This window comes from Dendrobates tinctorius, unplaced genomic scaffold, assembly GCF_039654945.1.
Source record: "Dendrobates tinctorius isolate UK_male_01 unplaced genomic scaffold, ASM3965494v1 ptg000044l, whole genome shotgun sequence".
In the NCBI taxonomy this organism is placed as follows: Eukaryota; Metazoa; Chordata; class Amphibia; order Anura; family Dendrobatidae; genus Dendrobates; species Dendrobates tinctorius.
In genome coordinates this window covers 20,782,805-21,071,162 of record NW_027361712.1, presented here as the reverse complement: position 1 = coordinate 21,071,162, position 288,358 = coordinate 20,782,805, and the positions used below count along the sequence as shown (strand labels likewise).

Sequence of the window (288,358 nt, the reverse complement as noted above, 5' to 3'; positions counted from 1 at the left end):
GAAAAATACGGTAAATATTAGTTCAGTGATTAACAGATTTATATGAGCCGCCTATTATTACTTTTTATTAATTTTCAGTTTAAGAATTGATGGCTTGCTCATGTTTTCATTTGGATCAGAATGTGCAGCTCCCAGGGCCTTTGGTGTATGGAAATAAATGCTATCATGAAGATTGAGCTTTTTCTCAGTTGCTATTCTTTTGCACATAACTGTATGTGAGACAGATGAGCATTTGGCTATGTGATCGAGACAGCAGTGACTTCTATAGATGTAAGAAATGATAAGTACGGGCTTGACTATAAGCAATGTGAGATTAAAGGGAATCTGTCACCTATTTTTTTGGGCTATGAGATGCGGCCACCACCATCAGGGGCTTATCTACAGCATTCTGTAATGCTGTAGATAAGCCCCCGATGTAACCTGAAAGAGAAGAAAAACGATTATATTATACTCATCCAGGGGCGTTCTGGATCCGGTTTGGGTCCGGAGGGTGTCGCGGTCCGGTACGGCGCCTCCCATCTTGTAGCGATGTTGTCCTCTTCTTTGCTTCCCGGCGCAGGTGCACTGCTCTGCCCTGTTGAGGGCAGAGCAGAGTACTGCAGTGCGCAGGCGCTGGACCTCTTCCGAACCGCTCCTGGGTGAGTATAATATAACTCGTTTTTCTTATCTTTCAGGTTACATCGGGGGCTTATCTACAGCATTACAGAATGCTGTAGAAAAGCCCCTGATGGCGGTGGCCGCATCTCATAGCCCAAAATATAGGTGACAGATTCCCTTTAACATAAAAAATAGTGAAGCACTTGCCCCCTTGGCCGCTGCTGTTCATACACAGAGGTAAGATAAGGTTATCTAGCTCTACTATGTTCCTTCAGTGATGAAAAAATGGAATATACATTGTATATTACAGAAATCATAACACCCCCCGATGATTCTGCACATGTCCAGCCCAACATCACAGCAAGCCACTACCCCATAGTGGTCCCGGCGTCAGGTTTTACCAGCCATACACTGTCTGCAAACATCCCGAGACCCCATAAAGGAAGAAACAAGACCAAATGATGAAGTGAACACAACTCATCCTGAGCTGGCGAAATAATACTGGAAGTTTGTTTCTATGTTTATTTTATTGATGAACTAGATAACCTGAAAATGAACCCTGGAATGAAATGTTGCAGTCAATATTTAATTTCCTACAAAACGGGATTGTTTTTGGCATATAAATGGCAGAGTCAATTTCGCATGGGTGTAGTTTCACCGAAAAATGCCTCCGAGGCAATGACACTGTTGGGATGTATTTATTTCACACTAGTAGATACTTGTTACAAACTTATTAGCTCTCGGTTGATTCTTTGGTGCGTGCAGTGCAAACAATAATGCTGAATACAGCGATGCCATTTGGGGATTATAATCCTCCTACAGAATAAATGGGATTGTCTGAGATTAAGATATGAAATTAACAGAAGGAAATGTTATAAAAAAAACATTACTGTCCTATTCATTGCCAATGCTCCGGCAGTCTCCACTGGTCTGTGTATATTTATCTGGAGCAATGACATCACCGACACGCACATGACTGCTGCAGCCAATCACTGGCCTCAGCCATCTCATCATACATGCAAGTAGCACTGCTGAGGCTACATCACTTGCTTAGGTGGCTCATCATCTCTGCACTAGGCAAGGATTAGACGAGTATATGGGAAGTCATCCATTTTTCATCTATATTGTCATCCACATGCAATCACTATATCATCCATATGTCAGGTTCTTACATCCATAAAGCATCTGTTTTTATACATGAAAGAGTTAAAAAAAATTTGAAAGCCCTAACAGAGTTTCCTATGACAATAAATGCAATGAATCTGTAAAACCGAACTCCATATGGATGGTGTCTATATGGCATCCAATTTTTTTTAACATACCCATTGAATTTAATGGGCGGGTCTGATCCAAATCACAGATCAGAATAGTGCATGATGTGATTTCTTTTACATGATTTTGTGTGAATGCAAAATTGTGGACATGTCCGAATTTGATCCAAATGTTCGATCAACACAGGCAATGCAATTCTACGAGTCTGTGAAAAAAAAATGGACAGCACTTGAATAGTATACAAGTGCGGTCTGATTTTCACAGATTGTCGTGTAGAAAGTGGAGAAACTTTGTTTTCCTCCACGGGCAAAAAAAAAACTGATGACACTTGAACTACACTCTGATGAAACTAATAGGCCAGATTTCCTCATATTTGAGAGGAACGGATATCTGAATGAGGCTTCATTCTGAGGCTATGTGCCCACATAGCGTTTTATTCCGGACACTAAAAACCGGACTCCTTCCCAGAAATTTCACCGCGATTATGATCGCGATTTTGCCGCGATTTCCGAGTGCGATATTCAAGCACTTTCCAAGCGATTTGAAGCATCGCTTGGAAAGTGATTGACAGGTTGGTCACACTCGTCAAACATAGTGTTTGACAAGTGTGAGCAGTTTTTTACTATTGAGGCCGCCTATGCAGCATCAGTAGTAAAAGATAGAATGTTAAAATGCTAAAAAAAATAAAAAATCGAGGTATATTTACCTTCCGACGTCCCGAGCTGCATTCCCGGGCCTCAGCGTTCCCAGTAATGCCTTGCGAGACCTATGATGACGTTGGTCTCGCGTTACTTTAGCGATCTCGCGAGACCGCTAGAGTCACGCGAGACTACGTCATCACTGGACCGTGCCGCAAGGCATTACTGGGAACGCTTAGGCCGGGAATGTAGAGCGTGACGCCGGAAGGTAAATATACCCCGATTTTTTATTTTTTATTCTTTTTTTTTACAGGGGTATGGTACCCAGGGCCTGGAGGACAGTCTCCTCTCCTCCACACCGTGGGTACCAACCGCACATGAGACGCTTAACTTCGCGCATGGTGTGCATAGCCACATGCGGGAAGTAAGCGGTTCTCATGCATTCCTATGGGTGCGGAATCGCGGCAATTCTTTGCGATTCCGCACAAAAGAATGAGCATGCTGCGATTTTTTTCTGCGATGCGATTCCGCCGCGGAAAAAAGCGCAGCATTAGCACAGCATGTGAGGAATGCCATAGGAATGCATGGGGGGCGTTCTGTACACGATTTTTAAACGTTTTTGCGCCGAAAATCGCGGCAAAAACGCTTAAAAATCGCTATGTGGGCACACAGCCTAAAGGTGTTTTTGTTTTTTTTAGTTCCTTCCTGACATGAGTCGTGCTTGTTTGCCACATGCCACGTCCCGATGTATGGAAAGGGCTCAGGAGCTGAGCTCGCTGCACAAAGGTTTATTGGTCCACAGCATCTTAGGCCCCCTTCACACATAGCGACACAGCAGATCTCAGCAGCGATCAGGACCAGCGACCACGCGTGTAACAAGCGTGCGCATCGCTTAGTTACCCACTGTGTACCTTAGATACCAGCGTGCTGGTGCAGGGAGCTGGTATCCAAGGTAAACAGCGGGTTTCTAAGCGCCGCGCGGTGCTTAGAAACCCGCTGTTTACCTTGGATACCAGCTCCCAGCGCCAGCATGCTGGTATCTAAGGTACACAGCGGGTAACTTAGTGAGGCAAGCGCTTAGTTACCGCGGTTTACCTTGGATACCAGCTCGCTGATCGCTGGTCTCCCACCTGCCACACGCAGCGATGCGTGCTGGCCAGTGGGAGATCAACGATCAACAAAAATGTCCAGGGCTTTCGAGCACGATCAGCGATACCCAGCGGGGGGGGGGGGCGGTCGCTGATACATGTCACACACAGCGATATCGCTGGTGAGATTGCTGTTGCGTCACAAATCTTGTGACTCAGCAGCGATCTCGCTAGCAATCTAGCTGTGTGTGAGGGGGGGGGCTTAAGTGGTAAGATAATTAAGGTTTTTTCACTCCATCACCCCTTCCTGCATCTTCCCTCATCAGTATTAAGGAATGCAGATCATGTTGTCAAAGCAGCAGGGTGGACAACTGAAGGAAACCAAGTCTGACATGTTGGTATTTCTATGAAGCTCAGACACAGGACTCTTAAGTCCCTTAAGGACCAAGCCACTTTGTGCATAATGTACGTTAATGATCAAGCCTTATTTTACAATTGTGACCAGTGTCACTTTTTGTGGTAAAAACTCTGGAACACTTCTACCCATCCTAGTAATTCTGAGAATGTTTTTTCATGACACATTGTACATGTTAGTGATAAATTTTGCTTATTATTTTTGTCTATTTTTAAAAATATTGATAATTTGACAAAAATTTGAAAATTTTGCAGTTTTCAAACTTTGAATTTTAATGGGTATAACCCAGATAGTAAAATCACAGAAAATAGTTAAAGGGAACCTGTGAGCAGGATTGTTCACAGTAACCTACAAAAACTGTCAGGTCGGCACCATTATACTGATTACAATGATATCTTGGCTGATGAAATCCGTCTTGTGGTTGTTGTTTAATATTTATTTTCAGCTTTCAGTTAATGATATGCTCGTGCTCCGAGGCAGCCTATGAGGGGGTCTTCATGTGGTGCTCTGACTAGGTATTCATAATGCAGACAGACCGCCCCGGGGCACGAGCATGTAATTAACTCAAAACTGAAAATACAGATTACCCAACAACCACAAGACGGATTTCATCACCCCAGGTATCATTGTAATCAGTATAACGGCGCCAACCTGACACTGTGTGTAGATTACTGTGCACAATCCTGCTTACAGGCTCCTTTTAATAACATTTAACACATACCTACTTTACATGAGTATAATTTTTAAACCATTCTTTTTTGTTAGGCCTGTTTCACACTTCCGTTTTTGTGTCCGCCAAACGGATCCGTTTCCGTTTTTATGACGGAAACTGATGCAAACGGATCCGTTTTTTTTAAAACGGATCCGTTTTTTTGACGGATCCGCGGTAACCGTAATGGAAGTCTATGGGACAAAAAAACGGATCCTGCAAAAAATGGCGGATCCGTTTTTTTACGGAAAACAACGGATTTTGACGGATTTGAAAAAACGGAAGTGTGAAACAGGCCTTAGGATGTTAAAAGGGTTAAAAGTTTATCTGCAATTTCTCATTTTTACAACACAATTTACAAAACCAATATATTTAGGGAACATATCACGTTTGTAGTGACTTTGAGGGGTCTATATGACAGAAATTACCCATAAGTGACATCATTTAAAAAACTGCACCCCTCAAACTGCTCAAAACCACAGTCAACACTTTAGGTGCTTCACAGAAATTAAAACAATGTGAAAGGGAAAAAAATTAAAAAAAATATTTTTTCCCACAAACATGTTGTTTTAGTTCCAATTTTTTTACTTTCACAAGGGTAACAGGAGAAAATGGACCCCACAATTTCTCCCGAGTACATCGATACCCCATATGTGGGAGAAAACTACTGTTTGGGCACATGGCAGGGCTCAAAGGGAAGTGCAAAATTGTCTGCAATAGATAGCGGACGCTATGTCCCGTTTGCAGAGCTCCTGATGTGCCTAAACAGTGGAAAACCCCCATAAGTGACACCATTTTGGAAACTCAAGGAATTTATCTAGAGGTGTCGTGAGCATTTTGAAGCTACATGTGCTTCATGGAATTTTAGCAAAGGTAACAGGAGAAAATAGACCATATAATATGTTGTGCAATTTCTCCTGAGTACAGCGATACCACATATGTGCTCAGACACTCTTTTTTGGGCAAGCGGCATTTGGAAGGGAAGGAGCGCTATTTGATTTTTGGAATGCAAAATTGTCTGGAATAGATTGCAGACGCCATGTCGCAGTTGGAGAGCTGCCAAGGTTCCAGAACAGCAGAAAACCCCAAAAATGACCCCATTTTGTAAACTACACCTTTCGAAGAATCTCTCTAGGGGTTTATTGAGCATTTTACAGGTGTAGTGGTGATTTTAACTCCATGGGTGTTTTCCAGAAACGAGCAGCAATAGAGTGAGAATGCAAATCTGACATTGTAGTGCCTTGTACATTGTAGTGCACAGTACGTTGTGTTCAGCTTGTGCTTCTGGAAACACGCGGCCTGTAAATTAAGTAGGATCTTTTCACTATTTTAATGCCAAACATGTGTACACTGTGGGGTTCAGGAGGAGGGGTATTTGGGAGCTCAGATTTCACTGTATTTCTTTTGGTGGGAGCCATGTCACTTTTCTACAGCCTTTGTGCTACCAGTAATGTGGATACCCCCTATGTTTCTTTTAACAGATAATGATCTGGAGTAGGGACTTGTATTTTCTGGGATGAGTAGAAGCTTTTATTGATGGCATTTTGTGGTAAATAAAATTTTGGATCAGTTCACATTTATCTTGTGCTCCACGCTGAGTACTTAAATCGAGGTTTCCATCTAAATCCACAAAATACGTGATGCAGATGAAACCCCTGAGGAACCCATTCACTAATAACCGCATTTTCATGTACGATTAAAAATAGAGGCACGACCAGATCACAAGCCAGATGGCATCCAGTGTTTCAATCTGCCTCATTATAGAGAATCTTCTGTCAGGAGTTCTGTCTGAATCATGTATTTCAGAGATTTACATGGAAACACTAGTATAAGCGCTCAGAGTAGACCACAGTATAAATATGCGTGGAGCCTTACTGTGATCTTTGGGAGGCAGAGTAAACAAATAAACAGCAAGTCAATAATTGCTTTTATTTATTTTTTACAGTTTCTCATGCGGTATAACTCAAGGCAACTTTATTCTTTCGGGTCGGGGCGATTACAGCGATACCAGATTTATATAGTTTTTCATGTTTGGCTGCTGTCACACACTAAAAATTTTTTTCACATAGTTTGAGAGCTATAATTTTCTATATTTCTGCTGACAGTCATTTGAGGGCTTGTGTTTGAAGGACGAGTTGATGTTTTTATTTGTACTATTTTCGGGCACCATAACATTTTTTGATCGCTTTCTATTCTAATTTTTGGGAAGCAGAATGAACAAAAACCAGCAATTCAGGAAATGTTTTAGGTTTTTTTAAATGTGTTCACCAGGTGGTAAAATTGATACGGCAGCTTTATTCTTCGAGTCAGTACGATTACAGCAATACCACATTCATATAATTTTTTGTTGTGCTGCTTCTGCACAATAAAAAAAAACTATTTTACAGAAAAAAATATTGTTTTTGCGTCACTATTCTGAGTGCTATAACTTTTTTATTTTTTCACTGACATCTGTATGCTGGCTTTTTTTTGTGGGGCAAGATGATGTTTTCAGCTATATAATTTTAATTTAAATTAGTCTTTTAGAACACATTTTATTCCACTTTTTTTCCAACAGTACATTTTTTTTATTACAGTGTTCACTGTAGGGGTTAACTAATGTGACAGTTTTATAGATTGGGCCATTCTGGACATGGCGATACCAAGTATGTGACTTTTTTTACCTTTGATTTTACATAAATTTGTTTTTATGGAGTAATATTTTTTCTTTATTTTGTGCTTTTTTTTATTTTTAATAATTGTTTCAATCTTGTTAACTTTTTTTTACTTAGTTCCTCTATGGGACTTTAACTTTTATTAATCTGATCACTGGTCTCATGTATACAATGCACCAGCGCTGGAATGCATGAAACCTGTCAGACTACACAGGCAGATCGCCTGTTACACCCTATGGCTGGGTATAATAGGCCACCATACCTGGCACAACAGGTCATTGTCTGACCCCCAGGTACCATGACAAACATCAGCTCTGTGATATTGTCGCGTTGGTGCCGATGGATAGAGCGAGGTAGCCCACTCCCCCACTCACAACCTTCCAAATGCTGAGTTTGCTATTGATCACAATATTTGGAGGATTAATCAACCAGGGGCTGTGCCGACACTGGCGGTGGTCGTGCGGGGAAGTGCTGATATTTTAGCACTTCCCAGCGATCATTTGCTGTGATTGGTAAGACAGATCGACTGAGTGATCACAGCAATCAGAGAGCAGTGAACAACGCTAGAGTCCCTGCATGTTTAGCCATGTTGGTCAGCTGTCAGTGACTGCAGTCGGCACAGAGCTGTCACTATGTGTTTTCACATAGTGACAGCCTAAAGACATGACGTCAATAGCACGTCATGATGCAGGACCTGACACCCGCTCATGACGTACTACAGGCGTCATTAGTTGTTAATGAAGACTGTTGCGTTTGTAATAGAATAAATGATATTATACAATCCTAAGGGGACTAAAAATAGTCTCAAATTCTTTTTTAAAATATTGGTGACAATGAAAACTATCAGTGTCCTGCAAAAAAAAAAAGTCAATTCTTCATACTTCTATTCCAACAAAAAATATACAGTAAATGTTTTGGCTCTTAAAAGAAGAGACAAACAAAAACAAAACAAGAAGCTATTTTTTATTCTAAGTATTATATATATATATATACACATGCATACACTGTATATATCTATCTATATATATATATTTATATATATATAAATTGTGGTGTAGTAACCACTGAGTCCGCTAGGGGGCGCTGTGTGGATGTCCCAGGAGAAAGGATGAATGGCAGAATACTGAATGACCGTTATGTATCTCAAAGTGGGTGGCTTTTGGATGAAGACTTACGTGTTGTTCAGCAATGATATTGCTGAGGTGTTGCTTCAATGTATAAGGGAGAAGTCTCCAGGTAACTAGAGAGATGGGCGGACCTGGTTACCTACAAACCCACCCAGGGGTGTGTTTAAGAGTGTCATAATAAAGTATATGTGTGGCTGTGTGTAATAGGACCTTTAGTGAGGTCATAGCCATGTGATCACCTGTGGGTTTGGTTATGGACCATATAAGGTACCTGAGGTCCGGTCACATGAGAGAGAGCGCATGGATTTGATTGGGCCATGTGGAAGGTCCCGGCAGGCCTATGTGGAGGAAGGTGTGCTACCTTCCTGAAGACCACGTGCTGAGGCTGCTGACCCGGTGAGGCCTGTGGGTATTGGCTGTATGTGAGGAAGGATAAGCCTCCTGTGTTTTGCTGAGGCTCCAGGACTGAGCCTGAAATCATGGACACTAAGGCTGAGTTCACACGTGGCGTTTTTTTCGCTTTTCCGCGGCGGTTTTAACCGCGCGATTTTGCCGCGAAAACGCGAAAAATAAGCATCCCATGCATTCCTATGGGATTCCGCAATGCTGTGCTAATGATGCGGTTTTTACCGCGGCGGAATCGCTTTGCGGTAAAAACCGCAGCATGCTCATTAATTTGCGGAATCGCGGCGATCCCGCACCCATAGGAATGCATTGTTCCGCTTACTTCCCGCATGTGGCTGTGCACACCATGCGGAAAGTAAGCAGAACAATTGCGGATGGTACCCACGGTCCGGAGGAGAGGAGACTGTCCTCCGGGCTGTGGGTACCATATCCCTGTAAAAAATAGAATTTAAAATAAAAAATATTGTTATTCTCACCCTCCGACGTCCCGCGCAGTCTTCCCGCTTCTCTTCACGCTCTCGTTCCCAGTAGTCCTTTGCGAAAATGCCCGCGATGGCGTCCGTTCTTGCGGGATCGCGAAGTCTCGCGGTCATTCGCGTGACGTCATCGCGAATGACCGCGAGACGTCGCGATCCCGCGAGAACTGACGTCATCGCGGGCATTTTCGCAAAGGACTACTGGGAACGGATGCGCGGGACGTCGGAGGGTGAGAATAACACTATTTTTTATTTTTTTTTTTACATTCTATCTTTTACTACTGATGCTGCATAGGCGGCCTCAGTAGTAAAAAGTTGGTCACACTCGTCAAACACTGTGTTTGACAAGTCTGACCAACCTGTCAATCAGTTTTCCAAGCGATGCTACAGATCGCTTGGAAAACGCTAGCATTTTGCAAGCTAAATACGCTTGCAAAATGCTAGTTTTTCCGCGGGAAAATCGCGGGAATTTAAAATGCGATTTTCCCGTGGACTGGAATTCCGGAATTCTCGCGGTAATTTCCGCAAGAGTTCCGGTACGTGTGCACTTAGCCTTATACTTGCTTTCACCTGAGCTAAAGGCTATTCCTTATGTTATGTGCTGGTTTATGGAGCAATAAACCCTATGAACTTTTAAAGGAACGTGCCTCCTGATTGTCTCCCGTTGCTCCTGAGCGAGTTGAATCCCTACAATATCTATACATATATATATATATATATATATATATATATGTAGCTTATGGACCAAGCAAGCTATAAAAAATAAATAGCACTTACCTAGGCTCCCTGTGACTCCTCGGGCTATACAGTAATTGAAAGAGGAAAATCACTTTCAATATGTACTTTTAGCTCCTATTGGCAATGCTTTTAGTGTGGTAGGGACTCGGACTGCTGAGTATGTATGCATGAGGGACAGGAACATTAACATTGAAGTATATTGAATAGGGAAACATAAAAAACCCTTTAAATTTCTTTTAGAATGGTTTGGTGTATTACCGATAAAATTATAGAATTATTATTACTTGTAACTTCATTATTTAGGGATAATTACATTGTGTATGGTCTTCATGATAAAGAGAAGCAAGCATGTGAAAAAAAAAAAAATATAGAAAACGTGAAAAAAGGAAAAAAGACATGACCACTAGTCAGAAACAGGATTTAGAGTTGATGGGAGGAAGACCACAGCTGGGTGTCACTTGTCTGCACCCAATCACAAAGGGTTAATTAATTTCCCTTGATGTAACGGACAAGTCATACTACAAACTTCCTTTATGCTGAATGGCCCACTGTTCCCATTCAAGGCCATCTGTAACAGACATTCTTTGTGGTGGCTTTCAATGCAACGTAATCAGGATGAAAAGCTTTAATTAATCATGAACCGTTGTGACTCCATTTCCTCTTGTGTACACTGGACACAGCTCTCATGAGTTATGTCCCCCAGCTCTGGTGAACACTGACCACGAGGCCGGCAGCTTACATTCTGCCATTACAAGTGCTGTAGTCAGCAGCCACTGACAGCTGCTAGCAATGCTGGATTCACAGCTGCATGCAGGACGCTAAGGCTGAGTGCAGACGGACTTTTTAGCCCTGCAGATTTTTCCGCACAGAATGGAAGAAATCCGCAGGTCAAATGACCTGCATTTTTTCAAGCGGATTTCTTCCATTTTTCTTGCGGTTTTCTGGCGGTTTTTGTGCCGTTTTCCACTGCGGTTTTCCCCCTGCGGATTTGGTGACAGGGGAGATGGAAAACCACACAAAAGAAGTAACATGCTGCGGATTTTGTACCGCGGAAAAATCCGCAGCGTCTGCACAGTGGTTTTTTTTTCATTGATTTTAAGGCTACTGTACATCACAATGCGGATATGCAGCGTTTCTGAGCGGTAAAATCCGCTGCAAATCTGCATCGTGTTCACACAGCCTTAGGCTGTGTGCACACGCTGCAGATTTTGCTGCAGACCCGCAGCAGTTTTTGCTGCGGTGTACAGTACCATGATTCCCTATGGGAATCAAAAACCGCAATGCAGACGGTGCTGAATTTTCCGCGCGGATTATCTGCGGTTTTCAATCCGCATAAAGAATTGACATGTCAATTCTTTCTGCAGATTCTGCTGCGGTTTGCCATCTCCTCCATTGAGGAGATGAAAAACCGCAGAGCAATCTGCAGGTAAAACCACAGGTATTTTGACCTGCAGATTTACCTGCGGATTTTACAAAATCCGCACCTTATCCGCAACGTGTGCACACAGCCTTAGCGGTATGTGTCTGCAGTTTCTGTACCTATGATAGAACCTCCAGCATAAAAAACCAGGACAAACGGCCAGTGTAATCAATCTCTCTCTCCCCCCTTTTCCAGAGTCATGTCACTTTAAATTTCATGACAAAACGGATCCTGTGTCATCCGTTTTTTCACACTCTGGCGGATTGACAGACGTCAAAAAACTGAAGTGTGAAACAGGCCTTAAGTGAGCCTTTCACCATGTCTTTGGTAGCCCATCTGGGAGCAGCATGATGTAGGGACAGAGATTTGGATCGTAGATATGTATCACGTACTGAGCTGGAGTGGTGATAAAATTACTGTTTTCCCTGCTGCAGATCTACCAGTTCGCTGAATGCTGACCTCTGCATATCTTCACTCACATCACTGATTGGTAGATTTCTGTGTACCCTGTGCATAGGCAGAAAGCTGCTAATCATTGGTTGGGCAAGGTTACACAGAGCTCATTTATATGCTGGACTACCTGGAAGAAGGGATACTAGTCCTCTAATGATGATCTCCAGCTAGTAGACACTGATTTTAATCAAAACTACAGCAAAACACCTAGTAAGTGAAACAGATGTATCTAAATTCCCTATCAGTATCACTTTGGACAGAAACCAGAGAACCCACGCAAAGCCAGGGAGAACATACAATCTACAGTCCTTGGTGGGATTTGAAATCAGGACCCCAGCACTGCAAGGCTACAATGCTAACCACTTAGCCACCATGCTGCCCCCACATTATTCTGCTCTCAGATTAGGTATCAAAAACCTGGTGACAGGTTCCCTTTAATTTTCTAACCTGTATCACAAAAAAGGAAAGTTGGAATCTGGTTGCTATGGTTTTCACTGACTGTTATACTGTCTCCAGTAGGTACTACCCTTAACACTTTCTTCACAACTGCTTTATATTTATACCTGGAGGATTTTTCTTGTTGCTATGATATGCATTCAGTTTCTGATAGTATGTCATAACTGGTTGTTGTGGAACCACTGTGCCACGGAGAACCTGGAGGGGTGTAACTAAACGACCACCTGGTTATTCACTAGAGCCCCTGATGGTGTGGTTAGACTTGCGCCACGGGTGAACGCCAGGAACCACTCCAGGACAGACCTTGGAGCTGCAGCTGACCCCAAAAGGGGCAGGTAAGCAGTGATTGACTTTGAGAGTCAGGACCGCCAGGAACTGGTTAACAGGAGGATATCGGAGCAGGTACAGACAGGACAGACTCAGGTATGGGATCACAGGTGCAGGTTCAGACTGGACAGGACAGAGTAGCTGTACAGGAGCGGACTAGGCAGGTCAGGTTTAGGGTGAGGTTCAGAGAGCACAATTACAGGGACCTTACAACTAAGCCTGGTTTCACATTAGCGCTTTTTAAGCGCACGCACGGCCGGGGGTAGCTTCGCCCCCGAGCCGGCTCTCTGCCCGGCGTGCCCGCCCCTTGCTTGTAGCGCCGCCTCCTAGCGCACAGCGGCGCCTGCGATCGGCGCACCCTATCTTTAGCATAGGGTGCGCAGATCGTGCGCAGGCCGTGCGCTAGTTGCGCTTTGACCTGCGCTGCGCACTTTTGACGGTGCGCCGTGCGTGCCAAAATCCGAAAAGTTCGATTTTGGCGCGCACGGCGCACCGTCAAAAGTGCGCAGCGCAGGTCAAAGCGCAACTAGCGCACGGCCTGCGCACGATCTGCGCACCCTATGCTAAAGATAGGGTGCGCCGATCGCAGGCGCCGCTGTGCGCTAGGAGGCGGCGCTACAAGCAAGGGGCGGGCACGCCGGGCAGAGAGCCGGCTCGGGGGCGGAGCTACCCCCGGCCGTGCGTGCGCTTAAAAAGCGCTAATGTGAAACCAGCCTAAGACAGTAGTGCACAAACTAAACACTAAAGTTGCTCAGGCACCTCCCTATAGGGGAGAGGGTCTTAAATGTCTGATGTCTCCCAGCTATTGGCTGGGGCAGTGGTCCCCAACCTTTTTTTCACCAGGGACCGACTTCAAGCAAGACCATTCTTCCGCGACCCGACAGGGCAGGGATGGAGGTGTGACAGGGGCGGGGCTTTGGTCATAAGGGGGCGGGGCTATGGACGCGGTTGTAGTTTAGCAGTGCATACTTATTATTTAATTATAACATTTATAATGTGACTCAGCTCACCATAGGTTTTGAATGAGTGGGAGCACCTGGCTACTTCTACTGATGACCGTCACTGCTAATGATGATTGGAACCTACAAGGAAATGGAGCATTGAGCACTTAAGAAAAATTGTACTGGAGTACTGTACATGCTGATTATTTTCTAATCATCAGAAAATGTATGTGTGGCTCCCCCCGTCCTGTCCAGCTCTGTGTGGCTCCCCCTGTTGTATGCATGGCTCTGCTCCCATCCTGTATACATGGCTCCCCTGTCCCATCCTTTATACATGGCTCTGCTTCCACTCTCCCATCCTGTATGCATGGCTCTGCTCCCACTCTCCCATCCTGTATGCATGGCTCCCCTGCCCTGGGGACCCCTGGGCCGGGGGAACATTACAGAAGTGTGCACGCTGCCACTTTAGGAAGCGGGGAGCGCCCGCAAGACGTAAGCACACTCCCAGGAGACCTGTGTGCCGTGTGCAGGTCCTGGAAGGAAGCAGACGCGGCAGGGACCAGAGCAGAGCGGGTGGACATGTCGGCATCCCTGCCAGGAGGAGTAAGAGGGATCGTGCAGGGACGCTGGCACTGACATAACAGTGGTAAGCCAAACTTTGTCAACCACAAAATCTGAGATTGAAGGGACATACATGCACTGCACCTCTCCGCACAATGATGCTCCTAGTAGTGTGTCTGCACATCATAGGAGAACATCTAAAGACATGCTTCAAAATCAATATCTGATGAAGGAGCATGTGATAACTTTGAGGATTGGAAAACATGCATTGCTCATGCAGGATACTGTCCAAAACCTTTCCATGTTATTTAGTTCAGGCTCAGATGCTAGATGCAGTGATCCTCAGGGCAGCAGGACATCATAGCCTTTCTAGAGCTGAGGTCAATGAGAGCCAAGCAGAAGTATCCAATGGCGGCCAGTATAAAGTAAATGGAACTGTTAGGCTGGGGTCAGACTTGCGAGTGTGATGTGAGAAACTCGCGCGAGTCTCTCGCATCAATACCCGTCACTACCGCCCGGCACACGGAGATCGGAGCGCTCAGCTGCATAGAAATGCATGCAGCCGCACACTCCGGTCCGAGTGCCGGTGGCAGTGCCAGGTATTGATGCGAGAGTTTCTCGCATCACACTCGCACGTCTGACCATGGCCTTAGGGTATGTTTCCACGTTCAATATTGGCAGCGCTTTGGACGTAGCTCCGTCCAAAGTGCTGCCGGCTTTCGTACGCGTGGTGATTCCGCAGGTGTTCATTGAACCAAGCGGAATCACGGCATCCTATACATTGGACTGTGATATTTATCTTGCAGAGACTGAGCGTCTCCGCAAGATAAATAGACATACCCTTAGGGTTCCGTTTCACATAGTAACGCTCCAGCGATCCAGACAACTATACGACCTGGTAAGGATCGCTTGTGCGTCGCTATATGGTCGCTAGTAAGCTATCAAACAGGCAGATCTATTCAACGACGCAGCAACGATACGGCGATTTGTGTAACGACCGCGGCGGTCGTTGGTACCTTGTCACACAGCAGCAATTCTGACGACTCACGCCTGCGTCCCTGAGTTCTGCGCCGCCAACGAGGTCGCTCGTCGGCATCAAACAGCGATGCATGCTGGCCTGCAGGACGCCAACGATAAAAAAAAATGGCCTAGGACATTCGAGCACGATCAGCAATATCCAGCGGGGGGGGGGGGGGGGGGAGGGGGCAATCGCCGCTATGTGTCACATGTAGCAAGATCGCTGGCGAGGTCACTGTTGCATCACAAAATCTGTGAAATTTCTGCGATCTCGCTTACGATCTCGTTATGTGAGACAGGGCCTTTAAGTTCCAGCTCTGCACACGGTTTACATCCGGCATCCATGAGAGCTGATAACAGCTGATCTGTTGGGGAGACTTGATGTTTGACCCCATCGATTTGATATTGATGACCTATTATAAGGATAACAAATATAAAAAGGACCAGACTTTAATGTAATGTTTAAGCCATATAAATCTCAGTACATGAGAGAGCATGCTAACTACACCCTGCTGCAATGTCCTGTTCTGCTGTATAGGTTACAATTAAAACATAGATGTGATACAGTCCCTTTAACACGGAAATCATAGAAAATATAATGCAATACAAAGTGACATAATAATGTATTCAGAGCAAGTAGGTTTTTTGCTTTTTAATCCGTATAAAGGTTTTCATTCTACTTCAATTTCATCATAACGAAAAATACAATATTAACAATAAACCGCAACATTCAAGAATGAACAGGAATAAAGAGAAGAAACAGGTAATACATGAAGTATTTATAGGATTTTCAACTTTTCTTATATATAGCCTTTGGCTTTAGCTGATTCTTCTGTTCCAAGAGTTTCTGCTCTTTGAGACTTTCCTGTTTCTCTGTCCATTTTTTCATTCCTTCATCCATCTCATTACTGAACATGATAATACGACTCTGCAAAAAGGGGGGGGGGGAAAGTTATTCCATCGACTGCAACTGCTAAACACAGATCATCCTCCAGCTGTGTAACGATTTATGGCTCAACTATGCAGGTGACCGTATTGTCCTATTTTGAGGGACTTTTTTATATTGCACTCAGGACTTACGGTACAGTTACAAGTTTGCCAGTCAGCAGTCATTCAAGGTCACATTCACATGCTCAGTATTTTACCTCAGTATCTGTAAGCCAAAACCAGGAGTGGAGCAATCAGAGGAAAAGTATAATAGAAACACGTCACTACTTCCGTATTTATCACCCACTCCTGGTTTTGGATTACCGATACTGATGGAAAATACTGTCCAAATACTGAACGTTTGAACATGGCCCTAACAGTCTGTCCACATGGGCAGACCAAACTTCAGACATTCACTGAGAGATCCGTAACATTAGAGCATAGGCTGCGATTGCTCTTGGCAGCACAGGTCCTGTTTACTGAGGATGATGCCCTAAGAAAGATGATATCTTTTGGGGAATCCAAAAGATCATTTTACTCAAGTGATGAGCATTTTGCTCATTCTTTGGGTGATCAGCAGCCTTTTTAGACTGCATGATTAACGTGAACCAAGCATTCCTTACAATAATAACGTAGTCTAAATGCCCCTTCACATCCCTGACGTATGCCACATGGAGTCTTACAGTTCTCAGTGTAATAATCCGAGATTTTTATTTCTTTTCACATATCTTCTGCATAGGAAAGTACAGCATACTACAATTTCCTATAGCTAAAAAAAAAAGCAAACAAAAAACTAGTATGCATGCATAGCAGATATGAAGAGAACACTGGCATGGCATTCATGTGGTCTATAGAGCACTAGAGATGCCTCACAACATGGGTTAAGAGTAGTGCAGAGCGAATTTGCTTGGATAAGACGTTATCTGTGCATGTTCGGGTGCTTACTGACTTCGGTGTGCTCGAAAAATGTGTTTGAGTCTCTGCAGCTGCATGTCTCGTGGCTGTTCGACAGCCACAACACATGCAGGGGATTGCCTGTTTGTTAGTCAGTTCCTGCATGTGTTGCTGCTGTCTAACAGCCACGAGACATTCAGACACGGGAACTCAAACGTGCCGAAGATGCTCAGTTAGCACATGATGCTCGAATAGCGCCTTATCCAAGCACGATCGCTTATCACTAGTTAGGAGTCCAAACATACACTGTGAACATAGCCTCGTCCAGCATCACTCCATTACACCTATAATTTAATGGTTAAGAATTTTAAGGATGCAAAAATATATGTAATGTAATGAAAATGTAAATAGGTTGGGGGTGATTTAAACTTTTAGAATTTTTTATATAATTTAAAAAAGTTTTGCATTTTTTTTATGGAAGATTTGGGGAGATTTGTTTATTCCATTGCTCAATTGCTGGTACGATATGTTGGCAACACTTAGCAGCAACGGTGGTAGTTGCACTCGTACAGTATGTCAAGTGTATAACCATCAACTGCTCTGCCATATATAAAGTTCAGGTTCTGCACTAAATACAAGTCCGACTATCTAAGGATGGTTTCACATTTGCGTTTGGAGGCGCAGCGGCCGCTCGCTGTGAAGCTCCGCCCCCTGACGCGCCACCTCCGGTCAGCTTCGCCTATGGGTGCATGCCACTGCATGCGGCCTGCGTACCCTATCTTTAGCATTGGGTACGCAGGCCGTGCGCAGGTATGCTTTTGCCGCCGCATGCGTCTTTTTGACGGTGCAGCGACCTGCGCCAAACGCAACATGTTGTATTTTGGTGCGATCACCGCACCGTCAAAAGGATGCATGTGGCAGCAAAACCATACCTGCGCACGGCCTGCATACCCAATGCTAAAGATAGGGTATGCAGGCCGCACGCAGCAGCATGTGCCCATAGGCGGAGCTGACCGGAGGAGGCACGGCAAAGGGCGGAGCTTCACGGCAAGCGTACGCTGCGCCTCCAAACGCAAATGTGACACTAGCCTTATATACTTATAATTACAGTAAGAGGTTAAATGATTACATTACTATGTGGATGAGCAATCCAAATAATTAAATAAGACCAGGTACAGCAAAAGTCTGTTTTTCATCCCTGGAACACATGTAATGTCATGGTATTTTTCACAATATCACTCTATGACCTGTTGGTGCAAACTAGCTAAATCAGAAGAATGGCAGTTACCAATGGTTACATGTTCTACCAATATGGACGCACTTGTTCATGCGACAGCTTTCTTTTTCTTATTGGAATGTGCACAATGTAGATTGAGTCAGCAAAACCCGAGCACACATATCGAAACTAAGAGTACAGAACCACGCGTGAAATAATCCAGAATATGTGTTACATCTTAGATTCCACAAAGTACTCCCTTTTACGTTGATGACAGCTTTAAACCCCCATGGCATTCCTTCAAGCAGCCTGATCATGTAGTCACCTGGATTGTCTTCCAATGAACAGTTATCCCTCATCAAGATTTTACACATGGAATCATAGGCCTTCAGAAAGTTTTTACAACCATCAGGTATTTTGCAGAGATAATGTTGGTACACAGTTCCATACAGCGCTGCGCCAAATTCTGGAACGGTGCTAAGCCAAAATATTCCAAGAGTCACGCTACTAAAGAGAAATGACAGTCCATCATTATTTATTATAAATAAAAAGTGTCATCATATTCTGCAGCGCTTTACAGACATCATCAGGGACCCCATTGGGGATCACAATCTAAATTTCCTAACAGTATGTCTTTAGTATGTGGGATGAAACTGGAGTACCCGAAGGAAACCCCAGGGGAAGACATACAAACTCCTTGCAGATTTGAACCCAGGGCCCCATTACTGCAAAAGCAACAGTGCTAACCAATGAGATACCATGAGGTCTATACTTTAATACATGAAGGTCAGTTGACCAGGAAAATTGCTATAACCTTCGAGGTTTCCTTAAAGGGAACCTGTGACCCCCCCAGGGCATTTTTCACTAAAAGAGCCACCATCAGCAGCACTAAGGCTGCATTCTGTGAATGTGGCTCTTGTGTTTCTGACCCCCATTAACGCCAAAATATAGACTTTTATAAATAGGTCCTCATACCTGCATCCTGTCACAGAGGTATGGAGTGTCGCCGCCTCCCAGCTGTCCATCAACCCCCCTCTACAGCGTCCCTACACCGCCTCCTTCTTTTGTATTTGCCGCCGTTACATGTTGTCGGGCGCATGCGCTGTGACAACAGCTCCCGTGCATGCGCGCTGCCCGGGAACTGCCATCAAGCTATTGCTCCTGCGTGTTTCTGCGTCCCAAGATTCCCAGCCCCGCAGTGTGAATACTTCATAACACACTGCGGGGCGGGATCTGGGGACGCAGAAACACGCAGGCGCGATAGCCTGATTTCAGCTCTCGGGCAGCGTGCACTGCGCATGCCCGAGAACTGTTGTCAGAGCGCAGGTGCCCGACAACATGTAACGGCGGCAAATACAAAAGAAGGAGGCGGTGCAGGGATGCTGTAGAGGGGGATTGATGGACAGCTGGGAGGCGGCGACACTCCATACCTCTGTGACAGGATGCAGGTATGAGAACCTATTTATAAAAGTCTATATTTTGGCGTTAATGGGGGTCAGAAGCACAAGGGCCACCTTCACAGAATGCAGCCTTAGTGCTGCTGAAGGTGGCTCTTTTAGTGAAAAACGCCCTGGGGGGGGGGGGGGGTGACAGGTTCCATTTAAGTGAAGTCATGAAAACCGTCAAGCACAATAGTGAAAATGACTCAAGAGAACTGCTCCAGGAAAGAAAGGCCTAGAATTACCTCTGCTGTGGGAGCTAAGTTAATCATAGTTACCAGCCTCAGAAATGGCAAATTGATAGCCCATGAAATAACAGCCCTCATAAAAGATAGACAGACATCAAGCAGAGGACACATCTCAACATCAACGGTCCAGAGCAGAGTACGAGAAGCAAACATCTATGGTCAAACTGCTGCAAAGAAGCCATTACTGAGTACATCAAACAAAAAAAAAAAAAAAAAAACGACTAGTTTTGGCTAATCAGCACAAGGACTGGACATTAGATCAGTGGAAATCTATACTATAGCCTAATCAGTCAAAATTTTAGATTTTTGGTACCAACCGCAATGTCTTTTGTCAGATGCAGAAAAGGTGAGTGGATGGTTTCTACATGTGTGGTGCACACTGTCAATAAAGGGGGTGGTGTGATGGTATGGGGATGGGGCTTTGCTGATGACTTTGTTGGTGATTTATTTCAAATTTAAGGCACACTTACCCAGCATGCATATGACATGCCATCCCATCTGGTCAGAAATTGAAGGGATTTGTGCTTTAACAGAATAATGACTCCAAAACCCATGCAGACTATGGCTCTCACAACCTCAACACAATTGGGATGAACTGGACTGCAGAGTGAAGGAAAAGCAGCCAACAAGTGCTCAGCATCTCTGGGATCTGCTTCAAGACTGTTGGAAAGCCATTCCAGGTGACCACCTGATCCTGGGTTCAAATCCCAAGGACAAGATCTGCAAGGAGTTTGTATGTTCTCCCCATGTTTGCATGGGTTTCCTTCCAAACTCCAAAGACATACAGATAGGGAATTTAGATTGTCCGATGGGGACTGTGATAGTAATGGAGAATTAATGAAGCTACATAAGATTAGCATTATAAATAAAATGAATAAACCTGCTTGAGATAGCGCCAAAGGGTGGAGGAGGAATGGTCATCAGAGTAAAAGGTGAGGTTTAACAGATATTCTGGTTTGTTTTGCTCATGTTTCTTTGCTCCTTGTTTCCGTATATGCTCCTTTGTAGTTTTAGTTTGAATTAACAATGTGCACATTCCAATAAGAACAACAAAAACCACTGAATGAACATCTGTGTCAAAACTTTTGCACAATACTGTATATCTGGTATAACGAAAGGATTCCTTTTTTTGCAACTACTGTAAGTGTTAAAATGGACAGTGGCTAGGGAGCCAAGTACTATGTATGACCCTGTACACAGAAGAGGCACTTACAGCCAGTTCTTTGTTCTCCTCCTTTCTCCTGCTCTGTCCTTTCCATGGTGGAGCTGCTCGCCCATCTGTTAGGAGATAATTATAAATTCAGATCTTAAAATCTGTTAAATGAATTAGTGTAGCCAAAATCCAACAGCAGCATAGTCACCAACAGCTCAGAAGCCTGAAGATCACCGAGCCCTGTTCCCTTTCAGCTGGGAGCATACTGTACAACCTCACAAAGTGCTCTACCTGCCTCCATATACAATAGCCAAAAGGTCCATAATACAGTGTCAGTCCCATGTGCAGCAACATCACAACATGAGAAGACCATCTACATTTCCCCTGCCCTTCTTCTCCGTGAACCTATTTATCCCATATAGAAACATGTGGCTCCAAAGTCATATCCCCCCCCCACCCATGTGGCGAGCAGTCACCTACACTTCATACACAGTGCAGACTACTACCATACATCTACATGCCGCCCTTTTCCACCATGTAGAATATTTCTCTCTTACCCGCCTCAATATGCACAGAAGACAACTTCACTATGCAATGCTGCCACCTGCTGGCTAAATTATTTGTGTCTCCTCTAAAGCAGCAAACGCATCAATTGTAGAGTACTCAGCGGCAGAAGAGGCAGCCGCCAAGAGGTGCATCATGGGAACTGCTTATCAGTTTAACATTTCTTAAAGTTCCAACATCTGTACAACCTTCATTGGGAACACTGGCCTACCCTCTCTGTGACACTAAACTGTATGGGTACTAAAAGAAGTTGTTCTAGGCAGAAAGTGCAGGCAAATTCACACTCTAGTGGTAACGTGCTGGCATAAAAGGACAAAACGAAAGAAATACAGAACAGACGAAAGCAGCTATCCATCCTCTTAATTGGGAAAAGCCAGAGATGCTGCGTAAACTATGATGTGTGCAGTTTGGAGCTGTATAAAGCCCAATGTAAAAAATTAAATCCACTCACCGAGTGTCACGGCCCTTTCATACAATTGCAAGGGTGCTGGACCTAACCAATCATATATGATATTGATGACACATCCTCATCATAGGTGATCAATTTCAAATTAGTTGACAAGCAACAACAGCACCCCAGCGAATAGCAGCCGCTCAGTGCCGTATCTACATCCATCTGCCGCCGAAGCTGATAACCGCTGATCAATGGGGATGCCAAGTCAGACCCCCGCCTGTGATAATGGTGACCTGTCATTAGGATATAGAATCAGCATTTGATACCCAGACAACCTCTAATATATTGGCTTACACTATTGATGGGGCATCAATTTAAAAACCTGGAAAACCCTTTTAAAATAAGCAAACAAGTAAACCTGCAAAGATTAGAGATATTTTTACTCATAGTTTACAAAATGTATAACTTAATAAAAGGGGGTTAGCTTGTTGTGTGTTGGACAGAAACAATGTATAGAAATAGCGCAAAGAATTGCCATGTATAGATATGTCTCCATGCCAGACTTTCAGTATACTCATTTACCTGCAAAACTCCAATCTGGAAGATCCGTCAAGGGACCATATTCTGAACCACTGCGTGCAAAACCATGTCTAAAAGAAAAAAAAAAAAAAACCATAAAAGAAAAACAGAATGCCTAGAAGGACCTTGGACCTTATATATTACATCAGTGCTTGATTACATGTTTATATAATAAAGGTATCCAGAACACTTACTTAATTCTCCAGTCCTGCCCAGCACACAGCAAAGCACTGCTATGCAGACTTCGCTTCCATGGGTAGAGTACAAATCTATGGTACACCCCTGACCGCAGACGGGGCACTGGAAAACATACATGGAAAAAAATTCATAATCACATTTTATTTCACTAGATAAGTACTCGGAAACCAAAAATAAATATAAGGGAACCTGTCAGGTGGGTAAATGACATGACCAACACCATAATACCTATAGATGAGGTCGCTCACGCCATCTATGTCTACTGATCCATGGCCTTAATACACAAAGCAGGAGAAGACAAAGGGTAGAAATGGCTGGTAATCACAGAACAGTTTAGATTATTTTAGAATCTTCACTATCTTGTTTGCTTGTTGCACCAGAACTGATAGGTTCTGGATCCAAAACTTGATATATATTATACACATTTTTTTTTTATTTCAAAATGATTTTTACAAAACTTATTTCAAAATGACTTGACAGTCATGAATTCATTCTCCAGTAAATGGAATGTGTGATCAGAAAATGACGCTTTAAAAAAAAAAAAAAAAGTTTTCAATGAATTATATATTTTAGAGATGAGCATATCAGGCAAAATTCCAATTTGCCTGTTTGCGTGGGAAATGTCCATTATTTGTGTAAAAAAAAAAAAAATCCTTATTCTCACCACTTACTTCTCCGTGATGTCCTGGTCACATCTTTTGATCACTGCCATTCGTTCTGAAATCCCAAAGGCCTCTCATGCTAGGCCGGGATTTATGGCTCTGATGTGGCCTGGGAGCAAGCAAAAGTTTACAGCACCATAAGTATAAGGCTATGTGCGTACGTTGAGTATTTGCTTGCAGAAATTTCTGCAAGGTTTCTGCAATTCTTGGCAGGAAAAACGTTGCAGAAAAATGTGCATTTTTGCTGCGTTTTTGTATAGCAATGAAGGCTTTTTTGAGCAAAATAAAGATATTAAAAAAAAAAAAGTTTTGTTATGTAATTTCTTGGTTCAACACCACCTTTTTCATACTGATGCAGTAGCATCGGGATAATGGGATTAGGGCTTGGTGTCAGCAAGCTGTCATTGACATATAGCCCTAGGCTTAGTACTGAGAAGGTGTCAGCCCGACACCCTCATTGCTAAGTTGATAAGTAAACACACACAAACAAACATACATTATCACCAGCCTATGTAGGAGTGTTAACAGAACGAATGTACATAGGCTGTAACCAGACGTCAACTGTTAATTTTAAAGAAAAAAAAAAATTGTGCTGGCTCCCGTGTAATTTTAATAGCCAGGAGAGGGAAAGCCGACGGCTGAGGTTAATATTCTGGGAAGGAGCCAACAGCCATAAAGGTTCCCAGGCAATTAATATCAGCTCACAGCGGTTTGCCTAGAATTTACTGGCTAGATTACAGGGCAACCACAGAAAAAAAAATTGACAGAGGTTCCCCCTATAAAGTCTAACCAGCAAAGGCTAGGCAGACAACTGCGGGCTAATATTAATAGCCTAGGAAGGGACCATGGATATTGGCCTCTCCCAGACTAAAAACATCAGCTCTCAGCCGCCCCAGAAAAGGTGCACCTCTAAGATGCACAAAATCTCACTCTTCCCACATGCCCTGTGGCAGTGGCAAGTGAGGTTCATATTTGTGGGGTTGATGTCACCTTTGTATTGTATCATTGTATTATGATAATTTTATTGTTGTTAGGACGTTATAAGGGTTAAATGTTTATCAGCAATATCTCATTTTTCCAACAAAATTAACTAAATAAATTTTTAGAGACCACATCACATTTGAAGTGACTTTGAGAGGCCTATGTGACAGAAACATTGATTTTTGTGAGTACTCACTGTAAAATCCTTTTCTCCGAGACGCTCATTGGGGGACACAGAGACTGTGGGTGTGTGCTACTGCCGTCTGGAGGCCGACACTAAGTATACAAAAAACAAGTTAGCTCCTTCTCCGCCGCATACACCCTCGCCCCGACAGCGGGCGGAAACCAGTTTAGTGCAAAAGCAGTAGGAGAACATAACAATAAATTAGCCTTAACGCAGAAAACTATATGTCTGAAAAAGGACCACTCTACAATAAATAAGGAATTAAATAAACAAGAGCCAACTGGCTATCAGGGTGGGTGCTGTGTCCCCCAATGAGCGTCTCGGAGAAAAGGATTTTACGGTGAGTACTCACAAAAATCCATGTTTCTCCTTCGTCTCATTGGGGGACACAGAGACTGTGGGACGTCCTAAAGCAGTCCCTGGGTGGGAGCAACTCACCAATCCACACCGCATGCCCACCTGTTTAAAGGTGTGCCACCGCTGCCTGGAGAATTTTCCTACCCAGGCTCGCATCCGACGAAGCCTGAGTATGTACGTTGTAATGTTTAGAGAACGTGTGCAGGCTTGACCACGTTGCCGCCTTGCATACCTGCTCTGCCGAAGCCTGATGCCGAAGCGCCCAAGAGGCGCCCACTGCCCGAGTCGAGTGCGCCCTTATTCCAGGTGGAACCGGCGTGCCTCTAATACGGTAAGCCTCTTGAATAGTAAGGCGAATCCATCTGGCTATGGTCGACCGTGAGGCTGCGAGTCCCTTCCTGCGCCCTTCAGGGATCACAAACAACGAATCTGTCTGGCGAAAAGGCGCTGTCCTCGACACATACCTCCTGAGGGCCCTCACCAGGTCCAGCGTGTGGAGCGCCTTCTCAACTCTGTGTACTGGAGCTGGACAAAATGAAGGCAAAACGATGTCCTCATTAATATGGAATGAGGACACCACCTTCGGCAGGAACGGCGGAGGTGGTCTCAAGACTACCTTATCCTTAAAAAAGGTCAGAAACGGTGCTCTACAGGATAGGGCTGCCAGCTCCGAGACCCGCCTAATAGAGGTTATCGCTACCAAAAACACGACCTCCCTGGTAAGGTATGGCAATCCGACCTCCTGCAATGGCTCAAAAGGAGCTTCCTGCAGGACCCCCAGCACCAGATTAAGGTCCCAGGCATCTAAGGGAGCTCTAAAGGGGGGCACTAGATGCGAGACTCCCTGAATGAAAGTTTTGACCTGCATAACGTTAGCGATCTTTCGCTGGAACAGAACAGACAAAGCCGAGATCTGTCTCCTCAGGGAACTCGGAGCCAACCCTGCGTCCAGGCCTGACTGCAGAAAGGCCAGAATGTTGGGAACCGAGAAGGACAAGGGCGCAACCCCGTGCTCTCGACACCAGAGAAAGAAAACCTTCCAAGTACCATGATAGATCCTCGCCGAGGCCGGCTTCCTGGCGTTAATCATCGTGGCTACCACCTCACGCCCAAACCCCGCCTGGGTCAGGACCCAGGACTCAACGGCCATGCCATCAAACACAGGGCCCCTAAGTTCGGGTGGTAGATCGGCCCCTGGGACAGTAAGTCTGGCCGTTCCAGTACACGCCATGGCACGTCTGCGAGGAGCTGTACTAGATCCGCGTACCAGGCTCGACGGGGCCAGTCTGGGGCCAGCAGAATTGCCGGAATCCTCTCCCTCTTGATCTTCCTGATTACCCTCGGGAGAAGAGGCAGAGGGGGAAAAAGGTAAGGGAGCCGAAACTGGCTCCATGGAAGAACCAATGCATCCGCTGCAATCGCTCGCGGGTCCTGAGATCAGTCGACAAACCTGTCTAACTTGGCGTTCTCTCTGGAAGCCATCAGATCCACGTCCGGAGTTCCCCACCGCTGGCAAATCTGCCGGAAAACCTCGGGGTGCAGGGACCATTCGACGGCCGCGACCCCCTGCCGACTCAGGAAATCTGCTGCCCAATTTTCCACGCCTGGTATATGGACCGCTGAAATTACTGAGTGGTGCCTCTCGGCCCAACGAAGTACGTGTTCTATCTCGCGCATGGCTGCCCTGCTGCGCGTGCCTCCCTGGTGATTCACATACGCCACTGCCGTGGCGTTGTCTGACTGGACCCGGACTGGGCGACCCACTAGTCAGTGCTGAAAATGCTGCAACGCCAACCGCACTGCTCGAATCTCCAATAAGTTGATCGGCAGAAGGGCCTCCTGGGGAGACCACTGCCCCTGAGCTGTGTGATGACGAAACACTGCTCCCCAACCAAGAAGACTCGCGTCGGTTGTGACCACCAACCACTGATCTGGAGGAAAGGGTTTCCCCTGAAGGAGAGAGGAGTCGCGCGTCCACCATTGCAGTGCCCGCCGGACCTGAAAGGACAACCTGTACTGATGATCCAGGGAGAAAGGACTCCTGTCCCATGCTGCCAAAAGAGCATGCTGCAGGGGGCGAAGATGAAACTGCGCAAACGGGATTGCTTCTATTGCTGCTACCATCCTTCCTAGCACCCTCATCCCAAATCGAATCGTGTGAGGGCCTGGCCGCTGAAGACTCCGAACCCCTCGCTGGAGCGCCTGGGCCTTGTCTCGAGGGAGAATTACCAACCCTTGGGAAGTGTCGAAAATCATCCCCAGGAATGGAATCCTCTGAGCCGGGGTAAGACATGACTTCTTCCCATTGACTAACCATCCCAGGCGGGATAGGGTATCCAGCGTAATGCCGACATTCTCCTCGCACGCCTGAAAAGACGATCCTTTCACTAACAGTTCGTCCAAGTATGGCAGCACTACTACGCCCCGAGAATGAAGAATGGCCATAACGACCGCCATCACTTTCGTGAAAACCCTGGGTGCCGTGGCCAACCCGAACGGCAGAGCCACAAACTGGAAATGCCGGCCATTTATCGCAAAACGAAGGAACTTCTGATGCGGAGGAAAAATAGGGATGTGCAAGTAGGCATCCTGGACATCGATTGAGGCCAAATACTCTCCCTGCTCCATGGCCGATATCACTGACCGGAGGGATTCCATCCGAAAGTGCCTGACCTTGATGAACCTGTTTAGGAGCTTTAGGTCCAAAACCGGTCTTACTGTTCCTTCCTTCTTGGGGACTGCGAACAGGTTGGAATAAAATCCCTGGGCCTCTTCGCCCTCTGGTACCGGGATAATGACCCTGTTGTGCAGAAGAATCCTGATGGCCCCTAGCAATGCCTCTGCCTGGGATTGCAATTTGGGAAGACGGGATTGAAAAAATCTCCTTGGAGGGTGTCCGATAAACTCTATTTTGTACCCGAATGACACCAATTCCGCCACCCATGCGTCGTGTGCCACCTTGACCCAGACGTGGCGGAACCTGAGCAGACAACCGCCTACTCTGGTGTCCTCGGGTACCTGATGCCTCAAGTCATTTTGTAGAGGGCCTCTGAGACCTAGCTCCCCTTGACCTGGGTGGACGGCCCCGCATCCTCCCCAGCGGGTTGGCTCTATACGTGACCTGGCGCTCTCTGTCTTGGTTGCGACGAGCCGGGGCAGTAGAACCGGCCGCTGATGCCCATCCTGGGGCGCGAAATGCCTGAAATCGCGCCTGTGGTTGACGAAAGGGCGGTCTGCTCTTCTGCTGTGGGAGAAAGCTACTCTTTCCCCCCGTGGCATCTGAAATAAGCTTGTCTAGCTTCTCCCCAAAAAGCCGATTACCCTGATAAGGCAAAGGTGTTAACGACTTTTTAGAAATCGAATCGGCCCGCCATAGCCTTAGCCACAAGGCTCTCCTAATGGCGATAGCATTTGCTGCGGCTAGCGCCGCGCAATTAGCCGCATCCAAGGATGCATTAATTAGATAGTCTCCTGCCATCGAGATCTGATTTGCTATCTCAGACACCTCTACCGGCAAATCTCTGTCCTGCAGGACTTTGTTCAAAGACTCTGACCACGACATCATGGCCTTGGCCACCCATGTAGCTGCGAAGGAAGGCAAAAGCGCTGACCCCGATGCCTCAAACACCGAGCGGGCTAGACCCTCTATGAGCCGATCCGTGGGGTCCTTAGTGGAAGACCCACTAGGCACCGACAACAATGATCTTGAAGCCAGGCGTGACACTGGGGGATCCACAATCGGAGATTCCGCCCACTCTTTACAGAACTCTGGTGCAAACGGGTACCTTGTCTCTAGCGTTTTCTGCCCTGAAAAACGCTTGTCTGGGCGTTCCCTGTGCCGCTGTACCGTGTCCTCGAATTCAGCATGGGTGCTAAACACCCTATGTGGGCGCCTGGCCTTTTTAAAAGATATCTTATGCCCAGCGGCCAGGGAGACGTCCTCCTCAATACCAAGAGTCTGATTGACGGCCTCAATGAGACTGTCCACTGTCTCCCGACACCCGGGAATATCCAGATCCAAGGCTTCCTGCCTATCCTCATCCGAACTCTGCTCGCTCTCAGACAATGGTGATGGAGAGCGAGATGCCGCACTCACAGATGCCGAAGCACCGGAGGGGCCCGGAGACGCCATATGGGTTCTTTCCCTGTACGTCTCTTTAGAGAGGGTACGGCCCCTGCAGGCCGGCGGATGAACCTTCCCAAACCGGAGAGCCGTTGTCTCTACCCCTATCCGGGGCCTGAAGGGTCTCGATCGCCTTCGTAAGTGAAGCCATAGACCGCGATAGCGATAACGCCCATTCCGGGGGCTCCGACCCCCTGGGCTCCGTTGGCGGGGAGGGCTCCTGGACGCGTTCGGAACTACAGGCCTCACATATCTTAATGGTCTGCACTCGCGTGAACACAGCCCCACAGGAAATGCATGCGGTATAAAGGAAGGTGTGCTTCTTCCCTTTTCCAGACATACTGCGGAAAAAACCTTTTCCTATATATTATGTCTTTTTTCTTTTTTTTATGGCATCCAGGGGTATGAGAAGGAGGACAACCTGCCCTAGTGTGGCCAAGACGGGGGTCGCACTTACCCGAGCTCCGGCTGCCTCCCCATGCTCCTGTGCTGCTGCTGACGCTCGACTGCCGTCTGGAGGCTCCCAGCTGCTGTCTCCCTGGGTAGGCTGCGATGCTTCCTGACCGCGGCCTACCCCATTCTGACGCCGGGGCCTCCATTTAATCCAGCCGCGTGGGGGCGGACCTTCCCCCTGCGTCCTAGGCCAACGCCGCGGCCCAAATTTCGGCCCTGCCCCCCGCCGCACCGAGGGGCGGGCCTTCCCCGTGGCCTAGGCCGCGGGCTAAATTTCAGCCCTGCCCGCCCGCCGCACCGGGTGGCGGGCCTTCACCGCGGCTTAGGCCGAAGCCGGGGGCTAAACCCGAGCCCTCTTCCCTGCGGCCTAACTCGCCCTGGAACTGGCGCCTACTCAGCCCGGCTTGCTCCTTCCCCCGCCCGGCCACCTAGCGCCGTGGCGAGGGAGAAGGGGAACACGCCGCTGCCCCTGCTGCGCCGAAGAAGCCCTCCTGCTCCGCCTGCAGGCAGAAGAGGGGAGCCGCTCCAGCCCCTGGAAAGTACGCTGCAGCCCTGGCCTGGAAAAAGCCTCCCACTGCCCAGGAGCCCTGCTTACCCTGAGGTAAACTACATCTTCGGACGGTGCAGGCACCCTAGCTCCGTCCGCCTTGGCTGGGCGAGGAGAGGGACCGTCCGCCAACACGCAGTACCCGATTGGCGTAGCCGTGGGGCCGCACAGACTAGTCTTGTGCCTCTGTGCAAGCCCATGGTTTCGCTACCTAGGGGTGGACAGGGCTAAGTCTGGCATACTGTCCCACGTCGCGGGAGAGGGAACGTGGAGGGACACTCGCACGTGGTCGCCCGTTGATGGTTTGGGGAAATCGGATCCTTTCAATAGGATGCGTTGCCCCTGTCATATCTTCTTTAAAATAAAAAAGAAAAATAGATGTCTGGGGAAAAGTCCCAGAGATGTCCCTCGGTGCGGGAAAGGGTCCGTCGCCCCAGTCTCCTCTTCATAGCAAGAAAATGTTAAAAAAAAAAAAATAAAAAAATAATAATATAGTCTGGAGAGACCCAGACTGCGTGTGCCTCCATCAGACACTATGCAAAAACTGGTTTCCGCCTGCTGTCGGGGCGAGGGTGTATGCGGCGGAGGAGGAGCTAACTTGTTTTTTGTATACTTAGTGTCGGCCTCCAGACGGCAGTAGCACACACCCACAGTCTCTGTGTCCCCCAATGAGACGAAGGAGAAAATACCCAAATACACATTCTAAACTGCACTCCTCAAGTGTTCAAAACCACATTCAAGAAGTGTTTTAACACTTCAAGTGCTTCACAGGAATGAAAGGGAATCTGTCACCCTATTTTTCGCTGCGGCCACCGCCATCAGGGACTTATCTACAGCATTCTGTAATACTTTAGATAAGCCCCTGATGTACCCTGAAAGAGAAGAAAAATGAGTTAGATTATACTCACCCAGGGGCGGTCCGGCGCCTCCCATTTTGCAGCGATGACATCCTCTTCATTCCTGCCCGTCGCAGCTTCGGCCCACTGCTCTGCCCTGTTGAGGGCAGGGCAGAGCAGAGTACTGCAGTGTGCAGGCGCTGGACCTCTTCCGGCGCCTGCGCACTGCAGTAATCTGCTCAGCAGTGCGCCTGCGCCGGAGCCACGATGGGCAGGAATGAAGAGGACGTCATCGTTACAAGAAGGGAGGCGTCGGACCGGAACGCGACTCCATCCGGACCCGGACAGCCCCTGGGTGAGTATAATCTAACTCATTTTTCTTCTCTTTCAGGGTACATCGGGGGCTTATCTACAGGCGAAAAATAGGGTGACAGATTCCCTTTAAAGAAATGTGGAAGGAAGGAAGAAAATGAAAATTTTACTTTTCCACACAAAAATGTTACCTTAGCCCCAAATTTGGTATTTTCACAAAGGTAACAGGAGAAAAAAAAAGAACCATAAAATTAGTTGTGCCATTTCTCCTGAGTATACAGTCATGGCCAAAAGTTTAGAGAATGACACAAATATTATATTTTCACATGATCTGCTGCCCTCTGGTTTTTATGTGTGTTTGTCAGATGTTTTTATCACATACAGAAATATAATTGCAATCATATTATGAGTAACAAAAGGTTATATTGACAGTTAGAATGAGTTAATGCAGCAAGTCAATATTTGCAGTGTTGACCCTTCTTCAGGACCTCAGCAATTCTCCCTGGCATGCTCTCAATCAATTTCTGGATCAAATCCTGACTGATAGCAGTCCATTCTTGCAAAATCAATGCTTTTATTTTGTCTGAATTTGAAGGTTTTTGTTTGTCCACCCGTCTCTTGATGATTGACCACAAGTTCTCAATGGGATTAAGATCTGGGGAGTTTCCAGGCCATGGTCCCAAAATCTCTGTTTTGTTCCCTGAGCCATTTAGTTATCACCTTTGCTTTATGGCAAGGTGCTCCATCATGTTAAAAAAGGCATTGTTGATTGCCAAACTGCTCTTGGACGGTTGGGAGAAGTTGCTCTTGGAGGACATTCTGGTACCATTCTTTATTCATGGCTGTGTTTTTAGGCAAGACAGAGAGAGCCCATTCCCTTGGCTGAGAAGCAACCCCACACATGAATGGTTTCAGGATGCTTGACAGTTGGCATGAGACAAGACTGGTGGTAGCGCTCACCTGGTCTTCTCCGAATAAGCCGTTTTCCAGATGTCCCAAACAATCGAAAAGGGGATTCATCAGAGAAAATGACTTTACCCCAGTCCTCAGCAGTCCACTCCCTGTACCTCTTGCAGAATATCAGTCTGTCCATGATGTTTTTTCTGGAGAGAAGTGGCTTCTTTCCTGCCCTCCTTGAGACCAGGCCTTGCTCCAAGAGTCTCCGCCTCACAGTGCATGCAGATGCACTCACACCTGCCTGCTGCCATTCCAATTGGCGCAGGCTCTCATCAGCAGTGATAACTGATGGGAAGCGCACGTTAATGTCGAACAGACAAGTGCGTCAAGAACACGCACACTTAGAAGGCACCAAAAAAAAAAAAAAAGTATGCCAAAAATGCAAATGGGGGGTGGGGAGATTCAGAGGGAGCTGGAACAGGGATTTGGGAACTGCTGCTGCGATCACAGATCAGTCACACAAACAGCATACAGTGCAGCTCAGAATCAAAGGAGAATCGCACTGGCCATAAATGATTTTTCTCTTTCTCAGATACAGAGGATCAACAACCTCTTTGCATGCCAGATCTGAGAAAAAGATCAACCCTTTTGGCGCCGAATGCTCAGTAGCTATTGTTCCGCCAATCACCACTGAACGGATTAATCGACAGAGGTGACGTCACGATCACCTCATCCATTTTTAATGCTGTGATTGGTGCTGTGATACAGCACCAATCATAGTGTCACATTGAGGGTTTTTTTTTTTTTTAAACTTTGTCAAATTGCTATGATTGGCTAGTCAACCTTATGGCCGACGTAGGATACAGCAGCTATCTTAACTTATTCACCGCGTGATGCAGCGCAGTGACTGGAACTAGTGCTGCTGTACATGTACAACAGTTCCTACAGTGCCGTACAGGTACTGCAGATTTTGTGAAAGGGTTAAATTAAAAAATCCAAACTCTTTACAGTTCCCAATCTATATTTGAGAGTGAATGTGAAATATACTATATGTATGATTGAAAAGAGATTGGGAATTCTTCTGCCAAAATTGATAAATCAAGGCCAAGTTGGTTTTGTGAAGAGGCGGGAAGCAAGAGACAACACCATAAGGGTCATCTCATTAATAGATGGGGCTTTGGGGGGAGACCCCCATGTGTATCCTGTCGATCAATGCCGAAAAGGCCTTTGACAGGGCACACTTGGAAATCATGTTCCAGGTTTTGAGGGGAATTGGCCTAAGAGATATTTTGCTTCAAAGGATTTCGGCCTTGTACATGTTCCCTAGTGCACAAATTAAGATTAATGATGCACTTTCGGACGCTTTCCCTATCAGAAACGGCACAAGACAGGGGTATCCACTTTCTCCCCTTTTATACGTTTTAACAATGGAATAGCTTGCTACTGCAATTCAAAATAACCCCTCCATCAATGGTATTAAATTAAAATCAGAACACAAACTGGCACTTTTTGCGGATGACATCCTCTTATTTGTCACTTCCCCTACAATAACCTTACCGAATATTATTTCGGAACTCCATAAATTTGGCCTCCTAAGTAATTTCAAAATGAATACACATAAGTCCGAGATATTAAATATATCACTTCAGCCGTCCACGGTAGAACAGTTGAGCACCTCCTTCCCCTTCAAATGGCGCTTTGACTCACTCACATATCTGGGAATCAAAATAACAGCCAAAGTCTCCAAGTTGCATGACGCAAACTATAAAATTGCTTTACATAGGGCGGAATTAGATTTAGAAAAATGGCATAAGCTCCAATTATCATGGCTAGGTAGAGTCAATGTAATTAAAATGGACCTGTTGCCACGCCTCCTATACTACTTTCAAACGATCCCTATAAACTTACCTGCTTCCTTTTTCTTCCGTCTCGAAAAAGCAATCACCCGATTTGTTTGGTCACACACGGGAGCGCATACATCATATTTTATGTTAAGTCGTCCAAAGCGGATGGGGGGGAATTGGATTACCAGATTTTTTGATCTACAGTCGTGCATTGATAGGTTCCTGTATCCTGGATTTATATTATTGTAGAAACAGTAAGAAATGGGTTAATCTGGAAAGTGACCTCATTGGCCATGACCCTCAAATAACATTATGGTCTGAAAAAAGAGGGGAGAAAAGAAGAGTCATCCCACCAATCCTAACTAGAAATATAATCTCATTCATTAAATAAAGAGGAGGGGGTCTCCAAACTTCTACCTCTCCCGGTCCATTGACTCCAATATATGACAATCCTACCTTCCCAGCGGGATTACTGAGAGTCATTCTTGAATAAATACAGGAACTCGCGTCCTATGATTATTTAAACCAGTCTAACATGAAATCGCTATCTGAAATATATCAGGGCGAAGAACCGCCTCCAGGGGTCTGGGGTTTTTTTTATGAACAATTAAAAAGCTACATACGCGCAATTTTGATGTAAATACTTATGTCCCCCCAAAAAAAATTGAGAAAAGTATTCAAGGTGTGATACCTTTATTAGCTAACCAGAGAAATTATATTTGTAAGCAAGCTTTCAGGGCTCAGAAGGCCCCTTCATCAGGCTAGATTACAAGCCTGATGAAGGGGCCTTCTGAGCCCTGAAAGCTTGCTTACAAATATAATTTCTCTGGTTAGCTAATAAAGGTATCACACCTTGAATACTTTTCTCAATTTTTTGGGGGGACATAAGCATTTACATCTATTTTTCTGGCTAACACGGTACCACAATATTATTTTGTAATGTATGCGCAATTTCCAAACACACCAATGTCATTAGACCTTTAACTCCCTTTGAGGAGCTATGTGTCAGAGGGGATCCTCTGGTCCACGCAATCTCTTTGCTGTATTAGGCCTCTTTCACACATCAGTTTTTTGCCTTCAGGCGCGATCCGGCTTTTTTTTTGTAAAACCGGATCCGGCAAAATGCAATGCCGGATCCAGTTTTTCCCCATTGACTTGCATTAGCGCCGGATCGTGCCGGATGGCATTGCGTTTCATCCGTTTTTTGCCGGATCCGGCAACTTGTCTCATTCCGGCGTCTGGAAAAAACGGCTACTGTAACGTTTTTTGTCTCCGGCGAAAAAGCCGGAAGCGCCGGATCCGGCGCTTCCAGCTTTTTGCTACAATGAAAGTCTATGGGCGCCGGAATGCGCCGGATCCAGAAAAAGACGGATCCAGCCACCGGATCCGTTTTTTTTAAGTCTGCGCATGCTCAGATCCAATTGGCCAGCCGCCAGGAACAGAGAGGGATCCAGCAAAAAAACGGATCCGTTTCTACAATTCTCCAAAATTTATGCCGGATCCGTTTTTTCTAAAAATAGCCGGATCCTGCCTGACGGCAAAAAACTGATGTGTGAAAGTAGCCTAATCTGTTTCAAAAGAGCCAAACACCAACGCATAATTTCCTAATATTTTTCTCAAAATGGGAATGTGATCTGGGGAGATCTCTAAATCAAGAGGACAGAGACAGGATCCTTCTATTTACATTTAGGGCGTTGTTGTGCTCGGTGTCACAGGAGAGGAGCTACAAGGTCTTATCAAGGTGGTACAGATGCCCATCCATGGTACATTCCACGTTCCCGGATACATGTTGGAGATGTTTAAAAGAAAAAAGTATTGTATGTCCATACATGGTGGGATTGTCCACCTATAAATTAACTATGGTTGTCAATTTTTGATCTTTATAATAGGTTATCTATACACAAGGTTAAGCCCACAGTGGAATTAGCTCTCTTGTCCCTATGCGATATGTGGATTTCTAGGTTTTAAAGGAGTATTCTCAGACACTTCCTTACAGCTACTAGGAACTTAATACCTCAGTTTTGGAAGCAAGAAGAGTACCCTCCACGCGCTGAATTTGTAGCAGAACTCAAAGTCATTTACAGAATGGAGCAGTTGATAAGGTGACTGATAGAATTTATAGTACTTGGGCTCCTTGGATAGTGTTTAGGGAGACTCCAGAATTAGACATCTGGATTTCTGGATCTTAACTAACTTTTGGGGTGGATTTGGATACTCTTGGGGTCAGACAAGGGGCATTTGACGCGACCCGTCTTTAAGTCTGGTACGGCTCTACATACTTCTACATCCTCCCCCTTGCATTCCAAGATGGGGGACTCGGACGAACTCGAGAGGGGGATTCAGATATCTCATCCTCTTCCCCTTATAACCTTCCTTTCTGTCTCTATTCCCTGTCGTACTACTTACGACAAAATAGAAAGATTGTTAGCTGGGACTGCTGCTAATCTGGGAAAAGAAGGGATGGAACAAATTAACTATGTTGTAGTTCCCCCACACAGCAGGTGGACTGGAGCATAGCTTGCAGGGAAAATCACAGCCTTACTAGCGATGTGGCTGATCAGTGGGGGTCCAGGCAGTCCCATGTTTATTGATTAGTAAGTAAGGGTATATTCTAGCAAAATACCATAATTTACTTTAGTGGGACTACCCTTTCAAATAGTACCTGCCAAACGGTGTATGCCCCCCAATGCGCAACTACTGACAGTTCTCTTCCTGAAGTGTCCAAATGTATCCTTGCCATGGCGACACAGCATAGCAAGTCAAGCATAGCATGCCTTATTCTCACCTTATATAACTTGACTGACATTCCTAAAGTAGTAAATGCACAGACTGGCTGCGGGTCTTGCTCAGCCTGTCACACTCACATTGTCACACTCAGGTCGGGAGAACTGCTGCCAGTTCATGTATTACGGTCCGATCTTGGACTGATTTGCACGGACGTCTGACTGAGCCCTTAGGGCCCCGTCACACATAGCGACGCACCAGCGATCCCGACAACGATATGAACTTGTCAGGATCGCTGGTGAGCTGCCAAACAGGCAGCTTCACCAGCGATCAGCACCAGCGACATGCGGGTAACAAAGGCCGCACGTCGCTTAGTTACCCACTGTGTATCTTTTTCTTTTCAATGATTTATTTATTGAAATTTGCATAGTTACATCAAACAAATACGCCAACGCAGTGGCTTAAAGATTATCATATGAACTACAAATTCCACTTTTCGTGAGATAAACAGATAATTTGGGACATCTGTACATGGCAATGACTATTGAGACACAGAGGATCAAAGACAGCAACAGCCCTAAAGGTACATCTAGTAATAAAAGCTACCTAGGTTCAAATCCAGGTTCCCGCCATACACTCATCCCCGGCCACAACACCCACGCCATGATGTCAAACAAAGATAATGAGTCAGTATAGGGAATAAGGGGACAGGTAGTCAACAGAGAGAGGGGGTAGTTGAAAGATAGGGGAGAGACATATGGGTCGGGGGGGGGGGGGGAGAGAGGAGGGTGGAGAGCACTAGGCAACAAGAATTCTATCTACGTTGATAGAATCAAGCAGCGAGGGCACTATAGCCTTATTAACTTTTAATGATGGAACTGAATCTAATCCATGGGCGCCATATTCTTTCAAAAGCTGAATGTGAGCCATTTACTAGGGCAGCTAGTTTGGCTACCTGATATAGCAGGTCTACCTTCTCCTGTAGTGGGGAAATAGATGGAGTAGCTGTTGTCTTCCAGTTCATAGGAATCAAAAGTTTCGCTGCCGAGAGAATATGTTGGATTAACAGAGCGGTATTCTTATGTCCAGTCGGTGTCAGGAAATTTAAGAGCACTATCTCTGGTGTCAATTTAAGCTTTTTGCCCACTACTTTCCCAAGAAAATCCTCCACCAGGTGCCAGAACCGCATCAGGGGTGGACAAGACCACCACATATGTATAAAATGAGAAAAAAGAGCTATTAGGCAAAAAAATCTAAAAAAGTATCATTTTATTGAATAAATAATCAGGACTTACAATAATTACATGCATAAAAAAGATGAGACCGTAGCAAGATAATCCAGGTGCGTCACAGGGAGGATATCGATGCCCAAATATGCATTAATACCAAAAACCAATAAAGGGTTAACAGCCAATATATATCCTAAAAGAAGGTATAAATGCATGGGGAGAACTCAGAAAGGTGATTGGTCTTAGTATATGTGGCCATTGGCATATGAGCCGTAGACTAGTAGCAATATGCATGCGCAAGTAAACGCTATAATAAGCTATCTGCGCTAAAAAAGTCTCATAAGAACCTATGCCAAAAAAAGACCAGATGAAGAGAAACTCACCAGTGGTGTTAAGGGCAGCGGACAAGACCCCAGGACCGGGTAAAAAAAACCCCAACACACGTTTCGCGTGCTCACAGCACCGCTTTACCTTAGTTATCAGCGCTAGCTCGCTGATCTTCCGCCTGCCACACGCAGCGATGTGTGCTGGCCAGCGGGAGAACAGCAATCAAAAGAATGTCCTGGCCATTCCAGGACGATCAGCGATACCTGGCAGGGGGGCCGGTCGCTGGTAAGTTATTGTACATATAAAGCGTGTGCACAGCAATGACTAATGGTGATATGTAATATATTGGGGAATATCTCTACAGCAACTGACGAAGGTCTTTTGTATGGACCGAAACGTTTTGTATATGCTACTGTGATATGCTACTGGGATTGAATAAAATCACCTACAACTTTAACACTAAGTTGAATTCCGGGTTCTATTTTTACATTAATTACAGTCGCTGGTAAGTGTCACACACAGCGATCTCGCTGGCGGGATCGCTGTTGCGTCACAAAACTTGTGACTCAGCAGCGATCTCGCTAGCAAGATCGCTGTGTGATGGGGGCTTTGGAATAGACCACTGATATCTTTTCAGTGGGGAGTTGGAGTCCCAACACTCCAACAATCAGATAACTGACGGGAGCTTGCAATGCTCCAAAAAGTGCAGAGTCCCCCTTCATTGTTTATCAGGCACAGCTATGCCTGGTGTTTGCAGCTCAGTTTCCATTCAAAGCTTTCCCAAATTTTTATGAAAAAATTTACAGCACATTACACTGAACTACTGTACCTGATTTATTATATATTTTAGGAGTCGGTCCATTTTATTCCGACTACATCAAAATGGACACAGACTACGACTCCACAGTCCTGGTTTGAAGTTCACCAATGACCATCTGGATAATCCAGAGGTGAGATGAGACCAAAAGAGAACTTTTTGGCATCAATTCCACTCACCATGTTTGGAGGAAGAATAAGGATGAGTACAACCCCAAAACACCGTCCCAACCGTAAAGCATGGTGGGGCAAACATCATACTTTGGTGTTTTTCTGTAAAAAGGTCAAGACGACTTCACCTTATTGAAAGGAGGATAGATGGGGTCATGCATCGTGAGATTTTGGCCAACAACCTCCATCCCTCAGTAAGAGCATTCAAGATGGGTCATGGCTGGGTCTTCCAGCATGACAATGACTCGAAACACACAGTCAAGATAACTACGTAAAGGTACTGTCAAACTTCGATCTCACACGCAGATCTCACCAGCGACAAAGCAGCGGTCGGGGTCGCTACTTACCTGTCAGACGAGGCGATCCTGACTCCGCCCGCGCCACAGGAAGCCCAGCAAGAAGTTGACGACAAGAAATGGCCCAGGCCGTTCTCGCGCGATCAGCCATAATCAGCGGGGGAGCCGGTCGGAGGTAAGTATCACACACAGCGATATCGCTAGCAATATCGCTGCTACGCCACAAAACCAGTGACGTTATAGCGATATTGCTAGCGATATCGCTTAGTGTGACAGGGCCTTAAGAAGCATTTCAAGGTCCTGTAGTGGCCTAACCAGTCTCCAGACCTGAACCCAATAGAAAATCTTTGGAGAGGGCTGAAACTAAGGGCCCCGTCACACATAGTGATCTCGCTAGGGAGATCGCTGCTGAGTCACAAGTTTTGTGACGCAACAGCGATCTCACCTGCGAGATCGCTGTGTGTGTCAGCGATCAGCGACCGGCCCCCCTGCCGGTATCGCTGTTGGAAAGCCCTGGACATTTTTTTGGCCGCTGGTCTCCTGCTGGCCAGCACGCAACGCTGCGTGTGACAGGCGGGAGACCAGCGATCAACTGGTAACTAAGGTAAATGCAGGGTTTCTAAGCACGGCGCTGTGCTTAGAAACCCTCTGTGTACCTTAGTTACCAGCGCGCTGATCCAGGGAGCTGGTAACTAAGGTACACATCGGGTTTCTAAGTGACGCACGTCCCTTAGAAACCTGATGTGTACCTTAGAAACCCGATGTGTACAGCTCACCAGCGATCATGTAGCGACTCCCCAGCGATCCTGACACATTCATATAGTTGTCGGGATCACTGGTGAGTCGCTATGTGTGACGGGGCCCTAAACGTTGCCCAGCGACAGTCCTGAAACCTGAAAGATCTGGAGAAGATCTGTAAGGAAGAGGGGGCCAAAATGCCTGCTGCAGTGTGTGCAAACTTGGTCAAGAACTAAAGGAAACATCTGACTTGTTTTTCTATTGTATCAAACAGTTATTTCATGAAATAAAATGCAAATTAATTATGCAAAAATCATACAATGTAATATTCTGGATTTTTTTTTTTTTTTTTAAGATTCTGTCTCACAGCTGAAGTGTACCTACGATAAAAATTAGAGATCTCTCCATTCTTTGTAGGTGAGAAAACTTATAAAATCGGCACTATATCAAATACCTAATTTCCCCACTGTAGAGTAGCTGAAAAGTGTGATGCACTGCAGGATGGATTGCACATAGAGAGGTAAGAGGAATGATATACTGCAGGAATGACCTGAGAGGAGTGATATACTGACGGAGGAGGATGCCCCAAGAGGGGAGTGGTTTTATTTTTTAAGAAATATTGGATCATGTTAGTGGTTTCTGAAGGGAGGAGATTAGAGTTGAGCAAAAAGATTCACCAAACTCTGGCCCAGCCACATTAGATATCTGTGGCCGCCGGACTGGACGTTTGCAACCCTTCTACTAACTTGCCAGATCCTCTTTTGATTGTGTCCAGAATGACACAGGCCAGCTAATCAAACGTGGAGCCAGGGATGAAAACAGGCAGGAGTTTCACGTGGATCTTCAGACTACTGAAGTGGCCACTGGACCATGGTCCTGGGAATCATTTTGCTCAACTCTAGACTACAGTAATGACTATATACATGTGACTGTAATCTGGAGGGTCTGAAGGAACGGAAGGGATGCTATTAACATGGGACTGTATGTTGGTGGCTGATGAAATGGTAGTGATTTTTTTTTTTTTTTTTTACACAAGAGACTGTACTTAAATGGGCTGAAGGTGTGAAATGATGCCATATACATGGAACTGTATGTTTTAGAGAATTGAAAGTTGGTCAGTGATGTATTTTCCCATAGAACTTGATGCTGGAGGAGTCTGAAGGGAGAGACTTGAGGTTTACATGACACTTGATGTTGAAGGGGCCTGAAATGTTGGGAGTGAAGTGTTTTTCCAAAACCACTATATGTTGGAGGTGGCTTAAGGAAGAGTGGTGGGATCATCTGTAGAACAGGAGAGATTGATAGCCATAGGGCTACTAGCAATCAAGTGACTTTTTTTTCCTTTCAACTTGCGAAAGATCAGCGGTATTTAAGATTCTCTTCACCACGTGACCGCATTTCAAACCAGCTGTCTCATACAGCATCTTTTGTGGGGACCAGAAGTCTCTCTCAGTGTAATCCTATGAGATTCTTTATTTTAGTTTTGTAGGATTGTTTTGAGAAAAACAACTACTGGTCCACAGAGGAGATGCTGTATGATCCTGTTAATCTAAAATATGATACAGAAAAGCAGCAGAATGGTGTTTATCGGAAGATGGTGATCGATAAGTATATGAAAACATGCACACTTTATAATAGAGGAGGAGAAAACGATCCACCTTACAAATCGCTGTGACCATTACATTTTTATTTAGAATCTTTAAAATTACATATACACTGAAAATGTCATAATGTGTTTAGATTAAGGGAGAGAACACCTTAATGGGAACCTGTCACTCCCCAGGGCGTTTTTAAGTAAAAGAGCCACCTTCAGCAGCACTAAAGGCCCCGTTACACACATCAATGTCCCAGTGATCCCACTAACGATCCGACGTGGATGGGATTGCTGGGACATAGTTAACTGATCGCTGGTGAGTGGTCACATAAACAGACCCACTAGCGATCAGGACCTGCGAGCAAGCTGGTATCCAATGTAAACAGCAGGTATCTAAGAGCCACGCGGCTCTTAGATACCCGCTGTTTACCATGGAAACCAGCGTGCACGCCGTTTACCAGCTCCCAGCGTCGCTGATCGTTGCTCACCCGCTGCCACACAGCGATGTGTGCTGGCCAGCGGGAGATCAACGATCAAAAAACGGCCCAGGACAATCCTGGACGATCAGCGATACCCGGCGGGGGGGGGGGCGGTCGCTGATGTGTGCCACACACAGCGAGATTGCTGTGGTGTCACAAAATCAGAGATCTCGCTGTGTATGACGGGGCCTTAAGGCTGCATTCTGTGAAGGTGGCTCTTCTGTTTCTGACCCCTAGCAACGCCAAAATATTGACTTTTATTTATAAATAGGTCCCCATACCTGTATTGCGTCCCAGAGGTATGTTGTGTCCCCCTGTATAAGGTGCCTCCCAGCCGTCCATCATGCCCCTGTTGTGTCTGGGCAGCGCCTCCCATCCGTCCATCATGCCCCTGTGCGCAACCGCCTCCTCCTGTGTTGTATGCCGGCGCCTGCGCTGTGACAACAGTTCTCGGGCAGCGAGCATTGCGCATGCCCGAGAACTGTTGTCACAGCGCAGGTGCCGGCATACAACACAGGAGGAGGCGGCGGCCAGACGCAAGACAGGGGCATGATTGACGGATGGAAGGCGGCGCCCAGATGCAAGACAGGGGCATGATGGACGGCTGGGAGGCGCCTGATACAGGGGGACACAGCATACCTCTGAGACGCAATACAGATACGGCGACCTATTTATAAAAGTCAATATCTCGGCGTTACTAGGTGTCAGAAACATAAGAGCCACCTTCACAGAATGCAACCTTAGTGCATCTGAAGGTGGCTCTTTTACTTAAAAATACCCGGGGGGGGGGGGGTGACAGGTTCCCTTTAAAAACAATGCATTGCCAATCTGCATTACTAAATTCAACGTTTATGTATTGGCTGCAGTCGTGATGAGCACTGTCGACTCTACGTCACTGCAGCCAATACAAAGCTCAGGGAGCCGGCGCTGGACCTGGGGAGAGGGAAGACATGCTTTGTTTCTTAGTTTAGGTATGTAAGGAGTGTTAGGTTTGTACTTGCCATAAAGTGGAAAACACCTTTATCATATTTTGTACCACTGGAGTGTAAATCCTACCACACTATTGAATAAAGGAACATTCAGATAAATGGAAAAAAAAGCAAATGGAATGCAAAGCTATTTTACATGTAAAAAGAATAAGGTGGTTAATTTACCATCATTAACATCTGTGCAGCTACTCAATTCTTCTAATTCCTGTAGTGAGCCAGTTAGGCTAGGTTCACATTCGCGGATGGCTGAGCTGCGGACTTCCTCCGTGAAGCTCCGCCCACTGCTGCACCTCCTCTGGTCAGCTCCGCCTATGTCTGCATGCGACCTGCGTACCTACAGTATCTTTAATATTGGGTACGCAGGCCATGGAGATGTATGCGGATGCCTCTGCTTGCGTCGTTTTGACGATGCGGCGACCGCATCAAATTCCAACATGATGAGTTCGACGCGGGTCGCCGCATCGTCAAAACGACGCAAGCGGAGGCATCCGCATACATCCGCACGGCCTACGTACCCAATGTAAAAGATACTGTAGGTAAGCAGGCCACATTGCAGACGTAGGCGGAGCTGACCGGAGGAGGTGCGGCAGTGGGCGGAGCTTCACGGGAGGAAGTCCGCAGCCCTCTGCAGCTTGGCCATCCGCAAATGTGAACCTAGCCTTAGAAAGGAGTTGCTGTACTGAGAATGTCCTCATAGACAATACTTAGTCCTTGTGCACAGAAATCATGAACCTTCATGCAGCAACTCTGTTCTAGTGGATCCTGTAGCAGGAATGGAGTTGCTATATAGAGGACCTCTTTACAGACACTACTGTGTGAATACTAATTATGAAGCTCCAACCTATTCTTTCCGGTAGTGGGATTGCTAGAATGGAGTTACTGTCTGGAGGCCGGCTCTATGGTCAGTAATGTGTTCACAGAAATCAAGAACCTTCACTTACAGTAACTGCATTCTAGTCATGCCTTTAGTCAGCTGACTATCATGGAGTTTTTTTTTTTTTAGACTCTACTACGGGCATAGAAATAGTTTTAGTTATCCCACTACAGGAAAGCAAACATCCATACAGCAACTCCATTCTAGTCATTCCTTTAGTAAGCCTATTAAGTATTAAGTAGCTTTATGGAAGACATCCGTTATAGACATCACTTTGTGCACAGAAATCATGAACCTTTAAACAACTGCATTCTAGCTATAGATACAATCTTTAAATTTTATTCCATAGGTATCAAACAATTAAAATCCTAGAAAAAAACCACTGACTTGTTCCAGGTGCCATTATACTTATGGAATAAATTTTACGATTTTATCTATTTTTTTAATGCGCCGATCAACTTTACTTTTCTTGGACTAGTTTCCTGATGGTCAGCAGTAGAGTTGAGCGACTTTGGTGGGATCGGGTTTCATGAAACAAAATTTGTTTCAGATGAAACTTGTCCGACTAGGGCAAAAAAAGTTGGAGTTTCGTCCGCTCAATGCCGATTTTTATTTCCCATTGACTTGCATTGGGGTCGGGTTTCGGACGAAACTCCGAGGAGAATTCATCTGAAGCAAATTTTGTTTCATGAAACTCGATCCGACCAAAGTCGCTCAAGTCTAGTCAGCAGTATTTGAAACGGCACCTCTTGCATATAAAGGACAGGTTTGTTCATTCATTGCACGGTGAGCGATTTATTCACTCTCTTTTTAAGTATCTCCATTCTAACTCACTAATATAATGACAAAAATGGAGTACATCCTTACAGACACTACATGTGCCCAGAAATCATCAACCTTCGTCCAACAACTCAGTTCTAGTCATTCCAGTAGTAACACAGGTAGAACGGAGTTGCTGTATGGAGGCTCATGGCTTTCTCGCAGGCAGTAACACAACATTAAAGCCTGATTCATTAAGACCAGCATTTTTAATCACAAAAATGTCACCAAAAGTAAATTAATACATTGGTGACCAAAAGGTACTTCATAAAAATGTATTTTATTAAATACAATTATAAAACAATGTACAAAAAAATGCAAACTAGAAAGGTGCTTGGATCACTGAAAAAGGAACTAAATACCATGGGATGCCACGCTGCACCAGCTATACCAAAATAGCAAAACCCACAGACTAGAAATATACTAAATATTGCAGCGCTCGAAATGCCAGGTGCAATCATGTAAACACTGTAATTAGAATAAATAATAGTCGCCCATCAATGAATATGTAATAAAATACATTTTTATGAAGTAGCTTTTGGTCACCAATGTATTAATTTACTCTTGGTGACATTTTTGTGATTAGTCTTGTCCATATGGGTCTTACTAGTTAAGGACATTATTTGTGTGGTAAGACTAGTAGTGGTGAGCGAGTATACTCGTTGCTCAGGTGATCTCCGAGTATTTTGGCGTGCTCAAAGATTCAGTTTCTGTTGCAGTAGCTGCACGATTTGTGGCTGCTAGACAGCCTGATTACATGTGGGGGATGCCTGTTTGTTAGGAAATCCCCACATGTAGTCATGCTGTCTAGCAGCCGCAAATCGTGCAGCTACTGCGACAGAAACTGAATCTTTGAGCACGCCATAATACTCGGAGATCACCCGAGCAACGAGTATACTCGCTCATCACTAAAGACTAGCATTTTGCCTGCCATTCTTGAAGAGGAGTCTGAACGAAGATGTGCCAAATGCAGAATTTGTTGGCGTAAAGAAAAAAAAAAATACAAGTTAAAGAATAAAAAAATAATCATGTTACATTTTTGTTGTTTATTATTTTATAGAATTAGCTATGCTCCCAAAATTTAGTAAAGAGATATGAAATCATTCAAAGTGTGTGCATAAATATTTGTGAGATATCAATATATATTGGCGTGTGTACACATATTATATATATCGGTAGTGACACTTCTCCCTGTGGGTCCTCTGTGTGAGGCCACTACCATGGCGTCTGCATGAGCAGCCCCCGGTGTCCCCTCACCACACGGCTGTGCGGACCTCGCAGGCGCAGCTCCAATCTAGACGCCACCGTACACTTACATTGACAGACACAGGTCCGTACAACTCACCGAGCATGGGCGCCGCCATCTTGCCCTGTACGTATCCCGATGACGTGCGTCGCGTCCTTCAGTCAGGTGACTCCAAGAAGACCCAATCAGTTACAGAGAGAAGTCGCCAGAGAAACATGGCGGCGGGCGAACGTGTCTACAATGTGCTGTATGGCGACATATCAAATATGGGTGAAGAGCGAGAGGTGGGCGGGAACGGGAGAGAATTATTGACGTTCACTCCGCCATTTTATGTTGTACGCATGCGCACTAGCCGCGTTCTCCCTGACCTTGAGCGGGAATACATTAGCGTGTCAACTTTTACTTCAGCTTCATGGGAAGGTTTATCCTGATGGGAGCTATAAGCAGCTTGGTCACTAGGTGGCGGCCTATTCTGAGCTGTCCAGGAAAAAGCCTGTTAGCTAGGCGCAGCCTAACAGATGCCTGTATGTGTACGAGCTGGCCTCCTGTCACGTGACCCTCTACCCTGCAGAGTGGATTTTTGGATTTTTTTCGCACTTTCGTTTTCTCCATCCTTTCTTCCAAGCGCCGTACATTTTCTTTTCGTTATCAACATAGTTGTTTTCTGCAGGATGACATAGTTTGGAATGACACCATTTTTCTTCCCTTGTTCTTGTTTTTGCAGCGTTCATTGTGTGGTAATCTTCTCCCTGGAGATACCAAGCTTGTACAGTTTTTTGTTTTCAGAGACCCCTCGTTTCCCGTTGTTGGGGAATATTTTATTATTCTGGGGTACATACGACTTTTGATCCTTTTTTTTATTGCATTTTTGGAGGAAGTGCGGCTACTGAGAAAATGCAATTCTGGCTTTTATTCTCTGCGGCGTTTAGGGCTCATTCTCACTTGTGAGAGACTCGTATGATTCTCGTGCGACTCTCTCACATGAAAACCCGGCACTGCCACCGGCACTCGGACTGGAGGGTGCGGCTACATGTATTTCTATGCAGCGGCACGCTCCGAGATCACCTTGGTGGTACAGCACAAAAGTGAGTCTGATCTATGCACCTGACTACCTGATCATCACATATAACTGAGGCCCCCTGCCAAATAAAATGGAGAGGTGGCTTTAGTCATGGGTGATAGGGATTAGTTACCTAGGGATGAATGAAGGCCCTATTCCCTTATTTCTCCTATCACTCCTAATTGACTGGCCCTGAGTCCCGTCCTCATGTATCACCTCTGACTGAGCTCCTCTCCCTCTATCAAATTAACTAACTGCATCCCCTCTCCCTGTATCACCCCTGACTGGCCCCCTCTCCCTATATCACCCCTGACTGAGCCCCCTCTCCCTATATCACCCCTGACTGACGGCACCCCCTATCCCTATATCACCCCTGACCAATTGCACCCCCTCTCCCTATATCACCCCTGACTGAGCCCCCTCTCCCTATATCACCCCTGACTGAGCCCCCTCTCCCTATATCATCCCTTACTGACTGCGGCCACTCTCCCTATATCACCCCTGACTTCCCACCCTCTCCCTATATCACCCCTGACTGGCCCCCTCTCCCTATATCACCCCTGACCGACTGCACCCTCTCTCCCTATATCACCCCTGACTGACTGCACCCCCTCACCCTATATCACCACTGACTGAGCCCCCTCTCCCTATATCACCCCTGACTGCACCCCCTCACCCTATATCACCACTGACTGAGCCCCCTCTCCCTATATTACTCCATACCGACTGCGGCCCCTCTCCCTATATCACCCCTGACTGCGCCCCCTCTCCCTATATCACCCCTGACTGCACCCCCTCTATCACCCCTGACTGACTGCGGCCCCTCTCCCTATATCACCCCTGACTGACTGCGGCCCCTCTCCCTATATCACCCCTGACTGACTGCGGCCCCTCTCCCTATATCACCCCTGACTGACTGCGGCCTCTCTCCCTATATCACCCCTGACTGTCCCCCTCTCCCTATATCACCCCTGACTGTGCCCCTCTCCCTATATCACCCCTGACTGTGCCCCCACTCCCTATATCACCCTCAAATGAAAGCTGAAAGTCTGAACTTCAACTGCATCTGAATTGTTTTGTTTAAAATTCATTGTGGTAATGTCTAGAACCAAAATTAGAAAAATGTTGTCTCTGTCCAAATATATATGGACCTAACTGTATATATATATCTTTATATTTCATAGAGAGGTACATAGTAGAATAGGTGATAATTCATTTGTCGGCTTTTGCAAAATCATTGCAGAAGCCGACAGGATAGGAGACGTGGTTTACATATAGTAAACCATTGCATATCAGATAGATTTATATTTTATACAAAAGTATTGACACCCCTGCAATTTTGTCAGATAATACTCAGTTTCTTCCTGAAAATGCTTGCAAACACAAATTCTTTGGTATTATTATCTTCATTTAATTTGTCTTAAATGAAAAAAACACAAAAGAGAATGAAGCAAAAAGCAAAACATTGATCATTTCACACAAAACTCCAAAAATGGGCCAGACAAAAGTATTGGCACCCTCAGTCTAATACTTGGTTGCACAACCTTTAGCCAAAATAACTGCGACCAACCGCTTCCGGTAACCATCAATAAGTTTCTTACAGTGCTCTGCTGGAATTTTAGACCATTCTTCTTTGGCAAACTGCTCCAGGTCCCTGATATTAGATGGGTGCCTTCTCCAAACTGCCATTTTTAGATCTCTCCACAGGTGTTCTATGGGATTCAGGTCTGGACTCATTGCTGGCCACCTTAGAAGTCTCCAGTGCTTTCTCTCAAACCATTTTCTAGTGCTTTTTGAAGTGTGTTTTGGGTCATTGTCCTGTTGGAAGACCCATGACCTCTGAGGGAGACCCAGCTTTCTCACATTGGGCCCTACATTATGCTGCAAAATTTGTTGGTAGTCTTCAGACTTCATAATGCCATGCACACGGTCAAGCAGTCCAGTGCCAGAGGCAGCAAAGCAACCCCAAAACATCAGGGAACCTCCGCCATGTTTGACTGTAGGGACCGTGTTTTTTTCTTTGAATGTCTCTTTTTTCTCCTGTAAACTCTATGTTGATGCCTTTGCCCAAAAAGCTCTACTTTTGTCTCATCTGACCAGAGAACATTCTTCCAAAACGTTTTAGGCTTTTTCAGGTAAGTTTTGGCAAACTCCACCCTGGCTTTTTTATGTCTCGGGGTAAGAAGTGGGGTCTTCCTGGGTCTCCTACCATACAGTCCCTTTTCATTCAGACGCCGACGGATAGTACGGGTTGACACTGTTGTACCCTCGGACTGCAGGGCAGCTTGAACTTGTTTGGATGTTAGTCGAGGTTCTTTATCCAACATCCGCACAATCTTGTGTTGAAATCTCTTGTCAATTTTTCTTTTCCGTCCACATCTAGGGAGGTTAGCCACAGTGCCATGGGCTTTAAACTTCTTGATGACACTGCGCACGGTAGACACAGGAACATTCTTGTCTTTGGAGATGGACTTGTAGCCTTGAGATTGCTCATGCTTCCTCACAATTTGGTTTCTCAAGTCCTCAGACAGTTCTTTGGTCTTCTTTCTTTTCTCCATGCTCACTGTGGTACACACAAGGACACAGGACAGAGGTTGAGTCAACTTTAATCCATGTCAACTGGCTGCAAGTGTGATTTACTTATTGTCAACACCTGTTAGGTGCCACAGGTAAGTTACAGGTGCTGTTAATTACACAAATTAGAGAAGCATCACATGATTTTTCGAACAGTGCCAATACTTTTGTCCACCTTCTTTTTTATGTTTGGTGTGGAATTATATCCAATTTGGCTTTAGGACAATTCTTTTTGTGTTTTTTTATTTAAGACAAATTAAATGAAGATAACAATAACAAAGAATTTGTGTTTGCAATCATTTTCAGGAAGAAACTGAGTATTATCTGACAAAATTGCAGGGGTGTCAATACTTTTGGCCACAACTGTATGTCCCTCACTAATAATGTTATTAGGGTGTGTGTGTGTGTGTAAAATATTGGAGCTGTAAGTGTTAAATTAAAGAAGAAAAGAGCAACGCAATTTTCTCTGCCAGAGAGGGAAAGCCAGTGACTGAGAGCAGATATTAATAGCCTAGAAAGGGACCATTGTTATTGCCCCCCCGGCTAAAACCATCTGCCCCCAGCCACCCCAGAAGAGGCGCATCTATAAGATGCGCCAATTCCGGCACTTAGCCCCTCTTTTCCCATTGCCCTGTAGTGGGTGGCATATGGGGTAATAAGGGGTTAATGTCACCTCCGTGAGGTGACACCGCTGTGAGCTCCTATCCTAGGCAGTTGCCATGGTCACCAGGCAGAGCAGTGATTGGTGGGACCGATGTTATCATTCGATCCCACCAATGACAGGTCACAGCAGCTGTGTGACTGCTCTGTGACCTGTCCCTGACCTGCCAGTGACCTGTCTAACTTCTCTGCAGGGGTCCACACACTAGCTGAGGATTCCCTACAGAGTGGTCATACTGCTGGATCTCCTGCTGTGTTGGGTATTGTGGTGCACAGCAGCCTGTAGCACCACAATCCCTGCTGAAGAAAGAAAAACCCTACAACTGTAAGTGTTACCTGATCCCTGCCCAATCTATCTTCACCCCCAATCTATCTTCATCCCCCCTACAGATCTCTCTTCATCCACCCCAATCCCCCCTACCCACTCTTTTTACCCCTCTCCACCCCCTTTGCACTGCCTCCATGTGCACATTTAGCAGCCACCGAGCATTGATTGTGACGCAGTTCATCAATCAACACTCGTGTTCACTTTTTTTTTCTCAGCCCCCTTTGCGACAACTCCGTACTCACATCCCGCAGCCGTCAAACTTTGATACAATGCTCTCAGAAAGGCCAGGGTGTGGTACAAAAAGCTGGCCGTGCACATCGTACAAATGGCAATGCTCAACGCTTTCCTGCTGTCACGATGTGCACGCTACACCGATACGTCGTACCTTCAGTTCCAGGAGGTAGTGGTTAAGGCCCTGATATTTGGCACTCAGGAAGGAGTAGGCCCCAATACTTCCAAAACTGAAGGTGCGCGTACCAGGTCAGCATTTTCCAGGGATGGTCTCGCCAACAGGAAAAAATGTAAACCGCAAAAAAGGTGCCGAGTGTGTTACAAAAGGGGAATACGCATGGACACCATTTATCAATGCGACACCTGCCCCGAAAAACCTGGCCTGTGAATGAAGGATTGCTTCAAATTGTACTACACCTCCATGCACTACTAAATTACTTTACAGGAAACAGATTAGTTCCAAAGGGGGCACATCTGGCTAAGTTCTTTGGGAGTCTACTATCCAAAATGATGTCACTTGTGGGGTTTTTTCTGTTTAGGCACATTAGGGACTCCAAAAGGAACATGACGCCCGCAGAACATTACATCAATGTCTGCATTCCAAAACGTCACTACTTCCCTTCCGAGCCCCGACGTTTGCCCAAACAGTGTTTTGTTTTTGCGGAAAGAATCACTTTTGTGGAAAAGAAAATACTTTTTTTCACGCCTGGGCATTATAAACTTTAGTGAAACACTTGGGGGCTCAAAGTGCTCAACACACATCTAGATAAGTTCCCTAGGGGGTATAGTTTTCAAAATGTGGTCACTTGTGGGAAGTTTCCACTGTTTAGGCATATCAGGGGCTCGTCAAATGCGACATGGCGTCCGATCTCAATTCCAGCCAGTTTTGGGTTGAAAAAGCCAAATGACGCTCTTTCCCTTCCGAGCCCTGTCGTGTTCCCAAACAGTGGTTTTCCCCCTCATATGGGGTATCAGCCTACTCAGGACAAATTGGAGAACAACTTTTGGGGTCCAATTTCTCCTGTTACCCTTGGGAAGATAAAAAATTGGGGACTAAAAGATCGTTTTTGTGGAAAAAAAATATACTTTTTTTTCACTCACAGGCATTATAAACTTTAGTGAAACACTTGGGGTTTAAAGGTGCTCACCACACATCTAGATAAGTTCCATATGGGGTCTAGTTTCCAAAATGGGGTCACTTGTGAGGGGTTTCCACTATTTAGGCACATCAGGGGCTCGTCAAATGCGACATGGCATCCGATCTCAATTCCAGACAATTTTAGGTTGAAAAAGTCGAACGGCGATCTTTCCCTTTCGAGCCCTGCCGTATGCCCAAACATTGGTTCTCTGTTATGAATGGGTCACCGAGGAGGACAACAAAAAGCCAAGTCCCAGAAAACCAGAGAGGTTGGTAACTATGCAGATTGCAGATCCCTGATCCTGTCCACACAACTAGCAGTAGCAGTGGAGCGTTCCTACGATGACCTAGACGCCTCGTCACCGCAGGAGGAGTACATAAGCCTAAAGCAAGAAAAGGGGAAAACTAACTGCCCCAGAGCAGACCCCAAAGGAATAGACAGCCCCCACACATGTATTGACGGTGAAACAAGATGAAAACACAAACACAGGCAGGAAAATAGGCTGAGCAAACGATGGGGCCCAAACTAACTATAAAGGATAGGAAAGGAAAGACACTGTATGCAATCTGCCAAAAACCCTACAAAAATGATGTCCAACACTTCTGATAACAAAATTAACCCTGAAGTCACTAGACTTCTCCCACTATATCAGCACTCTGAAATATTCTGAGACAGAACAAAAAGGTCAATCTAATAAGGGACTATAAAGCAAATTGGCAAATACAGATAAATAAGAGTGGAAAATCAGCACAGCCCAGCCGGGACTGGCTGAACACACAAAAAACTGAATAGACCAACAAAATCAAGTGTGAACATTAGCAAAAACACTTAGCTTTGAGAAGGCTGGAACAGAGCTGAAAACCAAGACCTCAGAAGCCAGAAGCAATCACCAGCACTGACTTAGGGTGTCGGCTGTCTTAAATCCAGTCTAAGATTCCTGAGGTCCAATCGTCATCCTCATTATCAGGTGGTATTAAATCAGCCTCACTACCTCCTATTACCACCAGAGGGAGTCTGGAAGGAGAACTCACTACTGGTGGACCAGAGAATGAACTCCTACCAGTACCCCCCCCTTGAGGAGGGGTCACCGAACCCTCATCCACGCCACCAGGCCGATCAGGATGGGCCCGGTGAAAAGCACGAACCAATCTATTGGCATGAATATCAGAGGCAGAGACCCAAGAATTATCCTCCTGGCCATAACCCTTCCATTTGACCAAATACTGGAGTCTCTGTCTAACCAAACGAGAATCCAATATTTTCTCTACGTCATATTACATATTGCCTTTAACCAATACAGGGTCAGGAGGTGCTGCCATAGGAACCACTGGCTCAACAAACCTCTTCAATAGTGATTTATGAAATACGTTATGGATCTTGAACGTAACTGGAAGAGCCAATTGAAAAGAAACAGGATTAAGAATCTCCAAAATTTTATAAGGTCCGATAAATCTTGGCTTAAATTTTGGAGATGCAACCTTCATAGGAATATTCTTAGACGACAACCAGACCATATCACCCACTTTAAACCGGGGACCAATGGTCCTACGTCGGTTGGAAAATCGCTGGGCCTTTTCCTGAGAGAGTGACAACTTATCCACTACTTGGTCCCATATCTGCTGCATTCTCTCAACCACATTGTCCACACCTGGGCAGGACGAAGATTCCACTTGCCCTGAAGAGAATCGAGGATGAAACCCAAAATTACAGAAAAAGGGTGACATCAAAGTGGCAGAACTAGCTCTATTTTGTCAGCACGAATTCGGCCAAGGGCAAAAATGATACCCAGTCGTCCTGATCAGCAGATATAAAACATCTTAAATAAGACTCCAAGGTCTGGTTTGTTCTCTCAGTCTGCCCATTAGTCTGGGGATGAAACGCGGAGGAGAAGGATAACTGAATTCCCAGATTGGAACAAAAGACTTTTGAGAATCTGGAAACAAACTGGACTCCTCTGTCCGACATTATGTTCTCAGGAATCCCATGTAACCGAACCACCTGTTGTAAAAACAAGGGCACCAACTCAGCGGAAGATGGCAACTTTGGGAGTGGTACAAGATGGACCATCTTGAAAATCTATCACAAATCACCCAGATAACAGTCATTCTCTGAGAAACAGTGAGATATGAGTCCATGGCCTTTTGGGCAACGGCAGGGGCATCAGCAACCCACTAGAACGAGAACAGGGTTTAGACAGAGAACAAGTCTCACAGGACTGCACAAAATTCCTGACATCACGAGATAAGGCGGGACACCAAAAAGACCGACTCACCAAATCTCTGGTACCAAAAATACCTGGATGACCAGCCAATGCGGAGCAATGAACTTCAGACATCACTCTCTTTCTCCACTGGTCAGGAACATACAATTTTCCCATAGGGCAACGCTCAGGTTTGTCCTCCTGAAATTCCTCCAGGGTGCGTCTCAAATCGGGCGAAATAGCAGAAAGAACTACCCCCTCACCTAGGATGGTAGTAGGCTCGGTCACATTAAGAGAATCAGCAAAGAAACTCCTAGAAAGAGCGTCTGCCTTAACATTCTTAGTGCCCGGAAGAAAAGAGACCACAAAATTAAAACGCATGAAAAACAAGGCCCATCTAGCCTGTCTGGGATTCAAGCGTTTTGCCGACTCCAGATAAATCAAATTCTTGTGATCGGTGAGGACCACAACCTGATGTCTGGCTCCCTCCAACCAATGTCTCCACTCCTCAAATGCCCACTTCATGGCCAACAATTCCCGATTCCCCACGTCATAGTTGCGTTCAGATGGGGAGAACTTACGAGAAAAGAAGGCACAAGGATTCATCTTAGAAGTCACTGGGTCTCTTTGGGACAAAACAGCTCCTGCACCAATCTCAGAAGCATCTACCTCCACCTGAAATGGAAGTGAGACATCAGGTTGCCGTACAACTGGAGCTGAAGTAAATCTCCGCTTAAGCTCCTGAAATGCTGAGACAGCCTCAAGAGACCAATTCAGCACATCAGCGCCCTTCTTGGTCTGATCAGTCAGTGGTTTGACAATACCAGAAAAATTACCTATAAATTTACGATAGAAATTAGCAAAACCCAAAAACTTCTGGAGAGCCTTCAAAGAAGTATGCTGAACCCAATCAAAAATGGCCTGTACCTTGGCCGGGTCCATTTCAATAGTCGATGGAGACAAGATATATCCCAAAAATGAAATCCTCTGTACACCAAAGTGGCATTTCGATCCCTTAACAAACAGGTAATTCTCCCTCAAAATCCGGAACACAGTCCGGACGTGTTCCACATGAGAATTTCAATCACTAGAAAAGATCAAAATATCATCCAGATAGATGATCAAAAACTTATCCACAAAGTCACGGAAAATATTCATAAAGGACTGGAAGACAGAAGGGGCATTAGTGAGCCCAAAAGGCATCACCAGGTACTCAAAATGTCCCTCCGGAGTATTAAACGCCGTCTTCCATTTATCCCCGTGCTTGATGCGAATAAGATTATACGCCCCCCTGAGGTCAAGCTTAGTAAACCAGCAGACACTCTTAACTCTGGAGAATAAATCAGACATCAGAGGTAACGGGTACTGATATTTAACCGTCATCTTGTTATGGGAATGATAATTAATACACGGTCTTAATGAACCATCTTTCTTGGCCACAAAAAAAAACCCAGCACCTAAAGGTGACGAGGATGGTCTAATATGACCCTTCTCCAACGACTCCTTAATATAGGATCGCATAGCATCATGTTCGGGTACTGATAAGTTGAAAAGCCAACCCTTGGGAAATTTACACCCAGGCATCAACTCAATTGCACAGTCATAACTCCTACGAGGAGGCAAAGACGCAGACTTGCTCTCACTAAATACATCAGAAAAATCGGCTAGATAACCAGGAATATCATGAGACTGAGGAGAGGTGGAGAAAACAGGAGCGTCCCTAAGAACACACTGACAGCCCCAACTCACCACAGTCCCAGATTTCCAATCCAAAACAGGATTATGAGTTTGCAACCAGCGAAAACCCAGAACAATAGTATCATGCAAATTATGCAGCACCAGAAATGTACAATTTTCTTGGTGGTCTGGGGCAACTCGCATTATCACCTGGGTCAAAAACAGAGGTTTATTCTCCGCCAAAGGAGTAGCATCAATACCCCTCAAAGGAATAGGCGTCCGCAGAGGCGTCATGGAAAAACCACAACATTTAGCAAAGTCCAAATCCATCAGATTCAACGCTGCTCCAGAATCCACAAAAGCCTTAGTGGAAAACGTGGATAAGGAGCAGATCAGAGTAATTGCCAAAAGAAACTTAGATTGTACACCACCCACAGCAAATGTGTGTGCAAAACGTTTCTCTCGTTTAGGGCAGACAGAAATAGTATGAGAGGCGTCTCCACAGAAAAAACACAGCTTATTACGCCTTCTAAACTCCTGACGTTGTGCCCTAGACAAAACCCCATCACATTGCATAGGTTCAGACATTTGTTCAAAAGGTGGCAGCGCCTCCCGTGTAGTTTTACGTTCATGTAAACGCCGATCAACTTGAATGGCTAATGACATAGAATTATCCAGACCAGAGGGAACAGGAAATCCCACATAACATCTTTTACGGTCTCTGATAAACCCTTCCGAAAGAGAGCTGCCAATGCACTATCATTCCATGTAGTAAGGACCGCCCACTTTCGGAATTTTTGACAGTATAACTCAGCAGAATCCTGACCCTGGTTTAATGCCAACAGGGTTCTCTCAGCTTGATCAACAGCATTAGGTTCATCATACAATAACCCTAAGGCTTGAAAAAATGCATCCCTTTAGTCAAAACAGGATTTTCAGGTGTCAGAGAAAAAGCCTAATCCTGGGGATCGCCGCGCAGCAAGGAGATGACAATTTTAACCTGCTGCACAGAGTTCCCCGATGAGTTAGGCTTCAAGGCCAGAAATAATTTACAATTATTCTTAAAATTCAGAAATTTTGACCGATCCCCAGAAAACACATCAGGAGTGGGGATCTTAGGTTCAGCAGCATGTGACTGAATGAGGTAGGTGGAAATTCCCTGCACTTCAGCAGCAAGTTGCTCCACACGATCAGACAATTGCTTAATCTCCATTGGAAAAAAAAAAATCCTCCTACGGCCCCAGAAAAAAAGAGGAATATATATATATATGTACATATATATATACACATATATATATATAAAAAAATTCTGACACTTTTCCTTTTTTTTTGGTTTCCTTTTTAAACAACTTTCTCCTGCTTTTGATTACCCTAGAATTTGCGGTATGGCTGGTGATTCTGTTATGAATGGGTCACCGAGGAGGACAACAAAAAGCCAAGTCCCAGAAAACCAGAGAGGTTGGTAACTATGCAGATTGCAGATCCCTGATCCTATCCACACAACTAGCAGTAGCAGTGGAGCGTTCCTACGATGACCTAGACACCTCGTCACCGCCCGAGGACTACATAAGCCTAAAGCAAGAAAAGGGGAAAACTCTAACTGCCCCAGAGCAGACCCCAAAGGAATAGACAGCCCCAACACATGTATTGACGGTGAAACAAGATGAAAACTCAAACACAGGCAGGAAAATAGGCTGAGCAAACGATGGGGCCCAAACTAACTATAAAGGATAGGAAAGGAAAGACACTGTCTGCAATCTGCCAAAAACCCTACAAAAATGGTGTCCAACACTTCTGATAACAAAATTAACCCTGAAGTCACTAGACTTCTCCCACTATATCAGCACTCTGAAATATTCTGAGACAGAGCAAAAAAGAGGCCAATCTAATAAGGGACTAAAAAGCAAATTGGCAAATACAGATAAATAAGAGTGGAAATTCAGCACAGCCCCCAGCGGGGACTGGCTGAACACACAAAAAACTGAATAGACCAACAAAATCAAGTGTGAACATTAGCAAAAACACTTAGCTTTGAGAAGGCTGGAACAGAGCTGAAAACCATGACCTCAGAAGCCAGAAGCAATCACCAGCACTGACTTAGGGCGTCGGCTGTCTTAAATCCAGTCTAAGATTCCTGAGGTCCAATCATCATCCTCATTATCAGGTGGTATTAAATCAGCCTCACTACCTCCTGTTACCACCAGAGGGAGTCTGGAAGGAGAACTCACTACTGGTGGACCAGAGAATGAACTCACAACAGTTCTCCCCTACATGTGGAATATTAGTGTACTCAGGACAAATTGCAGAACAACTTTTGGGGTCCAATTTCTCCTGTTACCCTTGGGAAAATGAAAAACTGGGGATTAAAAGATCATTTTTGTGGAAAAAAAAAGTTTTTTTCATGCCCGGGCATTATAAACTTTAGTGAAACACTTGGGGGCTCAAAGTGCTCACCACACATCTAGATAAGGTCCTTAGGGGGTCTAGTTCCCAAAATGGGATCACTTGTGGGGGTTTTCCACTGTTTAGGCACATCAGGAGCTCTTCAAACGCGACATGGCATTTGATCTTAATTCCAGCCAATTTTACGTTGAAAAGGTCAAAAGGCTCTCTTTCCCTTCCGAGCCCTGCCGTGTGCCCAAACAGTGGTTCTCCCCCACATATTGGGTATCAGCATACTCAGGACAAATTACAGAACAGCTTTTGGGGTCCAATTTTTCCTGTTACCCTTGGGAAAATAAAAAATTGGGGACTAAAAGATCATTTTTGTGGAAAAAATATATTTTTTTTTCACGCCCGGGCATTATAAACTGTAATGAAACACTTGGGGGTTCAAAGTGCTCACCACACATATAGATAAGTTCCTTAGGGGGTCTAGTTTTTCAAAGGGGGGTCACTTGTGGGGGTTTCCAGTGTTTAGGCACATCAGGGGCTCGTAAAATGCGACATGGCGTTCGATCCCAAATCCAGCCAATTTTAGGTTAAAAAAGTCAAACGGCGCTCTTTCTCTTCTAAACCCTGCCTTGTGCCCAAACAGTGGTTTTCCCCCACAGATGGGGAATCAGTGTACTGAGGACAAATTGGAGAACAACTTTTGAGGTCCAATTTCTCCTGTTACCATTGGGAAAATAAAAAATTGGGGACTAAAAGATCATTTTTGTGGAAAAAAATTTTTTTTTTTTCACGCCCGGACTTTATAAACGTTAGTGAAACATTTGGGGGTTCAAAGTGCTCAGCACTCATCTAGATAAGTCCCTTAGGGGGTCTAGTTTCCAAAATGGGGTCAATTGTGGGGGGTTTCCACTGTTTAGGCACATCAGGAGCTCGTCAAATGGGACATGGTGTTCGATCTCAATTCCAGCCAATTTTAGGTTAAAAAAGTCAAACAGCGATCTTTCTCTTCCGAACCCTGCCGTTTGCCCTAACAGTGGTTGTCCCCCACATATGGGGTATCAGCGTACTCAGGACAAATTGTAGAACAACTTTTTGGGTCCATTTTCTCCTGTTACCCTTGGGAAAATAAAAATTGGGAACTAAAACATCCTTTTTTTGGAAAAAAAAATGTTTATATTTTTTCACGCCCGAGTATTATAAACTTTAGTGAAATACTTGGAGGTTCAAAGTGCTCACCACACAACTAGATAAGTTCCTCAGGTAGTCTACTCCATTTTTTTTCATGCCCGGGCATTATAAATTTTAGTGAAACACTTGGGGGTTCAAAGTGCTCACCACACATTTAGATAAGTTCCTTAGGGGGTTTAGTTTCCAAAATGGGGTCACTTGTCAGGGTTTTCCACTGTTTAAGCACATCATGAGCTCGTCAAACACAACATGGCGTCCAAACTCAATTCTAGCCAATTTTAGGTTGAAAAAGTCAAATGGCCCTCTTTCCCTTCTGAGCCCTGCCGTGTGCCCAAACAGTGGTTCTCTCCCACATATCGTGTATCAGCATACTCAGAACAAATTGGAGAACAACTTTTGGGGTCCAATGTCTCCTGTTACTCTTGGGAAAATAAAAAATTGGGGACTAAAACATAATTTTTTTGGAAAAAAAATATTTTTATTTTTTCATGCCCGGGCATTATAAACTTTAGTGAAACACTTGGGGGTCCAAAGTGCTCACCACATATCTAGATAAGTCCCTTAGGGGGTCTAGTTTCCAAAATGGGGTCACTTGTGGGAGATTTCCACTGTTTAGGCACATCAGGAACTCGTCAAACAGGACATGGCTTTCGATCTCAATTCCAGCCAATTTTAGGTTAAAAAAGTCAAACGGCGCTCTTTCTCTTCCGAGCCCTGCGGTGTGCCCAAACAGTATTTCTCACCCTCATATGGGGTATTGGCATACTCAGGACAAATTGGAGAACAACTCTTACGGTCCAATTTCTCCTATTACTCTTGGGAAAAAAAATTGGGGACTAAAAGATCATTTTGTGGAAAAAAATATATTTTTTCACGCCCTGGCTTTATAAACTTTAGTGAAACACTTGGGGGGTTCAAAGTGCTCAACACTCATCTAGATAAGTTCCTTAGGGGGTCTATTTTCCAAAATGGGGTCACATGTGGGGGTTTTCCACTGTTTAGGCACATCAGAGGCTCGTCAAACGCGACATGTCATTCGATCTCAATTCCAGCCAATTTTAGGTTTAAAAAGTCAAACGGCGCTTTTTCCCTTCCAAGCTCCACCGTGTGCCCAAACACTGGTTCTCCCCCACATTTGAGGTATCAGCGCACTCAGGACAAATTGGAGAACAACTTTTGGGGTCCAATATCTCCTGTTACCCAAAGGAAAATAAAAAATTGGAGAATTAAAGATGATTTTTGTGGAAAAACAAAAATTTGTTTTTCACGCCTGGGCATTATAAACTTTAGTGAAACACTTGGGGGTTCAAAGTGCTCACCACACATCTAGATAATTTCCTTAGGGGGTCTAGTTTCCAAAATGGGGTCACTGGTGAGGGGTTTCCACTGTTTAGGCACATCAGGAGCTCGTCAAATGGGACATGGCGTTCGATCTCAATTCCAGCCAATTTTAGGTTAAAAAAGTCAAACGGTGCTCTTTCTCTTCCGAGCCCTGCCGTGTGCCCAAACAGTGGTTGTCCCCCACATATGGTGTATCAGCGTACTCAATATAAATTGTAGAACAACTTTTGGAGTCCAATTTCTCCTGCTTCCCTTGGGAAAATGAAAAATTGGGGACTAAAAGATCATCTTTGTGGAAAAAAAATATTTTGCTTTTCAAGCCCGGGCATTATAAACTTTAGTGAAACACTTGGGGGTTCAAAGTGCTCACCACACATCTAGATCAGTTCCCTAGGGGGTCTAGTTTCCCAAATGGGGTCACTTGTGGGAGCTTTCCACTGTTTAGGCACATCAGGAACTCGTCAAACAGGACATGGCCTTCGATCTCAATTCCAGCCAATTTTATGTTAAAAAAGTCAAACGGCGATCTTTCCCTTCCGAGCCCTGCCGTGTGCCCAAACATTGGTTCTCCCCCACATGTGGAATATTAGCGTACTCAGGACAAATTGCAGAACAACTTTTGGGGTCCAATTTCTCCTGTTACCCTTGGGAAAATAAACAACTGGGGACTAAAAGATCATTTTTGTGGAAAAAAATTTTTTTTTCATGCCCGGGCATTATAAACTTTAATGAAACATTTGGGGGTTCAAAGTGCTCACCACACATCTAGATAAGGTCCTCAGGGGGTCTAGTTCCCAAAATGGGGTCACTTGTGGGGGTTGTCCACTGTTTAGGCACATCAGGAGCTCTTCAAACGCGACATGGCATTTGATCTTAAGTCCAGCCAATTTTACGTTGAAAAAGTCAAATGGCTCTCTTTCCCTTCCGAGCCCTGCCATGTGCCCAAACAGTGGTTCTCCCCCACTTATTGGGTATCATTGTACTCAGGACAAATTACAGAACAACTTTTGGGGTCCAATTTTTCCTGTTACCCTTGGGAAAATAAAAAATTGGGGACTAAAAGATCATTTTTGTGGAAAAAATATATATTTTTTTCACGCCCGGGCATTATAAACTTTAGTGAAACAGTTGGGGGTTCAAAGTGCTCACCACACATATAGATAAGTTCCTTAGGGGGTCTACTTTTTCAAAGTGGGGTCACTTGTGGGGGTTTCCAGTGTTTAGGAACATCAGGAGCTCGTCAAATGGGACATGGCGTTCGATCTCAATTCCAGCCAATTTTAGGTTAAAAAAGTCAAACGGTGCTCTTTCTCTTCCACGCCCTGCCGTGTGCCCAAACAGTGGTTGTCCCCCACATATGGGGTATCAGCGTACTCAGGACAAATTGTAGAACAACTTTTGGGGTCCAATTTCTCCTGTTACCCTTGGGAAAATAAAAATTGGGGACTAAAACATCCTTTTTTTGGAAAAAAAAGTTTATATTTTTTCACGCCCGAGCATTATAAACTTTAGTGAAACACTTGGAGGTTCAAAGTGCTCACCACACAACTAGATAAGTTCCTTAGGGAGTCTACTCCATTTTTTTTCATGCCCGGGCATTCTAAATTTTAGTGAAACACTTGGGGGTTCAAAGTGCTCACCACACATTTAGATAAGTTCCTTAGGGGGTTTAGTTTCCAAAATGGGGTCACTTGTCAGGGTTTTCCACTGTTTAAGCACATCATGAGCTCGTCAAACACAACATGGCGTCCAATCTCAATTCTAGCCAATTTTAGGTTGAAAAACTCAAATGGCCCTCTTTCCCTTCTGAGCCCTGCCGTGTGCCCAAACAGTGGTTCTCTCCCACATATCGTGTATCAGCGTACTCAGAACAAATTGGAGAACAACTTTTGGGGTCCAATGTCTCCTGTTACTCTTGGGAAAATAAAAAATTGGGGACTAAAACATCATTTTTTTGGAAAAAAAATATTTTTATTTTTTCATGCCCGGGCATTATAAACTTTAGTGAAACACTTGGGGGTTCAAACTGCTCACCACACATCTAGATAATTTCCTTAGGGGGTCTAGTTTACAAAATGGGGTCACTGTTTAGGCACATCAGGAGCTCGTCAAATGGGACATCGCGTTCGATCTCAATTCCAGCCAATTGTAGGTTAAAAAAGTCAAACAGCGCTCTTTCTCTTCCGAGCCCTGCCGTGTGCCCAAGCAGTGGTTGTCCCCCACATATGGTGTATCAGCGTACTCAAAATAAATTGTAGAACAACTTTTGGAGTCCAATTTCTCCTGCTAACCCTGGGAAAATGAAAAATTGGGGACTAAAAGATCATCTATGTGGAAAAAAATATATTTTTTTCACGCCCGGGCATTTTAAACTTTAATGAAACACTTGGGGGTTCAAAGTGCTCACTACACATCTAGATAAGTTCCTTAGGGAGTCTAGTTTCCAAAATGGGGTCATTTGTGGGGGGGGGGTTTCACTGTTTAGGCACATCAGGAGCTCGTCAAACGCGACATGGCGTTCAATCCCAATTCCAACCAATTTTAGGTTAAAAAAGTCAACCGGCGCTGTCTCTCTTTAAGCCCTGCCTTGTGCCCAAACTGTGGTTCTACCCCACAGATGGGGTATCAGCATACTCAGGACAAATTGGAGAACAACTTTTGAGGTTCAATTTCTTCTGTTATCCTTGGGAAAATAATAAATTGGGGACTAAAAGATCATTTTTGTGGAAAAATATATTTTTTCACGCCCGAGCTTTATAAACTTTAGTGAAACACTTGGGGGTTCAAAGTGCTCACCACATATCTAGATAAGTCCCTTAGGGGGTCAAGTTTCCAAAATGGGGTCACTTGTGGGGGGGTTTCCACTGATTAGGCACATCGGGGGCTCGTCAAATACGATATGGCGTCTGATCTCAATTCCAGCCAATTTTCGGTTGAAAAAGTTAAACGGCGCTCTTTCCCTTCCAAGCTTTACCGTGTGCCCAAATAGTGGTTCTCCCCCACATATGGGGTATCAGCGTACTCAAGTCAAATTGGAGAACAACTTTTCGGGTCCAATATCTCCTGTTACCCTTAGGAAAATAAAAGATTGGGGAATAAAAGATCATTTTTGTGGAAAAAAATTTTTTTTTTTTCACGCCCGGACTTTATAAACGTTAGTGAAACATTTGGGGGTTCAAAGTGCTCAGCACTCATCTAGATAAGTCCTTTAGGGGGTCTAGTTTCCAAAATGGGGTCAATTGTGGGGGGTTTCCACTGTTTAGGCACATCAGGAGCTCGTCAAATGGGACATGGTGTTCGATCTCAATTCCAGCCAATTTTAGGTTAAAAAAGTCAAACAGCGATCTTTCTCTTCCGAACCCTGCCGTTTGCCCTAACAGTGGTTGTCCCCCACATATGGGGTATCAGCGTACTCAGGACAAATTGTAGAACAACTTTTTGGGTCCATTTTCTCCTGTTACCCTTGGGAAAATAAAAATTGGGAACTAAAACATCCTTTTTTTGGAAAAAAAAATGTTTATATTTTTTCACGCCCGAGCATTATAAACTTTAGTGAAATACTTGGAGGTTCAAAGTGCTCACCACACAACTAGATAAGTTCCTCAGGTAGTCTACTCCATTTTTTTTCATGCCCGGGCATTATAAATTTTAGTGAAACACTTGGGGGTTCAAAGTGCTCACCACACATTTAGATAAGTTCCTTAGGGGGTTTAGTTTCCAAAATGGGGTCACTTGTCAGGGTTTTCCACTGTTTAAGCACATCATGAGCTCGTCAAACACAACATGGCGTCCAATCTCAATTCTAGCCAATTTTAGGTTGAAAAACTCAAATGGCCCTCTTTCCCTTCTGAGCCCTGCCGTGTGCCCAAACAGTGGTTCTCTCCCACATATCGTGTATCAGCGTACTCAGAACAAATTGGAGAACAACTTTTGGGGTCCAATGTCTCCTGTTACTCTTGGGAAAATAAAAAATTGGGGACTAAAACATCATTTTTTTGGAAAAAAAATATTTTTATTTTTTCATGCCCGGGCATTATAAACTTTAGTGAAACACTTGGGGGTTCAAACTGCTCACCACACATCTAGATAATTTCCTTAGGGGGTCTAGTTTACAAAATGGGGTCACTGTTTAGGCACATCAGGAGCTCGTCAAATGGGACATCGCGTTCGATCTCAATTCCAGCCAATTGTAGGTTAAAAAAGTCAAACAGCGCTCTTTCTCTTCCGAGCCCTGCCGTGTGCCCAAGCAGTGGTTGTCCCCCACATATGGTGTATCAGCGTACTCAAAATAAATTGTAGAACAACTTTTGGAGTCCAATTTCTCCTGCTAACCCTGGGAAAATGAAAAATTGGGGACTAAAAGATCATCTATGTGGAAAAAAATATATTTTTTTCACGCCCGGGCATTTTAAACTTTAATGAAACACTTGGGGGTTCAAAGTGCTCACTACACATCTAGATAAGTTCCTTAGGGAGTCTAGTTTCCAAAATGGGGTCATTTGTGGGGGGGGGTTTCACTGTTTAGGCACATCAGGAGCTCGTCAAACGCGACATGGCGTTCAATCCCAATTCCAACCAATTTTAGGTTAAAAAAGTCAACCGGCGCTGTCTCTCTTTAAGCCCTGCCTTGTGCCCAAACTGTGGTTCTACCCCACAGATGGGGTATCAGCATACTCAGGACAAATTGGAGAACAACTTTTGAGGTTCAATTTCTTCTGTTATCCTTGGGAAAATAATAAATTGGGGACTAAACGATCATTTTTGTGGAAAAATATATTTTTTCACGCCCGAGCTTTATAAACTTTAGTGAAACACTTGGGGGTTCAAAGTGCTCACCACATATCTAGATAAGTCCCTTAGGGGGTCAAGTTTCCAAAATGGGGTCACTTGTGGGGGGGTTTCCACTGATTAGGCACATCGGGGGCTCGTCAAATACGATATGGCGTCTGATCTCAATTCCAGCCAATTTTCGGTTGAAAAAGTTAAACGGCGCTCTTTCCCTTCCAAGCTTTACCGTGTTCCCAAATAGTGGTTCTCCCCCACATATGGGGTATCAGCGTACTCAAGTCAAATTGGAGAACAACTTTTCGGGTCCAATATCTCCTGTTACCCTTAGGAAAATAAAAGATTGGGGAATAAAAGATCATTTTTGTGGAAATTTTTTTTTTTTCACGCCCGGCCATTATAAACTTTAGTGAAACACTTGGGGTGTCAAAGTGCTCACCACACATCTAGATAAGTTCCTTAGGGGGTCTAGTTTCCAAAATGGGATCACTTGTGGGGGGTTTCCACTGTTTAGACATATCAGGGCCTTGTCAAATGCGACAGGGCGTCTAATTTCTATTCCAGCCAATTTTAGGCTGAAAAAGTCAAACTGCGCTCCTTCTCTTCTGAGCCCTGACGTGTGCCCAAACAGTGGTTCTCCCCCAGATATGGGGTATCAGTGTACTCAGGACAAATTGAAGAACAACTTTTGGTGTCCAATTTCTCCTGTTACCCTTGGGAAAATAAAAAAATTGTTGCTAAAAGATCATTTTTGTGACTAAAAAGTTAAATGTTCATTTTTTCCTTCCACGTTGCTTCTGCTCCTGTGAAGCACCTGAAGGGTTAATAATCTTCTTGAATGTAGTTTTGAGTAGCTTGAGTGATGCAGTTTTTAGAATGGTGTCACTTTTGTGTAGTTTCTGCGATATAGACCCCTCAAAGTGACTTCAAATGTGAGGTGGTCCCTACAAAAGTGGTTTTGTAAATTTTGTCTACAAAATTGTGCTGTTGTAAAGTAGACATGTCAGAAATTTTATTTCGTAACTATTTTGTGTCATATATTTCTCTGTTTTAAAGGGAATCTGTCACCCCATTTTAGCCCTGTAAGCTACGGCCACCGCCATCAGGGGCTTATCTACAGCATTCTGTAATGTTGTAGATAAGCCCCCGATAAAACCTGAAAGAGAAGAAAAACACATTAGATTATACTCACCGGGGGCGGAGTCGGGTACGGTGGGTGTCGCGGTCCGATGCCTCACATCTTCATACGATGATGTCCTCCTCCTTGCTTCTCCCTCGGCTCCTGCGCAGGCATACTTTATCTGTCCTTTTGAGGGCAGAATAAAGTACTGCAGTGCGCAGGCACTGGGAAAGGTCAGAGAGGTCCGGCGCCTGCGCACTGCAGTACTCTGCTCTGCCCTCAACAGGGCAGATAAAGTACACCTGCGCAGGAGCTGAGGGAGAAGCAAGGAGGAGGAAATCATCGTATGAAGATGGGAGGCGCCGGACGGGACTGCGACACCCATCGGACCGGACCGAACGCCGGGGTGAGTATAATCTAACTCGTTTTTCTTCTCTTTCAGGTTACATTGAGGGCTTATCTACAGCATTACAGAATGCTGTAGATAAGCCCCTGATGGTGGTGCCGGCAGCTGATAGGGCTAAATTGGGGTGACAGACTCCCTTTAAGGGCATAAAAATTCAAAGTTTGAAAATTGCAACATTTTCAAAATTTTTGCCATATTTCCGTTTTTTGCATAAATAAACGCACGTTATATCGAAGAAATTTTACCACTAAAGTGAAGTACAATGTGTCTTGATAAAACAATCTCAGAATCGCCAAGATCCGTTGAAGCGTTCCAGAGTTATTACCTCATAAAGGGACAGTGGCCAGAATTGTAAAAATTGGCCCGGTCATTAACGTGCAAACCACCCTTGGGGGTAAAGGGGTTAAATCTTATAAACCCCAAAGACATAGAAACCACAGTATCCTTTAGTTACTAAGGAAAAGGGAAGTACCCCAAGAATTTTCTACAGATGCAAAATTTGAACATAAAGAAAGGAAACAGTCTCCAAGGTTTATCATTTTATTAGGTGCTGAAAATGCACAATCATTAGTTATAGGCCTCTCAGTGCCACCCAGTTCCAGGCTGAGCACACGGTGTATGGTGTATTCACAGGCAGATTTCCAGTAAGTCACATTTCAAGTTTTCCAGATGATTGAGAGTCAAGCAGATGATGGCAGACTCTTAGCATCTCTCTCTTTGGATTCTATTATAAGACATGGAAAAGAAAGACAGGAGAAAAAATACAAATTACATAGAAGACACTCACAAAGAGGAGGAAGACAAAAAGTATGTTCACACGTCGCATAGCATTTTGCTGTACTAGCAAAGTGAATTTCTGAGGTCTCGTGCGCATTTTACTTGTTTTTTTCTTACAGATTTGAAGCAGTTTCTAATCTGCAATAAGTTAATTCTTTCAGTGTTTTTGCAGTGGTTCTTTTCACCCATTTCAATGAATGGGAAAAAAATTGCATGAAAAACAATATTGTGCATTTAAAGCCGCCAATACATCAGTATTGGCAGCAGATTTTTCTGAACATGTGCACATACATAAGACAAATCGGGTCACATAAGTCACAATCACTCATTCAGGGTCATCTCTGCAGTAATTTCTACTGCTTTGCACATAGGACACAAATCAATTTCTTTAGTAAGGGCAACACTCATGGATATCGGAGAGTCACAGCACGATCCCTAAAATAGGAAACCTGTATGGAATAGCCCTGATGTAAGTTGGGGGAGGGATATGTGTTTGTTGGTGTGTTCTGTGGTAAAGGTGTCCTAATAGTAGTACCATTGGTGATGTTAAAGGGGGATTCCAGGCTTATGATATTCTAGATCATTATCATCAGATCGGCATGGGTCGAACAGCCTGCACCTACACCGATCAGCTGTTATTAGCTCGTATGTATACAGTGTACGGCTCTGTACACTGAGTAACATCTGTCCATACTGTGAGCAGCAAACAGCTAATCAGTCCTCATCAGGAGCAACAATTACCGAAGCTATTAATGACCTAGTCTGACTATTGGTTATTAATATGGAAATCAAGGTATATAAACACTACTCTAGTTTAATGTAGGAATATTAAGTTGTACCTCTAATATATAACTACTGTTAAGGTATAGGTATTGTATTAAATGTAGGACTATCTAGTTGTACTTCTACTATACTACTACTGTTAAGGTATATAATATTTATTTATTTGATACTCCTACTGTATAAACTCAAGGCATTACAATACTGCTATATTTGCATACCCTACGGCTGTAGGCATGATGTAAAATACTACTGTTAACTTTATGAAAAACTTAATAAAGTTGTTTGAAAAGGAAATCAAGGAAAGCCCCTTTAACTTCTTTTTCATAGATTAATAGCATGAATGGAATTAAGAAACTTTGTAATAAATCTTATTAGAGAAATCTTCTCTCTCCTCTTAGACTGATCATTTATTCTCAATATTCTTAATTCATGCGTAAAATGTGTATATTCAGGGAAGGCCTATTTTTACATTACTGAGATACAGTACATAGCAGTTAGTTTGTATGAGATCCTATGTTGGTTGCAAGAGCTCTGCCTGTAGCTCATCCTCCTCTCTCCCCTCTACATAGAAGTATATCAGTAGCATCCGCCATCTCCTATCTCAGTAATGGTACACACATAGTAACATAGTTAGTAAGGCCGAAAAAAGACATTAGTCCATCCAGTTCAGCCTATAAAATTCTGTCAGAATAAATTCCCAGATATACGTCCTTCTAAAGAACCTAACAATAACTGTAAGATACAATATTGTTACGCTCCAGGAAGACATCCAGGTACACAGAACAAGGAAAAGACAAGCTATCTAAAGTGGGATCACCAGACATAATAAAATAAAATAAAAACCTTTATTGATGCAAGCTACGCAGAAAATGTAAAAACAATTAAAAGGTCAATAACATGACTCCAAACATCATCACCCACAGTAGGGTGACATACCCTGTCCAGCAATGTATAAAGAGTTTGATCTCTATTTGTGGTAAGTATGACCCATGTAAATTAAATGGTGTAATACATGAAACTCACCCAATCAACATGCTATAAGAGCTCCTACAGAAAAATGATGTAAGCAGCATTGATAATAGCAAAGTTATAATGCTCAGAAGCCCCAGTTCAAAACAGAAAAACACATAAGGAACGTGTAATGGGCAAAAAGCAATATCTGACTCAGGTGAATTAAAAAGTAGCAACTATTTGGGAAAGTATGTGTGCTGTGAACTAATAAGCAAACAAAATAAGCATATAAGAGCACATACTGAGCAAACAGGAGGGGACTGCTTAGGCTAAGTTCACACATACCGGAACTCTCGCGGAAATTAGCAAAATGCTAGCGTTTTCCAAGCGATCTGTAGCATCGCTTGGAGAACTGACTGACAGGTTGGTCACACTCGTCAAACATAGTGTTTGACGAGTGTGACCAACTTTTTACTACTGAGGCCGCCTATGCGGCATCAATAGTAAAAGATAAAATGCAAAAAAAAATAAAAAATGGTGTTATTCTTACCTTCCGACGTCCCGCGCAGCCGTTCCCAGTAATCCTTTGCGAAAATGCCCGCGATGACGTCTGTTCTCGCGGGATCGCGATGTCTCGCGGTAATTCGCGATGACGTCGAGACTTCGCGATCCCGCGAGAACGGACGCCATCGTGGGTATTTTCGCAAAGGCTTACTGGGACCGGGGGCGTGGAGAGAGGCGGGAAGGCTGCGCGGGACGTCGGAAGGTAAGAATAGCAATATTTTTTATTTTAAATTCTATTTTTTACAGGGATATGGTACCCAAAGCCCGGAGGACAGTCTCCTCTCCTCCGGACCGTGGGTACCATCCGCTAATGTTCTGCTTACTTTCCGCATGGTGTGCACAGCCACATGCGGGAAGTAAGCAGAACAATGCATTCCTATGGGTGCGGGATCGCCGCGATTCCGCAAAATTAATGAGCATGCTGCGGTTTTTACCGCGAAGCGATTCCGCCGCGGTAAAAAGCGCAGCATTAGCACAGCATTGTGGAATCCCATAGGAATGCATGGGATGCTTATTTTTTGCGTTTTCGCGGCAAAATCGCGCGGTTAAAACCACCGCGGAAATGCAAAAAAAACGCCACGTGTGAACTCAGCCTTAGAGATAAAAATGACAATACCAACATATAGCACTTTGTGATGCCAATGGTGTATAGCAAAATGAAAGCTTAGTAACTTGGGTCAAAGGCAGGTCCATGCACATGACAGGGCAAAGTGCCCAACTCATGTCGCCACTAGTGTGTGGCTTCCTCAGGGGCCTGTACTATGTCAGTAAGGCCGGGATCACACATGCGAGAAACTCGGTCGAGTCTCGCCTCTTAATACCCAGCACTGCCGCCTAAACTCGGGAGCGGAGCGTGCGGCTGCATGTATTTCTATGCAGCCGCACGCTCCGCTCCCAAGTGCTTGCCGCAGTGCCGTATATTACGATGCGAGACTCGTATGAGTTTCTAGCATGTATGATCCCGGCCTTCACTGAATACAGATTTTATCCATGAATTCAGAATATTGAAAATAAATGATCAGTCCAGGAGGAGAAAGAAGCAGATTTCTCTGATAACAAAACAAGAAACTTTGTACTATATCTTATGTATACTATTGTTTTATGGAAAAAAATTAAAACGACAGTTACTCTTCACAGTCAAGATGTTAACCACTGAAAGATTTTTACAACAATTCTAAGCTTAGTGAAATATACAAATTGTATTTCTGTGTGCAGAGATATAGGAGGGACTAAAGGGACTATTTTATATTTTTTTTACTATGATTCCAAAAACAGGCAGGTAGTTGCTAACAGAGGCAACTACTTGTCTGTTACATCTGGCACTGGCTCAGAGCGGTCTTGATGACAAGTCAACAGAGCAGCTCTTCCTCTTCCAAGCTGCTCTGTTAACGGGGTGTGACTGACGACGTCATGCCGATTGACAGCTGACTTCCCACTGTTAGAAAGCGTGGAGCTGGCTGTCAGCATGATGTTGGCAGTCACGCCCCGTCAACAGAGAAGATCGGAAGAGAAGTATTGGTTTGCCTTGATTTGAAAAATGAAGGCCAGACTTGACATTGCCACTCCTGTTTTGAATATAGCATCAATTCAAGAACTCTAGATCTTGCTTAAAGGTGTTGACCACTTTCTAGTTATTTTTAGAAATGTTCAGCAAATGTCCATTTAATCGAGTTACTAATATAATGGAACTATTAGATCAGCGCCAATGTCCTGTATTCAGACATGCCGCTCTTATCTTATAGTGCAGTGCGTTGTCCCAGAACATGTAATTATACAATCTCATGTGAATAGGGCTAAATAGTTTAAAGTGAATCACTATGCCGATTTCTAATATAGTTTTTGCATGTGCTATTTGTTTTTTGGCTGAGTTGTATATCGTCATTATAAATGATAAGGACATCATATCTTCTCTAAGTAATTTTTATAATGACTTCCTTCATCAAAAACATTACCATCTATACAATGCATATATGGTGTGCGGATAACGGCGGTGCTCTTTATTCTGTCTACTATGGCCTGTTAACTTACCAGCCGTGTGGCGCATTCCACGGTGCAAGGCATCACCTGTCTGAGGCATTTTTTGTTCATTTGTTTGAAATATCAAATTGGTGCCAGCCACTAGAATACAAAACAACTAATGACTAGACCGCTGTTTATAGGCAGGGACTCTTTATCGGATATGCAATAAGTGTCTGATGGCTGCAGGTCATTTTATTGGGGCTTTCACCTTTCCCTAAAATAAGGATTCCAAAACCCACTTTACATAATGTCAGGTGGATGCTAGTTGCTTAGTCCAGTGCAGAATGAATAGAATGATGGTAGTGCTCTGTCCATTTACTTCTTTGAGATTAACAGAAAACGCTGACCAAGTGAGTAAGCGTCACCAGATGGAATAAGGAACCCCTCTCTTGGGGACAGGTGCTGGTACCAAGATAGGGAACCTTATGTATCAAACATGTATAACATTACCCACAGATATACCATTAATGTCTAAGATGGGAATACCACTTTAAGTATGGATACACTGAGCTCAACACTTTATCGTTGCTATTGTATGGCAGTGTGTGGGCGCAGAATGGACATTTCAAGTATAATAGTTACAGTATGGTAAGAGTAACTCTCACCAGAGTTTGTTGGTTCAGCTGAGTCACATGACTGCATTCTTCGAGAGCGTTGTGGCTTAAGAGGAGGCCGCCGGACCGGGGGTGCACCATCTGGTGACAAAGAAAAAGGAGCGTTAAGTTATTTAACTAAGGAGAATAGAGAGAAGGGGCAGGAAGGACCTGAGGAATGAATATTGACGGCAAACAGTATAAACTGAATGGTTTGAGAACATTAGGATTAAAAACACATGCGGAATGGAGAAATAAACATCAGGAACGTCAGAAAGAACAAAGCGTGCAGTTATAAACTGAAATGAAAGCGAAAACAGATGCAGCTAGAAAAATATAGACTCTTGGGTCTATGTGGTGAGTGAGAGGGTGCAGTGTATGCTGTGCAGTGTGTGCAGTGAGTACTGGGCAGTTCCCACCTCCCACTGGGGGGGCCGCCTCTTTCCCAGGTTCTCTGATTCGAGGTTTGGGCACTGGGATCTCCTTCCTCGTCTCTTCTGAACATTCGGTCTCGCCGTGTCCCCCCCCACAAGACACTTTCCTACCTCGTGGGGCAGCAACTGGCCGTAGCTCTGCAGAAGGGGGGCAGGAATCAGTAAGACCCCCCTGGAAAAACAAGGGAGGGGAAGGAGTAGTAAATTGTATGTAAACAGTCTATATTACTCTGTTATACCTGGACAAATTGATTTATGATAAAAGGTAATAGAAAAAACATATCCTATAGATCAGTTTGTCACTATGTTGGAGAATATTTATTTTATGAACACTGGGGAGATGCAGAAGCATTAGTGCCAACATTATTTTCTTGGTCTTGTCTTTATATTAGACTGGAATTGGACCCAACATCTACAGCTTAGTTGCACATGGCGTTCTACATTTGGCTTAACTAATCTATAGGTTCAAATCTTTCTTTTCACTGGATTTCCTGAAAAAATATTAGTTCTTGTACTGTGCATGTAACACGGTGCTCCACCATAACTAGTCACTAAAATCCAATTCAGCATACAAACTAGACATCTCAATTATCTACATCTGCCATAACAACAGCAACAAGCTTAATTTGCTACATTGCAACAACAAGTCATGGAATTATGGAAATCGCAGGATTGATACACGTTGGTGATATGCAAATGATGGAAAAATGGGAATAACATTTTCAAAATATCTTGATTTTTTTAACATAGAATATGAGCATCTCACCCAGAAATACCTGCATTTACACACCTTGGCTGCTATCAGTTAGGTTATTAATGGTTGTCTGAGGAATGTTCTGATGCGCGGAATGCACTTGGGAACACAAATCATCAAGATCCGCTGCTGGCAGCTCCCTTTGCAATTTAAACTAATGACGTCTCAGATGTGGTTGATGGGAGACAACTCAAGAGGCGCTACAGGCCACGGTATCACATTAAGTCACGCAGCCTGCTCACAGTAGTAGTAGCATGAACCAAATGTGGCCTCATGGTGAAAAACAGCTCCTGGCACACTTTTAAGAATTGACCGTACCACTGTTTCGACACTAAATCAATGTAATGCCTAGCTTTTAGTGTATCTGGAATAAAGTGTAGAGGGTTACAAGTACCCTACATTATGGCAACCCACACCATAATTCTGGGAGATGGGCTGGTGTGAATAAGCTGGTACAAGGTACAGAAGGGCGAGACAGAAGAGTAGTTGGGGCAGGCAGCATAGGTTCACAATAAAAAGCCGGAGTCAGGAATGGAAAAGTCAACAAGAGCGAGTAAACAGGCCGGGTCAATAACGGGAGTGAGAATACTGAGATATGCATAAACAGGTGCTAGTAGACTAGGAACCAGCATTCGGACAAGGAATGGTGGTTGGAGCTGCCCAATATAGGCCCTACTAGGAGGGATGGGCCAGGGAACCTAATCTCTGCAGGATACAGCAGAGTTAAATTTCCACAGAAACTGGCCATACACCCCTAAAGCAAAATGGAAGCAACATCCAGATGCAGCAGTGCTGAGGAATGCTGCAAGAGGCAAACTCGGTGAAACGCCCTGACAGGAGGAAAAGCTGTGCGGTGACCACGGTGAGTAGGGTGGTACTGAGGAGTCATGCGAGTTACCGCCGTGATACCCATTGAACACATCTGGGACATAATTGGTTAGCAATTGCAAAAGCAGCTGCCAGCAGCACATTCCTTAGACAACCAATAGTAACACCATTAATAACATGTCAAGGTGTGTAAGTGCCTGTATTTCTGCGCATGCGGCTCATATCAGTACTAAATAAATCGAGATAAAAAACTTTTGTTTCCATTTTTACATAATGTACATATCATTAACAGTTCTATCCATCCGGTGGTTTATATAATGCCATTGCTTTTCCTTCTTGGTCTTGCAACTTCAATGTTGAGGACTGTATACACTGTATATATATATATAAACGTATACATATACGGTTAAGATATTGCTACTCTCAGCGAATAAGTAATTCATAGTGCAATGTGTAACTCCCTTATTTCTGTGTTCCTATGTCCATACACATTCTAACTTGTAATATGGAATTCCCTGTTCAGCCTGGTTCTTAAATGCTAAGAATAGTGTTATTACCTCTTCTCTTGATAAATTCTTCTGATTGTTTCTGTCTCCGTTGGAGAAACAAGGCTGTCTGTCCTCAAACGTAGCACCCTCCTCTGAGAGACAGAGAGAGAGAGCGAGAGACAGAGAGAGAAGGGACAGGAAAGTGTATGGGAATAGGAGGGACAAGCCGATACACATAGAAAGCACACAAAGTGGGGAAAATTGGGAGTAGTACCAGAAAAAAGACAAAGAGCCAGCATGGATTTAACTGCTTATGGTACTGAGAAAGAAGTCAGAGATATGGAATGTAACATGTGGAATGTAAGAATTAGAAAAAAGAAGGGATGGATAAGATGGGAATAATTAAATACTTACCCCCATCCCCAGAGGAGCGCCTCCTGTCATCAGGAACACAGTTAGTTCCTCCTGCTGATTCCATCTGAAATCAAGGTTCACAATGTTCAGTTCACCATCGTTAGACCATATTATAATGAGTACTATTAGTACATGGCAAAAATAGCGTTGGCTTCTTTTCTTAAAACGTCGTCCATTACTAATCCACAACATACCTCTTTCCATAGACGGACGCCATCCATTCCAGGAAGGGGAACTCCTCGTACTCTTGCAGGTTGCACTTCTTCTAGTGGGTGGTCAAGGGACTAGAAAAAATTACAGAAATCTATAATTTTATGGTATGGATCTCTTGATTATTGTCCAGGTATCTGTTTATGGTATATTTATACTATTTCATTGCTCTTTGCCTTCCATTGATTAAAGATATATTGAGCTTTAGCTACTTACTGGTGTCCCTCTGCCGGGCAAACCCCTCACTCCTATAGTGTGGAGTTCAGCACCATTGCTGACTGGTGTCCCATTAGTAATAGAAAAGTTCTCCAGTTTTATGTGATCTGAAGGGTCAGGACCAGGGGACGGTGGAGGCACAGCTCTCCCTCTGTCACGTTCTCTCTTTGGGGTCCGGCTTCTGCGGAAGTGGAACAAGCTTCTGCGTCTTCTTTTGGGTGGGGCATCTGTATCACTTTGTTGAGCTGAAGACACGCTGATAAACATATGACGGGTTAAGTCACATTATATATGACTTAAGAGGCACAATGAATGTGTGGAAAGTACTTTACCCCACCTATTGGATTGTGTTAATACTGTCCGATGGAAAAATTCATCCAAGCCTTCATCTATGGCAGGATCAGGGCGTTCTGTGTCAGATGCTGGACCTCGAACCTCAGGAAAAAATAGAAATAGTCATGTATCCTTGTGATGACTATATTATGTAAGGAATGTAAAAGTATATCCTCATACTTACCTTGCCTCCTCCTGGTGCCCTACGTGATTGTTGTTTCGGCCTGTCCCGGGTCTGGTGCTGCAGTTTACTCCCTTCTGTGGGTAGTTCAGAAAGACCTTCTAGAGATACGCTTAGAGAGCGAGAGAGCTGACTGCTAGCAGATGAGGAGAGCGCGGGTGGAGAACTGAGTTCACGAGAGCCAGGGGAACCCAAATCTAGGGTCTTGGGGCTTAATTCCTGCTCACTCACACCTACCAAATGAGGGGCATATGGATTTAGTTAATATTATAATACCATATTAATTAATATTAAAAATATATTAATTAATACGTTTTTTCAGCCAGAAAGAGAAAAGTAAAGGGATGTTTTCCACAAAGCAAACAGAATGAAGAAGTATAAGTTGAAGTTGTGCATGAATTAGAGAAAATAGTACATATGAGAGATCTCACTGATGAACGCAGACACGGGGCGGATTTTCCTGCCTTGAAGACGTTTCTTTATTACCATGGTATCCTGTAGACAGAATACAATAATGCTAATTAATAAAAGAATAAAATAAAAATTAGAATATGCGTAGGAACAGTATAATTATCTTTACCCCCATATCCCTTACACTATTCTTACATGCGCCAAAAGGATTCACATTCTCATTACTAAATTGCTGCAGGTAATGCTCTGCACTAGGTAATGCTCTGCAAGAGCACTGAGAAAATATGATTTCCAGAGATGTTTTCAGGACTTTGATTTTGATTGCCTATCCGTAGCGCATCAATATCAGATCATATACATGCAAGAATGGAGTAAAACAGAAAAAGTAAAAGCAAAATGATTTTATTAAACCAATTATATAAAAGGCACCAAAAAAGACAACATAAAGAAAATCATATCATTGACAGGGCTCTTAAAAAGGACAAGGAATCAGGTGCAGCAAAAATCACATGCAAACATGCAATTACAGCATGGTAGAGTCTAGTGATAAGACATATACAGTATATATATATATATATATATATATATATATATATATATATATATATATATAATTAAAGTGACAGTGCTTCAAGTCTAATCCAATAAGGTAAACAGTGAGACCTATGTAACCGTGTCAGCATAAGTGCAATCAGTAGAAGGTCCAATACCAATTAAATAATGATGCCAAAGCTGACCACAGCAACATAAGAATCACATCTAGTAAATGCTTTTATTCATGGCTGTCCTGCAAGTCACACATGCAACCTCAACACGTGTTTCGCATGGGCTTCGTTAGGGTATCAGATCAGTAGCATCCCAACCATGGTACCTTCAACAATTGACTGATTAAAGGGATCACAACGCCTTAAACAGCTTAAAACATTCCATAGTAGCAGTGCCATACAAGTAAATGGGACTGACTTGCAATAGCAGACACAGCTGCTACGAAATGTATAGAGCTGGTAAACAATAAAGAGGACGGTGGTCTTTTCATTCAGCTGACCAAGAGCCAAACCCCCTCAAATTTGATATTGAAAGGCATATATTTAAAGATGATCTGTCACAGGATTTCATAATACAAACGACATACATTACGAACTCTTACACCTGATGAGGCTGATATACATACTTTGAAAATGCATGTCAGAATAGCTGCATAATGCTGATATTGTAAATGATCATTTATTGAGTGCATCTAAAGAATGAGAGAGTTCATCACTCCAAATGTATCTATTCTCCACTCACCCAGCCTGACTGACAGTTGCAGCTTGTACTGAGCAGTGTGAGATCTCAGCTTCATAGAGGAGGGATACTGAAGGGCTGTCAATCAGGCTGGGTGGAGAATGAGATTAAACTAGACTATATTATTAAGTTTTCTAACTTATGACATAAAGATCATTTAGATAGATTTAAAATTTCCTGGAAAACCACTTTAAGCATTAAACTTATCAAATGATACAGTTGTGCTCAAAAGTTTACATACCCCAGCAGAATTTTTGCTTTATTGGCCTTTTTTTTCAGAGAATACGAATGATAACACCAAAACTTTTTTTCCACTCATGGTTAGTGGTTGGTTGAAGCCATTTATTGTCAAACTATTGTGTTTTCTCTTTCTAAATTATAATGACAATCCAAACCATCCAAATGACCCTGATCAAAAGTTCACATACCCTGGTGATTTTGGCCTGAAAACATGCACAGAAGTTGACACAAATGGGTTTGAATGGCTACTAAGGGTGTGTGCAGACACTGCGGAATCCGCTGCGGATTAATCCACACGGATTTTGCAAAAACCGCAGATAATCCGCCGGTCAAAAGACCTGCAGATTATCTGCGGTTTTGCCTGCGGTTTGGTCCTGCGGATTCACCATCTCCATAATGGTGGAGATAGGAACCCGCTGCGGATTCCGCAGAAAGAATTGACATGTCAATTCTTTCTGCGGTAGCAAAACCGCAGCAAATCCGCGCGGATTTTTCCGCAACGTCAACGCAACGGTTTTTTTTACCATTCATTTGAATGGTACTGTACACCGCAGCTAAAGCTGCTGCGGGTCCGCAGCGGCCAAAACCGCTGCGGAAACGCAGCGGAATCCGCAGCGTGTGCACATACCCTAAAGGTAACATCCCCACATGTGACCTGTTTGATTGTAATCAATGTGTGCATAAAAGCTGAGTTAGTTTCCGGGATCCAGACAGACTCTTGCCACTGACGTTTCTGGATTGTGAATCATGGGGAAAGCAAAAGAATTGTCAATGGATCTACGTGAAAAAGTAGTTGAACTGTATAAAACAGGAAAGGGATACAGAAAGATATTCAAGGAATTGATAATGTCAGTCAGCAGCGTTCAAACTGTGATTAACAAATGGAAAATCAGAGGCTCTGTAAAAACAGAACCACGGTCAGGTAGACCGACAAAAATTTTGTCCACAACTGCCAGGAAAATTGTTCAGGATGCAAAGAAAAACCCACAAATAACATCAGCTGAAATACTGGACTCTCTGAAAACTAGCAGTGTGGCTGTTTTAAGATGCACATTAAGGAGGCACTTGAAGAAAAATGGGCTGCATGGTCGAGCCACCAGAAGAAAGCCATTACTGCGTAAATGCCACAAAGTATCTCGCCTACAATACGCAAAACAGCACAGAGACAAGTATCAAAACTTCTGGAATAAGGTACTTTGGAGTGATGAGACCAAAATTGAACTTTTTCGTCACAACCATAAACGTTACATTTGGAGACAGGTCAACAAGGCCTATGATGAAAGGAACACCATTCCTACTATAAAGCACGAAGGTGGATCACTGATGTTTTGGGGATGTGTGAGCTGCAAAGGCACAGGAAACTTGGTCAAAGTAGAAGGAAAGAAGAATGCAGCACGTTATCATAATAACTAGGGCTAAGTGACAGCACATGTGAAAAAGACTTGGGTATACTAATAGATCACAGACTGAATATGAGTCAACAGTGTGATGCAGCAGCAAAAAAGGCAAATGCAATTCTAGGATGTATTAACAGAAGCATACAGTCTAGATCACGTGAAGTCATTATTTCCCTCTACTCCTCTTTGGTCAGACCTCATCTGGAATATTGTGTCCAGTTTTGGGCACCACATTTTAAAAAAGACATCAACAAACTGGAGCAAGTTCAGAAAAGAGCGACCAGAATGGTGACCGGTCTGCAAACCCTGTCTTATGAGGAAAGGTTGCAGGAATTGGGAATGTTTAGTTTGCAAAAGAGACGACTGAGAGGAGACTTAATAGCTGTCTACAAATATCTAAAGGGCTGTCACATTGTAGAAGGATCAACTTTATTCTCATTTGCACAAGGAAAGACTAGAAGCAATGGGATGAAACTGAATGGGAGGAGACACAGATTAGATATTAGAAAAAACTTTTTGACAGTTAGAGTGATCAATGAGTGGAACAGGCTGCCACGAGAAGTGGTGAGTTCTCCTTCAATGGAAGTCTTCAAACAGAGGCTGGACAGACATCTGACTGGGATGATTTAGCGAATCCTGCTTTGAGCAGGGGGTTGGACCAGATGGCCCAGGAGGTCCCTTCCAACTCTACGATTCTATGATCAGCAAATACTGGCGGCAAATTTGTAATCAGCCTGGAAGCTGCACATGGGACGTACTTGGACATTCCCACATGACAACAATCCAAAACACAAGGCCAAGTCGACCTGTCATTGGCTACAGCAGAAAAAAGTGAAGGTTCTGGAGGGGCCATCTCAGTCTCCTGACCTCAATATTATTGAGCCACTCTGGGGAGACCTCAAGCATGCAGTTCATGCTAGACAGCCCAGGAATTTACAGAAACTGGAGTTTTTTTGCCAAGAAGAGTGGGCAGCTTTACCATCTGAGAAAATAAAGAACCTCATCCACAACTACAACAAAAGACTTCAAGTTGTCACTTTCATTATATTCTAAAGAAGAATATAATGCTGTCTGCAGAACCTGCAGGGGGCGCATTAGATTATCTAAATCTGACAATGAATTAAGGCTTGCAAGAGACGTCAAAAGAAATAAAACAGGATTTTGTGGATATGTCAAAAGTAAAAGAATTGTCAAAGATGCTATAGGATTTTTACAAGATGAAAACAATGAAATGGTAAGAAAGGATGTTGAGAAGGCCAAACTTTTAAATTCCTATTTTGCATCTGTTTTCTCTCATAAAGGAAAAGTAACATCAACTGATCTTCACTGTCCTATTAAAGGAATAGAAGAATCCAGGCTATTTATAAACAGAAAGATAGTGAGGATAAATGAATTCAAATCTCCTGGTTCAGATGAATTACACCCCAGAGTACTGAAGGAGATAGCATAAGAAATTTTTGAACCACTCTCCATAATCTTTGAAAATTCTTGGAGATCAGGAGAAGTCCCAGAAGACTGGAGAAGAGTAAATGTTGTTCCTATCTTCAAAAAGTGGAAGAAGGTGGACCCAGGGAACTATAGGCCGGTGAGTCTGACTTCTATACCAGGAACAAATTATTAAACAACCTGTATGTACGTACCTGGATAAGAATTGCCAGGAAAGATCTTTGAATAAATTATTAAACAACATGTATGTACGTACCTGGATAAGAATAAAGTGATTAACCAGAGTCAGCATGGGTTTGTAACTAATAAGTCATGTCAGACTAACTTAATTTTCCTTCTAAGGCAGAATCACTGACTGGGTGGATCAGGGAAATGCTGTAGATATAGTATATCTTGACTTCAGCAAAGCATTTGACAAAGTATCTTACTCCATCCTTATTGAAAAAATGACTAAATATGGAATGGACAAGTCAACTGTTAGGTGGATTCATAACTGGCTTAGTGATCGGACCCAATGATGGATCGTAAATGGCTGCACATCCAGTTGGAGGAATGTCTCAAGTGGGGTACCACAGGGTTCTGTACTAGGCTCTGTATTGTTCAACATCTTTATCAATGATTTAGATGAAGGAATTAAGGGTACACTGATTAACTTTGCTGATGACACAAGTTAGGAGGGATAGCTAATACTAGACAAGAGAGAGAGAGAGGATTCAAAAAGATATAAATAAACTGGAGCAGTGGGCAGCAACTAACAAAATGGTTTTTAACAGGGAAAATGCAAGTACTATATCTGGGCAATAACAATGAAAAAAGCATGTACAGAATGGTAGGAATAGGGCTAACCAACAGCATATGTAAAAAAGACTTGGTTATACTAATAGATCATAAACTAAACATGCGTCAACAGTGTGATGCAGCAGCAAAAAAGGCAAATAAAATTCTGGGATGTATTAACAGAAGCATACAGTCTAGATCACGTGAAGTCATTATCCCCCTCTACTCCTCTTTGGTCAGACCTCTTCTGGAATACTGTGTCCAGTTTTGGGCACCACATTTTAACCTCTTAATGACCGGAGCTTTTTTTGAGTTTTCGTTTTTGTTTTTCGCCCCCCCCTTCTTTCCAGAGCCATAACTTTTTTATTTTTCCGTCAATATGGCCATGTGAGGGCTTATTTTTTGCAGGACGAGTTGTACTTTTGAACAACACCATCGGTTTTACCATGTCGTGTACTCGAAAATGGGAAAAAATTCCAAGTGCGGTGAAATTGCAAAAAAACGGCAATCTCACACTTGTTTTTTGTTTGGCTTTTTTGCTAGGTTCACTAAATGCTAAAACTGACCTGCCATTATGATTCTGCATGTCTTTACGAGTTCATAGACACCAAACAAGTCAAGGTTCTCTTTTATCTAAGTGGTGAAAATAATTCCAAAGTTTGCTTAAAAAAAAAAAAAAAGCGCAATTTTCTGATACCAGTAGCGTCTTCATTTTTCGTGATCTGGGGTTGGGTGATGGCTTATTTTTTGCGTGCCGGGCTGACGTTTTTAATGATACCACGTTTGTGCAGATACGTTCTTTTGATCGCCCGTTATTGCATTTTAATGCAATGTCGTGGCGACCAAAAAAACGTATTTCTAGCGTTTTGATTTTTTTTTCTCACTACGCCATTTATCGATCAGGTTAATCCTTTTCTTATTGATAAATCGGGCAATTCTGAACGCGGCGATACCAAATATGTGTAGGTTTGATTTATTTTTTGTTTTATTTTGATTGGGGCGAAAGGAGAGAGATTTAAACTTTTATGTTTTTTTATTTTTTTTTAATTTTTAAACACTTTTTTTAACTTTTGGCATGCTTCAATAGCTTCCATAGGAGGCTAGAAGCATGCCATATTTGATCGGCTCTGCTACATAAAGGCTATGCTCAGATCGCCTATATGTAGCAGAAATACAACATTGCTATGAGCGACTCAGGGTGCCGCTCATAGCAATCTGCCGGCAACGCGTTGCAGATCCCCGATCACGTGACGGGGGTCGGCGATGCGCTCATTTCCAGCTGGGCGCCGGAAGTACTAGTTAAATGCCCGCTGTCAGCATTTGACAGCGGGATTTAACTAGTTAACAGGCGCGGACAGATTGCGATTCCGCCCGTGCCTATTGCGGTAATATGTCAGCTGTTTGTAACAGCTGACATGTCACGCCTTGAGGTGGGCTCACCTCCAGAGCCCACCTCAAAGCGGGGGATAGCGACTGCTGACGTACTATCCCGTCAACGGTCGGAAAGTGGTTATAAAAAACATCAACAAACTGGAGCAAGTTGGGAGAAGAGCGACCTGAATGGTGACCGGTTTGCAAATCATGTCCTATGAGGAACGGTTGCAGGATTTGGGAATGTTTAGCTTGCAAAAAAGAAGACTGAGAGGAGACCTAATAGCTGTCTACAGATATCTCAAGGGCTGTCACATTGTAGAAGGATCATCTTTATTCTCATTTGCACAAGGAAAGACTAGAAGCAATGGGATGAAACTGAATGGGAGGAGACAAAGATTAGATATTAGAAAAAACTTTTTGACAGTGAGGGTGATCAATGAGTGGAACAGGCTGCCACGAGAGGTGGTGAGTTCTCCTTCAATGGAAGTCTTCAAACAGAGGCTGGACAGACATCAGTCTGGGATGATTTATTGAATCCTGCTTTGAGCAGGGGGTTAGACCAGATGGCCCAGGAGGTCCCTTCCAACTCTACCATTCTATGATTCTATGAAAGAAGGGGCAATACACGGTATTAAGAAATGGGGTATGTGAACTTTTGATCAGGGTTATTTGGATGTTTTGGGTTGTCATTATGATTTAAAAAGAGAAAACACAGTAGTTTGACAATAAATGGCTTCACCCAACCACTAACCATGAGTGGAGAAAAAGTTTTGGTGTTATCATTCATATTCTCTGAAACTGGCCAAGAAAGCAAAAATTCTGCCGGGGTATGTAAATGTTTGCGAACAACAGTAATTAATATCTGAATCCTCACTTACAATGCTGGAGTACATTTCTCCTTCATGAGTTTCCTGTTTATTCCGGGGTGGTGTCTGTGGAAGATATCCCATAAGCCTCTGCTCCTCTTCCATAAGAGCCTGCAGTTGAGATCTATGTCGGGCCTGTCAAATTTTTGAAATAAACAGACATAAGAAATAGAAGTACACTGATGTCTCTAGGGACGTCTGCAAATAAAGTACACTATTTTTAGCTTTTATCCTTGTAAATGATTAATAGCTCAGATCTAGGACTTGGTTTATTTTTCTGTGTGGCACTGTCACGATGGTACCACCACAGACATTGGCCAAAAAGTAAGATAATTTGCTCCATTTTTTGCATAAATTATGTGTATTTAAGACAGTGAAAAAACATTATAAAAGAAAGTCCATACCTGCTATGAATAGTTAAAGACTGATCCAAAATTTGCACAAATTTCTGGCTTTTCTTTTAATAAAACAGTCTGACACTTAGAGATCACTGCCATACCTTGAAGACAAATCCCACTTATCCAGGACACATTTCAAGCTCAACAAATGCTGAGAAATTTAGCAACTTCTTAATGCTCAGATTAAGACAAAAACTGGCATCTACTAATGTGGGCCTTGGTACTTTGTCCATTAGAGATCAATACTTAAGGGAATTCTGTGACCAGGTTCTGCTACCCCTTATTAGGCTAGTTTCACATTGGCGTATGGAGGAGCTGCGGACTTCCTCCGCCCCCTGCCGCGACTCCTCCGGTCAGCTTCGCCTACCTCTGCATACTTCTGCATGCGGCCTGCGTACCCTATCTTTAACATTGTGTACGCAGGTCGTGTGAATGTATGCGGATGCCTCCGCATGCGTCGTTTTAACGATGCGGCGACCGCATCAAATTCCGACATGTTGCGTTCGACGTGAGTCGCCGCATCGGCAAACTGACACATGCGGAGGCATCCGCATACATCCACACGACCTGCGTACCCAGTGTTAAAGATAGGGTACGCAAACCGCATGCAGAAGTATGTGGACATAGGCGGAGCTGACCGGAGAAGGGGAGGCAGGGGGCGGAGCTTCACAGAGGAAGTCCGCAGCCCTCCACAGCTCCTCCATATGCAAATGTGAAACTAGCCTTAGAGCAGCATAATGAAGGGGCTTAAACCCTGATTTCAGCACTGTGCCACTTACTGGACTGCTTGCTGTAATTTTGATAAAATCCCTGTTTTATCTGCGGCAGATCTAGCAGTTCTCTGAATCTTGATCTCTATGTAACCCTGCCCACACCACTGATTGTCAGCTTACTGATCGTGTATAGTGTGTACACAGAAAGCAGCTAATCAGTGGTGTGGGCGGGGTTATATGGAGCTCATGAATATAGAGGACAGTGTTTATTTATCTATACCTGCGAATATAGAGGACTGCCTGGCAGCAGGTTACTAGTAGTGTAATGATAATCTCCTGCTGATAAAACAATGATTTTATCAAAAACTACACTAGGGGCCCCGTCACACACAGCGAGATCGCTAGTGAGATCGCTGATTTTGTGACGCATCAGCGATCTCTCCAGCGATATCGCTGTGTGTGGTATCGCACGCTGGTATCTAGGGTAAACAGTGGGTATCCAAGAGCCACGCGGCTCTTAGTTACCCTATGTTTACGTTGGATACCAGTGCGGCTCTTAGTTACCCGATGTTTACGTTGGAAACCAGCTTGCTCGCTGGTCCTGATCGATGGAAGGGCTGTCTTGTGACAGCTCACCAGCGATCAGCCTAACGATGTCCCAACGATCCCATCCATGTCATGTCGGATCGTTGGTGGGATCGCTGGGACATTGTTATGTGTAATGGGGCCTTAAGGAGTACTTCACACATAGCGAGATCATTAGCGAGATCGCTGAAACGTCACAGGTTTTGTGACGCAACAGGACCTCATCAGCGATCTCGCTACGTGTGACACATAGCGGTGACCGGCCCCACGCTGTGATATCCCTGATTGTGCTTGAATGTCCAAGGCCATTTTTTGATCGTTGGTGTCCCGCTGCCAGCATGCATCGCTGTGTTTGACGCCAACGAGCAACCTCGTTGGCGACGCAGAACTCAGGGACGCAGGCGGGAATCATCAGAATAGCTGCTGTGTGACAAGGTCCCAACGACCGCCGAGGTCGTTATACGGATCGCAGTATCATTGCTGCGTCGTTTAGTAAATCTGCCTGTTTGACAGCTCACTAGCGACCATGTAGCGATGTACCAGCAATCCTTACCAGGTCGTATAGTTGTCGGGATCACTGGAGCGTCGCTATGTGTAACGAGACCCTAAGGAGCCCAGTGAGTGATACATTATTGGGACCAATATATTATGCTGCTCTCAGATTACATGGCAGAAACCTGATAAAGGATTGCCTTTAAAATGTGCGAGGAAAGATTTTTTTCTACAGAACTGAATATTGTAATTATACGTAAAATAGATAATGATGGGAAAGGAAAATAAAGAAATAAAGGAATCCTAAATTGTATTAGGAAATGTTCACAGATTTAAGTGAAGATGAGAAACTATAAAGAGTATTGAACAAAGATAATAAATACTACTGACAGGATTTTGTTTCCATTCTACCCTAACATATGCTCAGTACTGCCTTTCTTAAACAGTCCTTGTCTTATAATGCCACCTTGGATATAGTCTGTTGGTCTGTGGGGTTAGTTTAGAACAATGAAAGCACTTCAGGTCTTCAGTAAAAATGTCTTACCATTTTGTGTATAGAGCTCATATTCTCACAAATATGTGTCTATATGGTAACAGACTACAAACAAACTCTGCAGTCAGATCTTGCAGTCAGTTTTTGGTCCCCCTTCTATTTCTTACTGACATTTATTTAGTATATAAGCAGAATGTAAGGGACTGATGAAATATGGAAGACTTATGATGGCAGGATTAGACCACACAGGAATTAGTTTTAGGTTTTTTTTGCCTTTTATCATGAAGACACATATGTCCACTTAAGCTTTATAGCACTACAATGAAAGTTGCCTAATTTGTGATTCAAAATGCATTGAAACAAAATAGAAAAAAATGGTTGTGATGGTAGAGATAAACTTTAGATTCGTATATGATTAAAGGCATTGTCCAATACTCAGACTATACTCACCTCCGGTGCCAGTGATGTTCCAGCCATGTCAACACTGACTCTCACAGGGTTAACATGACGTTGGTATGTCATGTGATCTCTGTGGTCAATCAACACTGGCTTCACTGTTCCCTCCTTCGGACATATCCAGATATCCGGAGGAAGTGAAAGTTGCAGCTGCTCTCTCCCTTCCTCTGAATGTCAATTCCATCCATCAGAGAGGAGAATGAAACCAGCGCCGATACTGCTGAAAAGGCACTGGCATCAAAAGGTATAGGTGTTATTACTTTAGGCCGGGGTCAGACATGTGAGAGACTCGCACGAGTCTCGCACATCAATACCCAGCACTGCCGCCGGCACTCGGGACCGTAGTGTGTGGCTGCATGTACACTGGGTGCAGAATTATTAGGCAAATGAGTATTTTGATCACATCATCCTTTTTATACATGTTGTCCTACTCCAAGCTGTATAAGCTTGAAAGCCAACTGCCAATTATGTAAATCAGGTGATTTGCATCTCTGTAATGAGAAGGGGTGTGGTCTAATGACATCAAAACCCTATATAAGGTGTGCTTAATTATTAGGCATCTTCTTTTCCTTTGGCAAAATGGGTCAGAAGAGAGATTTGACGGACTCTCTCTGAAAAGTCAAAAATTGTGAGATGTCTTGCAGAGGGATGCAGCAGTCTTGAAATTGCCAAAATTTTGAAGCGTGATCACCGAACAATCAAGCACTTCATGGCAAATAGCCAACAGGGTCGCAAGAAGCGTGTTGATAAAAAAAGGCGCAAAATAACTGCCCATGAATTGAGGAAAATCAAGCGTGAAGCTGCCAAGATGCCATTTCCCACCAGTTTTGCCATATTTCAGAGCTGCAACATTACTGGAGTATCAAAAAGCTCAAGGTGTGCCATACTCAGGGACATGGCCAAGGTAAGGAAGGCTGAAAAACGACCACCTTTCAACAAGAAGCATAAGATAAAATGTCAAGACTGGGCCAAGAAATATCTTAAGACTGATCTTTCTAAGGTTTTATGGACTGATGAAATGAGAGTGACTCTTGATGGGCTAGATGGCTAGGCCCGAGGCTGGATCAGTAAAGGGCAGAGAGCTCCACTCCGACTCAGACGCCAGCAAGGTGGAGGTGGGGTACTGGTATGGGCTGGTATCATCAAAGATGAACTTGTGGGACCTTTTCGGGTTGAGGATGGCGAGAAGCTCAACTCCCAGACATACTGGCAGTTTCTGGAAGACACCTTCTTCAAGCAGTGGTACAGGAAGAAGTCGGTATCGTTCAAGAAAAACATGATTTTCATGCAGGACAATGCTCTATCACATGCATCCAAATACTCCACAGCGTGGCTGCCCAGTAAATGTCTAAAAGAAGAAGAAATAATGACATGGCACCCTTGCTCACCTGATCTGAACCCCATAGAGAACCTGTGGTCACTCATAAAATGTGAGATCTACAGGGAGGGAAAACAGTACACCTCTGGGGACAGTGTCAGGGTGTGGTGGCTGCTGCACGTAATGTTGATCGTAAACAGATCAAGCAACTGACAGAATCTATGGATGGAAGGCTTTTGAGTGTCATCGTAAAGAAAGATGGCTATATTGGTCACTGATTTTTTTTTTTGTTTTTAAATGTCAGAAATGTTTATTTCTACATTTTGTGTTGTTATATTGGTTTATCTGGTGAAAATAAACAAGTGAGATGGGTATATACTTGGTTTTTATTAAGTTGCCTAATAATTCTGCACAGTAATAGTTACCTGAAAAAGCAGATATCCTCCTAAGATAGCCAAATCTAAAAAAAACATTCCAACTTACAAAAATATTAAGCTTTGATATTTATGAGTCTTTTCGGTTGATTGAGAACATAGTTGTTGTTCAATAATAAAAAGAATCCTCTCAAATACAACTTGCCTTGTAATTCTGCACGCAGTGTATTTCTATGCAGCTGAACGCTCCGGTCCCGAGTGCCGGTGGCAGTGCTGGGTACTGACGTGCAAGACTCATGAGAGTTTCTCGCATGTCTGACCCCGGCCTTACTGGGGGAAACATAGAAGAGGTTGTCAGAGTAGTGGACAACCCCTTTAATCTGCTTCCATATAGTGGTCTACTATTCTGTCCCATCCCATCATGGCCCGCCTATTATGTATAATTACCAGTTTTCTATGTGTTCTTTGCATTTCCTGCAGAACTTGCTCCAAAACAGAATTACTGAGTCGTGTCATGAGGGACAATTGTGCAGCTCTGGAATGACAGGATATGTAACAATATTACTCAGTTTTACCACATAACACCATTTCAGTCGTACTGAGAATCATATACCAACTGGCATACGTTTCTTTAGCATCAGAGTCTATGGGTGATGTATAACAGGTGGGGGATTACTTTCAGGGTATACATTATGAGATTTTTCATGCACTGTATGTGAACCACAAACGCTATGTGTACAGAGCCTTAATAATTATGGTATATTATACATACGGTACACTTTTTTCCAGAACTGTTGACACAACATAAAGTACAAATTAAAGATTTTTTCCCCTAATCTGGGGCAATTAGCATCTGCCCAAAGGGGTTTTGTTTTCCTCTGGATCCACTTGTTAGGGTACCGTTACACCTAGCGATGCACCAGCGATCCCGACCAGCGATATGACACGGTCAGGATCGCTGGTGCATCGCTAGGTGGTCGCTAGTGAGCTGCCACACAGGCAAATCTCACCAGCGACATCGCAAGGGGTCGGGGGTCGCTACTTACCTGTCAGACGCGGCGATCCTGCGTCCTCCCGCCCGGCTCCACGCGTCGCTTGTCGGCGCCACAGGAAGCCCAGCAGGAAGTGGCCGACGAGGAATGGTCCAGGAGCTTCTCGCACGATCAGCGATAATCAGCGGGGGAGCTGGTCGGAGGTAAGTATCACATGCAGCAATATCGCTAGTAATATCGCTGCAACGTCACAAAATCGGTGACTTTATATTGCTAGCGATATCGCAGTGTGTAAAGGGGGCTTTAGGCTATAGGTTGAACTTGATGGACTTGATGCACATCTTTATTCACTTCTATTTCTTCTTTTGCTGAATTTTTAGGCACACGGCGGTGCAGCTTAAGCGGAGTCCCATTGTCGAGCATTGCACAAAAAGTGTATAGAGCACTTTATAAATGTGCCACATGCCATGAGTGTCAGTATTTGGGTACATTTTGATCAGAAAATCTGTCCCAAAATATTTTTGTGTTAAAACTGTTGTGAAAATTAAGTAGAAATAATACTTAGTTATTAGTTAATTAAAGCTCCACCTTTGGAGCAACTAAAGTTTATTAAGGCTATGTGCCCACGTTGCGTGTTAAAACGCACACTGAAAACCGGACTCCTTCCATCTGCCATCTGCGCTGCCATCCCAGGCCTCAGCGTTCCCAGTAATGCCTTGCGAGACCTGTGATGACGTTGGTCTCGCGTTACTATAGCGATCTCGCGAGACCGCTAGAGTCATGCGAGACTACGTCATCACAGGACCTTGCCGCAAGGCATTACTGGGAACGCTTAGGCCGGGAATGCTGCACGGGACGTCGGAAGGTAAATATACCCCGATTTTTTATTTTGTATTCTTTTTTTTACAGGGGTATGGTACCCAGGGCCTGGAGGACAGTCTCCTCTCCTCCACACCGTGGGTACCAACCGCACATGAGACGCTTAACTTCCCGCATGGTGGGCATAGCCACATGTGGGAAGTAAGCGATTCTCATGCATTCCTATGGGTGTGGAATCGCGGCAATTCTTTGCGATTCCGCACAAAAGAATGATCATGCTGCGATTTTTTTCTGCGATGCGATTCCGCCGCGGAAAAAAGCGCAGCATTAGCACAGCATGTGCGAAATGCCATAGGAATGCATGGGGGGCGTTCTGTACACAATTTTTAAACGTTTTTGCAGCGTTTTTGCGCCGAAAATTGCTGCAAAAACGCTTAAAAATCACATCGTGGGCACACAGCCTAAAGGAGTTTTCTGGTTTTAGAAAACACCTGTGCCTAGACGCAGCTTCTTAGAAAAAAAATAAACTGCTCTTTATTCACGATCCCAAGTACAGGGCTGAGTGTTCTGCCATTTCTTCCAGAGTCTGTTATTGTCTGTAGCTACTGAGTTCTCTATGAAGGAGCCACTGCCAGACTTGTCTTAAGCCCCCGTTACACATAGTGATATCGCTAGCAATATCGCTATGTCACCGATTTTGTGACGCAGCAGCAATATTGCTAGCGATATCGATATGTGTGATACTTACCTCCGACCGGCTCCCCCGCTGCTCATCGCTGGTCACGCGAGAAAGTCCTGGATCATTTCTCGTCGGGCGCTTCCTGCTGGGCTTCCTGTGGCGCCGACGAGCGACGCGTGGACACGGGCGGGAGGACGTCAGGATCGCCTCGTCTGACAGGTAAGTAACGACCCCCGACCGCTGCTTTGTCGCTGGTGAGATCTGCCTGTGTGGCAGCTCACTAGCGACCACTTAGCGATGCACCAGGGATCCATATCGTTGTCGGGATCGCTGGTGCATCACTAAGTGTAACGGTACCCTTACAGTGGTTTAACTAGCCGAGAGCAAAAGGATGAGTATTCCAAAATAGGACATGCCAGATCCTTATCAACCCCGACTTAAGCTGTTGGGAGGCCCCCATACACATTAGACTGTCAGACGAACCTGTTGATTTTGGCGGGTCGGCCAACCATCTAATGTGTATTTGGGTCTATATTGGCTGCAGCACTATCGATGTGATTACTGTGTTACAGAAAATAGCAAACAGCAGCAGAAACTCAGCATTGGACCTGGGGAGGGTGAATAAAGACAAGTTCGTTTTTTAAAGAAATTTCTGCATCGGGACAGGGGTTTTCTGAAACCCCTTTAAATAATTCTATTAGTAGTTTCCTACCATAAAATGCGGATACTGAAACTGCCCCTTTTTCCACGCCAGGTATAACAGAAGGGCTGCAGCAGGGAACTCAGATTCCTTGAAGCTACCCTCCAGCATCAAGCATTATTTACCAGGCCGATATTATCTGTTGTGGTGTCTATGAGCATAATACAAGAGGTCCGTAATAGAGCTGCTAACAGCCCAAGGAGAGCTGTTCAAAGCAAATTAGGTTGCCAATGTTTCCCCTGCCTAGTTTTGGGAATTACTCCCAATTTTTACTTTACATTCCGTGTTCCCAGTACGTGTGGTATCCGTTTTTTTCACAGATACCAAACATACCCATTATAATCTATGGTGCTATGCACATGTCCTCATTTTTTCTGGCAGCACGGCTGACGAGAGTCAATGCAAGTCTATGGGTCTGTGAAAAATACGTACAGCAGTTTAACACTGCGATGTATAGGAAAAGCTTTGTAATTTCTTTCTTTCTCCATACTGGAAAAATATTGAAGTAAAAATGGACACGGATGGAAAACCCTGATTCCATCTGTACTGCTTTTTCACATACATGTTTAAACACAGGTGTGTCAATGAGGCCTAAGAAAAGACAGCTTTTGTAAACTATGATTTGCTTTTTGTTCAGGGTACATTGCGGATTCGTGTGCGGATTTTTCCATGCGGAATTTGCAGAATCCACAGGTCAAAATGCCTGCGTTTAGTATTTCACCTGCGTTTTTTCACCTGCGGATTCCTATAATGGAATAGGTGTAAAGACGAACAAGAATTGACATGCTGCGGAAAATAAACCGCTGCGTTTCCGCGCAGAATTTTCCGCAGCATGTGCACAGCGGTTTTTGTTTTCAATAGGATAGCATGGTACTGTACATCCCTTGGAAAATTGCTGCAGATCCGCAGACAAATCCGCAACGTGTGCACATACCCTTAGTCTGCCATTCCTGCCTGTTGTAAGTGCTGTCACTCACCTCAGCTTACTGTGTATTTCACTCCCCACCTGTCTAAGCATATCACGTATATGGGGGGGACTTAGTCCATGCTGTTCTCGAAGCCTGCAGAGCATTGCTCCTCCACGTTGTTCATCCCGCGCTGCTCCCGGGAATAGATCCTGAGTAGCCTCCCACATGGTGTCTGCAATGTTCTGAATAAAGTCAGAAAGGATGGATTAGAGCCATGTTCACACAAAGTAATAAATGACTTGGTCACTTCATTATATTGTTAATTGGATTATCATGTACAATAGAAATTATATTGTGGTACCGTGTTGGCCAGAAAAAATGATGTATATACTTTTGATGGTCTAAGGGTGGTTTCACATTTGCGTTTAAGGCCGCAGCGTCGGCCTGCGCACGGCCGCCGCTAAGCCCCGCCCCCTGCCGTGCCTCTGCCAGTAGCTCCGCCTATGGGCGCATGACGCTGCCTGCGTCCCCTATCTTTAGCACTGGGGACGCAGGCCGTGCGCAGGTATGCGTTTGGCGGCGCATGCGTCCTTTTGACGCTAAGCCGACCAGCGCCAATCAGAACAGGTTGCAATTTGGTGCGCTCGGCGCAGCGTCAAAAGGACGCATGCGCCGCCAAACGCATACCTGCGCACGGCCTGCGTCCCCAGTGCTAAAGATAGGGGACGCAGGACGCATGCAGCGTCATGCGCCCGTAGGCGGAGCTACTAGCGGCGGCCGTGCGCAGGCCGACGCTGCGGCCTTAAATGCAAATGTGAAACCACCCTAAAACACAAAACTATTGTAGGGGTAAAGTTGTCACCCCTACAATACTGTTGTTTCTTTTGGGGCATAAAAGTATTTACATCGATCATAAATATTAGCAGTAGATGTCACATTTACAAAATATACCCTATGAACCTGAATTAGAAAATGGGGACATGTATGATATCTACTGGCAGGAATTTCCATCAGATACTTGTAAAGATGTTTCAACCACCAATCAAAAATGTAAAAAAAAGTATACCACCAAAATAAAAAGATAATAGATCTTTATAAAATAAGTACATGCAACTTCCTGTCCACTTCCCGAGTGAGTTCAAATGAGACAATGTCAATAACCCCTGGTATGTACAGTATGTCTGACATATGAAAACTACAGTAGCTTGCAAAAGTATTCACCCCCTTAGTATTTTTCATGTTTTGCTACCTCACAACCTGGAATTTCTCAGTTCTTTTGAGAGTTTGCATCAGTTCATGCAAGGGCAGTTTCACACGTCAGTGTCTCCGGTACATGTAGTGACAGTTTTCTCACGTACCGGAGACACTGACACACGTAGACACATTCGAATGAATGTGTCTATGCAGATGTCAGCGTGTTTTCACGGACCGTGTGTCCGTGTGCAAAACACGCTGACATGTCCGTTTTTGTGCAACAGCACGGATCACACGGACCCATATAAGTCAATGGGTCCATGTAAACATGTACCACACACGGATGCTGTCCGTGTGGGATCCGTGTGCGTTTTTAAAAGTCAAAGGGTTAATTAACATTGAAAATAATTTTTCAAAAACACGGACACGGACAGCACACGGACAGCACACGGATGGTACACACGGACATACGGATGTCACACGGATGGCATACGTATGCACACGGACACACGGTCAGCTCCGGTACCGGAATTATATTGTTAATTGGATTATCATGTACAATAGAAATTATATCGTGGTACCGTGTTGGCCAGAAAAAATGATGTACATACTTTTGATGGTCTAAGGGTGGTTTCACATTTGCGTTTAAGGCCGCAGCGTCGGCCTGCGCACGGCCGCCGCTAAGCCCCGCCCCCTGCCGTGCCTCCGCCAGTAGCTCCGCCTACGGGCGCATGACGCTGCATGCGTCCTGCGTCCCCTATCTTTAGCACTGGGGACGCAGGCCGTGCGCAGGTATGCATTTGGCGGCGCATGTGTCCTTTTGACGCTGCGCCGAACAGCGCCAATCGCATCAGGTTGCAATTTGGTGCGCTCGGCGCAGCGTTAAAAGGACGCATGCGCCGCCAAACACATACCTGCGCACGGCCTGCATCCCCAGTGCTAAAGATAGGGGATGCAGGACGCATGCAGCGTCATGCGCCCGTAGGCGGAGCTACTAGCGAAGGCACGGCAGGGGGCGGGGCTTAGCGGCGGCCGTGCGCAGGCCGACGCTGTGGCCTTAAACGCAAATGTGAAACCACCCTAAAATACAAAACTATCGTAGGGGTAAAGTCACCCCTACAATACTGTTGTTTCTTTTGGGGCATAAAAGTATTTACATCGATCATAAATATTAGCAGTAGATGTCACATTTACAAAATATACCCTATGAACCGGAATTAGAAAATGGGGACATGTATGATATCTACTGGCAGGAATTTCCATCAGATACTTGTAAAGATGTTTCAACCACCAATCAAAAATGTAAAAAAAAGTATACCACCAAAATAAAAAGATAATAGATCTTTATAAAATAAGTACATGCAACTTCCTGTCCACTTCCCGAGTGAGTTCAAATGAGACAATGTCAATAACCCCTGGTATGTACAGTATGTCTGACATATGAAAACTACAGTAGCTTGCAAAAGTATTCACCCCCTTAGTATTTTTCATGTTTTGCTACCTCACAACCTGGAATTTCTCAGTTCTTTTGAGAGTTTGCATTTTCTCAGTTCAGATTTGTTTTTTATTCATTTCATTGTGCATTCAGTGCATATATGGGTGTGACCGCCCTCTTTCTGAGCTGGGAAAGCCATCCAGTCTGGCCTTAGCTGTTACAAGTGGTTCAGCCGCTCGACCCTTATTCACATTCACGCCACTTGGCAAGTGAAAAGGTTTTAAATACTAGAGTAGGGACTGTCCCACAAGGGTTGCCGTGACGTGGCGGGATGGCTTGTACATTATTTTGATCAAAATTATGTTTACTAAATACCCTTATTATTATTATTATTATTATTATTACCTTTATGCATTATTTGCAGTATATTTTATACTTTTAGTTCAGGATATTTGTGTTTTTTGCTTTTTGTTTTCTCTGGTTAATGGTCATGTGCTAATATGCACTTACATTGTGCATACACATTAACTTACTTTTCTCAGTTCAGATTTGTTTTTTATTCATTTCATTGTGCATTCAGTGCATATATGGGTGTGACCGCCCTCTTTCTGAGCTGGGAAAGCCATCCAGTCTGGCCTTAGCTGTTACAAGTGGTTCAGCCGCTCGACCCTTATTCACATTCACGCCACTTGGCAAGTGAAAAGGTTTTAAATACTAGAGTAGGGACTGTCCCACAAGGGTTCCCGTGACGTGGCGGGATGGCTTGTACATTATTTTGATCAAAATTATGTTTACTAAATACCCTTATTATTATTATTATTATTATTATTACCTTTATGCATTATTTGCAGTATATTTTATACTTTTAGTTCAGGATATTTGTGTTTTTTGCTTTTTTTTTTCTCTGGTTAATGGTCATGTGCTAATATGCACTTACATTGTGCATACACATTAACTTACTTTTCTCAGTTCAGATTTGTTTTTTATTCATTTCATTGTGCATTCAGTGCATATATGGGTGTGACCGCCCTCTTTCTGAGCTGGGAAAGCCATCCAGTCTGGCCTTAGCTGTTACAAGTGGTTCAGCCGCTCGACCCTTATTCACATTCACGCCACTTGGCAAGTGAAAAGGTTTTAAATACTAGAGTAGGGACTGTCCCACAAGGGTTGCCGTGACGTGGCGGGATGGCTTGTACATTATTTTGATCAAAATTATGTTTACTAAATACCCTTATTATTATTATTATTATTATTATTATTATCTTTATGCATTATTTGCAGTATATTTTATACTTTTAGTTCAGGATATTTGTGTTTTTTGCTTTTTGTTTTCTCTTTTGAGAGTTTGCATCAGTTCATGCAAGGGCAGTTTCACACGTCAGTGTCTCTGGTACGTGTAGTGAAATTTTTCTCACGTACCGGAGACACTGACACATCTGTCTATGCAGATGTCAGCGTGTTTTCACGGACTGCAAAACACGCTGACATGTCCGTTTTTGTGCAACAGCACGGATCACACGGACCCATACAAGTCAATGGGTCCGTGTAAACACGTACCACACACGGATGCTGTCCGTGTGCGATCCGTGTGCGTTTTTAAAAGTCAAAGGGTTAATTAACATTGAAAATAATTTTTCAAAAACACGGACAGCATACAGACAGCACAAGGACAGCACACGGATGGTACACACGGACATACGGATGTCACACGGATGGCATACGTATGCACACGGACACGGATAGCTCCGGTACCGGAATTATCTGGACGTGTGAAACTGCCCTAGAGAACACAGAAAGATACAATGAAGCAATCATCAGCTCAATGGGTTGAGAAATGCCTGGAATGAGAGTGCGGTGCATGGAGGCTTCAGACTGGTTTCCTGAGCAAGTGAACCATGAAAAAAGTGTAAAATCCAGCAACCACAAAAGTCATTAAAACATCACAAATTCATAGAAACCTATCCAAAGCAACTTGCAGCTGCAATTGCCTCAAAAGGATCCTCTTCAAAGGACTGACTTTAGGGGGTGAATAGTTATGCACACTGTCGTTTTCAGTTATTTTGTCCTATTTTTTGTTTGCTTCACAATAAAAAGAAAACCAAATGTTCACAGATGTAGGCATGTTCTTTATATGTGAAAAAAGTGGAAAATCCAACAATTGCAAAATTCAATAAAACATCACATTTATTTGTAGATTAAAACATGAAAAAGTAAAGTTTAAAAAACATGTTAGCGCAACGGTCGACGCTTTTCGAGCTACACTAGCTCTGAATCATTGTTAAGGTTGCGGATTGCACTAAATATAAAATATAAGGAAGTGCGATCGCAACCCGGGGTCCACGGTGCAGAGATGGTAAACTGCTGCTCGGTAATGGCGGAGTGCTAACTGAACACCGGCGGGTAACCACTGACCCGGCGTGTACAGGAGCGAACTCTGTTATGTCACAGAGTCGCTGGCACAAATGCCAGAGCCTGTTAACTCCACAGGACTCGGCAAAGGGAGCGCTAGTGTAGAGTCTCAGGACTCTGCCCCAAGGACGCAGGGTTAGAGTCCCACTTGACTCACTAGCATGCGGCACCGCAACTGCGATGCCAGGAGAACGGAACTAAAGTTTTGGCCACACGACGTGCGTGCAGGGCCGCTCTGGCGGACACCACTAACCAGCCCAAGCATGGGACTGGAAAGCGCACTAATTGTGCACGGCGCCACTTAGACGGACGCTGCTGTGCATGTGGTACAGTAGTGCTTTGTGCTGGACGACACAAACTGGCGCTAAAACATTGTGCAGAGAACGGAATGCACTGTGGCACGTAGGCAATGCCACCACTAAGCGCTGACTATTACTCCGATAAACCCTATAACATGCACAACCAAAAGGGAGGGAAGCATAAGGAGTCAGTCACCTGAAACATGCATCCATGTTTCACACACACAAGAACATAATACTGTCTATACTAGCGCATGGCCGAACGGCCATGCAAACCTTTTATAGCAGCGTCCTTCCGGGACCTTCCTGAAGGTCCAATCGGAACATGCACGGGACCTGAGCATGTGACCCCTGAACTCCAATGGGAGGTTGAGCCACGGGCATGCTTAGTTCAGCGAAAAAGGGACCTAGTCCCAGGAGCTGCTCGCAGCTGGCTAGTGCAGACTGCTATAGCTGAACCAGGGATGGCAGCAGCAACCAACCCGACAGCACCAGCCCAAGCAATGCACCGGGAACGACGTTCCTGCTGACCCGGCTCCTCTGCAGCCGGGACTGAATGGGAGACCACAGAATGCAAGGCTCAGGATTCCTCCTGTGCAGAGGGAGAAACCCGACGCCTAACAATCATGACCTTAATTTATTGTGAAGTAAACAACAAATAGGACAAAATAACTGAAAACGCCAGTGTGCAAAACTATTCACCCCCTAAAGTCAGTACTTTGTAGTGCCTCCCATTGCAACAATTACAGCTGCAAGTCGCTTTGGATGGATTTCTATGAGCTTTCCACATCTTGCCACTGTGATATTTACCCATTCCTCAAGGCAAAACTGCTTCCTCTCTCTCAAGTTAGGCTAGTTTCACACTCGTGTTGGGCAGAGCTGCGGAGGGCTGTGTAGTTCCTCCGTGAAGCTCCACCCACTTCCACACCTCCTCCGGTCAGCTCCGCCTACATCTGCATGCGGCCTGCGTACCTATCTTTAACATTGGGTACGCAGGCCGTGCAGATGTATGCGGATGCGTCCGCACGCGTCGTTTTGACGATGCGGCGACCGCAACAAATTGCAACACGTTGCATTCGACGCGGGTCACCGCAGCGTCAAAACAACACAAGCAGACGCATCCGCATTCATCCGCACGGCCTGCGTACCCAATGTTAAAGATAGGTACGCAGCCCGCATGCAGATGTAGGCGGAGCTGACCGGAGGAGGTGCGGCAGTGGGCGGAGCTTCTTCGAGAAACTACGCAGCCCTCCGCAGCTCTGCTGAACGCAAATGTGAAGCCGGCCTTAGATGGTTCCTCTGGCGAACAGGAATCTTAAAGTCTAACCACAGATTCTCAATTGGATTAAGGTCTGGGGTTTGACTAGGCCATTTCAAAACACACGTTTCCCCTTAAACCACTCAAATGTTGCTTTGGCAGTATGCTATGGGTCATTGTCTTGTTGGAAGGTGTCTCAGTCTCAAATCACTGAAAGACTGAAACAGGTTTTGCTCTAGAATATCCCTTTATTTCGCATCATCTATCTTCTCGACTCGGACCATTTTCGCTGTCCCTGCATGAAGCTGCTACCACCATGTTTCACTGTAGGGATAGTGTTCTTTGGGTGATGAGCTGTGTTGGTTTGGCACCAGGCGTAGCGTTTACTTTGGTGGCCAAAAAGTTTAATTTTGGTCTAATCTAACCACAGCACATTTCTCCATACATTTGGATAGTCTCCCACTCATCTTTTGGCAAACTCAAAACGAGCCCTATAATTTTTGTGTGTACAGTCATGGCCAAAAGTTTTGAGAATGACACAAATATTAATTTTTACAAAGTCTACTGCTTCATTTTTTCTAATGGCAATTTGCATATACTCCAGAATGTTATAAAGAGTGATCAGCTTAACAGCAATTACTTGCAAAGTCAATATTTGCCTAGAAAATGAACTTTAGCCCCCAAAACACATTTCAACATCATTGCAGCCCTGCCTTAAAAGGACCAGCTAACATCGTTTCAGTGATTGCTCCATTAACACAGGTGTGGGTGTTGATGAGGACAGGGCTGGAGATCAATCTGTCATGATTAAGTAAGAATGACACCACTGGACACTTTAAAAGAGGCTGGTGCTTGGCATCATTGTTTCTCTTCTGTTAACCATGGTTATCTCTAAAGAAACACGTGCAGTCATCATTGCACTGCACAAAAATGGCCTAACAGGGAAGAGTATCGCAGCTAGAAAGATTGCACCTCAGTCAACAATCTATCGCATCATCAAGAACTTCAAGGAGAGAGGTTCCCTTGTTGCCAAAAAGGCTCCAGGGCGCCCAAGAAAGACCAGCAAGCGCCAGGACCGTCTCTTAAAAGTGTTTCAGCTGTGGGATCAGCCACCAGCAGTGCAGAGCTTGCTCAGGAATGGCAGCAGGCAGGTGTGAGTGTATCTGCACGCACTGTGAGGCGGAGACTCTTGGAGCAAGGCCTGGTCTCAAGGAGGGCAGCAAAGAAGCCACTTCTCTCCAGGAAAAACATCATGGACAGACTGATATTCTGCAAGAGGTACAGGGAGTGGACTGCTGAGGACTGGGGTAAAGTCATTTTCTCTGATGAATCCCCTTTTCGATTGTTTGGGACATCTGGAAAACGGCTTATTCGGAGAAGACCAGGTGAGCGCTACCACCAGTCTTGTCTCATGCCAACTGTCAAGCATCCTGAAACCATTCATGTGTGGGGTTGCTTCTCAGCCAAGGGAATGGGCTCTCTCTCAGTCTTGCCTAAAAACACAGCCATGAATAAAGAATGGTACCGGAATGTCCTCCAAGAGCAACTTCTCCCAACCATCCAAGAGCAGTTTGGCGATCAACAATGCCTTTTTCAACATGATGGAGCACCTTGCCATAAAGCAAAGGTGATAACTAAATGGCTCAGGGAACAAAACATAGAGATTTTGGGACCATGGCCTGGAAACTCCCCAGATCTTAATCCCATTGAGAACTTGTGGTCAATCATTCAAATTCAGACAAAATAAAAGCATTGATTTTGCAAGAATGGACTGCTATCAGTCAGGATTTGATCCAGAAGTTGATTGAGAGCATGCCAGGGAGAATTGCTGAGGTCCTGAAGAAGAAGGGTCAACACTGCAAATATTGACTTGCTGCATTAACTCATTCTATCTGTCAATATAACCTTTTGTTACACATAATATGACTGCAATTATATTTCTGTATGTGATAAAAACATCTGACAAACACACATAAAAACCAGAGGGCAGCAGATCATGTGAAAATATAATATTTGTGTCATTCTCAAAACTTTTGGCCATGACTGTAAGTAAAGGCTTTTTTTTGTCCACTCTTCCATAAAGGCTACCTCTGTGGAGTGTTCTGCTTATATAGACAGATTCTCCAGTCTCTGCTTGGGAATTCTGCATCTCATTTGGTCTTTGTCCTGCCTCTCTGATTAATGCACGCCCTGCCTAGGCTGAGTTTGGGAGAGCAGCCCTCTCTTGGCAGGATTGTTGTGGTACCATGTTCTTTTGATGATAATGGATTTAATGGTGCCCAGAGTTAGGGTTATTTTTAACCCAACCCCTACTTGAACTTCTCAACAACTTTGTGTCTGACTTGTCTGGAGATGTCCTTGTTCTTCATAATGTTGTTTGATTAGTGATGCTTCTTGCTTAATGGTGTTGCAACCTCTGCGGCCTTTCAGAAAAGGTGTGTATATACTGACAGACCATGTGACACTTAAGCCCCCTTCTCACATAGCGAGATCGCTGAAGCGTCACTGATTTTGTGACGCAACAGCGACCTCGCCAGCAATCTCGCTACATGTGACACGCAGCAGCGACTGCCCCCCCCCCCCCGCTGGATATTGCTGATCGTGCTGGAATGTCCTGGGCCTTTTTTTCGCGCATCGCTGTGTTTGATGCTGACGAGCGACCTCGTTGGCGACGCAGAACTCAGGGCTGCAGGCGGGAATCGTCTGAAAAGCTGCTGTGTGACAAGGTACCAACGACTGGCGAGGTCGTTACAAGGATTGCCGGATCCTTGCTGCGTCGCTGAAGAGATCTGCCTGCTTGGCAGCTTACTAGCGACCATTTAGCGATCCTTACCAGGTCGTATCTTTGTCGGGATCACTGGTGCATCGCTAAGTGCTAAGTGATACAGGACCCTTAGATTGCACACAGGCGGACTTCTTTTCACTAAGCATGTGACTTATGAAGGTAATTCCTTGCACCAGGAATTATTAGGAGCTTTATTGCAAAAGGGGTGAATACATATGCACATGACAATTTTTAGTTATTTGATTCCATAAATTTAATTTATGACTATATTTTTCTCACTTCACTTCACCAACTTAGGCTATTTAGTGCTGATACATCACACAGAAATCGGATTACAAAAATATTTAAACACAAGTAGTAATGTAACAAAAAAGGTAAAAAGCCAAAAGAGGTAAATACTTTTGCAAACCACTGTAGATTGTGAACTTCAACGTGCACAAGGACTTATTTCAATGGTGACAATATGGCGTTATCTAAGCAATACAAAATAGGGTGTCACACCAATGTGAAGTTACTAGATCCTTAGAAGTTGGTTACCTGCAATTCCCTGTCCACTGCTCGAGAGAGCTCATATGAGACTGTATCAAGTAGCCTCTGCGCAGGGCCTGAAGGAGACAGCCAGCTGCCTGCTTCCAGGAGACGTGGTAATAACTGAAGGAAAGAAGAGCAAATGGAGTAGAATCAGAAAACGTAGAACAGCAACCTATACAAAAAAGCAGTGCATTGAGTTTTAGATGCAAATTTGAGCTGCATTTTATAGTACCAACAAAAGCTATGAGATTTCACACACATTGTTTTTTTTTCCTGACTGAATTGGAAAACTACTGTGTTTTAGAAAACTGCAACATGTCACTTCTTTCAGAGTTTTTGCAGCATATTTTCACCCATAAAAATCAATAATTAAATGCAAAACGCTTAAAAAAAAAAATCAGGTATTATGTTTTGCTACGTTTTTAGTGAAAAAAGCAGTTACAGCAGGATGTGAAACCCATTTATTTTTGTGATTTTCCCAAGTTTAAACCATAATATCTTGGTCTCCTCAACTGAAAATGTCAATTAGGAATAGTACAGTTTAATTAAATTAGTGATGCATACCAACTAAACCTTGGACCACCAAGGTGTGAAATTGAACAATACCTGATCAACTCAAGGGCCAACCAAAGTGTAAAAGTAAACAGCGTCCTACAAACTCAATGCTCTGCCAATGTCAACCTACCCAGCTGTTACATTTGTAATTGTGTATTTTTTCATGAACTCATTTGAACTTTTTTGTTCAAAATAGTTACTATTTTCTCAGACATAAAAATATTTTCCCACTTGATCAAATTGCCCTTTTCTAAAATGATTTTATGGTTTCACACACATCTTGCGTTGGTGACCTAACACCTTGCATTGTTCATACTGCTGTGGCGGAAGCAAAGCCGAACTTTAGGATCCTGAAAAACACAGCAAAAAAATGCAGCAAGAACACAACATGTGAACATACCCTAACCGTGCATTTACACCACACGATTGCAACTGTTCAATGACCATACATTGACTATATAGAAGCTGATGATCGTTTAGACAGACTGACCGCACCAACATGCACAAAATGATCATTTTCTGAGCATAGAGTTTCATTGTTCTCAGAAGCACACCTTCTATTTACACAGAATGATGTGCTGCTAATGATGATGATCTTCAACCCCTTAACAACATATGATTTATAGGTACATCATAGGTCATGTATCCTCCCTCCTCAACGCCAGAGCCTGCATTCTGGCTCATGACACTGATTTGATCAGTTGCCCTGCACCTCTAACAACCACGATTGGATTCATGATCCACTCTTAGCTGTTAAATGCCGCTGTCAACAATCTGACAGCAGCCTTTAACATGATCGCGCCACAAGAGCGCCGCAAACTCTGACGATCGACGCCCCTGTCACTTTTTTTTTTTTATATACAAACTTTGAATTTTTTGAGCACTTGAATAAAAAAGAACTTATACATGTGTGGTATCTGCAAACACGTAATGACCTGGAGAATCATAATGGCACAAGAATTTTAGGATTTAGTGAACATAATAAAAAAAAATTGTGTAATTGCACTTTTTTTTTGCAATTTCACCAATTTTTTTCCCCAGCTTCCAGTACACTATATGGTAAAAATCAATGGTGTCATTCAAAAGCACAACCCGTCCCGCAAAAAACAAGCCCTCACACTGCCATATTGACGGAAAAATAAAAAATGTTGAAGCTATGGGGAAAAGGGGATCAAAAAGTGGAAGCTATGGGAAAAAGGGGATCAAAAACTGAAACCGAAAAATGGAAAATCCCAAGGTCGTGAAGGGGTTAAAGAGGACTTTTTACCATTTTTTTATGTTGAGCTGGTCACAAGATGTAACAATGGCTGCAGAGCAGATTACAACTACTCTTGTATGAGATGTAATGAGATCTTTCTCTGATCTCACTGCTGGGCGATTACAATTTGAGCACAGCAGATATTATTGTGAATAATGACACATCTCTGGACAGACAGTGTGGTGGAGGGGCAGTACAGAAGAGGTGACAGTGTTATAAGAGGAGAGCTAATAGTTTGTATAGTGACACAGCAAAACTCAGCTGTACTGCCATTCCTGTCACAGAGACCTTATCTGAAAGGTGTTTATCTGTATTAATGCAGGAGGTTAGACCAAAAGAGCAGACCTGTGTGTCACATATCTCATACAGTGAGCCAGCTCTAAGCTGTGGTGAGGTGTGTTCTTTTTCTGCTGTGTTGCTGCCTGCTTATGACTGATCTGCATCATACAAGGGAAAGAAGTACAGGCCCGCAGTGAAAACTGTATAACACCCTCTTGGAGTAAAAAAAAGTCACCTCATTAGCTGCCAAATACTTTTGCTAATATCTCGGCAACAGACAGGCACAAATTAAAAAAACAAACAAAAAACACAAAAGATTTTATTTAACTCTGCAGTCACTATTACATTGTGTTTCCAGTTGAACATGAAAACATTTGGTGAAAGATGGTGTCAGGGGGAGATAAGTATGAGTTGAGGATGAGTTGGAAGAGATAGCTGTTGTAATGTCACTATATGCAAATGTATTACCTATGCTGAAGTAGGATAAAGATCACCCAAGGGAAAAAGAGCCATCTACTCCATCCTTGGTTTGACAGGTATAAGACACATTCACTGAAATTGCCCCGGGCTATCCAAGCCAAGAGGGTCCTGGCATCTACCTGGGTTTACTTGGTAATAATACAGACTAATGAAGACTTTCAATAGTTTATACAGTACATGGCAGAGAAAGGCGCATAATAAACAAATATGTATTCCAATTTAAGACGATACTAAGTAAATCCAAAATGAATCTATTGATACTGCATATCACATAACACAGGAATGTATCAAGGTTTTAAGTATCAGTTTTTGGGCGTGAAAAAAGTCACACGTTTTGTTGCATGACTTTGTTTCAAAATCTTCATATTTTTGCTAACTTACGCCTGCATTATCAAGTTTGAAAGTGGGTGTAATCTATGTGAGGTTCAAGTAAGATTTATGAATTGTAACTTTTTAAAACTCTCAGTCCAGTAGGAGGGTCAATTAAAAAAGTGAAAAATGAAACAGTTCTAAAGATCTGCCAAATCTATCAACCTTTATGGGCCCGATTCAGTAACACCGATGCTTTGCATGCCAGTCTTAATGAAGTGACCGTTAGAGTAAAATGCTGCTCATTCATTAAGAGGGACTAAAGTATGTTTTTGGTAACGTAGCCTAAAATTTCATGAATTTGTCAGGCAGACTTTGCCAAGGCTCATTCCGCTGCCAACTCCCATTTTGGCAAAACTGTCAGAGACTGGCGTAAGAACATTTCAAGGTGTATTACAGCATAAACACGTTGTTGTCTCGGGCCCTATGCCTTAACAAATGTAATGCAAATAAGGACAATGGGACAACAATCAAAACTGGCTTTAAAAATTCATCTCTTGATAACTTCCTTCAAGGACCAAAACAATAGAAAGGAGGGCACCGCTATATTGTATTAAAAAGACGGGTTCTCCAAAGGCATGTCAATTGAATAAAGGCATGAAGTGAGAAAAAGAGACTTGCTCATGAACTGGGAACACCACAAACAATGTTTCATATAGTGAACAAAAAATATATTTTAGTTTATTCAGCACAAAAGGCACAGACAAAGAACAACACTTGATCCATAAAAACAATTAAAAACATGCAAAAAATGCAAATTGGTCATGTCATATAATAATGATTCAATGACCCTCCCACATCCAAAAACCCACAGATGGGCGCACATATATAGAGTCAGAATATGCTCCACACATTAGATATGCAAAAAAGGAGGCACTCTATAGTGCAATATCATATAAATGGTAAAAAGCCCTGCACACTACAAGTATGACTATTCATAGCACTATTGCAAATAGAAAATTGAGCCAATATAACACAACAGTTCAAATATCAATATAACAAAATATCACTAAGAAGTTGAAGTTGATGCAGCTATCGCTGTGTGTTACCCAAGGATGAGAGGCAAAAGAACTTGATCCATCAAAAATGCTCCTTGAAGCATGAAAGTGCATAGAAGAAGTAAAGTGCCTAGTGCAGCTGTGGGATAAGATGGTGGGGGGAGCAAGGCCCCACGCGTATCGCCACTACCCACGTGGCTTTCTCAAGGGAGAATAAAGCGCTGAACGTCTGGTTGTGCCAGAAGTATTTATGTAAATAAAACAGGTGCAAGATAATCAAATAAAGACTTACAAACATGAGGTGTGAGGAGTCCGCATGGCCGCGGCTATCTTGTTGGCATCAGAAAAAGTGTTAATAAAGTTGGGCAGACGATAGAACAGCGCATGCGCTAAGCTCATAATTATGCGCGTGCACAGACAGCGCACTTAAGCCCTGTCAAAATGAAAACTTGATCTCCATTGCGGGGAGAAGACAATTATATAGCGCATGCGCCGGATCCATATTGCGGCGCGTGCGCGAACGGCGTATTTCAATGCAATAAAGACCTTATCCCCATTACAGGGAAGGACATAGTTATGCGCGTGCGCAGATGGCTCACTTAAGTCCTGTCTCAAGCCAAAGACTCCCCATATTCAGCTCAGACGCTTATGACTCTGTTTGGTATATTATACACCGTGTATCCAAACAACCTTATATTGGTCTTAAAATTGTGTTTATTATCTGTCCAAAGCGTGCTTAACCATCATTGGCTTGAAGCGTGCTCATTATATTTCCTTGGCATTTTAAGCAATCACTTTGTATGCTTTGTGTTTCGATCCAGCATCCATATGTCTATGTCCAATCTCTATTTTTCATTACTGCATACACAGCATTTTACAGGGCTTGCGTGGCTGCATTGTTTGACGCCTTTTCCTGTTATAAGGATAAGAGTCTCCTTTGTGACAGGGCTGATAGACGTTGTTTGCGCATGCGCTTCATTCTCGATCTGACACATGCGCTGTATAATTTTCTTGGTATTTTAAATAACCACTTTACATGCCCAGTCTTTAGATCTAGCATTTTCCAATACCTGCTTTATAATATTGTGTGCATAGTGCTCTACATTTCACGGCGCATGCGTGACTTTGACCATTTGATATCCCTCCCTGTAATGGGGATTAGGTCTCTACTGGACTGCAATGTCATTTGCACATGCGCCGTGGTATGGATTCGGCGTATTCGCTATGTAATTGTTTTCTCCCCACAATGAGGATTGCGACGGTGCTCAAGTGCGCTTTCTGCGCACGCGTATAATCATGTCTTTTCCTGTAGTGGGGATTCGGTTTCCATTATATTGGAATATGCCGTGAATTTTCATTTATGACAGGGCTTGAGTGCTCTGTCTGTGCACGCGCGTCATTATGTCCTTCCCTATAATGGGGATAAGGTTTTCATTGTATTGAAATATGCCATTTGCGCATGCGTCGCAGTATTGATCCGGTGCATGCGCTGTGCAATTGTCTTTTCCCTGCAATGGGGATTGAGTCTTTGGCTTGAGACAGGACTTGAGTGCGCCATCTGCGCATGCGCATAACTATGTCCTTCCCTGTAATGGGGATAAGGTCTTTATTGCATTGAAATACGCCGTTCGCGGACGCGCCGCAATATGGATCCGGCGCATGCGCTATATAATTGTCTTCTCCCCGCAATGGGGATCGAGTTTTCATTTTGACAGGGCTCAAGTGCGCTGTCTGCGCACGCGCATAATTATGAGCTTAGCGCATGCGCTGTTCTATCGTCTGCCCAACTTTATTAACACTTTTTCTGATGCCAACAAGATAGCCGCGGCCATGCGGACTCCTCACACCTCATGTTCGTAAGTCTTTATTTGATTATCTCGCACCTGTGTTATTTACATAAATACTTCTGGCACAACCAGACGTTCAGCGCTTTATTCTCCCTTGAGAAAGCCACGTGGGTAGTGGCGATACGCGTGGGGCCTTGCTCCCCCCACCATCTTATCCCACAGCTGCACTAGGCACTTTACTTCTTCTATGCACTTTCATGCTTCAAGGAGCATTTTTGATGGATCAAGTTCTTTTGCCTCTCATCCTTGGGTAACATACAGCGATAGCTGCATCAACGTCAACATCTTAGTGATATTTTGTTATATTGATATTTGAACTGTTGTGTTATATTGGCTCAATTTTCTATTTGCATGGTGCTATGAATAGTCATACTTGTAGTGTGCAGGGCTTTTTACCATTTATATGATATTGCACTATAGAGTGCCTCCTTTTTTGCATATCTAATGTGTGGAGCATATTCTGACTCTATATATGTGCGCCCATCTGTGGGTTTTTGGATGCGGGAGGGTCATTGAATCATTATTATATGACATGACCAGATTGCATTTTTTGCATGTTTTTAATTGTTTTTATGGATCAAGTGTTGTTCTTTGTCTGTGCCTTTTGTGTTGAACAAAATAAAATATATTTTTTGTTCACTATATGAAACATTGTTTGTGGTGTTCCCAGTTCATGGGCAAGTCTCTTTTTCTCACTTCATAACTTCCTTCAAGGACTTCGCATAAAAAGGTGAAGTCTTATCATGTTCAAGTATTTTATACCAACTGTTCTACCAAATTCTTTTATAAAGCTGTGAATAAATGTTCTTTTTTTAAGCCAGGAAAAAACAGCTTACTGCAGTAATTTTCTACTTTTTATTGGAATGCTGACTTGGATGGAAAAATATGTAAAACAAGCTGCACATGCATAATTTATAAAAGGTCATATTTACTATGATATTAAATAATCCTTATCTGCTTAGCTAATTATCTTAAAGCGCAATTTCCTCCCAGAATAAAAACATCGCCAGTAAAACCCAAAGGGGCCATAATTAATGTGAGGCTGAACCAGACATTACTATGAAATGTTACTTTATATACATTTTGTCTCCATTTTATTGATATTCATCGTCATTTTAGCTCGGATGCATGGAATGTGGCGAGTGACTACTAACTGAGACACTCACTGCTCGACAGTTCTTGGCATCTCTGAGGAGCTGTCTAGCACATATGATGTCTTCTTGTACCGTTTCCAGGTCACAGGAGCGCAGAGCATTGATGTGATCATGTATCAGCATGGAAAGTGTATGTAGCATCTATTGGTTCAAGAAAAAAAAAGAGTGTGAGGAATTGTCAAGAAGATAAAGGGTTGAGCGCAGGGGAAGCAGGTGAAAGCAAGCACGCTCTACCTGTTCTGCGCTGCTTGTCACACCCTGTTGAAGCCGAAGTGCTCTTTGGTCAGAGACAGTCAACGTCTGAGAGTTTCGAAGGAGACAGCTATGTATCTGTGAGAATAGATGCTCATTATCGACATGCAATGAGTATATAAAACATAAATACGTAGAACTTCCGACCATGTTCAATACAAATTACACCGCCCAGTAAAATAATTATGTAACACGTGAATCTTTGCCAACCACATTACTACATACAGCCCTAATTTACAGTTTTGGATGTTTCTTAGGCTGGTTTCACATTAGCATTTTTGTGCGCAGCGCATCGTGCGCATCCATGCGCATGCTTCATGTGTACCTATGTTTAACATGGCGTACGCATGGTCTTGCGTTTGCAAGCATCTGCGTTTTTGTGCTCATGCGTTTTTTCCAGGTGTGTGTCTAGACACGCCGGACGCAACATGTTGCATTTTTGGGTCCGTCCAAAGGCGTCAAAAGAACGCATGCATACGCTTGCGCACGGAATTCGTAAAAAAAACGCATTACAGTCTATGTGAATGCAGGCGTGCACATGGACATGCGTATGCCTGCGTTTGCATACGCATGCGTTTTAAGAGTAAACATGTCTAGACACTGGTTTAAACCACCCCCTTCCCATCACACATGCCCACCGGTGTCCCATTGGTGAAGTCTGTTGCAAGGATTTTTCAAGGATTTTCCTCCTGTGAAATGTGATACCTAGAAAACGCATGCGCATAAAAAACGCAAACGCATGCAAAAACTGACTTGACCACATAGTGTATTTGAACAATAGTTGTATAGATAATGGTAGTGTATCTATCCAATCTATTCATGCCTGTTACCTTCCTCCAGGCACTTTCAGCTCTCTCAGGGTGTCTCTGGTATGCCTGGCAAATGTCGCCAACAGGAAAGGACATGAAGCGTAGGGTTCTATTCCTGGGTGGTATCAGAGTTGTATACGTGAGACACAAATCACAGGTAGAAACATAAATGGAGGTGACAATGTTCTGTTGCTAACTCACTTCTCAAGAGCTCGAGCTACATCCATAAATCCAGAAGCTGAAACAGCATTCCTGTCCCAAAGAACTGACCTGAAAACAAAGCAATGGAAGAACGGTTGTTGTAGCAAACATTATATACACATTACATGTACAGCAGAAACATGTAGAAAGCTCTAATATTGCCTAACATAGGTAGGGAACATATGTATAGCCATTTGTTTATAGCTGGACAAAGTTGATTGGTCTAGTAGGCTTCAATTCATGTTTGCATGCATGTTGGCCGATGACATAGGATATTTCAAGCCAATTATGAGGTGACAATGGTTAAACTAGAAATTTCTAAAAGAACATTATAGAATAAAAGTAAAAATTCTATTTAAAGACTAAATCCAGTCCATAGGAGAGCACTAGTTTATACATGTACTGTATCATACACACAATAGAGAATAATTTCGCTAGAGCTAAGGGGTGGCAGAGACGGGCTGAACCCAGTCATATTACATGCAAAAACATGTCTATGTTCTATTTTGCACACTACACAGATTGTTGGTATCTCTTTACATCTTTTTCACTATGACCATTACTGTCTTGTTACCCATAATGCTATGATGATATGTGCATGCACTGGAATGTTCTATTTATCCATCCCTGTATATTAATAAGCACTTTGCCTTCTTGCTTTGAAAGAATAGTGTCTTTTACAGTGAGGAAAATAAGTATTTGATACACTGCCAATTTTGCAAGTTTTCCCACCTACAAAGAATGGAGAGGTCTGTAATTTTTATCGTAGGTACACTTCAACTGTGAGAGACAGAATCTAAAAATAAAAGCCAGAAAATCACATTGTATGATTTTTACATAATTAAATAGCTTTTTATTGCATGAAAAAAAGTATTTGATAACCTACCAACCAGCAGGAATTCTGGCTCTCACAGACCTGTTAGTTTTTCTTTAAGAAGTCCTCCCACTCTGCAGTCATTACCAATATTAACTGCACCTGTTTGAACATGTTACCTGTATAAAATACAATTGTCCACATACTCAATCACACTCCAACCTCTCCACCATGGCCAAGACCAAAGAGTTGTCTAAGGACACCAGGGACAAAATTGTAGACCTGCACAATTGTAGACCTGCTGGGATGGGCTACAGGACAATAGGCAAGCAGCTTGGTGCGAAGGCAACAACCTTTGGCACAATTATTAGTAAATGGAAGAAACATAAGATGACTGTCAAGATCTCGCCTCATGGGGTAAGGATGATTCTGAGAAAGATCAGGAATCAGCCCAGAACTACACAGGAGGAACTAGTCAATGACCTGAAGAGAGCTGGGACCACAGTCTCAAACATCATTAGTAACACACTATGCCATCACGGAATAAAATCCTGCAGGGCACGCAAGGTCCCCCTGCTCACGCCAGCACATGTCCAAACCCATTTTAAGTTCGCCAATGACCATCTGGATGATCCAGAGGAGGAATGGGAGAAGGTCAAGTGGTCAGTTGAGACCAAAATAGAACATTTTGTTATAAACTCCACTCCCCGTGTTTGGAAGAAAAAGAAGGACGAGTTCAACCCAAGAACACTGTCGCAACCGTGAAGCATAGTGGGGGAAACATCATACTTTGGGGTGCTTTTCTGTAAAGGGAACAGAACGACTTCCCCATATTGAAGGGAGAATGGATGGGGTTATATATTGCAAGATTTTGGCCAACAACCTACTTCCCTCAGTAAGAACATTCAAAATGGGTCATCATGGCTGAGTCTTCCAGTATGACAATTACCCTAAACACACAGCCAGGGCAACTAAGAAGTGGCTCCTTAAGAAGCATTTCAAGGTCAGTCTCCAAACCAATCTCCAGACCCGTGCCCAATAGAAAATCTTTGGTGGGAGCTGAAACTCAATGTTTCCCAGCGACAGCCCCGAAACCTGAAAGATCTGGAGAAGATCTGTAAGGAGGGGGCCAAAATCCCTACTGCACCGTGTGCAAACTAGGTCAAGAACTACAGAAAATGTCTGACCTCTGTAATTGCAAGCAAAGGTTTCTGTACCAAATAGTAAGTTCTGTTTTTTTATTGTATTAAATACTTATTTCATGTAATAAAATTCAAATTAATAATGTAAAAATTATACAATGTGATTTTCGGGATTTTATTTTTAGATTCGGTGTCTCGCAGTTGAAGTGTACCTACAATAAAACTTACAGACCTCTCCATTCTTTGTAGATGGGAAAACTTGCAAAATTGGCAGTGTATCAAATACTTATGTTCCCCACTGTATGTAATTTGAAATACAATTATTTGGGATTAATATACCCCTTGTTTATGCCCTATATGGTTGTTAATGTTATACAGTATTCCTAAGGAAATTCAATTTTTCCTTTTTTTTTTTGTTTCATTTAGTTTTTTATGTTTTTTTATGTATTCTTCAATCATGGCGTTATATTGTTCCTTTGTATTGCAGATTATTCCAGACAATGTTACAGTAATACAAGTAGGATCCCTGTGTACTCACCGCAATGTACTATTTATCTGCAGAGTTTTTCCTAGCATCTTGGCACCAATGTCAGACATCCCATTACCGCTGATATCCAGCTCCTGCAAAGATGTGTTACTCCCCAGAGCATTCAAAACAATACATGTGCGGGACTTCAAGCGAGAGTCTGCGAGAGACAAAGACTGGAGGCACTGGGAGAAACAGAGAGAACATGTCAGGATGTAAATAATCCCTTATATTCTATATTGTTCTGTTTTAATGCCTTTTGTGTTGAAATCATCAGGATTGACATCTTTGTAATGCTTCAGTGCACAGAGGTGCCGTCATCAGAAAAGATTCCAAAAATCTACGGCTATGTTTTATATTTTTTATACTATTTTAACCATTTTCTTCTGTAATTTTTACATACGGTACTTTATTATCAATTTAGTCTATTTAAAGTGATTGTCTCCTTGTCATGAATGTGCCACACCATGCTAGGACTTTTGTGGGTCTGGGATTAGAAGATCACAGCAGCTAGATGATCACAGGTCTTCTTTGGTATCTGCGCGGCCATTCATGAGTTAAAAAGGTTTATGCTTTTTTTTGTGGTGTGGAAAGGGTTAAGAATTCCTTGTTTAAACTGCTGAGTTTTCCATTGGCTCCAGTGTCAGCCCCTTTCATATTTAAACCCTTTCCTAGCTTCCTCCCATGCTAGCTATAAAGCTTCTATCCTGTGCCTTACTTCTCTGGAGATGGTGCTCCTGGAGAAGCTGTTGTGTTCCTTTTGATACCTGTGGAGTTACATTTGTTTATGTGTTTTCCCGTCTGTCTCTTTGCCTGTGTTGTCTTATCATAGTAGTAAGACTGGTGTCTTGCTGTTCTTCACACTATCCAGGGCTAGGCCCAGGGTCAGCCAGGGCTTAGGCACGTGATGGCGCATGGGGGGAAGGACCCGTCTAAGGCGATAGAGAGCGCAGGTTTCAGCATTAAGTGTTTAGGGGTTACCATCTTCCCACTCTCCCTATCATCAGGGCTCCCCTTTTCATATGTCTTCACCTCTCCCTTTGCGTCGTACACCGGGCATCTCTCTATCCTGGTGTGACACTCCTAAAGTTAATGTTAATAGGGTTAATAAACCTAAATAATTATACGCATTTTCTGAATTGTAGCAGCTCCTCTGCACTTGGTGTTCTGTGTCCCCCAACGATCGCCTGGCATCAACATCATGTGACCTCTACAACCAATCAGCAGCCACTTATCCTCTGCAGCTTTCACATTCTGCCAAAGTAGCTTCTTCTGCTTAAATGAAATATGAAGGCTGTAGTAATCTGAGGAAGCTGTTTGACTGCAGCGGTTACATGACTTTCTGCAGAAAATGAGGAGACCGGTAGGGGACACTTTTCATTTTAAGACCATAGTGGGCCCATGTTAAAGCACAAAAATAATGTAGCATGGAAATCCTATAATAAATATATATTACACAAATCTACCAGGCTTTTTTTTTTTTGTTAATGAGAGTGCTGTCATTCACTGAAAGATGGTAGGGGTCAGGTGAGGAAGTGAAACACAAAATTGCTCAACTTATTATTATACATTGATTTCTTTTCCCCGCAAAATTATAATTATTCCAGTTGTTAGCTATTTAGATATACGATACAGGGATAAATTCTGATGCAAATGATACAGTGAGAATGACTCGGTAAATATGGAGAACTGCTTTCTCCACAGGGGCAGGATTTACAAGCTGCAGTAATGATTTACATGCTTTACAGTCAGTGGAGTATTTCTAATCTCACCCTGGGAGATGACAGGCACGCTGGAAGGAAAAGCATGAGAATCTCTTAATCTGGAATTACATCTGTCACCATTCCGATCACAGACTTCACATCAAAAAGGTGATGAATCATAGACTACAGTTTTAGTGGAGGATCTCGGCAAGAGACTTATTACCTGATCCTCTGATACTAGAGCATCTGTGATTACTTGACCAAAGAACAGTTCTGTAATCATACAACTTATGTGATATATCATTTTTATTTATGAAAATTTATACACTAAAATTTTAATCATTAATCCCTCACTTTTATCTCAAGGGGATATTATGGTTTCAGCAAATAAATGATTTATGTAAGTAATTATTATTAAACATTAAAACATAAGATTACGCATATAAACATTTATTGTAATGATAAATATACACTGATCAGTCATAACATTAAAGCTACTAGTATTGTGCAGGTCCCTTTATGCCACCAAACCAGCTGTTTTTATCAAGGATAAGCCCTCTGAATGTATCCAGCATTAAGATTTAAAAGAAATCTTGCGCTAAAGTAACTTCTCTGTAGGATTGGACTAGACGGACTAACCGTCAATTTGCGTTAGACCTTGGCAAAGTGCAATCTGTGGGCCACAGGCGACTTTCTTGCTTTCCCTGTATGGCTCATGGAGCACGACAACCAAAGGGCTGGAAACAGTGGCGTCACACACCACTGGCCTGCCCTCTACCTGACATTTTCATTTTGCTGTTATTTGCATCCTCGGGATGCAGATACAGGTGAATACCATGATGGAACAGGGAGCTAGGTTATACCATTAATCTTGTGCGTCTAAAAGTGCAGTAGGCGCGGTGACATCACTACACCTTGCCCTCTGTGCGGAGTTCAGTACACTGCACCGGGAGCGCCAGTGTCAACAAATGAAACCAAGAGTTTTAATTTTCTTCTTAATTTAAAAGAATAAATTGAAAAGAAATGTTTTGCATCACAGGCTGTTCCAGCCCTTAGTCACAGTTAGCTATGTGTGAAGGCTGGAACAGCCTGAAATGTGTAATAAATTATTACCTGTTTCTGGTAGTTAATTACGACTAAGAGCTGGAACATCCAGAAATGCGAAACTTAGTGGTACCTGTCTCTGGTGTTTTCATATGTGGCACATGTATTCTTTTAAATTAAGAAGAAATTCACTATGTTACGCATTTCAGGCTGTTCCAGCTCTTAGTGACAGTTAACTAGTTATAGAGGTCACTGGGAGAAAGGGTTGGAACAACTTGAAACACCTAACATAATTATACATGTCTTTGTGTTTGAATATATAGGCCATGTATTCTTTTTAAATTAACAAAAAAGAATACAAAATTATGGTTTCATTCATTGATGCTGGCTCTCACTACTTTTTTGCTTGCTTCATGAACAAAACCTGGCCGTCTTCTGCTGCAGATACTTTTTGTATTAATATAAATAATATACATTGAATCAAAATATCCCTGCTTTCTGTTAATGAACAGGAACTCCCATTGCTTTCTTTCTAGGCCTGGTTTCTTGGCCCATGAGGGTAGGGCTGGTATCAGACAACAACTGCAACAACTGTACTGTAGCAGCAAATTAGTCCTACTGCAGTTCTTACGACCCAAAATATCAGCATCATAGAACCAAAGGATACGGTGAGCTCAGGCCTTTAGACTGTCAGTCTCCCTGGGATCTGCAGTCATAACACTGTATAGCTAAAAAAATGCACACATATCATGTTCACCTGAAACCATCCTTATAACACAGTTGTCATAGCCCTGTCTTATTACGAGCCGCGCAAATGTGTGTCCACAAGCAAATGGTCATCTTATATATTACTATTTAGATACAGGAAAGATGTATATCTTTGTACCGTCTTAGCCAGTAGATAGAATATTCAGAATTGAGAGTCCTCAGTGGTTGATACCTTTTAATGGCTAACTGAAAAGATGGTAACACATTGCAAGCTTTCGAGACTACTCAGGTCTCTACATCAGGCATTGACTAATACAAAATATGAAGAATCACATATTTATACACAACACAGCACAGAAAAAATGCAATAGATAACACAAGTGATGTGAAGCAGAACTATCACCTGTGGCAAAACATTTTTGTATGCCTGATCACAGCACCATTGACATGAAATTACTGGTATTGAAAGGTAACTTCACATCTCAGAGAGACAGAAAAGTCTGGGAGTACAAGCTCATGACGACCCTTGACACTCTCAATGCAGGAATGAATGTGCCGCATGGATTTATGTCTTTTTACCTCAATTAAGGAATTTGCTCCTAAGACCTTGCGGGGGCATCACAACACATTACCAGAGCCCAAACACAGGACACTAAAACCTTCACTGCTTATCTATGAACTGCTCCAATATCTATGGCCATAACTGTCTATCACTCCCCCATAATGATAGTACTGCTTCACATCACTTGTCTTATCAATTGCATTTTTTCTGTGCTGTGTTGTGCATAAATATGTGATTCTTCAGATTTTGTATTAGTCAATGCCTGATGAAGAGACCTGAGTAGTCTCGAAAGCTTGCAATTTGTTACCATCTTTTCAGTTAGCCATTAAAAGGTATCAACCAGTGAGGACTCTCAATTCTGAATATTCTTATATTACTATTTATTAATTCTTAATAGACTGCTGCAAAGGTAAAAAATCTAAAAACCCGCCTAGATTAAAAAAAAGCTACATATCTGTAGTTATTGTTATGAGCAAAATTGTAGGTCTAAATAGTATTAAAATTTTCAATTTTTTATTAAAAACATTGAGACATACAGTGGGGAAAATAAGTATTTGATACAATGCTGATTTTGCAAGCTTTCCCATCTACAAAGATTGGAGAGGTCTGTAATTTTTCATCCTAGGTACACTTCAACTGTGAGAGACAGAATCTAAACAAAATCCAGACAAACACATTGTATGATCTTTACATAATTATTTAGCATTTTTATTGCACAAAATAAGTATTTGATACAACAGGAAAACAGAACTTAATATTTGGTACAGAAACCTTTGTTTGCAATTACAGAGGTCAGATGTTTCCTGTAGTTCTTGACCAAGTTTGCACACACTGCAGCTGGGTTTTTGGCCCACTCCTCCTTACAGATCTTCTCCAGATCTTTCAGGTTTTGTTGCTGTTGCTGGGCAACATTGAGTTTCAGCTCCCTCCAAAGATTTTCTATTGGGTTCAGGTTTGGAGAAAGGCTAGGCCAATCCAGGACCTTGAAATGCTTCTTAAGGTACTGTCACACTTAGCGATGCACCAGCGATCCCGACAACGATATGACCCGGTCAGGATCGTTGGTGCATCGCTAAGTGGTCGCTAGTGAGCTGCCAAACAGGCAGATCTCACCAGCGACATAGCAGCGGTCGGCGGTCGCTACTTACCTGTCAGACGAGGCGATGAAGACGTCTTCCCACCCGCGTCCACGTGTCGCTCGTCGCCACAGCAGGAAGCCCAGCAGGAAGCTGACGACAAGAAACGGCCCAGACCGTTCTCGCGCGATCAGCGATAACCAGCGGGGGAGCCGGTCGGAGGTAAGTATCACACATAGCGATATCGCTAGCAATATCGCTGCTATGTCACAAAACCAGTGACGTTATAGCGATATTGCTATCGATATCGCTTAGTGTGATAGGCCCTTTAGGGAGCCACTCCTTAGTTGCCCTGGCTGTGTGTTTCGGGTCATTATCATGCTGGAAGACCCAGCCACGAGCCATCTTCAATGCTCTGTGGGGGGTTGCCATGCTTAGCTGCTTCCTCAGGTAGATACAGGAACACTTTGGTGGTGAAACACCTGCTGATTTATTGAAGTCAGCATACACCAAGGCAGGGTTCAGAAAACAAAAGCAGAGCCTTTCTGGCGTAGCGGAAAACAAAACAAAGTATAACAGAGGCCTTTTCTCTGCAGGTTTCAACCTGCAGACACCTGACAATGTCCTTCACTCCTCCTTGGAGTGCCGAGGGAGTACCTCCTCTCCCAAGACACCACCCAGTCTGTCTATCATGTCCAGGTATTTAACCAGGTCCATGTGATGATCACATGATTGTGACATCTCCACAGGTCATGCTAGTACACGTGCCAGTATTGGCTCTACAGAAAGAGATATGGTGAGCACTCTCTCTCCCATTTTATTAGTGCTCACATAAAACCAGCCCATGTATTCAGCTTTCTTTAACTCTCCCAACATTTAGTGTGCTGGAGGAAAAATATCCTGGTTTCATATCATTGATGCCAACATGTGCAGTAACACATATCCTGCCACAGCTCTTACTGAGGGAAGGAGGTTGATGGCCAAAATCTTGCGATATATAACCCCAGCCATTCTCCCTTCAATAAGGTTAAGTCATTGTCAGGATTCGTACCGGGGTCTAGTCTGGGTTCCACAGCAAGTTTCGCTGCCTTACTGGCTGTGCCACACAGCCAGTCGGAATATTCAGTTTCTGATCAACTAGTTCTTTTTCGTTCATCATTCTTCCCCGTTCTGGTGATTGGCTGCTTCACTGTTTCCTGTTCGTATGTCCCGCCTTCTTCCTATTTAGCACTCCTCAGGGCTTTCACTCCTTGCCGGTGATTCTTTTGTGGTACGGATTCCTGCCTTCTCCACTGCGCTGCCCGGTACAACCTCTGACAGCCTCCCGGTCTCTCTTTCGTCTGAGTACCTCTGGACTCTAGCTTTCCGCTTTGTCTTTGCTGAAAGTTTAGTACTGTTTGGTGTGTTAGTTTTGGGTTTCGTGGATTAACCCTTCAGGTTCGTTCTCTCTTTAGTATCACTCTTGTAGTCCTCCTTGCTGCTGCTTGTCTCCCTTAGGTTGTCCAGCATTAATTCCACCCTCGGTTTACCCTCACTGTAGCTCCCTGCACTTACGCCGAGGAAGGGACCGCCGCCCAGTTGTCGCCCACCGGCTAGGGTGGGACCGGCAAGTAGGTAGGGTCAGCGGGGGGGTGGAGCTCAGTGGCACCTTCTTTCCCCGCCGTGTGGTGGAATCATAACATAATCACCGGCCACCCAAATGGACGCTATGACCTCCTTAGTCAATCAGATGCAGGGTCTCACTCAGCTGGTGCAAGATCTTGCTGCGCAGGTCCAGCGTCGGGAGCAAATTCAAGCAGCTGCCGTGGCAGGGACAACTAATTCTGAGCCTAGAGTTAACTTACCCGAGCCATTTTTCGGAGATAGAAGCCAATTTGTTTCTTTTAGAGAAAATTGTAAATTATATTTTCAATTACGACCTCTTTCTTCTGGTCCTCCAGCTCAAAGAGTCCGTATCATAATCTCTCGCTTACGGGAGGGGCCCCAAGAGTGGGCCTTCTCTCTGCCGCCAGATTCAAATCTCCGTGTTTCAGTAGACGACTTCTTTCAAGCCTTAGGGAATATTTATGATGAGCCTGACCAAGTAGCTCTGGCCGAGGCAAATCTCACCTCCCTGTTCCAGGGTGATCAGGAGGTAGAGATTTATTGCACCCAGTTTCGTAGATGGAGCTTAGCTACCCGTTGGAATGATCCCGCCCTACGGAATCAATTTCAGCGGGGCCTTTCTCCAGCCCTAAAGGATGAACTGGTAACATTACACCCTGCCCCAGTCTCTGGAGGAGCTGATGGCTTTAATGGTCAGAATTGATCGCAGGTTAAGGGCGAGGAGATCGGAGCAGGCAGCAGCGCAGGTTTCCGTTTTCTCTAGGGTCACTCCGGCTGTTCCGAGTCTGCCAGCTGCCGAACCTATGGAAGTGGGAGCCATGCAAACTACCACAGAACCTAGTCCTTGCCGTCCACGCCACGCACTTGGAACCTGTTTTTACTGCGGGGATCCTCGGCACTGGATAAAGGATTGCCCGCGGCGCCCTTGCCCTCCACAAGAATCTTCTCGGAATACACCACCTAGGCCTGTGGGTGGACAGGTAATTCCTTTAAGTTCTAAGAGACTCTTAGTGCCAATTTCTATCGCTTTCTCCTCCTCTAAGGGAGAAGGAGTGGCCATGATTGATTCAGGGGCTACTGCTAATTTTATGTGTTATGAGTTTGCTGTCTCTTTGGGTATTTCTTTAATTCCACTCGCTCACCCCACTAAATTAGTTGGTATTGATAACACCCCACTAGCTAATGGGGAGATTAGTCTCTGTACTCCATTGCTATCATTTCAGGTTGGTGTACTGCATGTGGAACAACTGTCATTTTTGGTTATGCATGACCTCCCAACTAGTGTCATACTGGGGCTCCCATGGCTCCAGCTCCATAATCCCAACATTAACTGGGTTTCTGGTGAATTAGAGAAGTGGGGTGCAGATTGTTCACAGAAATGCCTGTTAACACACGTTTGTGGTATCGTCTCCGTACAAGCTTCTCTTCAGAGTCTTTTGGGCCAATTCGCAGATGTCTTTTCTATGAAGGAGTCTGAGCGGTTGCCACCTCATCGCTCTTATGACTGTACTATCAATTTGGTTCCCAATTGTAAATTCCCTAAGGGACGCTTATACAATTTATCTCCTCCTGAAAGAGAAGCTTTACGTGAGTATGTACAAGAGGCTCTAAGAAAGGGGCATATTCGTCCGTCCACCTCACCCCTGGCCGCAGGTTTCTTCTTTTGTCAGTAAAAAGGATGGAGGACTCAGGCCGTGTGTAGATTACCGAGGTCTTAATGAGGACTGTCCGTAACCAATATCCACTACTGTTGATTCCGGACCTGTTTAACCAGGTTCAGGGGGCTCGATGGTTCTCGAAGTTGGACCTGAGAGGGGCGTATAATCTCATTCGTGTAAAGGCTGGCGACGAGTGGAAGACCGCCTTCAATACCCCCGAGGGCCACTTCGAGTGTCTGGTTATGCCCTTTGGGCTGTGCAATGCTCCGGCGATTTTTCAAAATTTCACCAATGATATTTTCCAACATGCTATTGGCCGCTATGTAATTGTCTATCTGGATGATATTTTGGTGTTCTCTCCTGACTGGGACTCACATTTGAATCATGTAAGGGATGTACTCCGCAATAACCAACTTTTCGCCAAGCAAGAAAAGTGTATTTTCGGGGTCCAAAGTCTATCTTTTTTGGGTCATATTTTGACACCCCAGGCCATCACAATGGAGCCGGAGAAGGTAAAAGCGGTTCTTAATTGGGCTCGTCCTGCATCTTTGAAAGCTCTTCAAAGATTTCTGGGGTTTGCCAACTTTTACCGCAAGTTTATAAAAAACTTCTCTATTGTGGTGAAACCTCTCACAGATCTTACTGTGAAAGGTTCCGACTTGGTAAACTGGAGTAAGGATGCAGTGGACGCCTTCACGTTTCTTAAGGAGAGCTTTGCCACTGCTCCTGTTCTTACCCAGCCCGATCAGGAGAGACCCTTTGTTGTTGAGGTTGACGCCTCGGAAGCGGGGGTGGGGGCAGTACTTTCACAGGGGACTTCGTCTTTGACTCATTTGAAACCCTGTGCATTCTTCTCAAAGAAGTTTTCCCCAGCGGAAAAAAACTATGATATTGGGAACAGGGAACTGCTCGCTATAAAGTTATCCTTTGAGGAATGGCGGCATTTCCTGGAGGGGGCCAAACATCCTGTTACTGTCCTCACCGACCATAAGAGTCTTGAATATCTCAAAACGGCTAAATCCAAGAGAGGCAAGGTGGGCGTTGTTCTTTTCACGTTTTAATTTTGTGATTTCTTTCAGACCCGGCTGCAAAAACGCCAGAGCAGACGCGCTATCTAGAAGCTTCTTGCCTGAACAACCGTCAAACATCCCACCTGTTCCCATTTTACCTGAGAAAGTGTTTTTGGCTGCTAATACCTCTGATTTGTTTGCTGAAGTTAAACAATTTCAACATTTGTCTCCGTCCGGCTCTCCTGATAATAAATGGTTCGTTCCCTGTCATTTGCGTTTGAGACTGCTGAATGAATACCACAACTCTCCTCTTTCAGGTCACCCTGGTATTTCGGGTACTATGGAGTCAATCTCCAGAAATTTTTGGTGGCCGGCTTTACGCCGGGATGCCACTGCCTATGTCAAGGCGTGTGACATTTGTGCCCGGTCTAAGGTTAACTGCTCACGGCCTTTGGGAGAACTATGTCCTCTACCTGTTCCCTCCAAGCCATGGACCCATCTGTCCATGGACTTTGTTACTGATTTACCTCCCTCCCTGGGAATGACTACCTTGTGGGTTGTGGTAGATCGCTTTAGTAAGATGGCGCACTTTATTCCTTTACCCAAATTACCATCCGCCAAGCAATTGGTCCCCTTGTTTCTAAATCATGTGGTGCGGCTGCATGGAATTCCTTCTAATATTGTCTCAGATAGGGGTACCCAATTTGTCTCCAAATTCTGGAGAGCTTTCTGTAGTAAAATTGGCGTTTCCCTTGCTTTCTCATCGGCCTTTCACCCGGAGACCAATGGGCAGACAGAACGGGCCAATCAAGCCCTTGAACAATTCTTACGTTGCTATGTGGCTGATAAGCAAGAGACCTGGGCATCTTTTATTGCCTTGGCAGAGTTTGCCATAAATAATAGGGTGAACTCTTCCACAGGGATGTCTCCCTTCTTCTGCAACATGGGATTTCACCCTAAATCCAGCTCTTTCTCTGAGGACCCCTCGGACAGTCCTAAGGTAGAGATTGTTTCCTCTGATCTGCGGTCGGTTTGGGAGCAGGTCCAAAGCTACATCAAAAAGGCTCATGAGTCACAGTGCCGCTTTGCTAATAGGAAGCGGAGGAGAAGTCCTTCCTTTGAAGTTGGGCAGAAAGTGTGGCTTTCTACTAAAAATCTGAAACTGAGAGTCCCCTCTGGTAAACTGGCTCCCCGGTACATTGGGCCCTTTAAAATATCTCAGATAATCAACTCTGCTTCTGTCAAATTGGACCTCCCCCAGGCGATGAGAGTGCATAGGGTATTCCATGTTTCTCTCCTAAAACCTTATGTACCTCCAGTTTGTCCTGCTGACACACCTCCTGCTCCTGTTGTTGTACTTGGTCACCCCGAGTTTGAGGTAAGAAAGATCTTGGACTCCAGGAAAGTTAGTGGGGTCCTGCAGTACCTGGTGGACTGGAAGGGGTATGGCCCTGAGGAGAGGTCGTGGGTGTCTCAGTCCAAGGTTCATGCCCCCCAGGTTGTGTAGGAGGTTCCATGTCGATTTTCCTGAGAAGCCTTCCCCGGGTGAGGGTCCGGAGGCCCCTCATAAAGGAGGGGGTAATGTCAGGATTCGTACCGGGGTCTAGTCTGGGTTCCACAGCAAGTCTCGCTGCCTTACTGGCTGTGCCACACAGCCAGTCGGAATATTCAGTTTCTGATCAACTAGTTCTTTTTCGTTCATCATTCTTCCCCGTTCTGGTGATTGGCTGCTTCACTGTTTCCTGTTTGTATGTCCCGCCTTCTTCCTATTTAGCACTCCTCAGGGCTTTCACTCCTTGCTGGTGATTCTTTTGTGGTACGGATTCCTGCCTTCTCCACTGCGCTGCCCGGTACAACCTCTGACAGCCTCCCGGTCTCTCTTTCGTCTGAGTACCTCTGGACTCTAGCTTTCCGCTTTGTCTTTGCTGAAAGTTTAGTACTGTTTGGTGTGTTAGTTTTGGGTTTCGTGGATTAACCCTTCAGGTTCGTTCTCTCTTTAGTATCACTCTTGTAGTCCTCCTTGCTGCTGCTTGTCTCCCTTAGGTTGTCCAGCATTAATTCCACCCTCGGTTTACCCTCACTGTAGCTCCCTGCACTTACGCCGAGGAAGGGACCGCCGCCCAGTTGTCGCCCACCGGCTAGGGTGGGACCGGCAAGTAGGTAGGGTCAGCGGGGGGGTGGAGCTCAGTGGCACCTTCTTTCCCCGCCATGTGGTGGAATCATAACAGTCATCCTCTCCCCTTTACAGAAAAGCACCCCAAAAGCATGTTGTTTGCCCCAACATTCTTCACAGTTGGGATGGTGTTCTTGGGGTTTTACTCATCCTTCCTCTTCATCCAAACACAGCGAGTGGAGTTGATACCAAAAAGTTCTATTTTGGTCTCATTTTACCATGTGACATTCTCCCATGCTTCCTGTGGATCATCCAGATGGTCATTGGTGAACTTCAAACTGGCTTGGCCATGTGCTGGTGTGAGCACGGGGACCTTGAGTGCCCTACAGGATTTTAATCCATGACGGCGTAGTGTATTACTAATGATAATGTTTGAGACTGTGGTCCTAGCTCTCTTCAGGTCATTGTCCAGATAGAGAACCTGCATGGAACTCCAGACCGAGTAAGACTGACAGTCATCTTATGTTCCTTCTATTTTCTATTAATTGTGCCAACAGTTGTTGCATTCTCACCAAGCTGCTTGCCTATTGCCCTGTAGCCCATCCCAGCCTTGTGCAGGTCTACAATTTTGTCCCTGGTGTCCTTAGACAGGTCTTTGGACTTGATTGACTGGGTGTATGGACAGGTGTCTTTTATACAGGTAACTAGTTCAAACAGATACAATTAATACAGGTAATGAGTGCAGAGTAGGAGGGCTTCTTAAAGAAAAACTAACAGGTCTGTGAGAGCCAGAATTATTGGTGATCAAATACTTATTTCATGCAATAAAATGAAATTGAATTATTTTAATCATACAATGTGATTTTTATGGTTTTGACTTTTAGATTCTGTCTCACAGTTGAAGTGTACCTACAATAAATACTACAGACCTCTCCATCCTTTGTAGGTGGGAAAACTTGCAAAATCGGCAGAGTATCACATACTTCCCTACTGTATCTAAGATGCTAAAATTGTACAAACAGTCAACACAAGGTGGCAGATTTTAAAACATGGTGAAGTCTCATGAAATTGGGATCATGCTATTAATGTATATATTGTACAGCCTTTCACTTGGCTCGGGTATATCAGTGGTACTCACACAGTCTTCATCCTGAAGAACATTCACAATTCTTTGAAGAACATCCTCTAGGACCCTATGTGCAAGGTTACAGAATAAACAGGCTTTCATTAATAACTACAGTGTTTACTGGTACAAGCGCAGGAATACAGAAACATTAATACTTTCAGTTTATGAATAACGTAGTGACAAACTCCCATATGGCATCTATCTTATATTTTTATGCCTTACTTTTTCCCAGCTTTTGCTAAAAAGCATGTTCGTTTTGTAGATTTGTTAACAGGTACAACTGACAACCACAATGTCCTGCCTTCGTTCTGTCAGGGCAATCATTGGGATGATGGCACAAAACCAAATTTTTTCCACACAATATCAATTTTATCTCCTCTTAAACTTAGACCATTAAAAAGTTTGGGAGAGTGTTATAATAATTGTAATAAAGTTCTTTCTTTTGTGTGCATGGGTGTATGTGTATATATATGTGTGTGTATATATATATACCCATGCGTGTATGTATGTATGAGTGTGTATATGTATGTATGTATCTATGCACATGACTGCATATATGCCATTTATTTTTGCTTAAGACTTTGAAACTCTTTTCAGCTGATGTAATACATGGGTGTTACTTTTGGGTGTTACTTTTTGTGAACGTTAGCAGGTTTCCTTGTCTTACATGACTTCTCTGGTAACTGTAGATAAGGATTTCTAACAAGCTCAGCATATTGTATGTACTCTTTTTTGCAAACGCAATGTTCCAACACCCTTTTGGCTTTGCTATTTAAACTCTTAAGAATATGTATTGAGTTAGACAGAGGACGGCCCACACCTGGTGTGGCTGTCATTCTCTCTCCATGCCGGCATGTCCAATAAAGAAGCATCTTACTTATTCAGGTCTGGACGATTTCTAATTGGAAGACTGAAACTCCCATGACATTTTGGTGCGTTGGCTGGGAATCCAACACCTTTCCCTCACCGGTGAGTACTGTAAACCGTGCACGGGGGAATCTGGGACTCCTTAAGTAAGTCCTCCGCCTTGACATTAGGCGTCACCAGGGGCATTAATCAGTTATCCCGGTCTGAGGGAAAGTGACGGATTTCGTATAGTCTAAGGATCTCTGGGAATCGTCTGTATCTGAATACAGGTAAGAACATTTAATAATTTTCATTATATTATGAATGTTATTTTAGGAAATGAATAGGGAACTGGTAGACTTTTCCAATTGGGGTTTGTGAGAGGCTCCTGTAAGTTGGAAGTTTACATGCAATTGGAGCTCCATAGATTTAGGGGTTTGTTTGTTCTTTTAAGATATTCCGCTAAACAACAATAATCTCTATTTATTTTATTTTTTGAATGGGTACAAAGCCAGTGTGAGAAGGCTACTGTGGAATAAAAAACTCTGTGTGCACGTTAAATTGATCTAGATGGGAGAATCGAGGGAGATTCTCGTTAGATTAACCCCTTAATGACAGCCAATATATCTTTTTTCTGACCTGAGATATAAGAGAATATCATCCCCACACAGGTGACGATCTATAGCTGACAACTTGCTGTATCCTGCTATACCACTTTGCATTAATTCCTGTAAATCACCTGAAGGGTTAATAAACTATCTGACAGAAGTTTTCAATATGTCAGGGGGTGCTGTTTTTAAAAAAAGGCTACTAAGGGGTTAAGGAATCCGGTATAAGATGAATTTTTGCCGGTTTTCTGTTTTGTCTTCTGTACTTTGTTGAATGTTGTTTCCTGTTAAGTGTGCTGTTTTGTCTGTCTTTTAAAATTACATAGAACTAAAACGCCATAAATATATGTTTTATGTTACACATGAGACTCCTTGAATGTTATCTTGAGTGAATGTATGAGGATTGAAATAAAATCCTGGCTGTATTAGGGAGTCCAGTAGGCGTGGTCAACAGTCATCTGTGGACGGGAGACAAATCATAGGTTATTATAGTGGTATAAATCACCTAGGTACATGTCACCTGATCCCCATAGAGAATATTCCATGTTGTTTTGTTATATGTTTTTCTTTTAATAACACAGAGTGACTGAACCCTCCTCGTTTCACTGAGGAGAGTCTGCGCCTGTGGTGCTCTGAATACCTGATATTAAGAACGGGAACGTCTTTGTATATAAAGAGGCGGTGTCATTAGACTTTATCTCAGCACTTCAGGAATAGGAGTACGAGGGGAATGAGTGAGAAATGCTGATCCTTTCCTAGAATTAGAGGAAGAATTGACCACATACACAGAATCTTTGTGGTCCTCATGACCTGCAGATGTGGGATTGATAATAGGGGTGATTATGCCCTGTCCAGCTCACCTTGTAACACAGCCTTGTTTCCAGTAGGGAGGGCGCCCCATCTGTAAACGAGGCTGTGATAACAAGAGCCCCCACAGTGCCAGACCCCCATACTCTGCTGAATGACTGGAGGCCGGAACATAAGGTCTTTACAGTGATGTCAGTAATGTCTTCTTCAGCATCCTGGTACATCCAGATAGCCAGGTTTGGTTTGTATTCACATATAAGGGGAGCAGGTATACATTCACCAGAATCCCACAAGGGTACTGTGAATCACCTACTATTGTTTTCAGGTAAAATCGGCTAACCTAGCTCAATGTGAGTCACCAGAAGGAGCCAGATGCTCTTATATGTGGATAACATGCTATCGCCATTAAAAGAAAAAAAGAAAAAAAAAAAATTGGTAACAAAAGGGGTTATTTTTAAAGATGACCTATATGTATAAACTGCCCAGTGACCTCCTAAGATATGTCACAGTATTGAGCCATGGCATAAGCTATGTCTCAACAGGGGGGCTGGTAGAGGTCATATCTTACGTATTTATGATGTATGGCTTTACTAACTATTAAAAATTTTTGTTTAATCTGCATTACTTGTGCAAAAATAATTCCTAAAGGAACCTGAGACCAGAGAGAGGACAATGTCCTCACCCTGAATACTTATTCCAACACATTTGTATGGATTTTATTGAACAAGTGTGAGGGAAAAAGTACGGCCTTGTTATTATGGATGCTTTCAGCAGGTGGATTGAAGTTGTCCACCCTGGTGCATTAATGGTACCGAAGGCCCTTCTAAAGGAAATCATACCCAGATCTGGGGTTCCAGAAAATATATAGTAAACTAAGTAGTGTTATTACCTAAAACATTGTCAATTGAGTTGGGAAACCGCTATGCTTGTCATCCTCAGTCAGCCGGACTGGTTGGGAGACACAGTGGGATCTTGAAAAATAGGTTGACAAAGACCATGCAGGAAACAGGAAAAATTGGTTGCACTGTCTCCTATTGGTTGTACTAAATATGTATGTCACATGGACATCTGTAGTGCTGACAGCCTTTGAAATCATATACGGGAGATCTTTTCTGTTACCTCAGCTAAAATCCTCTAAAAGGACAGATGAGGAAGTTGATTGTACATTAGCAGAATATATGGCTAAGATATTAACTCACAAAGAAGTTTCTACTCGTAGTTTTGTTCCAGGAAACCCACTAACAAAACCTGAGATCGTGAAACCTGCAGACTGGGTCCTTGTGAAGGTGATAAAGAAGAGACACCAGCACCATCCTAAGTGGGAAGGTCCTTACCAAGTCCTGTGGACTTCTCCTACTGCGGTCAAGATTCTTGGATCCATCTCTCATACTGTAAACTTGTCAGACAGGTAGGGACAGAATAGGATCTGACTTGCTTGTCAAAGTCCAGCTACAAAGGGAGGTTTTCCATAAGGGAAAGCTTGTCTCAAACTGGTGAAGTCTCCCATTCATCCCCCTACCCGGACAAGACGGTCAGATCTAGGATGTGTACATCAGGGTTAGTCACATGTATATTCTTCGTGACCATAGTGATGGGAGAGTGGAGGGTAATAGACCCAGCAGGAGAGGAAAGTCCAGGGTGGTAGAATGGTTTCAGATTTAGGACTTTCAATCTTACTTTTGAAATTGGGCAGGAGGCCGCCATGTTACTGGATTTCTGTCTGTTGTATAAATGATACAGAGACAGGGAACAAGCTGTGAAACTAGCAGTCTGATAAGTATGTTGTGTTATGAGCTCTAATAGCAGAGGGGATGGATGCGTGGGACTGGAGTAAAGCAGCATGGACAACTGCAGCCCGAGACTATAGGTATAAGCCTTATGGCTACATAGATTTAAAGCCTGATTCCCCAGTAGGAAAAAGGAGATCCCCTAACACAAATAAGAATAATTGTAATCAGCTACTGAGAACTTTTAAAAAACCCTAAGATGAGGGATCAAAGGTTAGAAGAGCTGATATGTCAGGATTAGAGCCAATATGATATTTCTACATAGAAGTTCAGAATAATAGCATACATAGACCCAAGGAAGGTATGCCAGAGAGAATCCATAACAGAGTCCATAGGGTTCATAGTTAGATTGTCTAACCTAACTTATGAAGATAAACTAGCTTTAGAGAGAGGCTGTGAGGAGAAGAATGAATGGCTAGAATGGCTTAAATACATTGCAGAAAGCTTAAAAAAAATTAAGCTATATAGTAAAACTTATGTCTGCTTAGAAAGGGAAGGAAAATGTAAAATATTATCATTTTTATATCCTCCACTTGAGAAACCGGATATCCCACTACAGGTGATTGCTAATCCTGGTAACTATACTTGTTCTAGTCTTCCAGGGCATGGGCACGACTTCGGAGAGCTCCAAGGCGATTCTTGTAGAGAACGGATCATTGTCTCCCACAGGGCCAAGTACTCAGCCATATGGTCAGACCACACTACCCTGAGAGCGGATATATGGTGGTTATGCGGTGATAAAAGCATAAGAGCCAGACTACCACATGGTTCCCGAGGGGATTGTGCGGTGGTCCAGCCAATCATGCCGTTCCACCTGTTGTCAACAGGGATATGGCCAAAGGTACGTAGTGGAAGAGACAGAAGCATGAAACTCTGCAAGGATCCTTCCATTCTAGTATCTACAGAGATGACACTGGAGTTCCCAGGGGAGTGACCAACGAGTACAAGACTAGGAACCAGGTAGCAGCCGGGTGGGAATCCATAATTTGGTGGGCGATTATAAAAACGAATGTAGATTGGATAAACTGCTTATACTATAACCAGCAGAGATTTGTTAATTATACCTGAGATGCAGTTAAAGGGATAGCTGAGCAATTATGACCATCTTCTCTCATGGCTTGGCAGAATAGGATGGCATTAGACAAGTTCTTAGCAGAAAAGGGAGGTGTATATAAAATGTTTGGAGGATTTTGTTGCACCCTTTATCCCTGATACAGATCCTGATGGAAGTACCTCCAAAGCTCTTGATGGACTGACTGCCCTGTCTAATGAATTAGCAGAGAACTCTGGAGATGACGACATATTCCTGGACTGAAGGATGGTTTGGGAAATGGTCCGGATTATTCATTTCTGTGTTGACATCTCTTACCATCGTGGCCGGAGTGCTGATTGTTTGTGGACGCTGCGCTATTCTATGCATTAGAGGACTTGTTCAAAGACTGATTGACTCTGCCACAACAAAAACCTATGTATCAAGGAATGGAGACCTTGGAATCCAACGAAAGAATGAAAATTTTGGGACTTAATGATAAATATACATATTACTCTCCCTCTAGATTATATGAAGATCTTATGTGAAATCTGACAAAAAGAAATCTGTCCCCAATGTGTACAGATAGATGATTTTATTACAAGATGAGGGAATGTTATAATAATTGTAATAAAGTTCTTTCTTTTGTGTGCATGGGTGTATGTGTATATATATATGTGTGTATATATATACCCATGCGTGTATGTATGTATGAGTGTGTATATGTATATATATGTATGTATATATGTATCTATGCACATGACTGCATATATGCCATTTATTTTTGCTTAAGACTTTGAAACTCTTTTCAGCTGATGTAATACATGGGTGTTACTTTTGGGTGTTACTTTTTGTGAACGTTAGCAGGTTTCCTTGTCTTACATGACTTCTCTGGTAACTGTAGATAAGGATTTCTAACAAGCTCAGCATATTGTATGTACTCTTTTTTGCAAACGCAATGTTCCAACACCCTTTTGGCTTTGATATTTAAACTCTTAAGAATATGTATTGAGTTAGACAGAGGACGGCCCACACCTGGTGTGGCTGTCATTCTCTCTCCATGCCGGCATGTCCAATAAAGAATCATAGAATCATAGAATCGTAGAGTTGGAAGGGACCTCCTGGGCCATCTGGTCCAACCCCCTGCTCAAAGCAGGATTCGCTAAATCATACTAGTCAGATGTCTGTCCAGCCTCTGTTTGAAGACTTCCATTGAAGGAGAACTCACCACTTCTCGTGGCAGCCTGTTCCACTCATTGATCACTCTAACTGTCAAAAAGTTTTTTCTAATATCTAATCTGTGTCTCCTCCCATTCAGTTTCATCCCATTGCTTCTAGTCTTTCCTTGTGCAAATGAGAATAAAGATGATCCTTCTACAATGTGACAGCCCTTTAGATATTTGTAGACAGCTATTAAGTCTCCTCTCAGTCTTCTCTTTTGCAAACTAAACATTCCCAAATCCTGCAACCTTTCCTCATAAGACAGGGTTTGCAGATCGGTCACCATTCTGGTCGCTCTTTTCTGAACTTGCTCCAGTTTGTTGATGTCTTTTTTAAAATGTGGTGCCCTAAACTGGACACAATATTCCAGATGAGGTCTGACCAAAGAGGAGTAGAGGGAAATAATGACTTCACGTGATCTAGACTGTATGCTTCTGTTAATACATCCTAGAATTGCATTTGCCTTTTTTGCTGCTGCATCACACTGTTGACTCATATTCAGTCTGTTATCTATTAGTATACCCAAGTCTTTTTCACATGTGCTGTCACTTAGCCCTATTCCTCCCATTCTATATATGCTTTTTTCATTTTTATTGCCCAGATGTAGTACTTTGCATTTCTCCCTGTTAAAAACCATTCTGTTAGTTGCTGCCCACTGCTCCAGTTTATTTAAATCTTTTTGAATCCTCTCTCTCTCTTCTCTAGTATTAGCTATCCCTCCTAGCTTTGTGTCATCAGCAAATTTAATCAGTTTAACCCTTACTTATTCAGGTCTGGACGATTTCTAATTGTCCAATAAAGAAGTATCTTACTTATTCAGGTCTGGACGATTTCTAATTGGAAGACTGAAACTCCCATGACAGAGAGCTTAGGCTGTGTGCACACACTGCGGATTGTCCTGTGGAATTTTCCGTGCGGATTTGTGTAAATCCGCAGGTAAAACCGCAGGTCAAAAGACCTGCGGTTTATCTGCAGATTTTCTGCGGTTTAGCCTGTGGGTTTCCCCTGCGGTTTGACACCTGCCATGGAGCAGGTGCCAAACCGCAGCGGAATCCGCACAAAGAATTGACATGCTGTGGATTTAAAAGGGTGCGTGCACTGCGGATTTCATTTTCCATTGATTATAATGGTACTGTACACCACAGCAGAAACTGCTGCGGATTCGCAGGACCAAATCCGCTGCAGATCTGCAGCAGAATCCGCAGCGTGTGCACACACCCTTAGACCCTTAGACTACATTGCCTTTGACAAGTAGGAGGAGGCAGTAGAAATTTGCTATTATTCTGATTGTAGCTGGCACTAAGTAAGTTTAATGGTTGTCCATGAAATAAAACAGACCCAGCTGGTCTCTTCTTTCAAGTCCCGTGTTTCCACATTGGAAATTACTACAAATAACCACAAATTATTTGCAGAGGTGGGTCACCAGTGCAACCACTGATTGGCTGAGATGGGATTTCCCACGGTTTCCTGTGTGTTAAAACTGGACCAAAAAGTAGAGACCGGCAGGAATTCGGAAAGTGTAATATCGGGAGTCAGTGGGAGGGGTGGTAAGTGAGGGTGTCTATTACTTCTTTTTTTTAATAAATAAAATAAGCAATGATATTATCTGAGCAACTCCATTAAACATGAACACACTAATGTCATCTTGGATTTTGTTTCTTCTTTTAACATTTCATTGAGAATTTGAAGGTATAAAGACGGCTAATTGTGTCAAGATGTTTCAGGAGCATGTAAAAACCATTGCAGACTGTCAACTAAGCTTTCTAAGTAAGGGACTGTTAGGTTTGTGTTTTACGGTAATTTGTTTCAATCGTTTCCAGGTGTACACTTTACCTAGTATTCAGCATATGCAAAAAATTGTGTAAAACCAGGTGTCATAGTCATCACTGTATAATAAATTCTCACCGTGACTTAACTGAGAAGTTTCTGCCAAGCGAAAGGTGTTTAAGATGTCTACTTCTGCCCAGAGCAGGGACAAGGGACAGTAAATGAGAGTCTAATCCTAATGAAACACAAGAAACAAATTAAAGTGAATAAGCAGGCAATTAGAGGGAATGTATGACCTAAATTTATTACTAATTAAAAGCAAATACTGAAACAATATTCATTGTTCATCTGTTTTTATTTTGTTATCTTTATTTTCTGCACTTAAGGGGGCTTTACACATAGCGATATCGCTAGCAATATCGCTAAAGCGTCACCGATTTTGTGACGCAGCAGCAAAATTGCTAGCGACCTCCGACCGGCTCCCCCGCTGATTATTCTGATCGCGCGAGATCGTCCATTTCTCATCATCGGCTTCCTGCTGGCGCCGACGAGCGACGCATGGACGCAGGCGGAAGACGTCATCAGAGCTGCGTGTGACAGGTAAGTAACGACCAGCGATCCTGACCGGTTCTTATCGTGGTCGGGATCGCTGGTGCATCGCTAAATGTAAAGGGGCCTTAAGTCATGGGGGTGGTGATCTTGCCTGAGCTCCTCTTCTACTCTGATAAAGAGGTTATCCACTTCTCGGGCAACCCTTTCTCAATGGCTATATTCCTCCGTATAAAGTAACAACAGTCTATAGTTACCTCCGATGCTAATCAGTGACAGCTTCGCTCTCACTTCCTTCATATGTGACATCCAGAAGAGGTCAGAGAGCAGCAGCAGCGCTAATTTATTCCATGAGTTAGTTTTGTCTGAAGGAAGTGAGAGTGAAAAGGCCGCTGATTGGCAGCAGGGCCCACATGATGTATCAAAATCTCCCAAGCCCCAGGAGAGCCAATGCTGCCATCACTTGAATGGCCCCAGAAGCAGATGGAAGTTTAGACTATTGTTATTCTAATGGGGGAATATAGCAATTGAGAAAGGGTTGTCCGAGTAATGGACAACCCCTTTAGCTGCAATCAGAGTCATGCTTTACAGCGGCTACATGGAACAGAGGTCACTGATCACCAACTGCTTATAAGCTTCCATTATAATTCTGCCTGTGAGGACAAATAAAAAATCTATGGAAAATTATCTCTATAGAATAGGATGTGTCACTCTACAATGAGGCTTAGTATTTGGAGATAAAACTTCAAAATTTCCGAATATTTAAAAGTGACATCAAACCATATTTTTCTCACCATTATCAGATATATTCAGACTCCCAACACTGCTGACTGGAGGGAAAAGTTCCTGTAATATCTGTGCACCTGCAGACCGCAGCTAGAAAAATAGCATAAAAGTAACACATGTCTTGTAAATGTAAGAATAACGTATAATTTAGTATATTCCGCCTTTAGCTATATTTGTTTTTGCAAAATCTTGGAGTCCTGAATCGAAATAATGCTAAATAACTAGACATTAACTATTCAAGAGTCTAGAAAACAACTAAAAACCCATGTGACAGCTTCACAAATGGTATACAGAATCAATGATGATTATTTTTCTACACAGAAAACTGTGAAGTGTAGTGTTAACGCTCTAGTTTAGGGCCCTTGTAACATTTACTCAATGTATACTGTTCTCCTCATTAAAAAAGTCTGTCAATTGCTGATGATTTTATATTTTGTACATTTTTTTTTTGCTATATACAGTACACGTAATTGGAGTGGCTAGCTATGATTCTAGAAACCCCTGCTGTGTCTGGCATTGTCAACAATCTTTGTAAGGCCGAGATCACACTACCGCCGACACTCAGGACCGAAGCTGCGGCTGCATAAAAATACATGCAGCCGCAGCTCCGGTCCTGAGTGCCGGCGGCAGCTCCGGTCCTGAGTGCTGGCGGCAGCGCCGGGTGTTGATGCGAGAGACTCATGCTAGTTTCTTGCATCACACACGGTAGTGTGATCCCAGCCTTAGGGTTAAGTATTTGCAACAGAAGATTTTTCTGCTGCAGAAACCAAAGTGTTGAAAAAAACGCACATTTTTGCTGCTTTTTTGTGTGCCTTTTTGCTGCTTTTTTACTTATGTTTTTTCCCATTCATTTGGCACTTTGAAGTTCCAAATCTGCAATGAAAAAATAAGCAGCATGTGCATCAGATTTCAGAAATCTCATTGATTATGCTGGTACTGAAAACGCCGTGCTTCTTCCGCAGCAAAAACGCAAAGAAAACAAATGCGGCAAAAACGCAACTAGAACTATTTAGCTGGAAAACTTGCCAGAAACTTGCACAAGTCTCGCATCTCAATACCCGGCACTGCCGCCGGCACTCGGGACCGGAGCACTCAGCTGCATGTGTTTCTATGCAGCTGAGCGCTCCGGTCCCGAATGCCGGCGGCAGTGCCGGGTATTGAGATGCGAGACTCATGCAAATTTCTCGCAAGTGTGACCTCGGCCTTATAGTAACACTTCGGTATTGTTTCAATATTTGACACACTCAAACTTACTTCACAGCTGCTTAAGTCAATGTGAACATCCTGCAGGTGAGTATTGGAACACAGCCCCTGAAGCATGGCTCTGCATAAAGAAAATAAGTATGGCAGATGAATTACTAAAAAGATTTCTTATATTAATATGGTGTTTTTTCAAGATAAAGTCAATCATTTATATGGGTAGTTCCTTTTTAAAAACTATTTTTACGCTCCAGTAGAAGCCAGTATTTTTGGCGAAACCTTGGGTAGTGCAAAGTGATCAGTGCTGTCACAAGGTGGCTGCATTTTTTTTAATTTTTTTTTTACTATCTGCGCTTTTTAACATTTCTCTTGTATTGTTAATAAACCCCATTTTTTCTTGGTATCTGGTGGTTCTGCACAGGTAATATCTTGCAAATTCACATAGAGCTTTAGATATCATTTCATCGGAGACTTTTGGAACATTGCTACCAAGTAAAACGAATCATATACTGTACCATACATTAAAGTCAGAGTAAATTTCAAAGATAGTTGTAGGAACGTTTGGCTATCTAATGGGTATTGTTAGGCAGGAAGCTAGGTAATCATGTATGCTGGTAAATGGTAAAAATTGAAATTGCTCTACACAAAATTTTTGTTTTTCTGATGTGACTACTCTTTTTTTCTGTTAGATCTCGTCTGATGCAGTAGTGGGCTCGCAAAACAGTAAGACTTAAAGTGAATCTGTCACCTCATTTTCGGCCTATAAGATGCGGCCACCACCATCAGGGGCTTACCTACAGCAATCAGTAATGCTGTAGATAAGCCCCCGATGTAACCTGAAAGATAAGAAAAACGAGTTATATTATACTGACCGGGGGACGTGGTCCGGTGCGGTGGGTGTCGCGGTCCGGTCTGGCGCCTCCCATCTTCTAGAGATGAAATCCTCCTTCTTACTTCTGCCGCGGCTCTTGCGCAGGTGTACTTTATCTGTCCTATTGAGGGCAGAATAAAGTACTGCAGTGAGTAGGTGCTGGACCTCTCTGACCTTTCCCGGTGCCTGCGCACTCCAGTACGCAGTAGGGAAGATATAGTACGCCTGCGCAGGAGCCGTGGCAGAAGTAAGGAGGAGGACATCATCGCTAGAAGATGGGAGGCACTGGACTGGACCGCGACACCCATCGGACAGGACCAGGGGGTGAGTATAATCTAACTCTTTTTTCTTATCTTTCAGGTTTCATTGGGGGCTTATCTACAGCCTAACAGAATGCTGTAGATAAGCCCCTGATGGTGGTGGCCGCATCTCATAGGGCAAAAATGGGGTGACAGATTCCCTTTAATTTCTTACCTTAAAAGTTCTGGGGGCACTTTGGTTCCACTTAATGATATATGGGACAGTGACAATGAGCTGCCGAAAAATTTCTCCACAGATGGCAATGTCTCTGGTGTTCTTCTGTTAGAAAGGAAATAAAGTTGAGAAAAACCACATCACACTCTTTGTATAAAGTATCATAGTCTAACTTAATGCTAATAATAGGCTAGGAGATGCTGAGAAAGTAGAAGACACTCACCGATGTGAGAGAGAATTCTTAGAGAGATCAAGATGTGATAGACAGGAGCAACAACCAAGAGCTAATGCACCAAAGATCTGAAGAAAAGGAATATCTTCAAGTTATTTAAACTTGTTTATTATATTCATTCTTCTACAATTATTAATTGATAGTTCACAGCCAACTCTCTCCAAACAGTTGCTATACACAGTCCCAGCCACATCATGCACCACTAATATCCCTAACACTACTCCCACACTTGGCTTATTTCCATCCTTTATATACTGGCTTCGTTCTCTTACAGTGTCCACAGCACAGTCTGTTCCTGAGAGATCCAAATAAACCAACGAATTTGGATGAGACAAGAAAGTGTAAAGTGCCTAGAAAACAGAGATTTAGTGGTTATTAAGCAATGAGACACAGAGGGAAAATTAGATTTTTAATGTGTTATCTGAGCAATAAGTGGAAGGATTTATAGATATCAATGTAAATATTTAGGATAGGAAATCATGCTGGGAAAAAGGAAAAGTAACAAAGAAACTGAAGAAGATATCAAATGTGATAAGGTGTAAGAAAAGATAATGTGATGCATGTAGTAGAGTATGACAGACCGATACTTATATTTACGTGCAGCCATAATGGTAAGCTATAGGTAAGTACTGTTGTAAACATCCACAGAAGTCTAAGGGCTCGTGCACATGACCGATTTTCTTGTACAGGTGCTATCCGTGGTTTTCAGGGATATCACTCTTACCTATGAAATTCTATGGGGCTGTGCACATGTCCGAATATTCTTCTGACTGAGTGGTGAACAGAAAAAAAATTGGAGACATGTCTGGTATTGATCTGAGTGAAGGATAAAAATTGGTAATGCAAGTTATTGGTCCATGAAATACATCGGACCGCACTCGGATAACATCTAATTACAGTGTGATTTTTGCTAACTGATAGAATAGAGAAAGGGTAAAAATATTTTTTTCTCCCCACGTCTGAGAAAAACTGATGCCACTCCGATCAAACTCTGATCAGAAAAATTGGACCATTTTTCTCAGATGTGGAGAAATCGGCCGTGTCTACCTGTCCTTATTGTCAGTGCAGCTGCAAGGAGAAAATGAAGTTATATTCTCCATGTAGCCTCTTACAGTCCAGATGGCATGGATGCTGTAACCAGTCCTTGCCTAACAGCCTGTTCTGCACACACACGCTGCAGAGCAGGATATCAGTGGAGGAGCGGTGGTTGTGATTACACCAGGCTGTGTAGTGAGTGCTGACTGTTCACTGCCACTGATCCACCCTGATAACTGGAAGATAGCAGCTGCAGGGGGGACAGAACTTCATTTACAGACGCACTTCCAATTAGACAGTGGCAGATGATTAAAAGGTGCTTAACTACAGATTACCACAATGGCTGCAGGTCAACACTGTTTTTGTTTTTTTCTCATTAATGTGTATGTAATAGTAGATGTAAAAATGTAACTTCATTATCCACTGTCTATCTACACTAGAATTGGCAGCGTCATCAGCTAAAAGACTGGGACCAATCACAAGTGGTAGAAAATTAGCTTAATTACAATCTAAATGATCTAAAACATTGCTTCATTTAGTGTTTGATTTTAATGATTGCAACATGTAGAGCCATATGTCTAACAACAGTACTGTGCATAGTCTGTTCCCTCCTTACAGACTGTGCTAATAGCTGGCCTTAAGGCCCTTTTACATTTAGCGATGCACCAGCGATCCAACCAGCGATCCGACCCGGTCAGGATCGCTGGTGCATCGCTAAATGATCGCTAGTGAGCTGTCACACAGGCAGATCTCACAGCGATGCAGCAGCGATACAGCGGACGATACTTACCATTCACACACAGTGATCCTGCGTCCTCCCGCCCGCCTCCACGCGTCGCTGGACGTCACAGCAGGAAGCCCCAGCAGGAAGCGCCCGACGAGAAATGGAGCCGGACATTCTCGCGCGATCAGCGATGGACAGCGGGGGAGCCGGTCGCTGGTAAGTATCACACATAGCGATATCACTAGCGATATCACTATAACGTCACAAAACCAGTGACGTTTTAGCGATATTGCTAGCGATATCGCTTAGTGTAAAACCCCCTTTATTCTACTTGCTCCTAATTCTATTTAACTAGCTTACCCTAATTTTTTCCCTTTCTTCTAATTCATTTTCTTTTTATTATCTTATTTTTATTCTCTTTAAAGAGAAAATGTCACCACCCATCACAGTTATTTTTGTTAGTAAATATTGTATTCGCTATTAAATAATTTAGGGGCATTTATTCCAAGAAATCTTTGTACTGTTCCTCTAGTATTCCTTCTAGAAATGCACGAATAAAATGACAATTGGATGCTAACATTCCCCTTGTCAAAAGGGTCATGTCCATACATAGTCAGCACTGATCGGGATAGTGCTACATTGTCGAGGGACATGTCCCTAACTGGTAGCACTCAGCTGTCAATGTATTCATCCATTTTTAATAGGTGGAGTAACAGAAGAATGCCACAACACAAAATCCTCAGAAACTATGCTCTAGAATTATTTCATCGGTAATACAGTTACTCACATCTTAGGAGAGCTGATAGGTTCCTATTAAGGGTTGTATGTGCTATAGTGGTAGACCATGCTGCTGTCATGAGGCCCCCAGAGAGATGGTACTAAGTGGTCGCACCTTCTTTGCTACTGAGTGGCAAGAACCATTGCAGGATTTTAGCAATCTAACAAAAGAATGCAGAATTGTCCCACATGTAAGGTAGCGCTTGTTATTCAGGTAAGGGATACTCGCTAGGCAGCCGATAAATCAGGTCCGGCACAGGTTTCTCAACATAAACTCAGCCCATTCGGTTTATTATGCAGCTTAAACCATCAAACAGCAACAGAAAGTTCATATCAACAGCATAGCGTCCATGACAGAGCTCCCCTCTGTTAATCCCGTGTTCACACAGGCTTTGCTATGTCCAGTACACAGGCTCTCTAGACTCACAGTTACATCCCTTGTTCGGGTTACTTCTCTTAGCTGCTTCTCAGTGCAGACGTTCATTCCCTCCAGGGAACAATCAGACATATGCAGCCATTATACACAGCCTCTCCACGTGATGTCAGGAAGGCAGCCACGTCAGCCCAGACGAGACCTTCCATACGGACCAACCGGGTCCAAGAATTCACTCATGTGACCTACCCTGGCCACCTTTTATGGTCCGTAGCCACGCCCACCGGATCATATGGCTATGACCTCATCACAGGTCCTTCAAGCATTCATACACATATACTTTACTATGGCGTTCTAGACACCCGCCCCTAGGTGGGTTCATAGGTGATTGATCTCACCCATCTCATCAATCTCCTGAAGGCTTCTCCCTAATACATTGGAACAAAAGATCAGCTCTGCTGATCAGCACACAATCAAGCCTTCATCCCAAGGCCACCCACCTTGGGGTACATAATGATCCTTTAGCACCCTACTCCTGTTACCACTCTGGACATGGCTATCCGTCCGTCCTGGGACACCCACACAGCGCCCCCTAGTGGACACAGTGGTTACTACACCACACACAGAACATGCAAAAGGAGAGCTTTCAGTCCTAGATGTAACTTTCCACAAAGGTGACACATTACCTCTTAATCCCAGCCTTAAGCCTCTCACCTAGCCAAATCATATCTCACACTTTGTACTGATGAGGGGCAACACCCTGACACATCATGTCTGCAAACTTCATTAAAGGGTCGATATTGACTTTCAGGATTGCTACTTCCAATAGGTGGCCCTAGATTTCTAGTCCTCTTCCTCTCTGAAGAGTTAATTTTTATATTTTGTTTCTCAGAGGAGCATGCATGGCGTGTAAGTCCCCTAGCTCTGACATGTCAACCTGGCTTGTCATTCTCCACAAGGGGTAACATATCCCAGTCATAGATCACAAAATCTGGCACCATGTGGCCCACTTTGATTTTGTACTTTTGGGCCCCCTCTTGTCTGTGTTTGCAACTGACTATTCTTCACTTATACCTATTTCTCCTGCCATCCTAGACAATGCGCTCTTTATTAATCTTCATTTAGTTGAAGATGTTTTTGTTACAGTTCAATAATATAGACACGTTTGTCCAATGTTGTTTTTGAGTTATATCAAAGACATTGTACAAACTATATTTAACCCCTTCCTGACTAAGGCATTGACGTGTGGTTTTGGTGATCAGCGATGGACAGTACACTAAGTCACATGTCTTCCCATCTGCTTCTGTGTGTTCAGTACACATGCATTTTTAATGATGGTCTTCAGGATCACTTTTCATACTGTGATATGCCTATTATATGCTACATTTGCAGGATAAAAGATACCTTCATTTTTCCATCCAGGATGCCAGGTTCATACGCTTTCTTTTTCCTATTCTTACCTTTATTGATACGGCTATGTCAATGTCATATGGGCCATATGTTGGGCTCACATCAATCACAATCAAAAGCTTATTTTATGCTGATTTCTTAGTAAAATCCTCTTCTAGATCCTCAATAAAACCTGTGTGTATACTCTAATGATTAAGACGTCATTTGAGCACTTTGCTCTCTACAATGGAGGATATAGGGTTTTTGCTTGCTGCCTCAGGTTTCACACTTCTCATAAGCTCTAGCGGAGTGAGCCACAGAAATAGAAAGCCTCCTGTCTAATTCACAGATTCTTTTTTGGAGTGCCAAATGGATTAAGAGACCCCATTCTTCTGACGTATGAGACTTCCATAGATATGGCTACACAGTGCATGCACCATTACTCCCTGCTCCTCAGCTGCTTGCAACTACTCGTCTGAGTATGGTTGCTTGCATATAGTTAAGCTGTCAGTCAATCATTTTTGTGCCCATATGGTTGGGGCAGCACAGAATGGCATTGAATGTTGTGCACCCCTGGTCTACAACAAATGGTCTAATTGCTAATGTTAGTGGAAAGATGACTGCATGTGTAAGTGAGATCAGCCCTACTGATGTGACCCTTACGAAATGTCTAAGAGTGGTTATGATATACTGTATATGTACCTTAAAGAATAGCAAGTAAGGTAAAGAAGAAACAATAAGTGAACATATAAATGAAAATGCTAAAGGAACAATGCAAATGAGCAAACAAGATTGTTGTATTGGATAAAAATGTGATGTGTCCAGCTTTTATAGTGTGATATGGTGCCCAATTAATAATCAGAAGTGGTCTGGAAAGAAATGAAGGGTGTGCATGGAAAAGGCACACAAACTGTAGGGAATGGCCTGCATGCATATAACATGTAGAGACAGTGAAGAATTATACTAGAAGCCACAGATTAAGTGAGGGTTATAAATGCATGCTGAAATCTGGGTTGTGTGGTTAGGGATCAGTCTCACATTGGTCTCCTCGCTCCCGAGAAGTCCAGGGTTCTTACTGAGGGTCAGTGAGTGCAACGAGGAGGAGAAAAGAGCATTCTGGCAGAGAGACTGACACAGAGAGAGTGCTCCTACAGAAAGAAAGGCCAACAATAATGTACGTACATGTAGAGCATTGCACATGCCAGGTCATCACACGCATAGTGACACAATCGCCCAGTTTCTCACAAACAAGAACACACTTTAGGCAAGCACAGTAGGACATTATAACACAGTGCCACTGTTACATGCAGTGAGATATCGGATGTTATTGTACCTCTAGCCGTGATGTTCGTTTTGCTCAAATTGAGGCTCCGAAGGCCAGCATGGAAATACAGGAATTGCTGGGAGAGAGCTGAGATTCCTGAAGACAGCAAAAGGGTTTATGTAACTAGGCATATACTTATACTTATCTACCTGAAAACAGGTGGCCCTATTTTACCCTCTCTATCTCTTGTATGAGAAGACAGTGATGTGAGCCTCTGCTCTCTTTCCTTTAGAGAGTGGGAGCCCTGTGTAAATTGACCCAAAACATAGCAAGGGATAATGAACCCTCTTTTTATGGGTCCCAAAAAACACATGACCACTTAGAGGTCATTTTGTTCATAAGAGACAATATTATAAAAAGTGGGAGAATTTTATAAAAATAATTGGGCAGATAACTTCATGCTGGCCTGGCACCAAGGGTACCATGAGCTTAAAGGGAACCTGTCAGTCATTTCATGGTTACCAAACCACAGACAGCATGAACAAGAGCCTATCTTCATGATAGCAGCCTCTTATGCTGTTCTCTGAAACACTCTGGTGTTTTAGGGAAGACATAATTTAAAGTTGCAGCCCATGACTATAGGAGACCTGACCAGTCCTGTGGGGAACTCGGTCAGCTTCTCTCCACATCATTCTGGGTGATTGACAAGGCTATCCTTATGTACACACATGAGAGAGACCTGTCAATCACCTAGAGTGGCTTTCCTATAGAAAAATAAACAACATATATTAAAAGGATAGTTTTGACTTTATTTAGGAACTTAAGACACAACATTTTAGCTAAACGATAAAAATTTCTTAACATCTATTTACGTATATGCTATGAAAAAAACAAGCTATTATAAGGCAGAAGAATAGCGTATTTTTCTTATGGTGCACATTGCTCATAAATTTCTTGCAGGTACTACATTTGGTTTTGGTTTTTCAGTCACTAGAGCTCACACACAAATGACATCGACTTCTGACAGGAGTTTCAGTAAAGTACTACACTATTAGTCGCGCGGGGTGCGTGGGATCTCAAACACCTCGCTGTGGGACATGTAGTCGACGCTACATCTCATGATGTAAGGAAAAGCACCTGAGCTAGGAAGCTACCTAATTGGATGGTTACCTACTTTTCATACTTGTGTAGATATGATGAAAACAAACTCGCTTGGGGTCCAATGGACCCCACGCGACTAATTAAAAATTAAGAACAATTTACATAGAAGATCGGGCCAACTAAAGTAAAGTACTAATGTGATATTATTTGTATTGTGCTGTATACACAGAAAGGAACAGAAAATATTGGACCGGCCCAGATGGATTACCTCGGTCTTCCAGCGGGTTGTGTGACAGGTTCAGCGAATGCAAAGAGGAGGCAGCATTATCTGACAACACAGAGGCCAAGCGGAGAGCAAAATCACTGCAGGAGAGAGAGGGACAGAGAGAGGAGGAAGGAGAGAAGTGATAAGGGGTGAGAGAGAGAGGGTAGGAGAGGAGAAGTGGGTACTGTACTGCTGCAGATAAAAAGCTCATCTAGCATAATCTTGGTTTGCAATTTCTAAGCCACTGCCATGCTGGATTTTATTATTTTAAGTGTCAGTGAGATGCAATGTCCCATGATGAGTTTGTCTTTAATAATACTATCATTTCAAACAGTGCAAGTATTAAACACGCACACCATATCCTGCTCTGGACAGAATAACTCCCATTATCCATCTCTTGTAGTTCCACATTCTTATTCACCACATTCTTTTTAACTCTCTATATAACTTTCATTTACTATTTTCTTTGATTTCCTCCAATATCCCCCAATATTTTCCTATCTGCCTCTCTACCCTTATCTCAGAGTCCCATCTATATAGCCCTCTATCTCTGTCTCCCTCTCTCACGCTCTCAGTCCGCAATCCTCTAGGATTAGCTCCTCTAGGTGCTGTGATCGGCCCACGCAATGCAGGATTTGCTCTGTCACCTCCGATCCCTGGATTATAAGAAGAAAATTAGGGAATATATAGTCATCCTCATTTGAAGAGCACATCCAAAAGAGAAAATACTTGCAATATTAATTTACTATGTACCAATTTGAGATTTGCGGCCTGGAGCCTGAGAAAATACTGATTATATGCCAGGGCTGCAACAACCAGAGCCAGGTCCCTGCGGAGGAATAGAAAGATACATTGTGAGCAATACATTGGCCAATGAGTACTGGTGGCTTTTTCTTACTTCTTTTGCCTGACCTGCTTTCCAGATGGCTAAAATCTTGCAAGTTAAATTCCCGGCTGTCCTGAGAGTGATAAATCATATCCACATCCTGAAATGAGAAACAAATCATGAGAACTTGCATAAACTGTACAGTACTAGTAAGCAGTTTTCAAATATCATCATACTGGAATAAAATCACATTGTAACCATCAACAAGAAATAATATGGCAACAATGGTGGAACACACCACCACGGCACCGGGCAGCACTATAGGATCCACACGCTTAATAATAATCGACATAATAGAGCTGGACAGCACCTATATACATTGGAACCGTCAGCAAAATTCATCACATCAATAGACAGCACCTACACATATTATAACCATCAGCAAACTACAACGCAATACAATACAGATTCAGGATCTTCCCTCACTATAACAATCTACAGATTACAACACAGCTCTAGACAGAACCTACACAATATAATGATTGGAAACCTAAAGCACACCTTCAGACAACACCAGGACACATAACAACCATCAGAAAAATGCATCACATTACTGGACATCACCAAAACACATAATAACCATCAACATACTATAATACAGTACCGATTCAGGATTTACACACTCAATAACAATCCATAGATTACAAGTTTACAACACATCTCCAAACAGAATCTACACTCATAATTACCATTAGCAAAATGCATCACATCCCCGGACAGCACCTACACACGATATAACGGAAAACTAAAACAGCACCAGCACATAATAATAACAATCAGCAAAATGCATCACATTGCTGGCAGCACCTACACACAATATACCCATCAACAAACTACAAGATAATACAGTACAGATTCATGACTTAGGGTATTTAAAATTGTATACGGTACTAATTAAAATAATTTACATGATGCTGAGTGATGAAGGAGAATAATGGCCACAGCAGCCTTTAACGATTACAATATAAATATAACAAAAACTTAAATCACCCATCTTTCAGAGGAGATCCTGGATGGCCATCCAGAAAACACCGGGCAGTACAAACTAAAACACTACTCAGTTGCACCGCTCCAACTCGTGGTTGACAAACTCTCATAGTACTGCCCACATAACCTTTTCTCTTTTCCCTGGAAGCCATTCCAGCGGGAACCACACTGATTAAGGGTCACCATCCCTCTGATATGCCCAAACCCCATCCCTGACCTCCTTACCCCCAGCTGCCATGACAATACAAACATAACAAATTGAATCCCACACCACCAAATTTGGTCACTTACACCACCAAAAATGAAGGATGGGTGGAGTGACGTTCACTGGTCCTGAATCCTTGGAAGAAGCATTGGTTCGGGGTCCTCCTCTACACACACTATAACCATTGGAAAACTAAAAAACAGCACTGGACAGAACCTACACAAGCAAACTACAACACAGCAGCGGAAAGCACCTACACATGTAAAAACCCTGGTAAAACAACAATGCAGCAGCTGACAGCAATTATACACATTATAACCATCAGCAAATTACAACACAGCATCAGACAGTACCTACACATACTATAACTGTCACAACTCTGTTGTCAGGTATTCCAGGACCAGTGGCTCCTTCCTTGTCCCTACCGCTAGGGGCACCCTACCTTGTCCTGTTCCCCAGATTACTTCTGATGGTGAAGATGCCGGGGCCATATACCTTGACTTAGCTCCTGAATCCGCCCTCAGCGTGTACCCTTCCCCACCCATTGAAGAGGGGAGTAGTAATGTACCATAATACACCAACCAGACTAACAAACAATACCAGTCATACAAATATACTCACACAAACAACAGATGTAAACACTGGGGAGTGAAGGATGGGGAAAAATCAAAATAGGAGAAGGGGATTGGCAGACAAGCAAAATCTCGCAACAGTCTTAGAGAAATCCACCAAACGCCTTCTCAAACAACAACAACAAGCCACCAGCTCCTAAACCATGCAGCATGAAGCTACTCTGGCAGTGACTGCTTGCCAGGGCCCAGAACATATAGGAGAGGTGAGTGGTTAACAGTGAACAGCTGAGAGCCTTAAGACGGAAAAGCTTCTAAGAGCTCTCAACTGATCAGATTAACCCCTGCACTGCTAAAAGAAACATGTACTGTTTAATATGAAGGTGAAGTGCTTCTAATCAGTGCAGGAATAGGAGTAATCAGACGCTGCGGTCTTCTGGCTCCTCTCTGTCACAATCAACCTGTGACAATAACCATCAGCAAATTACAACACGGCATCGGACAGTACCTACACATACTATAACCATCAGCAAATTACAACAGGTCATCGGACAGTACCTACACATACTATAACCATCAGCAAATTACAACAGGTCATCGGACAGTACCTACACATACTATAACCATCAGAAAATTACAACATGGCATCTGACAGTACCTACACATATTATAACCATCAGCAAATTACAACATGGCATCTGACAGTACCTACACATATTATAACTATCAGCACATTACAACTGTGCTGTTCCCCAGATATAATTACTATTCAGCTGTTTAGTTTGTATATTTTACAGTAGAAGTTTTGCATTGCGTCATCAGTTAGGTGTATTACTATTGTTAGACATATTGCTATGCGCCATCTGCTGGCCGATATTTGTTACTCTTTATAGCTGTCATTCTAATTTAGTATTCATATGGCTGTGTCTTCATTGCAGTTCATGGGTCACTTCCTCAGCAGCCATTTTCTTTTCATCATGCTGTGAGACAAGACATATTTACTGGGCTTGTGAAAGCGTCAATTTCAGACCACATCAACAATAACATCAGCAAACAACTGCATCCTGTGTCAGCGACTTCAGAGAAAGTTACTGCATTGTACCCACAAGTATTATGCTGTATCTAGGTTGTAATAAACCCGGAATTGAATTGCACCAACTCTGTGGCTCTACAATCAGGCCTGCAGACACCGAGTATGAAAATGGTCCTCTCTGCTCCCTATCTAGGAATATGGAGGTAAGGATTCTCTCACAGCTCCATATCAGTCAGCTACACCTCCATTTGCCTTATGTGGAGACAGAACAGTCAGAAATTGCTTCACAGTCTAGTCATGGTGTCCAGCCTATGCCTGCACACCAGGCTTTAGCTGCTCCTCACACAGGAATCTCCCTAGCAACAGGCATGTCTGAGGAGAAGCACAGCGTGTCTGCAATAGTCTTCACTCTCCTACAAGTCTTCTGCAGACTTCACCAAGCCGTTTTCAGGTCTGAATGAACTCTTTTCATGCACAAATAAACAACAGTTTATGTGTGTGCAGCTTCACCTCAGATCACACTGTTTAAAGAGACTTTCTGCATATTTTACCACAGACGGTAATAACATTTCCCGCATAGCAACGGTCACCCAGACTGGAAACCACGCAATTTACTCAAAATATTATTGGAGTGACAGGTGTTGTGCAGTAACTTTCTGCACCCAAAATCAAAATGGCCGAAGATCATCCTGCGCAATCCCCGGGGCTGAAATAGAGCAAGGGCAGTCTGACTGAACATTAAGGAGAGCAGGAAGCAGAACCCACACTCGAAACAGACAAAATTGCACGACCAATACGCTCTCAAACCGACAATAAAACCCATAGAAAAATATCATACCACAAAAGATGGGCACAGCGATAACCTGAAAGAGCTTTGGGAACGAGGCGCTTCCCTCATGTCAAGCGTCCAACGCTACAGAAATGATGCAATGGGTTTACGGGACACTGTTAAACAGCTGGACACAGCTCACAAAAGATACAAGAGGCTGATTGCAAGGTATGCTACTTTTCTAAAAGACTCTAATATCAATGAAGCATGTCTGAGCTGAGCAAGGCAGAATCAACAGAAAGAGAAAAAGATGCCACAGTGCAGGGCGTCAAAGATAAAGAAGAACTCTGTATCACTCAATTCCAAGAAACTGGATCACATAGGTCAGATTCATCTAAACATTCTGATCAATCATACAGATCATCTTGCTCAAGAAGTTCAGCCCTGAGTGGCAGAATTCTAGAGGCCCACATAAATGCAGAGCGATCCAAAGTAAGACGTTCCTTCACAAAAAAGAAAGAAGATGCAGAAGCCAAGAAAGCAGATGCAGAAGCTTGGGCAAAGATTCTTCAAACAGAGATGGAAGAAAAAAAAAAAAATCGCATGAGCCGAGATAAAAGTACTTGAACAAGCATTGAAGGAAAGTCTTGACCCAATTTGCCTACCATCACGGGAAGAAGATGACCCAGCTGATTGTACTAGTGACGACATGCTGAAACAGATTCCTGCGGTGCCTACTATTTCCATTGATGCGCAACCTGATAACGCAAAAACTTCCAAATCAGTCCAGCCTGCGGTGCCGATGTCGCCCACAGTACCTGCAAAAAACCAATATCAACACCCCAATGTGCCCTCTCAAGGGCAATTTTTACTGCAATATGATTACAAGTTGCGCTCCAGCTCGCTTCCACAGCTCAAGCAGCAGCCATCAGAATCTCCAGAGGCTAAACCACAGCTCAACCCTGCAGCAACATCATTCTACCCAGGAACAGCTCACCCCTTCACGCCAGAAAGCTTATAAACCCAAGGAACACCACAACTTGATTCAGTAACAAGGAGTGAAAAATAAGACATATCTGAGTATGCCAGGTTCATGGTGAGCAGGGACCAATCAACACCAGTCTCTCGAAATTTGATGACCGTGCAGAGAACTACAGAGCCTGGAAAGCAACCTTCAATGGTTAGGCCCAGAATCCATAAATCGTATCAAGAGTCTTAGGACTGTCCATGTGGGTCAATCAGAATCAGGTCTTGCTGCTGTCTGGCAGAGACTTGAAAGAACCTACGGCAGTGCTAAAGCCATACAAAAGGCAGTCAAGAGACTGCAGAATACTTCAAGGATCAACCTTAAGGAAGTCCACAGGCTTCTGGACTTAAGTGATATACTCATGGAACGGGAACTTGCAAAAAGAGACCTTTGTCTATCTGGACTGTGCTATCTGGTCACTGCCCATGGAGTGAACCCAATCGTCTCAAAACAGCCACACAGTTTGCAAGAGAAGTGGGCAGCATGCGTCTCGAGATACAAAAGAGAACATTACATCACCTTTCCTCCATTTATTCAGTTCTGCAGGTTCATCGACGATCAGGCCAAGATGAGGAATGACCCTAGCATCGACTTCCTGAAGTCTAACACTGCAGCTCCAACAACATCATCATCAAGGTATGAAAGTGTCACACATAAACGCAGGGACTTTAGGAACAGGGTAAGCATTAGAAATACTAACCTACCACCACCTGCAGTACCTACAGTACCTACTGATAAACCGTACACCACTTCGTCGGTGTCTTTCAACCGTGCAAGTGCAGAGGTTTCAGGTCCAAAACCATACAGGAGTGCAAGAAAATCTTCAGTGAACTTGGGGTATGTTTTAAGTGCTGAGCCTCATTAGAACACATACCCAAAGACTGCAAATCTGCCATTAAGTGTTAAGAGTGTCTGTTTTGTCTCCGACATAATTCACAACCTTTAACTGTTTATTTGATAACATACAATGATTGCTGTATGTATAAAATGTTCAGATTTCTATATAGTTTAATGTTTAGTGTTATTGGCTCCATCTAGTGGCCAAAGTAATAACTGCAGTGTTATTTAATTTCACTTTCGTTTTGTTTCCCCCAATCCACAATGTATGCTGGGTAAGTTTGCAAAGCATTATGGTCTATTCCAGCCCAACTCTTCTCTCCAGTCTGCCATTTTCTATCAAGCCTGCTTCATGTGAACATCTCATTTCTCTCCTCCCCTTGTGTCAGCATCGTCGGTAGGTAATCACGCTTCCCACATCTAATTCCTGTCCTAGATCACCCCGCATAGTTAGCTCTCCCCTGGTTACCTATTAGCGCAGATAATCTATGTTATGTGTATTATGTATTCCTATGTACCCCATTCTGACTGATTGTATTATATGTTTACTTGTAGTTTCACCACGCCAATATACCATCACGTTCAATAAAGCACAGATTCAACCTACAGTCTTCTTATTGGACCCTCGGTATAGCGGTTTAGCTGCCTGTATAAGCTACATGAATCCAGGTTCATTAGTAAGGATAGAACAGTGTCATATCGACAAGCACGTTTCAGCCATGCATTCAACCTCAGTCACCAGCGATTCACTGGCACAGTTACCCTCTAGTCCAGCTACAAGCCATGACGGGAAGCCACAGAATCACAAAAATTCTACCACGGCTGTTTTCTGCTCATGCTTAGACGTATGTGGGGAGAACCAGAGTGTTAAATGCAGAGTATATCATTCGGATTATATCACCCGCGAAAACCTAAGCAAATTATAGTCCTCACAGGTCCAAATCTGACAAACAACCTAGTAGGAGTGTTGATGAGGTTCAAGAAAGTGCCATCACTGCCGACATCAAACAGATGTGTCAATGTTTCATGGTCAGAGAGGACCACAGAAATTTCCTCAGGTTTCTGTGGTACAAGGACAATGACACCAACAAGGATATGGCAGAGTATCGCATGAACGTGCACGTCTTCGGGAACAGCTCTTCACCCGCTGTGGCGACCTTTGGCCTGCGGAGAACTGCACTAGAAGGAGAGTCTGAATATGGAAAAGACACCAGAGACTTCGTAAAGAGAGACTTCTATGTAGATGATGGATACAAATCTCTACTGAAGAAGTGGCAATCAACTTCCTTAAGAAGACCCAAGGTCTGAAGTTTCTGCTGGAACAAAAAAGAAGTGAACATGTTCAGGAAGCTTTCAGTATCCAGTATCCAGATAATGATCCAGAAATGAACACTAAACGAGCCTCCAGCCTTTGCTTTGAACTGTTTTTCACTTGCATGAGACTCGACGGATCTATCACAAGGTTGGTACACATTGTGAGATGTTGTCGCAGTTCACATGGGGACAAAGATTGTCACGGTTGGCATATCTGCCACAAACCGCTCTCTGCTAAGGACATTTCTTACTGCAAATCTCTTACAATATGTCTTGTCCAGCAGAGCAAATTCAATACTGAATGGGAGTGCTTGTACCGCAAACAGCAGATCCCAATGAAAAACCCTATTGCCAGTTTGAATCCAGATATGGATAGCTTTGCTTTGCTGAGGGTCGGTGGTCAATTAAACCAAGCTGAGTTAGGAGTTTCAGAGAGAAATCTCCCCTCATCATTCCCAGTAAACATCACATCAGCGAGTTGCTGATCTGTCATTTACATGAAAAGACTGAACACCAAGGCAGGCAAAGCACTGAGGGCAAGCCATCCGACAGTCAGGGGTGGATTAAGGGTAGCCAGGGCCCCGGGCTGTTCAGACTCTGTGGGACCCCCGGTCATGTGACGGGGTCGGGAAGTCACTAGTTTTCATGATGCATACGGAGCGTCAAGAGGCGGGAAAGGGTTAAATACTGAGGTAAAAAAACTGCAAATACGCAACGTGTGCACGAGGCCTCACAAATACTGAGGTAAAAAACACCAAATGCTCAGCGTGTCCATGAGGCCTTACAAATACTGAGTGAAAAATTCACCAAATACTCAGCGTGTGCACGAGGCCTTATAAATACTGAGGTAAAAACTCACCAAATGCTCAGTGTGTGCACGAGGCCATATAAATACTGAGGTAAAAACTCACCAAATACTCAGTGTGTGCACGAGGCCTTACAAATACTGGAAGTCTTCCACCCAACATCTAGTCCTGACTCACCTGTACCTAACATCGAAACCAGCTGATAGTCTGCAATCACCTGCAGACCTGGACCCATGACCTGTCAGACAAGTTACTTCACATGAGTCACACATGTGAAGCTTTTGCTTCATGAACTTCCCCAGATAGAAGAAGCAGCCTGTGGCCGGATACACAGGAAGAGACGCTCCTCATCACAGGCTGTGCCCAACATGTCAGCAGAGGGGTTAACGCCTCAGACAAGTCGCCGTCTCCTCACACACTGGACACGACGCTGCATCTGGCGACGAACAAGCGCACATTGCGCAATGTTAGTCATGTCCCAGATGTTCAGCATGTGGAGGACCAAGGGGGGACCAAAAAAGACCCCAGGATTGGAACAGGAGCATGGGAAAGTGGACGGCGGTCGGAGAGGCAGGGTTTATATAGGGGTCGGAGTAAGTATATCTATATACACTCACTGGCCACTTTATTAGGTACACCATGCTAGTAAGGGGTTGGACCCCCTTTTGCCTTCAGAACTGCCTCAATTCTTCGTGGCAGAGATTCAACAAGGTGCTGGAAGCATTCCTCAGAGATTTTGGACCATATTGACATGATGGCATCACACAGTTGGCGCAGATTTGTCGGCTGCACATCCCTGATGCGAATCTCCCGTTCCACCACATCCCAAAGATGCTCTATTGGATTGAGATCTGGTGACTGAGGAGGCCATTTGAGTACAGTAAACTCATTGTCATGTTCAAGAAACCAATCTGAGATGATTCGAGCTTTATGACATGGCGCATTATCCTGTTGAAAGTAGCCATCAGATGTTGGGTACATTGTGGTCATAAAGGGATGGACATGGTCAGCAACAATACTCAGGTAGGCTGTGGCGTTGCAACGATGCTCAATTGGTACCAAGGGGCCCAAAGAGTGCCCAGAAAAAATTCCCCACACCATGACACCACCACCACCAGCCTGAACCGTTGATACAAGACAGGATGGATCCATGCTTTCATGTTGTTTACGCCAAATTCTGACCCTACCATCCGAATGTCGCAGCAGAAATCGAGACTCATCAGACCAGGCAACGTTTTTCCAATCTTCTACTGTCCAATTTCGATGAGCTTGTGCAAATTGTAGCCTCAGTTTCCTGTTCTTAGCTGAGAGGAGTGGTACCCAGTGTGGTCTTCTGCTGCTGTAGCCCATCTGCCTCAAAGTTCGACGCACTGTGCGTTCAGAGATGCTCTTCTGCCTACCTTGGTTGTAACGGGTGGCAATTTGAGTCACTGTTGCCTTTCTATCAGCTCGAACCAGTCTGCCCATTCTCCTCTGACCTCTGGCATCAACATGGCATTTCCGGCCACAGAACTGCCGCTCACTGGATTTTTTTTCTTTTTCGGACCATTCTCTGTAAACCCTAGAGATGGTTGTGCGTGAAAATCCCAGTAGATCAGCAGTTTCTGAAATTCTCAGACCAGCCCTTCTGGCACCAACAATCATGCCACGTTCAAAGGCACTCAAATCACCTTTCTTCCCCATACTGATGCTCGGTTTGAACTGCAGGAGATTGTCTTGACCATGTCTACATGCCTAAATGCACTGAGTTGCCGCCATGTGATTGGCTGATTAGAAATTAAGTCTTAACACACAGTTGGACAGGTGTACCTAATAAAGTGGCCAGTGAGTGTATATATGCGGGCAGCGCATACATGCACAATCCTCAGGTTGTATAACTTTCAACTGGTCAAAACATTTCTCTCAGTAGGCCAAGAAAGAAATGTGGCAGGAATAAAGTACACCTCATAGTAACTTATGTGTGAGGCAGAGGTGACAAGACCCGCCATCTCGTGCCCACCTTACTAGAGGTGCCCACAGCCCACATATAACAAAGTTGATGGAAACAGATGACTTCCACTATGGTAATTGGTTACTGGCCGCCCGACCACACCCATTTCACAACTAGTCACACCCATGTCCACGCCTCAACCACACCCATTTAACACTGCTGATCACACTGACTGGTACTGAGGGCACAGTGGCTGGTACTGTGGGCACATTGACTGGTACTGAGGAAAAGAAAGAACAGAGAGAGAGAAAAAAGAGAGAAAGAAAGAACACAGAGAAAGAAAGAAGAAAGAGAGAAACAGAAAAAGGAAAAAAGAACAGAGAGAAAGAAAGAGGGGACAGAAAAAAAGAACAGAGAGAGAATAAAAGAAAGAGGGGAAAGAAAGAACAGAGAGGGAGAGAGAAAGAAAGAACAGAGCAAGAAAGAGGGGAAAGAAAGAACAGAGAGAGAAATGGGAAAGAAAGAAAGAACAGAGGGAGAAAGAAAGAGGGGAAAGAAGGAACAAAGAGAAAAAGAAAGAAAGAGAAAGAGGTGAAAGAAAGAACAAAGAGAGGAAAAAAGAAAGGGGAAAGAAAGAACAGAGAGGGAGAGAGAAAGAAAGAGGGGAAAGAAAGAACAGAAAGTGAAAGAAAGAAAGAACAGAGAGAGAAAGAAAGAAAGACAAGGAAAGAGGGGAAAGAAAGAAATATTCTATAAAGATACTATACCAGCCCGGCTCACATTGTAGTCCCCACCTGAGCCTCCTGGTGCAGGACATATCATGATCCACTCACATGGCCGACATCCCCGAGTCCAAGGCGATCACGCTGTCCGCGCTGTCGGAGGAGGACATAGGACATGGTGATGATCTGAAGAATTCCCTGAATTGCCTCCATGGTTCCGTCACAATCTCCTTCGGTCAGCTTCCAGCATGTCACTTCCAATGGAATGTCACATGCAAGTTTTCAAGTGCTCCTCGGGCCTCCGCCGTATACTCCTGTGTCCGTGGGAAGTAAGCTCCTGGTTGGGGCAGTGGGGCAGACTCTCAAAATCTGGAACGGTTGGGAGGTATGAATGCTCCCCATCATAAACACCTTGTATACGCATGGCTCCGCACACCTCATACACACATGGTTCCGCTTTGTATGCCTCGTACACACGGCTTCTCTCCGTACACCTCGCACACACACGGCTCCACTCAGTACACACATGGCTCCACTCCGTAAACCTCATACACATGCGGCTCTGCTCCGTACACCTTATACACAAGCAGCCACGCTCTGTACACCTTGTACACACATGGCTCTGCTCCGCAAAACTTGTACACATGTGGCTTTGCTCCATACACCTCGTACACACGCGGCTCCGCTCCATAAACACACGGCTCAGCTCTGTACACATTGTACACACAGGGCTCCGTTCCATACACCTCGTAAACAAGCGGGTTTGCTCCGTACACCACGTACACACACGCGGCTTCGCTCCATACACCTCGTGCACACATGCGGCTTTGCTCCATACACCTCGTACACACACAGCTTCGCTCCGTACACCTCGTACACACACGCGGCTCCGCTCTGTACACCTCTTACACACGCAGCTCTGCTCCGTACACCTCGTACACACGGGGCTCCACTCCGTAAACACATGGCTCAGCTCTGTACACACGGGGCTCTGTTCCGTACACCTCGTACACACACGGCTCCGCTCCGTACACCTCGTACACACACGCGGCTTCGCTCAATACACACACGCGGCTTCGCTCCGTACACCTCGTACACACACGCAGCTTCGCTCCGTACACCTCTTACACACACGCAGCTCCGCTCCGTACACGCGTGGCTCCGCTCCGTACACCTCGCACGCGTGCAGCTCTGTTTTGTACACCTCGCACACGCGCAGCTCCGCTCCATACACCTCGCACATTCGCGGCTCTGCTCCGTACATCTTGCATACACGCAGCTCCTCTCCGTACACCTCGCACATTCGCGGCTCTGCTACGTACACCCCGCACACGCGCGGCTCTGCTCTGTAGACCTCGCACACACATGCAGCTACATCCACCCTGTAAACCCCTCCTGACCCCACACATAACTCCCTCATCCAGCACCATGACAACCAGCACAGCAGAGTCCCGCATACAATACATTGAGGGCTGTGTGCACAGGACCTGTGATGAGGTCACAGGAGGGGAGGAGTCAGGTGTCACATGATCAGGGGCCTCCACTGAAGCCCCTGATCATGTAACCCCTGACTCCTCCCCTCCTGTGACCTCATCACAGGTCCTGTGCGCACAGAGCAGGTATTTATCAGTGAGGGGCTGGCGCTGTGGTTACTGGTAGGTCTGGGAGGGGGAGGAAGGGGTCGATACATGGGGGGGCGTGGCGCTTTGGTGGCGGATTATAAAGGGGCAATTTTCCTTGGGCTGGTGGGCCCTGGGCTACTGCCCAGATTGACCTCATTATAATCCGCCACTGCCGACAGTACTTACATATACTATAACCATCAGCAAATCAAATTACAACACGGCAACGTACAGTACCTACACACACTATAGCCATTTTCAAATTACACCACGGCATGAGACAGTTCCTACACACACTATAACCATTAGCAAATTACAACAAGGCATCAGACAGTACCTACACACACTATAACCATTAGCAAATTACAACAAGGCAACCAACACAATGAAATAAACATCAGTAAATTGATCAATGGACAGCTTCAACCAACATAATAACCATTAACAAAGTGTATCAAATTGATGGAGAACACATATACACATTATAACCATCAGGAATAGAGAAGACAACTTTCCATGATCTACACACATTATAACCATCAGCAAATTACAACACAGCTAAGACTGGGGTCAAAGACTTCAGATATGGCAGCTGTCATATTTAAACTATTGTTCCGTGCAGACCGGGTTGAAACAAAGAATGAGATGCAATTACATTCTTTAAAAAGTTTATTGAAAATAAGTATACCATGGAGGACATGGACGACATTTAGTCTGCCCACTCCAATACATTGAGTTGTACTGTACAGAATACTTGAGAGGGACTTTGTCATAGTTCAGGTCTCAAACCACAAGCTATCCAAAGAATACTCATTTAGGTTTCATGATGGAAGGCATTTGGAGATGTATTTGATAATTCTTCAACAGTTACCATGTACAGAACAGGCACTCTTAATGTACTTTATCATCTGGATAACATATTCTAGCATTCTTCATATATCCTCATGTATTTAATGTGACTTGGTTAGATAGCTATGCTTCCAGCTCCTGTAATTTGTGCAAATTTCTTTGATATTCCAATATTTTTCAATAATCTGTTATAAGCACTTGACATCTTTTTTGTTTGTATGTTACCTTAAAACTATTAAAAACAAATAAAAATTTTAAAAAAAACAAAACAAAAACAAAATAAACAAACCTTATACAGTATGTGAAACATAGTGGCAGTAGTATCATGCTTTGGGTCTATTTTGTGGCTTTTTATCCAGGATGGATTGCCATTACTGATGAAAGAATCATTTCTGAATTATACCAGGAACATGGAAAATATCAGGACATGTGTTTATCATGACCAAAAGCACACATATTGTTCTAGAAAAGAATGTTTAATGAAGAATTATGTAAAAGAGAATCTGTCACCACATTTGACCTATCTAAACTATTAATATGGGCATACAAGCTATAGACTGCTGAGGAGAGCTTTACCTGTATGCCTCATGTCTGATACCTTGTAGATAAATCATCTTTTATCACTTTGTATAAATTACCTATTCCAGGCTGTAGGAAAGATGTTGCCCGGAAGATAATTATGGGTCCAGAACTTATTTTACATGAAGGGGGAGATACCAGTGTGAGACAAGTAACACAAAATAGGAGAAATGAACTTTGTCTTCTTGCAAACACATTTGCTGCAGCTCTCACAGCTCTGCTATATTACTACAATATTACAACCCTGGCTGCCTGTGAGATAGAAGCTGAAGCTGAGAGGAACCTGCAGATGTGTCAGGTTACAGTATAATCACACACAGCTCTGCAGTGAGATCAGGAGAGCGGCCATCACATATCACACTGGTAACTCCCCCTTCATGTAAAATAATCTCATAATCTCTGGAGGCAGAGTTATCTTCCAGGCAGTGTCCTCCTCATGGCCTGGAATGGCCTGGAGGAGGTCCTTTATATAAAGTGATAAAAGATGATTTCTCAGCAACAAGGCAACTGAGGCATACAGGTAGGACTTTTCTCCACAGTTTATAACCCATATGCCCATATTAATAGTTTAGATATACCGTAGGTCAAATGTGATTAGATTAAGGTCAAATGTGGTGACAGATTCCCTTTAAAGTTTTGGAATGGCCAAGTCAAAGTCCTAACCTTAATCCTATAGAGATGTTCTGGAAGGAGCTGAAACAAGCAGTTTATGGAAGAAAATCTACCAAGATGATAGCTGAAGCTGTTTTGTAGGGAAGAACTGTCTAAAATCCCTCCAAGCCGATGCAAGACTAATCAACAATTAACAGAAACATTTATATTCTAATAGATTGTTAGCTTGCGAGCAGGGACATCACTCCTTTTGGTATCTGTTGAGTTATGTGTTGCTCTGTAATGTTTTTATTGTCTGTACAAGTCCCCTCTAACATGTAAAGCACTGCGGAATATGTCAGTGCTATAGAAATAACAATTATTATTTTGTATGTACAATTGACGACATCACGCTTTCCCCCGTACCGGGGCTGCTGCCTCAGAGTAACCCTTGACTCTGCCCTGTCCTTCAAACAGCACATCCAAACTCTCTCCACCTCCTGTTGCCTCCAGCTCAAAATATTTCCAGAATCCATCCCTTCCTCAACTCTCAATCTACTAAAATTCTTGTGCATGCCCTCATTATCTCCCGCCTCGACTGTTGCAACATCCTTTTCTGTGGCCTCCCTGCTATCACCCTCGCACCTCTACAGTCCATCCTTAACTCTGCCGCCCGACTAATTCATCTCTCTCCTCGCTACTCCTCCGCTTCTCCCCTCTGCAAATGTCTTCACTGGCTGCCATTCCCTCAGCGTGTCCAATTCAAATTACTAATACTGACCTACAAAGCCAACTATAACCTGTCTCCCCCATATGTCTCTGAACTAATCTCCCAATATCTTCCCTCACGTAATCTCCGGTCCTCTCAAGACCTCCTGCTCTTCTCCACACTTATTCTCCCGAATATCCTCTATCCTGTTATGATTGAGTCACCGTAGGAGGCAAAAACAAAAATGCTAGCTAAGTCCAGAAAACCAGAGAGGTTGGCAGCTATCGGATTGCAGACCCCTGATCCTATCACAACAACTAACAGTAGCCGTGGGGGGTTCCTACGATGCTCTAGACCCCTCGATCACAGCCGGAGAATTAAATAGGCCTAAAGAAAGAAAGGGGAAATCTAAACTGACCCAGAGCAGACCCCAAAGCAATAGGCAGCCCCCAACATATAATGACGGTGAAGCAAGATGAAAACACTAACACAGACAGAAAGATAGACTGAGCAAAGACGGGGCCCAAACTAACTAGATAGGAAAGAACAGGAAGGCTGCTGTCTGCAATCCGTGAAAAACCCTATGAAAATAAGAGCCAACAGACTGACAGTGAAAAAGGCCCTGACGACGCTAGGCTTCAAAAAAGCTATGTCAGTACTCAGGAATATTCTGAAGACAGAGCAACTGGCAAAAGGAGATTCAGCTCATTCCAGCAGGGAATGGCAGAATCCAGAAAAGCAAGGAAAACAAACACAAAACATAAATGCAAACAGGCAAAGCAGAAAACTTAGCTTTAGGGAAGCAGGAATCAGACTGGTGTCCTAGAAGTCCACAGAGAAATCACCCGCAGGGCAGAAGGGCATCGGCAGCCTTATATCCAGTCAGTGACTCCACTCAGCCAGTCCTCCTCATTAGGCTCAGGTGCCTGATAATCAGGCTCATTATCTTCCTTTACCAGAATAGGGAGTTCACCAGACCTCAGTGACGAAGGGGAAAATGAACTCACAACACTATCCTCTAGAATTCTTTGCCCCAACACGTCCGTCTATCAACCACATTCGGATCCTTCAGACGGAACCTGAAAACCCATCTCTTCAGGAAAGCCTACAGCCTGCAATGATCCCCGCTGCCTCCTCACCACTACTGGAGCTACCGCCTCACCATCACAGGAGCTGCTGCAACTCCCCAACCTACTGTCTCCTTCCCCACCATCCTGTAGAATGTAAGCCCGAAAGGGCAGGGTCGTCTCCCCTCTGTATCAGTCTGTGATTGTTTGTTTACTGTAAGTGATATCTGTAAGTTGTATGCAACCCCCCTTCTCATGTACAGCACCATGGAACCAATGGTGCTATATAAATAAATAATCATAATGTATGCTGTTAAGGTTCACAAATGTTACCACTCACAGACATAAAATCAGATCATTCTTCTAATTCAAATAAATGACAAAGTCTAATATTTTTTACTCATTTATTAGATTTTGTTGTCTTTATCTACAAACTGTCAAGCACTACTGTAATCATCAGCAAACCACGCACAGCACCAGGAACTCCTATACTACCAGAAATGTCTGACAGCTTAGCAGAGCAATTACCATTCATGGGGCTACCAACCTCCGTATTATGATAACACAGCTAGAATAACTATGGTTCTTATGGAACCAAACTTAGACCACTAAATTGTAAATATCGTGACTTAAGATTCATGCAGAAATACTATGTGAGGTCTAAAAATATTCAGGATTGAGAGTCCTCAGTAGTTGATACCTTTTAATGGCTAACTGAAAAGATGGTAATACATTGCAAGCTTTCGAGGTCTGGGTTTTACAGATGTAATACAGACATTAAACACTACCATATGACAACATTTTTGAAAGTGCCGTTATATGGTTTTGTGCGATGATTTGTTAAATTGATGCTGCAGTTTTTCACAATCATTGACAAAATAGGATAAGCTATTCTTCTCTGCAAGAATCCAATATCCGGCAGACAATTTGTCCTAATTTTCACATGCCATGACTTTCAGTGGTGCAGTAAGCTGTCAACAGCAGTTTGTCTTCTCAGGACAGCCTTTCCTTTATCTAAATCTTCCCTCATCACTCACGCTGTTTGACAGGCTCCATTTTCTCCATCTTGGGAACAACGTCGCATACAGATCACTGTCAGAGGACCTGCTGTTGTGTCTGTGAGGAGCAATAGCAGGGTCTTCTGCTTACTGCTTGGTTCTGCCAATGAGGAGAGGGATGTAGCGTCAAATATTGTGAAGACGTGAGTGATGGACGAGGGTCTATTCCGAAATGCATTTTGTTACACAAGATAATGAATGGCGACTTAAAGGGAACTTGTTACGTTGTACATGTAGTCTGATCTGTGGACAGCATGGTAAAGAGAAGGAGAAGCTGAGCAAAAATATATATATGTTTGATGGGGAAAAAATTGAGTAAAACTTGTATTTTCTTCATTGAAATCCCTGGTGTTTGTATATGAGTCCAGTAGGCGGTTCAGCTCAGTGATTGACAGCTGTCTCTGCATGAACAATCCTCAGGCATCTTTTAAAGCTCAATCTAATATGCCTCTGAACCAGTGTTCATAAAAACACGAGACTAGTGTAAACATACCACCGATCTGCAAACGAACAAGAAATTATCGGCTAATTGGATCGTTAGCTGGGGCTTTAAATCATTGCCGTTGGTAGCACAACTCCACGTGTAAACAGAATATATGCTGTGAACAATATACAGTCTCTAGAAATCCAGCAATCATTAACCCCTTTATTACCAAGGGTGGTTTGCACGTTAACTCCCGAGCCAATTTTTACAATTCTGACCAGTGTCCCTTTATGAGGTAATAACTCAGGAACGCTTCAACGGATCTAGGCGATTCTGACAATGTTTTCTCATGACATATTGTACTTCATGTTAGTGGTAAAATTTCATTCATATAACTTGCGTTTATTTGTGAAAAAAATGGAAATTTGGCAAAAATGTTGAAAATTTCGCAATTTTCCAACTTTGAATTTTTATGCCCTTAAATCACAGAGATATGGCACTCAAAAAACTTGATAAGTAACATTTCCCACATGTTTACTTTACATCAGCACAATTTTGGAACCAAATTTTTTTTTCTCGTTAGGAAGTTATAAGGGTTAAAAGTTGACCAGCGATTTCTCATTTTTGCAACACCATTTTATTTTTACGGACCACATCACATTTGAAGTCACTTTGAGGGGTCTATATGATAGAAAATACCCAAAAGTTACACCATTCTAAAAACTGCACCCCTCAAGGTGCGCAAAACCACATTCAAGAAGTTTATTAACCCTTCAGGTGCTTCACAGGAATTTTTTGAATGTTTAAAAAAAAATGAACATTTAACTTTTTTCACAAAAAAAATTCCTTCAGGTTCAATTTTTTTTATTTTACCAAGGGTAACAGGAGAAATTGGACTGCAAAAGTTATTGTGCAATTTGTCCTGAGTACGCTGATACCTGATATGTGGGGGGAACCAATGTTTGGGTGCATGGCAGAAGGGAAGGAGCGCCGTTTGACTTTTTCACTGCAAAATTGACTGGAATTCAGATCGGATGCCATGTCACGTTTGGAGAGCCCCTGATGTGCCTAAACAGTGGAAACCCCCCACAAGTGATCCCATTTTGTAAACTAGACCCCCAGGGAACTTATCTAGCTATGTGGTGAGCACTTTGAACCCCCAAGGGCTTCACAGAAGTTTATAACGTACAGCCGTACAATTAAAAAATCATATTTTTTCCACGAAAATGTTCTTTTCACCCCCAATTGTTATTTTCCCAAGAGTAACAGGACCCCAAAAGTTATTGTGCAATTTGTCCTGAGTACGCTGATTCCCCATATGTGGGGGTAAACCACTATTTGGGCGCATGGCAGAGCTCGGAAGGGAAGCAGCGCCATTTGACTTTTGGCTGGAATTGAGATCGGACGCCATGTCGCATTTGGAAAGCCCCTGATGTGCCAAAACAGTGGAAACCCCCCAATTGTAACTCCAACCCTAACCCCAACATACCCCTAGCCCTAACCCTAGCCCTAATGGGAAAATGGAAATAAATACATTTTTATTTTATTTTATTATTTTTCCCTAACTAAGGGGATGATAACGGGGGTTTGATTTACTATTTATGGCGGTTTTTATTTTTAGCAGCTGTCACACGCTAAAAGACGCTTTTCATTGTAAAAATAGTTTATGCATCACCACATTTTGAGAGCTATAATTTTTCCATAGTTTGACCCACCGAGTCATGTGAGGTCTTATTTTTTGCAGGACGAGTTGATGTTTTTATTGGTACCATTTTCGGGCACGTGACTTTTTTTATCGCTTTTTATTCCGATTTTTGGGACGCAAAATGAACAAAAACCAGCGTTTCATGAATTTCTTTTGGGGGGTGCGTCTACACCGTTCCGCGTGCGGTAAAATTGATAAAGCGTTTTTTATTCTTCAGGTCATTATGGTTACAGTGATACCTCATTTATGTTGTTTTTTTATGTTTTGGAGCTTTTATGCAATGAAAACAATTTTATATAAAAATTAATTATTTTTGCATCGCTTTATTCTGCGAGCTATAACTTTTTTATTTTGTTATCTGATGACGCTGTGTGGCAGCTCGTTTTTTGCGGGACAAGATGACATTTTCAGCGGTACCATGTTTATTTATATCTATCTTTTTGATCGCGCGTTATTGCACTTTTTGTTCGGCGGTATGATGACAAAGCTTTATTTTTTGCTTCGTCTTTTATTTTTATTTTTTAAGGAGTTCAATAAAGGGGTTAACTAGTGGGACAGTTTTAAAGGGCGGGTCGTTACGGACGCGGCGATACTAAATATGTGTACTTTTATTGTTTTTTTGTTGTTTTTTCAAAAAATGAATTTATTAGGGAATTTTTTATTTTTAATTTATTTAGCGATTTTTTATAAATTAGTTTTACACTTTTTTTTTTTTACTTTATTACAAAGTCCCGGGGGGGACATAACTGTCATGTGACAGATCGCTGATCTGTCACATCACAGATCGCTGTGACAGATCAGTGATCTGTCACAGGCAGTGCTGCGGGCTTCCTCATGCCGTCGCTTTGCAGGCATGAGGAAGCCGCCTCCCTGCAGGCCCCCGAAGGTCCCCGCCGCCATTTTGGATTCGGGGACCTGCAGGGAAGGAAACCCCCGCAGCAGCGCTGCACATCGCGCTGCTGTGGGGGTCTCAGGGAAGCACGGAGGGAGTCCCCTCCCTGCCGATGCTTCCCTAAACCGCCGGTACACTGCGATCGTGTTTGATCACAGTGTGCCAGGGGTTAACGTGTCGGGGGCGGTCCGTGACCGCCCCTCACACATAATGCCGGGTGTCAGCTGTAATAATCAGCTGACACATAGTGCCAGGTGTCAGCTGTGATAATCAGCTGACACCTGACCGCGATCAGCTGCGCTCCCCCTGTGAGCGCAGCAGAACGTGCTAGACGTACTATTCCATCCTTGGGACTTAGGTCCCAGGTCACATGGACGGAATAGTACGTCTAATGTAGGAAAGGGGTTAATCTACAAGGGCATAAACTGAGCACCAATCAACTGGTTTTATCGCTGACTGTTGCTCATTATATTATTACTTTCTGTTGATGGGCAATGGTGATTTAGTGACTTACTGATAATAACAATAATGTTTTTGTTTATTCCCCCCATAATTTTTATCACGAAAAAAAGAATAACCTTCAAAAATAGAAAAATGAAAGAGTAGAAAATAATGGAATGGCGGGGGGAAGTAAATGTATTTATAGGATGCAGCATTCACAGGTACATCTTTTTAAAGCATAAAGAGAGAGAATGTTATAGATGCTATTTAATTAATTTAATAATTAATTCATTCATTCATTCACTTGTAGGTTGCATGGATGATTGGTGGTCAACCACGCCTGGTTAAATTCTTACTACTGCCATGCAGTAGCGTTGCCTTTTTAACATTGCTAGCCCAGACGATATCTGCAGTCATTTTGCCAACATTGACCGAAAAGGTTTTCTTATTCATTCCATGAAAGCTTGTTATATATCACTTACCCACTGAACCTCTTCTCTGCAACAAACGCCATTATAGTCACATAGTGCAGCATATGTCTCTGAAAAGCCACCTGATGAAAAAAAGATTGTAATTATTACTGATATTTTTTAGATTTAAATGTATTTGATCTTGTTGTCTTATCCATTATATAAAACCCTAATCTTATACTCGGAAATCGATTTATTGAATAAAAATATGTCCCAATATTTTGCCTTTCAGAATAATACAAAATAAACAATAAAACACATTTGCTCTTCACAAATTGAGCAAGTCCATCTACTCCTTCTTGTTGGAAGATATACGTGATACAGGGATAATATGGTTTATTTATTTGGGTGTTATTGTCCCCACGTCACCATAATGAAAAAGAGTAATGTGCAGCTCATTCACCAGTTATACTGTAACATAAATAAAATTGGTTTGTGTTGTGATCGGCAAAACGCTGCATACGTATAGTCGCGACTCCTGCAAGAACATTTCTTTGCGACTAGGAGAGATTTCAGAGGTCCAAACCTCTCCGTACATCAGCTTATAAAATGAATAGAAATAAACCCCTACAGCCCTTTCACTTTTTTTCACTATGCATGGAACAATGCCCAAAGGAATTTCCATGTTGTGGCTAAATGGTAAGTTTATGGCTAAAATCGAGAAGTCAGCATTCCCGGTGACATGTGCAGATGTCACTGTAGAAGAAGTGGGAGGATGAGCTTCGCTCTGTGCCCAGTGAGGATTCTCTGGGAGCGGGCGGTAATGTGAAGCCAAGTATGTAATTTGTGTACTTCCGGCCACATTCCTACTAGATGTGTCCAGCCTCATACAATGCACTTGCACTTAGCGAGGCCGCGCACGTCTAGTTGGCACATCGCATGCTTTTGGTCACCTCCTGCAACTCTTGGCACCGGAGAACAAGCCTGCAGTCACATACAGTAGCCTAACACCGGACTTCTCTAACCTATTGTCAATGGCGCAATTCTGTGTTTTATGCCTACAGCTTTATAATAGAGGTGTCACTATTTATTGCACCTGTATTCTGGTAAGAATTAATTGACTGCTGACCCTGCTCACAATGTACACAGCACAAGATGAAACCTGCTTTAAACAGTAGCTCCTTTTCTGCCAATAATGTGGAGTCCTGATATTATGCTTTTTCTTCCCTTTTCTCTTTCTGTACCTTTCATTGGTCTTGTTTTTGTAATGTCTTATCTATATATTCGTCATTATCGCAATTACAACAATCGTATAATTTGCCGCCGGTTATAACTTACTGCCAATGTCTCTACATGGTCTCTTTCACTTCTGTAAAAAGGATGTGAATAACTATAACATATACAAACTTTTCTTAAACTATCACTTCTCTTATTTGCTGTATTTAGAACAGCACATTTTTAGTAAAAAGGTAAATCAGAGCAAGTAGAAAAATACGAGAAATACGAGAAATTGTAGTCCTAAACGCCACATTTTTGTGTGACATTTCAAGGAAAGCACTTGATAAACCTTAGGTGGAAAAATACTACATATGAGTCACATCAGTAAAAGAAAGAAGGCCAAGGCTAAATTTAGAATACAGTGATGCAAGTGGTAGGACAGAAGCGAGTAGAAAACAAGAATTCAATTGTAAAATATCCCACTTTCCTACGGGCATAGCTCCTGGGGACTAAGCTCTTGAATACCATTCATTTATGCTAGAAAACTTAGGCCTCTTTAACACATCAGTTTTTTGCCGTCAGGCGCGATCCAGCTTTTTTTTGTAAAACCGGATCCGGCGAAATGCAATGCCGGATCCAGTTTTTCCCCATTGACTTGCATTAGCGCCGGATCGCGCCGGATGGCATTGCGTTTCATCCGTTTTTTGCCGGATCCAGCGACTTGTCTCATTCCGGCGTCTGGAAAAAACGGCTACTGTAACGTTTTTTGTCTCCGGCGAAAAAGCCGGATCCGACGCTTCCGGCTTTTTGCCACAATGAAAGTCTATGGGCGCCGGAATGCGCCGGATCCAGAAAAAGACGGATCCAGCCACCGGATCCGTTTTTTTAAGTCTGCGCATGCTCAGATCCAATTGGCCAGCCCCCAGGAAACAGATATAACCTGCTAGACGGATCCAGCAGAAAAACGGATCCGTTTCTACAGTTCTCCAAAATTTATGCCGGATCCGTTTTTTCTAAAAATAGCGGATCCTGCCTGACGGCAAAAAACTGATGTGTGAAAGTAGCCTTTAGCTGGCTGTCTGTGAATAGTGAGCGACACCATTGCCAACCACAGTGTATTGTAATCATTACAGCATTTAATAAAGTGTGTTAACCCTATGTAGACTGGAACACATGAGGACACAATCAGTTATATAGATAACACACATACAGTGGATATAAAAAGTATACACTCCCCTGTTACAATGCCAGATATTTAAAAAAAAAAAAAAAACTGATACCAAGAGGAATCATTCCAGAACTTTTTCCACTTGTTAAGTCACCTATAATCTGTACAATTCGATTGCAAAATACAATGAATTTTTTTTAGGTGGAAAAATAAGAATAAAGAACTAAATGTGGTTGCATCAATATGCACACCCTTAAACGAATACTTTGTTGAAGTACTCTTTGAAGTTATGACAACACTCAATCTTTTGAGTAGGGAGTCTACCAGCATGACACATTTAAAATTGGCAATTTTTACCCACTCATCATTGAAGTAGCGCTCCAAATCTGTCAGATTCAGTTGGAATCTCCTGTGTACAGCGCCCACTTCAGGTCAACAGACCGATTTTCAGTTGGATTCAGGTCTGGATTCTAGTTTGGCCATGCCAAATCTTTGATCTTCTCCTAGTGAAACCATTCTTTTTTTTATTTGGAGAAATTCTTAGGGTTGTTGTTGTGCTGTAAGGGGAAATTCCTCTTCATCTTTTTAGCAAAGGCCTGAAGATTTTGTTGCAAAATTGACTGATATTTGGAGCAATTCATAATTTTCTCTACATTGACTAAATTCCCAGTTCCAGCTGCTGACAAAGAGCTCCAAAGCATAATGCTACCACCACCGTACTTCACTGTGGGTATACTGTTCTTTTGGTGATGCGCAGTGATGGCTTTGTGCCATACATACCTTTTGAAATGATGGTCAAAAAGTTCAACATTGATCTTATCAGACAGGAAAACAATTTCCCAAATACTTTTAGCAAAACATAGCTGGGCTTGCATGTCTTTCTTTTTAGGAAAAGGCTTCCATCTTGCCATCCTATCCCACAGGCCAGACATATGAAGAATTCAGAAGATTGTTGTTTCATGAAGTACACTACCAGTATTCGCTAGAAATTTCTGAATCTCTTTAAAGTTGTTTTAGGGCTCTTGGCCCAATTTTTTTCTTGCATTTTCCTCAATTTTTGAGGGACGTCCAGTTCTAGGAAATGTCACTATCATGCTAAATTTAACCCCTGCATCCCCCAGCCTCTTTTCACCTTCCTGACCCGGCCAATCTTTTCCAATTCTGACCAATGTCAATTTATGAGGTTAGAAATCTGGAACACTTGAACATATCCAAGAGATTCTTAGATTGTTTTTTTCGGGACACATTGTACTTCATGTTAGTGCTAAATTTCGGTCGGTATGATTTGAGTTTATGAAAATGTAACAAAAAAATGAAAATTTGCAAATTTTCAAGCTTTGAATTTGTATGCCCTTAAACCAGATAGTTATATCACACAAAATAGTTAATAACTAACATTTACCACATGTCTACTTCACATTAACATAATTTTTTAACTATATATTTTTGTGAGAATGTTAGAAGGGTTAAAAGTTTATCAGCAATTTTTCATTTTTCCAACAAAATATACAAACCTTTTTTTTTAAGGATCACATTCCATTTGAAGTGACTTTGAGGAAAGTATGTGATAGAAAACACACAAAAGTGACACAATTTTAAAAACTACACCCCTCTAAATTCTCAAAACCACATTCAAGAAGTTTATTAACCCTTCAGGTGCTTCACAGGAATTAAAGCAATGTGGAATGAAAAAATGAAAATGTTACTTTTCCCCACAAAAATATTGCTTTAGCCCCATATTTTGCATTTTCAAAAGGGTAACAGGAGAAAATGGACCAGAGAAACTGTTGTGCTTATATCTCCTGAATACACCAATACCCCATATCTGGTGCAAAACTACTGTTTGGGCGCCTGGCAGGGCTCGGAAGGGAAGGAGCACCATTCACATTTTGGAGCACAAAATTGGCTGAAATAGATAGCGAACATGTTGGGTTTGCGGAGCCTCTGATGTGCCTGAACAGTATAAACCCCCACAAATGAACCCATTTTGAAAACTACACTGCTTAAAGAATTTATGTAGAAGTGTGGTGAGTGGTTTGAACCCACTGGTTCAATTCACTGTACAATTTGTTGTGCAATTTCTTCTGAGTACACCGAAACCCCATAAGTGATTGAAAACTACTGTTTGAGGGCATGGCATGGCTCAGAAGGGAAGGAGCACCATTGGACTTTTTGAAAGTAATTTTGGCTGAAATACATAGTGGACTCTATGTCACATTTGGAGAGCCCCTAATGTGCCTAAACAGTGGAAATCCCCCACTAGTGACCGTATCTTGGAAAATACACCCCTCAAGGAACTTACCTAGAGGTGAGCACCTTGAAACCAGAGGCGCTTCAAAGAATATTATTACGTTAAGCTGTGCAAATGAAAAAAATACTTTTTTCTCGCAAAATGTTACTTTAGCCGCCAATTTTTCTTTTTCACAAGAGTAACAGGAGAAAATGAACCCCAAAATCTGTTGTTCGATTTCTCCTTAGTACTCCAATTTTTCCTTTTCACAAGGGTAACAGGAGAAAATGGACCCCAAAATCTGTTTTGCGATTTCTCCTGAGTAGGCCAATGCCCCATATCTGGTGGAAAACTACTGTTTGGGCACATGGCAGGGCACAGGAGGGAAGGAGTGCCAATCGAATTCTTGAACGCAATTTTCGCTGAAATAGATTGCAGATGCCATGTCACATTTGAAGAGCCCCTAAAATGCCAAAACAGCATAAACCCTCACAAGTGACCCCATTTTGGAAAGTACACTTCTTGGGGATAAATGTAAGTCTGTAGTGAGCATTTTTAACACTCAGGTGATTAATAGAATTATATAGCATTAGGTTGAGTCAATGGAAACTTACCATTATTACCACTAAAATGTTGCATTGGCCCCAAATTTCAATTTTCAAAATGGATAATAGGAGAAAATGAACTGTACAATTTGCTACACATTTTTTTCTGAGTACACCAATATCTCATATGTGGATAAAAAAAGCTAATTTTGAGTCACAGTACAAAGCTCAGATGGGAAGAAGCGCTATATTAGAGTTCAGATTTTGCTGGAGTGGTTTGAGGATGCCATGTCACATTGCCAGAGTCCCTGAGATGCCAGGACAACAGAACCCATCCAAAATACATCCCTCAATGAATTCATCTAAGGGTGTAATGATCATACTAACAAGACAGGTGTGTCACAGAATATTATACCATTGGGCAGTGAAGAGAAAATAATTACATTTTTACCCCTAGCATTTTGTTTATCTCCAGATTTTACATTTTCACACTGGAGATGGGGAAAAATGGTACCAAAATTTGTCACACAATTTCTGCTGAACGTGTGTCTGTACATTATTGCTTAGTCACACAGTGAGATTCATGAGGGATGGAGTGCTTTTTAACTCCCGAAGAACAAATTATCATAGAATAGTTTGTGGACTCCATATCCAAAGCCCCATGTCACGGAGATACTGTGACAGAGAGGGGCCAGAAGATCACGGCGTCTGGTTTCACAAATTCCTGCACTGGTTAAAAGTACTTCTTATTAAACAATGCATGGTTTTTCCTTGCTGGCAGTGAAAGGGTTAATCCATTCAGTTGAATATCCTAGAGCTTTCCTACATGCTTGCATCTGGCACTTAGGAATTGCCGGTGTTAGTTCTTACTGCCTGGTTTGGAGTTGGAGGTGTAGTTCGTGGTTGGAGTTGGCATTTGGATATTTGTATAGGAAATTGTTGCTTGGAGTTTTGTTTTTTTGTGCACATTCTCATCCTCTCCTATTTGGTTTATTCTTCATTGAACTCTCCTGTGTTCCACTCTGTTGTTTGTATTTTCGTGAGTTTGTTTTGCATAATTGTTATTTTCATTTATTCCTGTCCATTTTTCCATGTTTGTCTGGTTAGTGTTATCCTATACACTTCAGTTTCCTATGTCCCTGGGTGGGGGAGGGGACAGATAAAGGTTGATATTGGAGCATAGCAGGGCACGTGAACCCGGTGTCTCCACCTTCTGGAGTTATCCAGGGAACAGGGATAGACTAGAGCGCCCTGAGTTCTAGGGACCTTGTTAGCACTCACAGTCCCAAGGCATTGTGTGATACCCTAAGTGCCATAAGAGCAGAATCCCCCCCTTGAGCGACCCCATTTTGGAAATTACACCCCTCTGGGAATTTATCTGCAGGTATGCTAATGCTTTTTACTCAATGGGTGTTTTCCAGAAACGAGCAGCAGTGGATGTTGCTGAGTGAAAATTGCAAATCTGCCATTTGTAGTGTCCAGTACATTGTAGTGCCAGTACATTGCAGTGTACAGTGCATTAAGCACAGCTCATGCTTTTAGAGACATGGACCCCATAAATTAAGCGGACTTTCATTGCTACAGAAATGTAAAATATGTGGGTGCTAAGTGTGGTTTAGGCACACTGGGGCTCAGAAGGGAGAGGGGCTTTTGGATTTGGGAGTGTAGAATTTGCTGGATTTCTTCTTGGTGGCAAGGAGTCATAGTGCTTTTCCATAGCATTTGTACTACTAATAATGTCGAAACCCTTATATTTCCATTGACAGATGATGGACCTGAGTGGAGAATAACTTTTTTTGTGGACTGAGTTGAAGTTTTTATTGGGAATATTTTACTTAACATTTTAGATCAAATTTATCCTGTACTCTATGCTGAGCACCTACATTTGGTTTTCCAACCATGTAAATTTCCAAATGAGGTGATTTAGATGAAACTCCTGAGGGATACATTCACTATAATGAGGTAGCAGGGGTTCTCTGAACTCAATCTGGCCTCTGTTCAGCGGTGTCCTTCTTTTCAGAGGTGCAAAAAACTGTGGTCGAACAAAGTTTTATGCACGCTTAAAAAGACAGACATCACCTGAGCTAAGGCCAGACGGTGTCCACATTGTCTTCATCTGCTTCATTATAGGGAATATTTTGTCGGGGGTTCTATCTGAATCATGTATTTCAAAAATTTACATGAAAAACTCTGGTGTAAGCGCTCAGCGTAGAATGCAGTATGAGACCAGGGTCAGACTTGCGAGAAACGTGCACGAGCTTTGTACCTCAATACCCAGCACTGCTGCCGGCACTCGGACCGGAGCATTCAGCTGCACAGAAATACATGCCGGCAGCAGTGCTGGGTATTGAGTTGCGAGACTCGTGCGAGCAATTCTGGAATTGTTTGGGTTTTTTTTCAAGCTGTTCACGGTATGGTAAAAGTGATAAGGCAGCTTTATTCTTTGGGTCAGTACAATTACAGCGATGCCACATTTATATATTTTTTTTATGTTTTTGCTCTTTTATACAATAAAAACAATTCTATAGAAAAAATATTGTTTTTGCATCGCTATATTCTGAGAGCTACAGCGTTTTTACTGCTCTTCTTATGGAGTTATAGGGTGGCTTTTTTTAGGGACAAGATGATGTTTTCAGTTATACCATTTTTATTTCCATTCAACTTTTTAATTGCGCTTTATTCTACTTTTCGTTTGTCAGTATGATGAAAAAGCATATTTGTTTGCCATTTGTTTGTATATTTTTTTATACAGTGTTCACTGAAGGGGTTAACTAGTGTGACAGTTTTATAGGTCTGGTTGTTCTTGAGGTGGCGACATGAAATCCGTGTACTTTTTTGTTTATTTAGTTTTTTACATAAATATTATTTATTGGTAAAATATTATAATATTATTTTCATTTTTTAATTTATTTTGTAATATTTTAACCCCTTCACGTCATGCGCTGTACTAGTACAGCGCATGTCGTGTCTCCCCCTTTGATGTGGACTCCGGCACTGAGCCCACATCTTTCCCGACACATGTCAGCTGTTTGAACAGTTGACAACTGCCTCTAACAGCCGCGGGTGGAATCGCGATCCACCCATGGCTATTAAACTGTTAAATGCCTCTGTCAATCTCTGACAGCGGAATTTAAGACGCGTTTCCAGCAAGCACCAGAAATCCCGCCCATCAGTGAATCAGTGACCCCTTCACATGATTGTCACTGCCGGATTACTATGAGCGCCGCCCGTTAGCAATTCTGCTACATACAGGCGATCAACAAAAAAAAAAATCAATCATACACATATTTGGCATCGTCGCATTCAGAATCGCCCGATCTATCAGGCTATAAAAAGAATTACCGTAATTTGATCGGTAAACGGCGTAGTGAAAAAAAAAGGCAAAACGCCAGAATTATGTTTTTTTGGTCGCCGCAACATTACATTAAAATGCAATAACGGGCGATCAAAAGATCGTATCCACACCAAAATGGTATAATTAAAAACATCAGCTCGGCACGCAAAAAAACGCCCTCACCCAAACCGAGATCATGAAAAATGGAGACGCTACGCGTCTTGGAATTTTTTTTTTTAGCAAACTTTGGATTTTTTTTCACCACTTAAATAAAAAAGAATATAGACATGTTTGGTGTCTATGGATTCACAATGACCTGGAGAATCATAATGACAGGTCAGTTTTAGCATTTGGTGAACATGGTAAAAAAAATACAAAAAACAGTTGTGGAATTGCACTTTTTTTGCAATTTCACCGCTCTTGGAATTTTTTTTTACCATTTTTGAGTACACAATATGGTAAAACCAATGGTGTTGTTCAAAAGTACAACTTGTCACACAAAAAAACAAGCCCTCATGTCACAATATGGATTGAAAAATAAAAAAGTTATGGCAAGAAGGGGAGCGAAAAACAGAAACGCAAAAACGAAAAAGGGCTCCGTCTTGAAGGGTTTAAAAAAGATTTATATGATTTTTTTTTGCTTAGCGACTCTATAGGCTTTAACTTTTATCACTTTGATTGCTGATACAATACATTGCAATGCACCATCATTACAATGCATTATACCTGTCAGTATTACACTGACAGATGCCTCTTTGACCATGCTCCTGGCATGGTTTAACAGGCTTTCCTTGTCTGGCTGACCTGGAGGTCATCATGACGACTTCAGGTTGCCATGACAATGATTGGGCCCTCGCGATGACATCTTGGAGGGGTAGGCGATCTGACAGGAGAAGGAGCCACTCTCTTTCCTAGCCTCCTAAAAGTTGCGACCGATATTGATTGCGGCATTTAGGGGGAAAAACAGTCGGGACCGCTTCCGACAGTCACAGCCGGGGCTCAGCTATCACGTAAGCCAAGCAATCACATGGGCACGGCTCATGTGTGGCATATGATTGCCATGACGTACCCATACATCAAAGATCGGGAACCCCTAACTGACCATAATCTATTGGTACATCAAAGGTCGTGAAACGGTTAAGCCGCTTCTTAATGACCGTCTTTACAATGTCCCACAGTATATCTAATACCTTGGGAAAAAAATTTGAACCCTTCTCCCGATTGATTACTGTCAATAATGGGATCCCTTTGCTGTGTACTTACTACTATTTAAAATGAGTTTAATCGTGATTGGCTAATTCTGAACATTACCACATCCCTAACTACAAGAGGGTGTTCACATTTATGCCACCACATTGTGATGGTTTTGCTATTGTTCTTTCCCCCCTTACAAGGATTCAGTTTGTTTCGCAATGAAATAGTACAGATTATACCTGACATTAAAGGTGGAAAAAATTCTGAAACGATTCTTCTTGCTATGATTTTTTGATATGACAACTGGCCTTTTAACAGTGGTGTGTAGACTTTTTATATAACCTGTATAGAGTTGTTTAATATACATTAAATACATTAGGCAATATGTATATACAAGAAAGCATTCAACAGTCTCTGGTTATGAAAGAAAACTGGTGAAATGAAAAGGGATAACAGTTTTAAATCTTATACCCCTTTAGGCTAAATGTGACAACAGAATGGAATTAGACTGGTTTCCGGCACAAGTAATGCTAAAAGCCTTAGAAATTTTAAGTGTGCCCTTAGGTAGCAGGATCCCTTCTATACCGTAAATCAATCGTATAAACTAGGCTTTGGATAGCAATACAAAGCTATATTTGGTATTTGTCTCATGCTGTACAATTGGACTTGCTGATATCTTTCACATTTGAGATCTAAGGGTTTTTTTGCTTCAGGAAAAAAGAGATATCAAATTAAATATTGAGCTTGGTCAATTTCCTGCAGATCCTAAGAGCTCGGCAGAATACATCTAATCATCCCACAAGAGCTAATACTGGCACAAACTGTACAGACTTAACTCCTTATAATCTGGATTACTGTTAGGCTGTGTTCACACACAGCGTTTTTTTTGCGGTTTTTCCCACGGATTTGCCAAAAAATCCGTGGGAAAAACGCGAAAAAGAAGCTTCCCATTCATTCCTATGCATTTAGCACTTTTTGTGCACAATGATGCGAAAAAAATGCATTGCGGTAAAAAACGCAGCATGCTCATTAATTTTGCGGATTTTTCCGCGTTTCAGGCTAGTTCAATGCGTTTTGAAAACGCGCCGGAAAAAACGCATCAAAAACGCACAAAAAACGTGCAAAAACCGCAACGAAAACGCGCAGACAAAAAAGGCGCGGTTTCTGGGAAGGGAGTCAGGTTTTTGAGCAGAAATTTTCTGATACGTGTGCACTTAGCCTTAGAAGTCTCTGTGTTCAGTCAAGGGAGGCTCTTCATCCTAATATGGCAGGTACAGAACAATCCCTAAAGGGGTTGTCTTTAGGAGACTATCACAAGCCCTCTTCTAATAGCCTCAGGTCCAGATTCTGAATCCGCTTCCCCCATCCTTATCAAGTAACATTGCTGGAATAAAATTGTAGCCAACTGTAAAGAACCCCTGCACTCACATAATCATTATTCTTTATCATGACTTTCATGCCAAATAAAGAAAAGCTATTGTTATTACTAATATAATATTATCATTGTACTCACTAAAATACCTTGTAATATGATAAGCGCGTAAATAAAATGTACCCATACAACGGTAACAGAACACAAAGATGAGGAAAGAAGCCTTATAATGAAGCGACATCTATGTAATCATATACAAAATGTCTCACCGCAGATCCCAGGGGTCGGGGGAAGCCCAGCAGTGTCGGAGTTTGGAGATGAATTTCGCGAACTGTCCGCAGACTCGGGATATTGTCGCCTGACCAGACATCTAGTGCATAATAGTAAAAAAATGAGTGAGGACCACAGAAAAAGTAAATCAGTAAATTACATCAGTTAGGTGAAGTGAGTTCATCAGCTGTGAACTCCCAGGACCTGTCTGACAGCACCGTGAGCAGAAGAACTTTCTCACGCTCAAGGTGCCGTCAGACAGGGAATAGGAGTTCACAGGGAGTCACTGAGCACACGCTGCTCAGTGTCTCTGCTGGATAGCAGGCTGTATGGTCGCATCATGCAACCATACAGCCTGCCATCTAGATGTAGCAGAGCTAGACCCATCATGGGACAAATGGAATATCAACTTCTCTGCGAAAAGGTGCGGAATATTGTTGTTTGTTTATTTTTAACTTTTTTGCTGAAGACAATGGCATTGGTGGAATGGGCGAGGTCGTAAGTATGGTTTACTTAAGATTTATTAAAAGAGTCTGAGTCATTCTTTCAATTAAAGGACTTTTTTCTGGGTGGGTGTGTTTTTATATGATATAACTATGGGGTTAGTAATGGGGGCATCTTATTGATCAATACACTTGCCAGGCTACAGGGCAAGTGGGAAGAGCCAGGCTAAAGGCCAGAATTGGTACATCTTAGAGATGCGCCTTTTCTGGGGCGGCTGATAGCTAATGTTTTTAGCCTGGGGGGGGCAGTATTCATGGCCCATTCCTAGGCTATTAACATCAACCCGCAGCTGTCTGAATAGCCTTTGCTGGTTATTAATTATAGGGGGACCCTACGTCATTTTTTTATGGTCCCCCATTTTAATAGACAGCAAAAGCTAAATATACAGTTGTGAGCTGATATTAATAGCCTGCGAAGCTCCATGAGTATTACCCCTTTCCCAGGCTATAAACATCAGCTTCCAGCCATCGGCTTTCCCTCTGCTGGATAAGAAAATTATATGAGAGCCCACGCCATTTTTTTCAGAAAAATAATCTTTTATTAATTAAATACATGTATAGGAAGCTGCACACGCACTGTACTAATTATATATGTCACTGACATCTGCATATCTATCTATTCTATGTGTATATACTGTATGTAATCCATCTATTCTATCCTGTCGGCTCCTGCTGTGATTTTACAGTACGTGGCTGCTGAATTGCCGGCTTTTCTTCTATCTATGCAATATATATACAAATATATGTGTGTGTCACTGACACTTATATATCTATCTATTCTATGTGTATACAGGGTGGGCCATGTATATGGATACACCTAAATAAAATGGGAATGGTTGGTGATATCAACTTCCTGTTTGTGGCACATTAGTATATGGGAGGGGGAAAACTTTTCAAGAAGGGTGGTGACCATGGCGGCCATTTTGAAGTTGGTCATTTTGGATCCAACTTTATTTTTTCCAATGGGAAGAGGGTCATGTGATACATCAACCTTATTTAAAATTTCACAAGATAAACAATGGTGTGCTTGGTTTTAACGTAACTTTATTCTTTCATGAGTTATTTACAAGTTTCTCTTTGTTTACAGCCATTGACATGTCGCAGAGATTAACATGTGAGGAGCGGAGAGAAATTGTGTTGATGTCTGGTGAACGCAGTACCCAGGTCAGTGCAGCAGATTTCAATGCAAGACACCCTACGCAAGAAAACTGTCACCATTCCCATTTTATTTAGGTGTATCCATATAAATGGCCCACCCAAAAAAGTTTGCCTCATCACTGAACAAAATGTTCTGTGTAAACTGAGGGTTCTGTTCCAATTTTTGTTTTTCCCATTCTGTAAATTCAGCGTGCCGATTTGGCATCAGTCGAACATCCCTTCGGCGGATATTAGCTACTTACAAATGGCACCCTTACAAAATCCAGCTGCTGCAGCATCTCAACGAGGATGACACAGATCGGCACGCTGAATTTGCAGAATGGGCAAAACAAAAATTGGAACAGGACCCTCAGTATACACAGAACATTATGTACAGTGATGAGGCAAACTTTTTTGGGTGGGGATCCAACAAACCATTGCCGAAGTCCCCCCCCACAAATTATGAGGCGAAAACCATAATATATTACCAATTGGGGAATCCCTACACCCATGGACCCACTCTACTCTGTGCATACCCGAGCAAAGTCGAGTAGGGAGCACTAGTGCTCATCACTACTGAAAAACCTGAAGAATCTGACACTGGTATTGTCGATGGTTTACCCAAAATCATCTGACCAAAACCATAATATATTACCAATTGGGGAAACCATATACCCATGGACCCCCCAGACCAATTTAGCACCAAATTCAAGGACCCCCCAACTGCCACAATGAAGGCTTTTGACCACCTCAAATGCCTGAGACCCCCACAACGAAATGCTATGGCCGTTTCCATCCCATCCTGTAAGCCAAGCGCCCAAAGATTGCTGTCTACAGCATTCACATATACCCCATCTGCCAACCAGAATTCCTCATCACATTTTTCCAACTCAAAATGACGAACCACAACTCCCCCAATCTTACACACGAAACTGGACAAGGCCCTGTTGATTTTTATTCTGGCCTTATTAATCCTTTCTACTGATCTTGCACTACACCAACATTTTCGCTGAACAATTTCCGATCACACAATGGTCATCAGTCTAAAAGACACCCATAACTGAAGCAAATCATGCATAATGTCTTTTTCTAGTTACCGAAAAGGGCAAAATCCCAGGTCATTACCCCCAACATGTAATACCAAAATATCACGTGGCTTATCAAGCCTGGCGCTGCTATGCAGCTCCTGCAGATCCCTGCTCCAACCCATCCCCCTGAAACCAAGGCACCTGATCACTGCCACATTCCTGGAAAAACCGAGCTGCCTCTCCTTACGCCGCACATCCGCATGCAGCGTTCCCCAGTGGACATATGAATGGCCCAAGATCCAAATCAACAAGGGGACGGAACCTACAAAAAAACACAAACAACTTACACCACAATCCCTTCCCACCAACAAACAACCACAATACCACATCAATTTTGCAAATCCGCCCCAGCTCCCTGAGGCCTAATATAACTCCGATAGGACCCAAACCACAAACTGCTGCTTCCGTTGCCGCCCCAATCCGAAAAGAATGAGATGCAAACCGGGAGCCTTTCAGACCCAACAACACCAAACCCTTCCTAATCACAGTAATAAACTGAAACTTTGATAAAAATGAACCATCAGCATGACACAATAACGCCCCGCCCCCCGGGCAAGGCTGACCACCATTATAAAACTGAAAACAGCGTACCGGACACATCAAGGACTCAAGCACAGCTAATAATGCTAACTGCTTACCCTTTTTCATCTATTTTCAACCGCCTAATCCAGAACTCCCACTCCCGTTCGTGACCACCATGTCCATGGCTAAAAGACCCTCCCTCTACTTTTACTGGGAGACACAATCTCCCCCACTCTTAAAGCTCCAAAGAAAGCAAGTGAAAAAGCCAAATGAAAAAGACCTGCCTCAAAATCTGAACTAGTCTTATCCAAAACCCCACCCAGCTGTTCCAACATGTTAAACGACACCGAATGCCTACAATCACCCCGACTACCACCTTGCCTAAACCCTTTCAACGCCTTTTTCACCAAAAACACTTTTGTCAAATCCCTCTGATCCCAAAGCTTGAAGCCAAAGGCCAAAGCCGCGCTAATCCCCTCCGCCGGGCACTCCAAAACCTTGTCCTCCACCTACAGGGCCAACGACTGAAAACGCTCCCACTGCGTACAAGATAGCGAGTCAGCAATATAATTCTTTAGACCTGGCACACGAGAAGCCATAACGTACGCATTTATAGACAGGCAGGTCAAAACCAGTTGCCAAAGTACACGAATCACCGGAGGCGAAGATGCCATCAAACTATTAATCACACATATTACCCCCATGTTATTACAATTGTACCCTCCTGTCCTGAAAATCCCTCCTTCATAAATGCACGGCTACCAGAATGGGAAAAATCTCCAACAACACTATATTCTTGACCAGACCTGACAAAAAACAATCTTCCGGCAACCTGGAAGCACACCACTGACCTCTAAAGTATGCCCCAAAACCAACCCCACCTGAGGCATCCATAAACAAATCCAAATCAACGTTTCCCACTGCCACCTCCATAAGCAATGAACGGCCATTATATTGCTCTAAAAACCTATCCCAAACCTCCAAATGAGCTTTATGTTCCCTAAATAGCCAAACGAAATGATGTGGAGCTCGAACTTCGCAGTGGCGCTAGCCAATTGACGAGAGAAAATGGAATAATGTGGCAAGCAAAATTCAGCTTACCGAGAAATGACTGAACTTCCCGCAAGGACAACTTCTTAAGCGCCTCGCCCGAGCCACCTCTTCCCACAAAACTACAACCTTCTCCAGCAATCTGAACTCCCATTTAACCGAGTCAATCATGATGCCCAAAAAAGAAAGGCTCATAGGGGGCCCTTCTGTTTTTCCCGGAGCTATCAGTACCCCAAAACGCTCCGCCACCCACTCAACTGCCCTCAGAATGGTTTCACAGCAGCTGGAATGACCAGAACCAATACACAAAAAATCATCCAAATAATGTATCAGCGAGTCGAAACGGACACATCACGAACAACCCATTCCAGAAAAGAACTGAATGCCTCAAAGAATGCATAAGATAGAGAGCAACCCTTTAGTAAACATATATCAACAAAAAAGCTCCCCTCCCCAATAACAACCTAACGCTCTCAAGATGAACAGGTAACAATCTAAAAGCAGATTCAATGTCCGTTTCTGCCAGAAAGGCCCCCCTCCCACAACTCCGAACCCAACGTGCCGCTTCATCAAATGACGTATAAACCACGGCGCAAAGCTAAAGATAAATCCCATCATTCGCCGACCTCCCACGAGGATAAGACAAATGATGAAAAGGCCTACATTTATTCGGCTCCTTCTTAGGAACAACGCTCAAGGGTGAAACAACCAATTCATCAAACGGAGGAACATTATGCAGTCCATGTAGCAGAACAGAGGAGAGCAATTTTCCGGCGCCTTTTCCCCTATAACACTTGTCAAAATAGCAAACGGCTGGAGCCAACTAACAAATATTTGAGGGATCAGGCTCCACCTCCGTTTCTCTTCTTCCTCTTTCTGACTATCCTCCTTTTTACCTTTATCTAAGTTAAACTTCTCCAAAGGAAGCAGGGAAAAATCTCGACATATTCGTCCTTCTAGATTTATTCCACACTTCCTTCTTAAGATGAGCCCCAAGCGGACCCTCAAAATAAGCATCAACCTCCACATACGCCCTATCATCTAAATGAATCCTACACTCCTTCTCCTTTTCCGTTTGCACCGACACTGACACTGGATAAGAAATTTGGCTAGGAATAACTGAACCCATGAAATGAAGGGATTGTCCAGCTCCACGATGTAGTGAAAATAAACTATTCTTTTATTCACTTCAATTCATATGGTACAGACGAGGTAAAATGCCAGCATAGTACAAAGGTTGCTTGCGTTATCAACGCGTTTCTGCTGACTGTGCACCCTTAGTCATGATATCAAGCAAATATTACCGACAGACCTTTTATGCTGAATCCGGTCAACACACCGGTAAAATAATTAGACAATTAACAAAGTGAGAACACATGAAGTACAAATACATTTAAAATCACAAAGAAGAAAATCATAAATTTAGAAACAACTGAAGGGTACAAATAGGATAATTAGCAATATGCATATAATATTTTTACATTAATAAAGTTATTCTCATTTATCCATATATATGCGCACAGTTTTTCTTTGATTTCTTTTTCTTATAATTATCTTTATATTTTCTTTTATGTTCTTATATTATTATTTTCTATATATTAAGCCAAACTATTTGTATAGAAAAGGAGAAGTAAAAGGAATAGTTATAAATTATTTGTAGATAAATATTTATAACAATGATCAATAAAATTATTTAACAGATCACGAAAGAATAAATTGCAATGCTGGTATTCGCAATGCAATATAAATAATCAAATTGTCTACTTCATTTTCAACACTTCTTATTCTTTTTGTTTCACATGTTTCTTTTTTATCAATTTATTAATAAATTATTTCACATTTTTTATATCTATTTATTAATAATTTATGTGCATTTAGAGAATGAAGGATCGCATGTTTTCCCTGAACTATAACAATTCTTCATGAATAAATCCATGAATATGTTTTTTAATTATCTATTTGTCTCCAAATAACCAGATCTAAATTTATCTAAACAAAAACACATTGATGGGTTAATAAAAAAGCATGATGTCTTTTCTTTTATTAAGACCTTGTGGTACTCTTGTATTTAGTTTGAAAATCCACCACGCCTCTCTGCTTCTTAGTGTAGTTTCTGTATCACCACCTCTAATCGGTCTGCGTATTTTTTCTATGCCATAAACCCTCAATGGATCTAATTTATTGTTGTGAACTTCAATGAAGTGTTTGGAAACTTGAGACACATTCCTAAAAGGATTGAAATTCTCCACGTCATGGATGTGGGTCGCCCTCCCAGGGCTGTGGGGTACTCGGTACCGGGCCGGTGTCGGCGGGATGTGTCACAGCAGCGGTGACCCGGTCCGTGGCCCTGGGCGCCCAATTAATAGGGGAAGTTTGAATGGTGAAATGTAGTTGATTAAAGGAATAGTTCGTGACGCCACCTGTGGTGTTCGGCAAGTGAGATGTTAAGCCGACGCTGCATGCAGATCCTCTGGGACTGGTGGTGTGGTGCAGCCAAGATGGTGTAGCTCCCCACAGGTGGAGCTGTAGTCCCAGGGCAGTGTAGATGTAGGGGTAGAGGAGAGGCACAGGCGGTGTAGAAGCTGGTACCCAGATGCAATGGTACAGGGTGTGTTAGCGCAGGAATAATTGGAGGACACCAGGGCATGTAGTTCCAAAGCTTTACTCACAGTCTGTAGTACACACAGGTGCCTGCCTCCGTGCTATGTCCTCCGGGTCAGGGACTCAGTCAACCTCCAGGTCAGATGGAATACTCCCTTCCAACACTCCGCCAACATGTGCCTTTCTGAACTTCTCCTTTTATAGCGCCTTTGGTGTGAAGTACTCCTAGTACTGAGTTACACTGGAGTTCCTCCTGACAGATGTTCCCAAGAACCATACTTGTACGGCAGACAGCTGCAGCCTGCTTCGGGGACTCCTTACTCCTGAGTCCCGGCTCGCTATCCAAGTTGCTGTTGTGCCACCAAGTCTTAGATGGGAGTAGTGCATTTACAGCTCACTACTCCATCGGTGTCTGCTGTAGGACCATTAGTATCCATACAACCTCGGGGACCTTGCCCCGGCCTTGCCCTTAGAACTTTTAGGCAGGGTTCTCTCCTAACCCACGTCCTCTGTTCCCTTTTACTCCTTCGTTCCGTACTAGTCTCTCCTTCTTATAGAAGATCAGGTTTCTGTTCAATGTCTTTCTCCTTCTTTCCTTTCCCGTGCCAGCAGACCCAGGTCACTGAGGTCTGCTGCAGCACCTCCTTCCTCCATCCCTCTCCCAGGGATCTTCTCTCCTCACTCTCTCCCACTGACTGACCTACTGACTTATTGACTGAAATCCTAAACCTTCCCGCTCTTTGATGTATTCTAACTCCACCCGCCTCCCAGCACGTTTCGTGTTCCAAGCAGGGAGCCGCAATGTGGCTTTGCTGAACTACTGTGTTGTGTGGGATGCAGGTGTTGGAGTGTGGTCAGGAGCCTCCAACCTACCTGGATGGTGGGGTACCACACCTCAGGAGGAGGTGCAGTACCTCTGTGGCAACTGAATCCTCAGGGGCCCACAGATGTGCTCCCTGATTCTAGTTTTTAATGTGCGTTTAGTACTCCCCAGAGTCCCCACATATTTCAACTGACAGGTCGCATACTCCATGACATAGACAATGTTTTTAGAGTTGTAATTTATAAAATCTTTAATCTCATACATATGATCATTATTGCAATCACTAAATTTATTACACTTATTAGTGAATTTACACATTTTGCACGAGTTTGCACCTCATTTATGAAATCCCTTTACATCTAACCAGTTTGTAGTGTGCTTCTGATGTTCATTTAGAAAACTAGGTGACAGACTATGTTTGATGGAGGGCGCTTTTCTTGAGACAATTCTGAATCCTTTTTTTATGATTTTCTCAATCTCAGAATATTCTTTCAAGATAGACAGATTGTGTTTAATGATTTTTTTAATAGATGAAAATTGGTTACTAAATTGTAACATTAAAGTTACAGGATTAACAGAGTCATCAGTGATATTTTGTTGTTTTTTAAAACTGGATTTTTTTGCCACTATTTTTTCTGCCCTATCCAGACTCCATTTGTTATAACCTCTTTTACTTAAGCATTTTTTAATGTCAGATACCTCCCTCTCATAATCATCCTGTCTGCTACAATTGCGTTTTGCACGCGTTATTTCACCCACCGGAACACTTTTGATAGTGTGTTTCGGATGGTGGTGACTTTTAGCGTGCAATATTGTGTTACCAGCTGTGTCCTTTCTGAAAGTACGTGTAATCACAGGTTTACTAACTATTCCTTCCAATTTCAAGTCTAAAAAATCAATACTTGAAGTTTCATGCCGTATCGTAAATTTAAGATTTGACATGTTATTATTAAGATACAAGTTGAAATCCTGTATAGTGGATATGTCTGACTTCCAAATTATGATAATATCGTTGATATATCTACCGTAAAATTGAATACTATCAATAAATGGATTATCACAGTTGTAAACATATAACTCCTCCCACCAACTCATTACCAAGTTTGCTAATGAGGGGGAATATTTTGCCCCCATAGAAACGCCATTTATCTGTATATAGTATTCTGTATTGAAAAGAAAATAATTGATAGAAATTAATAGATGAACAACCTCAATTATATAATTTTGAAATTCAGAGGAATAATTGCTATATTTGCGCAGATGAAATTCTAACGCAATTAGTGCTATTTTGTGGGGAATTGTAGTATAAAGTGAAACAACATCTGCTGTTAACCATGAGAAATTGTTGTCCCAAATCAAACCATCAAATGTATTTAGTACATCAGTACTATCCCTGATAAAACCGGGAACTCTTTGAACTAGAGGTTGTAAAAGGAGATCTAACCATTCACCCAATTTTTTTCCTACTGATCCAATGCCCGATACAATCGGTCTCATGGGCGGTGGATAAACTTTTTTGTGGGTTTTTGGGAGGGCATACAGTGTAGGTATTACAGGATTTAGAACTTTTAAATACTCTTTTTCTTTTGAGTTCAAAAAGCCAATACTGTATCCCTCATCGATGATTTTGAAAATACGATTCTTGATTTCGAAAGAGGGATCCGAAGATACCCGTTTATAGATCATTGGATCATTAAGCATATTTTCTGCTGCCTTCCAAATGTGTCAGCAAATCCCCCACATTACCCAGAATCTTTCTAACCCCATCCCCCACAGCATCTGACTGAACACCCACCCTGTTATGAAAGGGCACCGAGGAGGATAGCAGGCCAAAGCTAAGCCACAGAAAACCAGAGAGGTTGGTAACTAAGCGGATGCAGACCCCTGATCCCGTCCACACAACTAGCAGTAGCCGTGGAGCGTGCCTACGATGATCCTAGACGCCACGGCACAGCCGGAGAGCCAACGAAGCCTAAAGCAAGAAAGGGGAAATCTAAACTGCCCCGGAGCAGCCCCCAAATGAATAGACAGCCCCCAAACATATATTGTCGGTGAGACAAGATGAAAACACAAACGAAGGCAGAAAAATAGACTGCGCAAACGATGGGGCCCACACTGACTAGACAGGACAGGAAAAGAAAGACACTGTCTGCAATTCCGCAAAAAATCCTGCAAAAAGTCCAACACATCTGATGCACAAAAAACACTGAAGTCGCACGACTTCGCCCCCACTATATCAGCACTCTGGTATATTCTGAAAGCAAAGCAAAAAGAGACCAATATAACAGGGGACAAAACAAACTGGCACATGCAGTAACATATGGGCGGTGATTCAGCACAGCCCCAACCGGAGCTGGAGCCGGAGCAGAGATAAACAAAACCAGATCAAATGCAAACAGAATAACAAATGATCCACTTAGCTGAACACTGCAGGGAAAGAGCAGGAGACATCAGACCTCAGAGGGCACAGGAAGAAAATCACCAGCAGGGATAGAGGGAGCCGGCTGTCTTAAATCCCAATCAGAAACCCCAGATCTCCAATTGTCTTCCTCATTATCAGGTGGCAAGCCTCTGTCAATCAGATGAGCTCCACTACCTCCAGTAACCACCAAAGGGAGTCCAGAAAGAAAACTCGCAACCCCTCTGTCAATCTGACCAGCTCCACTACCTTCAGTAATCACCAGAGGGAAGCCAGAGAGAGAATTCACAACACCACCCCCTGACCCAAAACTACTGACCTGGCTACCTGACTACCCCATCACAGGAGACATTAACAATGGAGGAAATGGACAAGACATAGAATAATACTCACAGGTCTGCGAGGGAGCTGTGATCCCCCCAGCCGTAGATCCCGTGTCCAGACATCCGTCCGCTATGCCATTCCTGTGATGAACCCTCGGGTGCCTGAGGCCCGAATCCTGAAGATCCCGATGATACTGATATCATGGCCCTGGCAGGCCCCACGACCCTGGACAGGACCACTCCATAGAACCCGTTTTGACCTGCAGACTGCACCTGAGAGGGTGACCTCTCCCAGACACTAACCCACTACCCTATCCTCCCACCGGACATAGAGGCTGCAAAGCATCCAACAAAATTCCTGTTGTTGTAGAGTGCCCTCCCGTGGTCAATAACAGGGTCGGCAGCCCTGGCTGTATACGGGTACCACCTGCCAGCTTGACGTCCTGGAGAATCCCTAAGTCTCGTGCAGGAGTAGAGACGGGTTGCCCGACTGGGTCATCACCATGATGAGCCGCCGTGACGTCACTGGCTCCGTGTATCCTGGTGTGCAGGCTCCGCCCCCAACACAAGCTGAGGTGGGGGCCTGCTAACTGCCGCTGGACCTTGCCTGGCCCTCAGATTCCTCCCAGACCGGGGCCTACTAGAACGCTGACGAATTGGCGCCCGGCCTGGAGGGTCTCTGGAGGGTCGTCTGCGCCTGGTCCAAGGAGCCGCGTTGGGAGACAGCCGTTCCGGAGGCCGCACCCGTCGGGAATACCGCTCCCGTGGGGATTCCGCCGCCACCGACCCCGCAGATGATAGCAGCCACCTGCCTCTGTAGCCAGCTGGGTGGCTGCAACTCTCCTGGCAACCGGAGATTTTCTAGGATCTGCGCTACTGACACCATGGTATGCGCAGCGGTGTGACCATGGGACTGCTGTTCATCTCTAGTAGCGTGAAACTGAAGTACCCCACCCCTAACCGTCCCTATAAAAACCCCTTTAGCAAATCTCACCCCCTCCAACCCATTGTCATGTTGGCCTCTGCCAATGCTGCGGGGGGAGGGAGCAGCTTGCTCTGGCCTTTACTACACAGAGGTACAATCCTAATCATCATTCCAATAAGCAGAGTAGGTAGTTAATATCTAAAATACCAGCAAAGTATTTATTACATCTGTTAGCCATTGCAGAGAAAGATTATCCATATCATCTCAATTCTTACTACAGCGACTTGCAAACTGCAATTAAAGAATTCCCAATCGACTGTGCTGAGCTCTAATTAAGACGATGCTTGTTACAAGACAAAGATCTGATGTCACTTCCAAATGGGAACTTACACTGTATCTGGAGTGGGAAATATTTTGGACAAAGTGGCCTGGATGCCGTTAATCAGCTGATCTGTATTCTGAGAGCCGAGGGTCAGTTGGAAGTTTCCCTTCTCTGTTTCAATAAGTATCTGCAAGAGGATAGAAAATGGTAATGGCAGCACGAAGACAGCAAACACAGACAATAGTGGTAAATAATGTAGGATGATCTCAATTTTACGTTAGTACACTATGTATCAGATCCAAATTTTTGGCCTATCTGATACATATAGTATTAAGAACTGGATGAGAGTAGTGAGTTAGAAGTTTGGGAAACTTAAATGGATATTCCCATCTCCAAGATCCTATCCCAATATGTAGTAGGTGTAATAATAGTAATATTAGCATATACCTTCACTTAGAAATGTAGTATGGTTCTTCTGATTCGCTACGCCCCTTACACCATGTGCAGGGCATTGCAGTAGCTTAGATATCCATGGTTACGACTACTAACAGCTAAGTAACACTGTATGAGTGGTCATAACCATGGATACCTAAGCTCCTGCAATGCCGTGCACATGGGGAAAGCGACATAGCGAATCAGAAGAACTATACTACATTTCTATTTGTAGGTATTTGCTAATATTATTATTACATCTACTACATACTGTATTGGGATAGGATCTTGGAGATGGGAATACCCCTTTAATGATATTGTTGTAATTCTCACTAAGAAGGTAAATATCACTGCTCAACAATGGTTACACATATTCAGTACCTGGCTAAGACTGATAGCTGTGAGAGATCGTATTTCCAGAACACTGAAGGAGCTTTCAATCTAAAAAAAAAAAAAAAAAATATGGAAACGTCAAGGTCACTATTAAGAGGATTCAGGACTCGGTGCAGATTTCCACACCACAAATCTGCAGCAATTTATAGTATAATGCAAGTAACTGGGGATTTTAAAATTCCATTCACACATTGCTGAAAAAGTCCACATGGAAATTAAAGGGAATCTGCCAGCAGGTTTTTGCCTCCTAAACTGAGAGCAACATGATATAGGAGTAGAGACCCTGATTCTAGCAACGTGTCACTTACTGGGCTGCTTGTTGTAGTTTCAGTAAAATCAGTGTTTTATCAGCAGAAGATTATCACTATAGGACTAGTTGTCTCATGCCATGTAGTCCTCCTGCTCTGTGTAACCCCACCCCCAATGATTTGCCACTTTCTGTCAATGCATAGAGTATACAGAAAGCTGCCAATCAGTGGTGTGAGGCACAGTTATACAGAGCTCAGCATTCAGAGAAATACTAGAACTGCAGCAGAGAAAACAATGATGTTATCAACACTGGAGCAAGCAACCCAATAGCTGATACATCACTAGAACCAGGGTCTGTGCCCCTACATCATGTTGCTCTCAAATTAGATAGCAAAAACCTGGTGACAGATTCCATTTACTTTCCAACATTCAGTATTTGGTCAGTATTTTACCTCAGTATCTGTAAGTCTAAACCAGGAGAGGAACAATCAGAGGAAAAGTCTAATAGAAACACGTCACCGCTTCTGGATTTATCACCCACTCCTGGTATTGGCTTACAGATACTGATGTAAAATACTGACCAAATACTGAGCATGTGACTGTGGCCTAAAGCATGGTGTGGAATTCAAATCTGCATCGTGCTCATTCTTGTGAAGATCTTCATTGTGGAGTTCACTCTATTGTACGCTTTGCATTGGAGTAAGGTGAAATCTGAAGCCAAATCCACAAGTATACAGTTGAAACCAGAAGTTTACATACGCTATATAAAAAGTCACATATGCATGTTTTTCTCAATATCTGACATGAAATCAGAATAAACCTTTCTCGTTTTAGGCCAGGTAGGATTACCATAATTGTTAATATTTGCCAAATGCCAGAATAATGAGAGAGAGAAAATGTTTTAAGGCATTTTTATTACTTACTGCAAAGTCAAAAGTTTACAGACACTATGATTACTATGCCTTTAAACAATTCTGAACTGCCCATATGATGATGTCATGTGTTTGGAATCTTGTGATAGTTTTTTTAGCAACATCTGTGTTAGTTAGAGACACACCTGTGGATGTATTTTAATGCACACCTGAAACACACTGCTTCTTTGTGTAGTAACATAGCAAAGTCTAAAGAAATCAGTCAAGATATCAGGAAGAGAACTGTGGACTTGCACAAGTCTGGCTCATCCTTGGATACAATTTCAAGATACCTGAAGGTGCCTCGTTCATCTACACAAACAATTATACACAAGTACAAACAATGGGAAAGTCCAGCCATCATACCGCTCAGGAAGGAGACGGGTTCTGTGTCCCAGAGATGAACATGCCTTGGTCCAACATGTGCATATCAACCCAAGGACAAAAGCAAAAGACCTTGTAAAGATGATGGTAGAAGCTGGTAAGATTGTGTCAATAACCACAGTGAAACCAGTGGACTGAAATGTCACTCTGCCAGGAAGAAGTCATTACTCCAAAATAAACATAAAAAATCCAGATTAACCCCTTTATGTCTATGGACGTGCACAGTCCGTCATGGCAGGAGGTAACTTTCAGCACCATGACGGACTCTGCACGTCCTGCCTTTGAACTGTCACTGCGTGTAAACACGCAGTTTCAGTTCAGTGCCGACAGCTGTCTATGACAGCTGAGAGGCACAGAAAGGGGGGCAGGGACCCTTGCACTTGGTCCCTGCACCCACAGCGCTGCGATTGGTCGGTCAATCTGACAGACCAAACACAGCATTGATCAGCAAGAGAAGCTGAAATTTGAGCTTCTCCTTGCCTGATCAGTGTAGGAGCCCAGCGCTGCAGTGGCTGAGCCTCCTGCACTGACAGCTAGGAGCGGAGCCCCCACCGCCCCTGGCTGTTAACCCCCTCACTGCTGCGATCGAGCGTGATCGCAGCGTTCAGAGGGGGAGGCAGAGGGTAGGGGGCTCCCTCTGCCTCAGGTCGGCGTCCCTGCGATGTAATCGCGGGGTCCGACCTGTGCCATGATGACCCGGAGGTGTCATGACAACCTCTGGGTCATTTACCTACAGAGAGCTGGTGAGATCATGCTCCCAGCATGGTGTCAGCAGCTCTCAGCATTGTTATAATGCATTACAATGCTGGAGCATTGTAATGTATTATACCTAAAGTGAAAGCGAAAGTGAAAGTCCCATAAAGGGACAAGGTAAAAAAAAACCATTTAAAAAAAAAATATGTAAAAAAAAATTATTAAAAATAATATAAAAAATTCCCTAAAAAATCCCCTAAAAATTACACATTTTTATGTAAAAAAAATAAAATAAACAAAAAAATACACGTTTGATATCGCCACGTTCGTAAAAATCCTATCTATAAAAGTATCACCTTAGTTAACCCGTTCTGTGAACGCCATAAAAAAAAACACAAAAAAGTAGCAAATTGTACTTTTTCCAAGCAGTATCATCATACTGCTTGGAAAAAGTGCAATAACGCGATCAAAAAGACGGATAGAAATAAACATGGTACCGCTGAAAACGTCATCTTGTCCCGTAAAAAACGAGCTGCCATACAGCATCATCAGCAAAAAAATACAAAAGTTATAGCTCGTAGAATAAAGTGATGCAAAAATATTTTTTCTATAAAAGTTTTTATTGTGTAAAAAACACCAAAACATAAAAAAACGATATAAATGAGGTATCGCTGTAATCATAGTGACCCGAAGAATAAAGCTGCCATACTAATTTTACCACATGCGGAATGGAGGGGGAAAAAAAATAAAGCATTCCTAAATTGCTGGTTTTTGTTCATTCAATTTTTAATTTTCAAATTTTAATTTTTTTTACCCTTAAATCATAGAGTGATGTCACACAAAGTAGTTTTATAAATAACATTTGCCACCTGTCTGCTTTACATCAGCACAATTTTGGAAACGTAATTTTTTTTTGTTAGGACGTTATAAGGGTTAAAATTTGACCAGCGATTTCTCATTTTTCCAACAAAATATACAAAACCATTTTTTTAGGCACCACCTCACATTTGAAGTGAGTTTGGGAGGTCACTATAACAGAAAATACCCAAAAGTAACACCATTCTATAAACTGCACACATCAAGGTGCAAAAAAACACATTCAAGAAGTTTATTAATCCTTCAGGAGCTTCACGAAAACTAAAGCAATGTGGAAGGAAAAAATGAACATTTTACTTTTTTCACAAAAAATTTACTTTGGAACTAATTTTTTTTTATTTTCACAAGGGTATTAGGAGAAAATGGACCAAAAAGTTTGTTGTGCAGTTTCTCCTGAGTACGCCGATACCCCATATGTGGGGAAAAGCCACTGTTTGGGTGCATGGCAGGGTTCAGAAGGGAGGGAGTACCATTTGACTTTTTGAATGCAAAATTGGCAGGAATCAATGGTGGCACCATGTCAGGTTTGGAGACCCCCTGATGTACCTAAATATTGGATACTCCCTAATTTTAACTCCAACCCTAACCCCAACACACCCCTATCCCTAATCCCAACCCTAACCATAACCCTAATCGCAACACACCCCTAAACCCTAATCCCAACCCTAACCGTAATCCCAACTCTAGCCCCAACCTTAACCCTAGCCCCAACCCTAACCCTAACTTTAGCTCCAACCCTAACCCTAACTTTAGCCTAACTCACTTTAGCCCAACTCACTTTTGCCCAACTCTAACCCTAATGGGAAAATGGAAATAAAATTTTTTTTTTATTTTAATATTTTTAGCTAAGGGGGTGATAATGGGGGGGTTTGATTCACTATTTTTTTTATTTTGATCACTGTGATAGGGTCTATCACAGTGATCAAAATGAACTAATAGAAAAAATGTCCTACTGTTGCCAGGTGCTGGTCGGCAGATCGCATGCGCCCACCATTTTCTCCCAAAAGATGTTGGTGGCCCGGGGAACTTCACAGGGGGATGCAGAAGGATCCAGGGACAATGGAGGTATCGGGGGGGATCGGGGGACCCTATTTTTTTCTTCTCTGATGTGCGATCACATTAGAGGAGAGAGAAATTAAATGGAAAATTGAGCTTTTTTTCGGTTAATTAACGGCGCTGTGGTTTAAGTACCCTTAACAGCCGCCGTTAAAAGGCGTTTTGGCAGTCGCTAAGGGGATAAGGATAACAAAATCAATGTTTTGGAGTGGCCATCACAAAACCCTGATCTCAATCCTATTGAAAATTTATGGGCAAAGCTGAAAAAGCAGGTGCGAGCAAGGCGACCTACAAACCTGGATCAGTACTCCAGTTTTGTCAGGAGTAATGGGTCTAAATTCCAACCAACTACTGTGAGAAGCTTGTGGAAAGATATCCCAAATGTTGGACAAAAGTCATTCAGTTTAAGGGCAATGTTACCAAATACTACTGAAATGTATGTAAACTTTTGACTTTGTAGTGAGTAATACAAATGCTTTAAAACATTCTCTCTCGCATTATTCTGGCATTTGGTAAATATTAATAATTACGGTAATCCTAATTGACCTAAAACGGGTATATTCTGATTTCATGTCAGATATTGAGAAAAACATGCATATGTGTCTTTTTATATAGTGTATGTAAATGTCTGGTTTCACCTGTATCTCCATGTTACATATGGGGATTCTGCCTGCAGATTTCTGATCAAATCTGCAGCGGAAATTTTCTGCAATGTGTGGACTTGGCTATAGAATAAAACAGAGATAGAAGGCAAGATGGCCAGGAAACAATCAAGTTTTAAAGCAAATGGGAAAAGATTGAAGTCAATGAAGCATATGATATACTGTAGGTCAAAAAAATTCACCACTATAACTTAAGTCTACTAAAGAACAGGAACCTGCCTGGGAAGAAGGGACCATAGCTCGTGCATTAGATATTATCTGTGTTATCTTATAGGTTAAGTCGACTGTTTGATATCTGAGCAGGTTTGGTCTAGGTACAGAGAGGATTTAGACAGTACAAAATAAAATAAAAAACATCAGCGCTTCTCCTACTTATAGAAACACCAGTTATGGATGTATGATAGGAATCCACGCTCTCCCAGGTGGCAGCAGGTATCTGCTCACTTAAAAAATAACATCAAAAGTATAAGTTTACACGCGCTCTACAAAATGTGTCTGGTAATCCACCCCTCTAGTCACTGCTCCAGTGATATCCCAAGATAACATGTACGGGTACAAGCTAGTAGTGCTTTGTGATATATTGCTACAATGGCCTGTACATCTGCACACAGTCCACAAAAGAGGATGAAGGAATCTGGAGGAGGAAGAAGGTGGACATATGGTCAAATACTGTGATCAAATCCAGCGTTAAAAGCGCCCCGGCCAATGGCATCTCTTCAAATAAAATACCAACAAAGTCTCTATCAGTGCAAACTATGGAGGTCATCATGAGTGACCAAAAAATGTCCTAAGATTTTCAGAAAGAAGCGTTTTTATTTGTAAGCTATATAACAGGTTTCCCGGGCATCTCCTTTTATAGTAGCATAAGACAGAGTATCCCCTGCCTGGAATATTTGTTTTTGAGAGACACTGTCGGCCAGGGCGCTCCCTGTACTGGATCTCATCTCAGTGTTTGACCTCATGTCTACCGTCTACCACCTCCAGATTCCTTCATGATCGCTTTTGCAGATTGTGCGCATGTGTACAGATCAGACTAGCAGTATGTGTCGGAGCACTATTACGCATACATGTGTTCTTTGGATTTAAGGCCCCATCACACACAGCGATCTCGCTAGCGAGATCGCTGATTTTGTGACGCCACAGCGATCTCGCCAGCGTGTGGCACGTATCGTTGCGTGTGGCAGCGAGAGATCAGCGATCAGCGATGCTGGACGCTGGTTTCTAATGTAAACGTCGGGTATCAAGGAGCCGTGGCTCTTGGATACCCGCTGTTTACCTTAGAAATCGGCGTACACACTGGTTTCCAAGGTAAACAGCAGGTATCCAGGAGCCGTGCGGCTCTTAGATACCCGATGTTTACCTTGGAAACCAGCGTGTACGCCGGTTTCCAAGGTAAACAGCGGGTATCCAAGAGCCGCGGCTCCTGGATACCCGATGTTTACATTAGAAACCAGCTTTCTCGCTGGTCCTGATCGCTGTAGGGGCTGTCTATGTGACAGCTCACCAGCGATCAGCCTAACGATGTCCCAGCGATCCCATCCATGTCGAATCGTTGGTGGGATCGCTGGGACATCGTTATGTGTAATGGGGCCTTTAGAGGGTGTAGGGGGATTACCTGATAATAAATTAATTAGTAAAGTACATATTTACATAGTGCATTACAGTTCAAACTTTGTATGTGCCCACTTAAAAGAGTATTCTCAAGTTTGGAAGGTATCACCTATTAATTGGATAGGGAATAACTTCCTGATCACTGGGTTCTAGTCACTGAGACCCCAACTAATCCCAAGAAATGGGGTTCTGCAGAGGTGAACGATTATGCTTACTTGCTGCTCAATTTATTCTTAATGGGACCACCAGACTGTGCGCTACCAGTGTTCACCACTTCCATAAGAATGAGAGAAGCAGCAGTACGCATGATAAACCCCTACCCCATTCACAAGGGACTCTTCAGAACCCAGATTTCTTGGGATTGGTGTGGTTTCCTGCAGCCAGCCTCCCTGTGATCAGGAAGTTATTGCCTACTCATTGGATAGGGAACAACTTTCCAATCATTAGGTTCTAACTGCCGAGACCCCAACTGATCCCAAGAACCAGGGATCTGAAGAGGTGGTCGATTATGCTCACTGTCGCTCCATTTATTCTTAAAACAGAATTCATCATCTTTCCCACATCTCACGCTACCCCTCCACCAGACCTATCCATCAATGTCAATGGCTGCTCTCTATCCCCAGTCCCGCACACTCGGAGCCTCGGGGTGATCCTCGACTCTGCGCTCTCTTTTAAACCACATATCCAAGCCATCGCCTCCTCCTGCCGCCTCAAACTCAAAAATATTTCCCGGATCTGCTCATTCCTCAACCACGAAACCACAAAAACACTAGTGCATGCTCTTATCATCTCCCGCCTCGACTACTGCAACCTCCTACTCTCTGGCCTCCCCTCTAGCACTCTAGCACCACTCCAGTCCATCCTTCACTCTGCTGCCCAACTAATCCACCTGTCTCCCCGCTATTCCCCAGCCTCCCCCCTATGCCAGGCGCTTCACTGGCTTCCTATTGCCCAGAGGCTCCAATTCAAAACCCTAACCATGACATACAAAGCCATCCACAACCTGTCTCCTCCATACATCTGTGACATGGTCTCCAGGTACCTAACCGCACGCAACCTTCGATCATCTCAAGATCTCCTTCTCTACTCTCCCCTTATCGCTTCCTCCCGTGCTTCCCCCATACTCTGGAACTCTCTGCCGCAACACATCAGACTCTCACCATCAACGGAAACCTTCAAGAAGAACCTGAAGACCCACCTGTTCCGACAAGCCTACAGCCTGCAATGATCCTTGGTCTACTGAACCACCGCACGACCTGCTCTTCCCTCTCCTACTGTATCCTCACCCATCCCTGTAGACTGTGAGCCCTCGCGGGCAGGGTCCTCTCTCCTTATGTACTTGTGTGTCCCTTGTCTTACACATGTTTATTATACTTGTCTATATTTCCCCTTTTCACATGTAAAGCGCCATGGAATAAATGGCGCTATATAAATGCATAATAATAATAATGTGCTCATCTAGTCTTTGACACTCTCATAGGAATGAGAGAAGCAGCAGTATGCATAATAAACCACTGTTCCATTCACAAGGAGCTCTTCGAAACCCCCGCCTCTTGGGATCAGTGTGGTTCACAGCAGTCAGATAAATTGCGATCAGGAACTTATTGCCTATAAAATAGGGATAAGCACTGAATAAGATTACTCTTGATTAAGGAGATATTCCTAGTTCACATATTCACAGGACATGCTGATCACTGGTGGTCCAGATACTGAAACCTACACTGTTCCCAATAACGGTGTTAGTAAACGTCTCATTAATAATGTAATCGAGGAACACATTGTCTATGGGACTGATGGCCATAGTCAAGTGCTGTACTTGGAATCTCCAAGATAACATTTTTGGGACTTAAAAGGATGTGGATAGCTGTTAACGTGGGAATAAACAATTGGATTTGGAAAGGTTTGGAAAGCAAACCATGTCTTTGGTCAGGCCACCTGGCTAGAAGGACAAACAATAGTTATGTAGGACTTCTTGGTTTGTCTGGATCTTTGGTGCCTTGGTTCCCTGTATTAAACAGATGAGGGTCACAAGCTATTCACAAATCTGTGGTCGGTGATCATCTTCCTGACCAAGGGTAATTTTTAGTAAACGGCTGTCTAGTTCATATTCTTGGATATAGCGCACAGTACCAAGACTTCTGCCTTTTAGCTTCTCTTTATATTTCGCCCCTTGAAGGAGTCTTGACAATGATTTTTTTCACAAAAGCAGTTCTTTCTTAATAATCCACATTAGTTAATAGATTACTCACCTTTGCTGGCAGTTTGATGTAGAATATATAGAATCTCCAGCATGTTGTGACCTGAGAAGAAATATATAGACAGATTTTATTAAAAGATATGAGCGTATGCAACCATGGCAAAAAATTGCAAGTGATTTAATGGATCTGTTGCTATGGAAACTTCCATGCTTTGTTTTGTGGTACCCCGATGAATTGTTTATCTCGGAAAAGACAATCAGGGAGGTCCTATAAATAGTTATTTTCTCAGCTTGTCACTAAGAAACTGTAGTATGATATTCACTTTACTAAAACATGAGCAAAATCACGAATGCACATTAGCAGAATAAACATGTGCGTATGTGCGTAGGTGTGTAGGTATATACAATGTGCAGTACTAGTCGGGATTAGTGTAACCAACTATACAGGCCCCAGGGGGAACAATAGAGAACGGAGTAGAATAAAGCAGGTACATCCCGTAGTCTCTACCAACTACTACTACCTACAGGCGGCCATATGTGCAATGTCTGTGTCAGGGTCCTGTCAGCGAACTGCCACTGCTGAACAGGGTGACTCACCCACACTGCGGGAGGGCCCGGGGTCAGATACTGCAGGGAACGCTCAGGCAGACAGGACCTGGGATGCTGAAAGTAGCAAGCAGTGAAGGACCTAAGATCATGTGACCGCAGGGGGCGGGGCTTGGCGTCCTGCTGGAGATGAATGCAGGATTCTACTACAGAGATCCTCAGGTCAGACAAACGGGAGGTCATACACGGAGAGGGCGGCGCGGTACCAGAGGGATAAGCAGAGAGTAGTCAGAACGTAAGCAATGAATCATACATGGAGATAGCAGCAGAGTACAAGAGGGGCAATCAGAGAATAGTCAGGACATAGGCAATGAGTCAGAAACCAGAGAAGCAGATACACAGTACAGAATCAAGAGACAAACTCACAATAGGGGACAGAACCGGGTCTGTTGTGAGCTCATTTGTTCATTCACCTTTTGTGTCCGAGGATCTCCCTCTTCTGGTGAAGGAAGGTAGTGAGGCTGATTTGGATGAAAGAAACCAAACACCTGATCAGGTGGATTGTGACTGGGTAACAGGAACTTCAGACTGGATATAAGGCAGCCGACGCCCTTCTGAGTGGCTGGTGATTTCTCTGCTGGATTCTTGGAGACCAGTCTGATTCCTGCTTCCCAAAGATAAGTTTTTGCTCTGCTATTGAACTTATTAGTTTTGGTTTTCTTTACCTTGTTTTTTGAGTTCAGCCATCCCCGGCCGGGGGTGTGCTAGATTCTTATTCCTTGATCAGTGTTCTCTTTTGCTCTGCTTTCAGAATATTCTGAGTGCTGATATAGGGTTTGAAGTCTAGTGACTTCAGGGTCCTTTTTGCTTATCAGTTGTGTTGGTAATATTTTTAGCAGGGTTTTCTCGGATTGCAGACAGCAGCTTTTCTGTCCTGTCCTTTTTAGTTAGCTTGGGCCCCATCGTTTGTTCAACCTATCTTTCTATCTGTTTTAGTGTTTTCATCTCTTTTCACCATCATTATATGTTGGGGGCTGCCTATTGCTTTGGGGTCTGCTCTGGGGCAGTCAGTTTTTCCCTTTTCTCTCTTTAGGCTTATTTAGATCTCCGGCTGTGACGAGGTGTCTAGGATCACCGTAGGAACACTCCACGGCTACTGCTAGTTGTGTGATAGGATTAGGGGTCTGCAATCCGCTAGTTTCCAACCTCTCTGATTTTCTGGGCTGAGCTTGTGTTTTGTTTTTTCCTCCTCGGTGACTCAATCATAACACGGGTCAGAACCATATAAGCAAGCTAGAAGACAATCGGAAGGCACAGGCACACAGGGGTCACCACACTCAGCCAAAGGCAAAAGTATAACTGACGGGGATTGGAGTTTCCCAGGGCTATAAGAAGCTCTCCTTGAACCAAAGAGAGGCAACAATAATTAACACCAGGCATGCAGGTCAAAGCCTGTACTGATCTCAAGACATTAACCCCTGATGTGCAGGTCAAAACCTGCACTGGGATCATGACAGTCTGTAGTCCGGAGAGTGTGTAACTACTGGGATTGGAAAGTTTTACAAGACAGGCTGCATATATGATTAATAAGAACTCATTGACCTCATGAGGCTGGTTTACTTATTTTGAAAATCCACAACAGAATGGCTGCATAATGCAGTCTGAAAGTTCCAAAATAATCTCAACCCATCTAGATCGGTTGATAGCTCCTCAGTGTCCCTTCTCCTGGCTACTGCTGAAATCTCAAAATTCTCAGTATAAGCTGCAACTGTCAGGCAGGCTAGGTGGTCACAGATTCCCTCACTCTTTAGTTAGGCTCATAAAACGTGCATCTTAATATCAGGATTATTACTGACATCAACATCAGCGGATCAAAGAGATCATAACGTATGCAGCTAATACTGTGATATCTGGTGACAGATCCTTCTAATGGCCAACAATATAGAAGGGGGTATTGAGATAGCCTTTTTTTAAAATGGGTTCTTGAAAGATTATCTCACAAAATTATTTTATCTGGTAGTTGAAACCCCTGTCAATCAACTGATTTCACTAGTGGAAGCTATAGGGGATCACACATTCACTTCAGTAGTGTGCCCATGTCAACGCCTCCTATGCATAAGTCACTCTTTGGAGCTAGAAGTGGGTGACCCATCTTTATGGCACCTACATATATATATGTTACAGTTTATGGAACCCAGGTGTTCTCATGGAACAGCTTCTTTAAGAAAGCAATAAAAGTATTGTTATTGTTTGAAGAGAAACTGGAATAATAATGAAGAAACAACAATAACTGTAAGCTAACGTTAAAAAATATTCTATCTTAAAGAAGCCCTCCCATCAATATTTTTACCCATTTATTTTATTGCAATCACCATATTATATAGCACTGTGTACTTACAATTGCTCATTTTTCCTGTCTACCCAGCTAGTCCTTTTTTCTGCTCTATGTAGAAACAGGAAGTCTCTTGTCCCTGCATTTATCCTTCCCCTCTTCTACTCCTGACCCAGCTGCTTTTTCCTTTCTACACAGCTAATTCTCCTTTCCCCTGCAATTGACTTTTGCAGAGACTCATGACTACCAGAGGGAAAATTGACCTTCTGTTTCTACATAGAGCTTAGAAAGATTGAGCTGGTCAGCTTTTAGTCACATGATGTGATAGACCCAATAGAAAAGAGAAGAATTAGCTGGGTAGAAGGGCAAAATAAGCAATTGTAAGTACATAGTGCTATATAATATGATGACTGCAATATATTACGAGGATAAATACTTTGATGGGAGGAGTGCTTCTTTAAGGCTACACTCACACTAGCATTGATTCTCTAATGCGAGAGAATCGTGCCAATTACTGACTCTGTCAGAGTTTGAGCCGAGCCTAGTGTCATCTGAGTGTGATCCGATTCTCTCGCATAAATGAATCGCAGCACAGGTGTAGAGAAGACAGAGGACTTAATTTCTCTATCTTCTCCACTGACCATGTGCGAGTGCGATGTTGCCCACGTACCCATAGACTTCTATGGGTACGCCTGGTCTGAATATCAGAACCACATGAAACATGCTAATTCTGTCACCCTTCTGGAGTGTAGACATCAGAAGGCGGCAGCTTTGGAAACCCTACTTTCTATCATGTTTTTTTCAGGCAAAGACAATTTCGGCAGATTAGTCGCTGTCAACCAGTACATTCTTCAAGAGGTCAACTATATATTAATCACCAAAGTCAGACCTAGCAGGTATCAGACTGGCAACACCTATTTCTATGGATCATGGTGAACACAGCTGATTTTGATGATAGTCAAATATGTATGAGAGCTGCCAAGTGATAGCTGAAAACATCAGAGCATAGTTTATCTCAACCACTTTCTGCCATAAGCTTTTGCCCTCAGCGTACTTGTTCAAATTACACCACTTAAGGTCGTGATGAATGTAGGTGGGTTTCATTTACAATCTGTTAGGGAGTGTTCAGACTGTATTCTGACAAACAACCATCAGTCCAACTGCTACACCTCTACTCTGTGCCAGTCCCAGCATTGCATGACTACTGCCCATAAAGCTCTGACTTTTGGATATGGGACGGACCCCCACTCCATCTTAAAAAAAACATTACAGGAAACCTAGACACTGGAATAAATACACAAAACACATTACTTTGGTTGTCAAAATGGCCACAGCTTTATTTAAATCACAGGATTAAAACAATCACAGTAGGAGTCAGGTGAAGTACTTGTACATTGGGATTCACAAGTACTGTGATATCCCCAGCCGTCTGACATACAGCACCAGGAGAGACAGCCATAACGGGGCGGCATGCACTGGGGGGCCATTCAAGCAGAGCCAGTAAACTTTCAGGGCACCAATGACCCTGTGCTTAACCACTGTGCCCGCCCCGATTGACGTTACCATTACCACCAAAGCCGAGCCTGTTCACCACCATGAGGTTTTACATCCTCTATTAGCCCCTTAACGCCCGCCGATACGCCTTTTAACGGCGGTAGTTAAGGGTAGTTATTCCTCAGCACCACTTTTTAAAGGTGCTGAGAAATAAGGTTATAGCGCCCCCAACGTCGGAAATTCTCCGGTGTCTCGGCTATCGGGGGTAGATGAGACCCTGTACATGATTTGGGTTGGTTTTTACCGACTGCAGTTTTGCGATCACCGTTATTCACGGAATAGCGACGACCGCAGAAAGAAAAAAAAGGCAGATTTCCCATTTAATTTCTCTCTCCTCTGATATGATCTAGCACATCATAGGAGAGATAAATGGGGTCCCCCGAAACCCCCGATACCTCCGGTGTCCTTGGACCCTCCTGCGTCCCCCAGTCCTGTCTCTCAGCCATCAGCGCCTTCTTCTGGGAAGAAAATGGTGGGCGCATGTTCAGTGCGCCCGCAAAGATCTGCCGGCCAGCACCCGGCAACAATAGGACATTTTTCCTATTGGATCATTTTAATCACTGTAATAGACCCTATCACAGTGATCAAAATAAAAAAAAGTAAATCAAACCCCCCTTTATCACCCTCTTAGTTAAGTAAAAATAATAAAATTAGAAAAAAATATTTATTTCCATTTTTCCATTAGGGTTAGGGTTGGATTAGGGCTAAGGTTAGGGTTGGGACAGGGTTAGGGTTGGGGCCAAACCAAGTTTAGGGTTGGGGCTATTGTTAGGGTTGGGGTTAGGGTTGGGGCTAGGGTTGTGGTTAGGGTTATGGTTGGGATTATCATTAGGGTTGGGGCTAGAACTAGGGTTAGGGTTGGGGCTAGGGTTAGGGTTGGGGTAGGGTTGTGGTTAAGGTTAGGGTTGTGGTTATGGTTGGGATTACGCTTAGGGTTGGGATTAGGGTTAGGGGCATTAACACAAAGGGCAATATGCCTATTCCCGATGCCCTTGAGCCAGTGGGAGCGGCTAAGGGTAAAGTAATCAAGTGCCTTAACATGAAGCAAAATATGCCTATCCCTGATGCCTTTGACCCAGTGGGAGCGGTTTATGGTAAATGTCAAGTGCCTGAAAAACAATTACCGTATTTTTCGCTTTATAAGACGCTCCGGATTATAAGACGCACCACAAATTTTGAGGAGAAAAATAAGAAAAAAATATTTTTTAATAAAATGGTGGGGCCTCTTATAATCCTTGCATATTATTGCTTAACCGGGTTGATGGCTGTGGTGTAGCGGGGTCCCAGGGCCGCTGCTGGAGGAGGCAGGAGTGGGGTGATGCTGCAGGCCGCATTCAGGGATGAGGGGGGCTCCGATGTGCACCGCTGCTGCGGGGGTCTTGTGCTGCTGCGGGATCTTGTGCTGCTGTCGGGTTTCTTCGGGTGTCCAGCGGTTGCTGGCCGATGCTGCGGGTGTCTCCGGTTCCCAGCGGTGCTGCGTGTGTGTCCGGCGCTGCCCTGGCGGCTATTTTTTACCGGAGCCACCGCACACACAGGGAACCGTGGAAATGCCGGGGCTCTGGCCTGTCGCAAAATGTTGGCAGAGCCCCAGGGCAGCGCCGGACACACACGCAGCACCGCTGGGCACCGGAGACACCCGCAGCACCGGCCAGCAACCGCCGGACACCCCCTGATCACGGCCTATGGTAAGGTATGTTCGCTTTGTAAGATGGACCCCCATTTTCCCCCCAAATTTTGGGGGAAAAAAGTGCATCTTACAAAGCGAAAAATACGGTAACAATTGCGTGGCAGGGTTATTAATAATGCATTCTTAGAATTTTTCTGCTATAGGTTTATTTCAATTACTATGTCCAAATATTCTGAGAGTTATTTAATGGTCGTTTATAATGTTGATGTTATATTGTGTATAGCTTTTAATTACTCCCTATTTATAATATATTTCTCTTTATATAGACTCATCACTTTTCGGGTAGTAGTAGTAAGTGGATTTAAGAAATTATTAGGGCACAGCACAGCTACTGCACATAATGGTGGTTTCTAGAACCAAAAACTGTGAATTGGTGAATTAGATCTAGCTACAATACATGCAGTATAATAGTTTTTTGAGGCATGACAGATGTAATTATACAGGTATTCAAACTGTGGTTACCCCCTTTATTATGGTTTACTTTCCACAGTACCCATTATAGGATCCTCATTGCAGGATATTTAGCTTTAGTTACCGTATTATCGATCAGAATTTGGTAGAGCTGCCTTGATAAAATTATTCTGTTGGAGCTCTGGATTTTTGTTACTTGTATCCACAGTCTTTCCATAGCATGTAGAACTGGTTGAAGGCTTTATTAGGCATGGTTGATGGTGGTCGAGTCCATTCAGGCTGTGTGCCCACGTAAGCGTTTTTTTCGCGTTTTTTTTAAGCGTTTTTACCGGCAAAAACGCTTAAAAATTGCTCAAAAGGAGCATCCCATTCATTTTAATGCATTTTGCACTTTTTGTGCATATTGATGCGTTTTTTCCCACGAAAAAAACGCTTCACGGTAAAAAATGCAGCATGCTCATTAATTTTGCGGAAAATTCCACGTTTTTAGCTATTTTCTATGTGTCTGTTGACGCACGGAAACAAAACGCATCAAAAACACATGTTTTTTGCGCAAAAAAGCGTGGAAAAAAAACGTGCGTTTTCTGAGAAGGAGTTTTCATGCAGAAATTTTCTGCATACGTGGGCACATAGCCTTAAAGTGTCAAATAGCCTCTTTGTTGGCGGTTTAGGAGTCAGGTGGAAGTTGCAGACAAGTTAGGCTATGTGCACACGTTGCGGATTTTACTGCAGATCCGCAGCGTTTCTGGCCCTGGGGGTCCACAGCAGAATCTGCTGCACTGTACAGTACCATTTTACTCTATGTAAAATGGAAACTGCTGTGCACATGCTGCGGAATTTTCCGCAGTTTCTAATCCGCAGAAAGAAATGACATGTCACTTCTTTTCTGCGGATTCGACTGCAGTTTCCCATCTCCTCCATTGTAGAGGTGATAAACCGCAGGGCTAAACCGCAGCCTAATCTGCATGTAAACCGCAGGTCTTTGACCTGAAATTTACCTGCGGATTTTACAAAATCCGTGGGGAGAAATCCACAGCGCCTAAAAACTATGTGGGCACATAGCCTAAAGGTGGATTCATTTTAACTAACCCCTTAGTGACGGAGCCAATTTGGTACTTAATGACCAGGCCAATTTTTACAATTCTGACCACTGTCACTTTATGTGGTAATAACTCTGAAACATTCCAACGGATCCCGCTGATTCTGAGAATGTTTTTTCGTGACATATTGTACTTCATGTTAGTGGTAAAATTCCTTTGATATGACTTACATTTATTTATGAAAAAAACAGAAATTTGGCAACAATTTTGAAAATTTTGCAATTTTCAAACTTTTAATTTTTATGCCCTTAAATCAGAGAGTCATATCACACAAAATAGTTAATAAATCACATTTCCCACATGTCTACTTTACATCAGCACAATTTTGGAAACATAATTTTTTTTGTTAGGACGTTATAAGGATTAAAAGTTGACCAGCAAATTCTCATTTTTCCAACAAAATTTACAAAACCATTTTTTTAGGGACCACCACACATTTGAAGTGAGGTTGAAGGGTCAATATGACAGAAAATACCCAAAAGGAACACCATTTTAAAAACTGCACCTCCCAAGGTGCTCAACACTCCATTCAAGAAATGTATTAACCCTTCAGGTGCTTCACGAGAACTAAAGCAATGTGAAAGAAAAAAATTAACATTTTACTTCTTTCACAAAAAAATTACCTTAGGCTCAAACTTTTTATTTTCACAAGAGTATCAGGAGGAAATGGACCACAAAATTTTCTGTGCAATTTGTCCTGAGTATGCCGATACTCCGTATGTGGGGGAAAGCCACTGTTTGGGCGCATGGCAGAGCTCAGAAGGGACGGAGCACAGTTTGACTTTTTGAATCCAAAATTGGCTGGAATCAATTGTGGGTGCCATGTCGCATTTGGAGACCCCCTGATGTACCTAAATAGTGGAAACCCCCCAATTCTAACTCCAACCCTAACACAGCCCTACCCCTGACCCTAATCTTAACCCTAACCCTAATCCCAATCCTAACCACAACCCTAACCTCAACACTCCAACCGTAACCCCAACACCCCAAATGTAACCCCAACACAACCCTAACCCCGACACCACAACCGTAACCACCACAACACAATCGTAACCCAAACACCACAACAGTAAACCCACCCATAATACCAACACAACCCTAAACTTAGCCCAACCCTATCCCTAGCCTAACCATAACCCTAGCTCTAACCCTAATCCTAACCTTAGCCCCAACCCCAACTTTTGCCCCAACCCTAACCCTAACCCAAATGGAAGAAGACCCCGAGAGCTGGGGGACAGAGCCTAAGGGACTGGGGGGCTCATGGGACCCAATTTCTCTCTCCTATGATGTGCTTGATCATATCAGAAGAGAGAGAAATAAATGGGAAATCTGAGTTTTTGGTCTTTGCAGTTGCCGTTATTCGGAGAATAACAGCGAACGCACCACAGGGGACGTTAAAAACCAACTCAAATCATGTTCTCCGGACCCCAGAGAATTTCCAACGCTGGGAGGCACTATTATTTCTCAGCACCGCTTTTTAACTTTTTAAGTACCCTTAACTGCCGCAGTTAAAAGGTGTATTGGCGGTCGTTAAGAGGTTAAAATCTACATCGTCATACAAAGAAAGCTGAAGGAGTTAAAGGTACACCCCTCCCAAAGTCATGTCCTCCTACGTTTAGTTATCAGGATCCTGTCAGCGCTGGCGGACTGCCGTGGCTGAGCAGGGTAGCTCACCCAGACTACGGGGGCCCCGGGGTCCGAAGCTACAGGGAAAGTTCAGACAACAGGACCTGCGATACTGAAGATAGAAAGAAGTACAAGGACATAAAATCATGTGACCACAGGGGGCGTGGCTTAGCATCCTGTTGCAGGAGATGACTGTAGGATTCTATTACAGGAATCCTGGCGTACAGGCTAGGGAAACTCAGGTCAGACAAACGAGAGGTCATACACGGAGAGGGCGGCGCGGTACCAGAGGAACAGACAGAGAATAGTCAGAACGTAAGCAAAGAATCATACACCGAGATAGCAACGCAGTACAAGAGGGGAAATCAGAGTGTAGTCAGGTCCAAGGCAAAAGAGTCATACACGGAGATAGCAAAGTAGTATGAAGGGGACAGGCAGAAATTGTAACAGGGACAGAACCGGATCAAAAACAAACAAGCATAAAGTATCACAATCACTAAGCACACCAGGGTCACACACTCGGCCAAGGTCTGAGTATAAGCGACAAGGAGTGAGCCCACAATGAGGCTATAAAAAGCCTCCCAGAATCTCAGAGTGAGGCTGTCCAGATTAACCTCTGAACTACCTGATCCCACGAACGCAGCAGATCATGACATTAGTGCTCCGCGGTTTCTTTCACAGTGCTTCACTGTCCAAAATATTTTAGATTTTATCACTTTACCATGGTTTTAAGGTTCTGCAAGCAACAATCTAAGACCGACATCCTCCTTAATCTGAATTTATCACTACTGTCTCCAAGACTTTACACATGTTGTGCCAATTCTCAGAAATGCGTTACAGTGAACAACCAAGTGATTTTTGTAGATCCAAAGTTTTAAGCAAAAGTACAAAGCCCATTACTGGTCTAGATGAAAGGGTGGATCAGAGTCTGGTTCATTAAGAGATGCACTCCTCTTAATGAAGGCGCAAAGTAGTCTGCATGTGCACCTCGTCACAAATCTTAATCCAGTCCTTGCACCGATGCTCCTTGCACAGTCCTTGCACAGAACACCGATGCTCGTCGTGAATTTGACAAGCGGCATTGGTCACGCCTATTCCCTGCCTCAGCTCTGCCCATTTAATCCGACCTCGGTGAGAATAGCATGAGAATGCCAAGAATTGCAAAATCTTATTGCAGCTTCGAGTTGCCCTAAAACTTTGAACTTTTCAAAGCTTTTTACTCCAGAATTCTTGCTTAAATGCTTTGATGAATTGGCCCCGTAGTCTTCTCCAATTTTCCACCACCCTCTGCATTATTTTTTGGCACCATGGTCACTTTATTTAGTATTAATCCCAATAACCCATGCAATTATATTCACTTTATAGCTGCAGAATATGTTGGCAGCGCTATATAAAGATCATCATTATCAATACCTTATTTTAACATCCTAAATACTTTGTCCTCCCAGAAGATAAGTGTCAGACATGTTGGGCAACATTTTACACCCTCTTTTTGGATTAAGCATGCATGCTCATCCCAATCTAAAGCTCCCTATACACACTAGCCTAATGTTTGCCAAACCTGTATATAACGACAGTCTAATGTGTATAGGAACCCTGAACAGTCGATTGGGACGTTAAGGATCCGGAATGTGCGGTTAGTCCAATATCATGAGCTGAAAATTCAGCACAGAATGCTGGTCGTAAAACAATATTAATGGGGAAACAGTAATTTTAGGACTTGGCATTTTTCAGTTCTGTAAATTAGCTGTTTTTAATTCAATATATAGAACTAATGGAGTTGAAAAAAACCTGTCCCACCAAGGATATAGTTACAATCTTGAGAGCAAATATTTAATGCAGGGTAATGTAATATCATGGAAAAGTTATACGTACTCACTAGAATATGTTCCAAGGAAACATTGGTTTAAAAGTCGTAAACAGAGATTTGAAAATTGATCCAACTAATTTGAGATATATGTCCGATTTTCCATTTGTTCCCCCATTAGCACACAATGAATTGATTTGCTTAGTTTGTGATTCACATTTTGGAAATCGAAGAGGAGATGATTTCTCTACTGTTCATATCATGTGAATAGAACACTGCACTGATCTGTACATATTTCAGTGGCAAAATTAAACAGGAACTACTGGACCTCCATAAACCAATTGCACAATTCTGCAGGGAGGTTTTTCATGTAATGTTTTTTTTTGTGGGACAAAATTTGCAGGTAAAAACAAACTTCATGCAGATGCAGAACAATGACTTCCATAAAGCAGTGCTGGTCACAGTGCCATCATGCTGGAGAAATGTGGTGGTTTTGAAGGACGTCACAGCATCCGGAGGGTAAGCCTGTAAGGGGGTGAGATAGAATTACCGTATATACTCGAGCATAAGCCCACCCGAGTATAAGCCGAGGCCCCCTAATTTTGCCATGGAAAACTGGGTAAGCTTATTGACTCGAATATAAGCCGAGTGTACATTGTCCCCTCATCCCTGTCCTGCTCTGTGTGGCTCTCCCCCCTCCCAATATGCATGGCTCGGCTCCCCCGTCCCATCCTTCTATGTATGGCTCGGCTACCTGTCATCCCCCATCCTCCTCAGTGCTCTCCCAACCTTCTTCATGCTCCTCAGTGTTCCCCCCGTCCTCCTCTGTGCTCCTCCATCCTGCTCTGTGCTCCCCCATCCTCCTCAATGCTCCCCCATCCTGCTCCCTGCTCCCCCATCCTCCTCTGTGTGGCCCCATCCTGCTCCGTGCTCCCCCATCCTGCTAAGTGCTCCCCCATGCTTCCCCCATCAACCTCCGTGCTTCCCCCGTCCACCTCCGTGCTTCCCCCATCCACCTCTGTGCTTCCCCTGTCCACCTCCGTGCTCCCCCCGTCCATACTCACCCTGCTGTGCCATCACTGAACATCCCTGCATCCTCCGTTGTCCTGGTGCGGCAGCTTCTTCTTGTGTGAGCGGTCACGTGGTACCGCTCATTAAGGTCATGAATATGGATGCCACGCCTATGGGAGTGGAGTTGCGTCCATATTCATGACCTTAATGTGCGCTACCACATGACCCCTCAATGCAGGAAGAAGCTGCCAGCCATGGGACAACGGAGTATGCAGTGGAGTTTAGCGATGGCACAGGAGGGTGAGTATGATGTCCCAGCCACCAGATCCTGCCGCCGCTCCCCCTCCCCCTGCTGGTTTCTACACAATGACTCGTGTATAAGCCGAGGGGGCATTTTCAGCACAAAAAATGCGCTGAAAATCTCGGCTTATACACGTGTATACGGTACTTCCTTGCTTCCCTTCTTCTAATTGTCTTTTATCCATTGATGTTTACATATGCTAATGTTGATAATGTCTACGATAAATTATTGCGGTACTGCTACATAGAAATATGTATTACCGCTCACATTTTTGGTAGTGCCACATTTAAATATGTGTTATCATTTTTTGGAGTACTGTATTACGTTGTGTTTCTTAGTGTCATACTGTATATAATGTAATGTGATGATGTGTACTGATGTTCATGTACAGTTTACGGTAAGTAAAGTGCATCCTATCAGGAACATTAGAGGAGGGTACTTTAGTATTATAGTTCTTTTACATAGGGTAGGTGTAGATCTGTTGTGGGCCACTAGATGGGGGCATACTAGTGGGCACTGTAGGTATAGCTTATAGGATGTTTATAGAGGGTTAAGTGTAGAATGGGCTGCAGGGTAGTAAGACAGAAGTTTCTAGGAAGTTAGGTCAGACGGGGCCAGGGTGCCCAAGTGTCCACATGGACTATAGGCCCAGGACAGCTCGGCAGCCACATAACGTTAAATTGCTGCAGCCCATGTTACCCACGGCCACTGTGTGTCATAGCAGTGGGCCAGTACAGGAAAGGAAAGATGTGGTGACTTATTGCCTGGGCGAATGCCTTTAGGGCAGGAGTCGGTTGGAGTGAGGAGTTGAAGGAAGTTGGAGCTTCGACGAGAATGGTACAGACGGGCTGGATGCAGAGGCAACCAAACCTGGTGACTGATGATTTTGAGTCTGGGGCGAAACAGGCAGAAGGTATTGTCATCATGGCGAGGTCAGGCCAGGAAGGACCTGGTGAGCAGTCTAGAACGGTCCGGTCTGGGCGTGTACTGCACAGAAGCACAGCCAAGTAGGCAAAGATGAGGAAAAAGTGAATATCATGATGTGCCAACTGTGGATGTAACGTGTGAAGTAATAAGTAAAGAGAATGTTCAAGTTATCCTGGATTGTGTCTCCATTACTGGAGGTCGCCTGAAAGAGGGACCGTCGTCGCCTGGGAAGTGCTCAGGGAAGTCTGGATTTGGAGATGCAGGTATACCGAAGAGAAAAATACAGTTTTCTGTAGGGGTAGGACTGGACATAGATGTTACAGTATCTCAGGTCACGACTACAGTCCTGTCCTCCCCTTACAAGCCCATAGCTGCCAATTACAGCTGGATAGCCAACAAAAGAGCAAGAATGAAAAACGATCCTGAGTTGTGTGTAATTTACAAGGAGAGAGAGTGAAATGTCATCTTTGCTCAATATTTGGGAAATGCTGGTTGCAAGCCACTTGCATTTGCTATGTGCCAGCCCTAAAGGTTGGTCAATGGCACTATGGCAGTCCTCCTGCATTATTCTGTTACAGTACTCTGAACTATCTTTTGCTCCCAGATTCAGTCCTAACCTCACTAGTAATTAGGTGGGACGCCAATACTTTGTTTACTTCCAACTATACATGTACATGTGTACTTGTAGTGGTATTGTGAGTTTGCTTATACATGCTCACCTAAGATTTACTGTATGGGGTATCCAAACAATACCTCATAACGCTTTGACAGGGGGAAGAAATGTAAGATTATCATATTCAAAAGCTAATGAAAGGCTACTGAAAGGCTATCTGTGGAGTGGTCAGTAGAAAGCAATGTAAAATCAACTTGCTGTTGACCACTCGATTGATCATGAGATCGCAGGGATTAAGGTATGACATCAGAACTACAATTTTGTACTAAAACATCCCATGACTGTAACAGAGAATTAAGCAGCCACTGATTGGCTCAGGGATCGCGTGACGTAAAAATGTCAAGACAGCCCCAGGAAAGACAGTGCCGACAACCCTGGCACAGCACGTAGATGAGTTTAAGTGTTATTATTTTACGGGGGTGCAAACATACAAATTGTGAAGTTGTTGTCCAAGTAGTGGACAACCCCATTATCTAATGTTTCCCCTTACAACTGGAGAGGCTTAAAGGGTTTGGCCACTACTGGACAAATGAAGCTTAATCACTTCAGGGCCACGTTTAAAGTTAAAACATTGTATACTGCCCTCCCGCAGTGGTGCTATTCAAGGCATGTCGGCTCTCCTGTTCCTGGTGCGTTAATTGTTGCATCATGGGTGTGCTGCAGCAAATCAGCGATTGTTGATTGGCTGTAGCTAGTCAATATTTAATCCGAGCAGACTACTGCTCTAACGTAATAGTAAAGGCTGCAGCCCATCAGATCCGTGACACAACATTGACTAGTGATCCACAAGGAAAAGCAGCACTGACATCACTGGAATGGCATGGCGCCTCTGCCAGAAGTGAGAATCTACTCTTAACCCCTTTACCCCCGAGGGTGAATTGCACGTTATTGACCGGGCCAATTTTTACAATTCTGATCACTGTCCCTTTATGAGGTAATAACTCTGGAACGCTTCAACGGATCTTGGCGATTCTGAGAATGTTTTTTCAAGACATATTGAACTTCTCGATAATTGTAAAATTTCTTCGATATAACTTGCATTTATTTGTGTAAACAACAGAAATCTGGAGAAAATTTTCCAATTTTCAAACTGAATTTTTATGTCCTTAAAACAGAGAAATATGTCACTCGATAGTTAATAAATAACATTTCCCACATGTCTACTTTTCATCAGCACAATTTTGGAAACAACATTTTTTTTGCTTTTTGTTAGGAAGTTATAAGGGCTAAAAGTTGCCCAGCGATTTCTCATTTTTACACCAAAACTTACAAAACCATTTTTTTAGGGACCACCTCACATTTGAAGTCACTTTGAGGGGTCTATATGGCAGAAAATACCCAAAACTGACACCATTCTAAAAACTGCACCCCTCAAGCTGATGAAAAGTACATTCAAGAAGCTTATTAACCCTTCAGGTGTTTCACAGGAGTAGAAGCAACGTGGAAAGAAAAAATGAACATATAACTTTTTAGTCACAATAATGATATTTTAGCAACAATTTTTTATTTTCACAAGGTTAAAAGGAGAAAATGGACAGATAAAGTTGTTGTACAATTTCTCCTGAGTACGCCGATACCCCATATGTGGGGGAAATCCACTGTTTGGGCACACGGCAGAGCTCGGAAGGGAAGGAGCGCCGATTGACTTTTTCAGACCAAAATTGGCTGGAATTGAGGTCGGATGCCATGTCGCATTTAGAGAGCTTCTGATGTGCCTAAACAGTGAAAACCCCCACAAGTGACCCCATTTTGGAAACTAGACCCCCTTAGAAACTTATCTAGATGTGTGGTGAGAACTTTGAACCCACAAGTGTTCCACTAAAGTTTATAATGCCCGGGCATGAAAAAAAAAACAACATTTTTTTTTCAACAAAAATTATTTTTTAGTCCCAAATTTTTATTTTCCCAAGGGTAACAGGAGAAATTGGACTCCAAAAGTTGTTGTCCAATTTGTCCTGAGTATGCTGGTACCCAATGTGTTGGAGAAAACTACTGTTTGGGTACACACGCCGGGGCTCGGAAGGGAAGTAGTGGCGTTTTAGAATGCAGACTTTGATGGAATGGTCTGCGGGCGTCATGTTCCGTTTGCAGAGCCCTTGATGTGCCTAACCAGTAGAAACCCCTCACAAGTGGCCCCATTTTGGAAACTAGGCCCCCTAAGGAACTTATCTAGATGTGTGGTGAGAACTTTGAACCCCCAAGTGTTTCACTAAAGTTTATAAAGCCCAGGCGTGAAAAAAAAATATTTTTTTTCCACAAAAATGATTTTTTAGCCCCCAATTTTTTATTTTCCCAAAGGTAACAGGAGAAATTGGACCCCAAAAGTTGTTTTACAATTTATCCAGAGCACACTGATACCCCATATCTGGGGAAAAATACTGTTTGGGCACACATCGGGGCTCGGAAGGGAAGTAATGACGTTTTGTAATCCAGACTTTGAAGGAATAGTCAGCGGGCATCATGTTGCGTTAGCAGAGCCCCTGATGTGCCTAAACAGTAAAAAAAACCACAAGTACCCCTTTTCGGAAACTAGACACACAAGGAACTTATCTAGATGTGTCTAAACAGTGGCAATACCCAACAAGTGCGCCCTTTTTGGAAACTAGACCCCCAAGGAACTTATCTAGATGTGGCCCCTTTTTGGTACTAATCTACTGTTTCCTGTTATGTAAATTTAACTAAATTAGTAGCGCATGGAGGTATGGTACAGTTTGAAGCAATCTTTCATACACAAGCCAGGTTTTTCGGGGCAAGTGTCACATTGATAAATGGGGTCCTTGTGTATTCCCCTTTTGTAACACATTAATATTAGGCCCTTAACCACTACCTCCTGGAACTGAAGGTAGGACGTATTGGTGTGGCCTGCACATCGTGACAGCAGGAAAGCGTTGAGCATTGCCATTTGTACAATGTGCATGCCAGCTTTTTGTACCACACCTTGGCCTTTCTCAAAGCACTGTACTGTTGGAGGAGTTGATCAGAGAGATCAACGCCCCCTATGTTTTTGGTGTACCCCAGTACATAGTCCGGTTTGCAGACCTGTGTAGAGGTACCTCATACAGTGCTGAGGGCCCTGCCATCACCGTGTATGGTGGTCAAGAGAAGGCCATTCCTCTTGTCCTTGTACTTGTTTTTGCAGACAGTACCGCAGGTGGCGGTACTTCACGCAGAGAGGGATTTGAAGATTGGGATGCTGGTATAAAAGTTATCGGTGCAGAGGTGATAACCTTTATCCTGCAATGGGTGCACCAAATCACACACAATTTTCCCACTCACTCCCAGGACAGGGGGACATTCAGGGGAATCAAAGGTGTCCTTTCCTTTGTAAACTCTAAACCTGTGGGTGTACCCTGAGGTACTCTCACACAGCTTATAGAGTTTGATTCCGTACCTGGCCCTTTTGCTGGGCAGGTACTGACAGAATCTGAGCCTTCCCTTAAAATGAACTAAGGACTCAACCATGCAGATGTCTCTTTGGTGCACGTACAATTCCGTAAACTTTCTGTTGAAGTGTTCGATGACTGGCCGAACTATGAACAGACGGTCAAAGTTGGGGTCATCTCATGAGGGACACTGTGCATTATCGGTATAATGCAGGAATTTGTGGCTGGCCTCAAACGCATCCGGGCCATGACCATTCATAACACTGGAGTATAAAATATCAACACTTCAATATTGCCGAAGTTCTGGCTTCTTCAGGATCCCCATGTGAAGGACCAAAACTGCATCATTTCAACTGCATCTACAGGAGACCAGTCAGAAAATGATGAATCAGGGTTTTGTGCCAAAAATTGACGAGCATATAAATTAGTTTGGCCCACCATGAGGTTAACAAAATCCTCAGAGAAAAAGACTTTCAAAAAGTCTATTTCTGTGAGGCCAGTGGTGTCAAGATTGATTCCTGATTCTGCCACTAAATCAGGAATCAGTGGCTTGTAATTTTTTGGGGGTGAGGTCCATACAGGGTCAGTAATGGGGTGCGCTGGTTCATCTTCTGGAATGGTGGGCGCTGCCTCATCTTCTGTCCTGGGACGACTGCGTGGTGGTTCTGCAGGACCCGATGAGGAAGAAGAGGATGAAGAATCTGAGAAATAAAGAAATGTGGTATCCTCTCCCTCGCTATCAGTGTCGGAGACAAGGAAAGCATATGCCTCCTCCACTGAAAAGAGCTGATGGGACGAACGTGACAGGTGGGACATTTTTTTTATGAATATGAAGCTTGTGTCAAGTACTTTATTTTTAACTGTGTGTGGGGGGATAGTGTTTGGTGTAAACTTTTGTCTGAAAAGAAAAAGCTAAAAGAAAAAAGCACAACCAGGGAGAAAAAAATGTCTGTGAAAAGAAAAGTGTAAAACAGCAGGCACGAGCTCTGATCAGTGAACTGTTTCACTTATCAAACTTCAGCGGCTACTGGATGTGCGCACGGAGGTGGCAAAAATAAAAGTGAGTAAAACAGCAGGCACGAGTTCCGATCAGTGAACTGTTTTGTTTATTAAAGTTCGGCGGCTGCTGGATGTGAGCATGGAGGTGGCGCAAGGGGGGTGAGAAAGAAAAATGGAAAACAGCAGGCACAAGCTCTGATAAGTGAACTGCGTCACTTATCAAAGTTCGGCGGCTGCTGGATGTGCGCATGGAGGTGGCGCAAAAGGGGGTGAGAAAAAAAAGCCAGCCCGAGTGTTGTTCGGTGAACTGCGTCACCAATCAACGCTCGGCGACTGCTAAATGTGCACACAGAGGTGGTGCAAAGGGGGGGGTGGAGGGGGTAAAAAGAGGGGAAAAGGGTAGGGGGAAGGGGGGTATGGGGGGATTGAGCTGGATGGAAAGAGTTCGGGCAGGGATCAGGGATCAAAACATTTATGGTTGTAGTCTCTCTTCTTTCATCTGTCTTGTCCTCTTTTGTCTTTTTTCAGCAGGGATTGTGGTGTCACAAGCCCCAGCACAGCAGGAGATCCAGCAGTGTGACCGCTCTGCAGGAATCCTCGGCTAGTGTGAGGACCTGCAGAGCAGTCACAGACAGGTCACAGAGCAGTCATATCACTGCTGTGACCTGTTATTGGTGTGATCGATGATGACATCGATCACACCAATCAGAGCTGGCCTTGGTGACGCCGGTGTTGCTAGGCACCGGCCTAGGATCGGAGCTCACAGCTCCGATCCTAGGCAGGTCACCAGCAGGGCACAGCGTGGTCACACCACAGCTGTGCCCTGTGATTGGGGCGATTGACGATTACATCGATGGCACCAATCAGCAGATCCAGGCCATGCCTGGCTTTTCCTAGGCATTGGCCTAGGATCGGTGCTTCTACAGCACCGATCCTAGACAGGTCACGGCAGGGCACAGCGCGGTAACACCGTGGCTGTGCCCTGTGATTGGCGCGATCTATGTGATCGGTACTCGATCCTAGGCTGGGACATTACTGTTTCAGGCAATCTGTGTTGGCACCCCACAGGATGCCAACACCATCTTCCCACAGGTAAGATGGCACCAGAATTTTAATGCTATCACCGCGACTTCGGTCGCATTAAAGATATGACGTACTATACCGTCCATGGTCGGACAGGCCCAGGTCACAAGGACAGTATAGTACGTCGGATGGCAGAGAGGGGTTAAATGAGGCCCTGAAGTGATTAAGTTAAGGTTGTCTAGTAGAGGACAGCACATTTAATGTCCGATCAGGACTTTTTTTTACCTTAACCCTAGTCATTGATCAGAATCAGACTGCATAGTACACAACAAATGTAAGTGATTTGAATCAAAATAAATTTGAAAATATGGTTTAATTTCCATTAAATGTTATAACATGCTGAAACTAAAGCAAGTAAATTCCCCATGCAAGTTACATGAAAGTCACCCTAACTTGCTGATTTTGGCAGAACTGACTAATCATATGATGTATATGAGGCCTCCTGACTTTCCCGCAAGTGCGATACTCGGCAGTTAGAATTTCAGTGCCTGATCCTTTTGATTTCGCGAGAATTAAGTCGCTGCCAATGGAATCTGGCAGTGGCTTTTTCCTCTCTCCCTGTTCAAAACAGACGAGTGCTTGTCCAAGCCTAACAGTTAAAATACAAATACTATTCATGTACAAATTATACAAAAATAAATACTTTCTTACATAAAACATCATTTTGTTGGGTAGTGGAGGTTTGGATGGCACTCTCCTATTAGAGCATTCATCTTATATATGTCTTAAAGGGGTTGTCTGGTCTTGTGATACAAGTCTGCAAGCACTCTACAATAATTGCACACTGTCAGGATTTGCCAGTTTTGCTGCTTTTGCGATTTGCATACATGTGGTAATGTGCTGACTAGATGTGCTTCAACTCGCTCAATTCACTTGCATAGTTGAGCGAGGCTGCACAAGTCTAGTGGGAATGTGATCGAAGTATGCAAATCGCATACTTGCAATCATATGACCGCCCGCTCTCGGCCTCAACACTGGAGAACCCTGACAGCGCGCACTCTATGTGACTGCAGACTTTTATCACAAGACTGGACAACATAAACGGAAAACACCTTGTGTCAAATTCCCTTTTGGGGCAAGTCTTTAACAGGCCAAGATATATCAATACAACAGCAGAGATTTTCCACATAATTAATCTGAAGTCCAAATGATTAAGCTCTATGCACTAGAATATTCAGCAATTTTCTAAGCTCTCATTATGTTACATATACTGTGCCATGAAAAAGTATTCATATCCCTGAACTTTTTCACATTTTTCAAGCTACATCCATAAACTTAAATGTATTTTATGTGATATACCAAGAAAAAATAGAAAGTATTGTGAAGAGTAAAGGAAATTATATGTTTTTCTAATTATTTAAAAATATAAATCTGAAAATTGTAACGTGCATTTGTATTCAGCCCCCATGAGTCAGTACTTTGTAGGACCACCTTTCGCTGCAATTACTGCTGCAATTCTTTTGGGGTATGTCTATACCAGCGTTGCACATCTAGTGGCTGAAAATGTTGCCCATTCTTCTTTGCAGACTAGCTCTATCTCAGTGTGATTGGTTGGAGAGAGTCTGTGAATAGCAAATTTCAAGTCTTGTCACAGATTCTCAATGGGATTTAGATCTGGACTGTGACTGGGCCATTCACACACATGAATATGATTTGATCAAAACCATTCAGTATGTTTAGGGTTGTTGTCCTGCTGGAAGTTGAACCTACGCCCCAGTCTAAAGTCTTTTGCAGTGTCTAACTGGTTTTCCTCCAGGACTGACCTGTATTTAGCTTTATCCATCTTCCCATCAACTCTGACCAGCTTCCCTGATCCTGCTGGAGAAAAGCATCCCCACCGCATGACGCTGCCATCGCCATGTTTAACGGTAGGGAATGGTGTTTCAGGGTGATGTGCAGTGTTAGTTTTTTGGATTTAGCCTAAAAAGTTCTACTTTGGTCTCTTCTGACCAGAGCACCTTCTTTCACATGCTATCTCTGGCATCTACATTACTTTTTGTAGACTGCAAATGGGACTTCTTATGGCTTGCTTTCCAAAATGGCTTTCTTGTTTCCATTCTTCCCCAATGGCAAGATTGTGGAATATATGACTAATAGTTGTCCTGTGGAAAGATTCTCCCACCTGAGCTGTAGATCTCAACAGTTCATCCAGAGTGACCACAGGCCTCCTGGATGCATTTCTAATTATTGTTTTCCTTGCTTGAGATGCCAGATTAGGTGGACGGCCATGTCTTGGTAGGTTTGTAGCTCTGCCATACTCATTCCATTTTTGGATGATGGATTGAACAGTGCTCTGTGAGATGTTCAGCGCTTGGGCTATTTTTTTATAACCTAACGCTGCTTTCCTCTTCTCCACAACTTTATCCCTGACCTGTCTGTTGGGTTCCTTCCTTCATGATGCTGCTTGATCCCTAATCTTCTCAAACATAAGAAATGACAGCTGTAGTTACACTGATAAACAACACACAGGTGGACTCAATTTTCTAATTATGTGACTTCTGGAGGCAATTGGTCACTCAAGATTTTATTCAGGGGTATCAGACAACAGGGAACTGAATGCAAATGCACGTCACAATGTTCAGATTTATATTTTTTAAATAATTAGAAAACCATGTATCATTTCCTTTACACTTCACAAATACATGCTACTTTGTGTTCGTATATCACATAAAATCCCAATAAAACACATGTAGAAGGATGAGTCATAAATCTCTTGCATCGGTATAAGTAAAAATATGAAGCCATAGCCAGAGATGACAGGCACATCTGTGCTGGGACTTGTACACATTTGCTACTCACCAGTATCCTGTCCTCTAGCTTTCTTGGTCTGGTCTCTAGTTGCACTCTCTGGAGACGAAACTCTCCTCCAGCCCGGCTCAGCAGCTGTCTAATGCTGTCTGGGGAGACCATGTGAGACAATCCAGTGAGTATATTAATACTTTAGAATGGAAAAGGGAAAAATAGCAGTAAATCTGAGCTATAATATGATATCTGCCCAGCTACAGATTGTAAGCCTTGTATATAGCTAGGTGGGAACCATTCCAATGCTACAGAAAAGCAGTACATGCACAAGATGGGCAGCGTATAAGCTACAGTAAGATGGAAAATGGCTAATGTGGACGTTACCAGCAACAGTTGTATTCCCAAAAATGGGCCAACACAATAGACAAATTAATAGATTTCGTAATTAACAATGCAATTATAAATCAGACACCTACCACCCAGTTATTCCAAATGTACATAATACGTGCATTACAGAGGCCAACACTCAACACAAGCCTTACAGCAATGCTCGACACACAGATCAATAGATCGATAGATAAATATATAGATAGATAATAGCTAGATAGATAGATAATAGATAGATAGATAGATAGATAGATAGATAGATAGATGATAGGTAGATAGATAGATAGACAATAGACAGATAGCTAGATAGATAGATAATAGCAAACTAGAAAGATAAATAGATAGATAGATGATAGATAATAGATAGATATGGGATAGATAGACAGATAATAGATAGATAGACAATAGACAGATAGATAGATAACAGATAGCTAGATAGATAAATAGATAGATAACAGATAGCTATCTGATAGATAAATATATAGATAGATAATAGCTAGCTAGCTAGATAAATAGATAGATAGATGATAGATAATAGATAGATATGGGATAGACAGATAGACAGATAATAGATAGATAACAGATAGATAGATAGATAGATAGATAGATAGATAGACAGGACAGGAGGCACTCTGAAGAGGTATGGAAAATACTAACAAGTACCGGTCTATAAAAAAAAGCGAACCACCGTTGAATGTCAAATTTAGCTGAGTACGTTAATAAGTGCTAAGGTTCGGACCTTTTATTTAAAAAAAAAATACATCTCTATTTACATCTAAACGTAAGACAAGGAGAATCATAGAACATAGCAATAATCATATGTACTGTGAGACTGATAAGCAACATAAAGGGACGCAAAGAAGAATACACAATGTACGAGGTCATGAAAAATATACACGCATGAGCGATGGCAATAGATAGATAGATAATGGATATATTCCAGTCTCACCTTGCAGTGCTCTGCAGGGCTCCATACACAGCTGGTTCATGGCTGCTGCATTTCTTGCTCTGTCATAACATCAGCTGCATGCAGCCCCTCTTCTATCCGGCTGTATATATTAGGGGGTATTGTAGGGAAATATGTCTGTTGTGGCGGATCACACAGTGTATAGAGCCAGCAGTTTGGTGTTGGCCCCCATGGATGCCCACTGTATGAAGCAATGGGTGTGCGTCCTCCCCGCTCGCCCGGATGGGTCACTTGGTGGTCCGCTGGCTTCTGTGCCTGTCTCTCTCAGTCTCTCACTCTGGATGTTGTGATAGAGACAGCAGGTCCAGCAGCAGAACTGCGTATGTGAGAGGGAGAGAGACAGTCTGTGCTGCTGGTGTGTGACGGTGAGAGGGAGAGAGACAGTCTGTGCTGCTGGTGTGTGATGTGAGAGGGAGAGAGACAGTCTGTGCTGCTGGTGTGTGACGGTGAGAGGGAGAGAGACAGCCTGTGCTGCTGGTGTGTGACGGTGAGAGGGAGAAAGACAGTCTGTGCTGCTGGTGTGTGACGGTGAGAGGGAGAGAGACAGTCTGTGCTGCTGGTGTGTGACGGTGAGAGGGAGAGAGACAGCCTGTGCTGCTGGTGTGTGACGGTGAGAGGGAGAGAGACAGTCTGTGCTGCTGGTGTGTGACGGTGAGAGGGAGAGAGACAGTCTGTGCTGCTGGTGTGTGACGGTGAGAGGGAGAGAGACAGTCTGTGCTGCTGGTGTGTGACGGTGAGAGGGAGAGAGACAGTCTGTGCTGCTGGTGTGTGACGGTGAGAGGGAGAGAGACAGTCTGTGCTGCTGGTGTGTGACGGTGAGAGGGAGAGAGACAGTCTGTGCTGCTGGTGTGTGACGGTGAGAGGGAGAGAGACAGTCTGTGCTGCTGGTGTGTGATGTGAGAGGGAGAGAGACAGCCTGTGCTGCTGGTGTGTGACGGTGAGAGGGAGAAAGACAGTCTGTGCTGCTGGTGTGTGACGGTGAGAGGGAGAGAGACAGTCTGTGCTGCTGGTGTGTGACGGTGAGAGGGAGAGAGACAGTCTGTGCTGCTGGTGTGTGACGGTGAGAGGGAGAGAGACAGTCTGTGCTGCTGGTGTGTGACGGTGAGAGGGAGAGAGACAGTCTGTGCTGCTGGTGTGTGACGGTGAGAGGGAGAGAGACAGCCTGTGCTGCTGGTGTGTGACGGTGAGAGGGAGAGAGACAGCCTGTGCTGCTGGTGTGTGACGGTGAGAGGGAGAGAGACAGCCTGTGCTGCTGGTGTGTGACGGTGAGAGGGAGAGAGACAGCCTGTGCTGCTGGTGTGTGACGGTGAGAGGGAGAGAGACAGTCTGTGCTGCTGGTGTGTGACGGTGAGAGGGAGAAAGACAGTCTGTGCTGCTGGTGTGTGACGGTGAGAGGGAGAGAGATAGCCTGTGCTGCTGGTGTGTGACGGTGAGAGGGAGAGAGACAGTCTGTGCTGCTGGTGTGTGACGGTGAGAGGGAGAGAGACAGCCTGTGCTGCTGGTGTGTGACGGTGAGAGGGAGAGAGACAGCCTGTGCTGCTGGTGTGTGACGGTGAGAGGGAGAGAGACAGTCTGCTGCTGGTGTGTGATGGTGAGAGGGAGAGAGACAGTCTGTGCTGCTGGTGTGTGATGTGAGAGGGAGAGAGACAGTCTGTGCTGCTGGTGTGTGACGGTGAGAGGGAGAGAGACAGCCTGTGCTGCTGGTGTGTGATGGTGAGAGGGAGAGAGACAGCCTGTGCTGCCGGTGTGTGATGTGAGAGGGAGAGAGACAGTCTGTGCTGCCGATGTGTGATGGTGAGAGGGAGAGAGACAGTCTGTGCTGCCGGTGTGTGATGGTGAGAGGGAGAGAGACAGTCTGTGCTGCCGGTGTGTGATGGTGAGAGGGAGAGAGACAGTCTGTGCTGCTGGTGTGTGATGGTGAGAGGGAGAGAGACAGTCTGTGCTGCTGGTCTGTGATGGTGAGAGGGAGAGAGACAGTCTGTGCTGCTGGTGTGTGATGGTGAGAGGGAGAGAGACAGTCTGTGCTGCTGGTGTGTGATGTGAGACGGAGAGAGACAGTCTGTGCTGCTGGTGTGTGACGGTGAGAGGGAGAGAGACAGTCTGTGCTGCTGGTGTGTGACGGTGAGAGGGAGAGAGACAGCCTGTGCTGCTGGTGTGTGACGGTGAGAGGGAGAGAGACAGCCTGTGCTGCTGGTGTGTGACGGTGAGAGGGAGAGAGACAGTCTGCTGCTGGTGTGTGATGTGAGAGGGAGAGAGACAGTCTGTGCTGCTGGTGTGTGACGGTGAGAGGGAGAGAGACAGCCTGTGCTGCTGGTGTGTGATGGTGAGAGGGAGAGAGACAGCCTGTGCTGCCGGTGTGTGATGTGAGAGGGAGAGAGACAGTCTGTGCTGCCGGTGTGTGATGGTGAGAGGGAGAGAGACAGTCTGTGCTGCCGGTGTGTGATGGTGAGAGGGAGAGAGACAGTCTGCTGCCGGTGTGTGATGGTGAGAGGGAGAGAGACAGTCTGTGCTGCCGGTGTGTGATGTGAGAGGGAGAGAGACAGCCTGTGCTGCTGGTGTGTGACGGTGAGAGGGAGAGAGACAGCCTGTGCTGCTGGTGTGTGACGGTGAGAGGGAGAGAGACAGCCTGTGCTGCTGGTGTGTGACGGTGAGAGGGAGAGAGACAGTCTGTGCTGCTGGTGTGTGACGGTGAGAGGGAGAGAGACAGCCTGTGCTGCTGGTGTGTGACGGTGAGAGGGAGAGAGACAGTCTGTGCTGCTGGTGTGTGACGGTGAGAGGGAGAGAGACAGTCTGTGCTGCTGGTGTGTGACGGTGAGAGGGAGAGAGACAGTCTGTGCTGCTGGTGTGTGATGGTGAGAGGGAGAGAGACAGTCTGTGCTGCTGGTGTGTGATGGTGAGAGGGAGAGAGACAGTCTGTGCTGCTGGTGTGTGATGTGAGACGGAGAGAGACAGTCTGTGCTGCTGGTGTGTGATGGTGAGAGGGAGAGAGACAGTCTGTGCTGCTGGTGTGTGATGGTGAGAGGGAGAGAGACAGTCTGTGCTGCTGGTGTGTGATGGTGAGAGGGAGAGAGACAGTCTGTGCTGCTGGTGTGTGATGTGAGAGGGAGAGAGACAGTCTGTGCTGCTGGTGTGTGATGTGAGAGGGAGAGAGACAGTCTGTGCTGCTGGTGTGTGATGTGAGAGGGAGAGAGACAGTCTGCTGCTGGTGTGTGATGTGAGAGGGAGAGAGACAGTCTGTGCTGCTGGTGTGTGATGGTGAGAGGGAGAGAGACAGTCTGTGCTGCTGGTGTGTGATGGTGAGAGGGAGAGAGACAGTCTGTGCTGCTGGTCTGTGATGGTGAGAGGGAGAGAGACAGTCTGTGCTGCTGGTGTGTGATGGTGAGAGGGAGATAGACAGTCTGTGCTGCTGGTGTGTGATGGTGAGAGGGAGAGAGACAGTCTGTGCTGCTGGTGTGTGATGGTGAGAGGGAGAGAGACAGTCTGTGCTGCTGGTGTGTGATGTGAGAGGGAGAGAGACAGTCTGTGCTGCTGGTGTGTGATGGTGAGAGGGAGAGAGACAGTCTGTGCTGCTGGTGTGTGATGGTGAGAGGGAGAGAGACAGTCTGTGCTGCTGGTGTGTGATGGTGAGAGGGAGAGAGACAGCCTGTGCTGCTGGTGTGTGATGTGAGAGGGAGAGAGACAGTCTGTGCTGCTGGTGTGTGATGGTGAGAGAGAGAGAGACAGTCTGTGCTGCTGGTGTGTGATGGTGAGAGGGAGAGAGACAGTCTGTGCTGCTGGTGTGTGATGGTGAGAGGGAGAGAGACAGTCTGTGCTGCTGGTGTGTGATGTGAGAGGGAGAGAGACAGTCTGTGCTGCTGGTGTGTGATGGTGAGAGGGAGAGAGACAGTCTGTGCTGCTGGTGTGTGATGGTGAGAGGGAGAGAGACAGTCTGTGCTGCTGGTGTGTGATGGTGAGAGGGAGAGAGACAGCCTGTGCTGCTGGTGTGTGATGGTGAGAGGGAGAGAGACAGCCTGTGCTGCTGGTGTGTGATGGTGAGAGGGAGAGAGACAGTCTGTGCTGCTGGTGTGTGATGGTGAGAGGGAGAGAGACAGTCTGTGCTGCTGGTGTGTGATGGGGAGAGGGAGAGAGACAGTCTGTGCTGCTGGTGTGTGATGGGGAGAGGGAGAGAGACAGTCTGTGCTGCTGGTGTGTGATGTGAGAGGGAGAGAGACAGTCTGTGCTGCTGGTGTGTGATGTGAGAGGGAGAGAGACAGTCTGTGCTGGTGTGTGACGGTGAGAGGGAGAGAGACAGTCTGGTGTGTGATGGTGAGAGGGAGAGAGACAGTCTGTGCTGCTGGTGTGTGATGGTGAGAGGGAGAGAGACAGTCTGTGCTGCTGGTGTGTGATGGTGAGAGGGAGAGAGACAGTCTGTGCTGCTGGTGTGTGATGGTGAGAGGGAGAGAGACAGTCTGTGCTGCTGGTGTGTGACGGTGAGAGGGAGAGAGACAGTCTGTGCTGCTGGTGTGTGACGGTGAGAGGGAGAGAGACAGTCTGTGCTGCTGGTGTGTGACGGTGAGAGGGAGAGAGACAGTCTGTGCTGCTGGTGTGTGATGGTGAGAGGGAGAGAGACAGTCTGTGCTGCTGGTGTGTGATGTGAGAGGGAGAGAGACAGTCTGTGCTGCTGGTGTGTGACGGTCAGAGGGAGAGAGACAGCCTGTGCTGCTGGTGTGTGATGGTGAGAGGGAGAGAGACAGTCTGTGCTGCTGGTGTGTGACGGTGAGAGGGAGAGAGACAGCCTATGCTGCTGGTGTGTGACGGTGAGAGGGAGAGAGACAGCCTGTGCTGCTGGTGTGTGACGGTGAGAGGGAGAGAGACAGTCTGTGCTGCTGGTGTGTGACGGTGAGAGGGAGAGAGACAGCCTGTGCTGCTGGTGTGTGACGGTGAGAGGGAGAGAGACAGTCTGTGCTGCTGGTGTGTGACGGTGAGAGGGAGAGAGACAGTCTGTGCTGCTGGTGTGTGACGGTGAGAGGGAGAGAGACAGTCTGTGCTGCTGGTGTGTGATGGTGAGAGGGAGAGAGACAACCTGTGCTGCTGGTGTGTGATGGTGAGAGGGAGAGAGACAGTCTGTGCTGCTGGTGTGTGACGGTGAGAGGGAGAGAGACAGTCTGTGCTGCTGGTGTGTGACGGTGAGAGGGAGAAAGACAGTCTGTGCTGCTGGTGTGTGACGGTGAGAGGGAGAGAGATAGCCTGTGCTGCTGGTGTGTGACGGTGAGAGGGAGAGAGATAGCCTGTGCTGCTGGTGTGTGACGGTGAGAGGGAGAGAGACAGTCTGTGCTGCTGGTGTGTGACGGTGAGAGGGAGAGAGACAGCCTGTGCTGCTGGTGTGTGACGGTGAGAGGGAGAGAGACAGCCTGTGCTGCTGGTGTGTGACGGTGAGAGGGAGAGAGACAGTCTGCTGCTGGTGTGTGATGGTGAGAGGGAGAGAGACAGTCTGTGCTGCTGGTGTGTGATGTGAGAGGGAGAGAGACAGTCTGTGCTGCTGGTGTGTGACGGTGAGAGGGAGAGAGACAGCCTGTGCTGCTGGTGTGTGATGGTGAGAGGGAGAGAGACAGCCTGTGCTGCCGGTGTGTGATGTGAGAGGGAGAGAGACAGTCTGTGCTGCTGATGTGTGATGGTGAGAGGGAGAGAGACAGTCTGTGCTGCCGGTGTGTGATGGTGAGAGGGAGAGAGACAGTCTGTGCTGCCGGTGTGTGATGGTGAGAGGGAGAGAGACAGTCTGTGCTGCTGGTGTGTGATGGTGAGAGGGAGAGAGACAGTCTGTGCTGCTGGTCTGTGATGGTGAGAGGGAGAGAGACAGTCTGTGCTGCTGGTGTGTGATGGTGAGAGGGAGAGAGACAGTCTGTGCTGCTGGTGTGTGATGTGAGACGGAGAGAGACAGTCTGTGCTGCTGGTGTGTGACGGTGAGAGGGAGAGAGACAGTCTGTGCTGCTGGTGTGTGACGGTGAGAGGGAGAGAGACAGCCTGTGCTGCTGGTGTGTGACGGTGAGAGGGAGAGAGACAGCCTGTGCTGCTGGTGTGTGACGGTGAGAGGGAGAGAGACAGTCTGCTGCTGGTGTGTGATGTGAGAGGGAGAGAGACAGTCTGTGCTGCTGGTGTGTGACGGTGAGAGGGAGAGAGACAGCCTGTGCTGCTGGTGTGTGATGGTGAGAGGGAGAGAGACAGCCTGTGCTGCCGGTGTGTGATGTGAGAGGGAGAGAGACAGTCTGTGCTGCCGGTGTGTGATGGTGAGAGGGAGAGAGACAGTCTGTGCTGCCGGTGTGTGATGGTGAGAGGGAGAGAGACAGTCTGCTGCCGGTGTGTGATGGTGAGAGGGAGAGAGACAGTCTGTGCTGCCGGTGTGTGATGTGAGAGGGAGAGAGACAGCCTGTGCTGCTGGTGTGTGACGGTGAGAGGGAGAGAGACAGCCTGTGCTGCTGGTGTGTGACGGTGAGAGGGAGAGAGACAGCCTGTGCTGCTGGTGTGTGACGGTGAGAGGGAGAGAGACAGTCTGTGCTGCTGGTGTGTGACGGTGAGAGGGAGAGAGACAGCCTGTGCTGCTGGTGTGTGACGGTGAGAGGGAGAGAGACAGTCTGTGCTGCTGGTGTGTGACGGTGAGAGGGAGAGAGACAGTCTGTGCTGCTGGTGTGTGACGGTGAGAGGGAGAGAGACAGTCTGTGCTGCTGGTGTGTGATGGTGAGAGGGAGAGAGACAGTCTGTGCTGCTGGTGTGTGATGGTGAGAGGGAGAGAGACAGTCTGTGCTGCTGGTGTGTGATGTGAGACGGAGAGAGACAGTCTGTGCTGCTGGTGTGTGATGGTGAGAGGGAGAGAGACAGTCTGTGCTGCTGGTGTGTGATGGTGAGAGGGAGAGAGACAGTCTGTGCTGCTGGTGTGTGATGGTGAGAGGGAGAGAGACAGTCTGTGCTGCTGGTGTGTGATGTGAGAGGGAGAGAGACAGTCTGTGCTGCTGGTGTGTGATGTGAGAGGGAGAGAGACAGTCTGTGCTGCTGGTGTGTGATGTGAGAGGGAGAGAGACAGTCTGCTGCTGGTGTGTGATGTGAGAGGGAGAGAGACAGTCTGTGCTGCTGGTGTGTGATGGTGAGAGGGAGAGAGACAGTCTGTGCTGCTGGTGTGTGATGGTGAGAGGGAGAGAGACAGTCTGTGCTGCTGGTCTGTGATGGTGAGAGGGAGAGAGACAGTCTGTGCTGCTGGTGTGTGATGGTGAGAGGGAGATAGACAGTCTGTGCTGCTGGTGTGTGATGGTGAGAGGGAGAGAGACAGTCTGTGCTGCTGGTGTGTGATGGTGAGAGGGAGAGAGACAGTCTGTGCTGCTGGTGTGTGATGTGAGAGGGAGAGAGACAGTCTGTGCTGCTGGTGTGTGATGGTGAGAGGGAGAGAGACAGTCTGTGCTGCTGGTGTGTGATGGTGAGAGGGAGAGAGACAGTCTGTGCTGCTGGTGTGTGATGGTGAGAGGGAGAGAGACAGCCTGTGCTGCTGGTGTGTGATGTGAGAGGGAGAGAGACAGTCTGTGCTGCTGGTGTGTGATGGTGAGAGAGAGAGAGACAGTCTGTGCTGCTGGTGTGTGATGGTGAGAGGGAGAGAGACAGTCTGTGCTGCTGGTGTGTGATGGTGAGAGGGAGAGAGACAGTCTGTGCTGCTGGTGTGTGATGTGAGAGGGAGAGAGACAGTCTGTGCTGCTGGTGTGTGATGGTGAGAGGGAGAGAGACAGTCTGTGCTGCTGGTGTGTGATGGTGAGAGGGAGAGAGACAGTCTGTGCTGCTGGTGTGTGATGGTGAGAGGGAGAGAGACAGCCTGTGCTGCTGGTGTGTGATGGTGAGAGGGAGAGAGACAGCCTGTGCTGCTGGTGTGTGATGGTGAGAGGGAGAGAGACAGTCTGTGCTGCTGGTGTGTGATGGTGAGAGGGAGAGAGACAGTCTGTGCTGCTGGTGTGTGATGGGGAGAGGGAGAGAGACAGTCTGTGCTGCTGGTGTGTGATGGGGAGAGGGAGAGAGACAGTCTGTGCTGCTGGTGTGTGATGTGAGAGGGAGAGAGACAGTCTGTGCTGCTGGTGTGTGATGTGAGAGGGAGAGAGACAGTCTGTGCTGGTGTGTGACGGTGAGAGGGAGAGAGACAGTCTGGTGTGTGATGGTGAGAGGGAGAGAGACAGTCTGTGCTGCTGGTGTGTGATGGTGAGAGGGAGAGAGACAGTCTGTGCTGCTGGTGTGTGATGGTGAGAGGGAGAGAGACAGTCTGTGCTGCTGGTGTGTGATGGTGAGAGGGAGAGAGACAGTCTGTGCTGCTGGTGTGTGACGGTGAGAGGGAGAGAGACAGTCTGTGCTGCTGGTGTGTGACGGTGAGAGGGAGAGAGACAGTCTGTGCTGCTGGTGTGTGACGGTGAGAGGGAGAGAGACAGTCTGTGCTGCTGGTGTGTGATGGTGAGAGGGAGAGAGACAGTCTGTGCTGCTGGTGTGTGATGTGAGAGGGAGAGAGACAGTCTGTGCTGCTGGTGTGTGACGGTCAGAGGGAGAGAGACAGCCTGTGCTGCTGGTGTGTGATGGTGAGAGGGAGAGAGACAGTCTGTGCTGCTGGTGTGTGACGGTGAGAGGGAGAGAGACAGCCTATGCTGCTGGTGTGTGACGGTGAGAGGGAGAGAGACAGCCTGTGCTGCTGGTGTGTGACGGTGAGAGGGAGAGAGACAGTCTGTGCTGCTGGTGTGTGACGGTGAGAGGGAGAGAGACAGCCTGTGCTGCTGGTGTGTGACGGTGAGAGGGAGAGAGACAGTCTGTGCTGCTGGTGTGTGACGGTGAGAGGGAGAGAGACAGTCTGTGCTGCTGGTGTGTGACGGTGAGAGGGAGAGAGACAGTCTGTGCTGCTGGTGTGTGATGGTGAGAGGGAGAGAGACAACCTGTGCTGCTGGTGTGTGATGGTGAGAGGGAGAGAGACAGTCTGTGCTGCTGGTGTGTGACGGTGAGAGGGAGAGAGACAGTCTGTGCTGCTGGTGTGTGACGGTGAGAGGGAGAGAGACAGCCTGTGCTGCTGGTGTGTGACGGTGAGAGGGAGAGAGACAGTCTGTGCTGCTGGTGTGTGATGGTGAGAGGGAGAGAGACAGTCTGTGCTGCTGGTGTGTGATGGTGAGAGGGAGAGAGACAGTCTGTGCTGCTGGTGTGTGATGTGAGAGGGAGAGAGACAGTCTGTGCTGCTGGTGTGTGACGGTGAGAGGGAGAGAGACAGTCTGTGCTGCTGGTGTGTGATGGTGAGAGGGAGAGAGACAGTCTGTGCTGCTGGTGTGTGACGGTGAGAGGGAGAGAGACAGTCTGTGCTGCTGGTGTGTGATGGTGAGAGGGAGAGAGACAGTCTGTGCTGCTGGTGTGTGATGGTGAGAGGGAGAGAGACAGTCTGTGCTGCTGGTGTGTGACGGTGAGAGGGAGAGAGACAGTCTGTGCTGCTGGTGTGTGATGGTGAGAGGGAGAGAGACAGCCTGTGCTGCTGGTGTGTGATGGTGAGAGGGAGAGAGACAGTCTGTGCTGCTGGTGTGTGATGGTGAGAGGGAGAGAGACAGCCTGTGCTGCTGGTGTGTGATGGTGAGAGGGAGAGAGACAGTCTGTGCTGCTGGTGTGTGATGGTGAGAGGGAGAGAGACAGTCTGTGCTGCTGGTGTGTGATGGTGAGAGGGAGAGAGACAGTCTGTGCTGCTGATGTGTGATGGTGAGAGGGAGAGAGTGGGGCAGTGACAAGCAGGGAAGTGGGGAGAGTGGGGGTGGCACGTTGTGCCATTTAAGGCTACTTTCACACATCAGGTTTTCGGCGTCAGGCGCGATCCGGCGTCGTGCCGGAACGCCGGATCCGGCAAATGTTTCGTAAAACCGGATGTGACGGATCCGGTTTTCTGCCGGATCCGTCTTTTTCTTGACAGACAAAACCGGATCCGTCTCATCCGGTTCATCCGTTTTTCTATCCGTTTTTCGACGGATTACGCCGGATCCGGTTTTTAAAATTGACCCTTGTGGAAAACTATATAGCATGTTCCTACAGCCCTTCTTTGACAGGTTGTAGAGGAGAAAGTGCAGGTTGGAGAGAAGAGCAAGTGACTGGCGAAGATGGATGTTGTCATTGGAAATATTTTGAAGAATTTGGCGGATTTTACAGCGGAGGCAAATCGTTTGAGGGTGATTGTTCTGGAGAAGGAGAGAGCGAGACAGCAGCGCATCAGGCATCGTAGACGTTTGTGGATCCACCCCATCACAGCCAAGAGAATGACGCGTGGGGTCTATTCTACACTCTGCATGGACCTTCGACGAAACCCGGATAAATTTTTTGGATATGTTAGGATGAAAATGGAGAATTTTGATTACTTGGTGGAGCGCATTGCACACCTCATAAGAAAAGCGGACACCTATTGCCGCTTCTCTGTTTCACCCGCAGAGCGTCTGATGGTGACTTTAAGGTAAGCCACATTTATTGGATATGATCGCATCAGAGCACACTTTCACTGCAATCTTGTTGGTGGTAGTTTGTATCTCCAAGTGTTATAGGTCAGTTTTGGTATGTAATGCTGTGATTTAAAACTAATTTATTGTTTTTTAATTCCCCACAGATTTCTTGCAACTGGAGAATCCCTTTCGTCACTGCATTTCCAGTACAGACTCGGGATTTCCACCATATCTGGAATTGTGAAGTACACATGCCGTGCACTGTGGGACTCCTTAGCTGAAGAGTTTTTACCAGAGCCCACAACAGAGAGGTGGATTGAAATTGCTGACAAGTTTCAACAGATATGTCAGTTTCCAAACTGCTTGGGCGCTGTGGACGGGAAACATATCCGCATTGTAAAGCCAACTGGATCGGGATCGGAATATTTCAATTACAAGAAATATTTTTCAATAGTCCTCATGGCCATCGCTGACGCGGAATACAAATTTATTGCGGTTGATATTGGGGCCTATGGCCGCTCCAATGACTCTCAAGTTTTCAAACTGTCTGCCATGGGGCGTAAACTGTATGGAAACACCTTCCAGTTCCCACCACCTAGACCGCTGCCGCAAACATCTGGTCCACCTATGCCATTTGTCTGTGTAGGGGATGAAGCCTTCTAGCTGTCAGAACACCTTTTGAAACCGTACTCTAGCAGAGGATTGACAAGACCAAAACGCATTTTTAATTACCGCCTCACAAGAGCAAGAAGAATGGTTGAATGTACCTTTGGTATTCTGACAGCCAAATGGCGGGTCCTATTGACTGCGATCAACCTCAAGACAGAAACTGTGGACGAGGTGATCAAAGCGTGCGTGGTACTCCACAATTTTGTTATCTGCAAGGAACCCATTTCCATTGAGGACACCTCTGAAGAAACCACCTTGCAAGATTACCATGACATTACCACTAGAAGTTCTGTGACGGTTTCAGTAATGAGGGACAATTTTGCACTATACTTTATGTCACCTCAAGGCAGAGTACACTGGCAGGATGACAGAGTGTGAAAGATTTGTGCCCAACCAAACTTGTGTACCTTCTGTACCAACAGTATATACCTTTGCCAACCAAAGTTGGCTATCTTGTCATGGTCTCTATTTTTACCTTTAGGCCACAGGTGTGTACCTGGTTGTGTTTTATGCAAAGTATTTCACCTTTTAACAAAAGTTGTGTACATTGTTAGGAAATCACCAACAATAAACACAACTTTTTATTTGAAATACTTTGCTTCAAACACAACCAGGAACACAACTGTGGCAAAAAGCTAAAATTTACCCACAGTTATATACCTAGTTTTGAATACCATTTCACCTTTTAAATACCCTGTATTTAACCTTTTTCGCCGCAGAAAGAAATGACAGACAACCAGTGTAAAATAATTTAACTTTTATTGAAAAATATTTTTTTTAGTAAACTTTTTTAAAATTTTAATAAACTTGTTTAATAAAACTTTGAAACTATAAAACTGAAACCATAAAACTGGTCATTTTTATTTAAATACACACATTATAAATCTGTGTAGTGTGTGGTGGAAATACTGCTGTAGGGGCTGCGGGACACTTCGACACTGGGAGTGTGGAGAGAGGACTGGGATCGTGGTGGGGAAGGAACAGTTAGAGGTGAAGGTGTGGAAAAAACTACAGAATGGGTGGACATGTGGGAAGCAGAAGAGGTGGTGGGTGGTGGAGTGGAGGGTTGGGCAGGGACTGTAGGAGCAGATGATGTTGATGGCAAGTTGTATGGGGAAGGAGTTTGGTACGGGGCAGGTTGCTGGAAGTGGGGAGATGTCTGGTACGGGGCAGGTTGCTGGAAGTGTGGAGATGTCTGGTACGGGGCAGGTTGCTGGAAGTGGGGAGATGTCTGGTACGGGGCAGGTTGCTGGAAGTGGGGAGATGTCTGGTACTGGGGAGGTTGCTGGTACTGGGGAGTTTGCAGGTACTGTGGAGGTTGCTGGTACTGGGGAGGTTGCTGGTGCTGGGGAGGTTGCTGGTGCTGGGGAGGTGGATGGTGCTGGGGAGGTGGATGGTGCTGGGGAGGTGGATGGTGCTGGGGAGGTGGATGGTATGTAATAGGAGGGGGAGGATGGAAAGTGGCTGGAGGTGGATGGTATGTAATAGGAGGGGGAGGATGGAAAGTGGCTGGAGGGGGTGTAGATGTAATAGGAGGGGGAGGATGGAAAGTGGCTGGAGGGGGTGTAGATGTAATAGGAGGGGGAGGATGGAAAGTGGCTGGAGGGGGTGCAGGTGGAGGAACTACTGTGGTGGGAGGAGGAGGTTGGGAGGTAACTTGCTGGAGAGCAGCGTGGCATGAATGCATTACATGCATCTGCTGGGCAGGAGAGAGCGTTTCCATGCGCTCCACAACAGACCTGAAAAAGGTGTGGTTTGGCGAAGATCTTGCTTCTGAATGCATGGTTTGCAGAAGTGTCTTCACCTCCAGAATGCTGGAGTTGATCTGCTGATAGCCTGCGGAGATTTGCTCTGACAAGACTTTTAGACAGTTCTGGAAAGATGCATTCAGATGCAAGAACTCTGGCGCATAAGTCTTTTCCTGACCCCTCTGCCGCTGCCGCCCAGTACCCGCAGGTGTACTAGAGGTGGCAGGGGCAGAAGGGTGGGGTAAAGGGAAAGCGATCTCCTCACCAGCAGCTTCATGTAATGTAGGCGGCCACGATGCTCCTGTGCTGGTGGATGGGACAGATGGGTCGAATGTGTGGGAAGGCTGGGAAGGTGCAGATGTACCGGGGCGGTCGAAGTGTCCCTCGGTGCCGGTCTCCTCAGGGATCGCCTCAGAAGGGTCCAATCGTGCAGGCTCCCGAGTGCTGCTCACCGTGCTGTGGAATAAAGAGAAAAAAAAACAATTAAAATACTGACATGGTATGGCCCTGGCTGAAAAAAAAATTTACATCTAACATTTTTTTTCACATGTGGTGTGTAATATTTACCTTCTGGTGACCATTGTTTCCCGGAGGAACGACAGGGCTTCTGCGTACTTGTACTTGCTCCTGCGTCCTCCAGATCCACTCGGGGCCCGCATCTCTTTATTGAACTCCTTCTTGAAACGATCCCTCACAGACCGCCACCGATTCACAATTCTGTTCCCTGAAACGAGAAAGGAGTGGTTAGTATACAACATCAGTGTTTCCCAAACTCCAGTCCTCATGGTCCCCAGGGGTCATGTTTTCAGGATTTCCATAGTAAATAGAAATCCTGAAAACATGATCCGTGGGGACCACGAGGACTGGAGTTCGGGAAACACTGGTTTACATCAAGCAACCGGTACTGTATATACTTACGCTCTGTAATCTGGGCCCGAACATCGAGGTCCTCCCAGCGGCCCACAAGGAGCGAACAGATTTCCTCCCAGAGTCGTCGGGTAACGATCAGGTCAGCGTGGCGGCGGTCAGCCATATTCCAGAGCGGCTCCCTTTCTCTGACGAGATCGATGAGGCGGTCCACATCAATCCCTCCATCCTCACCGTCAGAGTCGGGAGCACGCTGTGAAGGCTGTTAAAGAAAAAGACAAAAATAACATAATTAGCCTCCACAAAAGAAATGAAATAAAAAGTGCAAAAAAACAAAGCAAAAATATTTATACTTACACGCTGGTGACCGCCGCGTTGCTGTCGCCGACGACCCTGGGAGGCACTGCGAGGACCTCTTGGCCGAGCACCAGATTGGGAAGACTAGAGAAGAAAACAAAAAATGTTATGTCTTTGGATGTAGGCATTTGTTTGCTGTGTGTGGTCTGCAGAACATTGTTTTCTATGTGTTGTGTGTAGTGTGATGTTGTGTTTCTGCGTTTGATGCAAAAAACTTACCAATTGTGAGCCCACTCCAGGTGTCTGTCCACCCCTTCCTTCTTCTTCTGGGAGCTCCTCTTCATCTTGTGATTCCTGTTTTGAAATAAAAGGCAATGAATAGACATATATTACAGAGATGATGGATTTTGGAAATAAAAACTTACCGTAAAACGCTGACGATGCGAGGAAGGGCTCCCAGAAGATGATGTGCTGTCTTCCTGGTGGCCACACTCAATGCCTGTGGGTGGTGTTCCAGCTGCTGCCATTGCTGCATCTATTGGGCGGCTGTTGAATAAAGAGAAACAAAGGGCCAATTAATATCTTGATATTCAATAGCCCTAGTTTTGGAGGAATGGGTGATTTGATAATTACCGTCTCTCATCTGCTGCTGGCCTCCCCTCCTCAGCATGTTCTATTTGCTGCTCCATTTGGGGTGGTGGTGGTGCTGATGGTGCTGCTGATGGTGCTGCAGTGGTCTCCTGCCTTCTCCTGCTTCGCTTGGTTGCTTTCTTGGGTGGCATGTTGGGTGTGGCTGTGGGTCCCACTGTCTTGCTTTTATATATGTCTTGTGGGCAGAACTACTGAGCATGCTCAGACCAAAAAACCGGATCCGGCCGCCGGATCCGGCTTTCGCCGGATCCGGCGCATTGCGGCGCTCATAGGCTTTCATTGTGTGAAAAAGCCGGACGCGCTGGATCCGGCGTGTCCGGCTTTTTCGCCGGAGACAAAAAACGTTACAGTAGCCGTTTTTTCCAGACGCCGGATCGCGACACATTGCCGGATCCGGCGAAAACCGGATGAAACGCATGGCCATCCGGCGCGATCCGGCGCAAATGCAAGTCAATGGGGGGGAAACCGGATCCGGCATTGCATTTCGCCGGATCCGGTTTCTGTCAAAAGCGCCGGATCTCGCCTGACGCCGAAAACCTGATGTGTGAAAGAGGCCTAACTGCTTCTGCTTTTCTGAGGGAAACCAGCTTTGGGAATATGTACTTGTGTGATAAGATGGCTTTAAATACAAGGCTGTCACCAAATCCTATAACATTTTTGTGGTGCGGATGTGTAGATTTTTCATTTTCGGCGCTGTGGTTATTTTAACTGCACAGGCTGAAATCACTACAGGAATGGACAAAATATGGGGCTTGTAAAAGAACAATATCTACACTCAAACTATAGGTAAAGAGAAACAGTAGCTCACGTACATGAGATTAATAGAGCGATAGGTAAATATATAAAAAAAAACTGACCAGCACCTCCTAAGTGTGAACAGGTGCAAACTGCGGTGACTGCATTCAGGGGTGAACCTAGCCTCTCTGCTGCCTCTGCAAAATGGCACCCCCTCCCCCCCCGTAGTAAAATCAGTGCAAATAAATCTGGTTTACTCTTTACTAGCCTAACCTGACGCACATGTAAAAAACATACACTTTTAAATAGGAATATATTTGAAACATCACTCTTTGCACTTCTTCAGGGACTCAATGCCCCCTGAGGCGGAGTGATCAACTTGCTTCATTTTAGGTGCGCCCCTGGCCGGGGAACAGTGCTTACTGTAGCGCTTCTTCTCCGACGGCCGTCTGTGTGGTACTGATGCAGCACATGGGCGGCACATAGTTGCTACACGTATTACACACATGGACACGGATATCTCCAGTACCATTTTTTCCGGTACCGGAAATATCAGGATGTGTGAAACCAGTCTAAGGCCGGGGTCACACTGGCGAGGAATACGGGAGAGTGAGAGGCGCTAAAAGCACGCATTAGACACGGACCAATGATTCTCTATGGGGTCCCTTGCACCAGGCGTATATTTCTCATCCGTATTCTACGGTCCGTGCCAATCGCAGCATGCTGCGATTGTCAGCGTACTACGGCCGTAATACGCCAATGCAAGTCTATGGGTACGCAAAAAGTACGGATTACACACGGACCACACATGTGACTTGCGAGAAATACGCACCCGGTGTCTTTAGAAACCCTGTCATAGGGCTCCATTATTTGTCCATTTTGCAAGCCTGCGAGAAAATCTCGCCATACGGATTACATACGGATGCTGACATGCGCAAAATACGCGACCACACCTTGATTACGGATGACATACGGAGCACTGTTTAGGGGTCTGTCATCCGTATTACGCATGTAAAATACTGACCGTATTTTGCGCTGGTTAGTGTGACTCCAGCCTAAAGCCACATTCACACATTCAGTATTTGGTCAGTATTTTACAACAGTATCTGTAAGCCAAACCAGGAGTGGGTGATAAATCCAGAAGTGGTGACATGTTTCTATTAGGCTGTGTGCACACGCTGTGGATTTTGCTGCGGTTCCGCAGCGGTTTTGGCCGCTGCGGACCCGCAGCAGTTTTTGCTGCGGTGTACAGTACCATGATTCCCTACGGGAATCAAAACCGCAATGCAGACGGTGCGGAATTTTCCGCGCGGATTATCTGTGGTTTTCAATCCGCAGGAAGAATTGACATGTAAATTCTTTCTGCGGATTCCCCTGCGGTTTGCCATCTTCTCCATTGAGGAGATGAAAAACCTCAGGGCAAAACAGCAGAGCAATCCGCAGGTAAAACCACAGGTATTTTGACCTGCGGTTTCACCTGCGGATTTTACAAAATCTGCGTGGATGAATCCGCACCTAATCCGCAGCGTGTGCACACAGCCTTAGACTTTTCCTCTGATTAATCCTCTACTGGTTTTGCCTTACAAATACTAAGGTAAAAAACTGAACGTGTGAACGTGGCCTCATAGCGTGTTTCTGTTACTTCTGACTTCCTGCAGACAGAAGTTGCAGTCACAAGATGGCGCTGATAATAGGTGAAGACAGCAGCAGGGAGTATAGGAGCATGGCAGGGGCCTTAGGTTAGAAACACCACTCCAGGGCAGCCCCCCAAAAAAACACAAAGTGTTTAGCGTGCAGAATCCCAGCATTAAATCTACACCTAAATACATACACTGGGAAGCCTAAAAAAATACAGCAATGACCCAATAATCAGAGCAGATAGTTAAGAACAAAAAAAGACGAAATGTGGAAAAACGCAGTGTTTCTGCATTTAGGAGCATGGCACTGAGGGCAGACAACCTGGATATATCAGCAGCACCCAGAGAGTAGGATTTGGGGCCATTTTGCTGACACAAATTACTTATGAATAAAACTGGTGATAAATCTTATAAATTAGTGCTTAGTAATAGTGATTCAAATGCTGTAAGAACAATACAGATTCCTCCTACTTTGTCCCGACTCCGCACCTTCCTGGGAGCAAACATTGCCCGTGTGCACACAGATAGGGCTGCCACTAGGAATTTCAGGGCTCCATACTGACAAAATTTTGGAGGGCCCATTGAGACTCCGAACAGGTTCCACCCCAGCCCTGCCTCCACCTCTCGAACTGTCCACAGTCCCACCGCCCTCTCTTGGAAAAACTCCACTTCTCACCAATCACACTAACTGTTCCCATCACCAGATCACACATATATTCAGCAGCTTTTGTTTTGGCCAAAAGATTTTTTAAGCCGCCACAACGACAAGGTAGACTCTTTTGGCCGGGCCCTAATCTACTCTAACCTATTAAACATTTGTTAAAATATCCAATACAATTTAGGCATATTCTTATTTATTTTTCAATTTTTAAAATGATCAATAAATCACATACAGGATACAAATTCCATCGCACCATGACCAGACACCATATTACCACCACAAAGTGACCTATAATGCCACATACAAGGAACAAATACCTCCACACCATGTCCAGACAACATATTACCACCACAGTGACCGAATAATACCACATACAAGGAACAAATACCTCCACACTATGACCAGACCACATATTACCACCACATGGTGACCAAATAATTGCACATACACTACCGTTCAAAAGTTTGGGGTCACTTAGAAGTTTCCTTATTTTTGAAAGAAAAGCACAGCTTTTTCCAATGAAGCTAACATTAAATGATTTAGAAATACACTCTATACATTGTTAATGTGGTAAATGACTATTCCAGCTGCAAACATCTGGTTTGTAATGCAATATCTTCACAGGTATATAAAGGCCCATTTCCAACAACCATCACTCCAGTGTTCTTACGGTACTTTGTGTTTGCTAACTGTGTAAGAAGGCTAATGAATGGTTAAAATACCATTGATAACCCTTGTGCAAGTATGTTAGCACAGCTGAAAACAGTTTGGATGATTAGAGAAGCTATAAACCTGACCTTCCTTTGAGCTAGTTGAGAATCTGGAGCATTACGTTTGTTGCTTCCATTAAACTCTCAAAATGGCAGTCTATTCTTGTTCTTATAAATGAAGGCTATTCCATGCTTGAAATTGCCAAGAAACTGAAGATTTCCTACAACGGTGTGTACTACTCCCTTCAGAAGAGAGCACAAACAGGCTTTAACCAGAGTAGAAAGAGAAGTGGGAGGCCCCGCTGCACAACTAAGCAACAAGGCAAGTACATTAGAGTCTGTAGTTTGAGAAATCGACGCCTCACAGGTCCTCAACTGGCAGCTTCATTAAATAGTACACGCAAATCCTTATAAGCAGGGAGGAAATGGTTGAGGAGGTAAAAGTGGCTGGGACCCTAGGAGGTAGCGACCATGCTATTTTAGAATTTTGGATAACTAGAGGTGGAAGACCTGTGAAGACTCAGACGTCAAGGTTAGATTTCAGAAAGGCAGATTTTAAGGGATTCAGAAAGAGAATTGGAGGGATCCAATGGCTGGATATCCTTAAAGACAAAAATGTCCAGGAAGGATGGGAAATCTTGAAAAATGAAATTCTCAATGCACAGTTGTTAACAATTCCGAAAAGAGGGAAGAATAGGAAGCATTTAAGGAAACCAGGATGGATGAACACAGAACTTAAGCACATGCTAAAAAGGAAGAAAAAAATGTTTATAAAATGGAAAGAGGGAGGCATATCTAAAGAAGAATATAATGCTGTCTGCAGAACCTGCAGGGCACAAATCAGATTATCTAAAGCTGAAAATGAACTGAGGCTTGCAAGAGATGTCAAAAGCAATAATAAAGGATTTTGGGGATATGTCAAAAGTAAAAGAAAAGTCAAAGATGCTATAGGATTTTTACAGGATGAAGATGATGAAATGGTAAGACAGGATGTTGAGAAGGCTGAACTTTTAAATTCCTATTTTGCATCTGTTTTCTCTCAGAAAGGAAATGCAACATCAACTGTTATTCACTGTCCTATTAAGGGAATAGAAGAATCCAGGATATCTATAAACAGAAAGATAGTGAGGAAACACTTAGCTAACCTAAATGAATTCAAGTCTCCAGGTCCAGATGAGTTACACCCCAGAGTACTGAAGGAGATAGCAGAAGAAATTTTTGAACCCCTCTCCATAATCTTTGAAAATTCTTGGAGAACAGGAGAAGTGCCAGAAGACTGGAGAAGAGCAAATGTTGTTCCTATCTTCAAAAAGGGGAAGAAGGTGGACCCAGGCAACTATAGGCCGGTGAGTCTGACTTCTATACCAGGAAAGATCTTTGAACAAATTATTAAACAACATGTATGTCAATACCTGGATAAGAATGAAGTGATTAAACAGAGTCAGCATGGGTTTGTAACTGATAAGTCATGTCAGACTAACTTAATTTCCTTCTATGACGGTATCACTGATTGGGTGGATCAAGGAAATGCTGTAGATATAGTATATCTTGACTTCAGCAAAGCATTTGACAAAGTCTCTCATACAATCCTTATTGAAAAAATGACTAAGTATGGAATGGACAAGGCAACTGTTAGGTGGATTCATAACTGGCTTAGTGATCGGACCCAAAGAGTGGTCGTAAATGGCTGCACATCCAGTTGGAAGAATGTCTCAAGTGGGGTACCACAGGGCTCTGTCCTGGGCCCTGTATTGTTCAACATCTTTATCAAAGATTTAGATGAAGGAATTGAGGGTAAACTGATTAAATTTGCTGATGACACAAAGCTAGGAGGGATAGCTAATACTAGAGAGGAGAGAGAGATGATTCAAAAAGATTTAAATAAACTGGAGAAGTGGGCAGCAACTAACAGAATGGTTTTTAACAGGGAGAAATGCAAAGTACTACATTTGGGCAATAAAAATGAAAAAAGCATATATAGAATGGGAGGAATAGGGCTAAGTGACAGCACATGTGAAAAAGACTTGGGTATACTAATAGATCACAGACTGAATATGAGTCAACAGTGTGATGCAGCAGCAAAAAAGGCAAATGCAATTCTAGGATGTATTAACAGAAGCATACAGTCTAGATCACGTGAAGTCATTATTTCCCTCTACTCCTCTTTGGTCAGACCTCATCTGGAATATTGTGTCCAGTTTTGGGCACCACATTTTAAAAAAGACATCAACAAACTGGAGCAAGTTCAGAAAAGAGCGACCAGAATGGTGACCGGTCTGCAAACCCTGTCTTATGAGGAAAGGTTGCAGGATTTGGGAATGTTTAGTTTGCAAAAGAGAAGACTGAGAGGAGACTTAATAGCTGTCTACAAATATCTAAAGGGCTGTCACATTGTAGAAGGATCAACTTTATTCTCATTTGCACAAGGAAAGACTAGAAGCAATGGGATGAAACTGAATGGGAAGAGACACAGATTAGATATTAGAAAAAACTTTTTGACAGTTAGAGTGATCAATGAGTGGAACAGGCTGCCACGAGAAGTGGTGAGTTCTCCTTCAATGGAAGTCTTCAAACAGAGTCTGGACAGACATCTGACTGGGATGATTTAGCGAATCCTGCTTTGAGCAGGGGGTTGGACCAGATGGCCCAGGAGGTCCCTTCCAACTCTACGATTCTATGATTCTATGATTCAAAACGCCAGTGTCAACGTCTACAGTGAAGAGGCAACTCCGGGATGCTGGCATTCAGGGCAGAGTGGCAAAGAAAAAGCCATATCTGAGACTGGCTAATGAAAGGAAAAGATTAATAAGGGCAAAAGAACACAGACATTGGACAGAGGAAGATTGGAAAAAAGTGTTATGTACAGACGAATCCAAGTTTGAGGTGTTTGGATCACACAGAAGAACATTTGTGAGATGCAGAACAACTAAAAAGATGCTGGAAAAGTGCCTGACGCCATCTGTCAAGCATGGTGGAGGTAATGTGATGGTCTGGGGTTGCTTTGGTGCTGGTAAAGTGGGAGATTTGTACAAGGTAAAAGGGATTTTGAATAAGGAAGGCTATCACTGCATTTTGCAATGCCATTCCATACCCTGTGGACAGCACTTGATTGGAGCCAATTTCATCCCACAACAGGACAAAGAACCAAAGCACACCTCCAAATTATGCAAGAACTCTTTAGGGAAGAAGCAGGCAGCTGGTATTCTATCTGTAATGGAGTGGCCACCTCAGTCACCAGATCTCAACCCCTTTGAGCTGTTGTGGGAGCAGCTTGACCGTATGGTACGCAGAAAGTGCCCATCAAGCCATACCAACTTGTGGGAGGGGCTTTTGGAAGCATGGGGTGAAATTTCTCTAGATTATCTCAGCAAATTAACTACTAGAATGCCAAATGTCAGGGTCCTGACAGCGCCGGCATACAGCCTCCGCTAAGCAGGGACTCACCCGCACCATAGGGACCCCTGGGGACAAGAACAACTGGAAAATAAAGATGCACAGGACCTGAATGTAGAAGTTTAGCAAGCCGGCACATGACCTACGATCATGTGAACGGTCATGTGACTGCAAGGGGGCAGGGCTTAGCGTCCTGCTTTCAAAGAAGGTAGAAAACTCAAAGTCGGGCAAAGCGGGGGTCATGCACAGTACAGGCAAGCGAGGTACAGGAGGGATAAACAGACGGGAGGTCAGACAAAGCCAAAGGTCATACACAAGATATCAGTAAAGTACCAGGGATGAGACAGAATGGATAGTCAGGGCCAAGCAGAGATCAAAACCAAACAGACGTAGAAGGTACCAAGCAGAATCCAAAGCAATATCCAGAGAACAGACCGAGTCATACACAGAGAATCGTGCAACCAGAACACAGCACTAACACACTCAGGGGTCACCACACAATGCCCAGGGCGAAAGTATAACTGACGGGTGATGGGAGCTTCCTGAGGCTATAAGAAGCCTCCCCAGAACCAATGAGAGGCCACCATAATAGGTCTCAGGTGTGCAGGTGAGAGTCTTCACTGAGGTCAGAACATTAACCCCAGCAGTGCTGGTCACCCAGCACTGGTATCATGACAGTACCCCCCTCTCAACGGGGGGCCTCTGGACCCCCAGGCTTGCCCGGGTATCTAGCATGGAAAGCCCGAACCAGACGATCCGCATGCATCAACCGGGCCGGCACCCAGGACCTGTCCTCCGGCCCATACCCCTTCCGATGAACTAGGTAATGTACTGACCGCCGTACCAACCTAGAATCTACGATGTGACCAATCTCATATTCCACATGTCCCTCAACCGAAACCGGAGGAGCAGCGGACTCGGATTCTCCCCGGACTGCTTAAAACGGTTTCAGTAGAGATCTATGGAAGACGTTAGGGATCTTGAAAGAGGGTGGAAAACTCAAAGTCGGGCAAAGCGGGGGTCATGCACAGTACAGGCAAGCGAGGTACAGGAGAGATAAACAGATGGGAGGTCAGACAAAGCCAAAGGTCATGCACAAAATATCAGTAAAGTACCAGGGATGAGACAGAACGGATAGTCAGGGCCAAGCAGAGATCAAAACCAAACAGACGTAGAAGGTACCAAGCAGAATCCAAAGCAATATCCAGAGAACAGACCGAGTCATACACAGAGAATCATGCAACCAGAACACAGCACTAACACACTCAGGGGTCACCACACAATGCAAAAGGGCGAAAGTATAACTGACGGGGGATGGGAGCTTCCTGAGGCTATAAGAAGCCTCCCCAGAACCAATGAGAGGCCACCATAATACAGTAGTGTATAGTGTACACGTAATACAATGATCACCAGTGACATTATACCTAGGAGCTCTGTATGCAGTGTCAGTGTACAGGTAATACAGTGATCACCGGTGACATTATACACAGGAGCTCTGTATATAGTGTCAGTGTACAGGTAATACAGTGATCACCGCTGACATTATACACAGGAGCTCTGTATACAATGTCAGTGTACAGGTAATACAGTGAGCACCAGTGACATTATACACAGGAGCTCTGTATATAGTGTCAGTGTACAGGTAATACAGTGATCACCGCTGACATTATACACAGGAGCTCTGTATACAATGTCAGTGTACAGGTAATACAGTGATCACCGGTGACATTATACACCGGACCACTGTAAATATTATGCAGTGTATAGTGTCAGTGTACAGGTAACACACAAACTCACCAGTGACCTCTCTAGGTGAAGTCCTTCATCTTTGCTTTTCATCTTTCATCCATCACAGACCGCCATCACGTCTTCCAGCCAGTGCTCGTCTCTACAGGAAATAACACAGTTATCTAGAGCACCGCTTGCAGAACACATTTCTTAATTTTATCCCAAATTCTAAACTACACCAGATGAAGAAAAAAGCGACAGTGTCGCTCTGCACAGCAACACGACCGTCTCCCCCATTTAAAACAGTGTCCTCAAAAAATAAAATAAATACATCACTGCAGTAATAATATCCCTAAATTTGCATATAAAGCAGGAATAGAACAATCCACAAAATAGATTATCTGTGTAGCAAGGTGGATATTAAAACGTAACCTTTATTAGGTAAAATTGTAAAAAGCCAAATTAGTCAAACAAAAACAAAGGGGTACCGCAGTGAAGGAAGTGCCCTATAACCAATGAACATAAAAAGGTAGGGGTGTTCAAAAGGTACTGACAATACAAACATGACATCAACCTCAACCCTATTACCTCACTTGCCACCACACCAGGGCAAGTGGGAAGCGCAAGGTTAAGCTCCAGCTGTGGTGCATCGTATGGGTGTGTCATTTCTGGGGCCGCTGAGGACTAATGTTGGTAGCCTGGAAGGGGGACAATATTCTAGGCCTTTCACAGGTTAGTAATATGAACCCACAGCTGTCTGCTTAGTCTTTGCTGGTGCAGGTGCTGAATACAACTCCCATCATTATCACCTGGTCGCGCTGATCTCAAAGCTGTCTTCAGCAGCCGATGCCTGGGAACAGCACGAACTGTATGCTTTTTCCAAGGTGCTGGTATGTGTCACATGGATGTCATCCATGTGTCATCAGTGTGTATGTGTGTGGCATGCATTTTGTCCATGGTGTGTGTAAAAAACTGACATGTCTGCAGGTTTTTCACATGGATGCATTTTCCGTGTGAAACATTTGACATGTGCACACCATCATTGAATACAATGGGCATGCGTGTGACAGACCGCATACAGACACAAAAAATGCAAACAACAAAAGGTTCAGCTTTTCTTAACATGAAAAACACAGCTCCAGAACTTGCACTTCCAGGCCCACCCCTTCTGAATGCGCTAGAAAGCTGGATATTAATCCTCTGAACTAGTCCCACTCTACAGCTGTTCAATTAACCTAGCACTAAACATGGCTGATTAAGCCTTTTCAGCACTTAGTGTGTGGGAGCAATTTCCTAAGTTGCTATCACTGAAGCTAACACCCTTAGTGAAACATAGCTCCTCTCCAGTACTTTGCCAGTGACTTTGCCACGCTACCTATTTCCGACTAGGCTCCGGCCGTGTCAGCAAACACCAGTTGCCCGACAACAGAGGTCCTGGAAAGAGCTCTGCTAAAGTCCCTCACCCATTTACTGGGAGCTGAGTGAAGAGTATCCAGGCCCTTTAAGGCTCGCTTAGCCCTCTTTCACACATCAGGTTTTCGCCGTCAGGCGTGATCCGGCGCTTTTGACAGAAACCGGATCCGGCGAAATGCAATGCCGGATCCGGTTTCCCCCCCATTGACTTGCATTTGCGCCGGATCGCGCCGGATGGCCATGCGTTTCATCCGGTTTTCGCCGGATCCGGCAATGTGTCGCGATCCGGCGTCTGGAAAAAACGGTGACTGTAACGTTTTTTGTCTCCGGCGAAAAAGCCGGACACGCCGGATCCGGCGCGTCCGGCTTTTTCACACAATGAAAGCCTATGAGCGCCGCAATGCGCCGGATCCGGCGGCGGGATCCGGTTTTTTGGTCTGAGCATGCTCAGTAGCTCTGCCCACAAGACATATATAAAAGCAAGACAGTGGGACCCACAGCCACACCCAACATGCCACCCAAAAAAGCAACCAAGCGAAGCAGGAGAAGGCAGGAGACCACTGCAGCACCATCCGCACCACCACCACCCCAAATGGAGCAGCAAATAGAACATGCTGAGGAGGGGAGGCCAGCAGCAGATGAGAGACGGTAATTATCAAATAACCCATTCCTCCAAACTAGGGCTATTGAATATCAAGATATTCATTGGCCCTTTGTTTCTCTTTATTCAACAGCCGCCCAATAGATGCAGCAGCAGCAGCAGCAGCAATGGCAGCAGCTGGAACACCACCCACAGGCATGGAGTGTGGCCACCAGGAAGACAGCACATCATCTTCTGGGAGCCCTCCCTCGCATCGTCAGCATTTGACGGTAAGTTTTTATTTCCAAAATCCATCTTCTCTGTAATATATGTCTATTCATTGCCTTTTATTTCAAAACAGGAATCACAAGATGAAGAGGAGCTCCCAGAAGAAGAAGGAAGGGGTGGACAGACACCTGGAGTGGGCTCACAATTGGTAAGTTTTTTGCATCAAACGCAGAAACACAACATCACACTACACACAACACATAGAAAACAATGTTCTGCAGACCACACACAGCAAACAAATGCCTACATCCAAAGACATAACATTTTTTGTTTTCTTCTCTAGTCTTCCCAATCTGGTGCTTGGCCAAGAGGTCCTCGCAGTGCCTCCCAGGGTCGTCGGCGACAGCAACGCGGCGGTCACCAGCATGTAAGTATAAATATTTTTGCTTTGTTTTTTTGCACTTTTTATTTCATTTCTTTTGTGGAGGCTAATTATGTTATTTTTGTCTTTTTCTTTAACAGCCTTCACAGCGTGCTCCCGACTCTGACGGTGAGGATGGAGGGATTGATGTGGACCGCCTCATCGATCTCGTCAGAGAAAGGGAGCCGCTCTGGAATATGGCTGACCGCCGCCACGCTGACCTGATCGTTACCCGACGACTCTGGGAGGAAATCTGTTCGCTCCTTGTGGGCCGCTGGGAGGACCTCGAAGCTCGGGCCCAGATTAAAGAGCGTAAGTATATACAGTACCGGTTGCTTGATGTAAACCAGTGTTTCCCGAACTCCAGTCCTCGTGGTCCCCATGGATCATGTGTTCAGGATTTCTATTTACTATGGAAATCCTGAAAACATGACCCCTGGGGACCATGAGGACTGGAGTTTGGGAAACACTGATGTTGTATACTAACCACTCCTTTCTCGTTTCAGGGAACAGAATTGTGAATCGGTGGCGGTCTGTGAGGGATCGTTTCAAGAAGGAGTTCAATAAAGAGATGCGGGCCCCGAGTGGATCTGGAGGACGCAGGAGCAAGTACAAGTACGCAGAAGCCCTGTCGTTCCTCCGGGAAACAATGGTCACCAGAAGGTAAATATTACACACCACATGTGAAAAAAAATGTTAGATGTAAATTTTTTTTTCAGCCAGGGCCATACCATGTCAGTATTTTAATTGTTTTTTTTTCTCTTTATTCCACAGCACGGTGAGCAGCACTCGGGAGCCTGCACGATTGGACCCTTCTGAGGCGATCCCTGAGGAGACCGGCACCGAGGGACACTTCGACCGCCCCGGTACATCTGCACCTTCCCAGCCTTCCCACACATTCGACCCATCTGTCCCATCCACCAGCACAGGAGCATCGTGGCCGCCTACATTACATGAAGCTGCTGGTGAGGAGATCGCTTTCCCTTTACCTCACCCTTCTGCCCCTGCCACCTCTAGTACACCTGCGGGTACTGGGCGGCAGCGGCAGAGGGGTCAGGAAAAGACTTATGCGCCAGAGTTCTTGCATCTGAATGCATCTTTCCAGAACTGTCTAAAAGTCTTGTCAGAGCAAATCTCCGCAGGCTATCAGCAGATCAACTCCAGCATTCTGGAGGTGAAGACACTTCTGCAAACCATGCATTCAGAAGCAAGATCTTCGCCAAACCACACCTTTTTCAGGTCTGTTGTGGAGCGCATGAAAACGCTCTCTCCTGCCCAGCAGATGCATGTAATGCATTCATGCCACGCTGCTCTCCAGCAAGTTACCTCCCAACCTCCTCCTCCTCCCACCACAGTAGTTCCTCCACCTGCACCCCCTCCAGCCACTTTCCATCCTCCCCCTCCTATTACATCTACACCCCCTCCAGCCACTTTCCATCCTCCCCCTCCTATTACATACCATCCACCTCCAGCCACTTTCCATCCTCCCCCTCCTATTACATACCATCCACCTCCCCAGCACCATCCACCTCCCCAGCACCATCCACCTCCCCAGCACCATCCACCTCCCCAGCACCATCCACCTCCCCAGCACCAGCAACCTCCCCAGCACCAGCAACCTCCCCAGTACCAGCAACCTCCACAGTACCTGCAAACTCCCCAGTACCAGCAACCTCCCCAGTACCAGACATCTCCCCACTTCCAGCAACCTGCCCCGTACCAGACATCTCCCCACTTCCAGCAACCTGCCCCGTACCAGACATCTCCCCACTTCCAGCAACCTGCCCCGTACCAGACATCTCCCCACTTCCAGCAACCTGCCCCGTACCAAACTCCTTCCCCATACAACTTGCCATCAGCATCATCTGCTCCTACAGTCCCTGCCCAACCCTCCACTCCACCACCCACCACCTCTTCTGCTTCCCACATGTCCACCCATTCTGTAGTTTTTTCCACACCTTCACCTCTAACTGTTCCTTCCCCACCACGATCCCAGTCCTCTCTCCACACTCCCAGTGTCGAAGTGTCCCGCAGCCCCTACAGCAGTATTTCCACCACACACTACACAGATTTATAATGTGTGTATTTAAATAAAAATGACCAGTTTTATGGTTTCAGTTTTATAGTTTCAAAGTTTTATTAAACAAGTTTATTAAAATTTTAAAAAAGTTTACTAAAAAAAATATTTTTCAATAAAAGTTAAATTATTTTACACTGGTTGTCTGTCATTTCTTTCTGCGGCGAAAAAGGTTAAATACAGGGTATTTAAAAGGTGAAATGGTATTCAAAACTAGGTATATAACTGTGGGTAAATTTTAGCTTTTTGCCACAGTTGTGTTCCTGGTTGTGTTTGAAGCAAAGTATTTCAAATAAAAAGTTGTGTTTATTGTTGGTGATTTCCTAACAATGTACACAACTTTTGTTAAAAGGTGAAATACTTTGCATAAAACACAACCAGGTACACACCTGTGGCCTAAAGCTAAAAATAGAGACCATGACAAGATAGCCAACTTTGGTTGGCAAAGGTATATACTGTTGGTACAGAAGGTACACAAGTTTGGTTGGGCACAAATCTTTCACACTCTGTCATCCTGCCAGTGTACTCTGCCTTGAGGTGACATAAAGTATAGTGCAAAATTGTCCCTCATTACTGAAACCGTCACAGAACTTCTAGTGGTAATGTCATGGTAATCTTGCAAGGTGGTTTCTTCAGAGGTGTCCTCAATGGAAATGGGTTCCTTGCAGATAACAAAATTGTGGAGTACCACGCACGCTTTGATCACCTCGTCCACAGTTTCTGTCTTGAGGTTGATCGCAGTCAATAGGACCCGCCATTTGGCTGTCAGAATACCAAAGGTACATTCAACCATTCTTCTTGCTCTTGTGAGGCGGTAATTAAAAATGCGTTTTGGTCTTGTCAATCCTCTGCTAGAGTACGGTTTCAAAAGGTGTTCTGACAGCTGGAAGGCTTCATCCCCTACACAGACAAATGGCATAGGTGGACCAGATGTTTGCGGCAGCGGTCTAGGTGGTGGGAACTGGAAGGTGTTTCCATACAGTTTACGCCCCATGGCAGACAGTTTGAAAACTTGAGAGTCATTGGAGCGGCCATAGGCCCCAATATCAACCGCAATAAATTTGTATTCCGCGTCAGCGATGGCCATGAGGACAATTGAAAAATATTTCTTGTAATTGAAATATTCCGATCCCGATCCAGCTGGCTTTACAATGCGGATATGTTTCCCGTCCACAGCGCCCAAGCAGTTTGGAAACTGACATATCTGTTGAAACTTGTCAGCAATTTCAATCCACCTCTCTGTTGTGGGCTCTGGTAAAAACTCTTCAGCTAAGGAGTCCCACAGTGCACGGCATGTGTACTTCACAATTCCAGATATGGTGGAAATCCCGAGTCTGTACTGGAAATGCAGTGACGAAAGGGATTCTCCAGTTGCAAGAAATCTGTGGGGAATTAAAAAACAATAAATTAGTTTTAAATCATAGCATTACATACCAAAACTGACCTATAACACTTGGAGATACAAATTACCACCAACAAGATTGCAGTGAAAGTGTGCTGTGATGCAATCATATCCAATAAATGTGGCTTACCTTAAAGTCACCATCAGACGCTCTGCGGGTGAAACAGAGAAGCGGCAATAGGTGTCCGCTTTTCTTATGAGGTGTGCAATGCGCTCCACCAAGTAATCAAAATTCTCCATTTTCATCCTAACATATCCAAAAAATTTATCCGGGTTTCGTCGAAGGTCCATGCATAGTGTAGAATAGACCCCACGCGTCATTCTCTTGGCTGTGATGGGGTGGATCCACAAACGTCGTCTACGATGCCTGATGCGCTGCTGTCTCGCTCTCTCCTTCTCCAGAACAATCACCCTCAAACGATTTGCCTCCGCTGTAAAATCCGCCAAATTCTTCAAAATATTTCCAATGACAACATCCATCTTCGCCAGTAACTTGCTCTTCTCTCCAACCTGCACTTTCTCCTCTACAACCTGTCAAAGAAGGGCTGTAGGAACATGCTATATATAGTTTTCCAGTAGCCAATCCCGTTCGGAAGGCCACAAGGGTCAATTTTAAAAACCGGATCCGGCGTAATCCGTCGAAAAACGGATAGAAAAACGGATGAACCGGATGAGACGGATCCGGTTTTGTCTGTCCAGAAAAAGACGGATCCGCCAGAAAACCGGATCCGTCACATCCGGTTTTACGAAACATTTGCCGGATCCGGCGTTCCGGCACGACGCCGGATCGCGCCTGACGCCGAAAACCTGATGTGTGAAAGTAGCCTTAGTTGGGGCAGCTTGCATCATGTGTGTCTGTGGCTGAGCCTTTGATGGTTGGTGCCAGTCTTGCTGCTGGGTCTCTCTGAGATAACAATCTAGTGATAATCTTCTGCTGATAAAACAATGATTTTATAAAAACTACCAAGTAGCTCAGACAAGTGATACATCGTTTGACTCGGTGTCTCTGTCTTTACATTATCCTGCTATCAGTTTGGGTAAGACCAAAGAAATGAGCCATAGCATGTTGGTATATGTGCAATGTGTAGAAGCACGTTCACAGTGCAGCCATTTCACAGACAAAACCCTAGAACAAAACAAAATACATACAGTGGGGAAAAAAGTATTTAGTAAGCCACGAATTGTGCAAGTTCTCCAAATTAAAAGGATGAGAGAGGCCTGTAATTGACATCATAGGTAGACCACAATTATGAGCAGGATTGGACTGGCCAACAGGAGAACAGAAGAATCCTCCGGTGAGGCACCACCCTCTTAAATGAACAGTACTAGGCACAATATACATGAATCACTATGTACAGACAAAGGTGGCATCTTATTCATTTACGAATCTACCGAGTTCATTATTATATACATTTGTGATTGTGAATAAGGTCACATTTGTAGGTAGCTGAAAAATCTGGGCTTGGAGATGGTTGCAGGTGGACCCTTGGCATCCCAGTCCGACCCTGACTATGAGAGTCAAAATGAGAAAACAAATACATTAAATCACGTTGTCTGATTTGGCAACATTGTTTTTTGCAAATTTTGGTGGAAAATAAGTATTTGGTCACCTAAAAACATTGTTCTGCCCATTCTGTGCAGCAAGATATTTTTAAGTGCTGTTCCAGCTATTGCTAGAAGGTGTCATAAGTTGCCCTTCTCCTTTTTATTCACGTGTTTGGAATTTTCTTTTCTCTGAATGGTTAACTGTTCAGAACCGCCCCTTCTTGTTGCCTTGGTCAACATGCAACCATTTTCCAGCATCTCCTGAGCAGCCCACATGCGTTTAGCTCAGCTCTTTGCAAAACCATTGCTTATAACAAGCGGATTCTGGTAAGGATAATGCAATTATTAGTTATGCATTTCTGTTAGCTGGCCATAATGCATTCCTCATGATGTTTGCAATGCATGTTCAGCTCCTGTAATTCTAGCTCACTGCATGATAATTATATGCATCCCCTGGATATGCATCCTCTTGTCAGTGAGTGCAAAGCTGGCAGCCATTAGTTGTTAGATAGTTTTTTCTTTTGCTGCTGTGTATGTTATATTGCTCAGCTCTTATATAATGCATGATAACAGCATCCTGTATCATTGATACTGTTGTGATAATACCTTGTATTGCTGTATATTACCTACCAGTACTGACATGCTGCATTATATCTGTCTTTTATAGTTTTTACCTGAATCATCCATATCTGTGTTCAACAATCTCTGATATCACCTACAACTTTGTACAACAACCTCTGATCTTATCTACTCTACTATACCATCTGTTATCTCCCATTGTTGTCCATATCATCCCAATAAATATAGACTTAAGCACCCATACAGTCTTGTTTCTGGGAATCCACACAGCGTCATACGTGGAAGAAGGCAGAACAGTAAAAACAGACCGCTGGTCGCAAGCGGTGGTTACCCAGGCTATACGGGTCCGATCACCGAAACTGCTCCGCATACGGGTACTACAGCAGCCGCCATACAGCTACAGGGACAAGAGCCAGTGCTCAGTAAAAACAGAACCGCTGGTCGCACGCGGTGGTTACCCAGGCTATACGGGACCGCTATCACCCAAACCATGACTGCACACTTGCAGATGTGTATAGTTTTCTGAAACGCTTCTACATTTTATAAAACATAGTTAGAAGATCCACCAGGAACCATAACCAGAAATGACACTCACCAGATGGAGCAGCATTTGGAGAAGCTGGTAGTCTCATTGTGGGGAGGTTGAGCTGGGTATGGCTCTGTCTGTTGTGGAGACAGAGAAATTGACAGAGGGTGTCATGTGGCAGACTGCCCATCAGAGGTCACTAGAGAGCACCGATGGCAGTGATTATGTAACTGTCATTTGAGTGTTACATAACTGCCAGAGGTCAAGGTGACTCTGATTGGGCAGAGGTGACTGTCAGGTGACAGAGGGTGGGGCTACCTGGTCTGTCTGAATAAATCCTGAGGTAAGCTTCCAGAAGCTTCAGTCAGACAGGGGAGCTCACAGGTTAGGAGAGTCTGTCACACAAAGGAGACCCCTCAGAGACTTTGGACAGTGGAAACGGTCACGGGGGGTGACCCTATAGGACATTGGTCACAGGCAGATACGGCCTGTGAGGACCTGGATTATTGGTGGACTTTGTAAGGTGAAACGCCGTGGTGGATTGGCCTAGGGCAGCCACGGCGGATAGAGCCACGAAGTACGCCTGACGGAAAAAGTGTACAAGTGAAGGTACGGCATGTTTCACACTTCAGTTTTTTTGTGTCAGTTAAAATCTGCCAAAATGGTGGAATGCGGATCCGTTGCTAACTGATGTGAACGGATGTCACCGGACCGTTTTTTTGACGGATCCGATGAATGAAGAATTTTAAAGGAACCGCAGCCCGGGGAGGAGAGAGAGAGAGACTTTTTTTTTTCCAGGCGCCAGAACAGACTTTAGGGTTAAATTTCAGGCTGAGTGAAGTCTTTCGGGCATGCGCAGTGTGAAGTGCGGATCCTGCCGCCCGAAAAAACGTTACATGCTCCTTTCGGGCATGTCGGCGGACTGCAAAATTTTGGCGGATCCGCAAAAAAACGGATCCAACGGATGGCCGTCCATCAAGATCCGCCTGTAATGCAACTCAATGGGAAAAAAAATGGATCCGCCAAACAAAATAGCGGATCCGTTTTTTTTTGCAAAACGGCGGATCTTGACTGATGGACAAAAGCTGAAGTGTGAAACAGGCCGACCCGGGCCTGTCTGCAGGAGGATAACAGTGTGAAACATCTGTCGTGTTTTGTTCTGGTCGTCGTGAGGGCGGCCAATAAAAGCAAACCTGTTGAATAAAATTCCTGCCTCTGTTTCGTGCCTGTCAACGTCAAGAAGCGGGTCACCCCCCATTCCTGTGAGTACAGCACACCTCCGCCGCCTATCTGCACTAACACCAGCAGCACCACCACCCAATTGCCATTCCTCCCTCGCCACCGACCCTACATCATCTCTGGATATGATTACAGGACAGATCTTCTAACTATATTTTCTATGAATTTCTGGGTTTTTACTTAAAAGATATACCTTGCTACAGTCGTTCCACCAGTCTCTGATTCATGTTGCCTGGGATTTGGGAAGCATTATTTGCGTGACAGGTTCCCTTTAAATAAGCCTGAGTCTCTGTAAGTCTATAATTTATGGACTGCCAGCAGTTAAAGGCTGTATAATACTTGCTCAGTGTAATGCCTCCTCAATAAGATTAGTTCATTAGTGGTTTCACCTCTGTTTACAGCTGTTCTAACAACTCCACTAAGTTGTTATCCATATGCTTACTCAGGCTGTACATTCCCAGGAAAATTACCATAATTTTCCATTACCCTTCATTGTGTTATATTGCTCCAAACCTGTCAAAATCTTTGTGCTTCTCCCCCCACAGGACAGAAGATCAGTCTTGCTAGTGATTTTATAGCTTCAACTATGACCAGGGCTGGTTTTAGGCAAAGTGGGGCCCTAGGCAAAAGTTTAAAATGGGCCCCCAAATGCTAACATATTGCACATCACACAGAAGCATTTCTGTTGTATTTACATGCGCTGAGTTCAGGCCGCTAAAGGAGTGTGATCGACAATATTGAAGTTGTTCGCTTGTTTCCCGGCCGCTTTACACCAACTTAGAGAGAATGATGGGAACAGAACAATCACTATTAGATCAATCTGTCCCCATACAGTATCATGTTATCAGCAGCACATCTACAGTTTACACCGGCAATGTGCTGCAGTGAACAATGATTTTTGTTCCCGCATAAACAATCCAATCACTCGAATATGTAGCATTTTGCTTGTTTAGTATAATATACCACATAGCATAATGTGCACCACAGTTCTCCATATTGTAAAATGCACACCCCATAGTCCTCCATATAATATAATGTACCCCATAGTCCTCCATATAGTATAATACACTCCCCATAGTCCTCCATATAGTAAAATACACTCCCCATAGTACTCCATATAGTATAATACACTCCCTATAGTCCTCCATATATTAAAATACACTCCTCAGTCCTCCATACAGTATTATACACTACCCATAGTCCTCCATATAGTATAATACACTCCTCATAGTTCTTCATATATTAAAATAGAATCCTCAGTCCTCCATATAGTATTATACGCTACCCATAGTCTTCCATATATTAAAATATACTGCTCAGTCCTCCATATAATATAACACTCGCCTCATAGTGCTCTATATAGTATTATACACTCACCATAGTCCTCCATATAGTATAATACACCCCTCAGTCCTCCATATAGTATAATACACTCCTCAGTCCTCCATATAGTATAATACACTCCTCATAGTCCTCAATATATTAAAATATACTCAGTGCTCCATATAGTATAATACACTACTCAGTCCTCCATATAGTATAATACACTCCTCATAGTCCTCCATATATTAGAATATATTGCTCAGTCCTCCATATAGTATAATACACTCCTCAGTCCTCCATATAGTATAATACACTCCTCAGTCCTCCATATAGTGTAATACACTACTCAGCCCTCCATATAGTTTAATACACTCCTCAGTCCTCCATATAGTATAATACACTCCTCATACTTCTCCATATATTAGCATACATTGCTCAGTACTCCATATAGTATAATACAATCCTCAGTCTTCCATATAGTTTAATAAACTCCCCATAGTTCTCCATATATTAAAATATACTCAGTCCTCCATACAGTATAATACACTCCTCATAGTCCTCCATATATTAGATTATATTGCTCAGTCCTCCATATAGTGTAATACACTCCTCAGTCCTCCATATAGTATAATACACTCCTCAGTCCTCCATAAAGTATAATACACTCATCAGTCCTCCATATAGTGTAATACACTCCTCAGTCCTCTATATAGTATAATACACTCCTCATAGTGCTCTATATAGTATAATGCACCGCCATAGTCATCATGTAGTACAATTCACTTCCCATAGTATAATGCATCCCATAGTTCTTCATATAGTATAATGTATTCCCTATAGTCCTTGATACAGTATAATGCAGCCCACATATAGTATAATTCTGCCACCCCACATACAGCATAATACAGCCTCCTCACAGAGTATAATGCAGCCCCGCCATACAATATAATGTAATCCTCACAGAATATAATGCAGCCCCTCATATAGTATAATGCAGCCCCTCCATAGAATATATGGTAGCCCCCTCATAGAGTATAATGCAGCCCTCCATAGAATATAATGTAGCCCCTCCATAGAATACAATGTAGCCCTCCTCATATAGTATAATGCAGCCCCCATAGAATATAATGTAACCACCTCATAGATTATAATGAAGCCCCCATACAATATAATCTAGCCCCCCCATTGAATACAATGTAGCCCCCTCATAGAGTATGATGTAATCAACCCTCATAGAATATAATAAATTTAATGCAGCCCCCATAGATTATAATGTAGCCCCCCATAGAATATAATACAGCCCACCTCCCCATAGAATATAATGTAGCCCCATAAAAGAGTATGATGCAATCGTCCCTCATAGAATATAATACAGCCCCCCAAAGAATACAATGTAGCCCCTCATAGAATATAATACAGCCCACCTCCCCATAGAATATAATGTAGCCCCATAAAAGAGTATGATGCAATCCTCCCTCATAGAATCTAATACAGCCCCCCATAGAATATAATGTAGCCCCCATAGAATATAATACAGTCCACCTCCCCATAGAATATAATGTAGCCCCATCAAAGAGTATGATGCAATCCTCCCTCATAAAATCTAATACAGCCCTCCCCCTAGAATATAATGTTGCCCACCCCCGAGAATGGCCCCACAGTCCAGTATTCACTAAAAAACACACAATCCTCACCTCTCCTCCTGTCCGGCGCTGCTCCAAGCTTGGCTTCGGTCTCAGCAGCTGCACTACCCGGCACACAGCAGGTACGCGACGAAGTGACGTCATCACGCACCCGCAGTGTCAGAGGCAGAGGGGAATGATGGGAGAGGGAGCTTCAGCTGACGCTCTTTCCACCATCATTGCTTTGAACTGTACCGGCGTCATAGTTGAATACGTCGGCACTGGCGGGGGGAGTCGGTGCTGGCAGGGGAGTCAGCACTGGCTGACTGGCTGACTCTTTTAGAAAGAACTTCTTGCTTTCCTTCTTTTAATTGTCTTTTATCTGTTGATGTTTACATATGTTAATGTTTATAGTGTCTATGATAAATGCTTGCGGTACTGCTACATAGAAATATGTATTATTGCTCATATTTTATGGTACTGCCACATTTATATATGTGTACCATCCTTTGGAGAACTGTATGATGTTTCGTTGTGTTTCTTAGAGTTAAACTGTATATAATATATGTGATGTGTACTAATGTTCGTGTACAGTTTAGGGTCAGTAAAGTGCATCCTTTTGGGAGCATTAGAGGAGGGCACTTTAGTATATAGTTCTTATAGACAAGGGTAAGTGTAGTTCATTTGTGGGCCACTAGATGGGGGCATACTAGTGTGCACTGTTAGGTATAATTGATAGGATGTTTATAGAGGGTTAAGTGTAGGCGGGGCTGCCGGGTGGTAAGACAGGAGTTTCTAGGAAGTTAAGTCAGACGGGGTCAGGGTGCCCGTACTGTCCACATGGGCTATAGGCCCGGACAGCTCGGCAACCATGTAACGTTAAAGCGCTGCAGCCCACGTTATTCATGGCCACTGTGTATCATTGTAGTGGGCCAGAACAGGGAAGGAAAGATGTGGCGACTCGTCGCGTGGGCGGATGCCTTTAGGGCAGGAGTTGGTTGGACTGAGGAGATGAAGGAAGATGGAGCTTCGATGAGATCGGTACAGATGGGGCGGATGCTTTACCAGAGGCAACTAAACCTGGTGACTGATGATTTCCAGTCTGGGGCGAAACAGGCAGAAGAATTGTCATCATGGCGAGGAACTGGGGAGCAGTCTAGGACAGTCCGGTCTAGGCGTGTACTGCACAGAAGTGACAGTCAGAAAGGGAAAGATGAGGCGTGTACTGCACAGAAGTGACAGTCAGAAAGGGAAAGATGAGGAAGCAAGTGAATTCCATGATGTACCAACTGTGGAGGTATCATGTGAAGTATTCAGAGAATACTTCAAAAAAAGAGAATGTTAAAGTTAACTTGGACTGTGTCTCCATTGCTGGGTGTCGCCTGGAAGAGGGACCGTCGTTGCTTGGGATGTGCCCAGGTAAAGCTGAATTTGGAGATGCAGGTACACTGAAGAGAAGAATACAATTTTCTGTAGGGGAAGGACTGGACATAGATGTTGCAGTAATTCAGGTCACGACTGCAGTCCTGTCCCTCCATTACAGCAGCAGGCAACTGGCTGGGGAATCGTAGAGATTATCAAATTCGATGCAAATTAAATTTGGCTCGAATTTCATAAAACACACAAGTCCCTGAAAATTCGAAAAATAAAAGATTTACGTGAATTGCAAAAAAAAACCGGCATAATCATTTTACACATGCAGTGCCGTCAACCAAGAGAGACTATCGTAGACTGTATCTCTGATGGTGGTAATCTGAGAGTTAAAGGGAACCTGTCACTTAAAAAAAAAACATTGTTAACCTACAGATATGGGGTTAATCTGCAGATTAATAGTTATCTAAAATCATGCGGCCGCTACATTTAGAGCCCCAATTTATTCCCGGAGGCAGGCTCAGTCTTTCAGTCATAGAGGTGGGCTAGCGCAGTTTCAGTCACCGCATTGTGTATAGAGAGTGGTAGCTGTTGCTGCATCATATGAACTGGCTGTAAGTCAGTGCCGTGGCACTGCTATAGCTACTGCTCTCTATTATGGATGAATCTCTGACAATTTTTTTTATATACTAATGTGAATCTACCCTTAGAAGGCGTTGTCTTCGGCCCTCAACAAATGGATCTATTATACGGTATTTACAACATAGGTCTCAAATGAATATAGTAGAGTCACGGGTGTTCCAGGATAAAACCTTAGAGAGAAGGCAACATAGCACCATACATTTAGTCCTGTGAATTTTTTGGTTATCCCAAGCCATCATTCTACTTGTGTAATAGATATCTCATATCCAAATATCTTCTAACACCTTGATAATATGTGATATTCATTAAACAACTGGGATCTTGAGCTATTCCTTCTCCATTTCCTGTAAATTGGGTGACTTATGCTCACATGCAATTGCCCTAATCTAAAATAATTCAGGATACCAATGTTGTTCTGTCATATTACTACTTCCAATTTCAGGTTTAGGTCCTCTAGTTGGACTAAAAGATAAAGGTGTAAAATAAAGCAAGCATACCTAATAAAAAACCCAAACAAAACAGATTACCACCATATATTTCTTCAGTCATCTCACTTCCAGATCACTGAGGCTGGATTGGCATTGAAGACATTAAAAGGAGTTGCATACACTCCTAGGAGACCTCACAGTGTTAAACACATCTAGAGATGGGCAAACCCAAACAGTAAAGTTCGGGGTCCGTACCAAACACCTAGTGTTCCGACAGGGAAATCTGTGTTACTATTTGGGTTCGGTAGCCCGAACATCGAGTGTTTGCCGCACTGTAATCTGCATGACAGCGCGAGAAACGCCGGTGACTCAAATCGGCGGTAAGATGACTATTGCCAGTCAGAGAGCTGCAGTTCCCACTATGTCACACGTGTCGGCTGATGAGAGAGTACTACTAATATCAGCCTACCCCTACTGTTGCCGAAAACAGCGGGACCAGGTGCCACAGTTGGGAGTATTCATCAGTTGGCACTTGTGAATAAATAAATAAAAAAATGATGTGGGGTCTCTTCTATTTTTGACAACCAGCACAGGCAAAACTGACAGCTGCGGGTTTCAACTCTTAGCTTTCAGCTTTATCATGGCTAGTTATCAAGAATATAGGGGTTCCACGCCGCTTTTTCTTAAAATTATTTAAATAATTTAAAAAAACTGCATAGGGTCCCTCATTTTTGACAACCAACCAAGCCAAAGCAGTCAGCTGGGAGCTAGTATTCTCAGACTGGAAAGAGGCCATGGATATTGGCCCCCCAAAGCCTAAAAATAGCAGCCCGAAGCCACCCCAGAAAAAGCACATAAATAACATGTGCCAAATCTGCACCTCGCTCTTCCCACTTGCCCTGGTGCAGTGGCAAGTGGGGTAATATTTGTGAGGTTTATGTCAGCTTTGTTTTGTCAGCTGACATCAAGCCCGGGGTTAGTAATTGAGAGGCATCCATAATACTCCCCTATTACTGACTCCATAATTAGATTGTAAAAAAAACCACAGCCAGAATAAAATCCTTTATTAGAAAGAATGACACCTTTTTAAAATCAAAATAAAAAAGCACAGTTATATTCACCTTATTCCTAATCCACGGATGCTTAAGTCACCTGTAAAAGACAGAACATGATAAACACCCATATCCCTCACCTTTCCCTGATGTGAAGATAATTCTTCGATGTCCATGTCCCCGGAAAAGAAGAAAAATAATAAACAACCATATCACTTACTTTTCCAGCGTGAAGATAATCCATACAGTCCCACGGCGATCCAGCTGATTCAGATGGCTGTCACATCAGTGATGCGACCGACTGTTATCCCCGCCAGCTGGAACACACTGACAGGAGTGCAATTGCTCCTGCTTTGTGTAGAGCTGAGCTGCGGTGAGAAAGTTCACCAGAGTTCAAACCTGATGAACCCCGGTGACCTCACTTACGGCACCACTCGCTGTGTGAGTACTTTCTCATACAGGGAGTGGTGCTGTATGTGAGGTCATTGGGGTTCATCAGCTTTTTGTGAAAAATTTGCTGAAGCTGGCAAAATCCAGTTTCAAAAGGTTCAAACTTCTCTAGTGAATAGAGTTCTGACCAGGACAGTTTTTAATATGCTGAATGGACTTCAACAGCCCTAACATAAATGGCCTCTACATTCTGCTGATCGTGTATGAAATAAAGTATGTGGAAAATTCTTTGCATCGGTTAGGCTGGTTTCACATTTGCGTTTTTTAGCGCTGGAAAAAAAACGCACATGTGCGCATGCGTTTTTTCCCCTATATTTAACATGGGTGCGCATACCTGCGCGCTTGTAAGCGCATGTATGCGATTTTCATGCGCTGCGTTTTTTTGGGGTGTGCGATTGGATTTTCCAGACGCAGCATGTTGCATTTTTTGGCCCTGCAAAAAAGCGCATGCGCACATATGCGCACGTTTTGCGCTAAAAATGGCCATTATAGCCTATGGATGCGCATATGTGCGCACTGGCATGCTCATGTATGCGTTTTTTTGCATATGCGTTTTTTTTTTTTAACCATGGAATTTAGGGGTTTGGGTTAGAGTTAGGGTTAGTTAAGGGGGTTTAGGGTTAGGGTTAGGGTCAGGGTTAGGGTTGGGTTTTGGGTCAGGGTTAGGGTTAAGTATGGTTTGGTTAAGGGTTAGGGTCAGGGTTAGGGTCAGGATTAGGGTTAAGTATGGTTTTGTTAAGGGTTAGGGTCAGGGTTAGGGTTAGGGTTAGGGTTAGGGTCAGGGTTAGGGTTAGGGTTAGGGTTATGGTTAGGGTCAGGGTTAGGGTTAAGTATGGTTTTGTTAAGGATTAGGGTCAGGGTTAGGGTCAGGATTAGGGTTAAGTATGGTTTGGTTAAGGGTTAGGGTCAGGGTTAGGGTTAGGGTTAGGGTCAGGGTTAGGGTTAGGGTTAGGGTCAGGGTTAGGGTTAGGGTCAGGGTTAGGGTTAAGTATGGTTTTGTTAAGGGTTAGGGTCAGGGTTAGGGTCAGGATTAGGGTTAAGTATGGTTTTGTTAAGGGTTATGGTCAGGGTTAGGGTTAGGGTTAGGGTTAGGGTCAGGGTTAGGGTTAGGGTCAGGGTTAGGGTCAGGGTTAGGGTTAAGTATGGTTTTGTTAAGGGTTATGGTCAGGGTTAGGGTTAGGGTTAGGGTTAGGGTCAGGGTTAGGGTTAGGGTTAGGGTCAGGGTTAGGGTTAGGGTTAGGGTCAGGGTTAGGGTTAGGGTCAGGGTTAGGGTTAAGTATGGTTTTGTTAAGGGTTAGGGTCAGGGTTAGGGTCAGGATTAGGGTTAAGTATGGTTTTGTTAAGGGTTATGGTCAGGGTTAGGGTTAGGGTTAGGGTCAGGGTTAGGGTTAGGGTTAGGGTTAGGGTCAGGGTTAGGGTCAGGATTAGGGTTAAGTATGGTTTGGTTAAGGGTTAGGGTCAGGGTTAGGGTTAGGGTTAGGGTCAGGGTTAGGGTTAGGGTTAGGGTTAGGGTCAGGGTTAGGGTTAGGGTTAGGGTCAGGGTTAGGGTTAGGGTTAGTTAGGGTTTAGGGTTTGGGTTAGGGTTAAGTATGATTTGGTTAAGGGTTAGGGTTAGGGTCAGGGTTAGGGTTAGGGTTAGGGTTAGGGTCAGGGTTAGGGTTAGTAAAGTCATGGTTTGGGTAGTGTGAGGGGCCACCTAAAAATGTTGTAAAAAAACGCAAACGCGGTAAAAACGCACTAAAAACGCATACAAACGCTTAAAAACGCTGCGTTTTTTTCATGCATGCTCATAAAAATGCTTGAAAAAAACGCAGCAGTTGTATGCTTTTGTATGCGTTTTTTCAATGCGTTTTTTTGCGGGAAAAACGCGCTGCAAAAAAAAGCAAGTGTGAAACTAGCCTAAGCACTGATTTTTACTGCACATGATGTTTCTTTAAGCCAGCTTCACACATTCAACATTCTTGGTCTGAGCACAGGCTACAGTTTACTGGGCTCTTGACCAGGTCATCAATATCTAAGTCATGCCCTTATATCCTTGATTGTATTCACAGGTGTAGCTGTAATGGGTCTGCCAAGGCTAAGTGGTTCCCCACTCCCCTTGCCCTCGTTATGTCATGTATGTCTTGTAATGCTGTTATATGTAGTGCAATGTGTAAACATGTATGTTGTAGGGAAAGTGCAGTACTTAAGTTAGCTCACTAGATGGGGACACATAAGCACACATAGATTAGGGTAGGGAATAGTTAACATAGGAGGGGCCAACTTTGGGTAAGTCAGTGAGTTTCCCCCATTTTAGTCAGTAGGGCCTGAGAACCTGAACAGGGCAGTTGGCAACGTAACGTTTAAGTCTTTAGCCCAATCGTCCAGGGCCTGCAGGCTGAAGGTCACAGCAGCAAAGGAATGCAGGGCAGCTCCAGTATGTGGCAGGCACCTACATGGGCAGATGTCCTTATGCCTGGGGCAAAACGAACAGGGGAACTCTTGAAGCTAGTGAGGCTGACCAGAAGGAACTCTGCAATACCGGACGAGTCGGTATGACCCTGGGACATTCCAGAGGAAGTGAGGGAAAGCATAGGGAGAGAAAAAGATGTACTCTGTAATGAACCCTATGTTGCCTCTGTGACTAAACTAGACGTACTCAGAATGGAACCAAGTAAAATGGTTTATTTTAAGTTTGAACTGGACTCTGTCTCTCTTTGTATGAAACCGTCAGGAGGAAATCCTCAGCAAATTAGAGAGGACCCTGATGGATCCGAAAGCGGAAAGAAAGTTATGCTACAAAGGGGACACTGTGTGTATGTGGCGGGAGACCAGGGTGTGATTGAGCAACCATTGTCAGCCATGACTATCGCCCTGGCTCCCCCTACACTTGGAGTAGTCGGCAGGATTCAGTAACCTTGCAACGTGGAAATGCCATTAATGTGATTGATACCCTGGATGTGACTGATACCCTGAATGTGACAAATACCCTGATTGTGACAAAAATGGCGACTCTGAAGATGGCGCGAAGATAGAGGACAACGTTAATCTCACCCATTGTGGGCGTCCTAACCCTAAAATGGTGCGAGAATCTGTCTGGCAAAGTCGGCGGCCTAAGCTGGAGATACAGGTCCTGATGGGCATGATGGAGGAAGAAAAGGCCTCGCCCCTTGCAACAGACCTTGGAGAAATGGGTGGAGCAGTCAGAAGCAGCCCCACCCTGGAACGGGTGGGGTCCAGAAGAAAACACCGTGTGCAGCTGCGCGGTGCCATTACAAGATATGGCACCGGCAGCGATGGACCATTCGTGCACACGTCACTGTGGCGGCATAGGCCGTATTAAATGGAGATGGCGGCAGGAGGAAGAAAATGCCCGACCTGGAATGTTGAGGGGAGTCAGCGACAAATTCTGAACCATCTGATTCCCCATACCTGTGGAGGAGTAGTGCCAGCGGCTGCCAGAGCCGGAACATCATTGTGGGGGACTGGAGGCCGGTGAACCGGAAGCAGAGACTGCCCCGGAGGAGCCCGCGCCGGAAATTGAAGAGTCTGAGCCAGAGTGAGCAATCAGAGAGGACCCTGATGGATCTGAAAGCGGAAAGAAAGGTATGCTGCAAAGGGGACACTGTGTGCATGTGGTGGCAGACCAGGGTGTGATTGAGCAACCTTTGTTACGACTACAGCCCTGGCTCCACCTACATAGCTACAGCAAAAAAAACATCATTTTCACAGAGCCCCCTATCTGAAAAGCATATTTGATCCAGCTACGCCAAATCATATACTATCTTCTACCCAGAATAAAGTCATCCTAGACCAGTGCTTAAAGGGAATCTGTCAGTAGTATCAACCCCACTAAGCCAGTTATATGGGCATGCAGGTCATACAAAGTTTAATAAAATTATATCTTGATATCTGTGATTTGATTTTATTTTCGTCCCCCAAGAATTTGCCTCCAATGGTTATTTTAAAAGAAAGGGGGTGACATGTATTGACTGACAGCCTGCTTTCCTTATCTCACACTCGTAATGCCCCTTTTATATCAAATAAGCTCTAGGGGCAGAATCAGTGTCTGGCCCATAGATTTTAACAGCTCATTTACATATTAAGAAAAAAGTGGATTTCTCTAGAAAAAAAACATTGGATCGCAGATATCAAAGTATCATTTTATTCAATTTCAAATAGTTCGGTGAATTTTTCTCTGGGCTTGATAAAGGCCAGTTATGGCTGAAGCATTGCCTGCTGTATCTTCTTGTTCATTTTTTAACTGACATGGAATCATTGACAAATTTTTTACCAAGAATTCGCTGTTTTGGTGCCTCAACTTTCCTGAACTTCTAAGGTTGATTTTACAGTCAGATTTCCTTTGACTCCAATCCTCAGCTACTCCCAACAGGTCATGTCCTCAGGGTTTCTTTAGTACTGTATAGGTGATGTAATTACTTTCACTGCCTCAGAAATTGAGTGTTCTCGCTGCAGGTTATCCTTGAATACTGACTTGCTATGGGTACTTGAGGACATGGGTTGAAAAACATTACCCCAGACAAATATGTTGTTCTTGGCCCATCAAATTCCGTCCCTGCCTTCCGAGAACAATACTCTACAAAAGCCGAGATAAATTTTGTTCCAAGCAGCAATTTTCTTGATTACAAACGCTTCAACTCCTACTACTCATCTCCTCCTCCCCATCCACAGCTTTCACTGCTTTTGTCCTTGCATCAGACATGACATAGCCACACACCTGTCACTTAGTAACACTTCTAATTTATCCGTAACACTTCTTCTAGCTTTTTTAGTCCACTCATAATCTAACATTACAACCTGTCGGCTTGATCCAATTTATTCTGTTCCTCTTCGTGCAATTACTCTACCGACTCCGAACTGTGCATTAGTATTTGATCTTATCTTGTACATAGGTGTCTTCCTCCTTGCTGTAAAACATGAAATCATACCTTCTATACTGAAGAAACCCTCCTTGATCCTTCTCTACTCCAATTACCATGCAGTTTCCTCCTCACATATACAATAAATCTAATCAAAGGTATTGTCTCTAACATACCAACCATATTCTGCAAATCCAGCCAAGTTCTTAACTTTTTTTCCTGTTTTTTTTTTTTCGCTAAACACATTTAACCAAAGTGATGCTAACAAAAGTGAACAATAACCTTAGAGGCAAAAGAAAAGGTCACCTTTCCTGCTGCTTCTCTTCTTGATCGCTCTTCTGCACTTGACACACCAGCCACTTTTTTATCTTACTAGGTCTACACTCCCTGGGCTTTCTTCTGCACACTGAAATCCTATGGATTTTTTCTCTCTTCTTCAGGGCAGTTTACTTCAATTGTGCGTCATCTTCTTCCACTTGGCTTGCTGTTAAAGCACATTAATGTTCTCTCCATGGCCTACTGCTCTTGTCTGTGTAAACCGGTTTTGCATCCTTGGGCGGCATTCGTACCCAAGGGCTAATATCAGTGGGTAATGAAAAAGGGAGAAAAGGAAAGAGGTCAGGACAAGGTGCCAGATTTGAGAGTAGTTTTACCCCTCAGCCTTTAGTGGCTAGGAGGGTCAATTGCATAGGGAAGAATAAGTGCCTGGTCTTACTATTACGGATGCACATTTAAATATGTCAAACACTTTCATGGCCCCTGGGATTGACTGATATGAGCCTATGACACCAGAAGAGTCAAGGAGGCAGGATTTCAGGTCCGCCAGTACCAGGCTGCTTTCTTGTTCTTCATTGTCATTCGCAGGCAGCAAAGGTGGCATGAAAGCCCAGAGACAATGACATTTTCATTATCGACAGAGAAACAGGAGAGAATACCGTAGGCCTGCTCATTCAAAAACACGGAATACTATGACAGCTGTTCTTCGCCATTTGAGTCATTACTGTCTTCCTCTTCCACCAACAAATTGTTGCATTACTTTAGTCACAGAAGAATTTCATCCAAGACCAGCACCCGATTCCATCTTGTCAGCTCAGGAGATGTCTACATTACAACCCGGGGCAGCAGCTGGAGTGGAGCTTGACCCTTGGCAGTAGAACGTAGTGTTATAAATTCGAATGATGATTTTATCGAAATGTTAAAAGGTTTTGTGACAAAATTGGTGCAAAAAGATGGCAGACCATTGGAAACGGGTCCTACAGAGGAGTTTTTGATTGCGCTTGGGAAGCCAGACATTAGCGCCAATTTTGACTTAAGGGATACCATGTTTGTGGTGTTGCTCCTTTGGATTCTCACGTGTCCGTAGAAACGAGGGAAAAAAATCATCAAACACAAATTTGTTGATATTTGTTCTCTCGTTCCCGTGGATCATGTGATCGTGGATAAGGAGCATATTTTTGAGAATGGTTAAAACCTTTGGGAAATTGATCCAGTGTTTTTTGCTTAAAAATGTAGCCAGTGTTTTCCTGAAAAAGGACTGAATTTTTCTTTTCTTATTCATTATTTATTTTATTTAGACACTATTTATGATGCCTACAAACTGCATGGAGGTATTTTGTCATCGGTTGGCGTTGTCTCCAGCAACTGGATGGGCATCCATGCCAACTGACGTATGGATACAGTTAATGTTATTGCAACGCTCACAACCACCAATAAATTAAGTTAATGTCTCTTGTTGATCAGTTTGTAGTCATCAAAAAAGCTAGGCTGAAACAAACAGGTTCAATCCCTCATAGGTTTGCAGGTCTTTGCCTGTCGGATAATCCCTATGGGCCACGTATTTTCGATACGTCTTACATTAGCGAACTGAGGCATTCAGAGGCTTGAGCATTTCATCAGGATCACTTAACCCATAAAGGACGATTTGTTAGTATGGGAATCCTTTTTGCATACCTTTGATGGTTGCGAATTGGTTGCGCCTTGGGCGAAGTGCAGAGGCGGTTTGGCTTTTTGAGATGTTATCATGTTTCAAGGGTGCATGAAAATCTGCATTCGTAGGTCAAAAACTGATTAAAGTTGGCAGGAGATTTTTGATCACTATTTAAGCTCTTGATGGCACCTTCTGCCCGGTGCAGGCAGTCAAGGAATACATGTCCAGATGTCCGGCGGGTGCACAGTACTTCGTAAATGAATTGGGAGCCTTTTTGACTCTGCAATAATTGAGTCATTTTCAAGTCTTGTTTGTGGCAGGTTGGCATTGATGCTTCCCAATTCAGGACCCATTCTTTTAGGATCAGTGCAGTGATAGAAGCTAATGCAGTGGGCATAGAAATACATGCAGCTGAACGCTCCAATCCGAGTGCCGGCGGCAGTGCCAGGTAATGACATGCGAGACTCGCCCGAGTTTCTCACATGTGAGTATGAGCCCTAAGAGAGGATTCACATTAGATTCCCATACAGATGAAGACTTTATTCTAAGAGAGGATTGGCATTAGGTTAGGTCCTGGAAAATGAGAATCGCCTTAACGTGGCTTCCAGGTACACATGAATTGGCCAATTTATGCGCTAAGCTTTCTCAATTTTTCATATTTCTAATGCAGTAATGCAATTCAATTTTCATGTTTCATATTTGTATGCTATGGTGCTACAGAGTGTTGCCTTTTTTGTATGATTGTACAATCAGGAAAATGTTGTGATTCATTGGGAAAGCTATCAGGGCCTGCGTTGGGTGCAGTTGCTGTCTCAAATTGAAGTGACAAGCAGGGCATGTCAACATCCTTCTGTTTTAGTCATTCTTGCAGATGGCAGTGATCTGGGCAGAGTAAAATTGGCTGAGGTCATTGGCCTTATCCAAATCAGATTGTACCTGGTTTAGGAATTTGTTTTCACAGGTGTGTTTACTGGTATGGGTCGAAATAGTTCCTCGGCAGGTTTGATTAGGAGCTCGGGATTCAGTGGCTTTGGAAAGGGCTTGCACATTACTTAATATGAGGGTGTCTCACTTTATACGATCCACTGGTGGCATAGCAGGTAAACACTATATGCTAGAAGGTGACAATTCAAGTCTGCTTTTGGCTGATGATGTAAATTTGAATGCCAATGGAAATTATATATTTTTAATAGGCTTGCAAGACGGCGTCGAGAGTGCTTTGGTTTTGCTGACTGACAGTCAACGGAGTGTTGAATAGGTTTTTTGACCTCCTCCCTTGGCAGTATTTTTGGTACCTTGAGATCACATACTCACTGCTGGCACGGTGACTGGCATGGTGGGAAAGTTTTTTAGTAAGTAAGGCCATATAAATTGGTTGGTATTTCCTGTTGATAATAATAATAAAGCTGCGGCCACTTTGTTCGTCTAACAGTATGGTTTCCTTGTTTTTATTGTTTGGTTTTATGTCATCCATAATCATAAAAGGGTATAGAAGCAGTCAATACGGCCCTCTGCAGGTAATTGACAGTTTTTTTCCTGTTTAAGGTGCATATGGAAAAAACTGTCAATTAGTAGCAGGTTTGAGTAAGGTAAGGATAGCTCACCACTCAGTAAAATCAATTGCTCCTTACTGCAAAATTCTTGCCATGTTGTCAGGATTAATAAGAGTCTGTTACCCCAGAAACACTATTTAAACTAAGCAAATGATCAATTATGGAACATTGCTGCTATAAAATCATACCGTTGATGTAATAAAACTTTTGTTTGATGTGCATAAAAAGCAGTTTGTTCAATATACAAATAAGAGTGTACTGTGCACCCTTTGTGTGACCAAGCATTCAGTGCACTGTTCCACCCCTCAACCATGCCTTGCCGCCTCCCTGTATATTGATTGTCAGCCCTCTCTTGGAGAGAACTAATATGGGCTGAAAATAAATCTCCAGCACATGATCACACACTGTTAGGTCTCTTTCACACATGCTGATATTACCTATACTGGAAAAATCAGTACCTGTGCTATCCGTGTCCTTGTGTCACATCCGTGTGCGCCATCAGTGTCGCACATACCGACATCTGGGAAAAATCAGTACAGTTAGCTGAAAACAGCTCTCATCATTGTTGCTTGCTCTCCCTGCGATCAGCGCAACCAGGTGATGCTGCTGAGAGTTGAAGTCAGCACCCACCGTTTGTGTGGGGCGCGTATTAAATAACTAATTTAAAAAGTGACATGGGGAACCCCTTAGTTTTCGTAACCAGCTGGGGGAAAGCTGACAGCTGGGGGCTGGTGTTAATATTCTGGGAAGGGGAAAATAACCATAAAGGTTTCCTGTCTGTGAACTGCTTTAACCTTGCTAAAAATTACTGTTGGAGAAAATAGAGCAGAATAGGGTCTTATCCAAGATATTTGGGGTTTATACAATTAAATTGTACTCACCAGACGAAGCTGATATTATAGCATATAGAATTATCCGCTGCAGCAGATCCACCAGTCACTAGGTGGCAGAACTATAGAGATGAATGGGAAGAACATGGATTTGATCTGCGCTGCCGAATAACTTGAGGGTTCAAAATTATTCACATACTAGACTGTGGTTTATTCAACACATTTCAAAGTACAATGACTTGTATGTGGCATTTCCTGAAGAAGAAGTCATTGTACTTTGAAATGCATTGAATAAACCACACTCTAGTATGTGAATAATTTTGGACCCTCGGCGACGCAGATCAAATCCACGTTCTTCCCATTCATCTCTTAACCTTGCTAACGTCACGGCTCACAGAGTGAGAAATTTTTCACTGTGCGAGCGGTGACGTTAGTAAGGTTAAAGCAGTTCACAGTCCGGCTTACACAGAGCTTACCGTGGGAACCTCTGCCTGTGACCTGCGGTAACTTTAATTACATTACCGCTAGTCAATGCAGTCGCGTTCTCATGCTAAACTAAGTGTATTCCAGCTGGCGTGATGAGCGGTCACATTACTGATGTCACTGCTCACTAAACCATCCGGATGTAGCAGAGTTGGGGATCATCATGAAACCTCATAATTATGGGTTATGGGTGGACAGAGGAGGATTAGATTGTTTTTTTAATTTTAGGTTAATAAATGGGTAAAAGAAGGTCAGGGATTGTTTTTTTTTTCAATTAACCCCTTCACCCCCAAGGGTGGTTTGCACGTTCATGACCAGGCCAATTTTTACAATTCTGACCACTGTCCCTTTATGAGGTTATAACTCTGGAACGCTTCAACGGATCTAGGCGATTCTGAGATTGTTTTCTAATGACATATTGTACTTCACTTTAGTGGTAAAAAATTTTCGCTATAACTTGCGTTTATTTATGAAAAAAACAGAAATATGGCAAAAATTTTGAAAATTTTGCAATTTTCAAACTTTGAATTTGTATGCCCTTAAAACAGAGAAATATGTGACACAAAATAGTTACTAAATAACATTTCCCACATGTCTACTTTACATCAGCACAATTTGGGAAACAACATTTTTTTTTGTTAGGAAGTTATAAGGGTTAAAATTTGACAAGCGATTTCTAATTTTTACAACAAAACTTACAAAACCATTTTTTTTAGGGACCACCTCACATTTGAAGTCACTTTGAGGGGTCTATATGGCAGAAAATACCCAAAAGTGACACCATTCTAAAAATTGCACCCCTGAAGCTACTCAAAACTACATTCAAGAAGATTATTAACCCTTCAGGTGCTTCACAGGAGCAGAAGCAACGTGGAAGGAAAAAATGAACATTTAACTTTTTAGTCACAAAAATAATATTTTAGCAACAATTTTTTTATTTTCCCAAGGGTAACAGGAGAAATTGGACCCCAAAAGTTGTTGTCAAATTTGTCCTGAGTATGCTGATACCCAATATATGGGGGGGAACCACTGTTTGGGCACAAGGCAGGGCTCAGAAGGGAAGGAGCCCCGTTTGACTTTTTCAACCTAAAATTGGCTGGAATTGAGATCGGACGCCATGTCGCGTTTGACGAGTGTCTGATGTGCCTAAACAGTGGAAACCCCCCACAAGTGACCCCATTTTGGAAACTAGACCCCCTAAGGAACTTATCTACATGTGTGGTGACCACTTTGAACCCCCAAGGGCTTCACAGAAGTTTATAACACCCGGGCGTGAAAATAAAAAATCATATTTTTTCCACAAACATGATCATTTAGTCCCCAATATTTTGTTTTCCCAAGGGTAACAGGAGAAATTGGACCCCAAAGGTTGTTGTCAAATTTGTCCTGAGTACGCTGATACCCAATATGTGGGGGGGAACCAATGTTTGGGCACATGGCAGGGCTCAGAAGGGAAGGAGCCCCGTTTGACTTTTTCAACCTAAAATTGGCTGGAATTGAGATCGGACGCCATGTCACGTTTGACGAGCGTCTGATGTGCCTAAACAGTGGAAACCCCCCACAAGTGACCCCATTTTGGAAACTAGACCCCCTAAGGAACTTATCTAGATGTGTGGTGACCACTTTGAACTCCCAAGGGCTTCACAGAAGTTAATAACACCCGGGCGTGAAAATAAAAAATCATATTTTTTCCACAAACATGATCATTTAGTCCCCAATATTTTGTTTTCCCAAGGGTAACAGGAGAAATTGGACCCCAAAGGTTGTTGTCAAATTTGTCCTGAGTACGCTGATACCCAATATGTGGGGGGAACCACTGTTTAGGCACATGGCAGGGCTCAGAAGGGAAGGAGCCCCGTTTGACTTTTTCAACCTAAAATTGGCTGGAATTGAGATCGGACGCCATGTCACGTTTGACGAGCGTCTGATGTGCCTAAACAGTGGAAACCCCCCACAAGTGACCCCATTTTGGAAACTAGACCCCCTAAGGAACTTATCTAGATGTGTGGTGACCACTTTGAACCCCCAAGGGCTTCACAGAAGTTAATAACACCCGGGCGTGAAAATAAAAAAAATCATATTTTTTCCACAAACATGATCATTTAGTCCCCAATATTTTATTTTCCCAAGGATAACAGGAGAAATTGGACCCCAAAGGTTGTTGTCAAATTTGTCCTGAGTACGCTGATACCCAATATGTGTGGGGGAACCACTGTTTAGGCACATGGCAGGGCTCAGAAGGGAAGGAGCCCCGTTTGACTTTTTCAACCTAAAATTGGCTGGAATTGAGATCGGACGCCATGTCACGTTTGACGAGCGTCTGATGTGCCTAAACAGTGGAAACCCCCCACAAGTGACCCCATTTTGGAAACTAGACCCCCTAAGGAACTTATCTAGATGTGTGGTGACCACTTTGAACCCCCAAGGGCTTCACAGAAGTTTATAACACCCGGGCGTGAAAATAAAAAATCATATTTTTTCCACAAACATGATCATTTAGTCCCCAATATTTTGTTTTCCCAAGGGTAACAGGAGAAATTGGACCCCAAAGGTTGTTGTCAAATTTGTCCTGAGTACGCTGATACCCAATATGTGGGGGGAACCACTGTTTAGGCACATGGCAGGGCTCAGAAGGGAAGGAGCCCCGTTTGACTTTTTCAACCTAAAATTGGCTGGAATTGAGATCGGACGCCATGTCACGTTTGACGAGCGTCTGATGTGCCTAAACAGTGGAAACCCCCCACAAGTGACCCCATTTTGGAAACTAGACCCCCTAAGGAACTTATCTAGATGTGTGGTGACCACTTTGAACCCCCAAGGGCTTCACAGAAGTTTATAACACCCGGGCGTGAAAATAAAAAATCATATTTCTTCCACAAACATGATCATTTAGTCCCCAATATTTTGTTTTCCCAAGGGTAACAGGAGAAATTGGACTCCAAAGGTTGTTGTCAAATTTGTCCTGAGTACGCTGATACCCAATATGTGGGGGGGAACCACTGTTTAGGCATATGGCAGGGCTCAGAAGGGAAGGAGCCCCGTTTGACTTTTTCAACCTAAAATTGGCTGGAATTGAGATCGGACGCCATGTCACGTTTGACGAGCGTCTGATGTGCCTAAACAGTGGAAACCCCCCATAAGTGACCCCATTTTGGAAACTAGACCCCCTAAGGAACTTATCTAGAGGTGTGGTGAGCACTTTGAACCCCCAAGTGTTTCACTAAAGATTATAATGCCCAGGCGTGAAAATATAAAATCCTGTTTTGTTCCCACATAAATGATCATTTAGTCCCCAATTTTTAATTTTCCCAAGAGTAACAGGAGAAATTGGACCCCAAAAGTTGTTGTCCAATTTGTCCTGAGTACCCTGATACCCCACATGTGGGAGAAAACTACTGTTTGGGCACACGTCAGGGCTCGAAAGGGAAGTAATGACGTTTTGGAAAGCAGACTTTGATGGAATGGTCTGCGGGCGTCATGTTCCATTTGCAGAGCCCTTGATGTTCCTAAACAGTAGAAACCCCCATAAGTGACCCCATTTTGGAAACTAGACCCCCTAAGGAACTTATCTAGATGTGTGGTGAGCACTTTGAACCCCCAAGTGTTTCACTAAAGATTATAATGCCCAGGCGTGAAAATATAAAATCCTGTTTTGTTCCCACATAAATGATCATTTAGTCCCCAATTTTTAATTTTCCCAAGAGTAACAGGAGAAATTGGACCCCAAAAGTTGTTGTCCAATTTGTCCTGAGTACCCTGATACCCCACATGTGGGAGAAAATTACTGTTTGGACACACGTCAGGGCTCGAAAGGGAAGTAATGACGTTTTAGAAAGCAGACTTTGATGGAATGGTCTGCGGGCGTCATGTTCCATTTGCAGAGCCCTTGATGTTCCTAAACAGTAGAAACCCCCATAAGTGACCCCATTTTGGAAACTAGACCCCCTAAGGAACTTATCTAGATGTGTGGTGAGCACTTTGAACCCCCAAGTGTTTCACTAAAGATTATAATGCCCAGGCGTGAAAATATAAAATCCTGTTTTGTTCCCACATAAATGATCATTTAGTCCCCAATTTTTAATTTTCCCAAGAGTAACAGGAGAAATTGGACCCCAAAAGTTGTTGTCCAATTTGTCCTGAGTACCCTGATACCCCACATGTGGGAGAAAATTACTGTTTGGGCACACGTCAGGGCTCGAAAGGGAAGTAATGACGTTTTGGAAAGCAGACTTTGATGGAATGGTCTGCGGGCGTCATGTTCCATTTGCAGAGCCCTTGATGTTCCTAAACAGTAGAAACCCCCCCATAAGTGACCCCATTTTGGAAACTAGACCCCCTAAGGAACTTATCTAGATGTGTGGTGAGCATTTTGAACCCCCAAGTGTTTCACTAAAGATTATAATGCCCAGGCATGAAAATATAAAATCCTGTTTTGTTCCCACATAAATGATCATTTAGTCCCCAATTTTTAATTTTCCCAAGAGTAACAGGAGAAATTGGACCCCAAAAGTCGTTGTCCAATTTGTCCTGGGTACTCTGGTACCCCACATGTGGGAAAAAACTGTTTAGGCACACGTTGGGGCTCGAAAGGGAAGTAGTGTTGTTTTGGAATGCAGACTTTGATGGTCTGCTGGCGTCATGTTCCATTTGCAGAGTCCCTGATGTGCCTAAACAGGAAAAAAACCCACATGTGACATCATTTTGGATACTAGACCCCCAATGAACAAATCTAGATGTGCCCCCAACTACACTAATGTAAATTAGTAGTGCATGGAGGTGTGGTACAATTTGAAGCAATCCTTCATGCACAGGCCAGGTTTTTCGGGGCAGGTGTCGCATTGATAAGTGGTGTCCCTGCGTATTCCTTTATTGTAACACACTCGACACCTTTTTTGCGGCTTACCTTTTCTTGGGGTTGGCGGGACCACCCCCGGAAAATGCTGACCTGGGACAATACGAGCACCTTCAGTTCCTGAAGTACTGGGGCCCGCTCCTTCCTGAGCGCCAAACATCATGGCCTTAACCACTACCTCCTGGAAATTAAGGTACGACGTATCGCTGGGGCATGCACATTGTGACAGCAGGAATGCGTTGAGCATTGCCATTTGGACGATGTGCACGGCCAGCTTTTTGTACCACACCTTGGCCTTCCTCAATGCATTGTACGGTTGGAGGAGTTGATCGGAGAGATCAACTCCCCCCATTTTTTTGTTGTACCCCACTACACATGTCGGTTTGAGGACCTGTGTAGAGGTACCCCGTACAGTGCAGAGGGTACTGCCATCACCGTGTATGGTGGTCAAGAGATGGACATCTCTCTTGTCCTTGTACTTGACCACCAGCAGGAGGTCGCTACATTGGGCTCTGCTCTCACCTTTTCGGAGCATCTGCCCAAGTAGCGTCTTCGGGAGACCTCTCTGATTTTTGCGGACAGTACCGCAGGCTGCGGTACGTCGCTCAGAGAGGGATTTGTAGAGTGGGATGCTGGTATAAAAGTTATCAGTGTAGAGGTGATAACCTTTATCCAGCAGTGGGTGCACCAAATCCCACACAATTTTCCCACTCACTCCCAGGAAAGGAGGACACTCAGGGGGTTCAATCCGGGTGTCCTTCCCTTCGTAAACTCTAAACTTGTGGGTGTACCCTGAGGTACTCTCACACAACTTATAGAGTTTGATTCCGTACCTGGCCCTCTTACTGGGCAGGTATTGACGGAATCGCAGCCTTCCCTTGAAGTGAACCAAGGACTCATCCACGCAGATGTCCCTTTGGGGCACGTACACTTCAGCAAACTTTTTGTTGAAGTGTTCGATGACCGGCCGAACTTTGAACAGACGGTCAAAGTTGGGGTCATCTTGTGCGGGACACTCTGCATTATCAGTATAATGCAGAAACTTGTGGATGGCCTCAAAACGCGTCCGGGCCATGACCATTCGGAACACTGGAGTGTTGTATAAAATATCAACACTCCAATATTGCCAAATTTCCGGCTTCTTCAGTATCCCCATATGGAGGACCAGGCCCCAAAACTGCGTCATTTCAACTGCGTCTACAGGAGACCAGTTTGAAACTGTTGAACGCGGGTTTTGCTCCAAAAATTGACGAGCGTACAAATTAGTTTGCTCCACCATGAGGTTAACAAAATCCTCAGAGAAAAAGACTTTGAAAAAGTCAATTTCTGTGAGGCCGGTGGTGTCAAACTTGATTCCTGATTCTGCCACAAAATCAGGAATCAGTGGCTCGTAATTTTCGGGGGGCGAGGTCCATACGGGGAGCACTGGGTCAGCTGCGGGCATGGTGGGCGCTGCCTCATCTTCTGTCCTGGAGCGTCTGCGTGGCGGTTCCGCAGGACCCGAGGAGGAAGATGAGGAGGGGGAAGAGGAAGAAGAAGAGGATGAAGAATCCGAAAAATAAAGAAAAGTCGGATCGTCATCCAAATCGCTATCAGTTTCGGAGGCAAGTAAAGCATATGCCTCCTCCACTGAATAGCGCTGTTGGGATGAATTTGATGACATTTTTGTGTAAATATGGTGCTTGGGTGTACACTTTATTGAAAACTGTATGTGTACGTGAGGGGGGGGAGTGATTGGTGTAAACTTTCTGTAAAGAAAAAGCTGTGGAAAAAAGTCTAAAACAGCAGGCCCTAGCTGATAAGTGTCACTTATCAAAACTAGGCTGCTGGATGTGCGCACGGGGTGGCGCAAGGGGGAGGTGGAAAAAAAAAAAAAAGGAAAACGGCAAACTCTGATAAGTGAACTGTGTCACTTATCCAAGTTTCGCAGCTGCGGGATGTGTGTACGGAGGGGCTAAGGAAAAAAAAGCGAGCTCAAGTGTTGATCGGTGAACTGCGTCACCAATCAACGCTCGGCGGCTGCGCACGGAGGTGGCGCAAAAGTGGGGTGGAGGGGGGTAAAAATAGGGGGAAGGGGGATGGGGGATTGGGGTGGATGAAGAGAGATTGGGCAGGGATCAACAGTTAGGGTTGTAGTTAGGTGGCACAAAGGGGGGTGAAAAAAATGAAAAGCAGCAGGCACAAGCTTGGATAAGTGACGTGTGTCACTTATCCAACTTTTGCGGCTGCGGGATGTATGTACGGAAGTGGCGCAAAGGGGGCTAAGGAAAAAAAAGCGAGCTCAAGTGTTGATCGGTGAACTGCGTCACCAATCAACGCTCGGCGGCTGCGCACGGAGGTGGCGCAAAAGTGGGGTGGAGGGGGGTAAAAATAGGGGGAAGGGGGATGGGGGGATTGGGGTGGATGAAGAGAGATTGGGCAGGGATCAACAGTTAGGGTTGTAGTTAGGTGGCACAAAGGGGGGTGAAAAAAATGAAAAACGGCAGGCACAAGCTTGGATAAGTGACGTGTGTCACTTATCCAACTTTTGCGGCTGCGGAATGTGTAAACGGAAGTGGCGCAAAGGGGGCTAAGGGAAAAAAAGCGAGCGCGAGTGTTGATCGGTGAACTGCGTCACCGATCAACGCTCGCCGGCTGCGCACGGAGGTGGCGCAAAAGTGGGGTGGAGGGGGGTAAAAGGGGGGTAAAAGGGGGGTGAAGGGGGGTAAGAGGGGGGGTGGAGGGGGGATGGGGGGATGAAGATAGATTGGGGGGTGAAGATAGATTGGGCAGGGGATCAGGGATCAATTAACACTTACAATTGTAGTTTTCTTTCTTCTTCTTTCTTCTGCAGGGATTGTGATGCTACAAGCTGTGGCACCACAATACCCAGCACAGAAGCTCATGCTGCGTCCGACCTCTCTGCAGGAATCCTCAGCTAGAGTGAGGACCCCTGCAGACAGGTCAGACAGGTCAGAGGCAGGTCAGGGGGCAGGTCACAGAGCGGTCACATCGCTGCTGTGACCTGTCATTGGTGGGATCGAATGATTACATCGATCCCACCAATCCCTGATCTGCCTGGTGACCATGGCAACTGCCTAGAATCGGAGCTCACAGCTCCGATTACTAGGCAGGTCATGCCCAGGTCACCAGCAGGGCACAGAGCGGTCACATGGTGACCGCAGCTGTGCCCTGTGGTTGGCGCGATTGCCGATCTAATCGATCGCGCCAGCCAACTCCTGCAGGCCCTGCTGGGCCTGCATCAGGCTCCAGCACGATCGGTGCTAATATAGCACCGATTCTGGCCGGTACTGGCAGGGCACAGCGGCGATATAGCGCCGCTGAGCACTGCGATTGGCACGATTGATCAGATCGGCGATCGCGCCAATCCGGGTGCGGATTTATAGATTTAAGATTTATATACCTCAATACCACATATAGAGGGTTTGAGATCCATGCGTAGACTATTGGAACTATCTAACTTTAACCCTGAACAAGTGAACCTCTGCTGTGACCTTCTCTGGATTCTACTTACAAAGAATTATTTTTTGTTTGAAGATACGTTTTATCTTCAGATCAAAGGCACAGCTATGGGGTCAAACACTGCACCCCCCTATGCTAACTGCTATGTAGCGCATTATGAAAAAGACATAATCTATTTAGATGACCTCTTCCGCAAACATGCCTTGATATGGAAGAGGTATATCGACGATGTCTTCTGCATTTGGGGCGGCACTTTAGACACATTGAACTGTTTCTTCTCTCGCCTGTGTTCCTCTTGGCCAGGCCTAGACTTTACGATGTCACATAGTCATCATAAAATAAACTTTCTCGACACCATGGTTATCAAAGACGAAAATGGCATTCTTTCAACAGATTTATATGTTAAACCCACTGATCGCAATAGTTTACTCCATTATGAGAGCTTTCATCCAACAAAAATGAAAAATGCCATTCCAAAATCTCAGATGAAAAGGGTACAGAGAATAGTATCCAATCGGAACATTCGGGAGCAACGTATGGAGGAAATGGGCTTAAAGTTCATGGAGAGGGGATACCCCAAAAAATTAATGGTGTTCTCAGAGGCTCCACCTAAACCAAAAATGGAAAATCGTATCCCTTTTGTCCATGACTATCATCCCCTAGCATATCGCCTCCATAACAACATACGCAAACATTGGCACCTTCTAAGTGCAGCCTATCCTAATATCAAGGAATTCAAGGAACCATTTCTCCCCTGTTTTAGGCGTCCGTGAAATATACGAGACCATCTAGTTAGAGCAGATATTGGCCCCGCAGGTCCTCCTAAAAAACAACGTTTTCTAATGAATCCAAAATCAGGCACCTTCCCCAGCCTACAATGCACTCAGTGCAATAATGTACTTAAAGGTAATCATTTTTTCCATCCCTATACGGGTAAAAGATATGACATTAAGGATTATTACACCTGCAATACATCTTTTGTGGTATACCTGATAAAATGTCCGTGTGGACTCCTCTATATGGGAGAAACCACACAACCCATAAAAGATAGGATTTCCAAGCACAAATCTACAATCAGGTGTAAAAATCTACTTCTTCCTATCCCATTACACTTTGTTACAGTAGGTCACAATATTGCCCAACTGAAATTTCAGGTAATAGAGCAGGTTCAGACACCACGCAGGGGAGGCAACCGTATTAATCTATTAAAAAGGAGAGAAGAATATTGGATTCATGAATTAAATTAATTTGCACCGAAGGGGTTAAACAAAGAATACGACTTGCAATCTTTTTTGACATCTTAATATATTACTATTCGCACAATGGTTCTCCGGATGTCTCTCTCTTTTGGTTTAATTCGTCTCAGATGTTTTTTCAGTATATATAACCATTAATATGTTATATTTTTTGATAAGACTATTATTCTTATAAAACTGAAAATCTTAATCTCTGTTTCAGAATGCCCGGAATTGAATGTTATGAAACACTATCTGTGAGCACGGACCAACACTGAGCACGTCACCCTATGCACTGCTTACTGCATATATGTCCGGTATCTCTATTGCCACACGTACTGAGCACCGTAGCGCTGTGAGCATGACAACAATCCACCATGACTGACAGTGATGAGATACGCCCCCTCTCCTCCCATGCCCTTCCTGGCTGTGGAACGCAGCATGGCGCCGATGAACCGCACGCTAGGGCACTTCCGCCCCCAAACTTCCGGTCGGCGGTATCAGCCTCCATGCCTGTGGAATGCAGCTTAACACTGGTGAGCCGCACGCTAAGGGCACTTCCGCCCCTGAACTTCCTGTGGGCGATAACAGCCCCTATGTATATATATGACACCGGCACTAAACGGGCACACTCCATACAGCACGGATGACAAGCGGTGGAAACCGCGTCCATATGCCCTCACATTAATCTACTCTTCTACCGGTAAGGCACAGCAATCCTTAAGCTGCATAGAGCTCACCAATTTCCACTTAGGATAACGCCACTAATCCTGAGCTTTTCCTTACTTCACAGATAACTAGTCCATTATAACTAGTCACAGTTACCTGCGGTATGTAAAATGACTATATTACTATGGGCTCACTGGGATCCTAGGGGGACAATTAATTCAATGGTTAAACAATAACACTGTTCTTTTATAGGATAGATGTCCCAATTAAACATGTACATTCAGTACAGTATATAGGTACGTGCTCTGTTATTTTGGCATACTTCAGTGCAAATATGATTCCTATTTCCAATTATCCTGCTTGTTTGCTGTAATATTTGTATGGTGTGCGGCAAAAAAATGCTATTTAAAACACGATTGTACCCAGCAATATTATGTTGTATATATCTTTCTGTTTTTTATTTACTTTTGTAATCTTTTTATTTCAGTACAATGACGAAGGTCATTATTGACTGAAACGTTTACTGTATGTACTGCACTCATTAAATTTCATTGTCACTTGCATCTCCACGTGTGTGTGCCAAGTTAATTTACATTGTGACAGTGTCACTGGCAATGTAAGTGAGGTGAAATATGTATCATAAAGATTGCTATCTTCCGTCTTGTGAAAACACAGAAGTTTTGCACTAGCATGTTATGTGCTGAGAGGGGTTAATCAGCCAGAGTTCAGCTTTTTCTGTGAGTGGCTGTAAGAGATGGGTGGGGACGGCCACTCACCATATCTCCTCCCCAAGGGTGTGCTTTGACAAGTTAAATGTCTGACAGCTGAGTTTTTTTTCTCTGTCTGTGGATCTGGAGGCAAGAGAGCTCCAGAGAAGTGTTTATGTGCAACTGGGCTGGACTTTGTTGGTTGTACCCTGAGCAGGTGGATCCCCGCAGGCATATCGACTGTACTATACATTATCTTTTGTTTTCCCGTATTGCCAGAAAAAGCCACATTATAGAACCCTGCAATGGTTTATGGCATGTTTGAATATGCCAGCAGAAGAAACATTCCTTTGTCTACCTCGGTGAGTAGCTGAGTGAGTCACATTACCACAACATGTGAGTCTCCAGTACATGTGAAACTGTCAAAACATATACTGAAAACACTGATGTGTGAAGGAGGCCTTACTGCAGGAGCGAACACAGCCCTCTGTCTGCCCTATTGCAGCCACTTGCTACTCTGTGTATCAGATCCCATTTAAAGTGTGATTTAAACTACAACATACATAACACAAAGCAAGAATGTTGCTACTACATGCTGTTCTTAGTTAGGGTATCATGAAAAAACTGACATAGTCCCTTTAAAGAAGCACTCCCATCAACATTTTTATCCTGCTAATACATTGCAGTCATCATCTTATCTAGCACTGTGTACTTACAATTGCTCATTTTGCCCTTCTACCCAGCTAATTATCCTCTTTTCCATTAGGTCTATGACATCACGTGATTAAAAACAGACTAGCTGAATGCTTCTAAGTTCTATGTAGAAGCTCTCTTTTCCTTGAATGAGCCATCATTAGAACTGGAAAGTCCCTGGCAGCACAGCTCCAGCTTCACCTCCACCTCCTCCTCCCTGCAAGGGATTAGGGATTTTGCAGTGATATAGAATTGCAGTTCTAGTGATGACTCAAGCAGGGAAAAGAGACTTCCTGTTTTAAATAGAGCTTAGAAGGATCCAGCGTGTCTGTTTTTAACCCCTTCCCGACATTTGACGTACTATCCCATCCACGGTACAATCCCTGCAGGTCCCCGGATCCAATATGGCGGCGGGGACCTTCAGGGGCATGCAGGGAGCCGGCTTCCTCACTGCCTGCAAAGCGCAGGCATGAGGAAGCCTTGTGAAGCGCCTGTGACAGATCTGTGATGTGACAGATCATCGATCTGTCACATTACAGTGATGTCCCCCCTGGGACGGTATAATAAAGTTAAAAAAAAAGTGTAAAAATAATTTATAAAAAAATCGCTAAATAAATTAAAAAAAAAATTCCCTAATAAATTCATTTTTTGGAAATAAAAATAAAAAGCAATAAAAGTACACATATTTTTAGTATCGCCGCATCCGAAACGACCCGTCCTATAAAACTGTCCCATTAGTTAACCCCTTTAGCAAACCCCTTAAAAAATAAAAATAAAAAACAAAACAAAAATTAATGCTTTAGTATCATACCACCGAACAAACAGTGCAATAACGTGCGATTAAAAAGACAGATATAAATATCAATGGTACCGCTGCAAACGTCATCTTGTCCTGCAAAAAATGAGCCACAACACAGCATCATCAGCGAAACATTAAAAAAGTTCTAGCTCGCAGAATAAAGCGATGCAAAATTAATTATTTTTTATATAAAATTGTTTTCATTGCATAAAAGCACCAAGACATAAAAAGATGACATAAATGAGGTATCGCTGTAACCGTACTAACCCAAAGAATAAAATCGCCTTATCAATTTTACCGCACGTGGAACAGTGTAAACGCACCCCCCAAAGAAATTCATGAAACGCTGGTTTTTGTTCAGTCTTGAAATGCTGGTTTTTCGTTCTGCGTCCCAAAAATCAGAATAAAAAGCGATTAAAAAATGTCATGTGCCCGAAAATGGTACCAATAAAAATGTCAACTCGTTCCGCAAAAAATAAGACCTCACATGACTCGGTGGGTCAAAATATGGAAAAATTATAGCTCTCAAAACGTGGTGATGCGAGAACTATTTTTACAATAAAAAGCGTCTTTTAGCATGTGACAGCTGCCAAACATAAAAACCCGCCATAAATAGTAAATCAAACCCCCCGTTATCACCCCCTTAGTTAGGGAAAAATAATAAAATTAAAAAAAGTATTTATTTCCATTTTCCCATTAGGGTTAGGGTTAGGACTGGGTTAGGGTTAGGGCTAGGGCTAGGGTTAGGGCTGAGATTAGGGTTAGGGGTGTGTTGGGGTTAGGGTTGGAGTTAGAATTGGGGGGTTTCCACTGTTTGGGCACATCAGGTGCTCTCCAAACGCAACATGGCGTCTGATCTCAATTCCAGCCAATTCTGCGTTGAAAAAGTCAAACGCTCCTTCCCTGCCAAGCTCTGCCATGCGCCCAAACAGTGTTTTACCCTCACATATGGGGTATCAGCGTACTCAGGACAAATTGCAAAACAACTTTTGGGGTCCAATTTCTCCTGTTACCCTTGGGAAAATACAAAAATTGGGGACTAAAAGATCATGTTTGTGGAAAAAATATGATTTTTTTATTTTCATGCCAGGGCATTGTAAACTTCTGTGAAGCACTGGGGGGTTCACAGTGCTCACCACACATCTAGATAATTTCCTTAGGGGTCTAGCTTCCAAAATGGGGTCACTTGTGAGGGGTTTCCACTGTTTAGGTACATCAGGGGCTCTCCAAAGGCAACATGACACCCGCAGACCATTCCATCAAAGTCTGCATTCCAATACGTCACTACTTCCCTTCCGAGCCCCAACGTGTGCCCATACAGTAGTTTTCTCCCACATATGGGGTATCAGCGGACTCAGGACACATTGGACAACAACTTTTGGGGTCCAATTTATCCGGTTACCCTTGGGAAAATAAAAAAATTGGGGACTAAAAGATCCTGTTTGTGGAAAAAATATGATTTTTTCATTTTCACGCCCAGGCGTTATAAACTTCTGTGAAGCCCTTGGGGGTTTAACGTGCTCACCACACATCTAGATAAGTTCCTTGGAGTCCAATTTCTCCTATTACCCTTGGGAAAATAAAAATTTGGGACTAAAAAATCATTTTTGTTGAAAAAAAAATGGTTTTTTTTTCATGCCCGGGCATTATAAACTTTAGTGGAACACTTGTGGGTTAAAAGTTATTACCACACATCTAGTTCCTAAGGGGGTCTAGCTTCCAAAATGGCGTCATTTGTGGGGGGTTTCCACTATTTAGGCACATCAGGGGCTTTCCAAATGCGGCATGGCGTCCAATCCCAATTCCAGCCAAGAAAGTCAAATGGCGCTGCTTCCCTTCCGAGCTCTGCCATGCGCCCAAATAGTGGTTTACCCCCACATGTGGGGTATCAACGTACTCAGGACAATTTGCACAATAACTTTTAGGGTCCTGTTACCCTTGGGAAAATAAAAATTGGGGATGAAAAGATCATTTTTGTGGAAAAAATGTGATTTTTTAATTTTATGACTGTACGTTATAAACTTCTGTGTAGCCCTTGGGGGTTCAAATTGCTCACCACACTTCTAGATAAGTTCCTTGGGGGGTCTAGTTTCCAAAATGGTGTCATTTGTGGGGGGTTTCCACTGTTTAGGCACATCAGGGGCTTTCCAAACGCGGGATGGCATCCAATCCCAGTTCCAGCCAAAAAAATCAAATGGCGCTGCTTCCCTTCCGAGCTCTGCCATGCACCCAAATAGTGGTTTACCCCCACATGTGGGGTATCAGCGTACTCAGGACAAATTACACAATAACTT

At 44.1% G+C, this 288,358-nt stretch overlaps 3 protein-coding genes across 12 annotated transcripts; all 3 read right to left on the bottom strand.

The window, feature by feature from the left end:
• Positions 1-15,931: 15,931 nt before the first annotated feature.
• Positions 15,932-46,695, bottom strand: MRPL52 (mitochondrial ribosomal protein L52). Of its 2 annotated transcripts, none has more exons than XM_073575425.1 (5): positions 46,504-46,695; positions 22,903-23,008; positions 22,712-22,779; positions 21,232-21,296; positions 15,932-16,222 (listed from the first exon to the last, which is right to left on the bottom strand). In XM_073575425.1, the coding sequence occupies exons 1-5, from the start codon at positions 46,520-46,522 to the stop codon at positions 16,085-16,087; spliced, it is 396 nt and encodes a 131-aa protein (XP_073431526.1). In that variant the 5' UTR covers positions 46,523-46,695; the 3' UTR covers positions 15,932-16,084. The 2 variants fall into 2 exon arrangements, with proteins under 2 accessions (XP_073431526.1, XP_073431527.1); XM_073575426.1 differs by lacking the exon at positions 46,504-46,695 and adding an exon at positions 23,578-23,670.
• Positions 23,631-28,672, bottom strand: LOC141089120 (uncharacterized). The gene is made up of 2 exons (XM_073575424.1): positions 24,746-28,672; positions 23,631-23,677 (listed from the first exon to the last, which is right to left on the bottom strand). Exon 1 carries the CDS (start codon positions 28,032-28,034, stop codon positions 25,197-25,199), a length of 2,838 nt encoding a protein of 945 aa, XP_073431525.1. The 5' UTR covers positions 28,035-28,672; the 3' UTR covers positions 23,631-23,677; positions 24,746-25,196.
• A 21,336-nt stretch (positions 46,696-68,031) lies between the features above and the next one.
• On the bottom strand, positions 68,032-224,002 carry CARMIL3 (capping protein regulator and myosin 1 linker 3). Of its 9 annotated transcripts, none has more exons than XM_073575419.1 (40): positions 223,539-224,002; positions 222,260-222,357; positions 200,073-200,123; positions 191,370-191,429; positions 190,625-190,743; positions 178,843-178,943; positions 167,585-167,655; positions 146,993-147,066; positions 146,834-146,909; positions 146,648-146,736; positions 146,084-146,178; positions 144,784-144,870; positions 144,489-144,598; positions 139,425-139,502; positions 139,144-139,220; positions 138,921-139,025; positions 137,630-137,699; positions 136,384-136,465; positions 135,179-135,275; positions 126,987-127,041; positions 114,382-114,554; positions 111,888-111,956; positions 111,708-111,801; positions 110,860-110,955; positions 110,638-110,766; positions 103,692-103,805; positions 93,844-94,016; positions 90,124-90,211; positions 84,860-84,982; positions 77,484-77,547; positions 77,056-77,129; positions 76,876-76,973; positions 76,539-76,794; positions 76,307-76,396; positions 76,113-76,176; positions 75,768-75,850; positions 73,614-73,800; positions 73,207-73,296; positions 72,611-72,700; positions 68,032-68,231 (listed from the first exon to the last, which is right to left on the bottom strand). In XM_073575419.1, exons 1-40 carry the CDS (start codon positions 223,576-223,578, stop codon positions 68,188-68,190), a joined length of 3,834 nt encoding a protein of 1,277 aa, XP_073431520.1. In that variant the 5' UTR covers positions 223,579-224,002; the 3' UTR covers positions 68,032-68,187. The 9 variants fall into 9 exon arrangements, 8 of the variants coding, with proteins under 8 accessions (XP_073431520.1, XP_073431516.1, XP_073431519.1 ...); XM_073575415.1 differs by having other exon boundaries at positions 77,056-77,285; positions 223,539-224,000; XM_073575418.1 differs by having other exon boundaries at positions 73,740-73,800; positions 77,056-77,285; positions 223,539-224,000.
• Between the last annotated feature and the right edge of the window lie 64,356 nt (positions 224,003-288,358).

Bases quoted from the DNA above. Each gene is read 5' to 3' on its own strand.
- MRPL52 (XM_073575425.1), bottom strand. The intron at 22,780-22,902 runs GTAAGTGTTCTG...TTTTTCTTTTAG, and splicing joins GGGCAGGACTGGAGAATTAA to ACATGGTTTTGCACGCAGTG. The intron at 16,223-21,231 runs GTAAGTGCCTCT...CCCTTTTTGCAG, and splicing joins AGGAGAACAAAGAACTGGCT to AGTCGTATTATCATGTTCAG.
- LOC141089120 (XM_073575424.1), bottom strand. From the start codon at position 28,034: ATGGGTGGCGGAATTGGTGTCATTCGGGTACAAAATAGAGTTTATCGG.
- CARMIL3 (XM_073575415.1), bottom strand. From the start codon at position 223,578: ATGAACCAGCTGTGTATGGAGCCCTGCAGAGCACTGCAAG. The intron at 110,956-111,707 runs GTAACAGGCATG...CTATTCTCACAG, and splicing joins CTGAAAGTGCCTGGAGGAAG to ATACATAGCTGTCTCCTTCG. The intron at 76,974-77,055 runs GTAAGTATGAGG...TTTTTTCCTGAG, and splicing joins GGGCACCAGGAGGAGGCAAG to GTTCGAGGTCCAGCATCTGA.